Below are 260,959 nucleotides of genomic sequence, written 5' to 3' on the forward strand. Positions count from 1 at the left end.
CTATCCGCGCCGTGTCCAAGATCACCACCTTCTGCATCTGACCCTTGATCCAACCACCAATTATTATTATTATTATTTATTTGATACACTAGCAGCTCTTGGAGCTGATGCGTGTATATCGAGCACTTGTATTTTATCCATATCGGAGCGCCATTTATAATGGCGTAAGCGCCATCGACAATTAGGTCCCTTTTTATAGAAAATACCACAAATATGTCCCATAGTTCTTAAATTCGCTGACATAAGAGCTATGCGACATATTTTTGAGTATGATGTGTGTACCCATATTTTTACACTTGACTGTACCATTTACACTCTTATAGTATTTTTCAACCACGATAGGTATAGTGACAAATGTCATCACAATACAATTTTGCAAAATTTTGCGTTTTAAATTGTATTGAGATGACATGTGTCGCCGTACCCGTCGTGTTTGAAAAATATTATAACTGATAATTCGTAAACGTTCTTATTACAAAGATATAAGGTTCAAAGATGGTGAGTTAAATAGACATGCTCCCCAGAAATGTTAAAGTTGTCCTTGTAATAATCTCATGATCAATAAATTAAGGTAGAGAATGAAAAGGAATTGTCATCTGCCATTTTATGTCGTTGCATAGAGTGACTCCCACCATACAAGGAAATTTGTCAATCAAAATTGAATCATTAGTATTAGAAAATAAAGTTGAATTTGTTTTGTTTTATAATCGAACGAAACAAAACAAAAGCATCCATGTTCCATTGAACTAAAATTCAAATTTCATTGGATGTAATTATTGTTAGGACATTGAACCCTAAGAGGGTTAAGCAAAGAATATTGATATTATTTGATTTCTGACCATGATCACGAAATAATTATTAGGTGAATTTGTTTTAGTCCAGATCACTCATAAAGCAATTTGGGGTATGTAAAAAAAATTTATGATGAAAAATGTCTGGGTACCATTATTTTTACAAGGATAAAAACAATAGATAAAAATATACTATATAATTGTTTCCAATGAACAGTTTGATATTAATTAAGGTTTAACATAACTAAAATTAAAGCGATTTACATACCGATAGAGCAATCTGTCCCGGGGAGCGAAGTAAAGTCACTTAAAAGTAAATACTTTATTAAATCTATCGCTCCGCTACACCGCGGTAGATTTCGATATCAGGTCGCGTTTCGCCCAAAAACAACATAGCCAAGATTAATATCCTCCTACGAGGCTTTTTTTCTAAACGTCCCATCTGACAACAGACCATTTCCGACATCGTTCAGTCGGTGTTATCGCGTGGGGACAGCGGGGGGCGCGGGGCCGGGGGGCGCGGAGGCGGAGGCGGAGGACGAGGGGTAGGGGGAGGAGAGCGCGGCGGGCACTAGATGGTAGGTGAGCCACCAGCACAGCAGCGGCTGCGTGACGGCCACGAACAGCAGGAAGTAGACGCGGCGCTTGGTGCCGCCGGAGGGCTTGTAGGCGTCGGCGTAGGGGTTGCCGGGGGCGGGGTAGGGGGCGCCGGGGGCGGGGTAGCCGTAGGGCGCCGCCGCCGGCTCCGGCGCCGCCGCGCCCGCCAGCACCTGCACGCGGAGCGTCTTCACCTGGAACAAATTTAGAAAAAATATAATATCTTCCTACATTTTTTTGGTGGACTCGGTAATTTTTTTTCTTTAGTGTATGTTATCTATATCAGTTTATAATTTAAGTTTTTTAGGGTTAACTAATAATTCTGCTACTTGACGCTCTAGCGTCTATGCTAGACTACGAAAATAACAGTCGTTTTGGTAACAAAACTGATGTATGAAGTGAGCACTCTAACTCTGTCTTCTTAATTTTCTTTGCCATATTTAACCCTTAAATGCATGATTTTTTTGATTTTTGGTTGGAAAAAATGTTTTAAAAGAAAAACTTAAGCTTTTTTCTCTTGAATCTGTGAGCTGTTCAATGCTTTGTATACATTTGGCAACAATATGCATTTAAGGGTTAAAATTTCTTTGCAAGTGTAACGAAAAACATCGTGTGTAACTCCGGGGGTAAAAATAATGCAAACTCGAATTTTTAATTCACTCCAGCCTGCGGCTGTCATTCTCGTGAATCTAAAGAACTTTTGCAATCTTTTACTTACCCCCCTCGTTGCACAATGTACTAACTTACCAAGAAGTATGAGAGCGCAACACTACAGTACCCCAGCATACTGTAGTACCCCGTCCGGCCAGCGAGCAGCGCAGCCAGCAGACTGGCTATCATGGCCGTATATTTATATCCGGAGTATGCCAGCAGGTCTAACGTCCGCAAGTTCGTGTGTGTTTGCGTTATATACAGGGTGACTGTGTAGAGGAGCATCTCGAACACGATGTAGGCGAGCGCGCTGGACGCTTGCATGCTGATTTGTTCGGGGGAGAAGAGGTGCTGGAGGCCTGCGAAAAGAAAATACCATTATACCCTGAAACGTAAATTTCGCGTACTTTATGGTTTTAGAGGCTTCGTTTACAGGGACTAAACTTTAGCCCATCAAACACACACACAGCAGTATTAGAATAAAAATAGAGAGAGGCATCTGCTTCGATAGCAGAGGACGCTGGTTCGATTCCATACTGGGGCACTAGGGTCTCCCTAACCGCATTTATACGTCATTATAACGTCAGCGAAACGTGTAAAAAAACGTCAAAAAATCACGTTTTTGTTTTAAGCGTATATGGGATGTCATTCTGAAAAAAAAAAAAACTATATATATGTGTGTGTAATATTTATTTAGTAATATATATTTATGTATGCTAGTATTTATTTTATTGTATAAATGCTGTATTTTAGTTATTCATAGACGTTAATATTGTAGTTTTCCTATCTACGTTCTAAGTTTGTCTATCTATCTAACTCGAATTTTCCACTCATTAACACTAAGGTTAGCTGGAAGAGATCCCTTATAGAGATAAGTTCGCCTTTGTACCTAAATTTATATGAATTTCATGTTAACCATTTTTTTTGTACAATAAAGTGATTTACTACTACTAAATATTTATTTTATTCTGTTTTTAGTATTTGTTGTTATAGCGGCAACAGAAATACATCAGCTGTGAAAATTACAACTGTCTAGCTATCACGGTTCATGAGATACAGCCTGGTGACAAACAGACGGACAGTGGAGTCATAGTAATGGGGTTCCGTTTTTACCCTTTGGGTACGGAACCCTAAAAATGAATCTACACTATAAATCATCCATCCAGACTATGTACTGATTTGTATACAAACAGCAACATTGTGAACTGCCTACAAAGAGGATAATAGAACGGAGTTATATCTATCTTTGCTGCCCATCGATGGGCCTTATGCCTTTTGTAATAAGGTTTAGGAACTGTCAGTTAACAGTGTGGGCGATGGTACGGGTACTCACCCAGCATGAACCCGGCCAGCAGTACGTAGGTGACGTAGCCCATGGTCGGCAGATACAGGTCTGGCGCGTTCAGGTCGTAGCGTGGTTGGACGGGGCTCTCTTGGTCGTATTTTACCATCCACTCCTGTAAATAATATAATAAATACGTTTTATAACCTCGATATAAACTCGTTCGTTTCGTTTTTGTTCGACTAACCTGGTATGGATTTCTGTGGTCCAAAATAAATGATTTTTTTATTTTTATTTTTTATAATACCACCATTGAAGCAAACAGTAAGGGACCATTTAAGCTTTAAATGTGGGACAATTGTAACTAGTCAATGCGATTATACATGGAATGGAAAGCATTTACTCGTTTTTAGAAAAGTGAGGACGAGTGGACATCATCAGCAGTCAGCACTGAGGTTAGGTACAGACCAAAGATAGATATAACTCCGTAATAGATGGATACAGTCTAAGGAAAAAACGTGCCTCGAAAATCAAGAAAATTTGATTCTCGTTCAGAGGGCGCTACTAGTTTTGGCCTACAGTCGTATAGATGGCGTTGACGATTTCGTTTGTTATTTAACAATTTTAACGCATATCAGTGAAAGAACATGGGTCAAAAACATAAAAATAATCAATGCAAATAAAAAGAATCATTTATCGATATTTAAATACATTCTATCGTATTTTTATAAATCTTCATTTTTAGTTTCAAAGTGTGTCGACAGATGGCAGTGAATTTACTGGGGTTACAAAATTTACTATGACAGTACCGCTCTAGTATAAGTTACTCTATGGTACAGACGCTAGTCATATAAATCTCTTAGGCCCACTTGCACCATTCCACTATCTCGGGGTTAACCGGTTAAACCTGGAGTTACCATGGTCACCAACAATTTGACACTGGGTGACCGGTTTAACCGCTTAACCCCGGGTTAGTGGGATGGTGCAAGTGGGCCTAAGTCTTACTCTTAGCATTTGCCTTTTTTCGTTCTCTTCTGCATTCTGGCTCCTAAAAACTATGCTACTCTTTTGATATTACTGAGAAATCCTAGCTTCTCACCTGAGGTTTAATTTGGAAATAATTTTGAGGGTTTCATACCCAAAGGGTAAAAACGAGACCCTATTACTAAGGTAAGTAGGGTAGGCCGGCGTAGCGTAAACAATGAGCGCCGGGTTACGCCTTCTAATAATTCTGTTTAAAATATCTAAGTGGATTTTTTTGCCGTTTTTTGTTTTATGGTACGGAACCCTTCGTGCGCGAGTACGACTCGCACTTTGTCGGTTTTTAACTTTATCTACTGGTTTCAGAGTTGAAAAGTAAACATTTATAAGTGACACTGGTAGTTTAATAGGCGTAGTACCTTTTTGTTTTTTGACGGAGTGGTAAAATAGGCGTAGCACCTACCGCAGCTGCGCTACGGGTAGCGGCAGCGGCCCAGTTCACGTACACTATGTACTCTGTTACAGCTACAAGTGCTACGAACCTTGTGCGTGTAGGGGAACAGTATGAGCATGAGCTTCCGCAGCACGTAGCGCGTGTCCACCGCGAAGTAGTACCGCAGCCGCGCGACGGGCACGTAGCGGCCTATCTCGCGCTGCACGGCCTCGCGACCCGCCGCCGCTAGCTGGTTGCCGTACTGCAGCGCCATGTCCTGTGATACATTTCAATTTTTTTTGTATGCAATAATTTGTGTGTTAATCTCAAATATTTGTTCCTGAGTTATGGATGTTTTCTATGTATCTGATGTATCTGTTTTATACATCATGGTCTAATAGTACCCACAACACAACCATTATTGAGATTACATAATTATACGGTTTAGACTCAATTGTGTAGTGCGAGCAGCGTTCACGACGGCCGTGTATGACGTCGCCGTCGTGAACGCTGCTCGTACTGTTAGTCCTTGAGAAAGGAGACCTAGACTCTCCGGAACATGTCGCGCGAGTGACTAAAACAAGTGAGTCTAAACCATATAATTATTTAATGCTAGTATGTCTCACAACAGTTTAAATTCAACCATTATTGAGCTTACTGTGAGACTAGGTTTGTATGTGTAAGATTGTCCTATAGACTCATGCTCAGGCAAAACTGGAGCTGGTTTGTATGAAGTAAATGAATAATGTCATTATCCAGAGCGGATGGGGCCAATGTTTATATGGAGAAATGGTTGTCCACTATCCTCCTAATTAGCCTCATGCATGAAGTTTATATTTGAACGAAACATGTTTTATTCGGATGTTTGTTACCGTTATATCATGTTACAAATGCATTTCCGTTTTTAAATTACCATTTAATTACTTAAAATTATAAATAAAAAGTACAAAAATTTGCCCACGAAAAGCTACTGAGCGAAACGCTCGAAACGCCACGTGACGTCACGCGTTCGACAGATTAGTGTCATTAGTAGCAAACGTCAGTTGGACCGCCCAACGTGTGACGTCATCACGCTCTGTCGAATTCGCGCCAAAAATTATGAGCGTTTCAACCGCTCAAAAATTTTCAACATTTTAAATATTTTTTAATAAAATAATGTTAAGGTTTACAAAAGTATTATTATGAATCCAAAAATAAAAATAAATTCATGCATGGAGCTAATTGACAATATGTTACCATTCAAACAACTAAATAGTTGCGCAAACCTATTAGCCACCACCATACAATAAATAGAAGTTTCACTCTCAATTTTAAATGACATTATAGCATATTCATATCTATGTCTGGTATTAGTTTTCGTTGCTAGAAATTGTAATACATAGAACAATGATTTTGGCGCAGGTCAGGGCTAATGTACTGTGGCTAAATGTACTACCTAACAGATTTTACCTTCTTTTCTACTTATTTTTTGTAATAATCGATCCTCTGTTCTTGTGCTGTATGAACTTGTACACGTGTAATTAAGTTGGGCAATAAGCTTGTTATATTTTATTCCGTTTCTATAAGTGAAAACCTATAATTGGCTTTCTAATTCTATTATAGTTTTTTGATATGTATAGCGCTGTTGGTTTTCCATGTACCAAAAAAAAAAAATAGAATGAGTAAGCATTTTACAAAAAAAAAAACAAATATCAAATGCATGGAAAATTGTCCATAATTAAAGCCAGATCAAAGTGTGGGAGAGTGGTCAAAAAGGTCAAGCAACAGAAGTGGCGGTGGACCACATCATCAGAGAAGGGCTAGAAAAGTGGACAAAAGACCTTATAGAGTGGTGCCCAAGGGGCACAAAAGGAACAGAAGAAAGCCTACTCATAGACGGTCAGATGACTTTAAAAGGATAGGCGGAGTGGACTGGCCCAGGAAAGCAAGAGACCGCAGTACTTGGAAGGACTTGGAAGATGCCTATGTCAGAGGACAAGCTGAAGTATATATATATAATTGTAAGTTTGCCACCTAATAGTGATAATACATACGTGGAGCAAACGACTACTCGAGTGGCGACCATGGGGGGAAGAGCGTCCTCAAAGTAGACCCCAGATGCGTTGGGACGACAACATTAAGAAGACTGCAGGGAAACAGTGGCTCCAAGTCACACAGAACTGCGACGAATGGCGCAAAATGAAGGAGGCCTACACCCAAAGGGTAGGAAAAGGCTAAAGAGAGAGAGAGAGAGAGTGATAATACATACCTGTACAACAGGTTGCTGCAACATAGAGCCGATCTGACCTGGTGAGGCCATGGCAGCCATCGGAGACTGAGGGTATCCTCCCATGTAACCATAATCTGAAAAGTTTTATAGCTTGATTACATTTACAAAATCATAAGCGAACTTTAATTTAGCTAACAAGAACTTGCATGCAATTTTCATTATATGATCAAACCTTTGAATGCAGATGTAGTTTACCAGAATGTAATGCAAATTGCATGCGTTCATCCTAGTCTGAGCCTCGCTTTACCCTGGCTACATTGACATTTGGGCAATGATGGCTATGTCACTTTCTTTTACAATATTATAGGAAGAGATGCAGCCAAATATATGGACAAAAGGTGAATTTCCTCCATCAATTTACACTCTGACTCATAGGCCTCATTTAGAAGGTGCGCGAAATCACGTAATTTTAGTAACATTGCATTCCGCCAAATAATTAAATACTGCAATGTTAAGATAATGATACTTACATGGGAGTTATCGCATCATCATAAATGAATCCTTAAGGGGCTTCTAAACGGGCCATATTTTCACTGCAATATGTGGCTGGCAACTATTGGTGTCCCTAGTGGCGTAACTAGGGGGGGGGGGGGCAGAGGGGGCAAGTGCCCCAGGCGCCATCCTCCAAGGGGAACGCCAAAATGGGCAAAAGGCAGCAGCAGGGAAACTTTTGTCAGGGCGCAAATTTGGTGACTGCCCCGGGCGCCATTACCTCTAGCTACGCCCCTGGGTGTCCCTCTCTTACTCACATGTTAGAGAAATACACCAATAGTTGCCGGCCACATATGGCAGTGCAAATATGGCCCGTCTACAGGCTTCTTTAGTCATACAACTTTAAAAGTCTCAATCAGAGTACTTTCGTACAATTAAGAAAAACAATAGCTAGTTCAGACTTGTAGCCTGTTTATAATTAATGCCATATATTGTCAGGGCTAGCTTTTGCTTCACAAATTCTCACTAGGGGGCTGCTGTGGTACGCCAAAGTCCTGTCCGGCGTCGAGCTGAATGCCCTCCTGATGCGGCGGCGCGCCAAACGTCGGGCTGTAGGACGGCGCAGGACTGAAGCCGGGCGCAGGGCTGTACGCCGGCGGCTGCGGGGCCGGAGCGCCCATCGCCGCCACGTCGCTCACTCGCTTCGCCTTCCGCAGACCCCCGGCCTGACCCACTGAGGAAATACACCCACGGAAAGGTCATCAACTTTACTGATAGATGAATAACCATATGAATTAGAACAAGACATGAGCACCACTCACCATTTCTAGAAGCATTGAAATTCATTTCTATATTAATTTGCACACTAGCAGTAAAGTAGAAACATAGTAAGAATCTAATTAGCAGGCTTTTTCAGTTATTTCGCTAAATTAAACACATCATCAGCGACTTGTCTCAATCTTAGTTTGACGTCTCAGTGACAGTCATTTTCTGCTTCGTTCTACGGTAGATGCTCAGAAAATTTATTTAAAATTAAAATGGTGTTGTATAACAAATAGAGTGCTAGTATTTTTGAAAAGATTAATATTCAAACTTTGATTTTTATTTTGAATCTATAACTTCCTAGGGCCCATTTATCAAAAGTTTGTAATACAAGTGGAAATCCCTTTCTAACAAAAGCTGTCAAAAAGGAACTTCCACTTGTATTACAAGTTACAAGCTTTTGATAAACGAGCCCCTACTCTACAATCTCTACATTATTTCTACATATCAGTCAACAAAAATGTTCATATCAGTAAGATGTAATTGCGTAAGCTGGAACGTAACTTTTAATAAAAAACCGCTTTGTTTGTATGAAATGCCAGCCTAGCGTTTAAAACATTGTGCCGAACTGATTGTTTTTGTCATTGAGACAGATGTCAACGAGCTGTCAATGTAGGGAGTGTTGTATATGTATCGTATTACTTGTATTTATTTTTCATACAGCGTAGATTGGTTGCCTGCTTATCTAAATCCGTCAACAGATTTTGAACAACAAAAGTATTGCGTCCTACCGTTTCTTTATGTGAAAGCGTAATTCTTGGTTATCATTCGCTAGTGTACTAAACCCACCATGGCTCTAACAAACGTGGTGCTGGTGAGTCAGATCGCAGGATATTTCGTCGGATTGATCCTGTCCCTGTGCATCATGGTGCCGATGAGCATGCACGTTCACGAGTTCAGGTATGTATCGTATCTACGAAATTGAATCTCGTATATTTAGATGTGAAGATGTACAAACGTTTAAAACAGTATTGAAGTCAGTATTTGTTTACTTATTCTTGACGCCCATCTATTTATCATATCTTTCAACTATTGTAAAAGTGTTTTTTTAATATTCATTACATTTCACAGCATAACAGTAGTCAAAAGCAAAAGCACTGTGAAACCAATAGACATTTCAATCATTTCATACACAGTTACAGGTCATTCATACACAGTACAGGTCATTCATACACAGTACAGGTCATTCATACACAGTACAGGTCATTCATACACAGTACAGTCCTCGAGGAGCTGGGCTGGCAGGACTAGCCCACCCCCATGTCACGCAAAATAGGCGCCAGTCGTCAAGTTGCGGAAAATCGCCTGAACTACAATACAATACAATACAGGTCATTCATTCATTGTCGCAGAAACTTAAGCATTAATAACACACATCCAACCAAAGCACTACTACACAAAGTAGATAACAATACTACAATTAGTTTTATTGAATCCAGCAACATAAAAACTAGTTTGATGTATTCTAAAGGTACCCGAGAAAGAAATCGAAATATTTTATAATGACATAAGAAAAGCACTGAAAAATACTCTATCGCATGTAATACTAATTGGCGATTTCAACGCAAAAATAGGTCAACAAAAACCAAACGAAAAATTAGTAATGGGGCAATTTGGCTACGGAACTAGGAATGAAAGAGGGAGTTTATTAATTGATTTCTGTTTGGAAAACGAGCTCTACATATTAAACTCACACTTTAAGAAAAACCTGAAAACAAGGTGGACCTGGAAATCCCCCAATGGAAACACGAAGAACGAAATTGATTTTTTCATAACACGAAGACGCGATATTTGCTGTTTAAAAAATATAGAAGTGATAAACACAACTCACCCGACTGATCACAGATTAGTACGAGCGACATGGACTTTGAATAGTATACAAAACAAATCCAGAGCCCACTTTAGACGAAAACAATCCGAATTTCAACCAATCGAAAAGGAAAGCCTCAAAAACATGTTTATAGAAATATCGGAAACAATACCTGAGCTAAATAATATTCAAGAGGCCTATACAACAATCGTAGACACCATTAAAGAATGCGTCAATAAATTACCCCCCTTACAAAATGAAAACAAACTGAATCTTATCGTTACTGACCACGTTAAAAGCTTAATTAAGAGAAGGACAGAACTAAAACAAAAAACCAATCTATCTACGTTAGAAAAGAAAGAAATCAGACGACTCTACGAAAAAATCCGAAAAAACCTAAAAAGAAACAAATGCCAGTATAACTACAATGTACTTAAAGAAGAGCTAAGCAAACGAAGATCAGTAAAAAGAGGATACAAAAGAATAAATAATAATAAGCAATGGATCCCGGCACTGAAACAAGTAACAGGACAATCTACAACAAACCGACATACTATTATACAGGCAGCTACAACATTCTACCAAGATTTATATAGTGAAAAACAACAGTCGTCAATTTATACTCTAGAATCAAATCAAGACCTGAATAACAGTGAAGAAGACATTCCGATTATACTGAAAAGCGAAGTATGCCATGCAATAAAATCTTTAAAAACAATGAAAAGCCCCGGGGAAGACAACATAACCAACGACGTTATCAAAGCGCTAAACGAACCTTTAACTCCTTTTCTTACTAATTTATTCAATGAGATCCTAACACAAGAAAGAATACCTAAACAATGGGAATCGTCTGTAATAACCCTGCTCTACAAAAAAGGCGACCCTCACAATATAAGTAATTACCGTCCAATAAGTCTCCTTCAAAGCACATATAAGCTCTTCACAAATATCATGCTTTCGAGAATGAGGAATGACCTAGAGTTTCAACAACCAAAAGAGCAGGCCGGTTTCAGACGCGGTTACTCTACCCTGGATCACATATTTACAGTGAGGCAAATCATTGAAAATTATACAGAGTATCGTAAACCGCTCTATCTATGTTTTATAGACTACTCAAAGGCATTCGACTCTATATCTCATCAAGCGCTCTGGGTCGCCTTAAAGGAACAGGGAATAAATAAAAAGTATATAAACATCCTGAAAGTTATATATCAAAGCAGCAGGGCGCTGGTGAAACTTGACAAAACAGGGGATACCTTTGAAATACAGCGAGGAGTAAGGCAGGGCGACCCCATTTCACCAAACCTTTTTAATTCACTCCTAGAGCACATTTTCAGGAAAGTAGAGTGGTCAAAAATAGGAATTTATATTTACGGCGAGTACCTAAATCACTTACGCTTTGCCGACGATATTGTTTTGCTATCTGAAAGCCACAAAGATCTCCAGTACATGATCGAAACGTTGAATTTTTACAGTAAGGAATGTGGTCTGGAGATGAACTTGGAAAAAACATGCGTCATGACAAATAATAAGAAGGAGAGTATACATGTAGAAAATACCATTATCGAATACGTGACTGAATATAAATACTTGGGACAAGTTATCTCTTTTAGTGATATTATATTATATTTAGTTATCTCTATGTAAACGAAGTGGAACGTAGAATTCAGAAAGCTTGGAACTCATATTGGTCACACAAACATATTTTTAAATCCAAATTAGATATTACACTGAAAAAAACAGCTATCGACACTGTAGTGACACCGACCCTACTTTACGGATGCCAAACATGGGCAATAAACAAAGAAATTATTGACAAAATACAGAAGTTTCAAAGAGCCATAGAACGAAGCCTACTCGGTATAAAAATAAAAGACAGGGTAAGAAACACTGATATTCGTAGAGGACAAATATAATGGACGCAGCAGAAATGGCATGTCGCCTCAAATGGCGATGGGCCGGACACACAGCGAGAGCGAAAGACGACCGTTGGAGCAAAAGAGTTCTACAGTGGTACCCACCAGATGGCGGGCGAGGGCAAGGTCATCCGCTCCGCCGCTGGCGAGATGACATAACCGAGCAGGCAGGCATAGCCTGGGCCAGTCTGGCCGCCGACAGAAAACTATGGTGTAACATGGAGGAGGCCTACGTCCAAAAATGGACAAACCCACATAAAATACTAGTTAGTAAAACTTAGTTTTAATTTCTTTTCTCTGTAACTTTTTAAAAATAATATGTATGTAAACTAAATTTTTTGTAACACTTATACTTGGGAAATAAAGGCTTTTATTATTATTATTATTATTTATTAAAGGTACTTAAATACAAAATACAGTATGTAGCGTAAAATATCTATCGTTAAATTTAAATAATCACAATTATTAAGCAGTGGCGCTAGTGAGCATGTTGATGGACTCTAAAACAACAAACTGATAATGATATTTTCTCGTGTGCACAGAGGTCATTGCCTGCTCTTCTCTGGAGGTGAATGGCAAGAGACGGACGGGCAGTTCAATGTCCAGTGGGCCTCCATGGCATACTGTAACTATGTCATCGCCATTGGAGTGCTTTTGTTTGCTGTGTGTCTGGTGCAGATATACAGGTTAGTACACTTAGAAAATATAGAGGATCATGGCAGCTTTCTTATATAGTATAAAGGAGTAACACCGGACCAATATGGCACAGGATTTTTAGTAAAACCAGAACTGAAACCCTACATAGAGGAATTTATTAAAGCGCAGCAGGAGGTTGCTGGACTACAATAACAAAAGAAAGGGATAAATGGAAAGAGTTAGGGGAGGCCTTTGCCTACAAAAGGCATACAGATGGAAATTAGATATATATACATATATGTTAACAAATTGTACTTACAAAACACTTGTCTGAAATAAAGGCTAATATAATATAATAACTCTTAGTAGAAGTAGTAATACGGAAAAATGTGGAGTAGGAGATGTGCTGGCCTCCATGGTGAGCCAACTATGCCTACGTCAGCAGCTGACTTCACTCCAGACCATGTACAAGCTCTTGCAGGCTTGAAAAAATCATCCGAGTTTGGCTCTTATTTCTGACCTTCATATGCTTTTATAGCTGGGTCCACACATAGCGAGCATGCGCCCGAGGCAATTTTCTCGTGCACAAAACGGCCAGTGTAAACGTGCCTCACGCGCGTTTCCTCGCGCACAAAACGGCCAGTGCAAGAAAAGGCGTACTAGCGGCGCATTCGTCACATCTAGATTCGGCTATAACTATATTTTACTTTACAGATTATCCATGCTGCTGTACCGTGATAAGGACAGCTCGTTCTTCTCGGCCTTCCTGGAGGCTACCGGCTGTGCGCTACTCTGTGCGTTGGTCGTGTGTGCCGCCATCATCGTCACGCTGGGATTCATGACCTGGTGCAGCAACATCACTGACCGTTTCCCTAGGTACTGTATAAGTTTGGATAAATCGTATAAGTATATAACATGAACATTGGGTGACATCTGCGTAAAAACACATCAGTCACCTTGTACTGGTATACTCAAGTCAATATCATTATCTAGACACTTGATTACGAGTATTAAATTGTTTTAACCACTTATTTTCAAATTTCATTAACAGTTGTGACGTCGCGGCGGGGCAGGACATTGACAAAAAGGACAACATTTCCACAAACAATTTTTACATGGAGATTGGAACTGCACAGGTAACTCAACTCCTTATAAAAAGCAGAAATTTTGAGTGTGTGGAATTTGAAACCTTTCTTACTTGCTATGCGGGAAAGCTAAATACGTTAGAAAGTAGCACTAGTGGCTCTGGAAACTGTAGACCTCGCGATAAGCTTCATAAACCTAAAAAAACCGGCCAAGTGCGAGTCGGACTCGCGCACGAAGGTTTCCGTACCTTTACGCAAAAAAACGGCAAAATAATCACGTTTGTTGTACGGGAGTCCCACTTAAATATTTTATTTTATTCTGTTTTTAGTATTTGGTATTATAGCGGCAACAGAAATACATCATCTGTAAAAATTTCAAATATCTAGCTGTCACGGTACATGAGATACAGCATGGTGACAGACAGACGGACAGCGGAGTTTTAGTAATAGGGTCCCGTTTTGAGTACGGAACGCTAAAAATGTAAAAATAAAAAAATACTTCGTTGAGTCATTATCACAGCGGTCATCATCAGATCATCACAATGGTCTTCTTAAGTGCCATAGACCTTACTGGCAGTTTCCAAAAAAACTAAACGACAGAAAAAAGTATCTAACTACCGAACCTGCTCTCACAATTTCACGAGAATCGGTTGAGAAATATGACCTGCAGAGGAGAACATCCGGACATACGAAACGTTTTACCCAAGCTAAAATGGAGACCTTTGCTAACGCTCGGTCAATTAGAATCTTAATATGTGGTATTTTCTATAAAAAGGGACCTTATAGTCGATGGCGCTTACGCCATTATTAACGATGCTCCGATATAAATACAATGCAGCGCGACGCTGAGCGGCGTAAGCGCCATCGACAATAAGGTCCCTTTTCATAGAAAATGCCCCATATAGGTATTCTGAGTCGCTCAAACATTAGTAGGAACATGGCTCCGTTTTCAGTTCGGCGCGTGGGGCGCGTTCGCCACGTGCGTGGGCCTGGCCGTGTTCTCCACGCTGAAGCTGTGCCGCTACCACCAGCTCGAGAACATCCGCGTGTCCATGTACCGCGAGCGACAACGCCTCGTCAACGAGTCCCCGCCCCACCCCACCAGCACGCCGCCGCTGCAGGCGAGGAGGGCGCATGCGCATGCGCATCACACCACTCCGCAAGATATTGAGGAGGAGCGCTAGGGTCTAATTAGGAATCTAAGGAATCTTAAAAACATCATTTTACGAAAATTTATGACAGCATGATGTGTTTCTTGTGTGTCCTGATACTCCTGATGATTCGTTGTATGGATTACAAAAATTTGAACATATTGGGGCGTTCTTTAGGCCAAATGGAAGTATCTACAATTCATAATGCCCTATAGTGTTATTGCTCCCTCTAGCTACAACATCCATACATCTGTTGAGGTCCATTAGCCCTTTCACAGCCGATCACGTACCTAATTCGTTATTATGGCAGTTAAGATTTTCAACTCTATTGATAACGTGTCACGGTTCAAATTTAAACGGATATTTCTTTTTGTCGGCTGTGAAAGGGCTAGGGTATATCCCCGTTAATGAACATTAACCCTTCGTATGTCTAAGCACTGATCAATGCGGATGAATTTACATCCATTGTTTTCCATCCAATAGGTTTAAATTCGTTTATACTGATCAGTGCTTATACATACGAAGGTTTAATGAAACTAGATTCAAACTTTCTAAGCTATAATTTTATATGTTGGGCGGAACTATAGTAGTTTAGTATGGAGCATATAAAACCACCCGCGGTCGCAGCTTGATGCATTTATAGATAGAAAAAGTCTATCTCTTTGTGCCACAGATCCTGCAAGATGGGTGTAATTTCGTCAATATGCACCTATAAGGTGCATTGGGGTAAGTTCGAAAGCGGCATATTTTTAAAAACCTTACTAAACCAGAACCACTTGATACTTTGGCAACACACACTACGGCACAATCATGCTTACTTTTGCTACATGAGATGGTGCCGCTGGTGTAAATAGTAGATAATTATTATTTGCAATTTTCAAAATGACCCCTTTCGAAGTTAACCTAATATGCACCATAATATGTGACGTTTTCACCCAAAAGGTACCACATTGTCGCTTGTCAATAAGGTTGATTTCTAATTGAAGCTATATGGAAATAGCGCCTTACTGACAAGCGACAATAAGTACCCTTTTGGTTGAAAATAGCACATATAGTTACTTTATTTATATTTGGTAAGTTCTCTGCAATTAATCTATATGTATTGGCAATCTATTGGCAATTTTTAAGTAGCTATTATTAATTAAAGCAATAATGTTTTAACTTTGTGTAAATTGTAAATTTTGTGAGGTCGGTTTGTTTATACTAATCCATTTGGATCTCATATCTATCTAGGCATATAAAATATCGAAGGGGCATTCCATCAGTGTTCTTGACGTAACGTAAATTGGGGTAACTTCTAAATAAATAAATAAATATTATAGGACATTTTTACACAGATTGACTAAGTCCCACGGTAAGCCCAAGGAGGCCTGTGTTGTGGGTACTCCGGCAATGATATATATAATATATAAATACTTAAATACATAGAAAACACCCATGACTCAGGAACTCATATCTGTGCTCATCACACAAATAAATGCCTTTACCGGGATTCGAACCCAGGACCATCGGCTTCACAGGCAGGGTCACTACCCACTAGGCCAGACCGGTCGTCAAAAGAGGGGTCATTTTGAAAATCGCTTATATCTATTTAACCAAATGCATTTCATACTTTGGCAAGACTTACGCTATTGCAACAGTTAATCTTAATTCCTTTTGCTACAGTGAAAATTGCTATTAGTTTAGTAGATATTTGCATTTTTCAAAATTATCACGCATTCCAAGTAGTTGGGGAACCTTACTCTATAAATTCTTATGCAAATTCTAGAATACTGATTATGGCACTGTTAAGCCAAGCCTTAAAACTAGCAAAGCAGGCAAAGAATCGCGTTAGAAGCATATTTGAGGTATTTTCTATAAAAAGGGACCTTATTGTCGATGGCGCTTACGCCATTATTAACGATGCTCCGATATAAATACAATGCCGCGCGACGCTGTGCGGCGTAAGCGCCATCGACAATAAGGTCCCTTTTCATAGAAAATGCCCCATTTGTAGTAATATTTCTACCTCGGGTGACAATCCAATCCCTCGTTACGCTCAAGATCTTTAAAAAAAATATTCCGTTTGGATGACACTGGAATGTTCCCAATAATATGGTTCATGAAAACATGTCATCAAAAAAAGTATTATACGCGAACAACCTGAATTGGCGTAATAAGAAGCTCATTTATTTAAACGCTGAGCAATTAAGAATGTATTTCGTTAGACAATAAATTAAATAAGCAGGTTATTCGAGATTATTATGTGATCTTCCATGATTTTATAATAAATTATCTATGAAATATATTAGTTAGCTCCGATGATGAAATATATTAGAAGTCCGCGTTAAAATGTTTCTTAGGTTTTGTAAATAATGTGGCGATTTCTTGCATTTGTCATGGTAAACATAAAACGAGCCCAAAACCTAAAGCCATTTAATAAGAAAAGTTTACTCTGTTATGAGTTTATACGTTAATTAAAACTTTATTGATTTAAAAGTCATAAATATATTTTATTTATACTAGTTATCGTAAGCTAATGTGATAAATATAAATGTTAGTTATAAGTTTATGTACAAAACATGCATTGATTCATTATATTTTGTATCAGACTACTATCAGTCACATTTATTTATTTATTTATTTACTTGGTTTTGTTTATATTATTCCAGTAGATCTATAGTTTGTAAAAGGGCTGCCTCATTCCGAACATAGACAGAGAGAATCATACTATCTTTGTCTTACACTAGTACTAGAACCCAAAAGAAAAGGATGAGTATAGTTTTTTTGTTCTTATTTACTGACAATTTTGTTTGACCAACTATAGCTACTGAACATAAGTTTAGAATTCTAATTAATATCTGTTACTGACAGTACAGTCTGTATTTTATTTCCACGATAGAGTGTGAAACTGTAATCGTACAACAAATAATGAAATTTAATAGTTCTCATTCACATACAGTTGTTAACTTGTTATTATTAAACACTAGCTTTTGCCCGCGACTTCGTCTGCGTGGACTTAGTAACCCCAGCTAGAGTATTTAAGAATAGCGCCTGGAGAAAGTCTTATAGCAATAATTCAATTTGAGCATGATATGCACACAAATATTAGGCAACTCATTAATTATCTCAATTCCACCATGATTCTACCCCGCTTTTCACCCTCTTAAGGGATGATTTTCGGGATAAAAACTATCCTATGTCCTTCCCCAGGAAATAAACTATCTCTATGCTAAATTTTAACTAAATCGGTTCAGACAAGACTTGCATTTATAATATTAGTATGGATTGTCATTATTTATACAAAGTGGCCCACAAATACCACACCCGCCCACACTGTTAACTGGCAGTTCGTAAATCTTATTACAAAAGGCATAAATTCAAACGATGGAAATTTAGAATTTTTTCTGTTTGTACATTATCAATATCTTTTCATGCGCATATTGTTGCTTAGTAAAACAAAGCTCTTTGCGTATCAAAGCCAAAGGATTTTTTTTAAATTACGTTTTTTTATAGTTACATTTTTAATGTTATTTTGTAAATTATTCCTAGATATTTTTGGGCCAACCTGTGTTGTAGAATATTTGTGTGAGCATTAAGCAACATTGTTTTGTGTGCATATCAACGTAACTTTGTTTCTACTTTTGATTGAATCATCTTGGGGCAACTATTCGACTTCGTTTTTTGTTATACCTACGACCAGTTTTCTGCTATCTGCAAATTTCATTGGTCAGTGGTCACTCGTGATTGCCATAGGTCGGACAAATCATCGCAAAATCACCAAAAATCATTTACCTATATCTCAAAATAGGACAAGATTTATTAAACTCGTATTATGTGCAGTATTTTTGTATAAAATTTCCAGATTATACTCAAAACTTCAGTTCAAAATTGTTCAATTTTTTTTATCCTGTTCCATACCATATTTATTTTTGTGATCATTTGTCCGAACTGGTGATTGCTATGCTATCCGCAAACCAAAATGAAGGCCGAGATCATACCATCTCACTCATTCTTACTACGACTATGCAGTCTATGCAAGTTTGAGTGAGAAGTTTTACGACCCCGGTCGTCAGTTTGGTTTGCGGATAATATAGTGCAATGTCGAATAAATAACTTAGTTATTTTTAAAATCTAATCAAACAGGCAAAGGCATCAAAAACTGCCAGACGCCAGACGAAAACGTTTTGTAAGTTAGTTTTGTAATGTTACCATGTGTATCCAAGACTATCACTACTGATAAGTGTTATTAATAAAACAACATTATGCCGAAAAGGAGTATTTTATTCTTTTCAAGTTCTTATGTTTAGACACTTATTACACATTCAGTCTTACATCTATGTTGATAGAATCAGATTCTAAATCATATCACATTCTTATAAATATAATAATCAACTTAATAATAATAAAGATATAATTTTGCGAAACGATTGCAATATAACTTTTATCTTCAACTTTTATAATCAGCAATTTTTCAGTAACCCACAGGATTTCCAAAAAGGAAACAAAACAACGAAAATATTATTTCTAATACCTAAAGAGAATGATTTAAATAATAATAAAGTGGGGTCTGCCGTCTCGCTATTGAGACTTTAAACCTCTAGTTTATACCTTAAGTTAATAACGCCCACTTGCACCATTCCATGGTTACCAATACCAGTACAATTTGACACTGGGTTAACGGTTTAACCGATTAACCCCCGGGTTAGTGGGATGGTGCAAGTGGGCCTAAGGAAATACGAGTAATACTTGTACAGCAAAATGTTAGTTGGTACCGCCCTTGCCTTTGCATTTATATTATAGCCCCAAAGTTGGAGGCGTCCTGTATACTTATTCTAAACACGAATCATACGCCATGCGATACAACAATTAATATTAAATTTCTCCCGTTCCTTCCTAATATTTCTGCCAAAGCGGAAATTATTCCTATATATCTTTGGCTACTAACATACATTAAACATTAAGTCACAATTAGAAGAGTAAGACTTAAACACGCTATCGTACAGGTCGATTCACAAGAGCTGGCACCAAAAAGATATAATAAGATAGAGCGGTACTGTCATAGTAAATTTTGTAACCACAGTAAATTCACTGCCATCTATCGACATACTTTTAAACTAAAAATGAAGATTTATAAAAATACGTTAAAATGTATTTAAATATAGATAAATGATTTTTTTATTTGCATTAATTATTTTTATATGATTTTGACTCGTGTTCTTTCACTGATATGCGATAAAATTATAAATAACAAACGAAACCGTCAACGCCCTCTATACGAGAGTAGGCCAAAACTAGTGGCGCCATCTGATCGAGAATCAAATTTTCGTGATTTTCGAGGCACGTTTTTTCCATAGACTGTATCCATCTATTACGGAGTTATATCTATCTTTGCTGACACGAACGAAATGAATGAGTAAATGAAAATAGCTGTGTGTATCACATTAACCAATAAAATGGTGGCTCTGACTGTATACAGATACAGGTGTCACTCATACAATGAAAGTTTTGTTCTTTCCATTCGTGCCAGCTTTCTTTGAATCAACCTGTACATCGTCCACACTGTTAACTTATAATTCGTGAATCGTCAAATGAGTATTGCTGTTAGTACAGTCGCCATCAGATACATCGGAGCGGCAGAGGTGCTCAAAAACATCTGAACATGCATTATAACGTCTTGTTAATAGAGGCTTTGGTTCAGATATTTGTGATCACCTTGACCGCTCCGATATATCTGATGGCGACTGTACCAGAATTAGCATGAAAAAGAATAAAGTTTGTAGACATGTTAAAAAACTTTAGAACTGGAGTCTCGGACACTTGTGTGAACACTATTTGTGCTATTTTCAACCAAAAGGGTACTTATATTTCCATATAGCTTTAATTACAAATCAACCTTATCGACAACCGACAATGTGGTACCTTTTGGTTGAAAACGTCACATTTGTATGTTAAATATATGGGTTATATCTGTATTTTAAAGTATAAATAGGTATATTGATTACATTCTCAGCCGGCGGTACAGTCACAATTTGATAATAGAAATGATGCATCGACGTGCATACGTCCACTAGAAGAGATTTTGTTGACCGAAGACAAAGGGTCGAACCCGCAACAATATTGTCACTCATTCATTCGAAATTCTAGATCGGCATGTGGAATTTTAATCGAAATGATATCCATACCTATTTTAGGTAGAAAACCGACCTAAATAATGAATTTAATCTAGTTATAGTAGACGTATGCTAAAAAGTTCTGTCCCAACTGTCAACCTTACAGCTTTGTAATAGAGGCGTGCCGTGAGTCGTGACCCTTACGTGAGGGCACGGGACAGTAAACACGTGAACAGTCAGTTTAGGCAGACTTGCGCTGCGCCTGCGCCACGTCGGGCGCGGAGGCGTGCTTGCGCGCCACGTGCGCGCGCATGTACCGCGGCTGCGCGAACGTGGCGCAGCATCCCGCGTGCGGGCACACATGCGCAGCACGTCTGTGCGTGCGAGCGTGTCTTAACAAGTCAGCACGCACGGAAAAGGCGCGTCCACACTCGCATGCGTGCGCACGGTTTGCAGCATGTCTAGCCACGTGGCGTTTGAGCTCCGTGCGCCAGCGGAACGCACGTCCACATTCCGCGCACTCAAACTTCTTCTCCTTCTCATCTTTATGCGTCTGCGCGTGTATATACTGACCCGCTTTGGTCCGGAACCGTTTCCCGCACTGCTCGCACTGTAAGCCTCGAGTGGGTTCGTGCAGAGCGGCATGTTCTCGCAGCGCGCCTCGTGTACCGAAGCGGCGGCCGCAGGTGACACACTCGTGCTCGCGGCTTTTACCGTGCGTGTACTTTAGATGGTAGAAGTAGCTCGAGGGGACCGTGTAGGTCTTAGGGCAGTGCGGACATTGGCGGACGACCGGCGTCTTCTTGGGCTTGGACTCATTTGTTTCTTCAACTTGCGCGTTTGACTCTGGCTGATTTATTTGAGCCGGCACAGGATTTTCAACAGGATCATCAATCGACTCAGATCTTGATTGAACGGGTTCAGGAATCGGCTCAGCTATCGGAATGGGCCCGGCCGCTGCATTAGGCCTAGTCGCCGCATTCGACCCGGTCGCCGCATTGGGCCTAGTCGCCGCATTCGACTCGGTCGCCGCATTGGGCCTAGTCTCCGCATTCGACCCGGTCGCCGCATTGGGCCTAGTCGCCGCATTCGACCCGGTCGCCCCATTGGGCCTAGTCGCTGCATTCGACCCGGTCGCCGCATTGGGCCTAGTCGCCGCATTCGACTCGGTCGCCGCATTCGATCCGGTCGCCGCATTGGGCCTAGTCGCCGCATTCGACCCGGTCGCCGCATTGGGCCTAGTCGCCGCATTCGACCCGGTCGCCACATTGGGCCTAGTCGCCGCATTCGACCCGGTCGCCACATTGGGCCTAGTCGCCGCATTCGACCCGGTCGCCACATTGGGCCTAGTCGCCGCATTCGACCCGGTCGCCACATTGGGCCTAGTCACCGCATTCGACCCGGTCGCCGCATTGGGCCTAGTCGCCGCATTCGACCCGGTTGCCACATTGGGCCTAGTCGCCGCATGCGACCCGGTCGCCACATTGGGCCTAGTCGCCGCATTCGATCCGGTCGCCACATTTTGCCGAGCGGGGCCGGGATTTAGTCCAGGATTCTCACCTCTGCGCTCAGTCGGCTCGACTGGTGGTATCTCTTCTCGCTCCTCCTCGTCGTCGTCGTCGTCGCAGGGCGAGGCGAAGTGGGTGGTGGAGTCGGCGGCCGCGGTGGTGGTGTAGGGGGCGGGGGCGGGGGGAGGGTAGTACGGCGGGGCGGTGAGGGGGTTGGGGACCGCGCGGCGCCCTTCCGCGTCGTACTGGGAATTAATTAACAGTTAATTAACACTTACGTTTATACAAGACATAAAATCATCGCCAAAAGAAAAAAAAAAACATTTCACTAAATCCTGATGTTGGAGCATTTAAATAAACCGATCAGGCATTTTTGTGGTAGCTATAAGTTGGTCTTTTCTACCAAGCATTTTAGTAGAACGTGTTAAGATTAAAAACGGCCAAGTGCGAGTCGGACTCGCGCACGAAGGGTTCCTTACCATTACGCAAAAAACGGCAAAAAATCACGTTTGTTGTATGGGAGCCCCACTTAAATACTTATTTCATTCTGTTTTCAGTATTTGTTGTTATAGCGCCAACAGAAATACATCATCTGTGAAAATTTCAACTGTCTAGCTATCACGGTTCATGAGATACAGCCGGGTGACAGACAGACAGACGGACAGCGGAGCGGAGTAATAGGTTCCCGTTTTTACCCTTTGGGTACGGAACCCTCAAAAACAGTTATTTTAAAATGTTATCTGCTCTTCTTTACTATTCCGATAATGTAACCCCACACCTGAATATCTTGATCTGGATGAGATTAGTTCAGAAGGGGCAAGCGGCCTACTCAAAGGGAGTCCTATTGCCAGCAGTGGGCGATAAAAAGCTAAAATTCCTGATGATCATACCTGATGCGCGTGGCGGGTCATGTGCGCGAGGAACTGTCTCCGGGCGACAAAGGAGTTGCACTCGTCGCAGTGGAACACCAGGTCGGCGTGGCGGCCCAGCAGGTGGGTGTTGTAGAGGGCGCCGAGGACCACGAGGGGGCAGTACTCGCAGCGCCGGTAGCTGGAAGAGAGAGGTGTGGGGTGTGGTTGCTGGTTGGAGCCGAATCGAGGCTCATTTATATGGTAGGTAAGAGTTTCTTGTACAATTTAGAGCAACTTATTTAATTGTCAGGCGTTTGTCTATTTTATTCACTGTTTACATAAATGGGTGAGATAAAAAAGATTTCAAGAAGAAGAGTAATTATAATTACTATTACGACTCTAATATTTTATTTTATATATATACACGATAGGTAACATTAAATTGTCAAAAGAAAAGAGAAACTCCTCGAAGAGTGATATCGTACACGTATAATGTATTAAAATATCGATTAATGATTTTTTTATTTGCATTAATTATTTTTATGATTTTGACCCATGTTCTTTTACTGATATGCGTTAAAATTGTTAAATAACAAACGAAACCGTCAGCGCCCTCTATACGAGAGTAGGCCAAAGGTAGTGGCGTCATCTGATCGAGAATCAAAATTTCGTGATTTTCGAGGCACGTTTTTTCCTTAGACTGTATCCATCTATTACGGAGTTATATCTATATTCAGTGGGAGAACTTGAACACCAGTTTCGATTTCGATCGATGCCTCAGTGGTATCTTTATTTTAATTTTATTATTTTTTATACCACGTCGGTGACAATCAAGCATACCCGTCTGATGGTAAGCAGTTACCGTAGCCTATGGACGCCTGCAACACCAGAGATATTACATGCGCGTTGCCGACCCTTTAAAAACCTGTACACTCCTTTTTTGAAGAACCCCATACTGTAGCCCCTCGGGAAAACCTCGGCAGGGAGCTCATTCCAAAATTTCCTTTAATTTTATGCACTCAGTAAGCGAAACACGCATGCCAATTGCCAGTGTTTTTTAAAACTTACTTATTTAAAACGCCGCTTTTTCTTACTACAATCTCATTTGTTAGGCGAGGTTTAGACTAGCAAGAACTTGCATGCAATTTAGAAGAAAGAAAGAAGAAAGAAAATACATTTATTTGACGCCACAACATAGTACATAAAAAAGAAAAGCATGCAGACAAAAAAAAAACATTTGGACGCCAAAAAGGATCCCCACTCAGCATAGTGCCGCGGCAAACCGTGGCGCTGGTTTTCTGTGGGGACCTGGCTTAATCTAAAAATAATGGCGACACGTACGCCAACGACACACAAATAAAAAAAAATTACATTGACATAAAAATACAAACATTATTAAACAGAAAATTAAGACAAACAAAATATTAATAACCGCCTCTTTTAAATATATTTATAACGAAAGTTACAGAAAAAACCAACACCAGAACGAACTAAACTTAAGACTAAAACTAAAACAAATCATCAAATTGCCGCGGAAATGTAAAAGTGTGTGTGATAAGTGTGCGAGTGAGTGACTGATATGTTACTGTGATGTCTGTAATTGAATTTGTAACAAGTGTGCACGACATTTCGATTTGAAGCCACTTAACGACTTCAGCGAACGGATTTTTTTACGTTACATTGCCGACTACTAAGGTAAACTACATTCAAAAGTTTGATCAGATACCGCAATGTAACGTAAATTGCATGCAAGTTCTTGCTAGTCTAAACCTCGCTTTATCAGCATAAATAGAATGAATATAGAAAGTATGAAGGTCAGTTTTAGTTTACTTTCAAGTAATTTATTGATGAAAAGTAAGTTGTAATTAGTTTACTTTTGTTCGTAGGTGAGTACTACAGTTGTATCCAGAAATTCCAGAATTAGAGGAAAATGACGGCAGTATTTAAGTAAAAATATAAATAAGAAGCCTTGACTTGAATTTAAATAGAAAATTTGAGGTTTTGGTGGGGGAAATTCAAGTGAAAACATGAACTTTTGTGGGATGACATCTTATACTATTTGGAAGCTGTCAACTGTCAAATAAGCACTACGTCCCACACCCACTAGGGTGGCGCCAGTCACGCAGCGAATACAATAACTCATAAAAGTGAGAACTGGACCATAACGCGGTAATTTCATAAAATTTACGTCCGCAAACGTCAGTTTATCTTACTCTGGATATCGTTTTGTACCTACATGTGATATGGCATATGTAGCGGAGTTTTACTCCAAGGGGGATGTAATGATAACCTCGCTACATGGATCTCTACGAATACAAAGCACAGTATAAAATAGCTATTGCACTGACCAGGAATCAACACTCGATGGGCGCACAATTCCATCTACTCTCAATCTCATATCTCTTATTCTCTTGTTATGAATGTAACCTCAACACTCTCAGGGAGATTAGAAGGGCCCCAAGTCCCGTGGCTTGTATCAGTGGATGCACGGCACAACTGAATCTCGACAAGAGAACTCATCGTGCATCCCGCATCTCATAGGTATTACTCTTCTCAACCTCATGCGATGAGTACTGAGGTGGGAACCATGTGGTCCCCGACGAGCCTCCACAACCCCTACAGCTCATCCATCAGCCTCCATAAGAAACCTCCAGTAACTCAAACCGATAACCTCCAGCCACCTCACTTGTTACATTCAAACTCGAGCTACACACAAAGAATAACAATTCTTTAACTCAGCTCTATCTCAAGCATATCTCAAGTCTCTCTCGTTAATTCAAGGTCACTGCAATATCTATATATCACAAAATATAGATATGTTTCTCTTACCAAGAGCCTCCTGTACCTGAATGCACTCGCGACACCACGTGTTACGTACCAGCATTCAGACGACCTTTCTCAACTTGTCTCCACTCGCTCCCGCCATCTTGCTCTGCTCGTCACCTATAACACTGGCCGACCTCGATCGCCAGTGTTACCAGTGAAAAGTACGCTAAGAGTGACAGATAGGATACATACCACAATAACAGACTTCGCGATCTCCGCGACACTCCCGAGAACGAAAAAATTACATAAGTAGCGTCATTAGCTGACGCGTCCATTCGGCTATTCGTTCTCTAGCCCAAATGGCAGCGTTCCGCCTTACTCTTGTCGCGTCCTCTGGCCGTTCTTCCATAACTCTTGGCTCTCTCACTTCTGCCTCGTATGTATCAGCAGCGGGAGCTTGCTCAGTTTGCGTAGGACTACTTTCAGAATCTAACACAGAAACTTCTTTCTCGGTTACCGATTCAGTAGGGATTGTTAGCTCATCAATTTCCATCTCGGGCTCGGGTGACACTATCGTTTCTGATACTCTTATGGGTTCCATAGTTTCAACCATCTCCATGTGCTCATTTGGTGTCTCTGCCATCTCGTTTTCTTGTAATGGTAGTTGTGCATAATCTATTGGGCCGTATGTCTCAGACTCTAACGGATACAGATGGGCTATGGATCTCGTAAACTCTGTATTCCCAACTACCACTTTGGCTGCTCGGCATTCACCATCACGGCTTCGGATTAAATTTGAGATTTTACCAACCTTCCAATTGATTCTATTTTTGGAATCGTTCTTAATTTGTACAATGTCACCGACTTCAGGCGACTTCTTTGAAATCACTCGCTGTTGTTTATGAGAATGGCTGAATCTTTCCCGCAGACTCGGTAGGTACTGATTGGTGAACATCTCTTTATACTCGTTAAGAATCCTCTGACCTCTCTTCCAGCCTTCAACCAAGTCGACTTTGGTATTGGTGCCTTGTGAGGTTCCCTCACCAAGTTCTGGGTTTATTTCTAGACACTGACCTAGAGACAGAAAATCAGCTGGTCGTAGCACTCCCTCTGGGTCAGAACCCACTACAGTCAAAGGTCTTGTGTTCAATACAGCCTCAATCTCCTTTACTACTGTATGCATTTGACCGTCTGTTAATAAATGCTTATCAAGTGTGCGCTTTAAACAATGCTTTACCAGTGCAACTAATCTTTCGTAAAAGCCGCCTTGCCAGGGTGCAAGCTGCGTGATGAATTTCCACTTGATATGTTTCTCCTGGCAGTATGAATGGATTAGTACTTCACTTGTTAGCTTGAACTGTAGTGCATTGTCAGATATCAATACTTTAGGTGATCCTCTAGCCGCTACGAACCGGCGTATCGCTAGCAAGCACTCCTCAGCCGTCAAAGCCTTGACCAACTCCAAATGTACAGCACGAACTGCTAGACATGTCATAAGACAAATCCATCGTTTTTCTCTGCCAGTATTTGTTTCCACTAATACTGGACCCAGGTAGTCTAATCCAGTAAAGGTAAATGGAGAGCTATAATTAACCCTTTCACTGGGTAGTGCAGGTGGTGGTGGCAGTTTGTAAAAACCTCCAGAATACTTCTCACACTGCGAACATCTCTTCAGAGCTTTCTGTACTTGGGCTCGCCCATGAGGGATCCAATACTTTTCGCGTAATATACTTAGCGTGTGTGGGACCCCAACATGGTAGTTGTCTCTATGCGTCTTAAGTATTATCTGGGTTGTGAAGGGTGATTTCTTCGGAATCAGAATGGGATATCTCTTATCATAGGATAAATTAGCATTTGCGAATCTTCCTTTACATCTTAAGATCCCATCTTCGTCTACAAAGATACCTAAGTTCCGTGACAAACTAGTCACCTTTCCTGAAACTTCTTCTGCAAAGAATTTTTCTTGCAACTTCTTTATCTCAGTCACTGTCTCTTCACACTTTTCTTCATCTGAGGGGTTTTGCATAGAATCCAAACTTTCATGAAGTGTAGTGGCAGCAGGAATAGCCTCCATTTCAGAAAGGTTAAGATCATTATCTTGGTCTTCATAGCCTTTAATTGTCATCTCTGGACCATCCACCGTGTCCAGAGCCCTCCCGGCCAAGCACATTTCTTCCTTCCTCTGCTCCTTAGGCCAATCACTTTGCTCTTTTTGAAGAAAATCTGGACCATGGAGCCATAGATCCTGTTTATGATGCCACAATTCTGGTCTGGTAGCTATGTCTGCAGGGTTTTCTTTTGAGTTGACATAGCGCAGCTCTGCACCCAAGATGTCCTTAATTTGCTTGATCTCATTGACTCGTCTCGATACAAATGGTGGAAGTAGTCTACTCGATTTGATCCAAGCTATGACAACTTGACTGTCCGTCCACAAATATATCTTGCATATATTTAGATCTATGTGGCTTTTAACATACCTCAGAAGTCTACTTCCTATCAGATACCCTAGCAATTCAAGTCTAGGAATTTTGAGATCACTTTTGTCTTCTGCTGGGGTTACTCTACATTTTGACATGAGAAAAGAAGTTGATACTTGCTTTTCAGTTATGACTCGCAGATAAACGACTGCTGCATATGCATTCATAGATGCGTCAGTGAAGCAATGTAGTTCATACTTCGTGCATTCTGACTTTGATCCACTTGCGACATGTCTTGGCAGTTCTACGTTCTTAACAGCTTTTAAATTCTCAATTATGCTCCTCCATGATGTCGACAAGTCTTCAGGCAGAATCTCATCCCATTTAAACTTTCTAGTGCAAATCTCCTGGAACAAGAGTTTTCCTGGTAGCATGAGCGGTGATACAAAGCCGCATGGATCATACAGACTTGCCAGCACTCTCAAGACTCCTTTCTTTGTAATGCCTCTGTCTGTGATCTCGCTCTCAAAGGTTTCGTTATTCATTTTGAGCCGTAGAGTATCATTTTCCAAATTCCATACCAAACCGAGGATCTTCATTTCACTTTCCTGTTTAGCTCTCTTTTGTTTGGGAATCTTGTCTACAAAATCTTTGTCATTAGACATCCAGTCTCGTATGTTCATTCCTAATTCTTTAAATGAGTTTGTTGTTTGAGCATACAAATTGAGAGCCTCTTCTCTTGATTGAACTGACGTCACTAAATTGTCTACATAACATTTATCTGCTATCACTGGAAGAAGACTTTTGTTAGTCCTTGAAATGTGATATCGAATTGTTGCCGCTAAGAGAAAAGGGCTTGATATTACTCCAAAAGGCACTCTGCAGAACCTATATTGCATGATATTGTCTTCAGTCAGTTCCTTATTCAAATCTTTGACCCAGAGAAACCTGGTTACATCCTTGTCCTCTTCTTGTAGACCAACTTGAAGAAAAGCCTTTTCAACATCGGCGGTGATAGCAATTTTCCCAATTCTAAATTTCAGTATCAATCCTGTAAGGTCTTCCAGCATGTTCGGACCTCTGTATAAGCACTCATTCAAGCTTTTCTCGTTTTTTAGCTTAGCTGAAGCATCGTAGACCAGCCGACCCCTTTTACCCTTCTGTTGAACCATATGAAAGGGCAGATAGTGAACTGGATGGTCACCAGGAATGGTAGGATCCACGACTTCTATTATGTTAGCTTCAAGCTGTTCCTTTAAAATTTTCTCATACTCCGTCATGACTTCTTTATTTGATCTTCGTAATACACCCTTTAATCTTCCAAAGGCAAGTCCAAAATTAGTAGGCAATTTTGGAGGATACTCTATCCACGGCCACTTGACCTGGTACCTTCCTTCACTGTATTTGACAGTCTCGTTAAAATGCTGAACGGCTTCTTCCTCACATGTAGTTTTTGGAGAATCACATATCCCGATGCTCTCAAGTGACCATAAAAATTTGACATCTATGGTACGCAGAGGAAGATCTGGTTCTGTAAAATAGTCTTGATTAATTTCATGGCACTGGCAATATGTGGCCACTGATAGAGTGTCCCCTTCCTTGTTGTCAGTAGCACTTCCTGCGAGGAACCAACCAAAATCAGAATCAACTAGGAAAGTATCATTTCCCAAATCAACACTCTTCCTGATAAATGAGAAGTATAAATCATTTCCAATCAACAAATCGATGCCTGCGCCAGTAGAAGCATCGTCCGCCAAGATGTCTATCATTGGTGACTCTACCTTAGCCATGGGTACCTCTGCGGTGATGTATGGAACTATATTCACTCTAATCAGTCTTTCAACATTACGTTTACTCACTACAGTTATTGTTGCATATGGGCAAAACATTTCTCTAGGCTTTTCTGATCCAAATGTATAAATCATCAAACAATCTTCTCCATCAGGTTTAATTCGTAATAATTTTGCTATTCTGTTTGTAATATAAGTTCGTTGACTTCCAGAATCAAGTAAAAGTCTAACGCTCAGACTTCTCCCCTCCGCTGTCCTTACTTGGGTTACTGCCGTCTGTAAGAAATTAGATGGCTTATTTAACTGTACATTGACTGAAGTCATGTTTGAAAGAACCATATCACTATCCTTACCCTTCTGCACCTTCTGTCGGCAAAGTGCTCTATTATGCATTCTAGAGCAATGTACACATTTCCTCCTTCTTGTGCACTTAGAGGCACGGTGTCCTATTTGGAAGCACACATAACACCTATCTTTCAGCTTGCCAATCCTCTCCTCATATGTGTTAAATTTGGTACAATCCTCGCTGTAATGTTCTTCATTGCAAAATATGCACATTCTCTTAGGGCGTTTCCTATTAGGTTGAGCTGAAATTGCCTCTCTCTTTTGTTGCCATTTCCTTTTCCTTACAGCTCCAATTTGCAGTGTTGCTGTTGAAGCAGGTGTACTCATCTCCGTTGTGTCACTGGATTTTACCGGAATCACAGAACTCTCCATGTTTGTAACAACTGAACTCTCCATGGCTGTTATTACGGCATCCAAAGCCTTTCGGACTGCATCAAAGGAATCATCGGTTGACATAAGCCACACTTGGTATACCACTCTTGATGGAAATTTATTAAGTACAATAACTCTAAGGTAACTAGCATCAACTTTCTCCCCTAGAGCTTCTAATACCCTCAGGTGCTTCTCTATAATGTTCAGAGTGCGCCTACAATCTTCAGGTGAATCCTTCGCTACAGGCAGATTTTGCAAAGCATCATTGTGAGCATCGATGACCTTCGTAGGTTTACCAAAGCGGCTATTGAGAATGTCTACCGCAATCGGATAGTTGAAGTTAGTAGTTTCCAGACCCTCAACTGCTTGAAGGGCTGGTCCCTCCAATGACGCTAGCAAGTATGAAAGCTTCTCAACGTTGGCAATGTCCTTACTATCAACATTAGCCGCGAATTTATCCCAAAAACTGTTCCATTTTAGGATGTCACCATTATATTTCCCTAACTCTAATTTAGGTAGACGCGTTCTATGATTGTTTTCTCCCTCATGGCAGTATAGTTTTATCGCAATTTCTAATTCGGTAAGCGTGTCCTCCGCTTTTACTTGCATATCTCGACATTCATTGCAGAAATCTTCTTTGATGTCCGTCGCGCCAGACAAATATCTATTTAAATCTGTTGTGAGCGATAACAATCTACTATTAACATTAATTTTCACAGCAATTATCCTGTCCCTTGCTACGCCAGTCTCAATACTGTTAAGGGCCTCTGTGGCTCCCTTTAATGCTTCTGTTAGCCTTTCTAGGCGCAATTGTAACGTGGAAAGCAGAAAGTCCATTTTGTACGCAATGCAAGTGTTAGATATTTCCTGAGACTGTTCCTATTAGTGATATAAACTGGTTTAGTTGTAGGCTTGACAGCCTACACCGAGCCTAAAGTAGTAAAGTGAGATAGACATATATAGCTCTCTGACGTTGAGAGTACCTAAAGAGTTTATTTGAGTTTATGGTATTATTGTCATTTAATGTTTTATAAAACATTATCAACATTGTTATAAATATTGTTAATATTTAATAGTAGATTAATACCAGTAAATGTCTAGTATTATATTTTAGCATACCTAAAACTGTTGATTAAAACAAAACGCCATTGATATGAGGAATAACAAAACGCAAGTGTCAAGATTGACTGATTGCTAATATAATATAAATAAAAACATTTAGAACGCTTTGTAAAAATAACATTAAACTACATATTATTCAGCAGATAAATATAGTTTTAATTGATGAAACCACCTGCTGTTATTATCAGAAGTGGCATAAATCATTTACGTCCACAAGATATTCCGATTTGCGAAAATGCTGTAGTTTACCCGTTCATCCAAATGGACGCCAGCAGTAAGGAATCTATTCTTGGCACTTAACGTTTCGTCAAGAGAGAGAACCTAAGAACTGTTCTGCAGCGGGACAGTGGCAGACGAGCCGATATTCCTTCCTAGCAGCAGCCGGAGAACGGCATATGTCCAGATATGTGCAAAATGGAGTTTGGCACACGAAGGGTTATGAAGGTGTACATAACCTTGGTTAATGGCGTCACGCCACTCTTGCTAAATACGAAACGTTAATTGGAATACGACTTATGGTAAGCTAGGTATATGTTGGAATGATGTCCAAGCCATGTAAGTTACAATTTGATGTTTTCTGTAAGTAGTTCAAGAACCAAGTGCCATAGTGTCAAATCTTGAATATTATTGCACAATCAAGGAAAACCTGTGAAAGGTTGTGTTGTAGGTTAATATTTCACACATGCAAACACTTTACACCCTAAAATCTTAGTTTTAATGGCATATACGAGAATATTCATGTTGATAACAATGGACATATATTCATCTTACAACATGCAAAGAAAGGCAATTGCAATTAACTAATCAAAAAAAAAAAAACCATAATGATTATGACTGCCAGCTAAACTAGAAATAATATTTATCCTGGAATCTAATTTTATAAAAATCACACATCGGTGACAAGTATATAGATATACTGTGTCGAGATGTTATATGGTACATCTATATATTAGATGTTATATGTTTATTATATGGTAGTTTGTCTTCTGATTTATTGTTGAGTTTATGTTAAACACTAAAGGCTATGGTTGTTATTGGTAAGTTCTAGTATGAACAATAAAAAGAATTATTATTATTATTATTTCATTTTAGACAGGCAGCTGATGCTGGTACGTCTAAATCATAGTTCACTTAGCACAGTTAGCATAGTTTGTCTAGTTTTTTTTTAAAATTGATTAACACTTGCAGAGTTCACAACTTCTGAGGGTAATTTGTTCCAAGCCTTTACTACTCGGTTTGCAATAAAGTGTTTGCCGATATTTGTTTTGTGCTTTGTTGTTATTAGTTTAAGGTTGTGTCCTCTTGTGCGCGTGTTCGAGTTCCTAGCGAACAGATCGCTTAGTTCTGGATTTGATTAAGTATTTTACATGTTATCAATATAAAAGTTTGATTATTAAAAGTGAGAGATTTTTTCTTGTTAATAATATTTTAAGCATTCTAAGATGAAAAGTAATATACTTTGAGAGTATGTGGTGTGTGATTATGATTACACTTTGAATATTATTGTCGTGAATGAAATCACCTGTGCTAATTATGTATGTTTATGCAATTGATGTCATGGTATTTTTATAAGGCTATGTTAAAAATATCCCTTTGAGAATATTGTGTGAAGTGTACCATGACCACATTATGGGGAAAGATGGTAATAATTGTCATTTCAGATAAAGTTGTTGATTCATTTATATTTTCACAGAATAAATGTGTTTTCTGCTGGAGGTACCATATTGTTTAACAGATCATGCTTTATGTCTGCATACCCACACAGGCCATGCATAATGATTACACACGAATGAGTAAGTAATACTGCCCTGTGTGAAAGGTTTTGATTGACAAATACAATATTGAACAAGGTAAGACCAAATTATACAAGTTTTTACTGTTATGTGAGCGACGTTCACATAATTTGTAAGTAATAGCATGGTAAAAACAATAAATAAAATATTGACAAGTGAGTATTAGGTACTGATCAGATAAAATTGAATTACACAAATGTTTAGCCATTTGTGACGTATGTTCCCGAGGGATTGAAATTGTACACATGATATGATTAATATTTGTTATATTTGTTAACATGTTGCAAATAAACCATGGTTGCAATAAAGAATTATGAATTATGAATAAAATAGCCAGCATAGACACTAAAGGCATTTGATGTCCAAATGGAAAGGTTGAAGTGACATGTGTCATGAACAAGGACAATAGATATGGTTTTGAATTATGATACTTGTATATGTGCTAATTTTAATTATTTACTATTCATGATCATATTTTGTTGCCGAATGAAAATTGTGTCCATCTAAATAGGACTATCAATGAAGTCTTGGTTAGTCATGGAAAACTTAGTCAATACTACTTTTATAATACAAGAATGATTAGAATAATAACTGAATGCCTTGTTAAAGGATAATAATATTTCTGAATGAGTTTGTTCCTAAGTTAAGCTTCATATTACAAAGTTAATTCTTACAGTGCAATAATCTTATGAGGCATATTGAAAAAAAAAAGAGAGAAGTAGGTCACATGTTGCTGTTTGTTAAATGTTGCATGTTGTGTGTTGTTAGAAATGCTCAAATGTCTTCACAAATGGCTACTGCAGCTGGGATGGGAGTCCTCACCGAGCTGGATGGTGCAGGGAGTTCTTTGCTGTGAAGCAAATCTGCAGTGAGAGATGACTGCAGGTAGTATGTCAAGAGTTACTGAGTTGAATGCTGTATGTACCACTAGGAGAGAAGTTAAGTATTCTCAACACAAGATCTTTGTTTCAACAAATTGAAGTATTTGATTTTTTTTATAGAAGCAAATCTTATACTATTACATTCCATTTTTGGCATATCATAGAATGATGGCGGTAATTTATAATGGCACTACATATGTGTTATGAAAGATAAAATATAATAAATTATTGATGTATTGACATAAAGGTAATAAACTTGTGGTTATGGGAAGAATTAACATAGAAAGATGGCTTACCATAAATGGAATAGAATAGAATAAAAACACTGACAAACTGTGTACAGAAGATGACACAGGACAGCCGTAGAATTTCCCCAGTAGATAATTCCATAGGTAAGCAACCAATAGATGTTCCCATGCATTTCTAGTGATTTCTTCTGAGCATGATTCAGATAGTATAGATAAAAGTGTAGCATTGACTAGATATGCTTTTATTAATTTTATCTGTATGGGATTTCCAGTTAGATGTGGGATAAATTTTACTCCCAAAAATTTAATGCTGTCCAGTTTCAATGGCAACCCTTGCTTCACTAATATTTAAAGTCATCGGGATTGAATTGAAACTTCTGAAATATATAACATATGTTTTGGTTAAATTTAGGTTTAGTTTTCCTAGCCATTCGATTTATTTATTTTTATTAATGTACAATTTATGTTGTTCTCCAAATTTGAGACATTTGACTTTGCATTGAAGAGAAAAATCGTTACGTTATCGGCAAATAGTACACAGAATTTGTAGACAACCTTCGGGCTTCGGAAGTTCATTCACGTAAACCAAGAACAAAAGAAGTCTTTGAACGCTACCCTGGGGCACGCCTGTAGTTGCTGTCTCATGTTCCGATTGATATTTTTCATTTGTTTTGGAATTATTACAATATTTTTAAATAACTGTACATTGTTATTTATTAGAAAGATAGTTTTCAATCAGATTTAAAGCATGACCTTTTACGCCTGTGTTTTGTAATGGCCGTAGTAAAACCTTGTGAATGAGACAGTTGAAAGCCTTGGACATATCGATAATTAAGGCTACACACAATAATTATTTGTCATTTATTCTATCCCATATGTCTTTGAAAATAATAGCTCATACAGCAGTATTGACATTATTTAATTCTCATAAAACCAATTTTGAATATGAGAATCTCGATAGATATATACATATGTGACTTGTTATATAAGTGTGTATTTTAATATATGTTGATGTTGTTGGTATATTTGATCATCATCATCAGTTTTACCAGATGACGTCCCACTGCTCGGCACAAGCCTCCCCCGCTAGATCATATTCAATTCATTGTGATCAAACTTTTTGATAAATTATTAGAAAATATTTAGTAAGCAAAGATAGTTCCACCGTAATTTTAAATGTCGAATCGAAAAATGCTATGTTATGACGAACACAATTATTGCCCTGACTTATGTTTACAGAATGTACTGGCAAAGATCTGCGCGAGTCTGCACATCTGAGCAGCGCGCGCAGCGGTGCGAGTCACTGCCCCTGCGTGGTGGTGCAGTCCTGCACACCTAAGCGTTGGTGTGAGTTTGGCAGGACTAAGCGGCGCACAGTCATCGGGGACATTGTACTTGCTGAGCACCAATCAGCTACGTCACAACACAAGTCCCCTGATGTGACTTGGGAAGACGTACGAGGCGCAGAAGTTATGTGTTATGCAAGCAAGAAAACATGCCAACTTTCAGGGCTAACCTAACTGATAACCGATTATGAATGAAGGGCTTGCTCGAATGAAGCCCGATGTTCGATGTCACCTATTTGGTGATAAAACAAGGGAAATGCAAAAGTGTCTAGGTTATTGATTGTATACAGTCATGCATACCTAAAGTACAAGATTATGATGAATGATATATGAATGATTCAGGTTCAACAGATTAATTTAAATATTTTTGACTTCTAGATGGTATATTATTATAATATGTTGAATTATCTCAAACAAAGTAACAGATAGCGAGAACAGTGGTTGCCTGTTGTTATCTAGTCTTCGGCTTATATTTCACTTCTTTTCAACTTTATGGTGCACAATAAATAATATTTACTTACTTACTTACAGTTAGTAAAATATAACTATTCTTTTGAACAAGATGTTGTTCCACCGATTAACTTATGTAATTAGTAAAAAAAAAAAAAAAAAATTGAGGTCAATGAAAATGATTGTTGTGTGTCATGTTTATTTTTGTTAAAAGAAAGTATTGCCAATTTTGCTGTTATTTGTTGATAAATATGTTTGACTGAGTTTTGAGTGATGAGGTTCGCATGGCTGCACTGGTGACTGGTGTGGTACGGAGTGAAATGTCACATTAGGTGAATATTTGCAACAGTAGAGGTTGAAATGTCACATAATTTGTACATCACATCTTTGTCTTCTTTGTCACATCTTTTGTAATGCACATGACATGTAATGTTGAATAAATATAAATATAAAATATAATGTAACTGAGGTTGATGAAACAAAATTCTTGATGACACATTAGAGACTAATGTGTGTTAAGTAAAATGTTACAAAATGCTAGTTCGGAAACAGATAGTGAGAATAAGAAGTAATTATTGTGACTAAATTAATTTACATATTGTCTGAGATCAGCCTTAGTTGCTAGAGTTAATTCAATTGAAACATGGCAAATTATTGGTATATATTATCAAATTTTATACTTAGATATACTATATCTTTTAATTGTAAAAGGTAATATTATTAGTATAAAAAAAAGTGTGATGACTGTGACAATTGTGTGTTACTTATAACATTCTGGTGAAGTCCACGGTGCAGTTAAGGCTGTAAGCGTTGGGTGGCCAGATCAATTGTGAACTGGTGAAGTCCACGGTGCAGCTGGAGCTGGAAGTCGTTGGGTGATCAGATGTTATTGCAAAGTTTTGTTAATGCTGAAAGTTAATAAGTGGCTAACGGTTTCCGGTGAAGTCCACGGTGCAGTTAAGGCTGTAAGCGTTGGGTGGCCAGATCAATTGTGAACTGGTGAAGTCCACGGTGCAGCTGGAGCTGGAAGTCGTGGGTGACTGGAACCCATTAGTCCGTTCTGGTGAAGTCCTCGGTGCAGTTCCTGCTGTAAGCGTTGGGTGACCAGATCAATTGTGAACTGGTGAAGTCCACGGTGCAGCTGGAGCTGGAAGTCGTTGGGTGATCAGATGTAATTGCAAAAGTTTTGTTAATGCTGAAAGTTAATAAGTGGCTAATGGTTTCCGGTGAAGTCCACGGTGCAGTTAAGGCTGTAAGCGTTGGGTGGCCAGATCAATTGTGAACTGGTGAAGTCCACGGTGCAGCTGGAGCTGGAAGTCGTGGGTGGCTAGAACCCATTAGTCTGTTCTGGTGAAGTCCTCGGTGCAGTTCCTGCTGTAAGCGATGGGTGACCAGATCAATTGTGAACTGGTGAAGTCCGCGGTGCAGCTGGGGCTGGAAGTCGTGGGTGGCTAGAACCATTCGAGAAGCCCATAGTGCGATATTAGTATTATTAACTTTACGCATAGTATGGGAAATATGACTGACTATATTGGGTTGGCATATTTCACATCTTAATGAATGTGAAAATTGTTTCACATTTGTGTAACTAAAATGATTAAGTTTTTTTTTAGTTCATTGTTAGTATTTGTTTAGGGACAAACAAATTTTTATCAGGAAGGCCGACTGTTAGATATTTCCTGAGACTGTTCCTATTAGTGATATAAACTGGTTTAGTTGTAGGCTTGACAGCCTACACCGAGCCTAAAGTAGTAAAGTGAGATAGACATATATAGCTCTCTGACGTTGAGAGTACCTAAAGAGTTTATTTGAGTTTATGGTATTATTGTCATTTAATGTTTTATAAAACATTATCAACATTGTTATAAATATTGTTAATATTTAATAGTAGATTAATACCAGTAAATGTCTAGTATTATATTTTAGCATACCTAAAACTGTTGATTAAAACAAAACGCCATTGATATGAGGAATAACAAAACGCAAGTGTCAAGATTGACTGATTGCTAATATAATATAAATAAAAACATTTAGAACGCTTTGTAAAAATAACATTAAACTACATATTATTCAGCAGATAAATATAGTTTTAATTGATGAAACCACCTGCTGTTATTACAAGCTACCGATATACTTCATATGCTTCTAAATCTTATGTGAATCTTGCATTTTGCTTGATGCTAATGACGACTTATTTAGCAGTCCACTTCAACACTTTTGCACTCTTTAATTAAGTAATTGCACTTCTATTCGATTGTATATTTCTAACACAAAAGTTTTTTCACAACCGGCGAAAGAAAAACGGGTAAGTTTGCAAAAGTAAAACCATAGACTAACTTGAAACTTCTAGAGTTTCTAGACTTCACTTAAATCTCCTCTACACGACGCGACCGATCGATCTGTCATACCAAACACAATAAATATTCCGTAACGTAAATAATGACCGTAGGGAAAATAATACAACAAGTAAATGTTTCAATACTTCTTTTTGTCTTTTACACAATAAAAATAAAGTTGGTGTAATAAAGCTAACGAGGAAACGTGCGCAAGTACATATTTAATAAATAAATTTGCAAATAATTTTGATCGAACGTAAACAGTGGCGTGTTTCTGAACGTGATCAGAGACTAAGTTCAGTGTTGCCAGAGTAAAAAGCGTAATTATAGTTTGTCAAAGGGACTGTCTCACCTCAATCATAGACAGAGAGAACCATACCATCCCCGTCCCACACCAGTACTAGCATCCAAAAGAAAAGGATGAGTACAGCGTCCTGCTCTTATTTACTGCCAATTTGGTTTGACCAACTATAATTAAACACGGTATTACAACAAATAACAAAATCAACGCAAAAAATGCTGATCTATCGAGATGAGAAAAAAACAAGGAATCGTCTGTCGGCCGGTCCACCGTGTAATAAAATTCTACAATCAGTCCGCACTGAGCTCGAGACATACATATTCTCTTCGCGGCTGGGAAATATTACTGTCCATGTGTACGCACCACAATGGGTCAAAACTATCCCATGTGTACGCACCAACATGGGCATACCCAAACCGAAAAAAAAGTCGAGTTGAATAAATAAATAATTCAACATTAAGTACGACAACTCTTATTCTCATTCTAAAGTCCAAACACGTGAACCGTAGCCGATAGATTCTTTTAAGCATCTCCACCAAAACATGTAGCGGAGTTTTACTCCAAGGGGGATGTAATGATAACCTCGCTACATGGATCTCTACGAATACAAAGCACAGTATAAAATAGCTATTGCACTGACCAGGAATCAACACTCGATGGGCGCACAATTCCATCTACTCTCAATCTCATATCTCTTATTCTCTTGTTATGAATGTAACCTCAACACTCTCAGGGAGATTAGAAGGGCCCCAAGTCCCGTGGCTTGTATCAGTGGATGCACGGCACAACTGAATCTCGACAAGAGAACTCATCGTGCATCCCGCATCTCATAGGTATTACTCTTCTCAACCTCATGCGATGAGTACTGAGGTGGGAACCATGTGGTCCCCGACGAGCCTCCACAACCCCTACAGCTCATCCATCAGCCTCCATAAGAAACCTCCAGTAACTCAAACCGATAACCTCCAGCCACCTCACTTGTTACATTCAAACTCGAGCTACACACAAAGAATAACAATTCTTTAACTCAGCTCTATCTCAAGCATATCTCAAGTCTCTCTCGTTAATTCAAGGTCACTGCAATATCTATATATCACAAAATATAGATATGTTTCTCTTACCAAGAGCCTCCTGTACCTGAATGCACTCGCGACACCACGTGTTACGTACCAGCATTCAGACGACCTTTCTCAACTTGTCTCCACTCGCTCCCGCCATCTTGCTCTGCTCGTCACCTATAACACTGGCCGACCTCGATCGCCAGTGTTACCAGTGAAAAGTACGCTAAGAGTGACAGATAGGATACATACCACAATAACAGACTTCGCGATCTCCGCGACAGCATATGATGTGGCAATCATTTCATGAAATGATCCGTTGGTCACATCATGAAAATGTCGAACCTAACCATATCATGAAGTGATCTATTTCTAAGATGGCATTTTACGAAATTTCCAAATTCTATGATCCGGCCACTACATAGTATAGATATCCTTAATATCTAAAGGACAGGGACAGACAAAAGAAAAGTGAGTAGGCAAGAGCAATGATGTGTAATCACTAATCAGTCTTATGATACATATATTAACAGAGCAAGCTAAAGCGAGAACACAATGAACACATAGACCGGACCTGTTCGCGTCAGCTCCTGGGATTCCTCGCATTATCATCAGGGCGTGCGTCACCGCGGCGGGTCCCGGTGCGTGCGCTCGTGGCGCGTCAGCTGCGCGCGCAGTCGGAAGGTCTTGCCGCACCGACACACATGCGCTCGCTCTCCAGTATGCACCGACACATGCGCGGTAAGTTCCGCTTTGCGACGGAATCGCGCGTCGCAATGCAAACAGGCGTGTAGGCGACGTCTGTGGCTCTGTTTGTGCATGCGCAGGGCCGCCGCCGAGCGCGAGGCGGCCCCGCAAGTGTCGCAGACATATTCGCGGGTACTCCCATGCGTGCGCTCGTGGTCTTTGAGATGGTCTCTTCTGGAGAAGGTGGCCGGGCACCGTCGACATGTGTGAGGGCGTGTCCGTGCGTGCGCGGTGCGGACGTGCCTGGCGAGGTTGCCGACGGCGACGCCGAGCCCGCAGACGGCGCAGTGCTGCCGCCGCCGCGCAGTGACCGCCGAGTTTTCTGTTTGATCGTTTTCGACTTTTTGCGGCGCGTCTCTGGAATCGGGAGGTCGGACTTGAGTCTCGTAAACCAATATTTTTTCTTACAATACATTATTATATCAGAAGTTCTAAAACAAATGTATGGTAAGCTGTAGTTCGCATTGGCAAATGGAGTATTGAATTTTTGTTCATGGAAGATTAAATCATTACTGAAAATCAGTGTTATAGCTTTCCCGTACATCAAATATCAGATGTTTTGCTGATTTTAGTTTTCATTTTCTCTCTCCTTCGAAGCAATCTGTACAGTTTCCACTTTTAATTAAGTTGTTAACAGGCTACAATGGCGCCAGGACGAAGTAAGATCGATTCGCCATATCGTCCTGTATCTGCGGCGGCGGTGGTGGTGGTGGTGGTGGTGGTGGCGGTGGTGGCGGTGGTGGCGGGTGCAGGCGCCTCGTGTGGTGGCGCAGCGCGCGACGCGAGCGGAAGGCGGCGTGACACACACCGCACGCGTGTGCGCGCGCCGGCGAGTGCGCCGTGCGATGCGCCGATAAATCCGCTCGCGTTCTAAAAGACCGACCGCAGATTTCACAATTATGTGGGCGCTCCCCGGAGTGCCGCAGCCTGTGTCGAACCAGCCCCGCGCGCAGTCGAAACGCGGCCGGACAGTGCGCGCAGCGGAACGGCAACAGCGCAATGTGAGTTTTCTTGTGCGCGTGCAGGGATCCCGATTGACGAAAACGCTTCCCGCAAAGCGAGCACGAGTACGGCCTTTCCCCCGTGTGCGTCCTCATATGCTGCTTTAGGTTCTGCGAGTTGGCAAACGTCCGATCGCAGTGTCGACACGCGTGCCGGCGACGCCGCTCGTGGGTTTCCGCGAGATGTCTCTGCAAGCCGTTCGGCGCTCGGAACTGCTTCCCGCATATATGGCACACGCACGGGCGCTCGCCTGTGTGTATGCGCGTATGAAACACATAAGTGTGTGGGGAGCTGAGATGTTTCCCGCATATGCGACACGCGTAGTAAGTCTTGCCGTCTATGCGGGTCTGCGCGCTCGCTAATTCGAGTCTCGTAGCTTCATCCATGCGATCCCGTCGCATATTGTTCTTGGACAAGTCGTCGTAATCGTCTGATCCGTTTGCCTCCGCTTCGCTTTCGCTCGACTCTGTAAATTCTGGGTAGCGGGCGTCGTGTTCGTTTAGAAAATGGTTTCTAAAGTTTAGCAGGGCGTTGTAGAAGTGTGTATAGGCGTCAGCTTTCTCGGAAGTTAGGGTGGCGAGCGGGCGATCGTCTTCGTCACTCGAGGTTCGGTCATCACCATCAGCCTCGCCATTGACCCCTGGATCGTGACCGTCTTCAGTAATTCCCGCCCAAGATCTGCAACAAACGCTCTTGTTATTGGAGTGAGGTACTTCTCACCTCAACCGTGCATGCCAGAACACATGCATTGGTGTCTGAATGGTGCCCATTGGCTGTTAATCTACTTTGAAGGTCCTTTCTGTTTATATTCTGCAACAAATCGTCCGAGTTACAAGGATCTTCTCGTATATCCAATACTTTCATTAGTGGGGCTTCTAGGCTGAGACTGTCATCACAGCCTTCATATTTTTCGTCCCATCTTCTTCTTACCTCGAGTTCTAAGCTGGTTCTGTTCTTCTCTCACATCAAGTCACGTTGCGTCAGTAATTGGATCCGGCTCTTCCCTCTTCTTTAATGGACCGCTCTCTTGATGTGTTTTCAGATGTCTTTTTAAATGCCACCTCCTCTTGAAATCCTTCCCACAATGACACGCATATGTCCGCACATTTCTGTGCGCATCCAAATGTTTTAACAACGAGTCGCGACTCCTAAATGCACTTGAGCAGCCCTCGAGTGTACAGACGTGCGGTCTTTCCCCTGTATGTAAGGCGAGGTGGACGGCACGGACGGTGCGATTAGGGAACCGTTCACCACAAATGTCACAAGCGAAGCGGAGTAACCCACTATGAGCTAGCTTCACATGACTGACCAAGGCGCTCTGACTACCATACCGTTTACTGCACAACTCGCATTGGATTTTTTCCGATTTTTCTTTATGCGCTCGCAAATGTACAGCCATGTTGTATTTATTAGAGAACGTCTTGCCACAATCGGGGCATGGAGTTGGGATGTATTTCTGGTCTTTGCTTTTAGGATTGCGGTCTGTTCTTTTTCGAGTGATAGCATCATCGGCGTGGGTGTTTTTGATATGTTCTGTTAGAGTAACGAGAGAGTCGGCTTTTTGGCCACAAGCGCAGCATATTATGCCAGGAGGCGGAGCACGTTCATGCTTGTCAAGGGCATGTTGGATGAATATAGAACGTTCGCTGTAAAGCGCTCCGCAGCACTCCACAGCGCTATCTTCGCTGATTTCTACATGCTCGGCGATATGAAGACCTAAACGCGCTGTTGATGAGAATATACTGTCGCAGAACGGACAGCAGTGAGCAGCTACGGGCTTTGGAGGCTTAAATTTGATTATTGGCGCTTCTGTTGTATCATCATCTGACTCTAGCGGTTCCTCAAAAGTTATATATTGTCGTATGAAGCTGTCAACAGTATCGGGCTTAACTTGGTGCGCGTGTAAATGGTTTATAAGTAGTTCTGTGGAATTTCCTCTCCATGAGCATTTCTGGCAGGCGAACTGGCATTCATCACCTTCGTTCATGTTGAGGGTGTGGAAATAGTTGACGAGCACGTTCTTAACTACCGCGTTAAATGTTACGTCCCTGGAACCAGAGAGACGTAAATGAATATAGTTTCAACCGCCATACAACGACGCGGGCCTCATTGTTGTTGGCACTGATTTACATGTTTGCATTTTAACTTAGTGCGTATGAAAACTGACATCTTACTTGAACTTAACTTTAAAAGTGATATTACTAGACTAGCCTGACCACTGTCACTGGCACAAAACTACAATAAAGGTATTTGAGATAAAATGTAATCTACTTTCAACCTTTTCAGAAACATTCCATCCCAAGTCCCAATAATTTAACTTCTTGAAGTTATAAAATAGAAAGATGACAGTTTTACTCACAAAGTAAACTAAAGCAAAATTTAAATATAGTCAATACATATTACCAAATGATGAGGCACTGGCGTTGTATGGAGGTTAAAATTCTGTATTATTTTACTTCTCTCAGCAAGAACTATAAGGCCGGGTGACTAAAAGTTCTAAATGAGCTATATTTGAGGGAAGGCATTCCCAGACTTTAGTTTGCGCCGTCCGCGGCGCACTTGCCAGTTTAAAATTTAATCTCGGCGCCCTAACCTAGCCAGGCTATTCGAAATAGATAGGTAACATGGTGAGGAAGATTGCCTCAAGGCGCCCCTCTTTACTTTTCTTTTTTACAGTTTGGGAACCCCTTGGTTGGTTGGCAACTAAGAATTTCTAGGCGTAGAAGTCATTACATAGGTCGGGTTGCACCAACCCGTCTGTCACCGTTTTAGCGTTCGCTAAATTTTATTGTATGGGAAGTTTCATAGTTCTCTGCTGCTTGACGTTGATCAGTCTGTTAAGTGCGCAAAGACATGGGTCACGATTCATCTATTTCCCCAAATACTCTAAAGCGAGGTTTAGACTAGCAAGAACTTGCAGGTAATGTACGTTACATTGCCGACTACTGAGGTAAACTGCATTCAAAAGTTTGATCAGATACCGCAATGTAATGAAAATTGCATGCAAGTTCTTGCTAGTCTAAACCCCGCTTTAAAGCGTCTAGACGCCCTTTAAGTTGCTAGTTAAGAAGGGTTACAATTACAAATGGTATTAATAGTGTAATGTAGACAATATACTCACTTGTCTGGCCGGTCTTCGACGATGCCCTCTGTGTCCAGCGCCTGCTCCGGACGCCGCTCGCGCTACACATATTAAACATAATAATATTATTTTAACCCTTTACCGCATAGCATATCCAGCCATATATGGCAATTATAAAAAAAAAAACATTTATTTCGGACAATACTGTCAGACGAAAAGTAGTAAAAGTGTGTTTTATCCTATAAAAACTGTTTTAATGTGCTTGTGCATAGTTGTGGAAACTGTGATAGTTTTTTCTACGTGTTTCGAATAAGGAGGCGCGCTTTTATATGTAGGGCGCCCGCGGCGGCGGCGCCCACCACATTTAAAGGTCTGGCGACGCCCGACATTCAGTGCACCCTCCACACTTAAAGGTCGGACGAAATCCGCGCGCTTCGCGCGCTCTTACATTGGGATAGGCAGACACTCATATTGGCACGTCTGTGATAATGGGTCCCAGTCCCAACTCCAAAAAAAAAAATTTAAATGAGACTTTTCTTTTTCACTCGATCACTTTAGTGACGTAGGACTGATGTAACCCGGAGGCCTGATTTAGGCTTTTATTTTAAGTGTTTTGTTTTTAGTTAAGTATTCCTTTTGGCATTGTAACTTTTAAATTGTATGTTGATATGGGTGTACAACTGTACGTGTTGCCTGAAATAAAACTTTATTTATTTTTATTATTTTATTTTATTTTAGGCTAACATGCATGGAGGACCAGAGCTTCAGAAGGCCACTGTCCCACCCTGTTAGCCACGATGCGATGTATTGGGTGAAGCTTTTTGCAGGTAAAGCAAAATTTCTCTATGACCTTCCACCTTCCTGTTGTTTGTAGTTGGTCTCAACTCTCAAGGTGCCTATAATAACACAACACAACACAATAATTGTGCCTTACCAATCGCCCACTGGAACCTACCGTTTTGAAAACTGTTCCCGGCTAAGTAACTAACCTTTCGTAAACCTTATTGGTTCAAGCTAAGGTCAACCATGTTGCTAAATAGTACAAGTGGGAAACCATCGTCCACACGCCAATAAGGTACACAGATGGTGCCCCTGGCCTTCCACAGTCGGTGTATAATACTATGTTATGTGATGTGTTATTTCTGTTCCTTCCTGTTGTATTCTGTATCTTGTACCTACTTTTGTATTATATTTTCCTTGAAATGAAATATTCTGTTAGCTTAAATTTCTCGGCGCATTGGTTTTTGCTGTAATGCCGTTTAAACATAATTGTATTTAATAAATAAAATAAATAAATGGTCAGTTGAGAGTAGAGTTGTGCCGTTCTTGAGAATGTTTTCCTTTGCTAAGGGAAATATTCTTGAGTAAAGATGATTCCCATACAAAACTGAGAATGTTCCAGAGAAGTTATATACAAGAAATTCTAACAGCTATAATCGATAGATTGAGCTGGCAATACAGTGCCAATTACAGGAACTCACAGAAAAACACAGGATTTATACACTACACAGTTACACACTATACTAAAGCGCATGTGACAGATGAGAGTGTTGTTAGTACCCGAGAGCGTGCAGTGCGCAGCGCCGCGTCGGCCTGCAGGCTGCACGCCACCAGCTCGTGCGTCGCCAGGAGGGTGCTGGTGCATTGAAAGCATACCACCAGGGGCAGCATATCATTCTCCGTTACCTACAGAACACCAGTCACTGTCAATACACTTCTTTCCGATGTGTTTCTTTGAACAGAAACCAAGTTTGAAATTTACATTTAATTATTTTCTTGAAATTAATGTAAATTTTTATTTAAAATCCTATATTGTACTAATTGTACACCCTAGCAGGGTATCATGTACCTACTTTATCAAATGTAAGACCAAAATGTACAAATGAAAATGATTACAATGAAATAGGTATGTCATGAAATTGTGAAAAATGTTTTTTGTAGCAAGGATCAACTCCAGTCTCTGACAAGTTAACATGAAAACTGAAATAGATGTCATATAAATGAAAAGTGACCAAGCCCTCCAGTAGCCGTGCTTGGAATCAGAATAATAGTGTGACTATAAACTAATGTCAAAATATTTAATTTAATTATTTATTTCCTACATAGGTATACAAGATACACTAAATATACACTTGTGTAATTTGATTTATTTCATGGTTGTAAGTATAATAAATAAATATTATAGGACATTCTTACACAGATTGACTAAGTCCCATGGTAAGCCCAAGGAGGCTTGTGTTATGGGTACTCAGACAATGATATATATAATATATAAAAACTAAAATACATAGAAAACGCCCATGACCCAGAAACAAATACCTGTGCTCATCACACAAATAAATGCCCTTACCAGGATTCGAACCCGGGACCATCGGCTCACAGGCAGGGTCACTACCTACTAGACCAGACCGGTCGTCAAAGTATAAATGAAGTCAAATTCTTTAAGATATGGACTTCAATGTGTCTAGTCTTTACCAATACTTTAAATAATATGGGAGCTCTAAAAATTTAATCTGTATAGGGTTAGCAAAACTAAAAGTACAATTTTAAATACTGTATTGTGATGTTAAGAGACAGGATTTATTAATTAAATTGTATGGTAAAGGTACTAGAAAATAGCAAGTAAGGTGCACATACCTTGATAGGCAGATGTCTCTTTATTTTATCAGCAAGGTTCATGCGCTGGCCCTCTTCACCATAGATGGGAACCACAAGCTCTGTGACAGTTGCACACACACGACACACCTTTGTGAAGTCTGACACATCTGTACAAAATGTTACAATATAATGTTAAGCATAAGAAATCCAAAACTAAATTTAAACTCATTTTAAAAGTAGCTTCGCAATGCCTTGAAAGTGAAGTGCAGTTAAAAACAAATTACCTACTTTCGGCTTTGGGCTACCCATCTGTCTAACAGCTTCCACAATTTTTTTTTTTTTTTTTTTTATTAATTAATAAATTAATCCATACTATCCATACTAATATTATAAATGCGAAAGTCTGTCTGTGTGTTCCCTCTTCACGCTTAAACCGCTGAATCGATTTAGATGAAATTTGGCATAGAGATAGGTTGTGTCCCTGAGAAGGACATAGGATAGTTTTTATCCCGAAAATCATCCCTTAAGAAAGTAAAAAGCGGGGTGGAATTGAGATAATTAATGAAGTGTCTGCTAATTTGTGTGCATATGCTCAAATCGAATAATTGCTATGAGTCTTATAGGCGCTATTCTTACTCTAGCTGGGGTTACTAAGTCCACGCAGACGAAGTCGCGGGCAAAAGCTAGTGATATTTTAAATGCGGAAGTTTGTCTGTCTCTGTGTCTGTGTGTTACCTCTTCACGCTTAAACCGCTGAACTGATTTAGTCGAAATTTGGCGTAGAGATAGTTTTTTCCTGAAAATCATCCCTTAAGAGGGTGAAAAGCGGGGTGGAATCATGGTGGAATTGAGATAATTAATGAGTTGCCTAATAATTTGTGTGCATATTATGCTCAAATTGAATGATTGCTATAAGACTTTCTCCAGGCGCTATTCTTACTCTAGCTGGGGTTACTAAGCAGACGAAGTCGCGGGCAAAAGCTAGTACTAAATATACTTAATTACCTACCTACTTAAACGAAAAAAGTAAGGGATTGGTCTTGTAAAGGTTTCATTATTCCACTCTTTGAAATGCATCAATAAAATATGGATATAGGAACATATCGATTCTATAGTTAGTTCTGGCACAAAATAATAAATGATTACTTACTCTCAAGATTGATAGTCGGCGCTCCATTACCGGGTCTCATCGACCTCATCATTTCGACTCTGTGAGGCAGGTTGTTCGCGGAATCAGGTAGAAATATCTGTTCAGCCCCGTTACTCATTTCTATTTACATAATTTTAGACACGGAGGCAAAGCACAGTACCGTTTAATTTTATTATTTTACTTTAGACCCGTAGCCCAACGAAACGGGCATAATCGGATGATAATCGGTCGGCGTCACAGATTACTATATATTGATCGGCGTTCGGCGTTTGACAATTTTGACAACAAACTGTGCGTTTTGATACGCCTCTGTTATATTTTGTTTATCATTTTAAAAACTTATCTAATATAATTTTTTTCATTATAAGTTTAATGTTAATCATTTATAATTAATTATATATAATATTACTGTGAATGGTGTTATTGTTGCTGTTATAAAAATATGATATGAAAAATGAGCAATAAAGATGATTTGAGTTACTTGAGTTTGAAATCAATATATGCAATAACGATACGCTTTTAATGGCGGCTTCATTGAAAAATACTATAATTTTTAATTATTAAAATAAATAAGAAGTAAGGTACGTATAAACCGTAATAGATGTCATATATTAAAGAAAAAGTGACGAAGCCCTCCAGTGGTGAAGGCCGGAAGAAGTAAGGTATTTATTGGTTCCTATTTATTAGAATTTTTCTGTTTGTTCGTTGCAGATCGTCCAACGGCCGCAAATACAGCCGGTGTCACCATCATCGTTTTGTTTTTATACGTTTGGATAACTTGCTGTGAAAAAATATAGTGTTTTTAAATTTTGTTTATACCTCGTTTTTTTAGCTATTTTTTAGCATTAGAAAAAAAGTAAACAATCTTGACGATTTTTATTGAAAAACTCTTTTTAAAAATCAGTAACTATCCCTCCATACTTAATACCTATAATCTTATAATATATTACTTCTTTGATTTTATCCAGGCGCGAGGCGCTATACTTACTCCTAACCGCTGGTACTGATTCCACGCAGACGAAGCCGCGGGCTAAAACTAGTTACTTATAAAAGCAAAAGAATGTACATTTTCATCACACTTGCTAGAAAAAATTGTTTGTAACTCCGGGGGTAAGAATATTGCAAATTCGAGTCTTTAATCTAAAGACCACAGTTGCTGAATTACACTTACCCCCCACGTTGCGCAATGTACTATAGGTATCGTATAACACATACATATTTCTTGCATAGGTATTTGTCGTGACTTATTTTACAAGTGTTTTTCAATAAAAAGACAGGTCAAGATTGTTTACCTTTTTCAAGTAAGAATTATAGATTGTATAGATATCCAAGTAGGTAATAGTTTCATTGTATGCTTACTAGTACGAGTTTGATGAGATAGACAGCGAAGGTGAGGAAGGATATGGTCATGAGAGCGCTCTCGGAAGAGGGGAACTCGACGTGGTGACCGCGAGCCTCTGCGGAACGCGACCAGCGGCGCCGGCGCGCTGCACTGCCGCCCGTGTCGTCCGGCCACAGATATTCGATGCGATCCTCTGTCAATTTATTACTTTTAGAACCTATATAGTTATAGTTCTATTTATACCAGCAGGTTAGCATGATAAGTCATAGTTATACCTACTGGAAGTACTGGATTTACGCGGCGGAATAACATCAATGCACCCATCTGCGGCGGATGATCGGCCTATACCTAAGCCTAAATAAGACTTACTACCACGATTGCCGACAATAAGTTTCCTAATTGGTATCTGAACTAACCTAGTGTCCATCAACATTTCAGTTTCACAATAAGTAGAAAATTTTAATCCTCTACGACTCTTTACCGTTTGTTCAAAACATTTGTAACAGGTACCTATAATGTTTCATTTAACAATTCAACTTTTTATTTCATTTTTTCTTACCTATGTTCGCCATGATGGTGTCCTTCAAGTCCTCCAAATACCGCAGCTTGCTGCTGACACTCTTTCGCGTGTTCCTCGTAATGGTGTCTGCCACAACTCTCGCGAATTTCAGCACATTCTCCATCGTGTTTGGCTTAGTGTCGCTTGTGCCGGGTTGCACATTCTGATCCTCTTCGGAAATATTGGAAGGTGTTTTGTTCGCAGGGCTGTTTTCTTCTGCGTCTACTCTTCTTACAGGACCGTTATTAGGATTTTTCGATTGGATTTCATTTCCTTTTGCCCAAATATCTTTAGGTGGTTTCCTAACGAAGTGAACCTCGTCGTCGCCGTCATCTTTAAACGTCTCTTCTTTTGTCACGAACTCAAAAGCTTTCAACGGGTTTCTTATTGTGTATCCTTTCAGTTCATGTGTAAGATCTGTTTCCTCGTATTTTACTTTAGCTGGTTCTTCGGTTGATAAATATACTCTCTTAACGGTACCGACGGTTGGGTTGGGGACTCTGTGGACTACGCCTTTAGTCCAATGCTTTTCTGATGACTGGTCTACACTAAAGTGCGATGCCTGGTCTATAGAGTGATTGATATAAATCCTGTTGCGTTTGTAATCTGCCAAAAAGCCAGGTTCCGTTGAGAACTGTGGCAACTTTCTATCGTCATTAAAATCGGTAGGCTCTGTTGGGAAATGTGGCCTCCTCTTTTCTTTATACAGCTCAGGTCCTGTCGAAAATTGTAGCTTCTTCTCGTCGTATAAGCTGTGTTCTGTTGATGATATATGTTTCCTCTTTCCATCACCAACGCTTGGTTCCGTTGAAAAAGATGGTCTGCGCCGCTCCTCGTGGAAGTCGAGGATATCTTGCACCTCACGATGGTGTGTTGGTTTGTGTAGTCGTGTGATCTCAACCCACTCGGCGCGTGTGTGCGCGAGCAACAGGAGGACGAGCAGCATTTCGACTGACTATGTCGGGTGCATTTAGCCTCAGTAATTTGGTCGAGTGCTGAGGAATTTGAGCTATATCGCGTACGCAATAAGGATCTCGGCCTGTGACTGAACTAGCACTAGAGACGCGTGACAACTGTGCTGTGACACGTCACGCCTCGATTGCCGGGCCGTTACGTTGATGTAGGGGATCTTAATAAGCATCTTTGAAGTTGGCTTTGATGAGTTATAATGTACCAAGCAAACGAAATCGAGCGTGCGAGAATCTTGTAAGCTTTTGTTACGTAGGTTATGTTAATCAAAACGTCTGTCTTTTTCTCCTCTCCTCAAACCTTAATAACCGATAACCTTAGCGTTCAGGGACAAAGGCGACTCTACATTCATCTTGCACAGTTGTGGTGCCATATAGATATTAGGTGAAAAAAATGTATAAAAATCTATGAACACTCCTGACTGTACATCGGTGAACCTTATTACAAAAGGCATAAAGTCCACCGATGTACATACAGTTAACAGTGTGAGCGATGGAACGTATTTCCGATGGCCGGGCCGAGCTTGCCGTTTCGCGAAATATCAAACATCGTGCATCGTTAAATCAAATAAATTAAAAAACCGTTTAAAATTGCCAAAAATTTTCAATGGGTTATTACTTATGTTGATTGTGATGTTATTGTGATAGATTTTTTTATAAGTAGGTATATTGGTAACGGCGGTAACGGTAAAGGATGACTCACGTTAGACCGGGCCGTGATCGGGCCGGAGCTTCCGGCGCTTACTTTTCTATGACATGACAGGTGATCACGTGATGCTTTCCATAGAAAACGAAGCGCCGGAAGCTCCGGCCCGGTCACGGCCCGGTCTAACGTGAGTCATCCTTAACTGGAACTATTTGGAACGAAAATTTTCAGATAATAAAAACAAAAAAAAAATACTAGCCGACTTAATCATAAGATGTATGGCTTATTAAATATTTAAGATTGAAAAAAAAAACAAAAAAATACGTTCGTCTACATAATAAACTTTTTCGAAATTATGTTTCTTCAAAATAGTTAATAATTCTTTTTTAGTGGCTTTAGCAGGGTAACTAGCATCAAATTCAAACCACAAAAATAATAATTGGGATCTTGAAATGATAGTAGACGAAATGGCGAAAGAAAATAATTGTAAAGTGCTAAGATTACCCCCATATTACTGCACACTTAACCCCATAGAATTAATGTGGGGTAATCTGAAAACAAGTGTCAGGAAAAGAAACACTGATCCCAAATTTAGCGAGGCGGTGCTAAAACACATCAGAGACATCGTCAACAGCACTAGTGGCCAATGGAAAAATTGCTGCAGGCATGTTGTAGAGATTGAAAAGAAAATGAAACGAGATTATGGGCACCCCTCTGTCATAATGAATGTGACAGAAGATTCCGAAGATGAAGAAACTAGTTAAAAAAAGTAGTCGTGATTTTTGTTATTTATTAATTGAATATATCTACATCTTTATTTATATTGTACCAATGCATGTTTATTTATATTTTTAGTTAGTAATTTATATTGTATGTATGTATAACTCATTACTGTTTGGCTGGTTGTTTATTATTTACATTGTATAAAAAAACGTTATTTTAGTTTATTAAAAATTTGTCTGTAATACCTATATATTGTAAAAAAGCCGATATTGTTTAAAAAGGGCATATATGTATTCATTTTGTTAAATATAGTTTTAGTTTTTAGTCTGTAACATTAGAGAGGAATATTTTAATAGTTGATTATTTGTAAAACGGATTATTATCTAATGTTATTATTTAACTGATTAGTAAAAAAATGTTATTATTGTTTGTTTTAAATATGTAAATACATACTTGTCATGAATCCATCAAAATGTTTTAATCGCAATCCGACCCTGTCTCTTACCTGGTTCGTGCATCGTGGCGAGCGCGGGCTAGTCCAACGCTAAAAAAAACCAGTGTAAGTGCGCTCTCCGATAACGCGCCTTTGTTACGCATATCGATGACACATTTTGGACTGGTTCTGTAGCGTTCGACTTGCCGGCACTCAGTAACCGCAAAGACCACACAGCTAAGGAATATGTTTTCCCATTAGTTCATTTTAAACCTTATTGCAATCTCCATAGAGTGGTAATTGAATAACCGATTAAAACGGCCATACCATTTTTTTATGCTAGTAAGTAGCACGTGCGGTTTCATTTAACAATAGACAAAGGATAAGCCGAAAGGGGACTGTTTGAAAACTACGAACCATAACAGTCGAGTCCCTATAATATCCATACCACACCATCGCACCGCAACAAGGTAATTGTGCGATGCATCCATAAGTAAGAGCGAGAAACGTGTGTTACGGCCTTAAATAATCTTTGGAGGGCCTAAAATAAACTACAAGATTTTATGCACTGGCAACAATTTGAATTTACACATTAAAAATTCCCGGCTTAACCGCAAACTTCACAAAATCAAAGTATATCTGTCCCTCTCTGTTGATCTATGCTTTAGTTTAATTTTGTAGCAGCTCACTTCACTCTGAAGAACTGGCTGGTAATAGTATTTGGAATTGGAACCGACAAGAAAGAAATTAATTTCGAAGAGTTGACTGCCATGACAAATACATGCGCGTTTTTTCACTGAGCAAGAAAAACAAGAAATAGATATGGAACAAAGTGATAACACAGGTCGAAAACGTTTTTAATCTTTTGAGACACTAATTTCAGTTTTAGGTTTTTTTGAAAACAAATATTTATTTTTATTTGACTATTCCAGGCGAAATATTGTCACCCAAGTCCAACTTCCTAACATTTATTTTAAATTTCTGATAGTGTCAATTTGTACGTACCTATTATAGCTTAAGCTAGTTTTAAGAAATGTACTACAGATAATGCTCACCTATACTCTTAGTTTTATCTCACGTTAGTCGGCTATTAGCCGCTCTACACACTCGAAAGTCATTTCTCTGGTCACCGGAGCGTGTAATTCATGTTATTATAACTGTTTGAGAACTCTTTAAAGAACCATATACAGTCTGGTCAGGGGTTCCCAATCTTTTTTGGTCCGCGGCGCACTTGAAAATTTTAAATTTTATCTCGGCGCCCTAACCTAGCTAGGTTATTTGAAATAGATAAGTACAGTCGAAAAAAATATTTCCTCATAGCGCCCCGCTTTCCTGTCTAAGGCGTACCAGGGCGCCGCCGCGGCGCACATTTTGGGAACCCCCTGGTCTAACCATTAAATGTCAACATGGGCAAAGTGCCAAAAAAATGTACACACAACACCGCAACACTAATAAACATTTAACTTTTTTAATCGTTGAGGCTCATCTAACCACCCCTGTACTAATTTGGTAGGTATACTCTACCGCTCAAAAGTATTTAGGCACCCGCAATTTTCACCATACAATTGTATACAAAATATATTTTCAAAATCATACTTTTCGATCGCAGGCAAATGACTCTCTTACATGTTGGATTGAATTTTTATTTAGGTAAATATATTGAGGCTCAAATTGTTGCCAGACATCCTTTAAAATTTCGAGTTTACTTTATGCAACGACTTAAAAAACCCTTATGGACCTTATGTACAAGTTCATACAAAATAAAACGATTTTGTACTGGAAAACGATTTATGGATTTTTTTACCCCTTGCCATTTGGTAAATAGGCAATGTACACGAATATTCTGCACATCATTCTGAAATTCGATGTCTGTTAAATTAAAAAAGTAAACTGCACAAAAAACTGTTACCCAACTGCGACTTATAGCGTTAATTAATTCTGAAAGTCGATTTTGTATACAACTAGCCTCATGCATGAAGTTTATATTTGAACGAAATATGTTTTATTCGGATGTTTGTTACCGTTATATCATGTTACAAATGCATTTCCGTTTTTAAATTACCATTTAATTACTTAAAATTATAAATAAAAAGTACAAAAATTTGCCCGCGAAAAGCTAGTGAGCGAAACGCTCGAAACGCCACGTGACGTCACGCGTTCGACAGATTAGTGTCATTAGTAGCAAACGTCAGTTGGACCGCCCAACGTGTGACGTCATCACGCTCTGTCGAATTCGCGCCAAAAATTATGAGCGTTTCAACCGCTCAAAAATTTTCAACATTTTAAATATTTTTTTATAAAATAATGTTAAGGTTTACAAAAGTATATTTATCATTTCCGGTGTTCCAACGATATAAATTATGAATCCAAAAATAAAAATAAATTCATGCATGGAGCTAATTGTATGGAAAAAAATTACGAGTGCCTAAATAGTTATGAGCGGTAGTGTAGGTATAAGATATGATATGAATGAAACACAACACGTATCCAAAACGGCATTTATTATTTCATATGTAATGTAACACATTTGTAAATCGCTCTCACAAATAACCGCTTAGCTAGAACTAGAACATCGAGGGGCGCTCTGTGCGTGTGCGCCGCGCGACACTAGGTACGACCGCTACAATTGTCAATGCTCAGTCGCCATCAGATATATTGAAGCGGCCAAAGCGCTCACAAATATCTGAACACGCCTCTATGGTCAAGGCGTTAGAGCCTCGGCCGTTCTGATATATCTTATAGTAACTGTACAGTCGCCATCAGATATATCGGAGCGGCCGAGGCTTTCACAAATATCTGAACACGCCTCTATTGTCAAGGCGTTAGAGTGCGTGTTCAGATATTTTTAAGCACCTTCGCCGCTCCGATATATCTGATGGCGACTGTACCTAAGCAGTGATGCCCAATATCTTCGGAAACAAGGAGGTAAATTTATAAAAATTAAGACGAATCAGTCGCTCACATCATTTTTATTGTACAGACGCTCAGATATATCGAAACGGCCAATATGTTTAAATATCTGAACATGGACTTTAAGGCCATGATAATGAAGGTTTTGTGTAGATATTTTTGAACATATTAGCCGCTCCGATATATCTGATGGCGAGTGTAGATGGCAACACTGAGGTCATAGAAATAAAAGCGCAACGCCGTCTAGTGAGCTTTTTGAGTGAACAATTAAATGCGGTTGCATTTTCGTTACTATAATTCCTGGCCTTCCTGGGATATCTTTAAGATTTAATAGCCATTATTTTGTCTCTGATATCTTGTAGCATTTTTACCAGACTCCACGTTTGGTCTTGCCTTATAAGTAAGGCATGAATGCAACTTTTCCAGCTTAATGAAATTGAACAATTTACTGAGAATGTTGCTGGACAATGTAATAAAATAATGTCTGTGTTAAGTGTTAATCTTAACCGCAACACTAGGTTTCTTTACGAAGAGAATTGGAGCATCATTGTGACCTGGCTTTAGTAAGTTTTTATCGCAATTTGTAGCCATTCTAATTTACTTATTAATATTTTTCCTCATGGCAACGCACAAAGCACTTTTTTTTAACAATCACCGATTTGCAATAATTTATACGTAAGTACCATTAAAATATAAAATATTATGCGTGTTATTATGTTAGTCTAGTCACTATGTTTTCGCGAAGATCTCTTCAGAATTACGAATGATTTATTCTAGTTTAAAAATGATTATATTGAAAAATCTATAGCTATTCGAATGATAATCTTAAATTGACACGTTATTTTGGCTAGTTTTCGGCGCTGCGGTATAAGGTAATGAGCGCCTAAAGAAAGGACGCTTCCATCAAGGAATTTAGTACATTGACCCGCCTGTTTCTATCTCTATCGCACGCGCATAGTTATATTGCCGTCCCACTCGCACAGTGTCACTGACCGCCGGCATCATGGGCGGGGCAGCAAAATAATTACGCGCGTGCGAGAGAGATAAGAACAGGCATATAAATGTCCGAAATTTGTCATGCTAAGCGTCCTTTCTGTACCGCCAATATCGTGAAATCGTTACCTGCCTCTCTATCGCTCTTGCTTATTTGAGCGATAGAGAGGCCGATACCATTGTCGATGTTGGCGGTAGGCCCTCTGTAGTAGCGATAGCGGCGATCCGACCGCCGTAGCTAGGTCAGTTTTGATAGTTTGTACATTAGTCGTATCACAACTGATCGCCGTCAATGAGGGCTAACGCGTATGAATTCGCCGCTAGGGGCGCTAGTGTAGATGGTGGTCTTTTCCATAGTTCGAAATGTCACTTGTCACTTCAATGACTGACAGCTGTTCTTTAGTCTTTTGGACCACCATCAACAGAGGCGCCAACTGGTGAGCAAAAAAACGATAGCCCTCATTGGATCCTTTCGCAATGAGGTTGCCATTTCCACACGCAATTGCAATAGAAATATACCTGTTTTCATTGATTATATATGTATTATGCAACCATATTAGAAACGCGTACGAAACCTGACGGTAATCGCGCGAATTCCGCGCGAAAGCATAGCGTTCTCACCTCCGCATTTCATTATTACAAATATTATAATTTATAACCTGGGGGCCGATTTTTATATTTCGACAGTTCGATTTCGTGTATTTCGTTCAATAATATCTCCACTACTAGGCATTTAAATTCTACTAATAGAATTGAAAACGAGAAGTCAATACCACCAGATTCCCAATTTCTATCGCTCGTATTTCGAAAATTAGCATTTCGACGTTTTCCACCGACTCGAGTTTCGAGTGACGAAGACGAGCGATCGAAATTCAAAAATCGCCCCCCTGGTACCATTACATACAATTCGACACAACTTATTACTAAATAATTTCGCCAATTAATTACACAACATTAAACATCGCACTATAACTAACTTACGATCCAGGGTTGGTCCAATTGTATTTGCACTAAAATGTATCAACTGGAAGGTGGACCGGTCACGTACGATATGAGTACAATTGTGTCGTTTCTAAATCTGCTAAAACAATAATACAATAGTAGGTAATCTAATGCTGGCACCACACTTCGCTTTATTTAGCAAATATTCGTGTTGCATCTCTTTCCTTTGACATACAAAACAAAATTATTTATTTATTTATTTAATCTTTATTGCACAAAAGAAAATACAATCGTACAAAAGGCGGACTTAATGCTATGAGGCATTCTCTACCAGTCAACCTTCGGGCAAAGCAGATAATTTGTAGGCGGTGCAACATAGTGATTACATATATACAAGTATAGTTAAATAATGGATAGGCATAGACATACATACATATATCTGTATATATAATATTCATATAAATACATACAATATACATACATACAAATACATAAGATATCAGATGAAACTTTCAAAACAGAAACACTAAGAATTCATCGTTCTGCCAGCAAAGTACTCACGTAAGGATTTTTTAAATGCAAATCTATTCGGACACTGTCTAATTTTAACATTTTAAATTAAGGGATGCAACACGAATATTTGCCAAATACAGCGAAGTTTGGTGCTGGCATGAAGCTCATAGTGAAATAACTCGGAAGAATTAAAATATTTATAACGTAGTTTACTACGGCAATGTCAACACTTAAATGTATCATGTATACCTATTATAAGAATAACAAAAAGAGAGTTGTAAAGTTAAGTTTAAAATACTCTTACGCATCATGCTAAAATATATAAATTAATTATCAAAACATTTACTTACAAAAGATCACAGAAAATGGAAGCTTGCATTGCAATGTTTGTATAAAAAATAATAAAAAGTTAAATATATTAAAAAAATCACAGTATAAAAATGTTGTTGGAATGACTACGCAAGTACTCGCAATAGAATAGATAGCACAAGTTAGATTTGTGATAGAGTAAAGCGACAGCGGGCAGAAGTGTAGTAAAAAGTATTAAAATACCCTCATTTGGCCTAAAACTTCTATCATGTACCTACAGTACACTTACTTGTTTGTACTTAGAAAGATTAAAAAGTTTTTAGATTTTGAGGGTAAAACGAAAAAAATATGTCCAATAAAATAACAATATTAGAATAACAATCCAGACCGGACGCGTATACTTACATTTAGGTCCCTTCGTACCCCGCTAACCGTAACTTACTACGCGGGAAATACTCCCAAAATATACTTTAATAAGTTTAATATATAAATATATATCACGTGTTCGAGACCAATCAAAATTCAAAAACCGTTGGCACAGTTTGAGACTGATTTGCGTTCGAAAGGACATGATAATGTTTCCCATTTCTTATATTTGGCCCAAAGACATGATTAAGCTGTGTAAAATCTAAGATAAATCGTGCCAGAAGATTGTGCTATAGCTTTACGTCTGAATGAGGTAGGTTGGTCGAAGTATTTTACAGATGGCGCCAGCATGGGTTTTACTGTCAATCCTATAAGTAGTGTCAAATCGATCGAGTAGAATATAGAATAAAACTAGACAGGTATAACCTATGCTGGGGCCATCTATAAAAACCTTTGAAAGTTGCCAACCCCATTGTCAAACGTCAACTTTAGATAAATAATTAAATATTATAGCACATTCTTACACAGATTGACTAAGTCCCACGGTAAGCCCAAGGAGGCTTGTGTTATGGGTACTCAAACAACGATATATATAATATATAAATACTTAAATACATAGAAAACACCCAAGACTCAGGAACAAATATCTGTGCTCATCACACAAATAAATGCCCTTACCGGGATTCGAACCCAGGACCATCGGCTTCACAGGCAGGGTCACTACCCACTAGCCGGACCTGTCGTCAACCACCAACCGGTTAATAACCAGAGGTACCGCCGAAATGTACGGAGCCGTACAGTAGTACATGGTCAAATTCAAAAATAGAAATTGTCTTAGATTTTACGCATCTTACCCTCAATGTATCTTTGGTGCGACTCTATATGCGAGCTGAATCATATCATTTAGATATACATACATAATATTTTTCTTATGTCCCTTTCGTGACTGGTTTGAAATGTTCTCAATAAAATCAAAACATTGAGTAGGTAGTTTAAGTTCTAGGCAACGGCACTCTGGATTTCATCAGGCAAGTATAAAACCAACTGATGAGCTACCTAAGACCTAAGTTCCTCCAGGTGAAAAATATAGTTATATCTTTCAAGAATCATAAATTGAGTCGAGTCATACACGTACAGTTAGGTGATAAGTCCGCTCGAGCCCTATTGACTAAACCTTACCTAAGTTAAGTCGATTTAGGCCGTTACGTTACGAGGCCGCGCCTCTTATACTTACTTATAGTTCTCTCCTACCAGAGACAAACTATAATAAACTCTAACTATCTCTATGGCTGTGCACACAACTTATGTTGAAGGCATCAGACGTAAGGACGCTAAATATGAGCAATTTCGTAAATTGACCCGCAATTTCCTATCTCTATCGCACGAGAACAAGGGAAACCTAGAATTACTTATCTCAGCCAAATAATAAATAAATATGAGGAAATTAAAAGACTGACCTATATAGTTTTATGCACGAGCGATAGAGATAGGAACAAGCGGGCCCAATGTATGTACGAAATTAATGTTTAGCGCCCTTACTTTAGAAGTAATAGCGAAATGCGTGTAGCGTTACTACAACAGTGATGATGCGACTGTATAGAGATTGTTAGTTTTTATTATTGACTTGTCTTTGCTTCCAACGTAGAAAACTACAATAGTGTAGAACTGATCTCTGGCATAGTAGTGTCTTAGAAATAGTTATATCTTACAAATAGGACTTAGTTTAAAAGAGTGAGTAGAAACATTATAGAATAGACCATAGACCATAAGAGCACATATACACCGAGAGATTTAATGAAGTCGGTTAGAGTCACTTGGAGCCTTTATAGAGCAGCTGCCATCGATTTAAAGACCACAGACAACTTTCTGTCCTGATAAGCGGTATCTCGAAAAAAAAAAGGTTCCATTTTCAAGATCATTTGTTTTTGAGATACCGCCATTTAGCTTAGCAGGGCAGCATTTATTCTGAACGACGGACTAACAGTGTCAAATGTATTATAAATAAACTATCTTTTTGTGCGATTGCTGAACTAGATGGCGCTGCGAGGCGCAACGGGTACACAGTAAGAGATTTTAATTTCCGAATCATTTCGTACCTTGTCACAGTGACAACTAATATGAAACTCGCATACTATTGTCACTGTGACAAGGTACGAAATGTCCGTACATCGATTGTTAATCTAGTAAACCAGAAAATAGTTTAACGCCGGGCGTAATTGTTTATTGTAATTTAGTTGTCTGTGGTAAGGCGCTGGTCATCCGCTGATCCGCACGCAATAAATAAATATCTTTCTAAAGTATTTTTGTATACAGCGTCAATGGGAAACCCACGCCTAAAGCCCCATTTAGAGTTCAGACGGTTCAAAAACTTGCACGCAGTTTTCTTTTTTGCGATATTTGATCAATCTCAAACAAGAGATGATCTCAAATATCTGAACACGCCTCTACATATTGTTAAGGCGGTAGAGTGCGTGTTCAGATATTTTCGAGCACTTCGGCCGCTCCGATATATCTGATGGCGCCTGTACCCTGTAGTTAGCAAAGTATCGAATATTACATGCAAGTTCCTGAACCGTCTCAATGGGGCTTAACGTCTATTTAGGTCCAAGTGACGAAACGAGCAACAGCGAAATACGACACGCATACACTTCACTCAACAAATTGACTACGATAAGAGCGATTGGCGACAACATGCCATTGTAAAATGATCTCTGTTACACATTAAATAGAATCCACTTTCACCTGACTCCTGACCCTTTATAGAAACTAAATTGTAAATTGTAACAGTGTATAAATATTCATAAACTATTTGTTCACAACAAAACATTTTGTTCTTACGTCAAAATTGATACTTAACATCTAAAAGTTATTATTAAAATCCTCATATAAATAAAATACACGGTAAAACGAAACGGTTAATCATATTGTTTAAATAAAAACATCTACTTAATTAGGAATGCAGTTAAGACAACCGACATTAAATTTTAAAACAATTTTTTATAGCTGAGATATAAAACGTATACTCTTTTGTACGCTTGCATTGCCCTCAAAATGTCCAGAAAATATGTTATTAGATTAGACATTATAGTGAAGTAAGTAATCTAGTCGATACGAGTACATATACGTATACGTTAATATTTATTTCGTACACTTGTCTATGCAAGCGTACTAATTTCATATAAATAATTAGCTACTCATTTGCTTAAATAAATCTTGTTTCAAAATTAATTTAGTTAAAATACATATTATACATCGGTATATATCTCTATATAGCCTGTTTTGACATTCGTATTTTTGACATACAGTCAAAATAAATACACTGCATGGGGCACGTTTGTTTAAAAGGTACGAATGTCAAAATGCTGTCATTGGTTTTAACTTTAAACACGTGTCTACAGCGTATAAAATCTAACTGATATGGTCGCGTGACAGCAGCTCAGGTTTGATGTCATACTTAAGTGTTAATTATGTATGTCTAAGTGTTAAGCGAGGTTTCAATAAAGGGATCTGTTTGTTTGCTTGCCACCGTAGTATACAGGTGTTTTAAACCCTTAATCATACTCCCAGACGTTAATATTTAGGTCATACTGAATTAATTTTGCTATTTTGGGACCAACTCGAAAACCGTAAAAACAATGGCTAAAACGTTTTTTTTTAGATTTATACGTTAGTTCCATTGCAAAAATTCCGTTATGGTTATAATCAGCTCGCGGAGTAACGCTATTAAGGGTTTAAACAGCATATGTGCCATTTTCAACCAAAAAGGTACTTATTGTCGCTTGTCAGTAAGGCGCTGTTTCCATATAGCTTCAATTAGAAATCAACCTTATCGACAAGCGACAATGTGGTACCGGTTTAAAACGTCACATATTAGCTTTCGATCCTTCGTATGTTCGCTTCAAGTAGTATAAACGGGGTGTGTGGAGTGTGGAGGTGCGCCCGTGTGACTGTGTGTGTGTGTGTGTGTGTGTGTGTTTACCGCACTCGCACACGTACGAGCAGCTTCCTCCAGCGCAGGCGCACGAAGCAGCCGCGCGACCGCGGCCGCTCTGCGGGCTTCGCTTTGTCTCTGTGGACATTCGACAATCGTTAGTCTAGCCAGAAAAATAATTGCAGATGGTTATGACACGTACGGTACCGGCCAATAATATATCACCTTTGAGTGTTTTTGTATGAGCTTGTATAGAGTAAACAATATAGGTTTTTTGTAGATTGCATAATTTACTAGTAATTTTATACAAATATATGATGAATATTGCAATGAAATACTGTGAATTACAATAGGATACTCATCATATTACTAAAAAACCACTAGTAAAAAAATTAAGTTAACAATTTAATACATTAAAAAAAAACCTCTATATAAAAAACCATTACACGAGACCAATTTTTCTCATCGCCCGTAAAAAAGAATACTACTAGATTACCTAAAGCAGGGAAGTGGAAGTCACTCACAAAAAAAAAGTTATACCGTAACTGTATGACGTCTGCCACGAATGCAGACGACGCCGGTTCGATTCGTGGGAGTTTAGAACTATAATTTTTTACGCATATGAATGAATTTAAATGAAATGAAATGAAGGCAGCATTTTCAATTTTGTTTTAGGTGTTAAAATGTTCGTGAGACTAGTAACATTTACTTTGTCTGAAAATTGCTACAACTAAGCCGGTCTACTAATTTTGTCCGGTTGACACAAAAACAAGAGAATTTCAGTATTCACGGTGGTCGATGGCGCCCGAAAATCAAATAGCGGAGGAGAGTTTAGTTGCAATAAAGTACCACTCGTTAGGAATTTCTCGAGGTTAAAAAAACGGCTGTTAGATTAGAAACGGGTATCCGGTTCGAAGGATCATTTGTTGGGTGAATCAACTTTTTCTTGTCACTCGTTGCCATGGTTACGTTCTCCTGGGTCACTCTCAAAAACCTGATTTTATGGTAATTAAAATAATCAAACATGCATTTTTGTGGTAGATATAAGGCCTTTCCACTGAGGTACCACTATTAAGCACGTTTCAATTCAATATCTTTATTGTTTGTGGATCGTTATACAACATTCCGTCTAACAAACTATGCTAATATTGTCTTCTGGCTGACGGGACACAATAACAACAAGAAATAGTTGATTCACCCTGTTGAACTTTTTTAATGGCTAATAATAATAAATAAATAAACTGACTGGAGTCACGGATCCAACTGTAACTGCTCGCCGTCGCCGTCGGTGTCGGCGTCGGTCTCCCCCCAGCGCGCGTCGTCGCTGGGGTGCGTGAGGTAGCGGCGCCCCACCTTCCTCTCCAGCGCGCGCAGGTCCTCCCACGCCTGCTGCGTCTGGAGCCACGCGTGCGCGAGCGACTTGTCCACGCTGAGGCGCTTGCGTTGCTTCACTTGCAGCAGGTTGTTGATCAGGTCGATCGCTGCGGACATAGAGTAACTTATACTAGAGCGGTACTGTCATAGTAAATTTTGTAACCCCAGTAAATTCACTGCCATCTGTCGACACACTTTAAAACTAAAAATAAATATTTATAAAAATACGATAAAATGTATTTAAATATGGATAAATGATTTTTTTATTTGCATTAATTATTTTTATATGATTTTGACCCATGTTCTTTCACTGGTATGCGTTAAAATTATAAATAACAAACGAAACAGTCAACGCCCTCTATACGAGTGTAGGCCAAAACTAGTGGCGCCATCTGATCGAGAATCAAATTTTCGTGATTTTCGAGGCACGTTTTTTCCTTAGACTGTATCCATCTATTACGGAGTTATATCTATCTTTGATTAGGACGAACTACAATCATCTATTTGAACAAAAATCATATATTGATGTAAAATATGTTAGAGCCAGTTACAATTTTTGCTTACGAGATCTTACATTTTATGTTTACTTTTCTAAACCATGATTGTACATTTATAGTATTTAAGTAACTATTTAAGCGTATAGGGAGAGGACCCCCGCTCCGAATCGTTCCTGGTGCAGAGGCTGTCCATAGCCATCCAGCGGGGCAATGCCGTGAGCATTATGGGCACTTTTTCACCGGGAGCGATAACGAACGGGGTTGACTAATAGTTACTTTATGTAATTATTTGTATTCATAGGTTTATTTGACATTTGCATATATTATATTATGTAAGTTTTATTAATTGCAAATTATAGAGAAAATTAGTATTTAAGCGTATTGTTTTATTTTTATTTTTGGATATTTTTCAATGAAATAAATTTTATCTTAACTTATTTCGGAAACAGGTAAAAAACACTGCGTCATATATCGGAATTATTTGGTGCGTATGTGTGGAACGTAAAGCACTCGCTAAATCGGTATATGTCGACTTCGCCACAGAATATATAATAGAACAGAAGATTCACTTCCTAACAAAACGCGACTACTACGCGCAAGGCGGCGCGAGCGCGTGCAGGCGTTCGTTCCATAGCGGTGTGCGGCAATTACTAATTACTACGGCAAAAACTCAACATTGAGGCGGCCGCAGGTACTTGTAGCGACACGACGAAATCACGGAGTGAGACACGCCTGACTTTGCTTAGTACGTTCTACCGTGCATGTAGAAACAGCAACACTCTTAACTGTCCATCGGTGGACCTTACGCCTATTGTAATAAGGTTTACGAACTGTCAGTTAACAATGTGGGCGATGGTAAGTAATGAAATGTCCATTCTACTCTTACAATCCAACTTAGACGTCAGCTGCAAACCTTTTTGCATAGGTACGAGTATGTGAATGATTTGGAACCGTTTTTAGGGTTCCGTACCCAAAACGGTAAAAACGAGACGCTATTACTAAGACTCCGCTGTCCGTCTGTCTGTCACCACACTGTATCTCATGAACCATGATAGCTATTAGCTAGACAGTTGAAATTTTCACAGATGATGTATTTCTGTTGCTGCTATAACAACAAATACTAAAAAGTACGGAACTGTGGGCGAGTCCGACTCGCACTTGGGCGGTTTTTTTAAATTGACCTTCGGCGGAGATCTCCCGCCACGGCTGAGGCGGGTACATGAAGGCGGCGTTCTGTATCTGCTCGCCGATGTTGTAGCCTTGTTACTAGGTCAGACACAGTATACTACTGACCTTCGGCGGAGATCTCCCGCCACGGCTGAGGCGGGTACATGAAGGCGGCGTTCTGTATCTGCTCGCCGATGTTGTAGCCTTGTTACTAGGTCAGACACAGTATACTACTGACCTTCGGCGGAGATCTCCCGCCACGGCTGAGGCGGGTACATGAAGGCGGCGTTCTGTATCTGCTCGCCGATGTTGTAGCCTTGTTACTAGGTCAGACACAGTATACTACTGACCTTCGGCGGAGATCTCCCGCCACGGCTGAGGCGGGTACATGAAGGCGGCGTTCTGTATCTGCTCGCCGATGTTGTAGCCTTGTTACTAGGTCAGACACAGTATACTACTGACCTTCGGCGGAGATCTCCCGCCACGGCTGAGGCGGGTACATGAAGGCGGCGTTCTGTATCTGCTCGCCGATGTTGTAGCCTTGTTACTAGGTCAGACACAGTATACTACTGACCTTCGGCGGAGATCTCCCGCCACGGCTGAGGCGGGTACATGAAGGCGGCGTTCTGTATCTGCTCGCCGATGTTGTAGCCTTGTTACTAGGTCAGACACAGTATACTACTGACCTTCGGCGGAGATCTCCCGCCACGGCTGAGGCGGGTACATGAAGGCGGCGTTCTGTATCTGCTCGCCGATGTTGTAGCCTTGTTACTAGGTCAGACACAGTATACTACTGACCTTCGGCGGAGATCTCCCGCCACGGCTGAGGCGGGTACATGAAGGCGGCGTTCTGTATCTGCTCGCCGATGTTGTAGCCTTGTTACTAGGTCAGACACAGTATACTACTGACCTTCGGCGGAGATCTCCCGCCACGGCTGAGGCGGGTACATGAAGGCGGCGTTCTGTATCTGCTCGCCGATGTTGTAGCCTTGTTACTAGGTCAGACACAGTATACTACTGACCTTCGGCGGAGATCTCCCGCCACGGCTGAGGCGGGTACATGAAGGCGGCGTTCTGTATCTGCTCGCCGATGTTGTAGCCTTGTTACTAGGTCAGACACAGTATACTACTGACCTTCGGCGGAGATCTCCCGCCACGGCTGAGGCGGGTACATGAAGGCGGCGTTCTGTATCTGCTCGCCGATGTTGTAGCCTTGTTACTAGGTCAGACACAGTATACTACTGACCTTCGGCGGAGATCTCCCGCCACGGCTGAGGCGGGTACATGAAGGCGGCGTTCTGTATCTGCTCGCCGATGTTGTAGCCTTGTTACTAGGTCAGACACAGTATACTACTGACCTTCGGCGGAGATCTCCCGCCACGGCTGAGGCGGGTACATGAAGGCGGCGTTCTGTATCTGCTCGCCGATGTTGTAGCCTTGTTACTAGGTCAGACACAGTATACTACTGACCTTCGGCGGAGATCTCCCGCCACGGCTGAGGCGGGTACATGAAGGCGGCGTTCTGTATCTGCTCGCCGATGTTGTAGCCTTGTTACTAGGTCAGACACAGTATACTACTGACCTTCGGCGGAGATCTCCCGCCACGGCTGAGGCGGGTACATGAAGGCGGCGTTCTGTATCTGCTCGCCGATGTTGTAGCCTTGTTACTAGGTCAGACACAGTATACTACTGACCTTCGGCGGAGATCTCCCGCCACGGCTGAGGCGGGTACATGAAGGCGGCGTTCTGTATCTGCTCGCCGATGTTGTAGCCTTGTTACTAGGTCAGACACAGTATACTACTGACCTTCGGCGGAGATCTCCCGCCACGGCCGAGGCGGGTACATGAAGGCGGCGTTCTGTATCTGCTCGCCGATGTTGTAGCCTTGTTACTAGGTCAGACACAGTATACTACTGACCTTCGGCGGAGATCTCCCGCCACGGCCGAGGCGGGTACATGAAGGCGGCGTTCTGTATCTGCTCGCCGATGTTGTAGCCTTGTTACTAGGTCAGACACAGTATACTACTGACCTTCGGCGGAGATCTCCCGCCACGGCCGAGGCGGGTACATGAAGGCGGCGTTCTGTATCTGCTCGCCGATGTTGTAGCCTTGTTACTAGGTCAGACACAGTATACTACTGACCTTCGGCGGAGATCTCCCGCCACGGCTGAGGCGGGTACATGAAGGCGGCGTTCTGTATCTGCTCGCCGATGTTGTAGCCTTGTTACTAGGTCAGACACAGTATACTACTGACCTTCGGCGGAGATCTCCCGCCACGGCTGAGGCGGGTACATGAAGGCGGCGTTCTGTATCTGCTCGCCGATGTTGTAGCCTTGTTACTAGGTCAGACACAGTATACTACTGACCTTCGGCGGAGATCTCCCGCCACGGCTGAGGCGGGTACATGAAGGCGGCGTTCTGTATCTGCTCGCTGATGTTGTAGCCTTGTTACTAGGTCAGACACAGTATACTACTGACCTTCGGCGGAGATCTCCCGCCACGGCTGAGGCGGGTACATGAAGGCGGCGTTCTGTATCTGCTCGCCGATGTTGTAGCCTTGTTACTAGGTCAGACACAGTATACTACTGACCTTCGGCGGAGATCTCCCGCCACGGCTGAGGCGGGTACATGAAGGCGGCGTTCTGTATCTGCTCGCCGATGTTGTAGCCTTGTTACTAGGTCAGACACAGTATACTACTGACCTTCGGCGGAGATCTCCCGCCACGGCTGAGGCGGGTACATGAAGGCGGCGTTCTGTATCTGCTCGCCGATGTTGTAGCCTTGTTACTAGGTCAGACACAGTATACTACTGACCTTCGGCGGAGATCTCCCGCCACGGCTGAGGCGGGTACATGAAGGCGGCGTTCTGTATCTGCTCGCCGATGTTGTAGCCTTGTTACTAGGTCAGACACAGTATACTACTGACCTTCGGCGGAGATCTCCCGCCACGGCTGAGGCGGGTACATGAAGGCGGCGTTCTGTATCTGCTCGCCGATGTTGTAGCCTTGTTACTAGGTCAGACACAGTATACTACTGACCTTCGGCGGAGATCTCCCGCCACGGCTGAGGCGGGTACATGAAGGCGGCGTTCTGTATCTGCTCGCCGATGTTGTAGCCTTGTTACTAGGTCAGACACAGTATACTACTGACCTTCGGCGGAGATCTCCCGCCACGGCTGAGGCGGGTACATGAAGGCGGCGTTCTGTATCTGCTCGCCGATGTTGTAGCCTTGTTACTAGGTCAGACACAGTATACTACTGACCTTCGGCGGAGATCTCCCGCCACGGCTGAGGCGGGTACATGAAGGCGGCGTTCTGTATCTGCTCGCCGATGTTGTAGCCTTGTTACTAGGTCAGACACAGTATACTACTGACCTTCGGCGGAGATCTCCCGCCACGGCTGAGGCGGGTACATGAAGGCGGCGTTCTGTATCTGCTCGCCGATGTTGTAGCCTTGTTACTAGGTCAGACACAGTATACTACTGACCTTCGGCGGAGATCTCCCGCCACGGCTGAGGCGGGTACATGAAGGCGGCGTTCTGTATCTGCTCGCCGATGTTGTAGCCTTGTTACTAGGTCAGACACAGTATACTACTGACCTTCGGCGGAGATCTCCCGCCACGGCTGAGGCGGGTACATGAAGGCGGCGTTCTGTATCTGCTCGCCGATGTTGTAGCCTTGTTACTAGGTCAGACACAGTATACTACTGACCTTCGGCGGAGATCTCCCGCCACGGCTGAGGCGGGTACATGAAGGCGGCGTTCTGTATCTGCTCGCCGATGTTGTAGCCTTGTTACTAGGTCAGACACAGTATACTACTGACCTTCGGCGGAGATCTCCCGCCACGGCTGAGGCGGGTACATGAAGGCGGCGTTCTGTATCTGCTCGCCGATGTTGTAGCCTTGTTACTAGGTCAGACACAGTATACTACTGACCTTCGGCGGAGATCTCCCGCCACGGCTGAGGCGGGTACATGAAGGCGGCGTTCTGTATCTGCTCGCCGATGTTGTAGCCTTGTTACTAGGTCAGACACAGTATACTACTGACCTTCGGCGGAGATCTCCCGCCACGGCTGAGGCGGGTACATGAAGGCGGCGTTCTGTATCTGCTCGCCGATGTTGTAGCCTTGTTACTAGGTCAGACACAGTATACTACTGACCTTCGGCGGAGATCTCCCGCCACGGCTGAGGCGGGTACATGAAGGCGGCGTTCTGTATCTGCTCGCCGATGTTGTAGCCTTGTTACTAGGTCAGACACAGTATACTACTGACCTTCGGCGGAGATCTCCCGCCACGGCTGAGGCGGGTACATGAAGGCGGCGTTCTGTATCTGCTCGCCGATGTTGTAGCCTTGTTACTAGGTCAGACACAGTATACTACTGACCTTCGGCGGAGATCTCCCGCCACGGCTGAGGCGGGTACATGAAGGCGGCGTTCTGTATCTGCTCGCCGATGTTGTAGCCTTGTTACTAGGTCAGACACAGTATACTACTGACCTTCGGCGGAGATCTCCCGCCACGGCTGAGGCGGGTACATGAAGGCGGCGTTCTGTATCTGCTCGCCGATGTTGTAGCCTTGTTACTAGGTCAGACACAGTATACTACTGACCTTCGGCGGAGATCTCCCGCCACGGCTGAGGCGGGTACATGAAGGCGGCGTTCTGTATCTGCTCGCCGATGTTGTAGCCTTGTTACTAGGTCAGACACAGTATACTACTGACCTTCGGCGGAGATCTCCCGCCACGGCTGAGGCGGGTACATGAAGGCGGCGTTCTGTATCTGCTCGCCGATGTTGTAGCCTTGTTACTAGGTCAGACACAGTATACTACTGACCTTCGGCGGAGATCTCCCGCCACGGCTGAGGCGGGTACATGAAGGCGGCGTTCTGTATCTGCTCGCCGATGTTGTAGCCTTGTTACTAGGTCAGACACAGTATACTACTGACCTTCGGCGGAGATCTCCCGCCACGGCTGAGGCGGGTACATGAAGGCGGCGTTCTGTATCTGCTCGCCGATGTTGTAGCCTTGTTACTAGGTCAGACACAGTATACTACTGACCTTCGGCGGAGATCTCCCGCCACGGCTGAGGCGGGTACATGAAGGCGGCGTTCTGTATCTGCTCGCCGATGTTGTAGCCTTGTTACTAGGTCAGACACAGTATACTACTGACCTTCGGCGGAGATCTCCCGCCACGGCTGAGGCGGGTACATGAAGGCGGCGTTCTGTATCTGCTCGCCGATGTTGTAGCCTTGTTACTAGGTCAGACACAGTATACTACTGACCTTCGGCGGAGATCTCCCGCCACGGCTGAGGCGGGTACATGAAGGCGGCGTTCTGTATCTGCTCGCCGATGTTGTAGCCTTGTTACTAGGTCAGACACAGTATACTACTGACCTTCGGCGGAGATCTCCCGCCACGGCTGAGGCGGGTACATGAAGGCGGCGTTCTGTATCTGCTCGCCGATGTTGTAGCCTTGTTACTAGGTCAGACACAGTATACTACTGACCTTCGGCGGAGATCTCCCGCCACGGCTGAGGCGGGTACATGAAGGCGGCGTTCTGTATCTGCTCGCCGATGTTGTAGCCTTGTTACTAGGTCAGACACAGTATACTACTGACCTTCGGCGGAGATCTCCCGCCACGGCTGAGGCGGGTACATGAAGGCGGCGTTCTGTATCTGCTCGCCGATGTTGTAGCCTTGTTACTAGGTCAGACACAGTATACTACTGACCTTCGGCGGAGATCTCCCGCCACGGCTGAGGCGGGTACATGAAGGCGGCGTTCTGTATCTGCTCGCCGATGTTGTAGCCTTGTTACTAGGTCAGACACAGTATACTACTGACCTTCGGCGGAGATCTCCCGCCACGGCTGAGGCGGGTACATGAAGGCGGCGTTCTGTATCTGCTCGCCGATGTTGTAGCCTTGTTACTAGGTCAGACACAGTATACTACTGACCTTCGGCGGAGATCTCCCGCCACGGCTGAGGCGGGTACATGAAGGCGGCGTTCTGTATCTGCTCGCCGATGTTGTAGCCTTGTTACTAGGTCAGACACAGTATACTACTGACCTTCGGCGGAGATCTCCCGCCACGGCTGAGGCGGGTACATGAAGGCGGCGTTCTGTATCTGCTCGCCGATGTTGTAGCCTTGTTACTAGGTCAGACACAGTATACTACTGACCTTCGGCGGAGATCTCCCGCCACGGCTGAGGCGGGTACATGAAGGCGGCGTTCTGTATCTGCTCGCCGATGTTGTAGCCTTGTTACTAGGTCAGACACAGTATACTACTGACCTTCGGCGGAGATCTCCCGCCACGGCTGAGGCGGGTACATGAAGGCGGCGTTCTGTATCTGCTCGCCGATGTTGTAGCCTTGTTACTAGGTCAGACACAGTATACTACTGACCTTCGGCGGAGATCTCCCGCCACGGCTGAGGCGGGTACATGAAGGCGGCGTTCTGTATCTGCTCGCCGATGTTGTAGCCTTGTTACTAGGTCAGACACAGTATACTACTGACCTTCGGCGGAGATCTCCCGCCACGGCTGAGGCGGTCGGGTACATGAAGGCGGCGTTCTGTATCTGCTCGCCGATGTTGTAGCCTTGTTACTAGGTCAGACACAGTATACTACTGACCTTCGGCGGAGATCTCCCGCCACGGCTGAGGCGGGTACATGAAGGCGGCGTTCTGTATCTGCTCGCCGATGTTGTAGCCTTGTTACTAGGTCAGACACAGTATACTACTGACCTTCGGCGGAGATCTCCCGCCACGGCTGAGGCGGGTACATGAAGGCGGCGTTCTGTATCTGCTCGCCGATGTTGTAGCCTTGTTACTAGGTCAGACACAGTATACTACTGACCTTCGGCGGAGATCTCCCGCCACGGCTGAGGCGGGTACATGAAGGCGGCGTTCTGTATCTGCTCGCCGATGTTGTAGCCTTGTTACTAGGTCAGACACAGTATACTACTGACCTTCGGCGGAGATCTCCCGCCACGGCTGAGGCGGGTACATGAAGGCGGCGTTCTGTATCTGCTCGCCGATGTTGTAGCCTTGTTACTAGGTCAGACACAGTATACTACTGACCTTCGGCGGAGATCTCCCGCCACGGCTGAGGCGGGTACATGAAGGCGGCGTTCTGTATCTGCTCGCCGATGTTGTAGCCTTGTTACTAGGTCAGACACAGTATACTACTGACCTTCGGCGGAGATCTCCCGCCACGGCTGAGGCGGGTACATGAAGGCGGCGTTCTGTATCTGCTCGCCGATGTTGTAGCCTTGTTACTAGGTCAGACACAGTATACTACTGACCTTCGGCGGAGATCTCCCGCCACGGCTGAGGCGGGTACATGAAGGCGGCGTTCTGTATCTGCTCGCCGATGTTGTAGCCTTGTTACTAGGTCAGACACAGTATACTACTGACCTTCGGCGGAGATCTCCCGCCACGGCTGAGGCGGGTACATGAAGGCGGCGTTCTGTATCTGCTCGCCGATGTTGTAGCCTTGTTACTAGGTCAGACACAGTATACTACTGACCTTCGGCGGAGATCTCCCGCCACGGCTGAGGCGGGTACATGAAGGCGGCGTTCTGTATCTGCTCGCCGATGTTGTAGCCTTGTTACTAGGTCAGACACAGTATACTACTGACCTTCGGCGGAGATCTCCCGCCACGGCTGAGGCGGGTACATGAAGGCGGCGTTCTGTATCTGCTCGCCGATGTTGTAGCCTTGTTACTAGGTCAGACACAGTATACTACTGACCTTCGGCGGAGATCTCCCGCCACGGCTGAGGCGGGTACATGAAGGCGGCGTTCTGTATCTGCTCGCCGATGTTGTAGCCTTGTTACTAGGTCAGACACAGTATACTACTGACCTTCGGCGGAGATCTCCCGCCACGGCTGAGGCGGGTACATGAAGGCGGCGTTCTGTATCTGCTCGCCGATGTTGTAGCCTTGTTACTAGGTCAGACACAGTATACTACTGACCTTCGGCGGAGATCTCCCGCCACGGCTGAGGCGGGTACATGAAGGCGGCGTTCTGTATCTGCTCGCCGATGTTGTAGCCTTGTTACTAGGTCAGACACAGTATACTACTGACCTTCGGCGGAGATCTCCCGCCACGGCTGAGGCGGGTACATGAAGGCGGCGTTCTGTATCTGCTCGCCGATGTTGTAGCCTTGTTACTAGGTCAGACACAGTATACTACTGACCTTCGGCGGAGATCTCCCGCCACGGCTGAGGCGGGTACATGAAGGCGGCGTTCTGTATCTGCTCGCCGATGTTGTAGCCTTGTTACTAGGTCAGACACAGTATACTACTGACCTTCGGCGGAGATCTCCCGCCACGGCTGAGGCGGGTACATGAAGGCGGCGTTCTGTATCTGCTCGCCGATGTTGTAGCCTTGTTACTAGGTCAGACACAGTATACTACTGACCTTCGGCGGAGATCTCCCGCCACGGCTGAGGCGGGTACATGAAGGCGGCGTTCTGTATCTGCTCGCCGATGTTGTAGCCTTGTTACTAGGTCAGACACAGTATACTACTGACCTTCGGCGGAGATCTCCCGCCACGGCTGAGGCGGGTACATGAAGGCGGCGTTCTGTATCTGCTCGCCGATGTTGTAGCCTTGTTACTAGGTCAGACACAGTATACTACTGACCTTCGGCGGAGATCTCCCGCCACGGCTGAGGCGGGTACATGAAGGCGGCGTTCTGTATCTGCTCGCCGATGTTGTAGCCTTGTTACTAGGTCAGACACAGTATACTACTGACCTTCGGCGGAGATCTCCCGCCACGGCTGAGGCGGGTACATGAAGGCGGCGTTCTGTATCTGCTCGCCGATGTTGTAGCCTTGTTACTAGGTCAGACACAGTATACTACTGACCTTCGGCGGAGATCTCCCGCCACGGCTGAGGCGGGTACATGAAGGCGGCGTTCTGTATCTGCTCGCCGATGTTGTAGCCTTGTTACTAGGTCAGACACAGTATACTACTGACCTTCGGCGGAGATCTCCCGCCACGGCTGAGGCGGGTACATGAAGGCGGCGTTCTGTATCTGCTCGCCGATGTTGTAGCCTTGTTACTAGGTCAGACACAGTATACTACTGACCTTCGGCGGAGATCTCCCGCCACGGCTGAGGCGGGTACATGAAGGCGGCGTTCTGTATCTGCTCGCCGATGTTGTAGCCTTGTTACTAGGTCAGACACAGTATACTACTGACCTTCGGCGGAGATCTCCCGCCACGGCTGAGGCGGGTACATGAAGGCGGCGTTCTGTATCTGCTCGCCGATGTTGTAGCCTTGTTACTAGGTCAGACACAGTATACTACTGACCTTCGGCGGAGATCTCCCGCCACGGCTGAGGCGGGTACATGAAGGCGGCGTTCTGTATCTGCTCGCCGATGTTGTAGCCTTGTTACTAGGTCAGACACAGTATACTACTGACCTTCGGCGGAGATCTCCCGCCACGGCTGAGGCGGGTACATGAAGGCGGCGTTCTGTATCTGCTCGCCGATGTCCTCGTCCTCGTTGAAGGGGAAGGTGCCGGAGAGGGACACGTACACGATGACGCCCACCGACCACATGTCGAGGGAGCGATTGTAGCCCTTGTTCCGTAGGACTTCGGGGGCTGTAAGGAAACGCAATTTACAATATTTTAAAACTAGTGGCTCGGTGAGCTGTAGACCTTGCGTTAAGCTTAGAAAATGTAAAAGTGAAAAATACTTGGTTGAGTCGTTATCGTAGTGAACTCACAATAGTCTTAAGCGCCATAGACGCTATTGGGGCTTTAAGTCTTTTATGCCAAATTCTGCATTTTGAAAAAATCCTAAAACTGGATCGTCAAAAAAAACTATTAAATCATAGAATCTGGTCATAAAATTTCACGAGAATCTGTTAAGAATTACGAAGTGTAGAGGAACAAAATGACCGCGTTAAAACGTGGACCTTCGCTGGCGCTACTGTCAATAAATTTGTTTGAATAGCTTACACAGATTTTGCTATTATTAATTATTATATCGCGATATATTGAAAAAGCAAAAAAAAATCCAAATAAATTGTTGTGTGGAATGCTGTACTAAATAGAGCATCAAGATAAAGTTTCAGAATTAATTTCCCTATGAAAGGACAGAGAGGTCCAAGGAGGAGGAGGAGGAGGAGGAGGAGGAGGAGGAGGGAGGAAGGAGGAGCTATGAGAGGAGAGAGGAGGAGTGGGAAGGAGGGAGAGGAGAAGGGAGAGGAGGAAGGAGAGAGGAGGAGGAGGTTTTAGAGGTTTTACCGAGGTAAGCCGGAGTGCCGACGACGGAGCGCCGGAAGGACTTCTCGCCGATGATCCTCGCGAACCCGAAGTCACACAGCTTCACTTGTGGTAGGTCGCCGTCCGACGACAGTAGAACGTTCTCTGGCTTCAAGTCGCAGTGAACGATGTTTTTCGCGTGGAGATGCTTTAGGGCTACCAGGATCTGTATAAAAGAAATAAAAGATAATAACAGAATATAAATAACAGAAAAAGTAAGGGCAAATCGCCTAGCATGGTACGGGCATGTGATGCGGAGGGATGAAAGTCATGTGACGAGAAAGGTATTAAGAATGAATGTGGAGGGAAGTACGAGGAGAGGAAAACCGAGGAAAAGGTGGATGGACTGTGTGAAAGATGATATGAAACTAACGCAAGTGAATGATGAGATGACGGGTGACAGAGATGTATGGAAGAAAAAGACATGCTGCGCCGACCCCAAGTGAATGGGACAAGGGCAAGCGAATGATGATGATATAAGAAATGCTGGAGGGATGATATGGGCCAATAGTCTCACAACAGAGGATGCCTAAGATCGTGCGAACTGGAGGAGAAAAAGTCGGAAGCAATAGCTGAGAACGCAACCGGTGTAAACCCAGAAGAGGAGGGGGGGGGGGGCAGGGGGGGCATCGTTCGTTCACACAAAGGCCTTAATCTAACATCAGCTAATGGCGATTGTGTCACCAATAAAAACACTTAGGAGGAAGACAATTGGCATGATGACAAATTTTAAAATCCCTTTTAATATTGTCGGTACACTTGTATTGTTTCCGAAAGACACAATATTACAACTATACTCATAAATTTTAGAGATGCAATTTTTTGTAGCTAAATACTTTAAAGATTGCGCGAAAACGCCGTGCGTTTGTTTGTGACGTCACGGTTTAGTTGGTGGTAGGGTGGTCGTAAATACATACTTTACATACTTACAGTTACGAATTTTCCCTTGATGACGTCACGGTTTGACCCGATTTTAATTGGCGTTTCAGTCAAAATGGCCAATTGGAGAATTTTGCACTTTTATTTTATTATATCCATGATTCTTTTTTGCTGTCATCATGCCTATTGACATACAGAACGGAATTGTTTTCAAGTACTGTACGTTTTATTCAGTTTAATGGCTTTAATTTTAATTTCCGTTACTTTATTCCACAAGTCCTTATTATTCTAACGTTATTTTATAACACTTTTAAGCAATTACTGCATACATTCGCGAAGATATTCAAAGTTGTATGTGAAGTCCCCAACCCGCATTGGGGTAGCGTGGGGAATAGAGCTCAAGCCCTCTCGTGCATCAGAGGAGTTGTGTCCAGCAGTGGGAAGTACATAGGCTGATTTATAATAATAATAATTATTATTATTTAAGCAATTCTCACCTGTGCCACCAAGTACTTGGTGGTTCTCTCCGTAAGTCGTCCTTTTTCATGACTGAGGATCATCTCGAGCATGTCTCCCCTGAGCTTCTCCATGACGACGAATATTCGCTCCGGCGTCTCGAACATTCGCTCGAGGTTGACGACGCCGGGGTGGGACAGGTTCTGAAGGATAGCGACCTCGTTCTTGAGCTGGGCTTCTTGCTTGGTCGGGAAACGAAGCTTGTCTATCACCTGTTGCAGTAAAGGTGGATTTGGAAAATTTTCTAGAGGTACGCATGGCTGTTCTATAGAAAACTTCGAGAAAGTAATTGGTGAACTAAATTTTTTTGTTGCACTTTCAGGGGTTGATCTCATACAAAAAGTCGTTCAGTATCGAGACGAGAGGATACTTTGTAAATGAGTTAGATATTATTGTTGTAATTACTTAAATAAAAAAATAAAATAAAAACCTAATATTCATGTCGCTGCGTGTGTAACTCTAATAATTAATAAAATAAAGCAAAAGGTGGATTAGGAAATTTATAATGTGTTAAGCTTTTATTTTTATTTAAAACGGCAACACGATAATTATTGAGCCTTTATTACTTGGCGCCCAACGTGGGTTTGAAGTGCAGAGTATATCGCATCCGGTGCTACTCTTCACGCGTGCTCAGAGGCATCAGTCACGAGGATTTGGTACATGGCGTGGCGCACATCTTCCAGCTTCCTCAGCTTAAAAACGCATAGAGGTCGTGCTCAGCCTTTCGTGTAGATACTCGTACCTTAATGGCGACGGGTAGCTGCGTGCGGCGGTGCAGGCCGCCGTACACGATGCCGAACTGCCCCGAGCCCAGCACCTCGTCCGGGTGGATCTGGTACACCTGCGCCATCTCCGCGCCGCGCGAGGCCGGCTCCGACGACGACGATGCTTCCGCTGTCAATTATATTTCATTTCATTTAGATATATAAATAAATGTGACATCTTACACAAATAATTCATTCGTTAAGCTTCCCATATAGTAAGTACGCACTGAATGGGAGCACAAGAGCGCACTGTCCAGTGGCATGTCAAATTACTAGTACCAATTTTGGCCATAAGAACTACCTTGTCCCACCAGCCTGTAAAAATGGCGCCCAACGTAGGGCATGGCAGATATTAAAGTTAAAAATAATTTGTTCTCTTTATAGTCCCAGAGACTAGTGAAGACGCCGGGTTGTCTCGTTGGTCACTCACGGTCGTGCTGGCGGACGGCGGTGACGGGCAGCAGCGCGTGGCGCACGGCGGTCTCCCAGGAGCGCGCGAGGTAGGCGCCCACGCCGGGGGTGGGGGGAGGGGTGTAGCCGCGTGTCACTCACGGTCGTGCTGGCGGACGGCGGTGACGGGCAGCAGCGCGTGGCGCACGGCGGTCTCCCAGGAGCGCGCGAGGTAGGCGCCCACGCCGGGGGTGGGGGGAGGGGTGTAGCCGCGTGTCACTCACGGTCGTGCTGGCGGACGGCGGTGACGGGCAGCAGCGCGTGGCGCACGGCGGTCTCCCAGGAGCGCGCGAGGTAGGCGCCCACGCCGGGGGTGGGGGGAGGGGTGTAGCCGCGTGTCACTCACGGTCGTGCTGGCGGACGGCGGTGACGGGCAGCAGCGCGTGGCGCACGGCGGTCTCCCAGGAGCGCGCGAGGTAGGCGCCCACGCCGGGGGTGGGGGGAGGGGTGTAGCCGCGTGTCACTCACGGTCGTGCTGGCGGACGGCGGTGACGGGCAGCAGCGCGTGGCGCACGGCGGTCTCCCAGGAGCGCGCGAGGTAGGCGCCCACGCCGGGGGTGGGGGGAGGGGTGTAGCCGCGTGTCACTCACGGTCGTGCTGGCGGACGGCGGTGACGGGCAGCAGCGCGTGGCGCACGGCGGTCTCCCAGGAGCGCGCGAGGTAGGCGCCCACGCCGGGGGTGGGGGGAGGGGTGTAGCCGCGTGTCACTCACGGTCGTGCTGGCGGACGGCGGTGACGGGCAGCAGCGCGTGGCGCACGGCGGTCTCCCAGGAGCGCGCGAGGTAGGCGCCCACGCCGGGGGTGGGGGGAGGGGTGTAGCCGCGTGTCACTCACGGTCGTGCTGGCGGACGGCGGTGACGGGCAGCAGCGCGTGGCGCACGGCGGTCTCCCAGGAGCGCGCGAGGTAGGCGCCCACGCCGGGGGTGGGGGGAGGGGTGTAGCCGCGTGTCACTCACGGTCGTGCTGGCGGACGGCGGTGACGGGCAGCAGCGCGTGGCGCACGGCGGTCTCCCAGGAGCGCGCGAGGTAGGCGCCCACGCCGGGGGTGGGGGGAGGGGTGTAGCCGCGTGTCACTCACGGTCGTGCTGGCGGACGGCGGTGACGGGCAGCAGCGCGTGGCGCACGGCGGTCTCCCAGGAGCGCGCGAGGTAGGCGCCCACGCCGGGGGTGGGGGGAGGGGTGTAGCCGCGTGTCACTCACGGTCGTGCTGGCGGACGGCGGTGACGGGCAGCAGCGCGTGGCGCACGGCGGTCTCCCAGGAGCGCGCGAGGTAGGCGCCCACGCCGGGGGTGGGGGGAGGGGTGTAGCCGCGTGTCACTCACGGTCGTGCTGGCGGACGGCGGTGACGGGCAGCAGCGCGTGGCGCACGGCGGTCTCCCAGGAGCGCGCGAGGTAGGCGCTCACGCCGGGGGTGGGGGGAGGGGTGTAGCCGCGTGTCACTCACGGTCGTGCTGGCGGACGGCGGTGACGGGCAGCAGCGCGTGGCGCACGGCGGTCTCCCAGGAGCGCGCGAGGTAGGCGCCCACGCCGGGGGTGGGGGGAGGGGTGTAGCCGCGTGTCACTCACGGTCGTGCTGGCGGACGGCGGTGACGGGCAGCAGCGCGTGGCGCACGGCGGTCTCCCAGGAGCGCGCGAGGTAGGCGCCCACGCCGGGGGTGGGGGGAGGGGTGTAGCCGCGTGTCACTCACGGTCGTGCTGGCGGACGGCGGTGACGGGCAGCAGCGCGTGGCGCACGGCGGTCTCCCAGGAGCGCGCGAGGTAGGCGCCCACGCCGGGGGTGGGGGGAGGGGTGTAGCCGCGTGTCACTCACGGTCGTGCTGGCGGACGGCGGTGACGGGCAGCAGCGCGTGGCGCACGGCGGTCTCCCAGGAGCGCGCGAGGTAGGCGCCCACGCCGGGGGTGGGGGGAGGGGTGTAGCCGCGTGTCACTCACGGTCGTGCTGGCGGACGGCGGTGACGGGCAGCAGCGCGTGGCGCACGGCGGTCTCCCAGGAGCGCGCGAGGTAGGCGCCCACGCCGGGGGTGGGGGGAGGGGTGTAGCCGCGTGTCACTCACGGTCGTGCTGGCGGACGGCGGTGACGGGCAGCAGCGCGTGGCGCACGGCGGTCTCCCAGGAGCGCGCGAGGTAGGCGCCCACGCCGGGGGTGGGGGGAGGGGTGTAGCCGCGTGTCACTCACGGTCGTGCTGGCGGACGGCGGTGACGGGCAGCAGCGCGTGGCGCACGGCGGTCTCCCAGGAGCGCGCGAGGTAGGCGCCCACGCCGGGGGTGGGGGGAGGGGTGTAGCCGCGTGTCACTCACGGTCGTGCTGGCGGACGGCGGTGACGGGCAGCAGCGCGTGGCGCACGGCGGTCTCCCAGGAGCGCGCGAGGTAGGCGCCCACGCCGGGGGTGGGGGGAGGGGTGTAGCCGCGTGTCACTCACGGTCGTGCTGGCGGACGGCGGTGACGGGCAGCAGCGCGTGGCGCACGGCGGTCTCCCAGGAGCGCGCGAGGTAGGCGCCCACGCCGGGGGTGGGGGGAGGGGTGTAGCCGCGTGTCACTCACGGTCGTGCTGGCGGACGGCGGTGACGGGCAGCAGGGCGTGGCGCACGGCGGTCTCCCAGGAGCGCGCGAGGTAGGCGCCCACGCCGGGGGTGGGGGGAGGGGTGTAGCCGCGTGTCACTCACGGTCGTGCTGGCGGACGGCGGTGACGGGCAGCAGCGCGTGGCGCACGGCGGTCTCCCAGGAGCGCGCGAGGTAGGCGCCCACGCCGGGGGTGGGGGGAGGGGTGTAGCCGCGTGTCACTCACGGTCGTGCTGGCGGACGGCGGTGACGGGCAGCAGCGCGTGGCGCACGGCGGTCTCCCAGGAGCGCGCGAGGTAGGCGCCCACGCCGGGGGTGGGGGGAGGGGTGTAGCCGCGTGTCACTCACGGTCGTGCTGGCGGACGGCGGTGACGGGCAGCAGGGCGTGGCGCACGGCGGTCTCCCAGGAGCGCGCGAGGTAGGCGCCCACGCCGGGGGTGGGGGGAGGGGTGTAGCCGCGTGTCACTCACGGTCGTGCTGGCGGACGGCGGTGACGGGCAGCAGCGCGTGGCGCACGGCGGTCTCCCAGGAGCGCGCGAGGTAGGCGCCCACGCCGGGGGTGGGGGGAGGGGTGTAGCCGCGTGTCACTCACGGTCGTGCTGGCGGACGGCGGTGACGGGCAGCAGCGCGTGGCGCACGGCGGTCTCCCAGGAGCGCGCGAGGTAGGCGCCCACGCCGGGGGTGGGGGGAGGGGTGTAGCCGCGTGTCACTCACGGTCGTGCTGGCGGACGGCGGTGACGGGCAGCAGCGCGTGGCGCACGGCGGTCTCCCAGGAGCGCGCGAGGTAGGCGCCCACGCCGGGGGTGGGGGGAGGGGTGTAGCCGCGTGTCACTCACGGTCGTGCTGGCGGACGGCGGTGACGGGCAGCAGCGCGTGGCGCACGGCGGTCTCCCAGGAGCGCGCGAGGTAGGCGCCCACGCCGGGGGTGGGGGGAGGGGTGTAGCCGCGTGTCACTCACGGTCGTGCTGGCGGACGGCGGTGACGGGCAGCAGCGCGTGGCGCACGGCGGTCTCCCAGGAGCGCGCGAGGTAGGCGCCCACGCCGGGGGTGGGGGGAGGGGTGTAGCCGCGTGTCACTCACGGTCGTGCTGGCGGACGGCGGTGACGGGCAGCAGCGCGTGGCGCACGGCGGTCTCCCAGGAGCGCGCGAGGTAGGCGCCCACGCCGGGGGTGGGGGGAGGGGTGTAGCCGCGTGTCACTCACGGTCGTGCTGGCGGACGGCGGTGACGGGCAGCAGCGCGTGGCGCACGGCGGTCTCCCAGGAGCGCGCGAGGTAGGCGCCCACGCCGGGGGTGGGGGGAGGGGTGTAGCCGCGTGTCACTCACGGTCGTGCTGGCGGACGGCGGTGACGGGCAGCAGCGCGTGGCGCACGGCGGTCTCCCAGGAGCGCGCGAGGTAGGCGCCCACGCCGGGGGTGGGGGGAGGGGTGTAGCCGCGTGTCACTCACGGTCGTGCTGGCGGACGGCGGTGACGGGCAGCAGCGCGTGGCGCACGGCGGTCTCCCAGGAGCGCGCGAGGTAGGCGCCCACGCCGGGGGTGGGGGGAGGGGTGTAGCCGCGTGTCACTCACGGTCGTGCTGGCGGACGGCGGTGACGGGCAGCAGCGCGTGGCGCACGGCGGTCTCCCAGGAGCGCGCGAGGTAGGCGCCCACGCCGGGGGTGGGGGGAGGGGTGTAGCCGCGTGTCACTCACGGTCGTGCTGGCGGACGGCGGTGACGGGCAGCAGCGCGTGGCGCACGGCGGTCTCCCAGGAGCGCGCGAGGTAGGCGCCCACGCCGGGGGTGGGGGGAGGGGTGTAGCCGCGTGTCACTCACGGTCGTGCTGGCGGACGGCGGTGACGGGCAGCAGCGCGTGGCGCACGGCGGTCTCCCAGGAGCGCGCGAGGTAGGCGCCCACGCCGGGGGTGGGGGGAGGGGTGTAGCCGCGTGTCACTCACGGTCGTGCTGGCGGACGGCGGTGACGGGCAGCAGCGCGTGGCGCACGGCGGTCTCCCAGGAGCGCGCGAGGTAGGCGCCCACGCCGGGGGTGGGGGGAGGGGTGTAGCCGCGTGTCACTCACGGTCGTGCTGGCGGACGGCGGTGACGGGCAGCAGCGCGTGGCGCACGGCGGTCTCCCAGGAGCGCGCGAGGTAGGCGCCCACGCCGGGGGTGGGGGGAGGGGTGTAGCCGCGTGTCACTCACGGTCGTGCTGGCGGACGGCGGTGACGGGCAGCAGCGCGTGGCGCACGGCGGTCTCCCAGGAGCGCGCGAGGTAGGCGCCCACGCCGGGGGTGGGGGGAGGGGTGTAGCCGCGTGTCACTCACGGTCGTGCTGGCGGACGGCGGTGACGGGCAGCAGCGCGTGGCGCACGGCGGTCTCCCAGGAGCGCGCGAGGTAGGCGCCCACGCCGGACTCGGGGGGAGGGAGGGTGTGGCCGGCGCCGGCGCCCACGGGGTCCACGCCCACCATGTAGTCCACGTTGGCTGTGCGTATCTCGAAGCAGTGCATCACGTCTGTGAAACGATCGGATTTTATTACTAACTTCTGTTTATTTAACAGCCCTCTCCAATGTTTGCGGCCCCGTGCAACCTTTTTAACGCTTTGGTAAGAACATACATCTCCTTATCCACATGAGTGAATCTAAAATATATCTTGGTCAATTGAATGCATCACATGTCACAGTCTTTTCGCTTTAATCGTTTATTTTTCCCGGAAAGACGCGTTCCATCAGCATAGCATTTTCTTTCAGAAACAAAAGGTAAAAGGGTTACGTAAAGAAGGTAAAAAGGTTTCTGAAACCTGATAATACTGTCAACACAAGAGTATTGTTAATCAAAGGTACGTCTATAGCAATAGCGACCTAAAATGCTGACCTGAGTGCAGTGTCCGCGCGGTGTCGACAGCTAAGATCTCATTGAGCGGTATCTCCTTGTAGTATTTGGAGCCCTGATCCGATTGGAACAGTGTTATTGACTTGCTGTCCAGTCGCCAATAATGCCGTTTGATCTGTCAACACACAAAAAATTACATAAATTGATCGAGCTGACGTGGAGAGTAGAAGAATTGGCATCGGCAGCAATTATCGTCCTGCGACCGATTTCTCTGTGTGTGGACGGGGTGTCTATCTATGGTTGTGGACTAAGTTGGTCCGCCATATATTGATATAATTTATGGGCCTGATCTGATTAAATCAGCCGTATATATAGTCGCCTCACCTGCTTGTCCTTGTTGGTGAAGTACAAGAGCCAGCCCTCCTTGATGCTCTGACCGGTCCTCTTCTTGGCGTGCTTGACGCTCTGCACGATAATCATCAGAGCGATGTTGGCGCTGGGCGGACGACGACGAGCTGTAAGATCAAAGCTCTCACCTGTTTGTCCTTGTTAGTGAAGTGAACCAGCTAGCCCTCCTTAATGCTCTGTCCCGTCCTCTTCTTGGCGTGCTTGACGCTCTGCACGATAATCATAAGAGGGATGCTGGCGCTGAGCGACGACGACGAGCTGTAAGATCAAAGCTCTCACCTGTTTGTCCTTATTAGTGAAGTGAACCTGCCAGCCCTCCTTGATGCTCTGTCCGGTCCTCTTCTTGGCGTGCTTGACGCTCTGCACGATCCTCATCAGAGGGATGTTGGCGCTGGGCGACGACGACGAGCTGTAAGATCAAAGCTCTCACCTGTTTGTCCTTATTAGTGAAGTGAACCAGCCAGCCCTCCTTGATGCTCTGTCCGGTCCTCTTCTTGGCGTGCTTGACACTCTGCACGATCCTCATCAGAGGGATGTTGGCGCTGGGCGACGACGACGAGCTGTAAGATCAAAGCTCTCACCTGTTTGTCCTTATTTGAAGTGAACCAGCCAGCCCTCCTTGATGCTCTGTCCCGTCCTCTTCTTGGCGTGCTTGACGCTCTGCACGATCCTCATCAAATAGATGTTGGCGCTGAGTGACGACGACGAGATGTAAGATCAAAGCTCTCACCTGTTTGTCCTTGTTAGTGAAGTGAACCAGCCAGCCCTCCTTGATGCTCTGTCCCGTCCTCTTCTTGGCGTGATTGACGCTCTGCACGATAATCATAAGAGGGATGCTGGCGCTGAGCGACGACGACGAGCTGTAAGATCAAAGCTCTCACCTGTTTGTCCTTATTAGTGAAGTGAACCAGCCAGCCCTCCTTGATGCTCTGTCCGGTCCTCTTCTTGGCGTGCTTGACGCTCTGCACGATCCTCATCAGAGGGATGTTGGCGCTGGGCGACGACGACGAGCTATAAGATCAAAGCTCTCACCTGTTTGTCCTTATTTGAAGTGAACCAGCCAGCCCTCCTTGATGCTCTGTCCCGTCCTCTTCTTGGCGTGCTTGACGCTCTGCACGATCCTCATCAAATAGATGTTGGCGCTGAGTGACGACGACGAGATGTAAGATCAAAGCTCTCACCTGTTTGTCCTTGTTAGTGAAGTGAACCAGCCAGCCCTCCCTGATGCTCTGTACCATCCTCTTCTTGGCGTGATTGACGCTCTGCACGATAATCATAAGAGGGATGCTGGCGCTGAGCGACGATGACGAGCTGTAAGATCAAAGCTCTCACCTGTTTGTCCTTATTAGTGAAGTGAACCAGCCAGCCCTCCTTGATGCTCTGTCCGGTCCTCTTCTTGGCGTGCTTGACGCTCTGCACGATCCTCATCAGAGGGATGTTGGCGCTGGGCGACGACGACGAGCTGTAAGATCAAAGCTCAGCGCTCACAGGTATAGGGCATGAGGGTACATCATGGGCGGTGGTGGCGTTATGTCCGTGTGAAATTGGGAAAGATGTATGTGTTTGTGTGTGGCATAGCTGTTGTTTGGAGCCATAGATGGTTTTTTTGATGTTTTTATATATAAGACGATCATGATAAGAAGATAAGCATAATTTTATAGTGTAATTTTTATCCTGAAATAAATAAATCTAAGTTTATAGTTTAAAATATTTTTATTATTTAGGTACCTACTTATGTTTTACTTGTGTTGCGTTGTATTAAAAACGTGGCATTGATGCTGCTAGCTACATCTAGTAAATCAGCACAATCTATTAAGTGAAGCCGAGTTTTGCTAATGCGTAAAACTGCTCTATAGGAAATAATTAGCAATAACTAGAACGGTTTGAAACCTTAATCCTTATCACCACTGGTGACGCTGATCAGGGTTCAAGCAAAGCAGAGAAAGATCTAAAGAAACATAAACAGACGTAGTGCATACCTATCTAAGAAACAAACATTAAAAGCTACAAACACGAGCTAATCCCACACATAACTTATACATTACATGGACAGGAAAACATCTATACAGATACCACTCCAATACAACTTTACAGGCACTTAAATGACAACTTCAAACCTCTCATTGGTTGGAGAATCAACTGTTTTAGATTTACTGACAATTTATCTTAATTTGTTACTTGTTTATGAAATGAAATTGAAAATCTTAATTTTCAGGCAACTACATATGTTTGACCATTTGGCCGCAAAAGACGTCAAATGACGCGCGCGGGTACAGCCCAATATCAACCTTCGTGCACTCCGACAAGGTTCACGACGGGCGTGGCGTTCAAACGGTTAGGACACTTCGTGATGGACATTGTACATCATTATAGAAGGTAGGATCCTATAGAAGTGGCCTACCGCGTGCACCCGAGACCCGTGAGGGATAGAACGTACGTAATGCGACAATATGATTGGTCGAGTAGATTTGTAGCTCACCATAAACCATACAAATTTGGGGAATATAAAAAATGTGACTGTAACAAGGACAAACAATAATAACGCTTTCTCTGCTACTCCTACTGAACGATACATAAGACTATCCCGTTCTGACAGTTCCCCTACTACTCACGCCTAATCATTCATATACGATTTACAGCGTCTCAATGTCTCAATAGTTAGCGGGTTTTGGGCCTCATACAGTAGTTACATTTCATACTTAAGTGGATCACCAATGGAAGGCGCCGTGCTTTGCGGCCTTTCTCATGTATCACGCACACGATAGATGTGAATCGTAATTAACTAATCATAAAACGGTAGTTGTATTGGAGCGGTAGCAGTACAGACGGACAGACGCCACCACGTACTCAGCCTCACAAAGCCAGCGCACACGCCTACCTGCTGGGGCGAGACGCGGAGCGCTCGGGCAGCGAGTCGCGCTGCGGCCCCGAGCCCGAGCCCGAGCCCGAGCCGGCCGAGCCGCGCCGCCGGCGGACCTGCACCTGGGTACAACGTTCACGAGTTACAGAAGAGGAGATACAGTACAGCCGTAGGGATCGGATTTCGGATACCGGTATTTTTTTGTATGGGTAACGAAACCGGTATTTTTTCGTTCTTTGTTAATTATTTCATTTCTAATTGGGTAATCTAATAATACGAAGTCGTTACCACAGCCGAGTAGGAGTAGGAGATGGAGTATAAAATAATTCGAAATAACCCTTACCCTTACCCTAACCCTTATACTATAACTAAGAAAAGCTGTAAAAAGTAATGAAATAAACTCATTTGTATTTGAAATATACGGTTATTTCTAAGTTTTTGCAAAAAACCGGTTCCGATCCCTACAGGTGATACTTTAGTTACCGCTCAGTATAGGCTGCCGAAGAAAATGGCGGCAAATTCGAAAAATGCGCTAGGTTGTTAGAGTTTTAATTTCGACTGCGTATTACGGTACGTGTTGCTGTGATTTGCGATTGAAGATACATTTTGCACGAAGTTTGGCTGATAATGATAGGTAACTATCCCTACGCTTCTTGCTTCTACAATAGATGAAGTATGGGCACTTGGGGTCTCCGTTTTGGCAGTGCAGCGCGGTAATTGCGGCCAGCATATTTGGAACTTTTGCACCGGGTACGTGTCGTTTCGGGGATTCACGTGAAGGCGTAGGTACAGGTACTGTTAGGTTTTCGGACAAATCTTGTTGCGGATTTTATCTTAGAATAAAATAATACTTATTCAGGCAACACATCATTACATCACAAAATGCATAACAAAAATGTGAAAGAAGAAGTATTCAAAAAACAGATAATCTTGTACACTTTTGACTAAGTCTGTGGCGGATTATCACTGATGTAGATTGACGAAGTTTGATTCAAAAGGTGGGTACCTCGTCGTCGATATCGTTGGACGCTCCATCGTTGGAACCGCCCTCGTCTGATTCCTCGTCTGGAAGTCGTGCGCTTTCTGACAGTTCGCTTCCGCCGCTGCTGTCCTGGTATTCGCCTGCAATGAATAACCTTCAAATATTCGTACAATGCAATATGAAACCATACATACTCGTATGTGTTGGGGTCGAAGTATTTTACGGATGGCGCCAGCATAGGTTTACGTGTAAAATTCTTGTTTTTTTTTTTCTGGCCTGGATGCTAGATTTAAGCCAAATCTCATAGAACAAAACTAGAGACTGGGGAAACCTATGCTGGCGCTATCTGTGCAAACCTTTGACTGTTGCCAACCGGCCCAACCGCATTGCCGACATAAAAACTCTTCTGCAAGAAAAGGCACGCTCGCTCATTTCATTTAATAGGCGGCAGTTGGACAGTTGCCAAAGGCAGTTAGAAATCGCGCCAGGTGTTCTCATGTGCTATGTAAAAAAAATTGGGATGCTATAGAGGTACGTAAATAAAAACAACTTTAAGTTATAAACCGTATAAGATTTTACTTGATTTAACGCGGTAATCTCATGAACACATCAGCAGCTTTCAGTTTGCTTTTTAGGGTTCCGTACCCAAAGGGTAAAAACGGGACCCTATTACTAAGACTCCAATGTCCGTCTGTCCGTCCGTCTGTCTGTCTGTCACCAGGCTGTATCTCATGAACCGTGATAGCTAGACAGTTGAAATTTTCACAGATGATGTATTTCTGTTGCCGCTATAACAAATACTAAAAAGTACGGAACCCTCGGTGCGCGAGTCCGACTCGCTCTTGGCCGGTTTTTTCTAATTTTGGATACGAGTGTAGTTGTAAGTATGTATCAATTGTTTATAGTACAAAAATAGTAAGTACAAAGGCGTACTTACACTTACCATGTGAATCGCGTATCTCGCCACCGCAGTCTTTTGGCACGTGGGGCAAACACTTGCGGTGCGCGTTGTAGTGGCAGTCACGGCACTGGAGGCCCTGTAATAAATCATGTAGCTAAGAAATGCCTGCAAAAAAGACGGGAAGCGGATCTAGATCCTCAGTGATACAGCTGGTATAAACCCTAACCCGGGTTGTGCGAGCGAAAGGAGCTCCGTTCGGCGTTCGCCCCGGCGTTTCCGTCGGACTCTGCTCTACGGACACTAATTTTCATACGAGCACTTCTATCGCCAGCGAGTAATCGGAGCGGATTGAGTGAGTTAAAATGGCTCCGCTGTGCCATGGCGTCGTACGCTAGTTTTGAACGGAGTCCGCTCTTATTTCCCCCTCGCTCGCTCCGTAAACTCCGCCGGCAGTGGAAAGCAAAAGCTGAAAGTCTCTTGGTGGAAGTGCACCACCATTTTACTTCGGTCCGCTTATTACCTGCTTGAAGAGGCCGCGCAGTAGTGCCGGCACACAGTGGGCCGCGTGTACGAGTGCACGGCGAACGTGTGTGTGTGTGGTATGCCTAGTGACAGCCCCCACGCAGACGAGCGGGACAAATAGAGAGAGACATTAGGCACCTGCTTGAAGAGGCCGCGCAGCAGGCGCTTGCAGTGCCCAGTGCCGGCACACAGTGGGCCGCGTGTACGAGTGCACCGCGAACGTGTGTGGTACGCCCAGAGCCAGCCCCTACGTGGATGAGTGGGACGGGGAGAGAGAGACAGTAGGCACCTGCTTGAAGAGGCCGCGCAGCAGCCGCTTGCAGTGCCGGCACACAGTGGGCCGCGTGTACGAGTGCACGGCGAACGTGTGTGGTACGCCCAGAGCCAGCCCCTACGTGGATGAGTGGGACGGGGAGAGAGAGACAGTAGGCACCTGCTTGAAGAGGCCGCGCAGCAGGCGCTTGCAGTGCCGGCACACAGTGGGCCGCGTGTACGAGTGAACGGCGAACGTGTGTGGTACGCCCAGAGCCAGCCCCTACGTGGATGAGTGGGACGGGGAGAGAGAGACAGTAGGCACCTGCTTGAAGAGGCCGCGCAGCAGGCGCTTGCAGTGCCGGCACACAGTGGGCCGCGTGTACGAGTGCACGGCGAACGTGTGTGGTACGCCCAGAGCCAGCCCCTACGTGGATGAGTGGGACGGGGAGAGAGAGACAGTAGGCACCTGCTTGAAGAGGCCGCGCAGCAGGCGCTTGCAGTGCCGGCACACAGTGGGCCGCGTGTACGAGTGCACCGCGAACGTGTGTGGTACGCCCAGAGCCAGCCCCTACGTGGATGAGTGGGACGGGGAGAGAGAGACAGTAGGCACCTGCTTGAAGAGGCCGCGCAGCAGCCGCTTGCAGTGCCGGCACACAGTGGGCCGCGTGTACGAGTGCACGGCGAACGTGTGTGGTACGCCCAGAGCCAGCCCCTACGTGGATGAGTGGGACGGGGAGAGAGAGACAGTAGGCACCTGCTTGAAGAGGCCGCGCAGCAGGCGCTTGCAGTGCCGGCACACAGTGGGCCGCGTGTACGAGTGCACGGCGAACGTGTGTGGTACGCCCAGAGCCAGCCCCTACGTGGATGAGTGGGACGGGGAGAGAGAGACAGTAGGCACCTGCTTGAAGAGGCCGCGCAGCAGGCGCTTGCAGTGCCGGCACACAGTGGGCCGCGTGTACGAGTGCACGGCGAACGTGTGTGGTACGCCCAGCGCCAGCCCCTACGTGGATGAGTGGGACGGGGAGAGAGAGACAGTAGGCACCTGCTTGAAGAGGCCGCGCAGCAGGCGCTTGCAGTGCCGGCACACAGTGGGCCGCGTGTACGAGTGCACGGCGAACGTGTGTGGTACGCCCAGAGCCAGCCCCTACGTGGATGAGTGGGACGGGGAGAGAGAGACAGTAGGCACCTGCTTGAAGAGGCCGCGCAGCAGGCGCTTGCAGTGCCGGCACACAGTGGGCCGCGTGTACGAGTGCACCGCGAACGTGTGTGGTACGCCCAGAGCCAGCCCCTACGTGGATGAGTGGGACGGGGAGAGAGAGACAGTAGGCACCTGCTTGAAGAGGCCGCGCAGCAGGCGCTTGCAGTGCCGGCACACAGTGGGCCGCGTGTACGAGTGCACCGCGAACGTGTGTGGTATGCCTAGTGACAGCCCCCACGTGGCGGAGCTGCGGGACGGGGAGCGACTGCGCTTGCCGCTTGCGCTGCCCAGCTAGATGCAATACAAGGTCAATTATATACACGGTGCTTTTTTTAACTCCTTTAATTTCGGGGTCTGGCTAAGTACATTTAAGGAAACTGAATGGCATAGTTTTTATTTTTGTCTTAAAAACTAATTAATAGCGTTGTTGTAACACGGACATTAGGTGTTTTTATCCGCCAAACAATTGAAAACTATGACATTTCGAATACCGATCGCCCGAGATAGTATGTATAACTGGTACTAAACACTAATCAACATGTAAAGAGGCCCTAAGGCAAGTGTACACACTCGTAGGGGCCTTCTTCTTCAACCTAGCGTTTTCCCGGCCTAGGGCCAGGGTCCGCTTTCCTACTCAATCTTCTCGACTTTGCCCGGTCTTCGGCATCCTCAGGGGTGAGATTGTTCTCTTCCATTTTCGCTATCACGACGTCCAGCCAGCGCTTCTTAGGCCTACCGCGGCCTTATTAGAAAAAAATTAATCATTGGAGATAATCTCCAAATTGGAGTTAATTAGAATACCGGTTTCTTTGAGAAAGTTACTTAATTTAAGCTCAGGAATGCACCCTTGAAATTTGAAGGACTTTAAAAAAAAACACCAATTATGACCAAAGAAAGAAAACTAAGAAAAAAACCCGGCCAAGTGCGAGTAGGACTCGCGCACGAAGGGTTCCGTACCATTACACAAAAAACGGCAAAAAATCATGTTTGTTATATGGGAGCCCCACTTAAATATTAATGTTTTTAGTATTTGTTGTTATAACGGCAACAGAAATACATCATCTGTGAAAATTTTAACTCTCTAGCTATCACGGTTCATGAGATACAGCCTGGTGACAGACAGACGGACAGAGGAGTTTTAGTAATAGGGTCCCGTTTTTACCCTTTGGGTACGGAACCCTAAAAAACAACATAGCCAATTTTTCAGTAGGTAACGGCGCGAAATTAAAAATTGAACAGTTTCAAATTCCACCTTTTTCTACTAACAAAATGGCGTGCCATACTTTAAATATGTAGGTACTATATTGTCAATTGGCTTTATTAATATCAATAAAAAATTGCATTGTCAAGCTATAATTTTCAATATCAACTGAGGTGAGGTACTTACTTCCTATTTGTAATGTCAATCTGTATTTGTAATTTGTTAATTAATTATTATTATTATTAATTATTTGGGTAGATTTGACACTATAAAACATGTCATGTCAAACAATCATACTTTGTCGGCCTTTGCAATCTGCGTATACCCATTTTTTACGTCATCTACGATTTCTTTAGTGTTATATAATGTTAGGTATCTTCAAAAATTCAATTTTAAATATAACTGTAGAAAATTGACGGTATCTGTAAATTTCAAACTAGGTGCCTACCTGTATTAATCCGCTAAACTACCTAAGTAATAAGTACTTTCTATAACCAATGAATAACATTACCTATCTTTCATCGTGCCACATAATTAGCCTCATGCATGAAGTTTATATTTGAACGAAAGATGTTTTATTCGGATGTTTGTTACCGTTATATCATGTTACAAATGCATTTCCATTCATTAAAATTATAAATAAAAAGTACAAAAATTTGCCCGCGAAAAGCTAGTGAGCGAAACGCTCGAAACGCCACGTGACGTCACGCGTTCGACAGATTAGTGTCATTAGTAGCAAACGTCAGTTGGACCGCCCAACGTGTGACGTCATCACGCTCTGTCGAATTCGCGCCAAAAATTATGAGCGTTTCAACCGCTCAAAAATTTTCAACATTTTAAATATTTTTTAATAAAATAATGTTAAGGTTTACAAAAGTATTTTTATCATTTCCGGTGTTCCAACGATATAAATTATGAATCCAAAAATAAAAATAAATTCATGCATGGAGCTAATTGAGCATAAAGACAAAATAACGATACTTCAAGCTAAAACAAGCAATCAAAGTAGCCATAGCAGTGGAAAATTGACGTCTAAACATATATGAAGCATTTTCTATGAAAAGGGCCCTTATTGTCGATGGCGCTTACGCCGCACAGCGTCGCGCGGCATTGTATTTATATCGGAGCATCGTTTATAATGGCGTAAGCGCCATCGACAATAAGGTCCCTTTTTATAGAAAATACCATATATAATGCCCATGTCTTCTGAACTGTAGGGTTGTGGAATGTGAAAACAATAATTTGTTTTAGTTTTGAGCTTGGTCTTATGTCTTGGAGAAGTGAATGAAAAGTATGACGAATGAATAGAATCACACACAGGAAAAATAGTAGATAAGAATTCTTAATTTAAAATATAATATCGATGTGTCCAGTGTCTTGCTATCAGCGATGTAAAAGGTATTGAACCGTGGGGAGGCGACATACACGACAAGGTGGTGTATTGTATACACGGTGGCTAAAAAATAAGTGCATTCCCGTTGTCTGGGAGGTTATGGAATTATACTGAGCAACTTCACTTTTATTTATACTTATGTTTAATATTTGTATCTGTTATGTTTATAAACTGAAATAGCTATAATTTACTAAAGAGAAAGTGACCAAGCAGCTCTCCTTCAGAGGCCTAGGACGGATTTCCTAAGTTGTATCTAATATGTTTACTATTGGATGATGGGTAGCGTGGGTGGTCGAAATAAAACTCAAAAGGAAAATAAAATAAAATGTTATTTATTAAAATAAAATTAGTTACAAGCATATTTGTGTCCCAAGTTACCCACCACCCAATGTGATGTTAGTGTCAAACCTAAAGAAAATTACGAAATTAAACTACGTTTAACTTAACATTAAGCAAAAATACAAAATAATAAACTTAATGTTAATATATCAATACATTTTTAACAAACATATTGAATTTTTCCTTTTTTATTGTGGAACGTACCACAGTACAATTTATAAATTGTATATGCAGATGTCAATCATAATGCGAAAATCAAGACCTGGTTACCTACGTAGTGACGAAATGTCACAGTTGCAATGGATAAATTCGCGGTGAACGACGAATGGTTAAATTGGCAAAATTGGTAATGCGTTGGACCGGCAATCCAAGGATGTGGGTTCGAGTCCCAGGTTAGCCAGAGTTGATCATCGTTGATTTTTTCATTGTGATTGACATTTGCATATACGATTTATACAAAATAATACTTTAATATTAAATATGGACGGAATTAAGTACATAAAACAGATCTAAAATATAAATTAGTATTTTCTTTCAATAAAATATACCTAGCTAATCATTTCATAGAATGTGTGATGAAGAACATTATTTTTTAATTTTATTATAAAATGCAGTCATTATTGGTACATTTATGTACATGAAACTGTGTATGTAAAAATTCAAAAAATCAAACCTAACTGAAAAATATTAAATATAGGTTCTTATTTATTATTTTATGAAAACATTCGACGTAGACATAACAAAAATAAAACAAATTGAAATAAAATTATAGAAAAAAAAAACTGAAAGTGTAACAATCAAAGGCACAATTTTAATACTACACATAAAACACATTTTATTGTCTTGATCCTATTAACGAGATTCTACGTGTACCTAAATACTGTAAATTCATCCAAAGATAAATACTATTATAAAAATACATTTCATTAGTTGATATTTCGTTTATATCCCTCCTAACTTAACATAAATCGGCGTATTGACAATATTTCACCAGAATTTCGCTTACGAATGTTTTATATTTCCAAAAGGGAAGTAATTAAATGATCAGCCGTTTTTAAAACTAATCTGCAAAAAAAAGCCATTAAATCATTTGGACAGCATACAAAGATTTTGCTGGCAATAAATAAAAATCGAGCTACAACTCTTGCTCAGCAAATAATTCACAAACGGTCAACATAACGTAACCCATATCGATCTGCTGTTATAATTTATCTGCTTAATAAATAGTTGAGCTGCAAAATTATTATTAGGTCAGCAAGATTTAAAAATTGGTTGTTACAAAAAACATAAGCAGTTTAATTGAGACACCATATGCATATCAAAGGAATGGTAATCTGATATAATACGGTAGCTAACGTTTAATTTGAAAAATCGGCAGTTGCAGACGGAGCGAAATCAGCCCACGTGACACGAAACCACACCACCACCCTCAAGGTCACCAAAATATCAAGGTTACCAAAATGACAAAGTTATCTATAAAACCGAATCAGAGCACCCCACTATCCACGTGGTCTTGTCTGTCCTACCCCTAGAGAGCAATTGCGAAAAAACGGAGGCGCGGAGGAAGGGCAGCCTTCGCCCGCATTTTGTGAATGGGCAGTAAGTTTTTTGAAGGACAAAATTAAAGGAAAGTAATCAAATGATGGCCAATATTTTTTTTGATTATATAATCAGCTGATCAGCAAGTAGGTTAGGTTGGTTAGACATTTGCCGATCAACAGATTTTTCAGCTAACCAATTTTTGCGGATCAGGTGAATTGTAATCCAAAATGAAATAATCCGCTTGACCACTGATTGTTTATCATAATTTGATTAATGGTGGATCGTTTACTGTCGATCAAATAATTAATTTGCCAACCAAATCAATTTACAGCAGCTAAGTATGACATTAATTGCGAACTGGTTTAGAAATACTTGCTAACATTAAGTTGCTGACCAAATATATATCGATTAAATGACACCTTTTCTTAAAATGCTACGATATTTATTTCGTGGTTTATTTGTAAAATCCGCAGTGTACAATACAAAATTCAGCTCCTTAGCATTCGTAGAAAAGTCAAAGAGTTTGTAAGCAACATGATAGCGGAGTGCTCTACTTATTTTTTCTTTGAAGTCATGGGATGGCACCTTATGCCATACGCTCAGCTGTCATCCGACTTGATAGTGAGCAGGTCGGCGATGCGCCTTACCAGCGAGTCGTCGTGCGAGGCGTGCGTGGCGTTCGAGGCGTGCGAGGCGGTGGAGGCGCGGGAGGGCGAGCGCGGCGCCGCCGAGCCGCGCCGCGCCGCGGGGCAGTTGGACGGGACCTTCACGGCGCAGCGCTTGTGGTAGTTTAGACCGCAACCTAAAATGGAAATGTGTGAATTACGATGAAATCGTACTATGAAAGTTTCACAGGGTCTTAAACGAATCATTTGTCGTAGACGTGAGACCTATATATACTGATGAACATGACAACAATGGAATAAATGAATATAAAGTCCCATTTAGAGGGATCAAGAACTTGCATGCGATTTTCGTTGGCAGAGCTACAAACGTCTTGTTATTGCTAAACCAGTTTCAGCAAATTTATAGTAAATATACCAATATGTAGGTATACGGTTTTAATACTTCTAATACAGCTGCCAGTCATTTAATTGACAGGTTGCAGTGCTGGAAAAGTAAGGCTGGTTTTAGTGTCATGCGCACCGTCCGCGCGGATCGCTCCGCGCCGGACCAATATGTAGTAAGTGTAGGGAGCGTTTTAGAGTGGTCCGCGCGACAACTTTCTCATACAATTTGGCTGCGCGGAGCGATCCGCGCGGACGGTCCGCGTGACACTAAAACCAGCCTTACTTTGCCATTGACAGCCATTGTTTTCTCGTAAATGTCACCGCACACAGGCGTTGTCGGAATGTAAAATCGATCATTTATAGAAACAAGACACAGTTAACTGCCCATAGGTAAGTCTTATTACACTGCTAATAAAGTGAATTGCTATTTACCTTCACACTTCAGCCCCTGGCGCACCAATCCAAAGAGCATCTCCCCGCAGAAGTCGCAGAAGGTGGGCGACTTGTACGAGTGGACAGACAGCATGTGCGGCAGCGGCGCGGGCGCGGCGTCGGACTCACTGCCGCATAGGAGAGCTGCACATACAAACATAAGGACAAATTCATTCTTATATTGAAAATCTATACAAGTACGAGACGTAAAGGATTACTTTTTTTTACGGCTAATTATAACACAATTATACCATAATTATAACACTGCGTGGCGAGTTTGTCAGATTACGCTAGATGTCATCTAAGAAGACGCCCTCATCCTAAGAGCGTTTTCACATTGCCTGATCCGATATCGAATGTCGGATGAAAGTAAAATGTGAGATGTGTTTTTCTGTATTTATTTATTTAATACGTGATGACGTGATGCCATATGACACTCTTCTGCCGCTGTTTTTCTTATAGGCGCCTTCCAATATCCGATATCGGAAAGGCGCTTCCGATAAATTCAGCCATGTCGGAGCACGTTGGGCGAGCAGTAGTCGTGCGGCGTCCGTCTGTCGTCGTGTATACTCACGGTTGGCGGTGAGCACGATCTCGACGAGCGTCTCGTCCGACACGTCGGAGGCCGAGTTGATGAGCTGCAATACGTTGGGCGAGCAGTAGTCGTGTCGGAACAGCAGGATGCGCTCGCTCAGCCGGTTTAGCCCGTTGTCGGGTATCTGACGAAAATAAACAAAATATTATAGTGCGTTTTGCTATTATCGCAGCAGTCGCAAATGAGAGTGCACAGAGTTAGCTACTTAGCTAATAATTTGAGACTGCTTGTCCATGAGAATATAGAGCAGTTTGGTAGAATAGCATCCTAACAGAACGAATTAATGCACAATGTCAATATTATTTACAACGAAAAATAAACAATAATGAGATAATTTAAATAATAATGAGTAAAAATCGTGAAAGCACAATGTCAATGTTGCAAAGGTTAATATCAAAGGCAAAGGTCAATGTAGTAAAGGTATAATAATAGTATATATAACCAGGGTAGAAAAGTGCTTTAGCCTAGCCAGCTTTCACATCACAATATGTAATGAAATACGTAATTATTTAGAAGTGACATAGATTACTGGAAAAGTATCTGTCATGGAATCGCTACTCTGGCTAACCTTCTCGTGCACGCTTGACGGCCAGCTCCTTGAGGTGCGAGAGCGTGAGCGTATGTGCGGGCGCGACCACGGCGTCGCGCAGCACACCCAGCGGAGACAGCTACGTACCTTCTCGTGCACGAACTTGACGGCCAGCTCCTTGAGGTGCGCGAGCGTGAGCGTGTGTGCGGGCGCGGTCACGGCGTCGCGCAGCACACCCAGCGGAGACAGCTAAGTACGTACCTTCTCGTGCACGAACTTAACGGCCAGCTCCTTGAGGTGCGCGAGCGTGAGCGTGTGTGCGGGCGCGGCCACGGCGTCGCGCAGCACACCCGGCGGAGACAGCTACGTACCTTCTCGTGCACGAACTTGACGGCCAGCTCCTTGAGGTGCGCGAGCGTGAGCGTGTGTGCAGGCGCGGCCACGGCGTCGCGCAGCACACCCAGCTGGAACAGGAACGTCACCTCGTCCTCCATCCCGACCGCAAGCGTCCCGAGCTACTCTGTCGACAAACAAAATACTACATAGTTAGATACATGTACGAAAACAGTTTGAAAAATAACTTTTCGAGCGATTTCACTACTTTTTGTCATGGCCTTCGGGTAAATATAGTATCGGTTACTTTTTACTTTACTAATTACTTAGTTACTTCTATTTTTGATGTAAGTTACACCGAAAATAGAAGTGAAGTAACGATATTATGAGACATTGATGCACATTAAAAAACAAACAAGAAGACTATATAATCAAATAAGTTTTTGGCAAAAATTTCATTTTTGGTACAAGCTTTTGTCGCTGACTATGACTGTACTTTTTTTTCACAGGCAACTAATACTCATCGAGACAATTCTAAAAACCCCAAACACAATTAGGTTTCGTTATTTTATAACAGTTCCTATGGCCCCCTCCTGTCTCCATCATCAGATCAGCTCGATGATACCATAATATTGCATTGTCACACGACTTACATATGTATGCAAATTTTCAGCTTTATCGGAAACCCGGAAGTGGGTTAAATTTAACTTGCAAGATTTGACCCGTACAAACATAGTTACACATTACACATACATACATACATAGGCACATTGCAAGTTAAATAAAACTCTACCTCTGACGAAATTTGCTTATTGATTGACAATGTTTTCTTCGTAAAAAATCTGACAACAATAGGGCAAAAGGAAAAATCCAAATCGTTTGACAACAGCGAGCTTATTGTTAAGTATTTTTTTAGCGATTAACGAAGACATAGCGGCCATGCCATGTATCGCGTGTAGAATTTGTATAAAACAAGCCAGCACTTACACTTAAATACTACACATAGGTAAACACAATAATGGCGCCATAAGTCCATTTGCGCGTAGAATAGTCGAAATTGTCACAACAAATGATTTACGTGATCTTCGCACTCCTTTATTGTCTAGTGTATTGGTCACATATGCATGTATCATGTATTCCGTTACGATAACTCGAAAATAATGATATATTTTGCGCTTCACCTGTTTTGAATGTGCGACCTGCGCTGGATAGTGGATAACCTGCGATATCGTCCACGTTGTTAATTGAACAATCGTAAACTTTATTGCGTGGACATAAGGTTCTGAGATGGTTAGGGTGTTGCTGTTAGTACGATGAGCTCTCGGGTCACGGTTTAGCCGTGCCGAGGTCACTTATCGATGTAGAGTGCATGTTGTATTTATTTTAAATCTCCACGTGTTGTTGCACAACGATTAAATGCAGAGATTCTGTCGCGTTTTATGATTAAACATATCCACCTACCTATAGTCGAAATCATTAGCGTGTTTAAAAAGTGTAATGCTTGATATAGACTAGGACAATAGTCCCCTGTGACCAAATAATTAAGCAAACGTCGTCGGCATAAAGAATCTCGAGCACGGAGAGCTTTGTGGTTTTCGATTGGGCCTTGAATCGAGAAAGGTATTCCACACTTCTGTCAGAACGAACGCTGAGTTGTATTTGTCCAGAGTACCCAAGAAGCGAGTCCTCAAGCCATCATATTTTCATGAAACTGTCTGACTAAGTTAACGAACTTTTCGGGACACCCAGTTTTTTGTAAAACAAGCCAGAAAACTTCGCGCGGCACACGGTCGAAAGCCCAAATATACTTGACATAGTATTGTCACAATCTGTATTGAGATAAATATGGTCGCAAATTACCGGCAGTCTCAACGGCAGATATTTCAACGTTGAACCAGTTGAAACCTTCAAGTAGTCTGTCGCAGTTCGAGCAAGTAATCATAATCATAATCTATATATATAAACGTAAAAGTCCTGACTGACTGACTGACTCACTTAAATCAACGCCCAGCCCAAACCGTTGGACCTAGAGAGCTGAATTTTTCACAATAGATAGCTTTTATGACGTTAATATCCACTAAGAAGGGGTTTTTCAAAACTCATCCCCTAAGGTGGTGAAAAAGGGGTTGAAAGTTTGTATGGAGATCATAAATTTTTTTGAGTGCGGGACTTGAAACTTCGTAAAAAGGCAGAAAGAAAATACATACGCTTATTTTTAAAAACATATACTCGAAAAGCACTGCCCAAATCAGACTAGAAGCAACGGGAAAAGAGTTCCCTATAGGAAGAGGAGTCCGACAAGGGGATCCAATATCTCCTAAGTTGTTCTCGGCGGCCTTAGAGATGATATTCAGGAATCTGGAATGGAATAAAAATGGACTCAACATAAACGGTGAAAACCTGAGTCATTTGCGTTTTGCAGACGATTTGATTTTATTCTCAGAGTGTCCAAAAAATTTAGAAAAAATGCTACAACAACTATCAGACCAAAGCATAACAGCGGGGCTTTCAATGAATACAAGCAAAACCAAAATCATGACTAACGGTTCACAAAGTCACAGCATCATGGTAAATAAGGAAAAAATAGATTATGTGGATGAATATGTATACTTGGGTCAGTTAACAGCTACAAGTGACACTATGGCTAAAGAAATTGATAGAAAAATTGCCAACACTTGGAAAAGGTTTTGGTCACATAACGAAGTAATGAAAAACCAAGACATGCCTATAAAGGAAAAGAGGAAAGTCTTTAACACATGCATCCTGCCGTGTTTAACATATTACGGATGCCAAACATGGGCACTAACTGAAAAACTAACTTACAAAATTAAAGTATGCCAAAATGGAATAGAGAGAAGTGTAATTGGAGTAAAAAGAAAAGATAAAATAAAACTAAACATAATTAAAGGTATAACCAAATTCAGAGATGCGAATAAAGTATGTAAAACACTAAAATGGAAGTGGGCAGGACACATGATAAGAGAAAAAACTGATAAATGGACCAGGAAGATAACAGAATGGTACCCAATAGGCTGTGCAAGGAAACAGGGTGGCCAATGGAAACGCTGGGAAGATGACCTCAAAAAAGTGGCCGGCCCAGGATGGATTAGACTTGCAAGAGATAGGGAGAAATGGCAATCTTTAGAGGAGGCCTTTGTCGAAAGACAAGCTGTTGTTACAAAACCCAATCGTCGGAAAAGTAATATTTAATAATATATTGTTATCAATGTAGAGCAGCAATAAAGGCTTATTTTATTTTATTTATTTATATTATTAAAATACAAGAAAAGTTATTTTAGCGTTTTTGAAAATTCATCCCCTAAAGGAGTTAAAAAGGGGATGTAAGTTTATATGTGGTACATTACAATTATTTTCTTTTAAGCTAGGAACTTGAAACTTGGTAAAAAGGGCATTATATTAAAATAGACAAAAACTGATTACTTACACCGTTTTTGAAAAGTTTGTATTAATAGTTTCGGGAGCAAATTTTTTTTTAAATAGTGGACTTGTAAATCTTCTAAGAGGGTCGAGGGATTATATCGGAAAAAAAAATCAGTTAGGGTCTTGAAACTTCGTAGTTGGTGAAAGACAAATTTCATGCGTTGTATAATTATTAACAAATGATTAACCGTCCCTACTGATATCTTTTGCTGCATAATGTTCTATATCTATTATGCTCATGTAGAATATATAACCACCAACATACAAATCCACGCGTACGAAGTCGCGGGCAACAGCTACTAGCTAGTATATTATAATTATTATCGTATTAGAGGAATTTGCTAAATTTATAATTGTAAATGGTAAAATATTCATATTATAAGTAAATATATACGTCAAACGATGCACATAAATAGGAAACTAGTTTGTTTGACATATCCTTGTCTCATTTGCATGGCAAATTATGTCATTGAGCTATCACTGATACCGGAAGACGTTACAAGTTACAAGTCGATTTGCTTATGAAAGAAAATCTCGTTCGCTTGTTATTTAACATGTGATCTAACATAGTAAATACAGTGTACGCTAAGTAAATAAATGCGATAAGTATGAAAAAAAAAATAAGGTACGCTTATTATATGCCCGCGACTTCCGTCTGCGTAGAATTTTTATTTTGGGTATTAGCTTCTTTTTTTATCCAATCTGCTTTTTATTGATTCCCTATCTATACCAGACAAACTAACTTCTAACGCCTTGATAAAATGTAAAGGCAATGATTCAATTTGAGCATAATAGTTACATCAGGGGACATCTTACACAAATCAACCTAGCCCCAAACTAAGCAAAGCTTGTACTATGGGTGCTAGGCGACGATATACATAAGGCATAGTCATAAGTAATATATTTGCGAAAGATACATAGGATGTTACAGTTCACAGTAGTAAGTGAGCCAAGCTACCTTGTCACACAGTGACATGCAAATTTCAAGTTTTATGCCTAATACTAAACATGCACTAATTTAGATAATGTCTAAAGTTAATTTATATTTACACAACAATATTAACATACAAAATAACAAATATTAAAAACGAATTATATGGTATAATACAAAATAAATTAAGATGTCACAGATTTATAAATATGATGTAAGACAGTTTAGTTGTCTAGATATTCTTTTATTGAGTAGAATGTCTGCTCATTAAGCCATTTAAATAAACGTCTCTTAAATAATTGAAATGTTAGGAATTTAATAGTATCTGGCAGTTTGTTAAATAAACATATGCTCATGGGATAACAACTTTTTCTGTTGAGACTCGTGTGTGCTCTCGGACATACTAGTTTGTTAGGGTATCGCGTATTAAAGTTACATATTTCGTCATTTTTTGTATATAGATTTTGGTTGCATTTTACAAATACACACATTTCAAATATATATAAACAAGGTACAGTGAGCAGATTTAGTTTTTTAAGTAATGGTCTGCATGAAGTTAATACCGAAACACCACAAATTGCACGTATACACTGTTTTTGAGCTATAAACAATCAATTTATATTTGATCCGTTACCCCATACAGTTATACCATATCGTAGACTAAATGCAACGTAACCATGATACGCTTGGATGGCTGTTTTTGGGCTTGTAATTGTGATTTGCTGGTTATTATATGAAATAGTCATTTTTTGATACATACTTATATAGATAAATACATACTTATATGTTTACATAGAAAACACCCATGACTCAGGAACAAATATTTGTGTTCATCACACAAATAAATACCCTTACCGGGATTTGAACCCAGGACCATCGGCTTCACAGGCAGGGTCACTACCCACTAGGCCAGACCGATCGTCAAATGCCATGCATCAATTATCTCACTTTCGGGGTTGAAGTGAGATAATTTTAACACTCTTAAGGGATGATTTCCGGGGAAAAAACTATCCTATGCCTTTCCCGGGGACTCAAACTATCTCTATGTCAAATTTCAACTGAATCGGTTCAGCGGTTTAAGCGTAAAGAGGTAACACACAGACAGACTCGCATTTATAATATTAGTATGGATGGTTTTCGGAGTTTACATTGAGAGATTGTGTATTTTTTTATAATAACAGCAATAAGTAGGTATATACTATTAACTGACCATCGGTGAACCTCATATTCTTGCAAAAAGGTTTACGAATAAATCATAGAGCATGGCCCTAGTACCTCTACGCCAGTATGGTATGGCGTCTAGGACCTGGTATGGGATCTGAGCGTTGCTCTATTTACTTAGTCAAAAGCATATGCCTCTACTGTAAAAAAATAAACATAATTAACCACGCATAAAAAATATTGTGCTGAAATAAACAGCATTATCTGCGTCGCTCTTAATTTGGCTCTAGATTATAAATGTAAAACACCTATTTACGTCTCAAATCCTTGACATTGTCGGCTTAAGGAAAATCATTCCGACTGACCCAAAACTATCTGTCGACTATCTTCAATGAATGAAGTAATTGTTATGCATGGTAATGACGTGACAAGTGACAACAAGCTAATCTTTAAATAGGTACTTTGACGAAATAACAAGGTTTTGTTAAGGTGAATATAACAAACAAAAATATTTATTAGTGGATTAACGACTTACGCAGTTACAAACACGTGTAAGATTATAGATATGTCGAAATTCGTCAACAGCTGAAGACGCTTATTAGTTGTTGTTAGTTGTAAGCGCCGCTGCTGACGACGGTGATGATTACGAACACATGGATAGTTCCATTTAGTTCCATTATAGCTCGTGTTAATAGCTTTTTTTCTTTCAGAATCCTTAACTCCCGCGGGAACAAAATAGGCCTTTGTCCTTCAGTACACCTGCATGAAATAAGATCTTTTTCGAGCAAGTGTGATGAAAAATACATTACTTACTTTCCTGACTATTATGGATACTATCGGTGATATAAATGAACGCTCAGTCATGCAGCTTTATTTTCTTTTTATAGGTATTTGAAGAAGGATCAACTGATCATTAATGGATAAAGGTTTCTTCCATTTATTGATAAACTTATGAGAAGAGCCAACAGTTGGTGACTGGAAGCCGTAGTTAATCGTACCTGAAAAGTCCTGTCCCGTACATTTTTATTAGAATATCGTGAGCCATCATTGATAAGTTGTGCTGCTGTCCTTTCTGGGAATTTATTGAAAATAGTACTGTTAAAAGAGTGTTCGGTCTTTGTTTTCAGGTCAATGAGTTTGAAATGTTTCCTATAGTCTATAATGTCTGTATTTATTTAATCTTTATTGCACAAAAGAAAATACAACTGTACAAGTACAAAAGGCGGACTTATGTATTGTAGTTTGTAGCCAGTTAGTGTTTTGTAGTTCCCGAGACTTGTGCCGGGTCCCAGAATTGTAGAGATCCCAAGATTTACGCTCTACCGTTCTAATATTACCGTTTTTGGTTGTGTAACTAATTTTGTACATAAAAAAACCGGCTGTAAACAAATTCTTCGCATACTTAGCTTGTATATTGAAGTTTTCTAAGTCAACTAATCGTGTCGTGTATGAACTAGGTCGCGTGGAATGAGTTTCCTCGGCGCCGACGGGATGCAGAGCCGGACGTGTGCCTATAAATGTGCCATTTTCAACCAAAAGGGTACTTATTGTCGCTTGTCAGTAAGGCGCTATTTCCATATAGCTTCAATTAGAAATCAACCTTATCGACAAGCGACAATGTGGTACCTTTTGGTTGAAAACGTCACAAATATGGGCCGATTTTCGCACTGTGAAGTAGCGATTATCAAACTCCATTAGCACTCTCATCATCATCTTCATCTTTCACTTTGACAGACTTTGTTCTTGTTGGTTCATACAAACAGAAAAACATAATTCGTCTGTTTAGTGGGCGTGTAATGGTCGCGGTTATCTATCGATGCGATAACGACATGATAGAGCAACGGTGACTTTTTCGAATCGGACGCTTTATCCTGACATGTCAGGCTGCGTAGCCAACATGCCAATCGTTAATGCTCCGTAAAGAACGAAACGTTTTCGAATGAAAGAAGCCCCTGGCGTCCGTTGGCTCGTTGGGTGGACGATATCCGGAAAATTGCGGGTCACTTCTGGATGGTATTAGCTCAGGACCGGGACAAGTGGCGTACTGGAAGAGAGGCCTATGCTCAGCAGTGGGCGATAAAGGGCTGTAATGATGATGATGATGATGAACGAACGAAACGCAATTCTCACTGTCGCTTTAATACGGAAGAGTAAGTGATAGAGAGAGATGACTATAGATACGCTGGCTTAACGATTTGCATTGGCTAAGCGTAAGCACCCTGGTCGAAAAAGGTTGCCACACGCCCACTATTTCCAACTGCTCCTGAGTAGGACTCAATGCATGTCTAATTAGCTCCATGCATGAATTTATTTTTATTTTTGGATTCATAATTTATATCGTTGGAACACCGGAAATGATAAAAATACTTTTGTAAACCTTAACATTATTTTATTAGAAAATATTTAAAATGTTGAAAATTTTTGAGCGGTTGAAACGCTCATAATTTTTGGCGCGAATTCGACAGAGCGTGATGACGTCACACGTTGGGCGGCCCAACTGACGTTTGCTACTAATGACACTAATCTGTCGAACGCGTGACGTCACGTGGCGTTTCGGGCGTTTCGCTCACTAGCTTTTCGCGGGCAAATGATTGTACTTTTTATTTATAATTTAAAGTAATTAAATGGTAATTTAAAAACGGAAATGCATTTGTAACATGATATAACGGTAACAAACATCCGAATAAAACATATTTCGTTCAAATATAAACTTCATGCATGAGGCTAATTGTTTAATTAAACAGTTCGCAATCTAACAGAAACTGCTATACGAGGTCAAAACCAATCATTTCGAATAGTCGGTTCCCGAGAGTAAAGCTATAACTATACTATACAGTACAGGTGCCTAACTTTGGGTGGCTAACAGTCGCGGCCTTTAATTTTGCGGGGTTTAAGTTTATTTGCTTGTTTATATGGTTCCGGCGTCAGTGTGAACACCACCTTAGCATGCAAAGTGACGGGTTTGAAAGTAAATTATGTTTAAACTTTGTTCGCGGGCAGCGTGCCTATGGCTAGGCCTGCCCTCGCACTTGAAAGCTTTCGTCTCGATTCCAGCTATTCAAGGTAAAATTATATTGCCAAATTGGTTTTTACTGAACAAAGGCTTCTTTTCAATTTGTCGGTAGTTCTTACTGGTTAATAAATTGTGGAAAAAGAGACTATATATCGAGGTTCCATTCCACAACTATTAACAATGCCACATTACAAATGTAATACCTCGCGTTATAAGGGCCTACCACAAGGAGAATCCTTTCCCTGATAATGATACGAAAAATATCTACAGCAAAACAATCTGTCCATCGGTTTGGGTGTGAAACAGTGGCTTTATCGTAGAGGCCTGCGTATGCGTAGCGCCAGGTGGGGTAGAAAATATAAATGTAATTAAAACAATCAGGAGAGCCTTTACCAGCTGGTGTGGTGAAATAGTTATTTACGATACAAGTGCGGAAAAGAGGAAATTCGAAACGAGTAGCGATAAATTAAAACACGACCGCAGGGAGTGTTTTAAATCGACACGAGTTGCGAATTACCTATTAATTACCTATTACATATGGCCCTTTAAACTTTCGACATATGCACGAAAAGTGCTATTTGACGCACTAGTGCGAGAAAGTAGCACCATATGTACTGTAAAGTAAATTAACTATTCCATTAGAACAAACATTTGTCACAGTAAATCATACTGAATTATGTGCAGATTTTATTACGTGTGAAATGTGCCGTCTATCTATTTAATAACCGCCGTGACGTAAGAGAATCAACATAAACAAATACTTGCACTTACAATAACAGAGATATATTAAAATCGCTTTGCACTAAGCGACAAACAGATGTTGCGCAAGACAATTACGAATTCATTGAGCTCTACTTTCAGGATCGCGTTCGTATAACCATTACAAAATGATCCTACTGTACACATACTTGTTATACTTATACCTCGAGGTCTCACTTATGTTAGTTAGTCAAGAACTCAAGATTCAAGAAGTGCTCGCGATTAGAATACAGGATGTGCATGATGTGCATATTAAATAAGAGGGGTTACCGCAAAATTGCAGATGCCAGAAACTAGACTATATTTGCGAGGGCAGACTCTAAGCAAAACCTTAAAAGGTTTTACATGTGTTATTTTCGCCGATGGATTTGACTAGCAAAATTTTAAACAGAAGTGTACTTTCAGAGATATTGATGAAAAACGTCAAAACCCGCGCGTTCGCGATATCTTCCGTCGCATGTTTTGCGCGGCGCGCCCAATCTTTTGTTCCTTTCTAATTTCTTGACTTTACGCCCCCTCTAAGCTCGCCTAAGCTAGTGTCCCTCTTGTAAGGTGACCAGTAGCTCTGTAATAAATACAGTAAGTATTCGTTCTCAGAAAGGGATACACTGGCCTGTCGAGAGCGCAGTGAATGTGACTATTAAAAACAAAACACTTAATTGACTGCTGATAGACTTTATTGCGTTGCAATAAGATTCACAGATAGTGAATATCATGTGAATATCGTAGCACGTGGGCTTGCCGTCCTTGCCGGGCACGTGCCGCCCGCACGGGCTGTAGTGCCCTTCCTCGATGTCTGTTGCTAGGAATGCTACGTTGTTTTTGGTATCCCTCTTTGGATTGGATTTCAAGGCATGGGCGGGGGATATCATTAGCGTGCGACCATAGCCTTTGTCATTGAAAAGGACATCTTCTAATCTGATCTAACTACACGAGCATGCAAGTTAGTATAAAAGACTAGTGAAAAATTGATAGAAGTATGTTGGAAGGCATACATTATTTTTTAAAGGCGTTATTGGGTCAAAAACGTTCGGGAAAACCGGCTCCGTTTTTGTGGACATTACGAAAGTTAATGATTTGAATACATTTTTCTAACATTTTCATGATTTAACTTACAAGATGAAGAAGGTTTTCACATAAGGATAAAGTAAGACAATTATAACCTAACCTTAATTCATACTAAAAAAGTTTAGTAATCTAATTACTTAGGGTTTCGGAATATCAAGTCAATTCAAGTCCGATATACATATTGGTAAAAAATTTACTATGCATAACAAGTTATAATGACAGTTGAAGGATTATATTATACCAAAAAATCCTATTTTTAGAGGGTTTTATGAGCTTTTGAGGTAGCTTTTGCTTTTGCGGCGTGCTTACTAATTTTAAAACAAATCCGTATTTGAAGAGCAAGAGGATGTCATAATTTTGTCACGATAGCATAATCAAATTATCATACTGACGTGAATGCGTATATTTCCTGATATAAGCGGCGCCGGCGCATCGGGTGACACCATTACATATTAACATACGCGTGGAGCAGTAAACTTGACCTAGACTTTTAGAACCTAGTGAAGACACGGTCAAGGTTAGTTCTGTGAGAACGAAAGGCCCCCATATCTCGATAAGGTAGGACAAGGATTTGAGATCGCAGAGAACCGCTGGATAAGGGTGTTTGTGAAAATTGGAGGTAGCCTTTGTTCAGCGCGAGTTTTAAAAATGGAACGCCCCAATATCTCAACAACTGTTCGAGATCGCAAAGAACGTTGGATACTCGACAGTAAGAGGACGCTTTAGAGCTCTTTCCCACTGACTTCCAGTTTTTGCGGGTACGGTTTTGCGCAGATCCCGTTTTCTGTAGCATGCGTGCAGCATCCCGCAAACAGAATGCTCGTGTGTGTAAATATTAGCACTTATACTACTAAAACGGGATCCTGCAGAAAACCGTACCCGCAAAAAACTGGACGTCAGTGGAAAAGAGCTCTTATTTTATAACCAGTTCATCATACGCCTGCAGCACGTGTATTTGTGGACATTGGTGGCCTTTCAGTAATGACGTTCGGTTGATATGATACGTCAGTGACACAATTACCTACATACTTATGAACGTAGCGCGTGGAGCGAACTTGACCTAGAGCCTGGTTTCGAAGACACGGTCAAGGCGAGAGTTAGTGGACTTGCGTATGTCATCATAGGCTCACGCAATGTAGATAATGTTGCGTAGCCTGTTTAAACTGACATACAGAAGATAAAGGAGAATACGTTTCTGGTAACCTAGTTTACTATAGAATATTAAATTGTTTTACAGTACACATATGCTATAAGTGTTATGGGTTTAAGATGGCTGATGATTCAGTACATTCTGTAGCTTAGGATACTGGACGGATATTTTAAAATGACGTATCGGTAGATTCATCTTGTCCTTCGCAACTTGTGACCTGTGATAGCAGTAGTCAAGTGGTTGTGGTATAAAAATGGGAGTTGCCGCTACATGCGCCCACGCCTGCGCGTGCCGTTTATCGCTTCACGCGCAGCCTTTGTTTACCATCATAACAACTCGCGCCGTCCTTGATCTGACACAGTTTGTGTTCAACCCTAATCAGTTGAGTCAATTTATGTTCCAACTATTTCGACATCATTCCCTTGTACTTACGATAGCTATCGAATGACGTACAAATTTTCTGAAGCATCTTGGCATATACTAGAACGAGATCTTTGGAGTAAGAAGTAGCCGAATACTCAAAACTGATCATGGGTAAACCATATGAGTTATGTGTTAAGGCACGGGATAAACTAGAGATCAAGGGTACGAAAACTTACAATGAGTTTCTTGGAACTTGTTCTTATCATAGCGCTTTCCCGGTTGCATCGTAAAAAAGCCACTTTAGCGACTGCCACCTGACCTTCCAATTTAGAGGGGAAGGGCTAAACCTAATTAGGTTTAGCCGTAGTTTTCCCTATTTTTTTTAAATTTAAATGCATAAGATGTAATGGGCAGGTCACGTCTGCCGCATGCATGCATCCGGATAGGTGGGCTAGTATAGCCACCAAGTGGATGCCGCAAAAGAAGCGCGGACGTGCCAGGCCCAGGCGGAGATGGCGGGACGACTTAGACACCTTCACTAATAACTGGCCGGAAACAGCTCAACAACGGGAGTAATGGAAATCAAAGGGAGAGGCCTTTGCCCAGCAGTGGGACACTACAGGTTATAAAAAATAAAAAAAGATGTGTAGGGTTAGGTTAGGTTCATAAGCGCATTGTAATATGCGGTAAGTATGGCTACTCGAAAAAAATCTTTATCTTAGTCCAGTTGACAATGGCGCTAATCCATGAAACGTACCGGTTCAAAGGTTAACTGGAAGAGATCCCATACAGGGATAAGTTCGCCTTGTTGTGTTAAATTTTTTCTGTGACTATGTTTTTCGTGTTGTTATTTTTTATGTACAATAAAGTATATACATACATACATACTCGTACGTACCTATTCTATAATACCTCAAAACGTATGGCTAAATATGTACGAAGCAGGGACCGGCCCGCTATCCCTTATCGGGGTTTTATAAGGGTATTGCATAAGGCTTAACTCACCATACCCTTTGCCAGACGAAACCCTTTGTTTTGGTTTTAAAAACCCTTATATAAAGCTACCACATTTGAGTAATCGGTAGCCCAAATACCCTTACAAAACCCTTATCATCCGCTCACCAACACCTTGCATATTGCTTATAAGGGTTAGCCTTATAAAGGGCTTCCCTTTTAGCATATAAGCGTGCTAATTTAAGTCGTCTACCTTGTTCATAAAGCACACATTACTTCGAATCCGAGCGATGGTCGGCGGCGACGGCGGCGTTCTTTGACTAGGCAAGTATTTTGTTTCCTTTTCATACACTACCGTAGATATATACTAATCCTGTCTCTTTCACGCAAAGGGAAACCTTTATAAAAAGCGCTTAAAGATAAGGGTAACCCTTATTAAGAGCTAGCCTTATTTTTGGTTAGCTTTTCGGTAAGGGTTAGTCAAAGGTAAGGGTATGAATGGGCTTGCAGCTCAAAAGGGAAAGTCTTTCAATGTGTTAGCCGTGTTTAAGTGTCGCCCATTGAAAGGGTTTTATCGCGGAAAGGGTTGTCCGATCCCTGGTACGAAGTACATGATGTGGAAATGAAATGCGATGATCGCGATCGACATGGTATAAAAATAGTAATTGTCGTACGTGGGTTCCAATTTTTATATTTTTCGACATCAACATCTGTCAACTTCCAACTAACTATGTCAAATGACTCATACAATCAAAATTCAAGCAAAGTGCATACTCCCATCCACAACGCATTTATTTGCAACCCCTCTGGTGCTGAGCACAGATGAATCGCCTCATGCGTTTGCCTCTTATATCATAAAACACCAGTCGCAACCTTTGCTCTTATAATAATTAGTGTAATATTATGCACTTCGCTCGTAGCTACTGTTGCCGAGCACCTTTAATTGTTACAAACACAACCTACGGACAGATGTACTAGCAGTGCTCGTAACTCTGAACCTTATTTCATTGCGATAAAGTTTACGAATTGCCAGTAATGTGTGAACTATGGTAGTATGATCATGTCATTACGGTTTTACGACTACTTTAATTGCCACACGTGCCACTATTAATGTTATCTTAATTTGTGTTTTTAGAAGGGTTTATGTTTATTTTATGAGATACGGAAACCGGTTTAATAGACGGAAGTACATTATCTATTTAGTTACCTCTATATCTTAGTCGTACATCCCACTGCTGAGAACAGGCCTTCCCTCGAAGGTTTTGATATGGGCTATAGTTCCCAGTTTCCACGCTACCCAATGCGGTTTAGTATAAGTATTTCAAACACAAAACATCTTTAAATTTATTCGCGGCTGTAAAAAATAATAATTTTCACCTCAGCAGCTCGAAGAAGCCTACTTTCGTCACTCCAGGGAGTGAAACAAAGTAGCTTTTTAATTTAGTGAAGGCCATGAACTGCCACTTCATACTTTTATTCCATTTTTTTATGGTATGGTATGGTATGGTATTATATTACATATTATATTACATTTTTTTTTGTTTATTCTGTGTAATTCGAAATACATTTTAACCTTTAATATGTTCTCACTACTGAGGTGAAAAATTATGTGTGCAACACAAGAGCAAAGTTATTTTACATCTCGTGTATTTGAGTCCCTCGCTACGCTCAAGATTCTACCTTAGAATCACTCGCTTCGCTCGTGATTCAATTATAGAATTTTTCGCTTTCTCGGGACTCAAAATAAACACTCGCAAGAAAAACCAACTTTCCTCTCTTGTTGCACAAATAACTATTGTTGACCCGTGCAAACTCGGGGCGGGTCGCTAATGTTAATTAAAACAATAATATTGCTTAAAATTAGCGCTTTTCTTCTTCAATTCTAGTTAGATAGTTCTATAGTTTTGAGTCGCGGTCCAAATAATCTAGAAAATCGGCTCAAAACAAAAAAAAAACTCGTTATTCGTAAAACCATAGAGTAACTTATACTAGAGCGGTACTGTCATATTAAATTTTGTAACCCCAGTAAATTCACTGCCATCTATCGACACACTTTAAAACTAAAAATAAATATTTATAAAAATACGATAAAATGTATTTAAATATGGATAATTGATTTTTTTATTTGCATTAATTATTTTTATATGATTTTGACCCATGTTCTTTCACTGGTATGCGTTAAAATTATAAATAACAAACGAAACAGTCAACGCCCTCTATACGAGTGTAGGCCAAAACTAGTGGCGCCATCTGATCGAGAATCAAATTTTCGTGATTTTCGAGGCACGTTTTTTCCTTAGACTGTATCCATCTATTACGGAGTTATATCTATCTTTGGTAAAACTGACCTGAGTTGTCAAGTTGTCATCAAGACAAGACTACTTTGTTGCATGGATTGAAACGTTTTATGTTTACAATACAACTATCTGGAAATTACATACTTTGTGACGCTTATGCATAATTATGCCACAATTAAACACGCTCCTGCATGTAACGGCTTCTCAGTAAGTTGTTTCCGATGAAGATAAGGCTTCCGGCAACATTAGTGTGACCGAAATAGAGAGGGCCTACCGCGAACACCGAAGTTGCGGGCATCTTTCCCTTTTACTTCAGTTAAGTCGTGATTAGAGTGACAGAGAAAGATGCCCGCAATTTTCGAACTTCAGTGTTCGCGGTAGCCCCCCAGATCGCCTTACACGTGTGCCCTCTAAGTCCTCTAATATGACTCGATGACGGCAGACGGTCCATTTTTTACCGACGCACTCCCGAATTGCCTGCAATTTGTGGGATTGGTGCAAAAAATGACCTCGCCGGGGCATTTGTATGCAAGAGTATAATATATGTGTCTGGGTCGAGACTAGACCTCTGGTTTGGTGCAGTCTATAACCATAGAGTAACTGATACTAGAGCGGTACTGTCATAGTAAATTTTGTAACCCCAGTAAATTCACTGCCATCTGTCGACACACTTTAAAACTAAAAATGAAGATTTATAAAAATACGATAGAATGTATTTAAATATAGATAAATGATTTTTTTTATTTGCAGTAATTATTTTTATGATTTTGACCCATGTTCTTACACTGATATGCGTTAATATTGTTAAATAACAAACGAAACCGTCAACGCCATCTATACGACTGTAGGCCAAAACTAGTAGCGCCCTCTGAACGAGAATCAAATTTTCTTGATTTTCGAAGCACGTTTTTTCCTTAGACTGTATAAATCTATTACGGAGTTATATCTATCTTTGCTATAACGTTGTTGGGCTAAGGCGATCAAAGGGATAGTACATGCTATGGATACTGGGTAAAATCATAACCCTACTGTTGTAAGAACAAGTTTGGGAACAAATCAAATTATTTTATTAAATATTTTGATTTGTGTTTTTTAAGTAGTCACACTACTATATATAAATTAAAAACTGTAATAGATGTCATATATTAAAGTAAAAGTGACGAAGCCCTCTAGTGGTGAAGGCCGGAAGGCCACTGGAGGGCTTCGTCACTTTTTCTTTAATATATGACATCTATTACAGTTTTTAACCTACTGTTGTAAATTTGTGTAAATGAAAATTCGTTTACAATGAGGGTTTACAATACATTGGGGGCTATATATAATTAATGACCCGACCGACGAGGTACAATATTTTAGCTTGGTTATATAGAATCTTCACATTACTATGAATATGATAGAATTTGTTCACTGAATGATTGTATCATCACGTGCACGTGGCCAAGTGGGCAACCACGTTAGCGCTAAGCGGATTGGGGACTTCACACACATCAATTAATGTATGTTATGAAACTTATAAATACTGTAATTCTTATTTAAAAAACACTCAAAATCGAATCTTACCAACACCTAGATGGATCAATTTTTATTGCCTCGTTAGCCTCCGGTTTAAAAATTAAATCGCATCATTAAGTACTTTAAAATTTTGTACCCACCGGACTACCGTGAAAACTCAGCCAAACTAATTATTTTCAAAATGAAACCTAGCTTAATCGAGTTGTCGTTTTCATACGCCCCTATATTATAAATTTCATCGAAATCGCTGGAGCCGTTTTTGAGAAATTATTAAAAAATATATGCAAATGTATCTGAAAAACTATGATAGATTATTTGTCTATCTTGAGCATGATCGATCGGACATACCTGGTGGTGATTATATATTTATAATCACCGATAGATATAAACTATTTCTATCTATGCCTATGTTAATTTTTGCATGTTGGTGTGTGTTGCGTCTATTACTATTATCACATTGTGGTCGTAGGTACTCATGGAGTGTAGTGCTCTTTTTAAAACTAGTGGAGTACAATATGCAAAATAATACGTATACAGGATGATTCATGAGACGTGAACAGGACTAATCCTGCACACTCAGAAACTGTTGATTGATCGATCACCGTCGTATTTAGTTGAAACATAGCACACTTTTTCTGATTTTTAGGGTTCCGTACCCAAAGCGTAAAAACGGGACCTATTACTAAGACTCCGCTGTCCGTCTGTCTGTCACCAGGCTGTATCTCATGATCCGTGATAGCTAGACAGTTGAAATTTTCACAGATGATGTATTTCTGTTGTCGCTATAAGAACAAATACCAAAAAGTACGGAACTCTCGGTGCGCGAGTCCGACTCGCACTTGGCCGGTTTTTTTTACTATTTGGTGAGGACAAATTTAATTCTCTACAATCGCGGTTACCCTACAACACCTAATTAATAAACATAAAACCTCTTTAACCTTAATGACAGCATTTTGATTATGAAGAAAATAAACTGACACTCTTGAGTAAGATACGAGATTTCAAAAGTAACCAGACTGATGACAGACTGACTCAATTTGACACAAAATATCGGTAGTTTAGTACATATTCTAATTTTAGGGCGACCACATGCATGTCGTAAATAAATTAATAACTTTTTTTTTAACACGACTAAAAAATTAACGTTAATCTCACTAATACTGATACGAAACATTTGCTCGTAATTTCCGAAATGCGCAGTGTTGATCGTACTCACGGCTTCTGAATCAACCTGTGACTCTGTTTAGGTCATAGAGTAACTCATACTAGAGCGGTACTGTCATAGTAAATTTTGTAACCCCAGTAAATTCACTGCCATCTGTCGACACACTTTAAAACTAAAAATGAAGATTTATAAAAATACGATAAAATGTATTTAAATATAGATAAATGATTTTTTTTATTTGCATTAATTATTTTTATGATTTTGACCCATGTTCTTTCACTGATATGCGTTAAAATTGTTAAATAACAAACGAAACCGTCAACGCCATCTATACGACTGTAGGCCAAAACTAGTAGCGCCCTCTGAACGAGAATCAAATTTTCTTGATTTTCGAGGCACGTTTTTTCCTTAGACTGTATCCATCTATTACGGAGTTATATCTATCTTTGGTTTAGGTAGACCCCTATCTATATTCCTAAGTACCTATACTAAGGCAAGTGTAAAATCCCAGAGAGTCGTCCAAACAACAGGAAGTACATTTCTTATTTGTTTACATCAATAAGGGGTTTCTTTCTCTGATCAGATCGGGGAAATCCTGAAGAAAGGCCAGGTCAAGAGCACCCTAAACCGGCGAGCGTGTATGAAGGAATGTTATGAAAGTGAAGGAAGCGAAAGAGGTATGCGAGGATCGTAGCAAGTGGAAATACCCATATGGAGTACTGCTGTCACCTTTGGGCAGGAGCACCTGGATGCCAGCTTGGACCCTTCGACTCAGTCCAAAGGCGCGCTGTACGAATCGTCGACGATCCCAAACTCACAAGCGGTATTGAACCTTTAAGTCTAAGGAGAGACTTCGCCTCCTTATGCGTGTTCTACCGCTTGTACAATGGGCTGTGCTCAGAACTGTTTGACATGATGCCAACGGCCGTTTTCTATCACCGCACCGCTCGCCATCGGCAGGGTGTTCATCCTCACACCCAAGCACCTAAATGGTCGCGTACTGTGCGGTTTAAGAGGAATTTCCTCCCGCGTACTCTTCGGCTGTGGAATGAGCTCCCTGCCGAGGTTTTCCCGAGGGGCTACAGTATGGGGTTCTTCAAAAAAGGAGTGTACAGGTTTTTAAAGGGTCGGCAACACGCGTGTAATATCTCCGGTGTTGCAGGCGTCCATAGGCTACGGTAACTGCTTACCATCAGGCGGGCCGTATGCTTGATTGCCACCGACGTGGTATAAAAAAAACCGTGATCTCTGCCTACCCCTCCGGGAAATAGGCGTGATTACATGTATGTACCTATATGTATGTAATAAGGGAAAAAACACAACAACTAAAAGCATTAAAATTAGTAACCTATTCGATCATCAGAACTGGGTTCTGACCAAACATTGTGATTTCATACAAAAAATAATAATAATTCTCTAAATAGTGCCATAACAATGTTGATACTGAAATAGTAATTGACCAAGAGCCGTATTTGGATTGTAATAGGTACAGGGTACAGGTTATTAATTTGATCTGGATTACTATGACGTGTAAAATTTTAATTTTATTAATAAATGATTGTATTGTATTGTATTGTATTTTATATCGATACGTTTGTCATTTCCATCGCACAATTGTCCTTGTTAGGCGACGATGCCTTGTTTTCATTAATTCATTCATTTATTCCTTTATAAAACATAGTTTTACATGTCAAATACAGTATTTCATATTTACAACTATTTATATCTAAGTTACATAGCAAAACACATCAGTATGTATATAATATTAGGTATAGGATAATTATGTCGGGTAGGTACAATTATTATTTAGAATTTTTATAGGTTTAAATGATTACAGTAAGTTCATGTAAGTAGTATATCATATCACATAATTATGGTTAGTTAAATTCTTATTTTATATTACTATAGCTTGGGATTGTGAACCAGTTCAACAGTGCACGCCGTCAAAAAATTCGTCAACAGAGTTTTCTTGGATGTAGCTGTCGGTAGCCACAATGAAAACGGTGAAAAAAAATCAGGTCAAAACATCGGACGTTTACAAGCGGCCTCAGAAGTTACGTTTCTGGTTGAAGAAATGTCACTTTTGAAACTGACAGATCATTATTCATAACAAATCCAGATCACATTCATAACCTGTTATTACAATCAGATCACTCCTCCTTTAGAATCGGATCACTGATAGAACTAGCGGTGCAATCCAATCCCTTGTCTTATGACAGTAACCCTCTAAACTGATCATCGCTGGATTATGTGATTTCGTAAATAAGCTTTACGTAGCCGAGTGACCGACTCGTGCGCACACGAGCAAAAGGAACACCAGCAAGGGCTCAGACGTCAATAAAACGAGTCGCGACCCGCCGACCTTCGGGTCCAACTCCGAGTTTGCAAAAACAACGCTTTTACTACAAGGTTAATGTGTTGCACGTGTTATCATCCGGACTAGTCGGTATGTGGCCGTACATGATAAGGGTTATAAGAAATTTGAGACGGACACTTTTGTGAGTCAGAATGAGTGATGGTTCAGTTTGGGGGACACGTGTAAGCCGTGAAATGTTGCACCTTCCGGTTAGGTCGCTGGCATGAGATAATTGCTGTAAATCGGTAACGAAGAAATATGTTTTAAATATCTTGCCATCTATCTACTCGTATAGGCCAGGAAATGAATGCTCAAAAAAAGAGAGAGAAATGCTTGGAACACAATTTTTGACTTTTGTTTGGACTAATAGGAAGTGAACATCAAAAGTCCTCGGCCGTAACGCTGTTGCCGGGGAGGAGAGGGGGTTTTGAAGATTTCATTTTTCGGTTTTTCGAATATATCTCGGAAACTATGCGTCTGAGCGGCCACTTATACAAAATGAAAAGTGATTTAATTTGACAGATTGGCCCTACATAGGTATAAGAAAAATCTAAATATACTGTAATGTAGGTATACCTATATAAAATCGTTATGGTGCTCCCACATTGGCTTTTTATACTACGTCGGTGGCAAACAAGCATACGGCCCGCCTGATGGTAATCAATCACCGTAGTTTATGGACGCCTGCCACTTCAGAGTAGCGTTGGCTGTTATAAAATGTTATATAACATTGCGTGACAGGGACAACATAGTAAAACGCTATCAATACTATATCATGTTGTCCCTGTCACACGATGTTATATAACATTTTATATCGACTAATACGGGAGCACTATTACACGTAATGTCTAAGGGGCTACGTAACACATTTTGTAGGATGATGCGATGAGCAACACTGCATGTCTAGACAGTGTCTGGACACTCTGGACTCGGTTATTATTACGATCTACGACTTCTCAGAAAGGCATAATTAAAGAAAATATAGAACATCCTTACACAATTTGACTAAGCCCCACTGTAAGCTCAAGAAGGCTTGTGTTGTGGGTACTCACACAACGTTATAAATATACAAATACATAAAAATAAAATAAAATAAAATAAATAAAGTTTTATTTCAGGCAAAAAGTACATTCGTACACCCATATCAAGTTACAATTTAAAAGTTAAAGTGCCAAAAGAAGTAGTACTTAATAATAAAATAAAATAAGTTGAATAATTTAAATAGCATTAAGTACACCATTAAGTACATAATAGAAGACATCCATGACTCTGGAACAAATATCTGTGTACATCACATATAATAAATACCATTACTGGGATTCGAACCCAGGACCACCGGCTTCTTAGGCAGAGTCACTACCGAGTAAGCCAGGCAAGGGTCGGCAATGCTTAAGTGGCTCCTCTGATGTTGCTTATGTCCATTGGCGACGATGACTGCTTCCCATCAGGCGGCTCGTCTGTTCGATTGCTGACTATCACATAAAATAAAATAAAGACTGGTCGTCAAACTAATTTACAGTTAATACAAATACGTACAATTATAATTTAATTACAATTAGGACTTAAAATATTCAAGATTTTCGGGTATTTGAAATCTATAAACATTCCACCAGTATCTGAACTAGACTGGTTGTTCAATTGTTCATATTATTTCACGCATCTCAGTTACTATTGGTGCTGACTATACATAATAATATTATGCATTTCCTTGACAATATACTATTGATAGATAATTTTGCTCAGATAGTAAGATAATGGCTATTACTCATAACTATTAAATTATAGTATTTTGTGCAACAGGTACATAATTATAAACATAAAATTATTAAAATTCAGGGCCGAAGTTACAAAACGAAACGAAGTAGAGTTTAGTAAAGACAGGCCCGAGAACTTTAAGACCTAATTATGTACCGTTGCACACAATATTTTGTCTAAGTTAAATAAAATAAAAGTAAATAATTGTTTGTAGATCTTTGCCTAGAAGTCAGAATTTAAAAAAACAACAGTTGCATAATATTAATATTGTATGAATATTCCTAAGAACACTGCTGTTATAGGATCTTTATGAACACTGCGCCGGGGCCCCGCGCGCCGCACTTGTTATGAAGTTGATTTCGATTTCACTGGCAGTCAATTAATCTACAAATAAGAGTGCCGCGGGCCTACCGCGAAAACCGAAATACGCAAATTGCGGGGATCTTTCTCTTTTACTCCAATGAAGGCGTAATTAGAGTAACAGGGAAAGATGCCCGCAATTTGCGAACTTCGATTTTCGCGGTTATAGCCCCGGAGTATTTTTTTTAAACCCTATATCTAAAAAATATCTATTATATGCGAAAAATGTCTTACATCAATTTAGAAAAGAGCTGATACTCCTCAAACTGCTAGATCGATTTCTATCAAACATAGCTAAGAAACACAACAAGGAAACTCGCTTTCACGTAAAAACAGCATCAAAATCGGTCCATCCGTTGGAGAGCTACGATGCCACAGACAGACACACATACATTGGCGTCAAACATATAACACCCCTCTTTTTGCGTGGGGGGTTAACAATTAATCAAGAAGCATTAAGTGCATAAACCACGGAATAAACCATTCGGTAGCTATCTTCAACAGATAAAACTACTTACTTATCATTCTGCACTAATTATATAAACAACTAATTAATAAAATATAAAACTGCACTTAATTTAATGCAGTTACCTAAGCAACCAGATAAATTGCAGATTTTATTGATAGTTAGTCATTTATTCAATATTGCATTGTCATGAACATAATAAGGTGTTTCATAGTTATTTGAATAGAGTTACTCTTTTTTTCTACATGAATATAATACACTAGCTTCAACTGTGACTTCGTCCGAGTGGAGTGATGATTAAAAAAAACTATTATATTATATATATCCTGTGACTTCGGGAATTCATACCATATTTTATCTTAATCGATTCAGTGATTGAAGCGTGAACTGAAGAGGTAACAGACAGACAGACCGAACGAGTTACTTTCGCATGTATAATATTTAATTCAATTTTTAACAAGCAGAAACGTCTGCGATCGATGCTATTAAGCTTAGAATAAATTTTAAAGTGGAAAAATTACTGCCGTGGGTGAGACTTGAACTCACGGCGTTGAGTTCAAGTCTCACCCAAAGCAGTAATTTTTCCACTTTTAAATTTATAATATTTAATTGTTAGTCAATTCATAGTTAAGGTTCGGCCAAACCGCTGCCCAAAAACGGTGACGGTACGGATTCGCAGTGTCTTCAGCGTTGTCTTCTGACACACCCCTAAAGGGGGTGTGAGGAGGCCATATGAGGGCGGGGCCCTTTGGCTGCATCAGTCGCGGGCTGTAACGACAGCCCGGTCTGTTGTTGCCAACTTACTGTTGGCCATCATGGCTTGATGGTCATGTTGGCCAATTTGTGGCTTACAAGAGTGCCGTGCCGTAAGCGTCACGATTTTATCGCATCCCCTTCACACCGGTGCTTAAAATACCCTGACGGTGCGGAATCGCAGGGACGTGCCTCACGTACCGTAAACATCAACACTTCACTGTGAGGGCACGCGCAAAAACGTGATTTTGCGGCACGTCACTGCGATTCCGTGCCGTCACCGTATATTCACAAGTCGGCAACAAACAATTCGGCTTTCGTTACATTTATTGCGGCATCTCTTCTTAGCCTCTTATACATTTTTATTATAGCTTTCACAGTTTTCATGACACTTTATAAGAACTAAAAATGGAGATATAAAAGTGGGGGGAGGGAGGGAAACAATATCTACTCGGCGTGTTTCTACTTTTATTTATTCTTATACTCGTAAACCTAAAAGCTATATGCATGCCAAGTTTCGTGCTTTCTGCCGTATGGGACCATTACATCCATACTGAATCGTGCTAAGGAACCGCACTAATTGCGGTATTTGATAGCTGGATTAGTCGTACCTCAGCAGTCAACAATGTATAGAGCCGAGCATGTGAGTTATACAGTACACTGTACAGTGCCATCACCTGACATGAAATTGCATAGCAACATTATAAATACTACAGCCAAGGACCTGTGTAAACACAGCTATGTCCTCGTAGTCTTTATGGTTAATACAATAACACCTATAGTCCTATATTAAAATTGGAGATGAGATAACCAGTGGGTATAACGTGACCACAACTTCCCCAAGCATTTTCGAGCTGAGGGTGTTCGTTATGCGCGGGGGTGCAGAGGCTAATACAATTCCTCGAACCTCATATACAATCTGTTTGCGTTATAAATAGCACTTAGATTGGCCGCACTTTGTACCTAGTTTCAATATTTCAATCAGTGTATAAAAGAGTACCAAATAGTACAAGTACCTATAGATAATTATGACTTACTCTTTAACTAATAGTTATGAGTACTATAGTCGTACAATACATCTCATTGTCTTAACAAGCGTAAGATCTAATTAATGTTGTCCGTCTCTTTCAATCGCGCGGCGTTAAACAGTGACGCGTATAATATCATCAGTTGCATAAGGCTATCCATCAAACGGCCGCAGGTGAATGGTCACATCCATGCGGTTGCGGTAGTAACGAGATACACGTGTAAGGTGCTAAGGTGTAAGACGCGATTGTCACTAGCGGTGTTTGAACTTTATATTTGATCTCATTATGATATCACCGCGCATCTCGACACCAGTAAGTTAACGAGACGCACTGTCGATGACAAAATTAGATCATTAAGTTTTTGACAAAAAAAAATTGCTATAAGGTTTTATTTTAGCGCAGGTAGATGGTTTCTTTGCTACAGTAAGAAAGCGCGCCGCCGCGACGCGTCGCAGAGTGCTTGACAGTAGCAACAGTATCCTGAGTGTGATAGCGGGTAGGCTCGATAGTCGCTACATGCAGCACTGACTGGTCGAACCTTATCGTTCATTAGCTTCTTATGAAATTTAGTAGATATCTAGTAGTAATTGTATTTAAAATAGTTATCATTTTAAGTTCCTGCATGTTGTTCGACTAACCTGTTATGAATTTCTGTGGTCCGAAATAAATTATTTTTATTTATTTATTTTATCGCTGACTGTACATTTTTTTCGACTGGCAATTAATACTCATCGAGACAATTCTAACAACCCCAAACACAATTAGTTTGCGTTGTTTTATCACAGTGTTCCCATGGCCTTCTGTCTCCATCTATTATTGATTGATTGATCTTATTCTATTCTATTATATGTGGTATTTTCTATAAAAAGGGACCTTATTGCCGATGGCGCTTACGCCATTATAAACGAAGCTCCGATATAAACACAATGCCGCGCGACGCTGTGCGGCGTAAGCGCCATCGGCAATAAGGTCCCTTTTCATAGAAAATCCCCATATATTACTCCATATGTATTATTACATGATTTATTATCACTACATAGTATAAAACAAAGTCGCTTTCCGCTGTCCGTCCGTCTGTCCCTATGTATGCTTAGATCTTTAAAACTACGCAACGGATTTAGATGCGGTTTTTTAATAGATAGTGATTCAAGAGGAAGGTTTATATGTATCATTTGTAAAGGTTTTGTGTAAATTAGTTCTAAGCCGGGGCGAATCGCTAGTAATTGATAAATTCGGCAACATTTCGTTCAATTATATTTCTTACGCATGCCTGCTTGCTTGTACGACACCCACCTGCAAGGTGCTTTTTAGACATGTAAGAACCGATCCAAGGGTGACCCGGCACGAGGCTACTATTTCTGTACAAGTTTCTTACAAGTTGTGCAACTTGCAGATATTACGAGAATGAGCCGGTATAATGGAGTTACTGTTAACTTGATAAAGTGCAGTAAACGAAAAGGTTCTGTGGTTAGCATTTTCGCGTAGGCGTTCTTCCTCCTTCCTCGCGTTGTCCCGGCATTTTGACACGACTTATGGGAGCCTGGGGTCCGCTTGATAACTAATCCCAAGAATTGACGTAGGCACTAGTTTTTACGAAAGCGACTGCCATCTGACCTTCCAACCCAGAGGGGAAACTAGGTCTTATTGGGATTAGTCCGGTTTCCTCACGATGTTTTCCTTCACCGAAAAGCAACTGGTAAATATCAAATAATATTTCGTACATAACTTAGGTACATAATTTCTGAAAAACTCAATAGTACGGGCTGGAGTTTGAACCCGCGACCATCGGATCGCTCTTATAAATCATAAATGTTTTTTGCAAACCATGGTATACATGTGTTGTTACAGATGAAACCGAAATTCGCAAATTGCGGGGATCTTTCTCCTTTACTCTCCTCCTCTCCTCTCCCTCCTAACAACGGTGGATTCATGCAAACAGATCACACAAACATACACACACACACACACACACACACACACACACACACACACACACACACACACACACACACACACACACACACACACACACACACACACACACACACACACACACACACACACACACACACACACACACACACACAGGCACTCACATAACCGAGAGCATTCCTAATGTCTAGTTATTATTTTTATTAAAATGTCATGTTGTTTCCTTATGTTATAAGTTTCCATTTTGTAATTTAACTTGTTATTATTATCTTCAATTGTTCCTATTTTAATGACCATAGCGTCAATTGTACTTAATTACGAGCACAGATGTATCATTGTAATTGATATAGTTAATAATTATGCTACCCTCCGGCCGTCGTAGTCTGGGACCGGTCTGAAAACCAGCGCCGGGCATCTCGGCCCGGCACACGCTGAGACTGGAAACCCTTTGCCCAATTGATTGTACTTACTTATAAATTAATAATTGTTTTTTCTTATTCTTGTTTTATGTATTTTTATTTTCTTTTGTACTTTTATTTCATTTTCTTTTGTACTTGATAATGTGGCAATAAACAATTATTATTCTTATTCTTACTCCAATGAAGGCGTAATTAGAGTGACAGAAAAATGCCCGCAATTTGCGAACTTCTATCTTCGCGGTTATAGCCGAGGTATCTGTTAGTGTTAGGATAGCGGAAATACATACGTCCATACCTACGTACAAATTCATCATAAAATACGCCAATCTTTTTTTAACTAATTCTAAGAAGCGATGAGCAGAAGATTTGGAGTTATAAATATAACAAATATTTGATAGCGTTAATGATTTATCAAAGGTCATAGCTACATAACATATTGGTTATTATTATTAATTATTATTCATGCAAATCCAATCGCCAGGTTACCTACGTACCGTTATCAGTGAATAGATACAAGCATTATCATAATGAGTCTAGTTCCACCAGATCCGCTAATCTAATTAGATTTGCAATAGAGTAACTTACGGAGTTATATCTATCTTTGGTTTTGCGAATAGTTTTCCGACACCGCAAATAGAAAATATTAACTCAGATATAACACGTTACGTGTTGGTGAGATAAAAAGCGTGTTTCATGTGTTTATTGTCTTATTATTCGCAGTGAAGGTCATAATCAGAGTCTAGTTATACTTAACAGAAGAGTGACAGTCTTCAAACAGTGACGTGCCTGATCATTGTTCTCTTAGATACTTACCGTTATTTTTTATGCATGCTTCGAGAGTATTTATTTAATTACTCTGTAGTCATAATTGAGAAAACTGGCTTAGGACTTAGGAGCTATTTTGTGCCTTACCTGTAAAGCGAGGTTTAGGCTAGCAAGAATTTTCATTACATTGCGGTATCTGATAAACATTTTGAATGCAATTAGAGTTTTGAATGATTCACAATTAGTTTCAATAGACTTATATTGACCGGGATATAGACCGTGATTACCTTTTGTATTATTTATGAGCTCCCGATATTTCGACGCAGTTACATGCATCATGTTCACGGGTGACGGGATTTTGAATGCAGTTTACCTTAGTAGTCGGCAATGTAACGTAAATTGCATGGAATTTCTTGCTAGTCTAAACCCTCGCTTAACAAATGAGATAGTAGTAAGAAAAAGCGGCGTTTTAAAGTTAACTGTAGCTGTAAGTAGAGTTAGTATAAAACAAACAACTTTGTCTATTCGTAGACTCATTTTGTAGTCAAACTCAGTGTAGTTTTCGCGGTGTAAACCGTGATTTCTTTTAAAAACCGAAGACCATTAATTATCTTAGGCCAGCGTGTTGTAAGTTTACTTAGATTTTTTTTTCTTAGTTAATCTCAACCAACTTTAAACGGTGCGTAAGTTATGAGACGTGTTTTGTAACATTTTATGTTTAATACGTTTCCAACACAACGGTAGAGTACTCTCCTATTGAATATGTTAATGCCTGGGGTATTTACAGAGCAAAAAGCCTTCAGAGGGGTAAGTTTGCAAGTCGTCAAGTACGAGTAGCATACTTGTGTTGATGCTACTCGCGCGTGTAGGCTGCTGCAGGTTCGCGGCTTGAGTATAGATAATTTCCAGATTTTACAATGACAAAGTGTGGAGATGTCATGTCAAATTTATATAAAAAATTAAATTAGGTTTGTTATGACACTTGGTCATGTGTTCGTGAATGCAGAGTGAGCTTGGTCCGAGCCGAGTATATATTGGGGCGGCGGTGGGCGCTCGCCTCAGTGCCCGCTGGCTAGCGACATGGATTCACACGTGCGGTGCGTGCTCGCGGTGCTGGCGGCGTGTTGCGGTGAGTTACTGCTGCGCCTTGCGGGGATTATTGACGGTTTAGAGCGTGACGCCGCTGTGACAAATATCGTGACGCGAGAAAGTGAGAAATTTTGACTATATGACAAATGCGATTTTGAAAGATGAAACTTTATATGGCAATTTCCTACTTGTATAGTCAAATAAACAATGTTTTGATATATAAGCTGACAATACATAAAAAAACAATTACGACATGTTATGATATATGTATAATACTAGGTATTAAAATACGTAAAATACTAGGTATAAAAATGTGAAAGTTATTTTACTAGGTAATAGTCTTCTGTTATGAGAAACACGTCATCTGCCTACCTGGATATTACTTCGTTTACCTATATGAAAATATGCTAAAAGCATCAAAATAGTTTCTTATTAGTTGGCTTAATGATAGCGAAATGTTCATTAATTTACTACAAAGTATGTGTAAATTTCGTAAAATCCTGATGATTGGAAGGCCGAAATATCAACCGGTTGAATAAAAAAAGTAAAGTTGAAAAGTCATTAATATCAATAAAGTGCAACGATAAGTGATATCAGTTAAATATAAGTTGAGTGCAAGTCGTCGGGCAGATAGATGTAAACAAAGATAATCACCGGGTGCAAGCATGCGTATGCGTCTGTAGCGCCGTAGCCGCGTAGCGAGTGCTACGAACCGTGCGCAAACGCAATGAAAGCAGACAGACAATGCTACGCGTGTTGATGTCATTCGAATTTCTATTTTGTAACTGTGATGTCCTAAAACTTAAGTAGGTTAAATTTAGATTACTCCATAGTTACTTTATTTGCATATTATTGGTTTGGTTATATTATTTCCGCTAAGTGTTAAGGACATTTTTGTTTAGAAGTTTGTTAGTTGTGCGGCCAAACAAGTTGTTTTGATTTGGCGATCTATAAATACCAGCAAGGACAATAAATAAAGGCCGGTATCGGCTACTCACGGCTTCTACATTGTAGGATGCGCGAGCGTTTATCGGAGAAAGTTCATTTCCAATGGTCGGAAAATTTACTAGTGCGAGAGGTAAAAATATTGACGACATAGAGATGGTGGTGAAATAGTTTATATACCTATATGTGCGTCAAATGTATCATAAGGTACACTTTCCTTTAAGGTTCCGTAAAATTTTCACAGATGATGTATTTCTGTTGCCGCTATAACAACAAATACTAAAAACAGAATAAAATAAATATTTAAGTGGGGCTCCCATACAACAAACGTGATTTTTTTGTCGTTTTTTTGCGTAATGGTACGGAACAATTCGTGCGCGAGTCTGACTCGCACTTGGCCGGTTTTTGTAGATACTGTTATTGATACGTTAGATCTGAACTTGTTATTTTTGGGTTTTGGGTTACGGGTTTTGATTTTGACATGATTATAGATTTTTTAGTACATACCTATGGCGGCAATTATTCCAATAACGTACGGTCTAATAGTAAAAAGTCTCAACTGACATGTTGTGAGTCTCGCTATATGATTGGATCAAGTGTTAAACGCAGAAGGCGTAAGCCTTTCTCCCGCCGGTATCAGCGGGCTTAGCACGGTAGCATTTTTTTCGCCTGTCAACCATGTCTGTCACGTTCTAACAAGTAAGTGCGACTGTGACAGGTATAGTGACAGGTGATAAAAATGCTACCATGCTGACACCACAGAAATGAAACCTCTGACGACATGTTTGATCGCCTATTCGACTTGAGCTAAGCCTTTGTGGCAGAGGGAATATATTTCCCGCCTGATTTGGAACTTTATTTTAAATCAAAGATAGATATAACTCCGTAATAGATGGATACAGTCTAAAGGGGCCCACTGACTATCAGTCCGCCGGACGATATCGGCCTGTCAGTTAGATAGAACAAAAATTTGACAGTTCCGAACAACTGACAGGCCGATATCGTCCGGCGGACTGATAGTCAGTGGGACCCTTAAGGAAAAAACGTGCCTCGAAAATCAAGAAAATTTGATTTTCGATCAGATGGCGCCACTACCTTAGGCCTACTCTCGTATAGAGGGCGATGACGGTTTCGTTTGTTATTTAACAATTTTAACGCATATCAGTAAAATAACATGGGTCAATATCATATGAAAATAATTAACGCAAATCAAAAAAAAACATATATCCATATTTAAATACATTTTACCGTATTTTATAAATCTTCATTTTTAGTTTTAAAGTGTGTCGATAGATGGCAGTGAATTTACTGTGGTTACAAAATTTACTATGACAGTACCGCTATATCCTATTATATCCTCTTTGTTTTAAATTAATAGGGTTCAATTTTGCATGATTTCTATCACCGTTATGCTTTATAAAGGGTTAAAGAACTATTATTAACGACATCGCTGTACTCTGTTAAAGAGTACAGTGAACAATACAAATATTAATTATTCTACTTGACATTGAATTGAAGAAATTATTGTTTTTATTTTATTTGACGACCGGTCTGGCCTAGTGGGTAGTGACCCTGCCTGTGAAGCCGATGGTCCTGGGTTCGAATCCCGGTAAGGGCATTTATTTGTGTGGTGAACACAAATATTTGTTTCTGAGTCATGGGTGTTTTCTATGTGTATAAGTATGTATTTATCTATATAAGTATGTATATCGTCGCCTAGCAGTACCCTAGTACAAGCTTTGCTTAGTTTAGGGTTAGGTTGATCTGTGTAAGATGTCCCCTAATATTTATAATTTCTGTTATTTTGTATTGATTTTTGTCATTTTTTTATGGAACGACATTGTATTACCTAGGAAAGCCAAATATTTTAGAGTTTAGTTAAGTTTTACGACTTTTTAATTTGATTTCTATATTTTTATATTTTCGTTCATGACATTATCGATTAAAAATTTCAAACAAACAAAAGTTCTTAACAAACACCACATTACGCATCCTCGCACGTCTCTGTTGGAAACGCAGCCTTATATGTGAAATACTCACAATATTGCGGCGTCAAATGGAACAACAGTGTGAATTAAAGATGACCGGTTTAGATTACATTAACCTGTTTTATGAGTTCATTGCCTGTGTTCGTGCTATCGAATACACATACCCATTGTAGACTTTATTACAATGGAATAGCGTTTACATGTAGTCACCCAAGTGACTTTGACCCTCTTTGTGACAGATACTGTATCGGCCAATAATTATTTTAAAAGATCACTAAATATCTTATTTTTGGGATAGGTAACTAGAATTGAAGATATTGAATAATAAATACATGCCACACCAATTATGAAATAGCTCTTTTATTTTAATAATTTGTACATAACTATTAACAGTATCGGTTCTTAGATAAGTATAGTAAGACAGCCAAGGCGCGCCCTAAAGCGTTGACGTAGGAATTTGAAACATGTTCTTTATCTAAGGGGTATACCTATATTTCGCCATACAATACTTTTATTAACGTTTCTGACAATCTTTATATTTAATGCAGCCTAATCTCATCGTTGTAAATAAGGCCTTCTGTCTGTAATAACATATCTTATACAAAACTCAGCCTGTAAAACTCCCGTGAGACTAAAAACATATTAAATTATTTAAAATAATTTAAAACTTAGCCTCAAGTCAGTTACCACATTACGGTTAAAACATCGGATAGCAGCGAGGCAAACAACCACACGATCCGAGGTTCAGTGACACTGACACGCCCTACAAATAATAAATAACATTTTTATTTTTATTTTTTATTTTTATAACAGCGGCTAGTAATTGCGACATCTGAAAACAATCCGCGCGTCACAGATAGCGGCGCGGCGGCGTCTCGTAAGAATAACATTGGCCGACGCCGACCCGCCCTTATCCAGCCACGTGTATGACGGCTTATATTATGCTAACATGATATCAGTCTCAAGGCTTCGATCTGATATGACTCGTCATAATGAAATAGTGCCATCGAGACTCGATGTGTCCGGGGTAGCGTTGGCAAGCCATTATGTAAACGTATGAACGCATGAGCCTATAAATGTATAAACAAATTTTCCATAAATCGGCTTGTGCTCTTGAAAACGAAACTGCTGAAGTTATAATTGCTTTAAGATGCAGCCCAGCAGTGGGACACAGTGGGATCTGAATAATAAATAAATAAAAGATGCAGATTTCCAAGGTTTTGTTTTCTAACTTTATCTGCATGTGTGCTCTTGTTCGTCGCATCCTTTTCGAAATATCCTGACGCATTACGAATGCAATAAATAACCGTACTCGATTTGATTTCCTGTTGCAATGATCATATGAGCGCAAAATCAGTCGATTGAGGGCATGCGTCAGCTGCAGGGCCGTAATGTGCGACCTAAATAAATCTGCGCGGCCAGACCATGCGAGCGCATTCATTTATTTCATCTTGACCTAAATTGCAGGCCAATTTCATACTTATTGCTGTGTAAGGAGATGTTAACATCAATGAAACTCGTGAAAATATTGACTACAAAGAGTGTTCAAACTATGACACTAACACATTTTTGCAAGTGACAGTGTATCTTAAAATTAGTCTTGATAACGATATTGATTGAACAAAAGTAGTATTGTAATAATGAGAAAAAACCGGCCAAGTGCGAGTCGTACTCGTGCACGAAGGGTTCCGTATCATTACGCAAAAAACGGCAATAAAAATCACGTTTGTTGTATGGGAGACCCCCCACTTAAATATTAATTTTATTCTGTTTTTATTATTTGTTGTTATAGTGGTAACAGAAATACATCATCTGTGAAAATTTCAACTGTCTAGCTATCACGGTTCATGAGATACAACCTGGTGACAGACGGATAGACGGAAGGACGGACAGATGGTCTTAGTAATAGGGTCCCGTTTTTACCATTTGGGTACGGAACCCTAAATAAAGAGAATAGGCTTCCCTGTATCCAACAGTGTTCGAGTTCTTGTGAAGATATTATACTCGTATTAAATTTCATCATGATTTCCATTCCAGCATGGAGCGCTTCCGCGCAGGAGGCCGTGTGGGCCGACACCGAGGCGGGGAGGGTGTGCGGCGGCTACGACCCCCATGGCGACTACGCCTACTTCCATGCCGTACCTTACGCCAAGCAGCCTCTCGGTCCACTCCGGTTTCAGGTAAGTTTTATCCTTGGAAATAAGCGCTCTTTAAAGATACATTTTTTTAATATGTACGACCATCATTTACAAAGACAATTGAACTGTTTTTCACGATTCATTCATAAAATTTAAGGAACTGCAGCGTCCGGATCCATGGACAGAATGCCGGCCCGCGACCGAAGTGGGACCTATTTGTCCCCAGCGGGACCTTTTCTACGGGCCGATCATGAATCCCCACGGTCAGAGTGAGGAGTGCATCCACGCCAACATCTACGTCCCTCTGAAGTCCCTGCCGTCCAGAGTGCGCGGCGAGAGTCGTCCGCTGCTGTCGGTGCTGGTGTATGTGCACGGTGGAGGCTTCGGCTTCGGTTCGGGAGATCCGGACGCACACGGCCCGCAGTACCTCGTCAAAGAGAATGTTGTCGTCATTACCTTCAATTACAGGTGAGCTTTCCAAAGATTGACCTTAGGAACGACGTATAGATAACTGATAAAGTAATTAAACACTGAAACGTGTGAAAGGTTTCTTCTATACGTGCTTTGGATCGGAAGCGTGTTACGAGCAGAGACTTAGCACGAGATCGCTGCCGCTGAATACCGCTGGAGATAGTATATAGGTATACGTGGCGGGCTTATGAGGGCCGTTTGCACCTCTGGGGTTCTTTAGGGCTAGCAACATGCTCTGGGTATCAGAAAGTCTTATTTAGATAACAATCATCCTTTTTGAAACGGAGCACGGTGTACAGCAGTTTTAAACAACTAACGAGCTAGACTTCGACCGGGAATCGGGATATAAAAAGAAGAAAAAAAATTGATAAAAGACCGTGGACCGTGATTACCTTTTGTAATCACGGTCGATATCCCGGTCAATATAAGTCTAGTGAAAGTAACCGTGAATTATTCAAAACGAACGAGCTATCTAGAGACCTAATGAAATTATTTAATTTGCAGGATTGGAGCTTTCGGTTTCCTGTCCCTTAACTCGTCAAGTGTCCCCGGCAACGCTGGTCTCCGTGACATGGTGACGCTGCTGCGCTGGGTGCAGCGCAACGCCGAAGCCTTCGGTGGTAATCCCCACGACGTCACGCTGGCCGGACAGAGCAGCGGCGCTGCCGCCGTCCATCTGCTCTCACTTTCTCAAGCAGCAAAGGGACTTTTCAAAAGGTAAAGCTCAAATATTTATAGATAATTAAGGATCGACAGAGAATCGACAAGAATGCACCAGATGATACTAAATGACACCCCTTTATTGCAGAGCCATTTCGATGAGTGGTGCAGGATCAAGAAATTTTTACACAACATCGCCAGCTTACGCGCAAACGGCATCGGAATTATTCCTCGGTTTTCTAGGCATCAACAGTACTGATCCTGAAGAGGTGCATCAAAAGCTTATTGTTCTTCCGCTGGAGCAGATCATAGAAGCTGAAAAACAGATTCAGGACTACACGGGTATCCTCACATTCTCTCCCGTGGTCGAATCCGAACACCCGGGGGTCAATATAATTTTGGACAACGACCCGGAGTGGTTACAAGCGCAAGGTCGAGGCAAAGATATCCCCTTCATAATTGGATTCACAAACGCAGAATGCGAAACATTTCGACCACGATTCGAACAAATCGACATTATCGAGAGGATTAAAAACATGCCTGCGGTGGTGGTGCCCCTAGGGGTAACTTACACGACACCGCCAGCGGAGCTTCCTAGTAAACTTGCGAGCATTCAAGAGGAATACTTTAGTGAATCGTTAGATATGGATACGTTTTTGAGCTACTGTTCAGAAGCTCACTTCATATATCCCGCGTTAAAACTGGCAAAAACGAGAGCCGCCAACAAGGGAGCCCCTGTATTCTTGTACCGGTTCGCGTATAGCGCGGACATTAGCGTATACAAAAAAGCGCTTAATCTGACGTACGTTGGTGCTGGCCACTCGGAGGACCTCACCTTCGTGTTCCGAGCTAACTACGCGCTGGGAGACACGATCGAGTCGGCCGCAGACAGTGACATGACTACGAAAATGACGGCGTTCTTCACTAACTTCATGCGACAAGGGTAAGTAATTTCGACCTTATACTAAGGGCTCAGAGGAGCAAGAGAATACTTTAAAAAATACATTAAAATATAATATAATATAAAGTTAACGTATTGATTTTTGTACATGATGATGAGAACTTAGTTTATTGATTGAAACGTTTATTTAACTGTGCCTAATCTAACGTATTTAATTCTAGTAAACCAACGAAGAACGTCGAGTTCAAAGCAGACAGTATGTTTACGAAAATGTCGAAGTTGTTCTACGCTAGCTTCATACCATATAGGTGAGTTACTCGCTAAAGCGTTCAGAAAAAGCATTGAAAACACAAATCGTACTTAGAAAATAAATGAATTTGCTTTTTAACACGCTTTTATTAGGTCGATCTGTATGTAACTAACTATGTAATGGAATCTAAGGTAACTAATTTAACCATCTTCCCGGTTTCCGATGAAGCTGAAAATTTGCATACGCATGTAAGTTTTATTATTATTATTATTATAAGTCGGGTGACAATGTAATATTATGGTACCATCGAGCTGATCTGATGATGACAGGAGGCGGTCATAGGAACTCTGTGATAAAACAACGCAACCTAATTGTGTTTGGGATTTTTAGAATTGTCTCGATGAGTATTAGTTGCCTGTGGAAAAAAAATACAGTCAGCTATAAAAGCTTGTACCAAAAATGAATTTTTTGCCAAAAACTTATTAATACCAGATCTTGAACGATTTAGCAAATGTAACTCGTTTATTTCCAGTAAACCAATGACGAACGTCGACGACTGGCGGCCGGTGTCGGCGGCGGAAGGAACGGACAAGTACGCTCCGTACAACAACATAGTCAATTACGAGGAGGCGGACCAGTGGCCGAGATACCAGAGGATAACCAAGTTCTTCGACAGCATTTACGAGACCAGCTGAACCAGACCAAAGCCCGCGTCGGTCCTATGAACTTTAATTCTTAAACAATTTGTGATTCTTTTAACAGTTATGTAGAATAAATGAGAAGTACTCAGTATAAGTATTGTGTTATGTGGTGAGCTGTCTGTGAATGTCTGAAATGGATATAATTGTTAAGCTATTACTAAGTTACGAGGTGCGGTCCAAAAGTTTCCGGCCTGACATAGAAAATAAGAGCATTCATTTACAAAACGATTTTTATTTTTCGATATATTCCTTCTATATTTCAACACACTTTTTAAATCTGTAAATTAGCATTTCTATCCCCTTGTAAAAGTACTCTGAAATTTTGCTCTCAAAATGGGCGTAAACCGCATGGGTCACTTCACCGCATAAAGAAAATCGCCAGAGGAGTCGTCGTACACAGCATCTAACCTTTTTTTAATGTCGACGGGTTCACTCCTTCTTTTGTAAGGACCATGATCACGAAACGTTGTTCTAACTTAAACATTAAGATTTTTTTTAGATTTCCTGTTGTACTGACCGCCGTGAAATAAAAACCACAAACTAAAGAAACTATATCGAAAAGAACAGAATAAAAGACAATCAAAATGGCATATTTTTTCTTTTTTTAAAACGGCCAAATCATTCCAGCCAGAAATATTTGGACCGCACCTCATAACTTACAAACACGCTGGATAGGTTTTATAGTGTTTTTATTTAAGTAAGGACAAGGGACTGTCGCCATCAGATATATCGGAGCGACCACAAATATCTGAACACGCCTCTATTGTCAACGCGTTAGAGTGCGTTTTCAGATATTGTGAACACCTCGGCCGCTCCGATATATCTGATGGCGACTGTACATGAGAAGACTGAGAAGCTCTTACAAACATCGGAAATAGATGTTTCGTCTATTTGACTATCATTGGCTCATATATGTTAGCCCGTTAGAGGGAGAGAGGCAAGCTATGATTTTCGATGTTCGTGGTTATGTTTAAGGATGCTAAAATTATGACATTATGGATAGATGGAAAATTAAGTTCTGTTTTGTTGATTAATTAAGTAATTATTCTAAAGTAATTTAATAAGAGCGATCGGAAACTATCACAAATATACCTGCCTAATGAATTGTGTAGAACGTATATTTTAATATTTATTTGGCTTTCCTTACAAATGCAATCATTAAAAGGTAATTGTAACCCCTAATTAAAAGACCGCCTACACCGCCTACACCGAAACTTGATCCATGACGTGTGAAACGTTGCATTTTTGCCATACATTTTGCTGTGTATATGGTGCGTCAGAGCAGCGGTGTGGCAGATCTTTAAATCATATTTTTATGGATCAGTTAATGTAACTAGGGCATGTTTTTTAATAGCAAGTTATTTGAATCGAGGTAAAAGGTTGGGAAAAGCTTTAATGTAGTCTGGTTAGGTGTCTTTCAGTAGAATGAGGAGGAATATTAAAAACAAGTGCGAGTCGGACTCGCCCACCGAGGGTTCCGTACAAATTTAATTTAAGTATATATATATATATATATATATATATTTTTTCACAAATTCATAGTTTTAAGATTTTTACCTGTACTTGTAGTGTAAGAAGATATTACTTGACGAAATGACATTGTGAGGAGGGCACTTTCCTCTGTAAATGTGCCGTGCATGTTAGAACCTACAGACCTAAGCCGGTCTAATAGCAAAAGACCTGACGGGCTGACACTTATTTAAAAGGGTAAGTGTCTGCTTTGGGATGCCACGTGTGTCAGCACTTTTGTCGCCTCGCACATTGGCAGAACTGTCCGGACGGCAGGAAAAGCGGCTGAATTAGCGGCACTTCGGAAGCGCGATAAGTAAAAGGCATAAATATATATACATTCCCAAAGTTTAATAAATATGTGTACGCTCTTACAATAAAGTCGTGTTCACATATTTTTGAGCCATTTGTCTGTATCGATATTTTTGCCTTCGACTGTACTCGGTGCTGCTGACCAAGTATATTTTTGTTTTGTTAGCAGTGCATGGAGACGTCCGGGTGTTGGTGTGCCGAGGCCAAAATATTCTTGAGCGAATTAGGGCGGCGTTTGAGGGAGGAGGGTCATGACCCTCGTTCCGGGTCATTCCTGATGCAGAGGCTGTCTATCGCGATCCAGCGCGGCAACGCGGCGAGCGTGATGGGCACGTTTTCGCCTGGAAGGGCTCTGGACGAGTTGTTTGACTTAAGTTGTGGTTTTGTTTAGTTTTAATTTAGTTTATAGTACATTTTAATGGACCTATTGTTTGTAACTTGTACTATGTAATCTATACTGTAATGTAATCTAATCTTGAGAAATTTCATAGTACTAGGTCAACGACCCTACGAATTTTGATTCCCTTGAAAGTGTCAAAATATACGTTTTTTGCGGTATAAACGGCCGTATTTTTTTTACGATAACTTGGAAGGGTGATCTTTTTACAGCTTCAAGTGACTAGGTATATACCTGCATGAGTATAATTATGGTTTTAATTTTAACTTGATACCTCCACGCGTTCCCGAGATAAAGGGACGAGAGACAGACGGACGGACATCAAAGTGATCCTATATAAAGGTTAATATCTGTATTTTCCTTTTGAGGTACGGAATCCTAAAATGTACAAGATTTGGCATCAATGGTTGGTTCGGCTAGAACAGTTGGTTGTTTCATTTGTGGTAACTCGAAGGAAAGGCAAAAGGAGGATTGCATCGACTGAAAACTATTTTTAATTATAAGGTGAGCGGGTAGAGAAATAATAAATGTTTTCTTTTGAAATTGAAGTTTTACTAATGAACTGGATAGACTGATAGAGTAACAATACTATATTAAAGTTGCGTGGGTGGACTTGACTGTACCCCCTAAAGAAGGAAGACTGGTGTTTGCGAAACATGAGACACTAATTGAGACTAATTATAACTAATATCTAATATATCTATATAGCGGTCAATTGAAACCTACATTGATCCAGACTTTAGCGAAAGTACAAGTCTAGTACACTAACATGTAATATTTGACAGTCAAAATACGATTTTAAAACGAAAATTGCTATAATAAAGACGCATAGATTGATTTATTACTATGGTAGTGTTGTTGTTGCAAAAATACTTTTAATAAATATATTTTCATTTAGCACCCGAAAACACAATTTTAACAGAGTTTGCTTTCGTTAGCCAACTGTACACACCTATTGCAAACTATGCAGACGGAATAGAATTAAATCATTTGCAGGACACGCACCGGTGACTCACTGTGAACGCACGATGCGTTGCAGCGATAATCGCCCATCGCTTATTGAATACTGACAGTTCCACAATAAAAGCTAATTGCTCAACCAGTAATAGTGAAAATTTGCAACAAATTATTCGCAACGAGCCCAGTAACATTCTAGTGTTCGGTAAGGTGTGGAATATGTTCATTTTATTGGTTTTGACGTGTTTGGTGGTGAGGAGCGCGCAGAATGTGGTGCAGACGGCGCAGGGGATGCTGCGGGGTGAGGCTGGCGACGGGGTCGTGTCCTACCGCGGTATCCCGTATGGCACGCTCCGGGAAGATGCCAGGTTTAAGGTTCGGAAAAAAGGGTTTTAATAAATCGATTTATGCCCAATTTCAGATGAGGAGTACTAATTAAAAATGGCTCACAGAAATGGCTGCCAAAATCCATAGTATAAATAAGTATTATTAGATGTTGAGGATATCTCAAACGGTCTTTTAGTTTTATTTTTAAAATATCTGAGAAGTGACAGATGGTTTGCCGCGGTTTTGGACAATAATGACATTGACAGGAGATTAAGTTAAGACAGAGAGAAAAACGCAAGTTGTTGGATAAGAGATTTGTATTGTTTTAATTATAGAAAACTCAAAATAAATAATCTATTGTAAACTAATTTGGAGTTTTTGTGAGTGTCTTTTTTCTAGGCTTGTTTTGTTCACAAGAACGGCAGAGTCGGCAGATGAACATGAAGGCAGAAGAACATCATTAGCAGCAGAAAAGAACACAATTTTCAAAAATAAATTAGGCTTTACTTATTCAATTTGCTTGTTACGATATAAATATATTCGATATAAGTACCTAAATGATAATTTGTAGTATCATCCTGTGATGAGCACAGATATTTGCTCCTGAGTCATGGGTGTTTTCTATGTATTTAAGTATTTATATATTATATATATCGTTGTCCGAGTGCCCATAACACAAGCCTCCTTGGGCTTACCGTGGGACTTAGTCAATCTGTGTAAGAATGTCCTATAATATGTATTTATGTATTTATTTATATCCTTTGTTTAATTGAATCGACGATATCATGACATTTATGACATTTTGTAATTATTTCTTAATCAATTTATAATATAATTCTTTGATTTTTTACTTGACATGTACAGCTGCATAGAAAAGGTACCCCACGTCCATACTAATTTACAGAACTTTGTATGCAGGGGGGGTGCCTTTTCTACCACAGTACCACAGATTAATTGACATTTTGAAATCGTATTATATAATAAAGGAAAATTTAAATTAAATCTTAAATTATGCTGTAATATGACGTGTAAAATCTGTATTTTTTTTACCAATAAAAATCCGAAATCTGAATGGGGGAAACCTACCTACTAATGGGATGAGGGAAGCCGTGGAATAGGTTGCTTTCAATTCTTTCACACAAGGCGGACTGAGGGCTCGAGACTGATAACAGGCGGACATAATGCTTCTAGGCATTTTCTACCAATCAACCATAGATAATTGAGATAAATCGATTTCCAACTTGCGATATATTAATGTTTTCCAGGTAGCCGGTCTGGCACCGTCATGGGCCGGGCTCCGCGAGTCGGAGAAGCCGACGTGTTCGCCGGCGGAGCAGTGCCTGCAGCTGGACGTGCACGTGCCCACGGCGGGCGCGCCCTGGCCCGTGCTGGCGTGGGTGGCCGGCGGCGGCGGGCCCTACGACCCCGGCCTGCTGGTGCGGCAGGGGCTCGCGGTGGTCGTCATACACCACAGGTGAGTGAGCTGGACGTTTCTACGACGGCCGTCCATTTCTACAGTTGACTTTAACCAACTTTAATACTATTTCAGATTAGGTCCAGTGGGATTTCTCTGCACGAAGGAGGAACAGATACCAGGCAACGCCGGTGCAAAGGATGTGGTATCAGCGCTGAGATGGGTGCGGGACAACATCGTGGCGTTCAGAGGAAACCCTGCGAATGTAGTAGTGGGCGGGCAGGGCTTCGGGGCTGCGATCGTCGAGGGGCTGACTCTCAGTCCTATGGCTGAGGGCCTGTTTCATGGGGCTATCATGCAAAGCGGGACGATATTAAGCCCTTGGGCTTTTAATTACGATTCGACTGAACGGGCCCTCATGCTTGGAAAATTATATACCGACAGTGATGCGATCGCATCATCTTTAATCAAAGCAGATGACGTCGATTTAGCAGACGAGTCTGACAAGCTTAACTTGCCTTATTACCCCTTCGGAATGTGTGCAGAAAAAGCTTTTAAGAGGGAAGAGAGATTCCTTTCTGAGCCGCCGTTCGATTCCATGTCGAATCACAAAGCACGAAGCGTTCCGATGATTATAGGGTTCAATAGTGAGGAAGGATACATCTTTGCGGCAATGTTGAAAGCATTGCGAATATTAAAGAGGATGGTCAAAGATTTTAATATTTTGCTTCCGGAGGAATTAAAGATTTTGAACGACAGAGAATTGAAGCGAATTAAAGAGATCTACTTTGATGGCAAAGTTAATATGTCTGACGTACTCGCATATCATAGGTAAGCAAAAACAAAGCTTGTAATAGCAAAAAAAAACTTAAAATAGCTATAATACATACTCGTACATCCCACAAACATTAAATTTTCTTCCAGTCTGTATAGAAAAATTACTATCTCATATATCATTCATTAATGTTATATGCGGATGTGCGTTTTTGTCAGATAATTAGCAGGTACAGTCAAGGGCATAAATTTATATACAACATTCCCAAAGTTTCAAAAATATGTGTACGCTCTTACACCTTAGACAATAAAGTCGTGTTCACATATTTTTACCAATTTGTCTGGAACGATATTAATGCTTTCGACTGTACAATTATTTCCAGAGACGCGTACTTCGTATGCCACGTGCACCGCAGCGCGCGGTTACACGCCGCGTCCGCGCCGGTGTACTACTACCAGTTCTCACACTCCGGCGCATGGGGAGTGGAACCCGAGCGAGGGATCCCCAAGACCGGGGCTGCACATGGAGACGAATTGGCTTTACTGTTCCCTATTAGAGGACAGGAGCTAGAAGGGGATGATGGAGAGGTGCAACGTGCGATGGTCCGACTTTGGACTAACTTTGTCAAGTATTTGTGAGTATTGTACTAAGTACCAGTTTTTAAACTCCAGTGCATGGGGCTTGGAACCTGAGGGTGGGTAACCAAGGCCGGCGCTGCCCATGGCGATGATTGCGATGAATTAGCTTTACTGTTCCCGGATAAAGGACAGGAGCTGAAAGGAGAGGATGGAGAGGTGCAACGATCTATAGTGCGGCTTTGGACTAACTTTGTCAAGTATTTGTGAGTATCTGAATAGTACTAGCGGGGGGTTGTAAAGTGGGGTGCGGAGCCTGAGCGATGGATCTCCAAGACTTTGAACTTAATTAACAAGGAGCATTGCACATGCATTGCTTGATAATAAAAGGTTTTCTGTTTAAATCATAATACGAGTAGTTTCTCCATAAGCAGATTTTTCTAAATTATGTGATGTTTCATAAGTAAATAACAGATATTTGTGTGGTTTTGACTCAGGCAACCGACGCGCGACGATTCCCTTCGTTGGGAGGCCAGCACCGACAGCCTGCTAGATATTACCGCCGGCGGCACAACCATGCGGCCCTTCCCGCACTCTCGCGCCTGTCGCCTCTGGGACGACCTCTATGAGCGGCATTACTACAGCAGGTTACGGCACAATGGCTAGGATTCTAACCCGAGGGCACCGAGGCTTGCCGCGCTGGGAGGCCAGCACCGACAGCCTGCTAACGGGGCGGAACAAACTAGAAAACTAAACTAAAAACCAGAAGGCAACTACGGTATTGCTGTTACTATTTTTGTAGAATTATCTAGTACTATACTTACCTGTTTCGCATGTTTTCATTACAGTAAGTGATGATGCTACACTTCTTACCTGTAACAATAATAAATAAATAAATATTTCAACTGTTGTTTATTGTTTTATTACTGAAGTACAATCATATTCTGCGTAATATTGTACAGTCGTGACTATCGTGGCCAATTATTTAAGGATAAACACTATAACTAGGTACAGAACTTACATACAACTATAATTTGCATAATTCAGCCCAATGCAAGTAATGATTGTAAATTAAAGCTTTAACCTTAATCTAAGTTCTAGAGAAATAATTTTGTTCACACACATTGTTAACTGAGACTGAGGCATAAACAACGATATATATGAACTTGTTAGTTTAACTACCTTCCTTTTGAAAACAATTTTTTTTGTTAGCTTTCGATAAAATTTGGTGAATAAATGGAGCTCCCTATTCTGTACATAATAAGTTAAAACAAAAACCACTGAATTACGAATACGCATGGTATTTTAGTAACTCAACGAAATACATTTATTGTCCGAAATTGGGATTTCGTTTTTATTCTACGCAGAATGCTCATCAAACCGGCCAAGTTTAAAAATGATTACCTAAATATTATAGCCAGTTATTAACGCCGCGCGTGTTCACCGACGCGCATGTGGACGGTTTCCATGCGACGCTGCGCAAGCGCTGCACCGCGACGCTCCGCAGGGTGCGCGACAGCCGCCACAGTCTCCTGGCTGTAGTGGCAGGAAGATGGGATAGTGCATTAGTTAGGCACTGGACCTCCCAACATCTTAGTTTAGTTTAGGTACTAAGTGTACTAACATAGTAATTTAAGTCTATTTATGAGTTTGTAACTAACAAACTATGGATTCAATCGTCCGAAATAAATGATTTTTATTAGAGATGGGCCGAATGTTCGGTAATTATTCGGTATTCGGCATATTTTACAATGTTCGTATTCGGCGGAATAGTTCGGTTCGAACTGCCGAATAAGTATTTACCGAATAAACAAATTCTTTTTTAAGGGCGTCCGCTAGCTAGCGCGGGTGCACTTCGCGGTCAGGCATGAGACGGTTCCGTTTCTTTTCATAAACATTCCCGGCCAGTCCAAAGGGGAAGGGTCAAAAACACGCGCGGAGTGCAGATCGCATACCTGTATAAACTAGTTTTCAGCGTTTTTGGCAGTTTTAGTCCAACCGAATGTTCGGCCGAAAATTCGGTTCGGTATAATCGGAACCGAAAATTCGGCCGAACATTCGTATTCGGCATAGTCCATATTCGGCCCATCTAACTTTTTTTTAATTAAAAAATCGACAACATAATAAAAATCAGCCCGCAAATCTGTTAATCGAAAGAGGTTGCTAGAATAAACGACAAGGCGCTCTAGTTAAGACTGGCAGTCTACATATTATAAACGGGCTTGGCTTCGGTCACTGTCAGTGACGATACACGGTCGTAGAATGGGATGTCTGGACATAGTAACCTTGTGCCTATTAGGCCTGGGCCTGTGCGAAATTGGCGCCATTGCTGATGGGAGAGCACACGTCGGTAAGTTTTATTGAGTCTATTGGAAAATGTACGTCCTCAATAGTTCACTTTTGTTCTAGAATGTTATAGAATGCCCTTTCACCAAATTCAACGGACGGATCGGAGACCTCGCGAACCTCAGTGAAAGGGCCATCGAGTATCTGAAGAGTGCAAACATCAATCTCTAGAATAATATTTGATTATAATCCAGTAACAGTAATGCCATACGACAAATAAATAAAAAATCACTTCACATTATTTAGGTATGCCTAAAAAACATCTCCTAAATTAAACTGCATGACAGGAGATTTACTCTAACGGCGGCCAAGAAAAAGCTAAACAAACACGTAGGTATTGTTTCAGAGTATAATGTGAATAGGGCAGGTGAATTTCCTTGTACCTACCTACCTGTAACAGCATGACTCGATATGCCGGTTGAAGATCTTTGGATAATTCTGCCTGGCCGGTTCAAAATATTTGTGTAGGTAGATACCTAACTGAATTGGTTTAATGTTGTATTGCGCGTATTATGCGGTAGAAATAAAGAACTTAGCTGAAGCCCCTGTTGTATGTAGCAGTGAAGGATAGGCTTTTGTATATTTAAAATTGAGTATGTCAATTGTCATTCATAACAATCATAACTTAGGGCCGGTACAGACGGACTGCAACCAGACTGCAAGTTGTATGGGAACTGCACGGCGACCGTCGGCGTCGTCTGTATCGGCCCTTAAGTTTGCCCTTCGTACGAGTATGCCCTTGTCAAAAATTTGCTACTGAATTAATAAATTGAAACCTTGAAATTATAAATTTATTAGTCCCAATTGTATGGAAAGTAGCCGCCGTAGGTATACCGCATATACGGGACAAGGCATTCGTTTTTGTAATTTGTAGATATACGCCTCAACATGCAAGAAGGGTTTTAGTTAACTTAACTAACAGCAGTTTCACTCACGTATTTTTAGTCACTCGCGCGACTTCGGAGAGCCTAGGTCTCCATTTTCAAGCACTAACAGTGCCTGAGTGAGTAGTGGTCACGACGGGTGGGCGTTAAGTTAATATGCCTCATGATAGTTTAAATCCGATGGTTTTAGCTAAGTTTTATTATTAAGTTTTATATGGGAACTTTTCTCTCTGCGCCAATTGTATGTATCTCTGTTTGGCTCTATGGTTGTCTGGTACAGAATGCCGTTTGGTATGAAGACTGCCAATTATACATTGTATATTGTGCAATAAAGTTTAAATAAATACTATAAATAAATAAATAAATAAATACGATAAAAGTGCTATACTGTCAGCGCTATCCAATAATAAATCAATTGTTAAAACTTAAAAGGTAACAATTTGCTAATTTCCACACAACTTAAAATCTTTTAAAATTGGAGGTTGGCGGCCTTAAAACTAAAGTATTAAAGACAAGAACGCCAGCGTAAAATGACTCAAAGCATTTCGGCGATTGTGTAATAACCCCACTGCGTAATAATATTTTGGGTTATTATAATATAGACAATGCGGTAAACTATTTTCCTAAAAGCGTGCGTTCTATGAGAATGTTTACGCTTTACGCGAATGTTTAGATTAGCCTAGTGTTATGATAATGGCGGGGCCAGCCGCCGTAATCATTTCAGTACGATCGTTACTATAATCAGGACGGCTGGCACACGTACACTTAAGATCAATGGAAGCGGGTCACGCGTTTTCATTCTTCTAGTGTTTCCCGCTTGGCTGTGTAAAAAAATAGTAACAAGTATAGAGGCGGCAGTAGTTACGGCAATTTAAAAGTCATTGGGGTCTTCTAAATTTTGTCTGTGAGTTGTTGAGGATAACGCTGCTGGTTATAACAGTCGAATATTAATTTAAAAGACAATTCCTGTCCGAGAATAAGCAAGTTACAACATTGTAAAGGTTTCTAATACGAATGATTTCGCTGGCATTGTGTTGAAGTTTCACAATGACTATAAATGAGCTACAGTATAACCGACATCTGACGCCCTGATGCGCTTGTTGGTGCTCTGTAGCGTGCTGTGCCATGCGCTGGCCTTGCGAGCCCCGCATCTGCGGCCGCCGCACCGCGACGTGGCGACCAGTTCGGGCGTGGCGCGCGGGTACCTGGCACATCGCCCGCCGCACTACGCCTTCCTCGGCCTGCCGTACGCGCGCCCGCCTCCTGCCCACGCCAGGTTCAAGGTTAGAGCCCCCTGTGTGTTCTACAAGACGTCTCCACAGCTCGGGTGTGGCGCGCGGGTACCTGACGCGTCGCTCGCCGCACTACGCCTTCCTCGGCCTGCTCTACGCGCGCCCGCCTCCTGCCCACGCCACGTTCAAGGTCAGAGCCCCCTGTGTGTTCTACACGATGTCGCAACAGCTCGGGCGTGGCGTGCGGGTACATGACGCGTCGCTCGCCGCACTACGCCTTCCTCGGCCTGCCCTACGCGCGCCCGCGACAGTCAAGGTAAGAACAACACTGTGTGTTCTACATACTGTCCGACGGGTTACAATGCTACCGCTGCCATACCACGAAGTAGCCACAAGCATGCCCTACGCACTGCTGATCCCCGTTTAAGGTGCAGATATTGACTGAACATTCAGTTTTAACGTGACACGGTCTTTTACAGGATTTGACTTTGCGGGATAACGATTTCGTTGTCCAGTAAAAGTCGAAACGGATCAACTTTGCTGTTCTGCATGTTTTGTCACGGTATTGTCAAAAACATAACGATACTGTAGAATAAAAAGGCTTGGCGACAGTTTTTTAATGTTTAATAGAAAATATTAATTCACGACTTGCGGATTTTTACTAAAGGCACAAACAATAAACAGTGAAATTTCTAGATTCCAGGGTTTTAACTTTACTAACTAACAAGTAAATAACAAAGGCCCGTCCTCGTCCCCGCAGAGCTGGAGAATGGCCGTCAGCCACCCGTCAGCTCAGCCGATTAATTCGCTGATAAACGTGAATCCCATTATCGGCGTAAACACGCCGATCGCTATCGCCTCGATTATCGCGGCGCCACGCCCATGCTTTAAAATAACTAATTTAAATGATGTACTATCGTCGAACATACGGTTGTTTGACCGAAGTGTAAACATAGGAACAGAATTTTTTTGTGATTGCGAATGATTGCCAACACAAATGTTTAGGCGTTAACACTTGTAAATAGCCGTTTGTGGTGTGACTGGTGTGTCGCTGATACAACAGACAACACACGCTCTAATATGATAAGCTGATAAAGGCGGTGTGGAAACTGAATAATTGAATGTAAATTATTCTGTTATTTTCGTTGAAATCAGTTAACATTAATGTAGGATAGGTACTTGCACTAAATGCTAACATGTATGTTGTTAGTCAGCTTATTTACCTATATACTGATATTTGTACCTACTCAACAGTTATATCATACGACCATTTTCACTAAGAACTTTTCCTATCTCTTCCTGTCCTAACCACATTTGTAAAGCAATTACCGGTGACCGGTGAACGACTTGACTAGTCTGAATATGTTGCCTAAAATAGCCTTTAGCGGGGGTGGGTGATGACCTTTTAGTTCATTTAATTTCAGATTTTCATTGTAGTGCTACAAAGGAACGGATTTGGGTATACTTTGACATACAAGTAATATTGTTGTTCCTAGGCTGCAGAAGACCCCGTGCGATGGGACGGCGTGTTCGAAGCGACGTACCGCGTGCGCTGCGCTCAGCCCGGCCAGCGCGGCGACGCGGCGTGCCTGGTGCTCAACGTGTTCGCGCCCAAGCACGCCACGTCGAGCCCCGTCTTGGTGCACCTGCACGCTGGACACTTCGCCACCGGGTACAGTACTGTAGCCTCGCGCCTGTAGCCGGCCGGCGCGGCGACGCGGCGTGCCTGGTGCACAACGTGATAGCGCCCGAGCGGGCAACGTCGCGCCCCGTGCTGGTGCACCTGCACGCAGGACACTTCACCACCGGGTACCGTACTGTAGCCTCGCGCCTATCGCTACACCAGCCTATATTGTATGTGCCCATATCAAAATCAACTCCGCGCCCATACGTGATTTGAACAACCAGGGGAGGTTTATACTCTCTAGTGAGATAATATAGAGTTCAAGATAATTTTTGTTTGTTGAATTCCAGATGGGGATCTCACAGTGGACCTCCGCGTCTCCTGAATCTGGGCTTTGTAGTGGTGACGCTGAACTACCGGCTCGGTGCCGAGGGGTTCCTCTGCCTGGGCACGAGCGCGGCGCCCGGCAACGCGGGGCTGAAGGACCAGGTGGCTGCCTTGTCCTGGGTCCATGAGAATATTGACAAGTTCGGCGGCGACTCTTCGCAGGTTAGGTGATGGGATACGTAAGATACGTTGGCATGACGTGGTTATTTTTTTTAATAGCCCGTTTAAGTGTCCCACTGCTGGGCAAAGGCCGCTCCCCTTGATCTCCACAACTCCCGCTGTTGTGCTTTTTCCGGCCAGTTACCGATGAAGGTGTCTAAGTCGTCCCGCTATCTCCGTCTGGGCCTGCCACGTCCGCGCTTCTTTTGCGGCATCCACTTGGTGGTTATACTAGCCCACCTATCCGGATGCATGCGGCAGACGTGACCCGCCCAGTTCCACTTCAGCCTAGCGGTCTTCTCTCCCACGTCAGCTATGCCGGTTTTGGAGCGCAATGTAGTGTTTCGGATGCGATCCGTCCTTGTGACACCTAGAATACTGCGCTTCATTGCTCGCTGGCAAATCTTCAATTTGGAATTCTGACTCTCGGTGAGTGACCATGTTTGGGCACCGTAGGTTAGGACAGGTAGAATACACATGTCAACGAGTTTACGCTTAAGTGACATTGGAAGGTCGCCCTTCATTAGCTCCTTCATGGACCAGTAGCTCTTCCAGGCGTTTTCAACACGGCGCTCAACTCCCTTGTCTTGCCTGTCGCTGAAAGAGGTAACGTGGTTATACATCAGTTTATTTGCAGTTCCGAGAATGTTGATATTCAAGATCCTTTGGCATAATGCAAAATTACTATGCTCTCATTTCAAGAACCTTTCCCGCAGGTGACCTTGTACGGGACGGGCATGGGCGCCGCCTCCGCCGAGCTGCTCCTCCTGTCGGGCGCCATCGACGGCTACATACAGCGAGTGATCCTGGAGTCGGGCTCGGCCCTCGCGCCGACCTCGCTCGCCGCCGACCCCGTCGCCGCGGCGCTGGATGTAGCTACAGCACTAGGTTATGAGGACGATGCCAATAACACAATAGACGACCTCGCTGTGTTCTACCAAAACATCACGATTGCGAAAACACTGAATCATTCTAACAGATTTGCACCGTGTGTTGAAAGCCTTGCAGAGTACTATTCAGCTTTATTGATTAAAGACCCTAAAGAAATTCTGCAAAGAGGCATGTTTAAGCCTGTCCCTCTTTTAATAGCGTATTCAAAAGAGAGGTTTTTAGACGATGACAGCATTTTCCATAATGTACCGAATAGTTTCAAAGATCTTCTGCCAAATAATTTAGAGTTCGAAAGTGACGATATGAAATTCAAAATTGGTGAGACAGTTAAAGAGACTTACTTTCATGAACTGGAGACGGGTGTGGGAATAGTTCAAAATTTTGAAAATTATATAAATGATGTGTTCACTGTGTACCCGATCGTGAAGTCTGCCACCCTGCACGTGGCCGCAAGCGGCTCCACAGTGTACCTGATGGAGTTTGTACCCCGTGGTGGAAGCAATACCATATTTGAATATGTTTTTAGTAAAGAGGTCTTTAATGAAGAAGAGGAATTAATTGCCGAGAAATTGGTGGCCATGTGGAGTAATTTTTTGATGTATAGGTGAGACTCAAGTCAATATGTCTTTATAATGTCATATTATTTATTTGTTTGTGAGTTCCACTTTAATATTGTTAGAGTTTAAAAAACACTTAAAATGTATTTTTTTATTCACCATTGTAATTTAGCAAAGCTACAAAGCTTACTTAAAGCTATATTATGCCTTATACTAACCTTTTTTTTTTTTTTATCTAGTTTTTATAGAGGCTTTGGACACTAGGTGAACATGTCAGCCTCATGGGTGCTTTCATAGTTCCCTACTCAAGTGAGAGGTCAATAAAGTGGTAAACACTGATTGCTTGGTCCGATATAGGCTCTGCCAACCAACAATTGATCTGTCCATTGTGCATGGAGCCCAGACTACCAAAAAATCTTTTTCTCAAGTCCGAATTCCGGACGCATTCCAACAACACGTGAGACAAGTCATCAGTCTTCGGACAGTTTACACACAGTGGTGACGATTTAACACCCATCATGCACAGTATACTAACCTTATAAATAAAATTAATGCATACAAATCATTCAATGATAACAATGTATGGAACTATTTAGCTTTACCCTTGAATATATAGTTTCTTTCACTTCTTGATAATTTTACAATGCAATGACTATTACAACTCACATGCTGTTTTAAAATCAGACATGATATTTTTCCAGTGACCCTACACCCTTGCAAACCACGCTATTGCCTGTGGTATGGCTGCCAGTCACCTTTCGGATGAGTAACGAAAAGCCAGACATAAGCTCCGCCTCGTGCCTCGTGTTTCATCTCGGCCAGATCTCTATGTCAATGGCCATGCCCTCCTCCGTACACACATTGCCCATTTGGGATCATATCTACGATAACTTCTATAAGTCGCACACACCAAAGCTTGAGCTGTCAGAGAATGATGTCATGTTGTATAATGAAGAGATTGCTTTCATTTCCAAAATGATTAAACAAGCACAGGCAGGCAGCAGTGAAGAAATCGATGACAATAATGTTGAAATTGGTAGTGGTGTAAATGATGATAGTGACAGTATGGAACAAGTAGCTGAGAGTGCTGGAGATGAAGACACTGACAATAGTGCTGGTGACAGTAGTGGTTTAAATGAAGATGATGAGACATGATGGTGGTGGAGCTGGTAATGAATGGATGGATATAGGGGAATAATTAAAAATAAAGGAGAAAGCAAGAAGTTTAAACTCCTTTTTGCATTCCCCTAGGGCTATACGAACCTTTAGTGCACATTTGGTAGATATTTAAGTACATGACAAGTTACTGATTTTATTCTAACCAGTTTATTTTTTTGAAAATATGCATTCCTATTTTTGTGATATAATAAATACTTCTTGCCATAAAGTATGCAGTTTTGGTGTAGTGTATGGAAATATGAGGGTACTTCAACAAAACCAGTCTGGATTTTTCAGGTACGCATTCACATGTGTTCTCCCGAATTTCGGCAATATTATCGCGATATAATACATTAAAAACAAGGCTATTATGGAAATTTGGTGTTAAGACAAAGGATTTTCATTTCCTACAAAGAATCATTGTGAATGGAAAGCAAGGTGAAAGGACTTCAAAATAAAAATACAAACTTTCGTGAACGTACTGAGCAGTCAAAGGGTTGGAGCTGTTGTTTACGCTAAGCCGCACAATGCCCCAGATACGACAAGGAGGCCCGACACAACGTGCAGCGGCCTACGCAGCTTAGCCGAGCCCCGCCACCAAAAAAACCCTTATCACCACCCCTACGGACGGTGCCGTGTTGCAAACAACTAGTAAATATTGTTAATTAAATCGATACATTGACGTAAAGAGATCAAGAAAAAATATCGACGTCGTCAGAAACTACCGTTACCTGAACTTTCGGCGCTCTGGACACGGCAGCCGCGACTCGTCCACCTGCTGCCACTTGCCACACTATAACATAGCTCTCCTGGAACCTGTCGCGCACCAGTCCGCGTTATACTTAACAAATATAATTAGAAAAATCAACAAGTAAAAATATACAAGACAAACACGGCCCGACCACCCGTCACACACTTGACATGACACGAGTTGCGTTTAGAAACCAACCATGACATCATGACGTCCGTTAAGATCCGGTTTAGTTAAATGTATTTAATTGACTTTCAAAATTTTGAATTACTTCAATAAATGTTTGAATATTTTTATTGCATTGCTGTATCACCAATATTTAATTTGTTGTAGAAGTTTATTTCGATGTACATTCTAGATTGCAAGCATATCTTCAGTATTTCTGAACGCATGAGGCGTTTTTCTGAGTGCCTACCGCGAACAAAGGCGAATAGATGATAAGGTATAGTTGGTCAAACGAAATTGTCAGTAAATAAGAACAAAATAAACTATACTCCTCCTTTTCTTTTGGGTGCTAGTACTTGTGTAAGACAAAGATAGTATGATTCTTTTTGTCTATGTTTGAAATGAGACAGTCCAAAACAAACAAAAATGCTATAATGTTTGGTAGAGAAAACTGGGAAAATTTAGGAAGTATAGTTGGTCAAACCAAATTGTCAGTAAATAAGAACTAAGTAAAACTATACTCCTGCTTTCCTTTTGGCTGCTAGTACTAGTGTAAGACAAAGTTAGTATGATTCTCTCTGTCTATGTTTTAAATGAGACAGTCCTTTACGCATGTAATGTGAAATTGTCATTGTCAATATATAAGGCATTTGCAAATATGTGGTTTATTTCGGAAAGGAAACAGCTATTGTAAAGCGAGGTTTAGACTAGCAAGAACTTGCATGCAATTTTCATTACATTGCGGTGTTTGATAAACATTTTGAATGCAGTTTACCTTAGTAGTCAGCAATGTAACGTAAATTGCATCATTGCATGCAAGTTCTTGCTAGTCTAAACCTCGCTTAAACCTCAAACGGAAGAGCGGAGTTTCCTGACACAGATGTATACATTCATCAACTAGTAAATTCTAGCCATTATATTGTAATTGTAATTTACTTGTTACCCAAATAAACATTTTCATTTTCATTTGACAAACTACAACTTCTTGCGGCAAGTTCGCTAAGTCCTTTGCAATACCTGTCTCGATTCTCTTATATAGAAATTCAAAGATAACTAATTGTATAATATTTAGTAATAGCGAAGTGCGTGACAAGCCCGCTCCAGACAACGCGACGCGAAGCCGCGAACGCGAGTGTGGCTGTGGATTCGATTTCGCTAATTAGCGAACTAGACTCCATACTCGCGTTCGCGGCTTCGCGCCGTGATTCGCGCATGAGTGTGGAGGGCCCTATACTATATTTTTTGGGTGGCGTGGCCTGAACTGATACCACAGTGCGGTCAATTGCTGATATAAAATATTCAGGCGTTACTAAACCGTGTCCCATCAATCCCATCATAGCTATCCTATTGCATTCTAATGGAACCTTGGGTTTGATTAGGCGAACTAATCCCAAGAAAAGAGACTGGTATATTTTGTATACCTACATAGGAACGATACGAGAAGGCCGCGGTCACAGATTATTAGGTAATAAGATAGTTCTTACGCCGCGGTTCGAATCTGCGACTTTAGGTGGTTTGTTTTGCTTATTGAGTAGGTAACAAACTAAATTGTTTAGCTAGTAGGTAAATAAATAAAATACGGAACCAGTTTTTGACCAAACACTGTATTAAAATTGTAGGAATGTATTAGATACCGTTTAAAAGTATTTACAAAATATGTGTCCGATTTTTTTCCCTTAAATCTAACGCAACAATATGATGATAATTAATTACTTATGTTACTTATAATATCACAAATTTACAAACATATATTAAGTGGATTACTGTACTGGACAATTAATTATTTGAGCGGCATACGTCGTCCTGATTTTTCTTCTCTAAATAAGCATACCTAATATTTGCTATGTACCTGATATGTACGTTACTCTGAAGCTCATATCTATCCTGAATTTCATATTTTGTCTGAAGACAATAAACATTGTCTTAAAATAATACATATATATAAGTGTTTATTACGCTTACCCACCTATGGCTCTACACATGCTACAAAATTACAAAGGCGCTATTCGGGTTTAAGTTCAGGGAGCGTTTTAGAGTGGTTCGGTTCGGAGCAGGTGCGGAGCGATCCGCACGGACGTTCCGCGTGACACTAAAACCCGCCTTAGTGAAAGACAGAACAAATCCTTATTAAAAAGGTTATATTTTATTACTTATAAAAATGTATCTTAGTAGTAGTAGGTAGGTATACGTAGAGGTCCTTTTGTATTTGGATGTTACAAACACTAGTAAAATGTTCTTAGAAAGCTTCTAAATTGAGATTTAATGAACTGCATTGGTCATCAATGAATGGATAGCCATTGACAGAGGGTCAAAAATTAACTTTGATGCCTTAAATAGTGGGTACGACGCGACGAGTTTAACATAGAAAAAGGCAAGATAACAATTCGTATAAAACAGTACTATACTTGAGCCAACTTGAGCTGTGACCTGTGAGCCTGTGACTCTCTACGTAAATAATATCTAGTGACAGAGATATAATTCAAATTATTGCTAAGTAACACTTAAGATGCACATTTACTTTGTCTTAAAATATTGACACCCTTAGTACGAGTATAACCAAAGATATTATATTTGAGTAAGACACAATACACAATTGAGCATCTCAGATTTTGAATTAAATGAGAATTGGCAAATTTTTGTCTTAACATTTTAATTTTGACCAAACTTGACTATCACAGCAGTCTACCAACAATTGTCAATATTGCATCAGTTGTTCGTAATATTATCACAGGCAGGCGCTATCTATTCCTATCTTCAATGCTTAATAATTTTAACAGTGTCCAGTTATCCAGCACAGCTGCTCTCCTCATAAGGCTTTTCTTTTTTTACAATATAAATATGCCATTCATTGCCGCACTAACTTAGATTATGATGAATTTTCTCACTTATCTGCTTCATGATGATGATGCTATAAATGAGAAACACAACTTTTTCTAGCCGCGAGTGCTGAACCAAGCTAACTCTTTGCAATGACAAAGTGTGGAATGTTAATCATAAACGTCTTCGTTCACCGTAATCGTTTCACACTTTATCGATGCAGAGTCGCTTAGATGGAGTCTATTGACAGTGTTCCGTGACGTCGACCACTGTGTTCTTCCGCCAGCCGAAGCAGAAATAGCCGACGGCCAGCCCGGCGACCAGCGCGACGCACAGCCACACGTTGTACGTCATGAACACCAGCATCAGCACGTACGAGGCGGTCGACTGCACGATGTGGAGGAGTGTTTGGATGAAGTGGCCCATTGATAGCATTGAGTATCTGGGAAATTAAATAGGGGAGAAAGTTAAAAAATGCTAAATCTGAAGTATTTTATGTCGTGCTCCTTGCTAACGCGAAGACAGATATCGTCTCAGACGTGTATTACTTGTCGTTCGGCAGCATGTCAGATGATATGCTGCCGAACGACTAGTAATACACGACTGAGGACACAGGACCGAGGGGAGAGGCGTAATAAAAAAGAGACCTATACATAGCAGTATGGGTAGATGGGCATTTTCACTTATACGTAATACATTTATTTTTTTCGAAAATCCATCAACTTTTGGGTTATTTCTACTCAGAATCACGAGGACTATCGATTTAAAGAAAAAAATATACATGTCCTCAAAAAAATTAAAATTTTGTAACGCATTTTCACATCTAACATCTGAAATTTGGATGAAATCTCATTCAATAGGACTCGTGATTCGTGATGCTGAGTCTAAATCTTTAGTCTAAAACTCTAACCCAAAAGTTGACGGTTTTTCCCAAAAAAAAGTAAATGGTACCATTTTTTCTGAAAACCCCCAGATACAGGCTGAATAGATAGATAGAAGTTGCAATAACTCACTTGACGACAGCAGTGCCCCCGCAGTTCCCATTGGCACCGCACTCGTTCTTGGTGATGTTGACCTGCGAGTCGCCGCGCACGGAGGTGGCGCGCGCGTGCAGCGCTTCCCGGTAGTACTTGAGCCCCTCGTACAGCACGCCCGCCAGGAAGATGGCCACCGCTGAGCCGAACAGCTCCAGCGCTGTGGTGGTCATCCAGCCGCTGAACAGGATCTCTTGGCAGACGCCCGTGTGGAACTGGAAAATAATAATCAAAAATTAAATAATTGAAATAGAAAGAGAACGTACTGTCCATAATGTTTGTTTTATTATTATTTTACTAACGGAAGTAGGTACAGAATAAGTCTTATGTTAATAAAATCTTTGATAAAATTGATGTAAACGAGGCTCTAAGTTTTTTTGTCGCCGTCTAGTCGAAAGCTCGTGTGTATTTGCTCAAACAAGCTCAAATAACATATCAACTTGTGAAAGTAGTCTACGTGATTTGTCTACTCTATTGGTTAAGAGATGGCATTAAAATTAATAGTCGAACTTGGTCGAACTGACATCTAGCGGTGAGTAGTTGAATTATATTTATATTAGCGCCATCTAACAGTACAATGCAGAACTGATAGCGAAGTGGAAACCTAAATAGTTTGAGTAAAATCTAGTAGATGGCGCTTAAATAAATATAGTTTTGCCATCTATTGGTGAATAGAAAAATTTGTTTAGTTAGTTTATTGACTAGAAGATGGCGCTGTTATTAAAAAAATTGTGTCGAAATCTGGCGTAGTTTAATCAGGTTATTAGCGCCATTTGGGAATTTAAATGAATGGTATGTCTATCGGCCGATAGATGGCAAATTATATCATGTCAGCAAGTTTTTTTTTGTATAACGTTGTAGGTAAAATACAGAAATGCAAAATAATGCGGGAAAAAGTTAATAATTAGTATTCTGAGCACGTCTTCCCTAAATTCTTCGCGTTCTTACGCTCTCACTGTATTATTTATACGAGGTATGTGTACCACTAACACACTCGCAATTAGATGTGCATATTGGGCACGTTTCTTTCTTTAGTTTCTTTGCCAAAGCCTTGCACAATGTAGTTGTCATAACAAACTAAAACAGTCTTCTGTTTATTTTGTTTTCATTTCCATGTCTGCAGTAGACAATAGGAATATAAGAAATGCTGCAAAAGTAGCTAAAGAACTAAATTCTAAGATTCTAATTAAATGAGGACCCAATGACTTAGATCTGTCATCCAGGGGTCGGCGAACCGCGGCTTGCGAGCCGTAACAGATTCAGATTCAGATTCAGATTCAGATTCAGATATTTATTAATAAAATTTAGTATTTTACATGTCATTTTCAGTATAATAAACATGCGGCTCTTAGGAGGTACAACTGCGGCTCTTTAATTTACCCATAAAATTAACCCTGGAGTTCTTACATCACTGAAAACAACAGTTGCGGCTTTTTGAGTTTCCTAAAACTGGTGATTTCTACTGCGATTGGGTCTTCTCCTCAAAAGTTTGCCGAACCCCCAGGGAACAAGGCTATGCTTTTACTAGTGTCATTCTGTTTAATGTAGGTGTTGCCATAACTCTATGCTAATAAGCTGAACTGTTACCGGCATAATATTATGTTGTACCTAACAAACTGAAACTTGTATGAATGTTCATTGTAACTATCAACGTGAACCACAGGGATAGGAAGTGGTCAGATCGATGCGTTCGTTGCTATCTCCACTCGACCGCAGGCGCTGACATTGTCATGACTTTCCGAAAGGAGTAGGAGTAGCATGACCTAAAATAATTACTACTGTACCTTGCATTTTACTTAATTACCAACCGGAATAATATTTATCTCATCTCATATCATCAGTTTACTTTCGCTTCACCATAATTACGTATCAATAATTTTATTAATTATATAACAATTCAAGTCTTGGAGACCCTTTACATCTCTGGATAATTTGATGATCTTTTTTATTATTATATACATTTTATCTCTGACACCTAGAGACTTACATCTCTCAATGTTAGTACTTCTGTTGTTTGTATATTTTTTTATTAGCTTTTTTGGTGTAATTTGACATTTATATTTATGTAATTGTTTTTTTTTGTAATTTTGGGTTAATTTTATTGTTTGTAAAAATTGACATGTAAAAGTGCCCCTGTGGCCTATTTGCTGAATAAATGTTTGATGTTTGAATAACTACTAGGTACACGCAACCTTGACCAGATTTTCAGTCTACGTTTATGTAGGTAGGTTTCTAACCGTTGCTTTTGTTTTTTTGTTATAAATTAATAAACAAACGATATCAGATCGGTGATCCCGGGCACGCACGGCTGTCCGCTCAATGCAGCGAACTGCAACCTGAACTCACGGCGCCTTAATCACGTACGTCTCCTTCGTCTTTACAGTTATGTAGGTACATGTGCTTACTTGCTTCTACGCAACACTTTAGCATAGCTCGCTCCGTTGTTGTTCCAACTTACTTATCACTTGAACGTTAAAAGTAACTATAGGAGTGCTTAGTTTGCTTACCACCATGGCGTGCATGTGCCCGGAGCAGCCGTCGTCCATGTCGTGGTGGTCGTGTGTGGGTGTAGCCATGCTGCCCATGTTGGCCATGTCCATGCCGGTCATGTGTGCGTGCGCGCTGTGATCGTGCTCCATTTTACTCTGCTATAGCTGGAATCAAAGATAAACGTTGGTTAGTTCAAAACTGCTGGGTTTTGAAGATGAGTGGGAGTTTCAAGCAGCTTCACTAGCATCGCTTGTTGCCGTTTTATTTTTTTTATTACCGGCCCATTGCTAATAACAATGATGAAGGTATGGAAAGATGAAGAATATAGACAGAAATTACTAGAAAATAGGGAAATTCCTAAAAATTAAACCTAACTTTAGACTTCGGTTTTCTTTTGTTCTTGCCATCACGATATGTGATATATCAATGGTAATAAATAACTTAGGTATACATTATATTTCCATAGGTACCTACTTCTCAGAAAAGTGAGCAAGTGCGGCGCCGTCATTTATTTATTTCACGACCATTCGACAGCTGTTCACGCAACAGGTGGCAGGGATTAAACGGAATTTACGCCAAGTTCAAGAGTAAACAACAAACATTAGTCTGCATGTCCGTGTCTATAAAATAATAAGACTTGTTTCAGTATTAAATTGAGGGTAATCGAGTACCTATATATTGTAAAGGAGCACCACATCGAAGTCCACTAACGCGCGCGCGCAGCGTGCGTGTGAATTACGCGGCCATTAGCGAAGTGGGTCAGGTTCATCACACCGCACCGCCGCCGCGTGCGCATTTCGGTATTACCTACCAATTACTTAACACCTGCGTAAGGGCACGGCGCCAGTGGTGCGTTGCGTTGCGTTAGGTTGCGTTGTTTCGTCGCATCGTCGATGCTGCGACATTTTACATATATTTTTATGCTATGCTGCCCAATAGGGAATATTACGCGAAACTCTGCGCAGGTGGCGCCACTACCACAATCTGAGGGTCTATCGCGAAACAAGAGAATCGAAATTTCGTTATCTAACATCTCTGTCACTCTTGCTTATTCGAGCGATAAAGAGGCAGATAGCGAAATTTCGGATTCGCGTTTCCCGGTAGGTCCTCTGTAAACAAACTGCCTTGATGCATCAAATGTCATATTTTATTATCTCTGAAAACTTGTCAAAAACCTGTTAAAGGTACAGTATGTATAAGTTACCCTATGGTTTACTAAAAAGGCTAGTGCTGCACTCTGGTGGCAGAACATTGCAGTAATATCCCCTATTAAATGCTCTGCGACGACGCGACGCAACACAACGTAGGTTAAGAGTCAGGCCAACAGATTTTTTTAAATATTTTTATAACACGAATAAGAGTAAGTCGTAACTTTTCTTTATCTGTAAGATTAGCATATATCGGTCAACACTTCAACAGCATCGAAACTGTTATAGCCATAAATTGCCTCGGGCACACACTACTGCCTCTCGCAGCTGCGCAGTGAAAGCCATCATTGCACAAGTCACGCCGGCGCAGTGATAACAAGCGATAACAAGTACCTATATAGGTAACAGCACTTGTCGAGTTCAGCTAACTAGCACCTTGTTGAAGTAGGTTAGTTTGTGGCTGCTAAAGTTTGAAAACCTTAGGTCTGTGGCGGACCCTAAAGACTTGGGACCTTTTGAACGACTTTATAAACTAACGCCAATAATGCTCTTTTTATATCACGTCGATGGCAAACAAGCATATGGTAAGGGTCACCACAGCCCATGGACGCCTGCAGTTCCAGGATGTATTGCCGACTCTTATAAGTATAACTTTTTCAAAAACTTTATTGCAAAACGGACGATAGAAACTCCTGTTGGATTAGATTTTGAATTAGACCGATGCGATGGCCAGTTAGGTAAGTGTTGCTTTTATTGCGCTATTAATCTGCAATCTGATGCAAATATTAATTATTAATATTGATATGCTGGTACTCGTATTACCGTACCATCAATTTCGTAACCTTGCCCACAGTTCCGTACAGCTCTTTGTTTGACATGTTATTAGTTCTTAATCTCCGAGCCCACGGCGGCGCGAGCGCCGGTGAGCGGCCGCTGTGCGCCGAATCGCGACCTCGCGCTTGCGCAATACTCGCGAGAGCACTCCACAGATCGAATAAAAACGATAACCACCCGACCGATGGAAATGCGCGCCTTGAACGCAGAGACACCTGTTTAATTCTGATCTCTGTGTTGTTTTAGTTATCACGGGAACCTATTGCAATCTCTCAAATTTGATTTGATTGGACTTTTTTTATAAACACAAGACCATACCTATATTTGTCTAAACTCTCGCAATAGGCATCCTGTAAATTGTTGTTAGGATAAAATTTATGACATTCTGAAAGTTCGACGGTTTTTTTAAAGAAACTTCCATGACCCGAATTCAAAGGAAACGCCTGACTAAAAGGAAAAACCATTTTCCGAGATTGTGATTGGTAGGTAAAGCACAAATCTAGTCATATTAAACTGGTTTGTCTGTATCGTGTTGCATTTTATTTTGAATTACCCGCAATCTCCCGGTTTTCCTCATTGCGAATCCGAGGCTGCAATATAATTCAGCACAATTTATGGAGCTAGCCTCAATTAGGAAGTGAGAGTAGGAAGCTCGGATTTATATGAAACTATCTTGACGTAACTTAGCGACAACATTAATGTTTTCTTACGAAATGATTGCTTTGTATCGGTTCAGCTATTGAATAGGTACCTACTAATGATTTCCTTACAGTGTAGTGTAGTGTTGTTATTATATTAGATACATTTATAATTTCAGTACTCGGGTTCAATGAATATGTATTTAAAAGTAACATACCTGTATGTAATGTCGATTGAGATCACATTTGATTGCTTTTAAATTGATTGGGTATTTCCCATATTTCTCCGCTATTTCATACTTTTCCTATTGCTTATTGATCGCCTTTGGCCCTGACATCATGTGTCTGTTTTTCCCTAATAAAGAAATTAAATAAATAAAACCTAAAATCTGAAAGGTTCGACGTGGTGATAGACTGCGCAGGGCAGGGCGGTGCGGGCGCCGCGCAGCTTCCTTGCACATTCGGCGCGTACGTCACACTGACGTCGCCTCTATATCTATCGCCTCGCCCTACATCAGGCGGTCTAGCATAAGTTGCGTTCTCGCGCGCGACTCCATACATCTAGCGCGACTTCAAGTATGAACTCGCGCGCGAGAACGCAACTTATGCTAGACCGCCTGCTAAGCGTATGTTTGCCGTGTATCTTAGCTTAGGGCAACATCGTGTAGCCCCGCCCCGAGATAGCGGTGCAATCATCGTGTCCATCATTATAGATGCGGTTTTCCGCATCATTACCAAGGGGTTTTTACATAGTAATAACTGCAGAGTAAACACGATTTGCTTTATGAACGTATTTATAGTTCGGAGAAATAGCAAATAGAAGATCGTTGAGATTAATAATCAATTCATGGTGCACACACCTGCAGCCTCGCACTTTTCCTATGTTCTATCTATATTGGATCTCTACTTCCTATTTAAGTAGTATGTATTGGAACCGTACGTTATTTCGGAAAAAATAATTATTCGCTTAATATAAAAACCTTGGCACAGTTGGCACCATGGAACTACAACTACTAAGGAAATACTCCTAATCTTTCTTTACGTTGCTACAGTCGGGCGCTACGTTCATCTGTGAGCCAAAAAATCATAAGAATGTTTGGAGCGCGATTTAAGATGAATATTTATGGGTACAGTAGTTACAGCCGCGATGCCGTTCACCTTGAGCCGCGAGATGCGCACGCGTCTACCTGCTCGCTGTACTCCAAGTAACACACATAATTTACCATTTATACACTTTATCCCACTGTAAGAAGGATTACAAACGGGCAGTTACCTGTAACGAAGGCTCTTCGATACTGGTTCTTGGATGCAAAAGGAAATCCCCAAATAAGGATACGAGTACATGATGTATGTGAGAAAGGGCTATCAGAGGGCTATTTTAAGACAATTTTTAACCGGTGAGAAGCGGAGTCAGTGATGAAATCGACGACAAAACATTCCAAAAAACCATTCCATAAAAATAGCTAATACAAGTAAAAAACCGGCCAAGGGCGAGTCGGACTCGCGCACCAAGGGTTCCGTACCTCACAAGGAAAAATAGGAACCCTTATAGGATCACTCGTGCGTCTGTCTGTCTGTCTGTCTTGTCTGTCCATCTGTCTGTCTGTCTGTCCGTCTGTCACAGCCTATTTTCTCCGAAACTACTGGACCAATTAAGTTGAAATTTGGTAAACAGTATATGTAAGTTTGTGACCCAAAGACGAACATGTAACGCAAACAAATGAATTTTAAACATGGGGGCCACTTTTGGGGGTAAATGAGAAAATTAAAAATAAAGTTTTTCAAACTATATCTTGTTATATATCAAATGATATATAACAAGATATAGAACATCATTCATTGTGAGAATCTCAAACATATTTTTTTTACAATTTTAGGATAAACAATTTAGAAATTATTCAAGAAAATAGGCAAAAAATGACCATTCCCCCCCCCTTTATCTCCGAATCTACTGGGTATAAAATTTTGAAAAAATAAACAAAATAGATCTTTACCTATAGATTACAGGAAAACCTATTAGAAATTGCAGTCAAGCGTGAGTCGGACTTAATTACTTAGTTTTTGATCCGACCCTACGGGTTTTTTAAAGACAATTCACACTCACGTTTCACATAAAAAATACATTGTTTACATTGTGTAATATACGGAACCCTTGGAACGCGAGTCCGACTCGCACTTGGCCGGTTTTTTAGTATTTGTTGTTATAGCGGCAACAGAAATACATCATCTGTGAAAGTTTCAACTGTCTAGCTATCACGGTTCATGAGATAGCCTGGTGATAGACAGACAGACGGACAGCAGATGGACAGCGGAGTCTTAGTAATAGGGTCCCGTTTTTACCCTTTGGGTACGGAGCCCTAAAAACCGATTCGATAATTCCCAGCTGCATTTCCTCACAGGTGGAAAACCACTATCTGCCCTTTGTATCTGCCGTCTATATCAATTTAAGAGAAAAATGTCCATTTTACTTAAAACAGCTGACATATAAGGAAATACGACCACAAAGATTCTGGCGGGAAAAAGAATGACAAATGGCTTACCGAGAGTTTTGCAACGTAATTATTTAGTTAGGCACTACTTAAAAATATAGATTAGTTTCTAAAGTCCAACATAAGTGAACCGGCTCGGTACAGGTGGACAACAAAACAATAGTATGACAATGTGTGGTTGTGTAACGAGTAAATCGTAGCATATTGTTCATGCGCGCGCGCAATTGCCCGCGTCCGGAGCAGTACGGAGTGCTGGTGCCAGCGGGTAACTTATTTATTTGTATATACTTTACAAACAAAAAAACTTTACAAAATGGAAAACATTATTGCACGAAACGTCTGCCAGTCATCAACACAGATAAGTAAGTTGGTACAAGAGACAGATTAAAAAAGAAATATTGGTCATCATTTCCTTAACATAAATTTTACTGCCCACAGTGGTTAACGGCGCGATTCGGGAAATGAATTAGAGATTCACTAGATATGAAATAGTAAAGATATGTGACGTCCCACGGGTAAAGGTACCTTATGGCGGTTGGAGCTTACGCTATTATTAACGCCGCTCCAATTAATATTGGATGTTCCGTATCCAAAGGGTAAAAACGGGACCCTATTACTAAGACTCCGCTGTCCGTCTGTCCGTCTGTCACCAGGCTGTATCTCATTAACCGTGATAGCTAGACAGTTGAAATTTTCACAGATGATGTATATCTGTTGCCGCTATATCAAACTATACTAAAAACAGAATAATATAAATATTTAAATGGGGCTCCCATACAACAAACGTGATTTTCTTGCTGTTTTTTTTGTAATAGTATACGGAACCCTTCGTGCGCGAGTCCGACTCGCACTTGGCCGGTTTTTTCTGTTTACTGAGGCGTATTCAACAGAAATGCAACTAATCCAAATGATAATGAAGTTTCTTATTGATATCTGATTTCTTATTGATATTATAGTCCCAGGGTGCGTAGCCAAAAGGTAAGCGTTAACGCTCCGTCGTAGCGAACGGAACGCCACTGTGGCACTGTTGCACTAGTGTGGGAGAGTGATAGAAAGAGATGATACGCTACGGAGCGTTAACGATTGGCACGTAGGCTACGCGCTCTGTACTAGCGGTGCCTTTTGCTTTAGTTAGGATTTTAGGCGTGTTAGGAGTCGACGCGTCCGCTAGCATTAGAGCCCCACCTTGAGGACGATTTCGACAGTTCTCGAGCGCTAATTTAGCGTCTCAGACGTCTTAATGCCTTTTGTTGGATTGGACCCTAGCCTCTATGCTTTAGAGTTGAGATTGAAGACTCTTGGCATTGGAGCCCCACCGGCCACCGGGTCGATAGTGATTGTTCTAGAGAATCTAGAACAATAATTTAATGTCTCCACCGTTTCGATCGAATCATAGTTCCTTATGTCGGGACGCGCGACATTATAGTTTATTTGTAAATAAATATAAATATTATATTGACATTCTTACACAAATTGACTAAGTCCCACGAGCTCAAGAAGGCTTGTGTTGTGGATACTCAGACAACGATATATATAATATATAAATACTTAAATACATAGAAAATATCCATGACTCAGGGATCATGAATCATGATCATTTATGTCCTTTAGGACCATTAACTATCACTGATTTCATGCTGTGTTTATCATAGTATGAATTATCAAGAATTATTAAAGGAAATATATTTATTTTAAGATAAATGTAAATAAATGTCTTACGGCAAGGTGAAATAATTCATTTACTTTGGAACTCTATGGATCATAGATACCTATTAAGTACGTATGTTGTTCATTTGAATAAATACACACAAGTGTCCAATTCACACAGTCGATCCAACATAATATGTGACTTTGAGGTAACTTTGAGGTAAGTAAAGGTATAACTCTTATTCACGAATTAATAAACTAGTGGATGTGAAATGACTCCTATTTAGTATGAAAACCAGTGTCGCTAAACTCACACATTCATAGCCACGTTAAAATACGTCACACAAAATTGCTCGATTCGTAGCAACTTTCCATACCAAAAAGTTATTACCGGTGGACATTTCTCGAACGAATTTCAACTGTAGGCTACATGAGTGACGGTTTAAATTATAATGTCAAAGCTATATGACATACGACTCTTTCATTATCTCATTCATCTCACAAAAGCTCGCTCAACGTTCACCTAATACAACTACTCAACACCAGATGGCGTTAATTTATATAATTTTAAAATCACTTACTTATTACAGGCGAAAAGGGCTAAAAAACCAGTATAAGTAAGGTCTAATTACGCATGGTTTGTTACGGATCTCACGGTCACGTTACACTGGTGTTTTCGAGACCTCTACACGCCTGCGAGTAGCTAACCGTTGGAACTTCTTTCCATTCGACGATATAGGGAGGGGACAGTGTAATCGGAGTGTTTTATCGATATTTGTGTGTTCAGTTAGGTATTGATATTTCATTACCGTATGTTTTAACACATTTAGATGATACTTTATTTATGATTATAATATAGGTAGTGATAATCGTGATTGTATGAAAAATAATATGTAGTACAGTACAACAAATATCTAACTAGAAATTTGTTTCTTATTAATTGACCAACTAGGTTGTTAATGTGAACATTAAATATATCTTAAAGTCAAACAGATAAAATCATCGTTCTTTAAAGGTCTATTAACTCGGTATTGCTGTTATTTTGTGATCACAAATCTGCAATTACTTACATAGGTAAGTATTCGTCTTTAACAATATATTTACTTGTAGCAGCATTTAAGGCCAATCTCGACGGGACAACCTGATTAAATTGTCAAATTAATTGTATGGTGTGAAAGCATACATGAAACTGGCTCATCGATCCCACTTGATTTGATTGTAAGATGTGACCTATCAAATCAGGAAGGGGGGCGGCAAAATTCCAATATTTCACGCTAGTTTGCGTGGTACGGAACACTTTTTATTAATTAAGTGAGCCCGAATGTCACTAATAATTACTAAATTAGTAACTAAGTTTTAGGCGTGTGGACGCTAGATGAGATGTATGGCAATTTTATCCCCAGAAATCTTTCTCTAAGAAATGCTCCTAGCAAATGGTGCTATATTTTTGCGGAAACTAATTTTCTTGCCCAGTAGCATTGACCCATTTATTTTTAATATCGGCATCTTGTGGTAACCTACAATAATTAATAATAAAGAAATAGAAAATATAAAACGTTTATTCATGGCACATTGCATGCATTGTACGCATAAGTGCATTAAGTACCTAGTCTAATTATATTAACGATGAAAATATGATGGGTGTAAAAAACAAAAACGCATGTAAAGGAATACGAAGGTTTGAAAGGTTGCCATGAAATGACCCCGACTTAACTTAGTGCTTGATGACCAGAGCTGCCATATTTACTAAGACATTGATTATCCCAAATAATAATTAGAAACGTGTCTAAAATAATAATTTATTACCGAACTACCAAACATCAAACTTGAAATATCGTAACTTTAACTTTATCGATATAAATATCGACATTGCGCAGCATCTGAGTAGCGAAGTTATTTGACATTTAGGATAGCGAATATTCCAGATAAACGTAAAGAATAGTGACAAAGGATTGTGAACTCTAAGTTCTAACTGATAAAATATAGATTTACTTAACGAACATTCGTAAATAATGCAATAGAAACAGATTTTTCGTATTTATCGGATTATATTTAAATAAATAACCACCGGTGATAGGAAATACCTCCACGTGAAAGATTTTTTAAACCGCTGTGATTTCTGCAGCTTAATACTGCACAATACGGCATTTTAAATTTAATTATCAATTTTTGTTAGACGAGCGTACGTACGACGTGAATGTCATTCGAGCATGAAGTTTACACAACAACTGAGCATAGTCTGTGCATAAAGTGAGTCGGTCGCTACTAACTGTCGGATAGACGGGAACGCCCACTTGCCATCTCCATCCTACTCCGTGCTCTTATTATATCCTCTTTGTTGTGAGCAATGAGGCAATGTCATTGCTCACAATTTACCTACACCTATCAGTAATATCGATTGTATAGATGTAGATAGTTGTTATCTGTTAGATAATGTAGCTAATAGTTAAATCAAGAAAGTAACTGTATCAGCGCTTTAAAAAACGAGGGACTGCAAAAATCATACGACTATAAACTAGGATATTAGCATTTTGTAAAATTTCAAATATACACAGTTGTAATAAGTAATTTGTATGTATTATTACTTACTTGAAAATAATAATACCTAATAGGTAGGTACAGAATGTTTTAAGACTTTTAAGTAATCGTTATCCACTGTAGTGGTAATGTTCGACTAGTAATACAATTACTAAACTTGTTTATAAACGCAGGAAGTCTTAAAGATCCACAAAGATTGGATTTGTAAAACATGCAACATAGATAGCAAACAGTCGACTGATGTCCTAAACGCACTTACATGCCGCTGTTTTGTAAACTAGGACCCACTAGAGCCGCCTACCATCGTGCTAAAACTGCACTAAATTGTAAATAAAGTTTACTAAATTGTAAACAAAGTTCACTAAATTGTAAACAAAGTTCACTAAATTGTAAACAAAGTTACTGGGTACCATCCGGCTGAGGTGGACAACAATTTTGTCTCCTAGAATAAATTCACTGCTTTCTCAAAACAAGGATATCCTCATGTGTTTGAATGTAGTTTCGCCAAACAGGGCTTCCTAAAATATGCTCATTCAATTGAAGGTATATATTTCAATTGTTTCCCATATAGTTTTAAGTAATAATGTATTGTTTGTACACATTTTCGTTAGTCATAATTTAGTTTTTCTCAGAAACGCGTAATTTTTCAGGATTGCCATGAAACAAACCTAACCTAACCTATCTATGGGATAACCTGAGGAAAATTCTGAAAAGTTAACCGTTTCAGAATGATACTAATTATGACTTTCAATTACATGCAGATTTGTAGTTAGTCCTATCCCATGGGGAAATTTGTTTATTATTTATGACCACCTTAACACATTTTTGACATTCAGGATGAAATGAACATGGTTAAGTAACCTGACATTAAAATTTCATTAAAATAATCTTTATGAAAAATGTGTAATATAAAACCGCATATAAAATATATAAATTAACAGCACATCACCGTGATTTGAGTTGTTGGTGACATGACAATGTGTCATTATCATTAAGAGGAGTAAGCACCGTGAAACGACGCCTGATGCACATTTAGATTTACATTAGAGCCACGCTGCGCACGAGTTGCCATAGCTACAGTTTTCACAAGTAAATTAATCTTATTATAACGAAATAAGGTCAAAAACAGTTTTTTTTATTTACAAATAAATAGACCGACGTAACTCTGCAGTCTGCACCGAGTGTGGGCGAGCCATCTTAGACGTATGAAAATATGACGTTTTTAACAGCACTTCCACACTTTGTCGCTGCGAACTCCGTGCAGAGTAAGCTTTGAAGGACATTTCAACATTAGGCAAGAAAACTAAATTAGAGATTATTTCTTAAGTATTATACAAAATGTGATATACATATGTATACTCACATATTATGAGTTCTCTCGTAATAAACGATACAAATGATACAAGATTACTGAAGCTGTGACATTGTACGAGTAGTGCTGTAACGGTGACTAATTGCACAATATTCGCCTGAATCGGTTCAGTGTTGAACTCTACTGGTAAAATAGAAAAGACGTTGACTTTGAACTACTGGCGGCAACTTTCATGGAAACCAGAGGCGTGATGCAAGACACTTTTTGTCTTTAATTAACTACAATTATATTCGGCTGACATTGAGCAAGGTTCAGAAATTTTACATACCTCTTTTTAACTAAATTATTATTATTATACCTATTTATTGACTCTCGCTAACCTATCGTTTAATTTTAATTTTTTTAGGATGATTCATCATCATCTCACTTCAACGTTTTCCCATAGTATGGATGGTATAGAAAGGATCGCAATCTCTTATGGCAGAATTGTTGTAAAAGTGACCGCGTTAAGCTTTAAATAATAGTTCCTAATCTCTCCGGTGGCGCTAGTTAGGCTCTGGGACATGAGTATAACATGAACCATATAAGGCAACAAATAACCCGACCAAATTACGTAGGTTGTTTTTGGTAGTATTTCGGTGCATGGTGCGCCGCCTAATTACTGTTTTTTGATGGACACTTTTCATACATAGAGATTTGGCTCCTTTATACAGTCTCCATGTCCCATAGGTTGGTCTTTCTGACACGTTTTCTTCAGATGACACACAAGTAACATAAACCACTATAAAACTCTTATATGGCTAAAACTTGTTTGCTAGTTGGGATACATTGTCATTGTCAAGGTAAAACAGCCTGATCGGAGTCTAGTCTGAATAGATGAAGATACTGTTGCTGTCATTGCATAATTACATTGCTGTTAGGGTATAATTCGTGGCTAACTATTATAGGTACGTGGCCGGTACATAAAACCATTGCCCTGCAACAGCTGCTGCTCGAATGTCCCGTTGCCCGCGAGTTGTTCACGCATGCGCACTGCGTCGTGCTAATTGACGCGCGGCCTACTGACTCCGTAACGAGAGATCCTTGCGGGAAAAACATACTTCATTGTGTTACCAAATATGAAACGCATACGTTTTACAACTCGTCTTGTGCTCTTTGTTTTTTAATCATTTTAAGAGTTAAGCAAAAACAAGACTGTACTTATTTGTACAGGTTTTAGTTAACAGTAGGTATGTGAGTCAACACTCAGCAGCCATATGCATATATTGGAACAATATTGTATACTTACTGACAAAAAAATATGAAAGGAATTTCATATACATAATATGGATACTTGGAAACGACAGATGCGCCTATTTAAGTTGTTTTTAGGGTTCCGTACCTCAAAAGAAAAAAAACGGAACCCTTATAGGATCACTCGTGCGTCTGTCTGTCCGTCTGTCATTTTCTCCGAAACTTCTGAACCAATTAAGTTGAAATTTGGTATACATATGTAAGTTTGTGACCCAAAGACGGACATGTAACGTAAACAAATGAATTTTAATCACGGGGGCCACTTTTGGGGGGGTTAATGAGAAAAAAAAAAGTTTTTCAAACTATATCGTGTTACATATCAAATGATAATCATCATTGTGATAATCTCAAATATATATTTTTTAATAATTTATGATAAACAGTTTAGAAGTTATTCAAGAAAATAGGCAAAAAATGACCATTCCCCCCCTTATCTCTGAAAATACTGTGTCAAAAATAATAAAAAAATACACAAAATAGATCTTTACCTATAGATTACAGGAAAACCTATTAGAAATCTGCAGTCAAGCGTGAGTCGGACTTAATTACTTAGTTTTTGATCCGACCCCTACGGGTTTTTTAAAGACATTTCACATAAAAAATACATTGTTCAAATTGTGTAATGTACGGAACCCTTGGAACGCGAGTCCGACTCGCACTTGGCCGGTTTTTTGTACATAGCATAATGCCGCTATATTATGAACATTTGCTAAGTACTGAATAATAATTATAAAAGTAACGTGTAATGTCTCGATGTGATGTGAGATGAGATATGATACCTGAAGTCCGATGCTCCGATGTCGCAAGGCGGTCGACAGGTAGGCAGAGTTACGAGATCGGTGGGCCGGTTGCGAAACTTCATTTCGATCAACTCTTAATTGTTTTTATCTTTGAGTGATGGTCGATCATCGACTGGTACAATTCGCTTGGACGAGTTGTTACAGGTGGCGATGATGACATCTGTTAGAGTCAGGCTAAGCTAACCCTGCACCGTATTTGATCTAGGAGGATATATATTTGATAGCACAGCGTGTGCAAGTGTTCTTTTAAACGTCAGAATTTCATGATAGTTTGAAGTTTATGATAATACTTCCACTATGCTATCAAATACGACGGAGAGTTAGCTTAGCCTGACTCTAGATCAGGCGTTACTAAAATCGTTGAATCTAATATTATCCTAGTTTTACCCTTTTTTCAATCGAGAATTCTATTAAACGATCTGAAAATTTAGATCACATATCTTTTGTGTTTAGAGACTGCTAGTACCTACCTAATATGTATACACGCGTCTAATCCTTGAGATATTAGCGTTTTGTAGGCACAACTTTCCGCAAAAGTAGTCGAATGCCACAATTATGGGTAATTAAAAATGATAAATGTTCCTATAAAATACTAATAATAAGTAATTTGACGGGGACATAGGACATAGGTAAACAGTCATTCAAACAGTGGTCACTATCACTGTTGACCGCGATATGACGCGATAGCGGGACCGCTACAACCAGCTACTGTCCCACAGACAAACATACATACTACATTATCACTGCACCTCCTAGTTGATGTTAAGGTACGATACGGTGTAATCGATTACTGATAACGTGAGTAGTTTAATGTTTTGAACCAGATTTTATCGATTAGTTACAACATTGAATTTATTTACCCTTGTTTTCTGTAGGATTTTTTATAAAAGCATTGAATTATCAAGTCGTAAATTATGGTCGTATAGAGCTGGAGAATACCTTGGGAAATGTCTTTAAATCAAGAAGTTTCACAAACAATTCGGTATAAACACAATGGGGTTGGCCCGCGGTTGGCCGGTCGAAGACTCGAAGTATTTAGCAGATGGCGCCAGCATATCCCCTAGCCTCAATCCCTAAAATTGTGTCAATTTTTTTAAATGGAATTTTGTGCCCTGGATGTCAGCCCTTTAAACCAAATCTCAAAGAAAAAAGGGAAAGCTATGATGGCGCCATCTATGCAAACCTTTGACAATTATACAAGGGTGCAAAGTTGTATTTTACCTGCGAGTGTGGAATTGAAACACGAGCAAGCGAAAGGATTCTATAGTTCTTAAATATAATCCTGAGCATAACGAGTGTTTCAACACACGAGAAGTAAAATACATTTGCATCCGTGTGTAATACAAAACTTTTCACCTCACTATAGCGAGGAAATTGCATCCACAGGCGATAGATCATCTTCATCACTGGAATCACTCATTTTTTTACGATATTATAACAAAAAACTCTGGAAATTCTGTATTTTTACGTGAGAAGTTTTTAAGTAAAAATTTTGTTGACAATGTTGATATTTCTGAAGTATGAAATGTCAATGATGCGTTTTGAAATTGCATCGACTCAACTTGTGCGTTCAGAATTATATTTAACATCATTATTAAAAAACAAACGTTTCTTATGGAATTTTAAGGTTTATGACATAAAATCATTAAATAAAGCTAAATTTGGTATTTTTTTATTAGATTCCCAAACCATTTATTTAAATGATAATTAATATCGTACGAACTATTATTATGAGCGTTTTGCGTTTTGTTATCTGTCAAGTTACTTAAACACGCTCCATCCAAGGTCAAATTACTTTCCCCACTAGTGGATAAAATGCGTTTTTACCCGCTTGTTTTAAAGGCTAAAAGACAACTTTCCGAGAGGGGAAAAACTATATAGACCCTTGCGGTGCTTGGGTAAATGGGTATATGGGTGGAGGCAATTTACTCTATTCTATACCTATTACCTGTTAGCAGAAGCCAGGTTTATTGAAGACAAATAAGTAATAAATACCTAGTTGAAAATATATGAAGTGGATTTTCTAGTTGCGTAGTTTTTTTTATAGTGCAAAACACTGTCTGTCTTGAAAGTTTAAGTTGGTTTAAGTAACAGCGAACAGCGAAGATGCTTTTCTTGGTAGGTACTATTTTTAATAAGAACTTGATAAGAACCGCTTAAGAACCGTAATGCGAACCTTTTTAAATTTACCTTTTTACACAAAAATTGTTTTCTGTCAAAATAAATGTCAATGTTATGGCTTTGCTCTACAAAAATCTGTGTTAAATTAGTGGTTCAGTGTGAAAATAACAATTATATAGTTATGGTTAATATAAACGAACGCAACTAAGTCCACTAACTCGGTTGAGTAGTAACGGGGACGAAGGAACGAACTTCACAATCATTATGATGATAAAAAGAGGTCAGTCAGAGGTTCATGCATAAAAATTACAGCTCTGTGTTTTGGACTCTCCAAAAAACCCATCAGCGATTTCTCGGTTTTTTGTTTAGTGCATCACCTCTCATTCACTAAAAGCAGTCTACAGCGGTATCCAGAATTTAAGACTAAAGTTAAATATTAGTTGGTTTTCTGAGTTGCTATTTACATAATTTATGCCCCGCTATATACCTATAATTGTAGGGTTCCGTACCTCAAAAGGAAAAAACGGAACCCTTATAGGATCACTCGTGCGTCTGTCTGTCTGTCCGTCTGTCTGTCTGTCCGTCTGTCACAGCCTATTTTCTCCGAAACTACTGGACCAATTAAGTTGAAATTTGGTATACATATGTAAGTTTGTGACCCAAAGACGGACATGTAACGCAAACAAATTAATTTTAAACATGGGGCCCACTTTTGGGGGGTAAATGAGAAAATTAAAAAATAAAGTTTTTTAAGCTATATCGTGTTATATATCAAATGAAAGAGCTCATTGTGAGAATCTCAAATATACTTTTTTTACAATTTTAGGATTAACAATTTAGAAGTTATTCAAGAAAATAGGCAAAAAATGACCATTCCCCGCCCTTTATCTCCGAAACTACGAGGTATAAAATTTTGAAAAAAATAAACAAAATAGATCTTTACCTATAGATTACAGGAAAACCTATTAGAAATTGCAGTCAAGCGTGAGTCGGACTTAATTACTTAGTTTTTGATCCGACCCCTACGGGTTTTTTAAAGACATTTCACACTCACGTCACGGTTCACATAAAAAATACATTGTTTATATTGTGTAATATACGGAATCCTTGGAACGCGAGTCCGACTCGCACTTGGCCGGTTTTTTGTTAAAATCTTATATCTAATACTAATAAGCTGATTCACCCAAGCCGGCCCCAAACTGAACACTCTCACACTGTTTATTTCCGCCGGTTCTTTGCGTGTTGGATGCATTGTCGCTTATACAACAGAGTTCGTTTTGTTGTCTTGAGGCAGATTAGTTTCGCCGTGGCCATGTGAAACTAAACAAACGAGTGTGACTGTGATTACTATGCGACAAAGTTTCTTTAGGGAATACATTATGCTCTATTATTTACTACTTCTAGTTACGTGTTTAACGAGAGCTAATGTGTTTTTTTTTATACTACGTCGGTGGCAAACAAGCATACGGCCCGCCTGATGTTAAGCAGTCTCCGTAGCCTATCCTCCAGAGGAGTTACATGCGCGTTGCCGACCCTAACACTCCTCTCCCTCGAGCTCTGGCAACCTTACTCACCGGCAGGAACACAACACTATGAGTAGGGTCTAGTGTTATTTGGCTGCGGTTTTCTGTAAGGTGGAGGTACCTCCCCAGTTGGGCTCTGCTCTAGATCTGGTGTGCCCTACCACACAAAGCGAGATGTCATTCACAGTGCCCATACCTCTCTTTTGGACGTAGTTTACGGACATACCCGGGTCCGTGTATTATATTACCTATAAATAGTTTTTATTATGGTAACACGTAACACGAGATACAATTATAGTACCTACCTGTACTAATAAACTACAAGAAACAGTCATATCTGACGGTGCATCCCTTTTAAGTATGTATTATTATTTTAAACAATACTGAAAAAATATATTGGCCAAGACTTACTCTTCATTTCATCGTTTGTTAAATTTTAATTGCTCTACAGTGTAAGTGTGTTTGTATTGTTTGTAAATGTAGATTTGTGTACAATGTGTACATATTTTCAGGCCCGAGGAGTACTGCGCCTGCATACAATCAAAACACCGAAAGGTCAAGGCGGCCGAACGCACGCAATTGTTTTCCCGCTGTCGATAAAACGGGAAAACTATGAATGTAAGTATATTACCGCTCATTTATTACGATACACTTACTTATTGTTTTCCAATGTACCGGTTTTCAATGAAACGACGTAGTAATAAACCATGTAAGCATACAAAGTAGAAGACTACAATAGTGTAATACTAATACCTATGGTAATCAAATCAATTATTATCTGAGTCACTGAAAACACAACCATAACAAATACTTTCTTGCAAATAAATCGATACGATACATTGTGCAACATGGGGTGTAAGTTAAATATTGCAAACGAGAGTATAGTTAAATCGCGACGGCTTGCCGGACCGATTTATAGACTCGAGTTTGCAATATTATTACGCTCCGAGTTACACACAATGTTTTTCATCACACTTGCGATATAAAAATGAAGTATAATGACAAAAAACTGTTAATTATAATACTAGAAACTTCATAACTCCCTAGGGAAAATGCTTTTTCTATAGTTCCCGCTAAGCCTGCTTGCAATTCCACATTTAATTTACTGAGCGACAGCGAGTGTGATGGAAATAGATTTTTCGCGCCCGAACCACCTGCGAATGCCTACACACACCAACATAAATAAGAAATATCTACTTATTTAAGAAATATCATTGGTAATATCATCTACTTAGCCGTTAAGCTTGCTCGTATTATAAAAAAACGGCCAAGTGCGAGTCGGAGTCGCGCACTAAGTGTTCCGTACCATTACGCAAAAAACGGCAAAAAAATCACGTTTGTTTAAATATTTATTTTATTCTGTTTTTAGTATTTGTTGTTAAAGCTTCAACAGAAATACATCATCTGTGAAAATTTCAACTGTCTAGCTATCACGGTTCATGAGATACAGCGTGGTGACAGACGGACAGACAGACAGACAGCGAAGTCTTAGTAATAGGGCCCTTTGGGTACGGAACCCTTAAAATTATAATATATATGGTTGTCAATCAATTATGCCAGGGCTTTACTTTGTAATTTCCTGAACGGAGCGTGTCGTGAGTATAGTACCCGTAGATGGTTTGATGTGATCCCGGCGAGGTCCGCGGCGGGGCGGGTCAGGGATTGTTTCCGGGGTCGCGGACCGCGCGCGCGCCCGCGCCCGCCTGCCGCCTGCCCGCCTGTCGGCTGGCAAGTCGAGCCCACACTCGCAGCCAGGTTTGCTTTGATATGTACAAAGATAGATATAACTCCGTAATAGATGGATACAGTCTAAGGAAAAAACGTGCCTCGAAAATCACGAAAATTTGATTCTCGATCAGATGGCGCCACTAGTTTTGGCCTACACTCGTATAGAGGGCGTTGACTGTTTCGTTTGTTATTTATAATTTTAACGCATACCAGTGAAAGAACATGGGTCAAAATCATATAAAAATAATTAATGCAAATAAAAAAATCATTTATCCATATTTAAATACATTTTATCGTATTTTTATAAATATTTGTTTTTAGTTTTAAAGTGTGTCGACAGATGGCAGTGAATTTACTGGGGTTACAAAATTTACTATGACGGTACCGCTCTAGTATAAGTTACTCTATGATATGTATAAATACTAAGTAAAGACCTGGTTAGCTTATTTTTAAAATTTTACTTGAATTGTTGTGTATAAGGGAGAGGTAGAAACGGGAGTTGGAAGTGGCAGACCTCGGCGGACTTTCTCTGATCAGATCGGGGAAATAGAAATAGAAATAGAAATAGAAATAATTTATTCGTTAGCACACACAAATAGAAAATTATACAAAACAGAGAAACATAAATAAAAAGAAAAAGTGCCACGAAATGGTCTCACCTCAGCATGTTGCTGGCGACTTCCAGCGCTGATCTTCCGGTGAGACCATCCGGTGAAACAATCACGACAGGTAACAAGAAAAACAACAAAATTAATATATAATATAACATACAAAAGACAGAGACAGAGATAAGTTAAAAATACATATTACAATAAACGCTATCACCACGTACAGCTGTTATATCCGGCCGAACTCAGCTTGGCCGTACATTACAGCTAGCGCCATGCGGCAGATACGTAAACTAAACTAAAATTACAGCTAAGACAGGTCGATTTTATCAGAACTTCTCTTTGATTAAAAAAAAAACAATACTGTATCAATCTAAATTTGACTGCTTTAGTGCTTCAAGACAGTCGCAAGAGGGCGAGAACAGTTTTTTGAAGTAATGTGCCATGGCAATGCAACAAATCCTGAAGAAAGGCCAGGTCAAGAGCACCCTAAACCGGCGAGCGTGTATGAGGAATGTTATGAAAGTGAAGGAAGCGAAAGAGGTTTGCCAGGATCGTAGCAAGTGGAAATCCGTGATCTCTGCCTACTCCTCCGGGAAATAGGCGTGATTTCATGTATGCATATATGTATGTATTGTAAACTTTGGGAAGGAAAATTTGTTCCCTAACTAGCGGCCCGCCCCGGCTTCGCACTAGTAAACTTTAACAAATTAGGTATACACCTAAACCTTCTTCAAAAATTCCTCTATTGATACATGAAAACGGTATGAAATTCCGTTCAGTAGTTTTAGAGTTAATCGCTAACATACAAACGTACAGACAGATACGGCGGGAGACCTTGTATTATAACTTTTATAAGGTGTAGTGACTGCTGTAGGAACATCAACTAACTTAGACTGGATGCAACATTTCGATGGATACGGTCAAATGATACCTAGTTGGTAAATCATACTACAACGAAATCTCATTCAATATGGGTGTTTTTGTTGTTAGGAAGCTGATGTAAAATCCAGTTTCATCAAGCGTAGCCTCTCTGTAAATTACGCAAGGCTTGCCAATGTCTGAGCCCGCCACAACATCCGACATAGTTGGACATAGTGATCCAAACATGCAACCGATATTGAAGCGCTCTCCACTCCTGCGCAACCCATTCGCTACCTTACTCCACTTGTCATAAAGCCTTTCAGATACACCTACGCCCTAGCCTAGCCATTTACACGAATTCCAGTCTTCTTTTTACGAGCACTTTAGTAATGATAATGAATCTCGGGGCTCGGTTGCGCTCTCAGTACTATGTGAGCTTGCATCACTATTCCATATAAGTAGCTACTTGGATAAAGCCCGTCTAGTTTTGGTAGAATTCTATTATTGTTACTGTGACTTTCGTACTGTTAGACCGAGGTAAGTCTGCAACGAATTAGATAGCACACGCAGTGCAAGTGTTATATATACATAATTTTTTCATTGAAGTCTGACGTTTCAAATAACACTTGCACTGCTATCAAAATCGTTGTAGACTTATCTTGGTCTAATTCTATTTCCGCGGTTTCCCTATGAATGGTTGGTTTTCATTCGTACTTCGTTGGTGATTCAGTAGGTACGAGTATTTTCCAGTCTCATTTCCATGGAATTACGAGTAGGCAAATTCCCGATTGTAATCAAAATCAAAAAGTGGATTTAAATGTTAATATATTTTTCCTTTTTTATTGTGGGACGTACCACATTATTACAATCTATAAATTGTATATACGGATGTAAATCACAATGAAAAAACCACCGTACCTTACCTTAATATGCAGATGTCGCTAGTGACGTCGTCACAGTTGCAATGATTAAATTCGCGTTGATTGACGGATGGTCAGCTGGCGCAATTGGTAACGCATTGGACCGGCAATCCAAGGATGTGGGTTCGAGTCCCACGTTGACCAGAGTTTGATCATCGTTGATTTTTTCATTGTGATTTACATCTGTATATACAATTTATAAAAAGTGGATTGATGTAAATGGCGTACATTTACAGCTACAGCATTACTAAATAAATTTCTTATTGTCTATGTAGTTTATTACGAAATAAATGATCTACATATAAAGCCGTTTCTAGTCCTGACCATGTATAATTTGTAAAGCTACTAGGCGTTTATTCATTAATAATACTGATCTAAATATGCTGCACTTCTTATTGTCGTAAACACATTAAGCATTCATGTTTTGAACATTTTACTACCAAAGACGAGTTTCAGGATACGACACCGTTTAATCCATTATCGTCGATATAAAACGTTTATGTCGACGATGAACGGTATCGATCTGGAGATATTTGACCTAGAAGCGTATTCAGATTTCTTAAATATGATACTAATATCATAGTGATGCACTGGAGGGAGGGAGGGATGAGGGAGTGGATCGCGCCATTGTTATGTAGAACCTGAATATTCCTCACACGACATAGTACAGTAGTATACAGAAATGTCAGATTGTAAATGTTTTCGCAAGTGGAGAATCCCGCGTTTTAGTGCGTCGCGCGACTCGCGCGTCGCCCAGTCGTAAGCCAGTAACGGAATAATAAAACCTTTACGACCAACACGAACCAGATATGCCACTTTCCAGGGATGGATGCAATTAAATCACTTCCAAGTTCCAATTTCCAATGGATACGATTTCTGAGAATTGTCAATTGAGAATTAAAGTATCGCCATTTGTTGGTATGACCATTGCAAAGACTTAGGTATCTTTTTCAGCTTCAATGAGAAAATAACTCAAAACGCAGAAGCTTTGAACATCAAACATCAAACCTTTTTTCAGCAAATAGGCCACAGGGGCACTTTTACATGTAAATTTTTACAAGTAATACAAAACCAAAATAACCAAAATTTACAAGAAACAATTACAAATATGGAATCAATAAAATATTAGATACTTTTTCAGAGTGGATACATCTGATCTCTGTATGTCGTCTAAATGTCGAATTACACAAAAAAAAAAACTAATAAAAAAATATACATACAACAGACAATTAATACTAAAATTGTTTAGAGATGTAAAAGTCTCTAGGTGTCAGAGATAAAATATGTATAATAAATTAAAAAAAGAAACGATCCTTCTTCCGACGAAACGATCCGAATTATCCTTAGAACAGCGGCAGCTATAACGATGCACCTGCATGGCAAGATTTTTACGCATCTATTTACAACCTCGAGGTGTATTCCAAACCTTACAGGTTTGCATAGTATTATGTATTATCTAACGTAACATCGGAAACCGGACGGCACGACCCGGCGCGGGCGACATTTGCATACAAGACTAGCACACGCACCTCGGAAACCGAAGTTTCTTCAATTTTGCCTCTCTATCACTATGAGAGCGATAAAGACGCAAATAGACGAACTAACGTGGTGGTTCGCGGCCAAGATCGGCGCACGGGCATGCAACAACAGGTCACGTCTGTTGACTACGATTTTGGCGCGATTAGAACAATAGGTACTATAACAACTACTTTAAACGTAATTGCAAGTAATTGTCACTACAGACGACAAGGGCCAATGGCTAAAATGGCTCATACAGTTTAAATAAAAAGTCGCTCCTCTGAAGAAATCCGCACTTAGAGCTATGTGGTAGAGTCACGATAATCGCAATCACTTTGGCCATTTATGAAATTGCAGCAATCACTAATCGCATTAAAGTGTTGGACACTTATTTAAATATTCCTAAGACTCCATTGAAACCATAATAAAAATCTTTCACAGAAGTAAGCAGTATAGAGATAATAGAGACTAAGTAGAGTCTTATATTTCCTAAATTAGTTTATGTAGCCCGCGTGCGTGTCCCTTGGTCGCTCAATGAGCGATTTGTTCAATTGAAACAATAACTGGCTGCTTGGGGAGCTCGATCTGCGGTCATGCGCAGATTTTGCGGATATCTCACATTTACTACTTAGTGACGCTGGCGGGTTATAAGACGCAGTACCTTTTCGGCTCTTAGGAAAAGGCTTACAATAACAAATAACTCCATAAATACATAATTAGCATTTGTTGTTTTTTGGTCCATAAACGAGCTTAGTTACTTACAGGTTACGGGTAAATCAAAATATAAAAATCGTATGTAATACTTATTAGTTTATATAGCTGAATATTTTACCTAGTTATAGCTAGGAAAATAGCCCGCTAGTATGTATGTGTGGCCGTACGCTGAACAATTCATTGCATATTAAAGTTTTTCTCGGGTTTACATGTGTATAGTAGATCTACTCGTAAATTACACACACACACACACACACACACACAGCACATTAGCTGAGACTGTCCTATTGTCACGTAGATAATCTGAACTTATTTATACATAAATTGTCTAGATTAAGTATAGCATAAGTGTGTAAAAATAATTTGAAAAAAAAAACCCCTTGTTGTGGCAATAAATAATTTATCTATCTATCTAAATTTCGTAATTTGGCCTATACGTGCATTAAAGTTTTTCTCGGGTTTACATGTGTATTTCACGTATAGGCCAAATTACGAAATTTACGAGTAAAACTTTAATATGCAATTGAATTGTTCAGCGTACGGCCACACATACATACTAGCGGGCTAGTTTCCTAGCTATTACTAGGTAAAATATTCAGCTATATAAAGTAATAAGTATTACATACGATTTTTATATCTTATCTCTATATAATTCATTGTCGGGGAACCTCTTTCAACTATGTATTGTTTTATCAGTCGATTTATAGTGAGTTGTACTGCAATCCAATCCAAGGTCGTCGTGAATCAGTGAAATAACTTGGTCTTCAAGGTGCTTCAAGGGTACATCACGCATCGCTCTTCTTCTATGTCCAATCCTCATATCAGAGGGTCGTGATCTGATCACCGTAAGTCGTAGTGGTACTATATGTGGTAGTGCTTTTAATCTTGGCTGATTTAGTGCCCTCCTAATGGAGCCTTGGAGTCCGAAGCGTGTAACCTCAGTTGCATTTATAACCAGCGGGTGGGTATCGCTAATTTCTTTCGATGGCCCTGCACTGCCAATGGACCGAGGAGCAATGACCTAGCTATACTCGTATCGTGTCATTTGATAAACGTTCGCAAATTCCATGTTATCAGGATCAGCTAATTATTCTGTAGACTGCTATTCAATTTGATTGATTAATTAGTAGATATTATTGATGATTGATTATTTTAAATACGTATTCGATAACTTAATTTGCAGATTTTTTTTTTGTGGTTGCGTTTGAATCCTTCCATAGTAGGTAAATATGCCGTATACATTATGGTATTGCACCTGCTCCTGAATCACTATGAGTTTAGAGTGGATTATAGTAATATTCTATCAGCGACTTTAACGACTGAGTATAGTTTTCACTATGCTTATTTAATCTGTTAGGTCCGCCAAATATCACAACACAATGGATCTAATTACACATTACTTAATGGGTAACAATGCACGGTAGAACAATCGTTTGGCCTTACTATTACCAAAGATAGATATAACTCCGTAATAGATGGATACAGTCCAAGGAAAAAACGTGCCTCGAAAAATCACGAAAATTTGATTCTCGATCAGAGGGCGCCACTAGTTTTAGCCTACTCTCGTATAGAGGGCGCTGACGGTTTCGTTTGTTATTTATAATTTTAACGCACATCAGTGAAAGAACATGGGTCAAAATCATATAAAAATAATTAATACAAATAAAAAAATCATTTATCCATATTTAAATACATTTTAACGTATTTTTATTAATCTTCATTTTTAGTTTTAACGTATGTCGATAGATGGCAGTGAATTTACAGCGGTTACAAAATTTACTATGACAGTACCGCTCTATCTTATTATATCCTCATTGCTATTACAGACACATGCCTGAAGTGGCTACACCTCTTGTAGTGCGTTTACCTTAGGCTGCGTAAGCGCCGGTGAGTCGAGTTCTTTCTTGAGAACCAGCAGTGTAACGATTAATTGAAAATATATTAAACTAATACCGGCTGGCTGGATGTGAGGATATGCTCATCCTATCGAAATACATATTTAGATATGATATGTCTAAAACACAGCTAAGCGTAACATTTGCTTCTCAATGTGTATGAGACAGCATGACATTGAGAAGACACAATTGTGCATTGTGTATTTAATCAATGATTGCATTTATGATGGTTTGACCGCAACTTAGGCTCTGTAGGCGATAGCAATGCTGCCTGTTATCGCTAAAACACTTGTTGGCTACGCTACGCTACACGCTACGTTGGATTGGATCGAGATAATGCGTGTTTGACATAAATTTAGCAACGCTTCACGAGTTTTCATTACATTAGACACGCCACGGATAAATTATCAGTTAAGGCGGTTCCCTGAGCCAGAAGGCGAAAAATCTCCTTATATGATCCTGTTTTCCTAAGAGGCGTTGATATTCGTAGACGTGGAAAAAATATATGTAGTTCTTGACTATATTATCTTTAATATCATAGCTTCCGATACACGAATTATGACACTTCGCTCGATACAATTAATTCCCAAAGTAACCTCTAACTCAGACATTTAATCCAACTTTACTCGGTTATTTATTATATGATACTATAAATAAAAAAAGAAGAAAAAACAATCTTAACTTAAATAATAATTTCATAGCTTTCGAATTTCGATATTGTCGGGTAACGTTTTTAAAAAAAAAAAAAATCGACAAAATTCGATCAAAATTGACACTTGGCGCGCATGACCTTTCCCGTTCTTTCTTGCGAAATGTGACAGAGACAGCGGCAAACCGACGGAACGGCCTTAACCCTTATGATACACATGTCTTTGTAGTCAGTTAAGTGATACATATACATATTATATGTAATACCTATGTAATTAAAAATCGGTTACACAAAAATAATAATTAAATTTTGAAAACTCGATTTAAAACGTACTATTACATAAATAGTGCACCCCTGCCTGTTTATATATGGGGCATTTTCTATGAAAAGGGACCTTTTCGTCGATGGCGCTTACGCCGCACAGCGTCGCGCGGCATTGTATTTATGTCGGAGCATCGTTTATAATGGCGTAAGCGCCATCGACAATAAGGTCCCTTTTTATAGATACCACATATAGCGAGTTACGGATACTATACCTATATGAGTCATTTAAATATTATAGGATTTTAATGTTAGCTTATGTTAGGAACCGGTAGATAAATTTAATAATGTGTGTTTGAATGATATGTTCACTTCAGGTAGTTGGTAATATCGTCACCTTATGCAGTTTAATGCCTACGACTATGTTATCATAGGATGTGGTAAATATACATAAACTTACTTTTTTATTACCTTATCATTCTTTAATTTGCGACAAAATGCTAACATTGCTAACTATAAAGATACAATACAATCAAAGATAGATATAACTCCGTAATAGATGGATACAGTCTAAGGAAAAAACGTGCCTCGAAAATCACGAAAATTTGATTCTCGCGCCACTAGTTTTGCCCTACTCTCGTAAAGAGGGCGTTGACTGTTTCGTTTGTTATTTATAATTTTAATGCATACCAGTGAAAGAACGTGGGTCAAAATCATATAAAAATAATTAATGCAAATAAAACAATCATTTATCCATATATGTCCATATTTAAATACATTTTATCGTATTTTTATAAATCTTCATTTTTAGTTTTAAAGTGTGTCGACAGATGGCAGTGAATTTACTGGGGTTACAAAATTTACTATGACAGTACCGCTCTATTATAAGTTACTCTATGATACAATACAAATACTAGAATTATATTGAACGGGATATAGACCGTGATTACCTTTTGTATTGTTTTTGAGCTCCCGATATTTCGACGCAGTTACATGCATCTTGTATCGGGAGCTGAAAAACAATACAAAAGGTAATCATGGTCTATACTATATCCCTTTCAATATATGTATAAAGTCTGGTGAAACTAACCGTGAATCATTCAAAACTCTTAATACAAATACTCTTTTCCCCTCACTAGCTCGGAAAGCCGTCTTTTATCCTTTAAAACAAGCGGGGAAAAACGCATTTTATTCACTAGTGGGGAAAGTAATTTGACCTTGGATGGAGCGTGTTTAAGTAGCTTGACAGATAACAAAACGTAAAACGCTCATAATAATGGTTCGTTTGATATTAATTATCATTAAATAAATGGTTTGAGAATCTAATAAAAAATACCAGATTTAGCTTTATTTAATGATTTTAAGTCATAAACCTTAAAATTCCATAATAAACGTTTGTTTTTTAATAATTATGTTCAATATAATTCTGAACGCACAAGTTAAGTCGATGCAATTTCAAAACGCATCATTGACATTTCATACGTCAGAAATGTCAACATTGTCGTACAGAATAGTGTAGTGTAGTACAGAATTTCCAGAGTTTTTTGTTATAATATCGTAAAAGAATGAGTGATTCCAGTTGATGAAGATGATCTAACGCCTGTGGATGTTGCACTTTCCTCGCTATAGTGAGGGGAAAAGTTTTGTGTTACACACGGGTGCAAATGTATTTTACTTCTCGTGTGTTAAAACACTCGCTACGCTCAGGATTCTATTTTAGAACCACTCGCTTCGCTCGTGGTTCAACTATAGGATCCTTTCCCTTGCTCGTATTTCAATTCCACACTCGCGGGTAAAATACAACTTTGCACCCTTGTATAACAAATAACTATTATTGCACACCTCATTAGAGAAAACAATGAAAATAATACAGAAAAGAAGACGTTAAACAACAGGCGGTCTTACCGCTAAAAAGCGATCTCTTCCAGACAACCTTTAGGCAGCGTAAATTAATAAATAAAGATAACAATGTACTTGTTCGCAATATTTTATGCCGGCATTTCATAAGCAAACTAACCTATTTAAAACCAAAAAAAACATGTTCTCCTAGGTACCTTACGAACCTGATGCATGATGACGGTGAAGTCCTAGCCGGATTCGGCTACAGAGACGGCCGGCGCGATTCGGGAAATGAATAAGAGATTCATTAGATATGAAATATTTAAGCATGGGCAATTACGCCACTGTCTTCCAAGCCGAGACATACGCTATAATTGCCTGTGCACATGAGAATATAGTTAGGCAAACCCAAGGGAAGAATATCTATATTCTCAGCGACAGTCAAGCTGCACTCAAAGCGCTTAAGGCGCCTAGAGTGGACTCTAGACTAGTATACAATGGCATCCGAGCTCTGAACAAGCTTGGAAGGCAAAACAAAGTGCAACTGGTGTGGATCCCAGGGCACGAGGGATTCATGGTCAATGAAAATGCAGATGAACTTGCCAGAGCCGGATCTGCAAACAACCTTATAGGTCCGGAACCATTCGTGGGGCTCTCACAGGGAACCATCACAACGGCTATCAAAGACCTTACTAAGACCAAACACCAGGAAGAATGGGACAGTCTGACGGGTCTAAAGCACTCAAAGCTCTTTATACAAGGGGTAGACTCTGGTTGGAGCAAAAAGCTTTGGAAACTTAGCAAACGGCAACTCCAAATAATAACGGGGGTGTTTACTGGCCATTACGGGGTCAAGGGAATCCTGACCGAGATGGGGCACGCTGACAACACCGATTGTCGTATGTGTGGCGAAGAGGAAGAGACAATAGAACACCTTATGTGTGAATGTCACGCCCTCGCCAGACAAAGAATGAAGGACTTTGGAACAGGCTACCTGTACCAGGTAGCCTGTTTCAAAGGAATTCAAAAAGCTACCCATAAGGTCCATCATCCGGCATATGGAGATGGTGGGGAAAGCTCTTGAGTAGCGGACGGATCTTTCCTAGGGGGTAACTGCACAAAAGATCCCTATGGGTCGAAGTGTATCCGTAAGAGCCCCCGAAACTATAAGATATGATAAGATATGAAATATTAAAGATACGTGACGTCCCACGGGTAAAGGTACCTTATGGTGGTTGGCGCTTACGCTATTATTAACGCTGCTCCAATTAATATTGGATGACGCTATGCGACGTAAGCGCCAGCCGCCATAAGGTACCTTTTGCCGCGGAACGTCACATATCTTTACTATTTCATATCTAGTGAATCTCTAATTCATTTCCCGAATCGCGCCGTGCGTGTACTGGTCTTGGCTATGTAACGTACCTACTACCATAGAGTAACTTATACTAGAGCGGTACTGTCATAGTAAATTTTGTAACCCCAGTCAATTCACTGCCATCTGTCGACACACTTTAAAACTAAAAATAAATATTTATAAAAATACGATAAAATGTATTTAAATATGGATAAATGATTTTTTTATTTGCATTAATTATTTTTATATGATTTTGACCCATGTTCTTTCACTGGTATGCGTTAAAATTATAAATAACAAACAAAACAGTCAACGCCCTCTATACGAGTGTAGGCCAAAACTAGTGGCGCCATCTGATCGAGAATCAAATTTTCGTGATTTTCGAGGCACGTTTTTTCCTTAGACTGTATCCATCTATTACGGAGTTATATCTATCTTTGCTACTACTTACATGAACCCGGAAGATTGCAGTGGTACCTACGTACTCGTTGGGCAGTAGTTTGTAACCAAACTAGGCCCATTAGTGCGGTTATTTCATAGTTACAGTTACGATGCCGGCTGCCGTGCCGGAGGACCGGTCCGCGCATGCAAATGCAGCTAGTTCACAATACATTGTCTCAACTGAGAGCTCGTTTATGGTTAAACTTGCTGCAGAGATATGCATCGCGGACAATCTGTGCAGTGGTGCACCCAACAGTAAATGGCCTAGTTAAATTAAGGGTTTAACCTCGGAATGAGAGATAATAATCTGGAAACTCGTATACACCTTCGTTATAACGTATTAAATGCTCTCTTAAAAATCTACGCATAGATCGTGTGCGCGTCAGAAGTTATTCAAGGTCAAATGTCATACAAAACGGTTTTTCGCGGATATCAAAATTTCTATAGCTCCGATGTTATTTACATGTAGGAGTTGTAGAGCATAAAACCAAAAATGTTTCCATTCGATTAGTCGTTTTCAAAATATACGGCATAGAAGGCGCAGCGGCCAGCCAAACGCACTATGACGCAAGGTTAGCTGGTAATCTCTGTGAATACTACATTCTATAAAGTTTTTAAATCGTTAAAACCACTAAATTGAAATAGGTACCTAATATTTATTTGTAATATCTGTTCTGATCTCAATTTAGTTTAACCAATGTTAGTTAAGTTTACGTGCTGACGCGATCGCTTGGACAGGTCTCCACGGAAGACCAGCGTCAAGATACCTGAAAGGTAACTTGACATCAAGCTGAGGGGAGACCGTTTCAGTGACGTTTATGTTTTATATTAATAAAAGTGTATTACATTTAAGCAATACTGTAAGCGTCCTGAATAAATTTATTTTCTTTCTTCTTCTTTCTTTCTAATAGAGTGGCGAGTCCAGCGAGCGGACGAGTCAAGTTACAAAGTTGTACTTGAACAGTGGCTCTTGACCGCTTGTCTGTCTGTGTTCTATCCGCATACATTTTGGAGAGTGCAAACACTTGTTAAGGCTTGCACGTGAAACTCCCGTCTATTTTGTTGGCTTTGCTCTCGGTGTCTGAAGGTTCTTATATTCAAGGCAAGACGGAATAGGCTCCCAAACCACAAATTTTGGCCCTGTTATCATATCTTTCAAGTGAGATGTTAATAACGTCGGGCTAGATTGAGGCAATCGATTCTCGATAGTAGTTGCTTGTTGCGCATAACACTCGCGCAGTGGTGACAGGCCTAACCCGCGCAACGTCGGCGCAAGAGGCTTTGCTGCGTCGATTGCGCTTGGGCACCCGCACGCGCACACGCGGAGGCCGTTTTGTTGTGGTACCGCGGTCATCCACTTACGTTACGAGTACGAAAATATTTGTTGTATTTATTACATAGTACACAATTATAATACCTAATGCAATGAACCGTTCTCTTTGCACGAATTACCTGTCTCAGTTTGGCCCTTTGGTTGACTGGTAGAAATGCCATTTGGCATGCCGTTGTAGTAGGGACCTATGTGATTATGAACGACGTGGGAACTGTAGTGGGTATTGTTAAATTTGTAAATATTGTTTTTATTTACTCAGAAAAAAACTTTGAAAATACCTTCTTATCTGAGACATAATTTAGGTAACCACACCAGCTGGTAGGCTCTCTGGATTGTCCAAAAACGAATGAGAAAGTTTATCCACATGTGGGGCAAAGTACCTAATCAAATGCAAATTTTGAGCTGTTTCCATATGTTGGCTGGTAGAATTTACTTATAAATGATGATTTTGAACGATAAATATTTAATACCTAACATTCATTTTGAATTGATTTACTTTGATTATGTTTGATATTTTACCGTTAGTATTTTTCTTGTGTTGGTGTGGTGAAAAATTTTGTGTTTCACTCGGTGGAAAAATTTGTTTAATAGCTCCTCTACCCGATGGACCGTCATAGTGGCCCACTAAGATGAGCCAGCGTGTGGAGAGGGTAATGGTTTCGGATAGCTTATGGCGCGGCGGGATGGGCCATAAGCCATCCAACACCACTACCCTCTCTACACGCTGGCCCATCTTAGTGGGCCACTATGATGGTCCATCGGGTAGAGGAGCCATAATTAGGCCGCAATCAAAATAGTTTAATAGAAAAGTCGCACCATTAAATTGCTACAAATATGGTCAGCGTAGGTATTCTTGGTGCGTTACAAGTAGTTTTCTACGAAAAGTAACAGCGATAAATTCTTGGGATTATTCCAGTTACCTGTTTACCAACAAGATTCTCGGACTGTCTCAGAAAGCTGCCACACTAATTGACATCTTTAATCTAGTTTCATTAATGACTTTACTAGTTTCAATATCAAACATCCGTATGTAAAGTATAAAGCAATTAGAAACTAATCAGTCGAACAAAGGTAATCACTTTACGCATAAAATCCGGTAAATTAAGTTATGAACGAGTCGTAAACACACGCATTACTTAATTAAACAACAAGGTTAATACGCGCACGACTTACTAAACGAAGTTTTTTTTTTTAATTTTATTGACCTCACTTTTAATACAAAATTTTAATTTTGTGGATAAGTTTCTTTATGTATGTAAACAAAAGGACTAGGTACATAATACGAAAATATTATAAGGATTTATTTTTTTATTTCCTAAAACACCTTAAAAAGAATAACTAGTTAAAAAAACTCACCAAAAATTCAGTATGAAATCGTTGTTCCAAGTTCGTTGCTTCGAATTTTGATTGGTAAATAAAACACACGCGATATTTATATCGATAATGTCGATAGGTATGCAGAGAGTAGCGTCAGCAGACGTGCTGTAGCTTCGGAGCGCGGTCGCGGTCTGACGATGACGGAGGCGGCAAGCAGCGCTTGCGCCACAGTCAGTCACCTATTTCGTATCTTGTTTCGTACGCAGTGCAAAATGTGCTGATCACTAACTTTAGCCAAGTCTGTTATAGCTAGATAATTGTCTAAGCTAGTAAATCTAGGCTCTATGATGTAACATGTCTAATGGGCCATTGACCCCACGAGCTGTCACCTTCGACCTCTCTTTGGGACAGTGTCGAAAGTTGTGTGTCCCGGTACCCTTCTTTATTTGTATGGGAAACATTTTAGGGAACAGATGGATAATCTTGTCATCTAAAAATTATCTAAGTTATTCGCCAATAGGTTTTACATATGTAAGAAAATTAGACGAGGAAAACCGTTAAGCTCATTGACAACCGTCAACAAGGATATGAAGTCTTAAAAGAAGAATTAAGTGAAATAATAATAAAGTTAAAAGAAAAGAAGAGGCTCAAAATAGAATGTTCTGACTCTGACACTCTTATATGAAACAAATTATAGAGTGAGTCACCCAAGATATATTTAATTCTATATGTGTTTGCAGTTAGCAAGTTTAGCAACGTAGTGATAAGATCGCCAAAAGATGAAAGCCTATGTTTTTATCATTTAAGTTACGTTCATGTTAATGTAGGTAGTCCTTTACTTTATTTGTCTATTTAGTTTATGATAATTAGAATGATAATTTAAGCTGAAAGATTTATTATAATGTTTACTTAATTTAACTAGAAATATCGAAATATCGGGAGCTCACAAATAATACAAAAGGTAATCACGGTCTATATCCCGGTCAATATAAGTCTAGTGAAACTAACCGTGAATCATTCAAAACTCTACTTAATTTAAGTCTAGTAGATTCGTTTTTCTTTACTAATTTATATGATGATTCGTTTCTATATTCTATTGTATGAAGTTAAGTAACAATTAATAAATAATCGTGCATACCTAAGATGACCGATACTACGGATAGTATTTATTGTTTGGTAAATTAACTAAAAACTCTATTCCGATTATATTTTATAACTCTACGTCGCTAGTTTCTTTTTGTGTAAACTTTCTACAAGGTAACACCATGCTCGTCTGTTGGAATATAAAGTACTGTCGATATACAAAAGTATACTTTCATATTGCACAGACAAGTGTAAAATGAATTAATTGCTCGTAAAACAATACGTATCTAATCTAATTTTAAATAACTTACTGTGTCACAAAATAGAAAGTTGTTACTAACACGTAACAAGACCTTTACAGGGCTAAGCTTTAAAACGTTTCATACTTAGGTATGTAAAAGATAACGTTCAAAATCAATAAGGAAATTCTTTATTCGCGTATGATTTCCATAGCCAGTTGTTTTCTCAATTTTCTTAATGACGTTATTTCATATTTATTTACTTATTGGGTTGCAAGAGGTGCGCCGGTGCAATAATTTGGACCTTGGACCTAAATTCTTCTTCCTGACTGGTCCTGACCTAAATTTTGTACATACAAAGCGTTTAATACGCTGATTGATAACTCCGCGTGTCGTCGCACGAAAAACCCACTACGAATCTATTGTAAATAAAATAGTAGGTGACATCACATTCATCGATAAAAAACATAACATAGAGCGCGACGGTGAATACAAATTATAGTCACTTCACATATGCGTTGCGGCGCCACTGTCAAATCACAGCTAATACGTATTTCATATTTAAGTTGCATGTTCAGTACAAAGCGCTGGTGGCCTAGCGGTAAGAGCGTGCGACTTCCAATCCGGAGGTCGCGGGTTCAAACCCCGGCTCGTACCAATGAGTTTTTCGGAACTTATGTACGAAATATCATTTGATATTTACCAGTCGCTTTTCGGTGAAGGAAAACATCGTGAGGAAACCGGACTGATCCTAACAAGGCCTAGTTCCCCCTCTGGGTTGAAAGGTCAGATGGCAGTCGCTTTCGTAAAAACTAGTGCCTACGTCGATTCTTAGGATTAGTTGTCAAGCGGACCCCAGGCTCCCAGGAGCCGTGGTAAAATGCCGGGATAATGCGAGGAAGAAGGAAGGTTCAGTACAAAAATAATAAAACTGGCATGTTTAACCAAGTTTCACCAAGCATATTATTGGTTTTCACGTCATATTAGGTACCAAGTTTTAAAAGTGTAGTAAATGCAAATACCTAAGGTTTTTTAAATCTATACCAATTTCTTCAAAACATAAAATTTAGGTAAGTACCCACGTACCACAATTTCATGTTTGATGAAATTGGTATAGATTTAAAAACCTTATTTTGTTTCACAATATTCTTATTATTACCGGAGTAGGTTGCCACGTTTTATCTTAAAGCTCTATTTTGCAAGTGATCACTGGTAAAGAAAACAAGTTTCGGTACGGAGTGAAACATGAACATGTCGAGCGTTTTTCAACTTAAAATACGTGAGTGACCCGTTATTAATTAATATATTTATTATGTCTGTGTCTCACGGAAGTTAAAATTAAAATAAAAAAGTATTAAAATTGTTATTAAAACAAGTTTGATCCACGAAAAATTCAAAAATAATCAATGACCAATTCTAAAAAGTTCCAAGATTAGCCACCGGCACTGCTAAGTTTGCTCAGTTGCAAATCGGTCAGTAGAGAAGGAAGCGAGTGTAGTGATATGACCCACAGCTACTGGTTCGACACAATGCGCGGGCGATGGCTCTCTGTGCCATTTGGTTAGAGTATCATCGTCCACGTAAATACCTGGCTGACTGAAACCTTATTGCGACCACATAAGGTCTAAAACTTGTCAGTTTCGTGTGATGGTGATAGTATATGTACATATTGTACATGCAGCTGGTAGCGACTGTTATCTAATCTATCAATGACCATTAAATATACTTACACTAAGCGCTTCTTGAGTGCTGCGATTGCTTATTAGAAAACATAGGTCTAGGTAGGTAGGTTGGTTGGGTTGGTAGGTTGTACGAGGGTAAAATAAAAATAAAATAATGTTGGCGTATTTATTTAATTTAACTTATATACGTTACTTAGGTACGCAAAATCATTCGTTAAGTTCATATGCGCTCTTACCTAATCACAATGCGAAATATCTATGTAGTTGGAGGTAATCCCATTTTATTTTTATTCGAGGCACGTCATCTTTTAAAATGTACATAACAATTAGCAGCTAAAATTATCTAACACATTCATTGTTTAGACTGGATCTGGTTTTTAAATTAAATCAATTTTTAATTATGTTTGAAGCAACGGCGTAATACTGCCCGGTAGGCATTCATAAGGCTAAGATGCTGCTGATCGTACCGTATCCATATAAAGCATATATAAAGTGCCCACCTATGTGACTACTATATGACTATATGTTATTGCTTCTTACTAGTTCACATAAACATACACTAATCTTTGTATGCATAAAGCAATAAATCAAGAAATAAATAATCAAATGACTATTGATCATTGATTTAATGAACAGGCATCGTTTTGAGTTAATGAGGGCGATTAGTCAGTTTACGTATGCGATGCATTTATGTACCTAAAGTAATTATGAAATCAAAGTTATTTCGGTCATGTAAAATAATAAGTTATAGAGATAGACGCCTTCGCTGTTATAGTGTGAATTTATACAAATGATTTTTAAGCCTCAGACCCGCCGTTAAACAATAGCCTTTTCCCCTCACTAGCTCGGAAAGCCGTCTTTTATCCTTTAAAACGAGCGAGGAAAAACGCATTTTATCCACTAGTGGGGAAACTAGTGGGGAACTCGCTTCGCTCGTGGTTCAACTATAGAATCCATTCGCTTGCTCGTGTTTCATTTTCACACTCGCGGGTAAAATACAACTTTGCACCCTTGTATAACAAATAACTATTTCGTCCGTCTACCGTCTTAACGATAATCTGTTAAACAAAAGCCATCCTTTTGTGTAAGCGGTCGCCCATTGTGTACCATTGAGTCTGAGCGCGTGCTACGGCGCGTGCCATTGTCTGAGACAATGAGCCTTTATCTCCGAAAGTACTGGGTCAAAGATTTTGAAAAAAAATACACAATATAGTTCTTTACCTATAGATCACAGGAAAACCTATTAGAAATGTGCAGTCGAGTGTGAGTCGGACTTAATTATTGAGTTTTTGATCCAAGCCCTACGGATTTTTTAAAAACATTTCACTCACGTTTCACTTAAAAAATACATTGTTAAAAATTGTGTTATGTACGGAACCCTTGAAGCACGAATCCGACTCGCACTTGGCCGGTTTTTTTTTCAATAGACCATCGCCACCGCATCTTTTTGTTTATTGCATAGCTCACGGCACTAAATAGAGAAGCCAAAAATAGTATTTTGGCCGAATACCGAATAATCGGCACGCTCTCGGCCGAAGCGCCAATTTTATTTAGGAGAACTGGGAGAAATTCGGATGAATGGCATTTTGAGATTACTTTGATTGAATAACATACTAGGTACTCATTGATTAAATAAATGTCTAGAACACACATTTTTGACATAAGTATATGATAGTGAGAACTGGACTACCATGGAACTGTCATACTTCCATGGTACAGTCTAGTTCTGCCGTTGGGTGCTCTTACCTGCATTTTGTCTGGTGTTATGTCTCGAGGCTAGAGAGGATGGCGCGCAGGGCAGGCGCCCAGAGGCCTCGCTCTCCGCGCGCAACAATTTGAGCAGTTCGTTACGTAGAACAAAAGTCAGGGGCCTCGCAATATTCCGCCCGGAATCTCGCTGTTCGAGGCCCTCAAAGTGCTGCCGATAGCGGTCTGCGCGCTGTGTATGCGCGCGCGCAAACTGTAGCGATCGATTGTGATGCATCATAATATCAAAGTCGGGCAAAGCGTGTGCAAAATTTATGGCTTCATTTGCAGTTTCGATGATAGTGTTGGTTTTGTATTCTTACACACGTTGCTGTGTTATGGTACAGGATTTGGTAAATTAAGCGTCCCACCCCATGTTTGATTCTTTCTTTTCGGCTTTCAAATTTTTTTTGTGCTTTGATGTTTGTAGTCTTTTTTTATTCGACCAATAAAAAGAATAGGTTTTATTCCAAGACCAAGAGTGTCAATTGGACTTTTAACCTCACGGTATTGTTTGGAATGTTTGCAGGACAATATGTTTCTGCCTGCCTAGTTTTTCTGTTGTGACAGTGTACAAAGTGCACTGATTGTTGTATATTTAATTAATATGCAAGTGTGTAGTAAACATATTTTAAATAAACAAGTGCCTGGTCTACCTATTAGTACCTTAACATTATATTTCGTTAAAAAAATGTTAATTAATTACCTACCGGTATCATGAAGGTATAAGTTGCTTAAAACGCTGCTGCTGTGGCATGAGCCTGCCGAGATGCTCTCGAAGTAAGTGGGTAGGTACTACAGTTTGAACTTTTGAGTAGGTATATAAGAACCTACAGATTATCAGGGATAATTTTAAAACGCAAGTAACACCTATGATTGCAAGTATAAGCAATTTTTATACTACACGGTATATATGGATATAGACTCCGAATAACCGCTTTCAAGAAAGGCTATATGCTTATTTGCCACCAGTGTAGCATAAAAAACCTTTGCAACCGGCACGCTATCTTTGATTCCGGTGTTCATACAAGTTAGGTATGGAGACATTGATGACGTGCACTCGCCTGACTACTGAACTTGCGCCTATCAGTGGTATTAATTGATATTAAAGCTTACGATAGGGAGATTGGAGCCGTGTGCAAACATCACATTAAGTGGAAGACGGTGTTGGTTACAACATACTTTTCCCTTTGGCAGTGTCATAAACGGTAAGCCCTTCTACAGCCGCAAACTTACGTCAAGAGATCTCACCGTTTAGGGGTATTCCCAAAACACAATGAAACCAGGTGGGTACCTATATAGGTGCCTATCTTATAGACGAACGATGATGATGCACGTTTTTGAGCAATGTTGGGTATTACACGTTAAGGAAATGTTTGTAGGTAAAGTACTTAATCCTAAGCCCTAAATGTTATTCAAAGCTGTTTTTATGGCCCAAAATTGACAAAAAAAAAATGTTACAATAAGTACCTATAGGTACCTACAATAAAAATGTTGATGCCATTTTGGCTTTCATTTTATCTTTATAATCTAATAATGATTCGATTGATTCGATAAATTCCTACTGGGTAAACAGTTTTCACAAATTCTGCTGAAAATTTCATGAAACAAATTACAGTAAGGACTTCTCCTTAAATATCAATCACACGGCACTAGTGCCGTGTGCAAGAAGGCTTTCTATCAATTTATCAGTCACATAATTGAGATACCAGACCTACAGTATCACATGGTATCACTCAATCAGCCGGTGTCGCCAGGCCCGGTCACTACACCTTGTCCATATCTTCGTGTTTAGGTATATTTCATTCATCAAAATTTCAGTGGATTATAACTAAGGATAAAAGGTTATTTACGAACAATGACTTGTCTAAAACGAAGGAAATTATTTATTAATAATTTATTTTATTTCTTTTTACCTTTTTGAAGGGTATGCAACGCGTAGCGACATCTAGCGGCCAATAGATGAAACGCTCAAACAACGTGCAAACTTAGGTTCATGACCTTCCTCTCGCTTTCGTAGTGTATCTACTCGCCGCTAGATGGCTTTGTCGGTTCGAGATATTATGTTAGAATAATTATGAAAATTAAACGGACAATGTACTGGTAATAGCTAAATAATACAATAAAATAATGAGAAAAATTCTTGGTTTAAAACACACTTATAAAATTAAAAAAGCTGTAGTCGCGAATTAACTAGTCATGTTTCTTTTAACCCACCTACCTACACACAGTTATATACTTTTAAAGGTCTGGTCTAGCTTTTTTAATTTTATAAGTGTGTTCTAAACCAAGAATTTTTCTCATTATTTTATAGTATTATTTAGCTATTACCAGTACATTTTCCATTTAATTTTCTTGATTATTCCAAAGATATATGTAACTCCGTACACCAGATAAGCTCACAGTTTTACGGCAAACGCTTACACTTAAAACAAACTATTTATTGGATAATAGGTACAGATATAAAATAGAAGATAATAATGAAAAAAAAAAAAACCGGCCAAGTGAAAGTCGGACTCTCGCGCGGACCATTACGCAAAAAACGGCAAAAAAATCACGTTTGTTGTATGTTATAACTATCTTTGGTAATAGGGTCCCGTTTTTACCCTTTAGGAACGGAACCCTAAAAAAATGTCAACATAATTATTAATTAAATCACAGATCAATTATTCTTCTTCTTCTCCTTCTTTTGGCCTTATCCCATTTTTATTTGGGGTCGGCTCTCCTAACAAATTTTCTCCAGTTATATCTATTCCGGGTCGTCGTTGAGTCTATATTTTATTGGCCAGATCAATTATTATACAGATTACAATAAATTTATCATAGTTATCATTGAATTTAAAATAAATTAATATTGTATAATAACCATCGATATATATAGCTAATGCCTTTGATTAATTTAGAAAATCGTCTTGTATCAGTACCGGTAACAGTTTTTAAAACTAATTACAATGCAATACAATGATAATTTGATAAACCATTTAAAAACGAAACTGTGTTTATCGGACTATGTAATCCGTAATAGAGAACTTCCCGGAATTAATTATTATTCGGTCCTATGCCCTACCAGGCTACCAAACGTGTTGTTTATCATTATCATAAATTAGCTTGGGATTTTTTCAATGGGTACGTCATATATAGTTCTATTACATTTTATAAATATTGTGCATTAACAGGTGTGTGTTAAAATTTTGTGGCCATCAGGGCTGAAGGCTGTAAATTGTTTGGTATCTTATTGAGGCATTATTTCATAAAATATAATATACCTACCTACCTAAAATTACTGGTAGGCTGGTAGGCAACTAGGCACCTACTTACAACCTTGAAAACATATAGTTATGTAAGAACACTAAGAACAAATTTACGTTCAATTCCTCTTGAAGTCTTTTATAACCGACTGGAAATTTCGAAGGTTTTCAATTTGGATTTTTATGTATAAAAGTATATTCCCGATTACTCGCTGAGCCGCAGTTGATCAGGATCTGATCGTGGGATCTTGGAAAAATATAGTAGGTAGCTCATTCATTTTTTCCCGTAGTGATATTTGAAGTGGGAATTCTTATACTACGTCGATGGCAAACAAGCATACGGCTCGCCTGATAGTAAGCAGTCTCCATAGGTTATGTACGCCTGCAACTCCAGAGCAATTACATGCACGTTGCCGACCTTAACACTCCGCACCCTCATTGAGCTCTGGCAACCTTACTCACCTCACCGGCAGGAACACAACACTATGAGTAGGGTCTAGTGTTATTACAAAACAAACATCGCAACAATTGTTCTTAGAATATATCTCATTCTGTAATTAATGTGTATTTCACGTAAGCTATTTTTTTAGCTTTTTAATGTTTAATTGTATCTTTTTTCTCGACAGATGCCAGTTACATGTATGAAACAAAGACACCTGATGGTAAGTGGACATCGTACTAATCAATCAGTCGATCACTTATATGTTACCGATGTTTAATATTTGGAGGTTAGCATATAGACCTCAATTAAGAATATACAAATAAAAATACGTGTTTTACGATTTTACGGTTTTTTCAAAGTTCTCGAAAGTGATTCCATTTTTTTTACTTTGAATTCTATTAAAATGCATTTAAGTAATAATAATGTGATCCTGTAATTGGTTTTCCATGTATTGATAGCTGCTGGATCTCCAAAATATACATATATAAATAAATATTTATTTTCTTTCATAGAATAACACTAAAATATGTATCTATATATAGCAATGCAGCTGCAAAATAAATCTAGGTTTAGGTTTAAGATCATTCATTCTCATAAGAATTGTACAATTTACTTGACGAGATAAATACTTCTAGAACAGTATATTAGATTTTGTTTAGATTCTAATCAAGTTTTCTTTAATTGAAGAGTTTTTTTAACCTTACATGAAAATATCTCTAAACTTTTAGAACTGTACAAGAATTTCATTTTGTTAATATCTCGAAGCTCAATTCTATATGACCGCTACTTCCCAGTGTCGTGCGATTTTTTGTCGCTGCGTCTGCGCGTATGTCGTATACGCAGGCGTGACGAATGCGCCGGCGCGCTTTGAAACGCGACGCGCCCCGCCCCGGGTCACTCGACCGCGTCACATGGCGCCCCGTCACAGGTCAACACTAGGCAAATTGTCTAAGTGGGCACTGTCAGCAGTTCGCTCACGATCAATTTGATAATTATAAATATAGTCCAAAGATTTTAAAAGTTATCGTAGACCTGCTGTTCAGGAAATTTCAGGCAACTTTTTACCTCAAGAGCAATTAATCTATTTAATGCTATGTAATACATTTTTTTCGAAATACAGATGTAATTAAGTCAATTTAGGACTCGTCAATAGCACACAAGTTCATGTATTTGTATTTGAGAGGTTTTACCGAGTTCAATTGCCTGCCTTGAATAAGTCCTTTAAAAAAACCGGCCAAGTGTGAGTCGGGCTCGCGCACGAAGGGTTCCGTACCATTACGCAAAAAACGGCAAAAAATCACGTTTGTTGTGTATGGGAGCATTGGGAGCCCCACTTAAATATTTATTTTATTTGTTTTTAGTATTTGTTGGTTTAGCGGCAACAGAAATACATCATCTGGTAAAATTTCAACTGTCTAGTTCGGTTCGTGAGATACAGCCTAGTGACAGACGGACAGACAGACAGACAGACAGCGGATTCTTAGTAATCGGGTTCCGTTCCCTTTGGGTACGGAACCCTAAAAACAGATTTTTTTTCTGGAACCGGTTTCGTCTATCCTAAGTACAATTTTCTCTAAATAAAAGCTAGGTATTTAAATGCAGCTGTGGAACAGATATACTTTTTATACATCTTTAAAAGCATATTTTCGTAGCCACACCAGTATCATCAGAGATTGTGAAGGCTGAGCGGGCGCTTTGTAACCCGAGCCGCCCCGCCCAGACGCAATGGACCGCGGGTGGCGCCTTTGGACCTCAGCTGTCGGTCGTCAGGGGTCGTCTGGCCACTGGTTGGACTTGTTAGTGCCATATTATCAGCCACAACACTTGAGATGTTGCTGAGATGTGGTTTAACTACTAGAATTACGAATATACTTGTTATACTACAGTTGAAGTAACACATGACGAAGTGGGGTCCGCGGCCATGGAATCATACTTAACGGAACTCCTTGAGGCTCCACTTGTATTGCGTGTGACAACAATAAGAAAATATCAGACAAGAAGGGTTTCGTTCAAATGAAATTAAGAGGTCCCTTTGTTTGACATAATTATTGAGTCATAATGTAATGATTGTCTGATTATCATTAGTCATAATTTTTCGTAAGGCTATCCTATAGGTAGGTTAGGTTAGGGTTGGTTTGTTTTATGGCAATCCTGAAAGGTTACGTTTCTGAGAAAAAACAAATTATGACTAACGAAAATTCGGATATGCAATACATTATGACTTAAAACTTTATGGGAAACAATAGAGACCCAATTAAACCACGTCTAAATAGATAAGGCTAACAGGTAGTGGACAACTGAAGTGACATAAAAAGTCTTCTCTGATATCGGCAATGTATGCATTTTGCTGTGTTATTTTAGCTATTAGTGAAAATCGATATTATCGCCATTGTGCTGGAGAAAAACATGATTTTATTTTCTCATTGCGAATTAGTTACAATCAATAGTCAGGTGTGCGTGTCCGCATGAATTCTGTAATTACAAGTAATTAATCACTCTCGGATCGGATCGGACAAGCACTCAACAGCAATAATCGCGTAATCCAGTGTAAGACAGTAAATTACACGGTGGAGATTGGAGATAAGATATATAGGTAGGTAATCAATAATCATGATTCTCAGTAAACTCATGTAAGTAGCAATTGATAGGGTGGTGTGATTATATCATATCTATATGCTTACTTATAAGCCTAGCAATTGATAAATTGCTTACTGGTATTTTAGAAGAATTTATTTATAAAAAAAAACAATTCATTTCAATCTTAATTGATATTCTACAAATCATTTACTAATTACTTAGTATTTCTTTACTGATTTTTTGTCTGTGAGTCTGTGACCTACCTAACGTATTTGTTTATCGTATGTATTACTTTTTTTATTTCTATTGTATAATGTGAATTAATCTATCTAATATTGTCTTCGGTTACCGCGATAGTTACTCATGAAATAAAACTATGAAAACGGATTATATCGCGTATATTAAATTTATAATACATCTCAACGTTTCGAACCCTTTACAGCGTTCGTGGTCAACGGGTGACACGGGTTGATCTATCTACATAAATGTCGTACTAGGGCATCAACCAATACGGGTACTTTGACAAACATTACTTTGCTCCCGTTCCTTCAGTGGGTGCAAAGAAGGCTGCTCGTTGAAAGGTGGGAGTTATATTACATCAGACATGCCCTTGCCAGCCTTACTTTTCACTCCAGACCAGGAGACCTAGTCAAGATGACAATCGTTAATAGAAAACGCCAATTGAACCCACACCAGCGCGCGGCGCATCCGCCAGGGGATCAACGAGATCCCGTCGGGGCGCCTGCCGTCATCCCTTGGGATCTGGGGCTCCAGAGCCGCAGGACGTTGGCGCTGACGAGCGCTCTCCTCGGGATGTCGTTGAGGGCGGCTTGACGGGATAGGCGGCCGGCGCCCGAGGAACAGGCGAGTCCATGGTGACCGAGGCGATCAACGGAGGCTCCACAAGAGGCGCAGCTGTGGTCCACACATACATCTGCTCCGACCCCGAGACCGATAGCAATTCTAACAATTTACTTGTAACGGTAACTGATAATTGTGATAATGAAAAGCGTAGGTAGCGTGTACTCGACACCCGGGGCCCGATTCATATTTAACAACTTGTTAAATATGGTTTTGAACTGGTTTTGATACGACCTTAACGATCGTCTCGTTGATTGGCGGGCATCTCACACACGAATTTCACTTCATTTCGTATGCATCGATCTTCAAGGTCATATCAAAATAAGATCAAAACCTTAACAAGTCCTTATAAGACACTAGGCGCGTTATAACTAACAAACGGCACACCCTTATACGAGTACGTTTGTCTTAAATAAACACAAATAGATAATTAAATTCTTAATCGTTTGATAGTAGTAAATATGGGAAAAATCATTTCTTTTGAAAATCAATATTCCTTATTCCATTTGATCGATTCGAGGTTTTTATTTTACCTCCATGTGGAATAAATACAGGTCGAATGCTTACAAATTCTTATTTGATTTTATTCGCCGAAGGTTTTACGGCGGAGCCGCGCCTGAGCAAAGCCGCCGGCGGTTTAATTACGTCAGAGCGTCGGATGTCACTTTACAGTCGCCATGTTTTTTGCTCCCGCGCTTTCTGCCGTCGTAAAATTTGTTATTAATTCAGTAAAATTTCGGATTAGGTGCTTTAAATTCGAAACAAAGCAAGGATTTAATTGGTAATTCGTGTGGGTTATTGTTTTCGCCTGTAAAGCCGATTCAGCGGGTCGAGTGTCGTGTGCGCTGCGCCCGCGCCGCGCCGCTGCTCGACGCGAATCAATTAAAAACGCTCGAGATTATTTTCATTCGTTGGAATTAGAGTTTCATCGATAAAACCTTTGTATATGCATTTTGTGGAGTATGCGTATTTTATACTAGATGGCAAGTTTTTAAATGTAATTTAACTAAGCAAAAATTTTTGCTAACCAATCATAATAGTGTCCCGAGTGAAACATGCACTTCTATTATGCCAATTTGTTTATAAAAAATTGAAAGCGCGTTTCATGTATGTGCCAAATTCGCATTTGACTAGCGTGAAGATTGTAGGTGAAATTATCCCCTACATTCTTATAAGAGGAGGCTTGTGGCTAGCAATAGGTCGTACTTACATAATAATTAAACAGTTGATGATGATGACATGGCCGGTCAAAAAAGTACTTACCCAGGTCTGTATCTATACGGTGTTACTTGAGCCACTGAAAACCTCAGACACCCCAACAGTTTTTATTTATTTTGAACTCATCTTGAGTATTTATTTTTTAATCCGATAAATATTTAACAAAATATTAGTTGTTTAGTTTTGTCAACAATTCTATTCGACTGGTAATTCTAGACAAGATGCTTCGTCGTTTTAGTGACATCAAACAATTGCTAGTTACCATCGAAAACACTGTTGACAGACCATTTGCATACCTTACTACAACGAGATTAGGTTTACCAATGGCCAGTTAAGGGTGGTGCTCATTGACAAATAACGTGTCAAATGCTAGTTATTGATATTGTTGCATTACAATATGGGCATGTAAAAATAATAAAAGATAGTAAAAAAATTACCCCCATTAAAACATAGCGCTATCGATTCTCCTATCGATTCTGAACAAACTATTTTTAGGTTTTCAGTGGGTCATGAAACACAGTGTAGATGAAATTTATAAAATCTATAAAAGGAGAAAAGAAAAGAAACAAATTAGTCACGTGCAAACCGATTTAATTTGTAAATGGTCGTATCCATAAATGGATCTAAATTATCATAAATACCTATATGTATATATTTACACCGCTAGCTCTAATAAAGGCACTTATTTACTTACATTAATGGTGCTATCAAGTAAAATATTCGTTATAATAATCTTTAACCTGGAAATGACCCTTTAAGCTGACTCCTGACTGCCTCGGGTCGGGTCAGGTGGCTGTGGCCCGCAAATAATTAACTACTTTAGTCATACTATGAGAGAATAGGTTTTAAGTAACGTATTAGTAGTAGTACAGTGTAATCTCGATAATGTGGCACTTCGATGGTCCGGTATACCCTACTGGGTATACGGTATACCGGACCATATAACCTACTGGGTATCCGGCACTAAAATTGGAATACTAATGATCATTCTATATCCTAATTTACTATGTGCGCTTACATTTTCACCCTTCAATCTCTTTATAAATGGCTAAGTTCCAGCAAAGATAGATATAACTCCGTAATAGATGGATACAGTCTATAGAAAAAACGTGCCTCGAAAATCAAGAAAATTTGATTCTCGTTCAGAGGGCGCTACTATCTTTGGCCTACTGTCGTATAGATGGCGTTGACGGTTTCCTTTGTTATTTAACAATTTTAACGCATATCAGTAAAAGAACATGGGTCAAAATCATAAAAATAATTAATGCAAATAAAAAAATCATTTATCCATATTTAAATACATTTTATCGTATTTTTATAAATATTTATTTTTAGTTTTAAAGTGTGGACAGATGGCAGTGAATTTACTGCGGTTACAAAATTTACTATGACAGTACCGCTCTAGATAAGAGTAGAATTTTCTTTGAATTTAGTATTTTAGTAAAATGTATTTCTACGACATACTGAAAACATCAATAATATGCGGATTTTCTTAACTTCCAGTAAACCTAATATTCCAGTAATTCGTCTCTCTTGTGTCAACATTAGTGCCGGATCAGTGAGATTGTACGTAGTAAATCACTTCATTGTACAAAAATAGGTTCACATGAAATTCACATAAATTTAGGTACAAAGGCGAACTTATCCCCATAAGGGATCTCTTCTTAGCAACATATTGAAACTTTTAACCAACAAAAGTGTCGTAAAATCTCTAAACTATGCCTATACCCAGTCGATTTCACTTAAGACATACATAACTGGTCTAAATCAACTACTACTACTTAGTTTGTTACACTGTTAAGATTAAGCAGTTGCAATTAATATTTACTCAGACAGAAAAATTTATCAATTAAGCATTTTATAGTGGAACCACTAGTTTGGAGGTTTTACGATAAATAAATAAAATATTTAGCCTTTCGTATGCCTTCTCCTATACAATTTCAAGGTTATTAATTGAATGGCAAATTTTTGACAAAGGCATACATTTGGAACCGTAGAAAATATTCAGAAATTAAAAAATATATTGAAATCATATATCAAAATTATAATTTAAATTTGAAAAATGACTCGTAGGTACTAGGTACTAAGCTTATATGTATTTACACGGCGGGCAAATATTAAAAATAAAATAATTTTTTTAAGTGTTTGTACAGATCGCAGCAGAAACGGGCTTGGTGATCAAAATTAACTAAACATAACTCTATCTTTAAGTGAATAAGAGCGTGTGTAGGTCATTTTGAACACCTAACCCGCTAACTACATCTGCTGTTGACTTTACATTGAGTCACAAAATTCTTTCTCAGCAGTAAATCTAATTTAAGTACCCATCTTTGACTTACAAACGAAGAGATATTCTGAGCTTAATTATTACTAACATATATATAATATTTACAACAATACACTGCCGTTTTGGCGTAATGGTACGGAACCCTTCGTGCGCGAGTCCGACTCGCACTTGGCCGGTTTTTTAGTAAATGGTGTTAAATGTATTTAGTGTAGGTACTGTCTGTACTTACTTCGTGTAAGAGGATGAATATTCTGGACTATGACACAACTATCATCTCAGTACTACTCCACCGGTAATACTTATCGTAAAGATATACATACAAATAAATATCATGAAGTTAACATGTACTTATTAGGTATGTACAGTCAGCTGCAGAGAGAGGTGACCCCCCTGCAAACAAATTTCTATACAGGGGGGGGGGGGGGACGCTAGATAATACTTTAGATCCGCTCTTGTACAGTCAAGGGCATAAATATATATACATTCCCAAAGTTTCAAAAATATGTGTACGTTCTTACACCTTAGATAATAAAGTCGTGTTCATTTTTGAGCCATTTGTTTGGAATGTCTGGATCGATATTTTTGCCTTCGCCTGTACACTCAAAGAATTTAATTTCCGATCTATTTCGTACCTTGTCACAGTGACACTCTAAATAAATTCTTGACTGTATTTATTAAATGAAGGAAACAACTGAAATAACATTTAGATAAAATAAATTGAATAAAATACGGTCGAATTGGTAACCTCCTCCTTTTTTTAAGTCGGTTTAAAAGCACCTTGTTTATTTGTAATTAGGTGAAATGGATTTTTATATTGATTTTCACTGCTAAAAAGTACGAACTGGCTCAAATAGTATTTTACAAAAACGAAGCGCGCAAAAATATATCAATAAGTATTGCGTGCTTCGTTATGTTAGATACAGTATACAGTACTGCCACGTTAGGGACAGTTTTATGTGTATTAACTAAGTTATAAACTCAACTAAACCTTCTGTGACTAAAACGGGAAAAATGAAATAATGTGAAACGAATTTCACTGGCGTATCGTACATACAAATTCTTCGAATATGTACTCGTATTATTCGGTGTAGTACTAGTAAGGCACTTTGGGCACTTTAATCTTAACAAAACACGTATTCCCCTTCTTAAAATAACTATTATAGCACAATAGATAATATGATCACATATTTAAATTCACCTAAAGTATTAATCCGAACACCGAGTATATTATCAGTACCACAAAACACTTCACTTTTGCGTCACTCTGCCAGAAACTTGGCTAGAATTGTTTTTCCACACCCAAACGTAATAAGACATTGGATTGAAGTACTGAACTCAAAAGTTATACAGTAGACTGATGCACTGTAAACGCCGTCTGTTCCAGCTCGCACCAAAATCACAGCAGCCACTATGAACCGAACTGTCTACAGCAGCGCTGTGCAAAGATTACAATGTAATGTAATTCTGTGGGCGTTTCCGATCCGTTTTGTTGTTGCCTGCAGCCAACATGTCACAAACTTGCATCGGTCTTAGTGTCCTCACCCACGCAAGGGCTATCATTGTCGGTCTCTTTCTCCTCACTTAACCTGCCAATGCAATTTGCCTATGGTCGGGTCGGTCACTAGAGCGGTAAGGGTGCTGGTTATCCATCGGTGACCGATTCGGTCGGTGGCGCGGTTAGGGTTCTGAACTTCTGAACAAGTCACCCTCTGGTTGCCAGTCGGTCGTCGGTCACTGGTCGTGATCGGTGGAGCAAGAAGGGTGGTCAACCAGTCACCCTCTGGTTCTCAATTGGTCACCGGTCGTGGTCGGTGGCGCGGTGAGGGTGCGCGGGCGCGGCGGGTCAGAGCGCGTGCGCGTGGTGCGGCGGCGCGGGCTGTTGGTGTGGATGCAGCCCGTGCGGCGCGCCGGCGTGCTGCCGGCCCTGAGGACAAGATAGAAGTTAATCAACTGTTACACTTACTGCACAGAGTTTGCATTCACCTGTCTATTATAAGCGACTTGCCTGCACTTTTTATGAACATAACATAACATACATAAGATAAATTATATTCTTATAAAACTCATAGAACTTACGTTACGTACCTACTTGAAAAGCAAGTATAATATAATTTGCAGTTGTTGTCTGATGCAAGCAGTCCGGAACAATCGTAGATACTCGTATGTTTGAACTTTGAAGTAGAACTTGAACTAGGGCAAGACGCCCCGTGATTAGATGAATACAGTTGGGTACAGCGACGGCACCGGGTACAGCGCGCCGCCCAGCTTGTGGCAGGGTCCTGATGACACGGGGGTGAAGCAGACCAACCTGGAGGTAGACGTAATAGTCGTAGGGCTGGTGCAGCGGCCAGCAGCGCTGCGGCGGCACGGGGTACAGCGGCGGCACCGGGTACAGCGCGCCGCCCAGCTTGTTGCGCAGGATCCTGCTGATGGACGACACCGAGGGCACGTTGTACTTGTCGCACACGCCGTCCGCGAGCAGCCGGTCGCGGATCTCCCACGCGAATATGCCGGGATCTTTTGCTTTTAGTTGCTTTATGTAGGACACCACCTGCGGCGGGAAATCTGGGTTTGTGAAACGCTCATCTCAATGTCAAAGTCCCTCTTGGACAAAAAGTACGTTTGGTACGTTGAAGCTTAATTGTGTTTTGTCAATTACCCTTTCGAAGGGAGCATAATCCTCGTGAATTTTTTTGAGTGTGTGATCAAAATAAATCACTATAAGTAGTATCAAAATAAGTAGTATTATTTTTCACACGGCTCTTTCAACTGTTAGGTAAGACTCAAACTAAAAATCAAGTTTCCGTGCCTTTATTTTTATGTGTCTATAGTGGCAACAATTTAAATGTTAGGTATTACTAGTTTGGTCTACCTTGGGCGTCGTAACGCGGGGCTTAGAGCCTCCAATAGCACCAGGAAGAATTGACCCCGTTTCGTGGTACCGCGCCAGGATCTTTGATACACAGCCATGTGACACTCGAAGTTGCCGGCTGATGTCGCAGGGCCTGGTGAGAAAAAGATATTAGAGCTGAAGTAAGTGGAATGTAGACTCTAAACACCCTAGCTAGAGTAGCTAGACTAAGAAACAGGATTACCGACGACTTCGTTAAATGAAATACTCCAGCTTTAAAAATGTAGTTATACAATCTACCCATAAGATAATGCGAAGAGTGATTACAGCGGCAGTTAAGCCCTAGGGGCTTTGTTCGCTGTCATATTTTGGTTAATAAAAAAAATCTAACGCACTACTAATATTACAAACGAGACGCGCACGCACGATAATGTTACAAACGAGATGTCTTCATGTCAAAAGCTTCGAGAATTATAATATGAAATTTAGTAATGTCGTATTGATAGCAACAATAATTTTATATTCTGATTCAGCCCAATCTCATCACACTCATGCCAGTGACCAAAATTTAAAAATTGATTAATTCTTGAGTGGGCCTCGTGAATATTTAGCCGCGGCACGATGAAGACGTCCAACAGGTCAAGCTCACCGTACTGCTACTATTGTTGTCTAGTAACTGGTTGATGTGCTCACCTGATGCCCAACTGTGCCAGTTCCACTATCCGCAGCCGTACTGCGTTGGGTAGCGGTCGACCGTTGACGAATACTCCACCCAGCTGATTCACTTCGCCATATTGCTGCGAGCCACCGACGCCGCCGCCTAGTGACCCGCCACTCGGATCTGTGTACAAACGAGAATATGTTGAATAATGATGAATAATGATACATAGTGGATAGGTGTAACTCTTTTTAAAAATGTCTGGGAATGACTGCAAGTATAGAGAGAGGACAAAATATTAATATAATTTTTCGCGATAGTAAAAAAATCTGTTTGACATATAGGTCTAATATATATTCACCTCGCTAAATATGGCCAAGGGTTGAGAACACACCCTACCAACTTAGAGCCTACCAAGCATGCGAATGTAGCGCTCGTTAAAAAAGCGTCAGCAGCTTATTCAAAAATTTCAATTCACATGATTTATTACGTTAGGATAAATTGATATCGTATTTTGAATTTTTGAATAGGCCTCAAAAGTATACCCGCTCATCAAGCAGTACGCGTTCGTCTCGTTGAAATAAGACACACCTATTTGAAAAAATACACTGCTTCATTGCAATTTTTAAGTTTTTGATATCACAAGTATCACAACCCTCAAACAAAACAAAAACTACGTTTCCCCGAATGTCTCCTACTGAACTGAAAGACACGTGTGTTGACGTCAACCGGTGTCGGGTGTCGCCCCGCGCCCGCGACCTTTGATGTGGCGGCCATGCTGCGAATACGACTCCGGCTGTTAAATGTAAGCTCGTTAGAATTCCCAGCCTTTATTCCAAAGGAACTGTAATTGGAACGCAGCCAGCTCCCATGAGCAAAGAGTTGACCCTTACAAAAATGTCATATTAATGCATCGGAATACGAACGGAAGACTTCAAAGCGTCTGCAGCGTTTTTAAAGCGGCCCTACCGTATCGCGTTGCATCCTCCTAATAAATGTCACATCAGTGTCACGCCACCCGAGCCGCCGCGACACCGCCACGACACCGCCGAACAACAAACGAGTGAATGAACGAAACGGGAGCCACCTGTCAATCTTCGTGAACGGTTGAATGATTGACTTTAAAATGTTAGATGACAGTAAAAGTGCACGGGTGCTGTCAAATTAGAGGAAAACACATGTAAAGTGTTCCGTTTTGATATTTTTAGTGCAATCGGAATCATTTTGTTTCTTGTCTTGTATCCTCTATTTAACTGTCAGCGTTTCTCTTACTTGAAAAGCAGTTTTGTGTGATTATTTGCAGTGTGGATTATTTATTACTCTTAGAAATGTTGTCAGCTTGTAGATACCTACTTACTTAGGACTTCGTTATTTTGTAATGAAAAATTATTAGACAATAATAAAATAATGCACGATGATTATAATTTAAGACGAATACCTACTATAGGACCGCTGAAAATCACCGCTCTCCGGATCCGGACGGACCATCGGCGGCCATCGGATTTTCATGTCGTCCGGATAAGCGAGGTTCTATGGGTTCTTGGGTTCTACTTTATGTAACTAGATACTTACTATGTGAATAGGAATAATGACTGTGATGATATGCAATTATGCACACATGATAGGTAGGTGTAGGTAAATATGTCGATTGTAAATTAAAAACTAATTGCATTTTTAAATTGTAATTTTGAATTTATTTGATAATGTAATGTATATTATGTAGTTCAATTGTATTTTTGAATTTATCAAATAATGTAAATTTTATGTACTGACGATCATAATATAAATTCGTGTAGATTAGTCTAAGATAATTTATATTGTAATTTTATATTATGAGAATAAATATCTAAATCTAAATCTATTATTGTATTGTTACGTGAACAAAATGTTGTATGCTTTATGGCAGTTTTTTATAAAAGTCTAACACAGAACAAGGACGAAAGTAAAGTGAAGAAACCTACCTAATCAATAATCATTATTTACGGGCATATAGGTTGAAAATCGGAAATCCTATCACAAAATTTTAATGAATAGTCATCGCCTCATAAATTTCTCATCCACAAATCAACCCTTCGCGGCTGACAGCCCAAAACGACGCGTGCGCAGCCCCACTAGTCGGCCCCGACAAATCGGCTGACAGCCGAGTCGTCTTGTTGCAACTTTACGGATTTAGATCGAGGTGTCGGCAAATTTAAAGCGTTTTAAGGATTAATGAGTACTGCCCGGGGAGCTCATTACATCCTGTAGTTTTATTTCGGTTGCAGCTTTGCAAAAAAGGTAACTTGTCTTTAGTATCTTGTTTAGTTAATAGTCTCAAATAAATTTGTTTAACACATTAATTGTAACGAACAGTGGCGTAACTAGGGGGGGGGGGGGGGGCAGAGGGGGCAAGTGCCCCCGGCGCCATACAAGGGGGGGCGCCAAAGTGGGCAAAAGGCAGCAGCAGGGAAACTTATGTCAGTCGTCAGGGGGTGCAAATTTGGTGACTGCCCCGGGCGCCATATCCTCTAGCTACGCCCCTGGTAACGAACGAATCGTATACAGCGTTGCACAAACTTTTATGTAAGGTCCTGGGCCCTGGCAGAATATCATTGATGCGGCTTGCCGCGTCATTATGCCAGCGGCCAATTCTCTGCCACGAAACAATATGGTTATGTCCTTTTATGTTTTTTTTGTTCATATCGTGTAATTTTAAATAGTTCTTTATTTAAGCTGCATGCCTGCTTAATAAACTTTTCTTTGTAATTGACTACCATGTAGGTATGTCGTGGAAACAAGGGGCCCACTGACTATCAGTCCGCCGGACGATATCGGCCTGTCAGTTAGAACAAAAATTTGACAGTTCCAAACAACTGACAGGCCGGTATCGTCCGGCGGATTGATAGTCAGTGGGCCCCTTAAAGTGTTTATCTATCTCCCTATCATTTTCTAATGTCACGCAGTCACCAAACTGTTACATTTACGGATTGGAAATGTTTAACAAATCATGTTGCCACTGTTTCTCGTAAAATATTATACCTACTCTAAATATCAGTGTAGTAAACTCAGTACCCGTGGAAAAATCTATGGTCGAATTTTTAAGCACCAATTTCGCGGCTTTTTAATTTATAATAAAAACCGTCGGTTTTCCAGAAGGGTCATACATCAGACCTAATCGCTATGGATTTGTAAAAACTAAAAATAAAAAATATAAAAATTGGGCTAGTCCGGAGCCCTCGGTGGGCGAGTCCGACTCGCACTTGGCCGGTTTTTTTAAAACCGGTACGCGATATCTTCGTCCATCCTTTCGTCATTTTCGTTTCAATCGAAATATTCTTAAATATGATACTGAGACCCTGATCATTTACTGACATTTAAACTTTTTAATTTTGGACGGTTTTTGTATTGATCTTACAACCTATTCCTGTATAAGTTTAGCTCTTATGATGTTATGATATAGAAGTGCCCGCCCCGCGCGCGCACGGTGGCGTGCACTGCACGTGGCGCAAATTCAAGGAACGCTGTCACACGAATGTTGTTTCAAAGGATTGCCGCTGCGCTGTTTCACTTTTTGGAAACATCTTTCTGATTTATGTGCGAAGCAAGAGATTTGTTTCTTTGACCACAAACAGTCCTTTTTATTATTACCTAAGTACATGATACGAACTTGGGCTGATCATTCCTTTACTAGTGTGTATGTAGTTACCTTTTTTAGCACTGTCTACTGTCTAGCCTAGCCTAAATAAACTTGATAATAATAAATTATCAGGATTAGGAAATGACATCCGTTTCGCATTTAGGTAGTAAAAAAACTTATTTATTTACTACCTAAACCTTACCTTACCTTTATTTAATATTGTCTTCGGTTACCGCGATAGTTACTCATGAAATAAAACTAGGAAAACGGATTATATCGCGTATATTGAATAAAGAGTAAAGAGTTCGAAGTTTTATTACCTTTATTAATTACTTGTATTTTTTTACCAGTTTTTTACGACAGTGGCGTTTTTTTTTGGTTTTCCTGCAGATTTTTTTTTCACTGTAAATAAATAAAAAATAAAATTGTGCAACTGAAGCTTTTTAGGGTGCCGTACCCAAAGGGTAAAAACGGAACCATATTACTAAGACTCCGCTGTCCGTCTGTCTGTCACCAGGCTGTATCTCATGAACCGTGATAGCTAGGCAGTTGAAATTTTCACACATGATGTATTTCTGTTGCCGCTATAACAACAAATACTAAAAAGTACGGAACCCTCGGTGCGCGAGTCCGACTTGCACTTGGCCGGTTTTTATATGATACCCCACGTGATCTAGTAATCTATCCTGAAATTTTGTCCCATCATGGGCATTTTGCATAATTAATATATGTATAAAAAAACCCGAACAAGTGCGAGTCGGACTCGCCCACCGAGGGTTTGTACTTATTAGTATTGAAAATATTTTAGTGAAAATTTCAACTGTCTAGCTATCACGGTTCATGTGTTACAGACAGACAGACGGACAGACGAACACACGGACAGACGGACAGTAATAGGGCCCCGTTTTTACCCTTTGGGTACGGAACCCTAATAAACACTTTTAATGTGTCTCAGTTAGCCTTGTTTAAACTATTATATTCCAAATTTCAAATCAATAGCGTAAGTACCTGCTTTTCATCTTTTTGATACTAAACCTAAATACTTACTACATTTTCATTACTAAGAGCTCGTAATAAACAAATTCATTAAACCGCGTCAAATGAATACATATTCCGTACGTCGGAAGGTGACAGTATTGTAGATCGCCTCCACAATAAAGCCAACAAAGTGTGAAGTGCGATATTTACGAGGTGATAGTGTCGCGCCGATCAACACATTAGCGACGGGCTAGAGGCTAGGGGCGAGCGGGCAACATAACTCTGGCTGTATCGATAATAATATCTTGGTCTGGCACACCCATTGTCAGTAGGAAAAGATTAAAAAAATTACTAGGGGAGATCGAACGGATCAGGACTCTCGAGTGTTCTAACCGATAAATTTGGTTTGCCTACTAGACTACCCATAACATACAACTATAGTATGAATTATCTCAGATGATTTTTCGGGCTCGGGGCCCTAATCTGTTAAACAAGATGATGCCACACGTCCGTTGGGTTAAGGTATCCGATATTAAACTAATATGAGTAAATAGAGCACCTATGGGAGGATTTAGGTGATAGATGAACAAACTACGTAACTTTTTTTGCTTACATTAGTAAATATTGATACGTATTTTCACATTAGAAAATGTTTATACGTATTTTAAATTTGGAAAATGGCATCTATTTGTTACACAGACATTTATCAAAAATGTTACCTGGGTTATCAAAAATAATAATGCAAAGAATAAAGACGTTGTCGTTCGTCGTCGCAAGCCGAAATAACTTTCCAATATTAATCATAATCATACCTATATCAATAATAATCCAATATAAGGTGTCAAAAGGTGTCAAATTAGGCCCTCATTGAGTCATATTGTCCAATAAAATTTCGTCGATATTTATATTTAACGATAAACGGTCCCTCCCTCGCGATAAGTACTACCAAATCGACTTCTCAATTTAAACTTTCTTTGAGCATCATCTAATTGGTTCCCAAGCGGGACAGCCATATACGACTCGCAGCGAGCGCGAAGAGCACCAAGCAATAAAGCGGGGAACATCTTTTTCAGAAATAATTTACTGTTTTCTTTGACGTTTGTTCGCTGACAGTTACTAGTGTTTTCGGCGAATGCATTCATTAATTCAAGCGGCGCTTCAGAAAGCGAGATATATTGCTTTTCCCGTATACTTGGTCGATGTTTTAGGAAGAACAAAGGATGCAATGGATCGTTACGGCTAGTGGTCGGGTTTGTAGCCCGTAAATATGATAATTATTAGTTTCTTTGATTCTAATGATAATGTCGGAGAGTCGGACAATAGTTGAGCGAGTATTTCGTTCGCTGTGGGGCTTAAAGAACAAAAGCGGTGTATTTCAGGCGTCCTGTGAAGTGTGTCGATGAGAATTATTTATAAGTATTTGGACTATAAATAGGTGAAAAAGATGCCGCAACGGAGAGCTGTGGAAACGACGCGTATTCCCAATAAAATATCATTCAGGATATAGCTAAAGTGCAATAAACTGAGGATGAACGAAATCTTTCATTCATTCAATGAAAAGCAAATGAAAAGTAAGTCGACTGCATCAAATTATTTCAATTATGTAGTTGGTCAATCATATTAGTAATGTACCTAAACAAATTGTTTGGAACAACATAAAAAAACGATACACAGTAAAAATTAAATAAACGAACTACTTAATAAGTAGGTACATTAATCATTAAAACTATTATGAAATTAAAATTATTGTGCGATTTGTAACTAGGGATATATAAGTTAAAACTAAAACCAGTGTTAACATGAAAGACCTATAGCTACTTTAATATTATCAAAGATATAAAAATACGATAATAGTCATTTGTTATACAAGGGTGCAAAGTTGTATTTTACCCGCGAGTGTGGAATTGAAACACGAGCAAGCGAAAGGATTCTATAGTTGAACCACGAGCGAAGCGAGTGGTTCTAAAATAGAATCCTGAGTGTAGCGAGTGTTTTAACACACGAGAAGTAAAATACATTTGCACCCGTGTGTAACACAAAACTTTTCCCCTTACTATAGCGAGGAAAGTGCAACATCCACAGGCGTTAGATCATCTTCATCAACTGGATTCACTCATTTTTTTACGATATTATAACAAAAAACTCTGGAAATTCTGTACTTTTACGTGAGAAGTATTTAAGTAAAATTGTTGTTGACAATGTTGACATTTCTGACGTATGAAATGTCAATGATGCGTTTTGAAATTGCATCGACTTAACTTGTGCGTTCAGAATTATATTTAACATAATTATTAAAAAACAAACGTTTATTACGTAATTTTAAGGTTTATGACTTAAAATCATTAAATAAAGTTAAATCTGGTATTTTTTATTAGATTCTCAAACCATTTATTTAATGATAATTAATATCGAACGAACCATTATTATGAGCGTTTTACGTTTTGTTATCTGTCAAGCTACTTAAACACGCTCCATCCAAGGTCAAATTACTTTCCCCACTAGTGGATAAAATGCGTTTTCCCCCACTTGTTTTAAAGGATAAAAGACGGCTTTCCGAGCTAGTGAGGGGAAAAATGTATTTAAATATGGATAAATGATTTTTTTTATTTGCATTAATTATTTTTATTATTTTGACCCATGTTCTTTCACTGATATGCGTTAAAATTGTTAAATAACAAGCGAAACCGTCAACGCCATCTATACGATAGTAGGCCAAAGCTAGTAGCGCCCTCTGATCGAAAATCAAATTTTCTTGATTTTCGAGGCACGTTTTTTCCTTAGACTGTATCCATCTATTACGGAGTTTCATCTTCTCCTTCTTCTTCATCTTCGGATCTTTGGTTCAAATACCTAGTTAAAAAAACACACACCCAATTGAAGTCATCTAAATACTAATGGTGTTATGCGCGTTAAGGGGCCCACTGACTATCAGTCCGCCGGTCGATATCGGCCTGTCAGTTAGAACAAAAATTTGACAGTTCCGAACAACTTACAGGCCTATATCGTCCGGCGGACTGATAGTCAGTGGGCCTCTTAATAAACCTGAATTAGCCATAAATCGTTTGACTTTATCTGTCATGTTGACTGATGTATTTGTAAGAAAGGAATAAAACATAATTTAACTAAATCAGGCCCGTAAAGTTTTATAATTAAGGTGGATATTTTGCAATAATCGACCGAGCGAAATTTTTCTTTTGCTGACTGAACAAATTCGTGATGTCTCAGACCGAAGCAAACTACACTATTAATCTAGTTTAGCCATTCTCAATGTGTGCTCCGCGGAGCCGCAATCTCCACATAGCCTCGGTAGGGGCTTCGCGAAAATACTTGTAAAACTTGTAATAAAAGGAAAACACTCCAGCTCTTCTATAGTAAAATTAGAATACTAACCTTAGTTGTAAGACTTCATACTGCTACTAACAAATGTAATTTATTGTAATTTATTATATAATTTAATATTAATTTTACATGTTATTAAATTGTATATGGACATGGTCCGAAATAAAGAATATTCATTCATTCATTCATAGGTATATCTGGTCCACAGTGACGAACGATTTTTTTTGGGGCTCCGTTAAATATTTCGCTTTCCAAAAGGGTTCCGTCACCAAAAAAGTTTGAGAACCTCTACTCTAGTTCATTAAACTTTTAAAGCTATACAATTTTTGCCTCAAACTGAGCGTTCGGCTTTGTCACCGACTTGCTCACGTTCTGAAAGCCTCCACCGCCCCCGCATCAATGCCAACCAACACATTCACAGGTCCGCTCTTGATTAAACCAGTATTATGTTTGACCTTTGCAAATAGTTAATACCAATCTTGATTAAAAAAATAAAAGCGCGCATATTAAAAATAACTAAAAAATCGCGCGTTTGGAATAAAAATCTACCTATCGATTCCCTTTTTATGTCTTGTTAAACCCTTATAATTATTTGACACATATCGACTAAATATAATAGAATTTCTTAATAAGTTTAGCTCTTTAATTTATTACTTTGTCTATTTTCGATGATAAGTTACTGCTCTCGTACTTAAATAAATATTTGTGACGTTTTCAATCAAAAGGTACCACATTGTCGCTTGTTGATAAGGTTGATTTCTAATGGAAGTTATATGGAAATAGCGCCTTACTGACAAGCGACAATAAATACCCTTTTGGTTGAAAATAGCATATTTATTAAGTAAACAAACGTTGCTGCCGAGTGCATCACAACATTCACAACATTTTTCACCCTGAGAGGGATATACTAACTTAAAAACATTACAAATCGCATCAAAATGATTGCTACGAAATATTTATTAATAAAAAGTGACGATATTATGGTGTAATTTATTTTTCGCCATATTTTATGTCTCTTTCCTTTATGTTGCTTTCTTTTTGTCTGTTACCTTCCGTGATTCTCACCTGATGGTCTCATCGGAAGATCAGCGCTGGAAGTCGCCAGCAGCATGCTGAGATGGGGCCATTTCGTGACACTTTATTTTCACTATGTTCTTTTAATGTATGTCTATTGTCTGTGTGTTTACGAATAAAAACTATTCTATTCTATTCTATTTTATATTATCATCTGGACAACGCCATCCATAGTTGCTAGACAGACAAACCAGACCAATACAAATGTTTTTCGAACAGCTCTCTTGCAAGTGCGCGCGCAGTGCTCCCGTATGTTTGCCGTCCGGTGGCTCTGTTTGTCGGTCTGTCGGCGCCCTGTCGCCGCGGGCGGGCCCGCAAACAAGTATTAGATATGAGTGGGCTCAAGTGCCAGCACTACTGGTTGTGTTTTGATGACCGCGTTTCTGATACGATATACCTTAAAGCATCGAAATAACAGTCCATAAAAACGTAGTAAAAGAAACTTTTTTTTTTTTTTATATACCACGTCGGTGGCAATCAAGCATACGGCCCGCCTGATGGTAAGCAGTTACCGTAGCCTATGAACGCCTGCAACACCGGAGATATTACACGCGCGTTGCCGACCCTTTAAAAACCTTACTGTGTAGTACTAGTACGCCTCAATGGGCGCGAACAAAGAAAAATTCATTTTAAAAAGTCTACAAAAGAACACGACATTGGCCAAAATTTAGCCCGCATTCAGCATACAGTTTGTCAAAGGACTGTCTCATTTCAAACATAGACAGAGAGAATCATGCAATCTTTCTTTTACTTTATTTCTTTTAAATTACAAAGACCTAACCTAAAAGAGGTACTAGGTGTCATTTAGCACCAAAATGGTTTCAAATAATGTAAATGAGCTCAGCGGAAAGTTATCGAGCATACCAATTGGGCGACCCAGACAGAGCTAATCGGCCGCCCTTAGTTTTAAAAACCTGTGCAATTAAAGGCGTAGGTAAATGTATCCAAATGGGCAAGCCTAGGAACCTAGGAATAGAGTAAATAGTAAGTTGCTTCTCAACAGAGGAACTCTACCACACCTACAACTACATAACTATGTTAATCAGACTGTCATAATTTATTAAACATGGAAACCGAAGCTTGTTGACCCCTGGGCGTGAGAGCCTTACGCCGGGCCTTGATTGGCGGAGCACCTAAAGGTGCGCTTGTGAGCGTGGAAGCCAGGTTTGTTCAACATAATGGTAACGTCAAATTTCTGCAAATATTATTATATTCACGCATAACTATAAGTAGAAGTAAGCGAATTCTGTTTATGAAAGATTGCCTTTTATACATAAAGGTTTCCTACACTAAAGATTACCTAAATAAAAAGGTACAATTTTGTGGCTTGGACACCTTGAATGAAGACTTGACAAAAATACTGGCATGTTTATTTACTTAAAAGCTTTCCAAAGGATCCCAGAATCCGTTTCTAGTATTTTTATATATTTTTTATACTTATAAATACAGTTGTACGTAAACAATAACACAAAATATTATTAAAATAGCAGTAAATCAAATGTTACACGCATTATCGTTATCAGCACGTTTGATAGCCACCTAAACATTGGAGCGTTTTAATCACGGAGTTTAATAGTAAATGTAATTATTCCGTATCGTGCACGTTACATCTGTAATGGCGCTGGGCTGTGATTGGTCCGTGTTGCGCTCGTAAACTCGGGCGAAATTCTGTGCATTCAGTTATAAATATCACAGAATATTTCGTAAACTGAAACTGTCAGTTTAGCAAAACCTTGCGCATTCGTACAGTTTTTTTTCTATGTAAGAAAATGTTTATCCTGCTTCCACTAAAGAATCAGTTGCCTGGGGATGTAGGTATGGGGAAATCGCTTACTTGCTACAGTTGCTACCGCATTACACTTTAAGGTTGTTACCTCACGTGCATGTCGGTGCACGTCACAGGACTGACAGGACTACAGTGAAATCTGGTTATTTGGGACCTGGATAAATGGAAAACCTCAATAATTGCAATCAAATGTTTGGTCCCGTCCCGGTCCCTTTGTATCAAAAGGCCTTTATACTTAGTTGAAATTTGTGGAACCTCCTGGATATTCAGATTTCGATGATCTGCTTAAGGCGGTTCCCTGAGCCAGAAGGCGAAAAATCTCCTTATATGATCATGTTTTTCTAAGAGGCGTTGATATTTGTAGACGTGGAAAAAATATATGTAGTTCTTGACTATATTATCTTTAACAACATAGCTTCCGATACACGAATTATGACACTTCGCTCGATACAATTAATCCTACTTTACTCGGTTGTTTATTATTTGATACTATAAACAAAAAAAAAAACAAAAAACAATCTTAACATAAATAGTAATTTTATAGCTTTAGAATTTCGATATTGTAAGGCAACGTTTTTAAAATAAATAAAAACCGACAAAATTCGATCAAAATTGACACTTGGCGCGTGTTCTTTCCCGTTCTTTCTTGCGAAATGTAACAAAGACAGCGGCAAACCGATGGAACGGCCTTAATTTTGCCTCTGTAATTGTTAGAATGTAGTAATTGTAGTATGATCTATTGGGTCTACTGTCGCTCAAAGTAGGTCGAATACCGGCGGGCACTGGCGCGACAATTCGTGTCACCTTAAATCACCTTTAATGAGTGCCGGAGGTGGCCCAGCTCACCCAGCTGCCATTCCGACACGTGCCCCCGCTAATTGTCCGCAGGCACGTGCCCGAGGATCGACATCATTTATTAGCAGGGCAAGAAGCAAAAAATGAAAGACCTACGGATCGTAAGATCAAGGCGATAATAAAGAATATAGGACCTTAAGATATGTTTTCTTACAAATACTTGTCTACTTCGGAAGAAATCGTAAATTTATATTTTTTTTTGTTGTAACTGTCTTATTGTCACCAATACAAAGATCTAAGTATAAGATTGATCTCAAGAAGTGGGAATATAGAATATAGGAAAAATAACAGCACCTTAAAAAAAATCTTGTGCAGGGATTGCATTGCATAGGATAGAGACAACCGGCGTGTAGGTACTCATACTACTAAATATGTCGAAGGCCAACACTCATTTTGTTGGGTATTTAAAAAATCTTGATAGGCAAGTAAACTCCATAGTGCAGTAAGCTACACATAAAAAAACACAAATACGGCTTGTATGGCTTCCACTAATAACAGATTTATATATATACTCAATTCGGACTTATCAGACAGCGGAGAACTGGAGCCAAAAGTATTAGTTGAAATTTTTAATGTGTATTTTCACAAATCTTTAGAAAATACGCTATAAACAATACAGCTTTATAGAACTTTTAATATTATAGCCATTTAATATGTAGGTATATCTACAGCCACAGAAATAAATCGATCTGGCAAGTTCTTTGAAGCAGGCCACAGACAATCGATGGCCAACGATCCATCACGCGGCTCGAAACCGTCGCTCGAGCACAATTTGTTAGGCTGTGGCACTTTTACGACCAAACTAAGGGGATTCAATTTGTTCGACGTATTTTTAGATTCAGATTTCCGCACAACGGGGATGTCATTCAGAATGCTTACAGTGTTGTAGGCTCAGTAAGACCAGTATAAATCAGCTCTAAGATTACGTATAGTTGTTATACTTAGGTCGTGGTCGTGTTACATTGGTCCTGACTAGCCTGCCTTTACGTAAAACCAAAACGATCGTAATGGGTAGCGCTTTGTTGGGTAAAGACCTTTTAGAATGGTTTTAAAGTCAAGCGCCCAATTAAAGGTTACAGCTGGACTTTGGAAAAACTTTGAGTAATGGTTTGACACAAACTTCTTGTACACCCCTTAAGATGCCTTAGCGTAAATATTTCAACATGTTTTGAGGGAGTCGGACGCTTAGTTATGATATTTTTGAGTTTGGAGGGTGAGTTGTGCTTTGTTTAGATATGTATTTTTTCTAGCCCCCAGAATTCTACGATTACTGTACGCGTGCTGGATACAAGAATTTTAATTTATAAACTAAAATAAATCCTAGATCATAAATATACTAAAGAACAAGTGAATAAACCTTCCATTTCCATGAGACTGTATAATTTCTTATGTTGTTTTAAAAAACTGGTATAGGTACTCCATATGTAAGTGTTTTAAGCCTTTTTTATCTATTGTCAGTCTTTATACTGTTTGTCATTATTCTCTTTGGGCTTTCAGCCCATTTACCTACTTTGAAACAACATATAGCGCCGAACCATTACAAAGGTTTTACACCTTCCTTAATTATTTTACTTACGTAAGTTACGTACAATTATATAGGATCTTTAAAAAAGACAAGAATATCTTTCGAGAGGCAGGGAAAGAGAATGCTTTTGTTTGCGAAGCTCAAAGATCAACAATCGGTATTTTTGAGAGCCCAACAAGCGGAAGAGGTAGGTATGACGACGTATGAAAGGCCTGGCATATTGGAAAATCTTCAATACGACAGCAGAAATTAAAGAAAAGGAATAACACCCGAAAACATTTCAAAAATCATCATTAACTTCAGAACATTTTTCATTCAACATTCTTCTCAAAGGCGTAGTGGTAGACCTAGTATAACCGGTGGCCTACTATAACGGTGGCGGTAGTTTTCCTTTTCGACATTCATAAAGCACATTGTACCTATAGATAATATACCTAAATTGAAGAATAAACTATCTTTAGCTTCAGATGCCGTAAGGCTTCTGAAGATCTTGCATAACAATCCATTTAAATAGAAGAGCGCGCACTCGATGCGCGGGAGTTGATTCAGTAGTCGCAGGGAAGGGAGGGGGTCGTGTTTGCCGCCATTACGCTGTTTACTCGGTTAATGCGTGCGTAAACAATTCGAGGACAGCAGTAGTAGGGCTATAGGGACACTTTTTACTTAGGTCTGTTTTTCATTTATTTTATTCCACATCAGTGCCTATGGCTAGAGTCTAGCACGCACATGCAAGTGCGAGTGGTATATTACGCTTGATATCAATAAAACCGGATAAGTGCGATTCGGGCTCGCCCACCGAGGGTTCCGTACAAATTTAACTTATTTTCTATATTTTTTTACTATAGTTGCCAAATTTTATACTTGTAGGTCAACGGGTAGTACCCTATAAATTTTGATTCCGTTGAGTGTCGAAATATACGTTTTTTGCGGCATCAACGGCCTTATATTTATTTTACGTTAATTTAGATTACAAGTTTGAATTTTTTCACAGCTTCAAGGGACTGTAGACATGAGTATATGGTTTTAATTTGAACTCGGTACAGACGCATTTCCGTGATAAAGGGTCTTGACAGACAGACACACGGACGGGCGGACAACAAAGTTATCCTATAAGGGTTCCGTTTTTTCCTTTTGAGGTACGGAACCCTAAAAATGTAATATTATTGAAACTACAACTTTATTAATAAAAAAATCCAAGAATTTTGCCAAAATACATACCTACATACCTGATAGCCATTACCCGTTGTCTGATACCCGTTCAGGCAATCCGTCTCTGGAATGCACTCCCTCTCCCCCTATAAGACAAGCCCCAAGCAAATTAGGTTTCAAGCGGAAACGGAGCTTCCGCTTGAAACTACAACTTTATTAATAAAAAAATTCAAGAATTTTGCAAAAAAACATACCTACATAATACATGATAGCCATTACCCGTTGTCTGATACCCGTTCAGGCAATCCGTCTCTGGAATGCACTCCCTCTCACCCTATAAGACAAGCCCCAAGCAAATTAGGTTTCAAGCGGAAGCTCCGTAGTCATCTGCTAAATGAAGAACTCGTCTAGTGTTCATCATCCCATATATGTATTAGTATATTTATGTTTAGCAAATAAATAATTATCTTATCTTATCTTATCTTATCTTATCTTATCTTATCTTATCTTATCTTATGTAAGTATATGTTATACAATGTTTGCCTTTGTAATGTATTTGTCAATTGCCTTGACTGGATTGTTCGTTTCTCCTTGCACCATCTTTTAGTGTTTCTGTTTGGTCCTATGGTCGACTGGTAGAGAATGCCTTTTGGCATTAAGTCCGCCAGTTTTACATAATTGTATATCTTTTTGCAATAAAGTTTAAATAAAAACATAAAAAAATCCAACGAATTTAAACAACTGTTTTGTTTTTATAACATTTTTGGGATTTTGGGTATTGTTTAATGCGATGTACTAAAGGGGCCCACTGACTATCAGTCCGCCGGACGATATCGGCCTGTCAGTTAGAACAAAAATTTGAGTTCCGAACAACAGACAGGCCGATATCGTCCGGCGGACTGATAGTCAGTGGGCCCCTTTAGTTAGCTTGATAAAGCTGTAAAACTGTTTTATTTTTCGATGTGCATTATCATTATCAATAAGATCAAGTGAAACTAAAACAAATCAGGAACTTTCAATTTCGACCTTCTAGAAAGTTAGATCCTGATAATACTTATTCATACCAAAACATAGCTGTATCCATAACTTAGTCACAAATGTCACAATGTCATTACACGAAGTGATAGTATCAATCGATCGCTGTGATTTTTTAATTAGGTACAAACATGCCAAATTAATTGCCTACAGCCCGTGTTACACATGCCCAAAGTTATTAAAGTGTTAATCTTAATTACAAACTGTTTGCATTCAGTAATTAGTACCTATCCTGAAATTCAATACGAGTACAATAGCGTCACTTAGCGGTACGATAATCACACACAAACCGAGCAAAGAGAGAGGTAGCGAAGCATCTGACACAACCTCGGCTCATACAAAAAAGACAGACAGACAGACAAACGTCATGGACACTTAAGACCTTCCTTGTGCTATGACTGCGCCCAAACAGCCGCGTTCCGCGTCGGTACTGCAAATAAGCTACCGAAGAGAAACTGGCCACAGTGCACAGTTTACAACAATACGCTGTAGGCAGAGTCACGCAGGTGCCTAGGAGCTTTACGGGTAAGAGTTTTTTTTCTTTTAACTCATATTTAATTGTATATAACTGTCGTATTTCAAATGTACCTGTGTGACCCGTAAAATATTTTTTATCAATAAAAACTGAAATGAACTGAACTGAACTGAACTCGGTGGCAGTGAGCAAAATCCGTTCAAATAAGATTATCGAGTAAAAAAATATTCGATCGTTAATAGTCGCTTTCTGCCACCGGTTAATGTTCATCATTCAATTTCAATTAAATCCGTTAGGTACCTAGCTGCTCAAATTTCGTAGCACAGAGACATCTTACATAAAAGCCACTTCCACTTTCAGACTATTATACTACTACTGCTCATAAACCTTATTCGAAAGCCTACTGATGATCAATGTTATTTTTGCTAGTCCATTCAGTTTTTACGATACAAGTTTTCAATTTAAATTTAAATTTCAATAGTTTATTTTCAAGAATATATTGTAAATGTTGGTTAGTAGAAAGTGTTCCGCGTTTTTAAAGTATCTTAGCCTACTGATGTGATGCGAGAACTACGGCAGCCGTGAAGGCGCCGCCGTTTATTGAATTATTGAATTGTTTGTCCACTCGTGAGTAAAAGCATTGTATAATTCAAACCAGGGCTTGAGTGGCTCATGCCTAATGTGAGGTGACCGGCCATATTCAACTTAATAATGTGCTTTTAACGTTTTTCTCGGTTTTCCAATTGCAGAAGCTTTCCGATCCTCTTAAATGTATGTAAATACTTTGTGATAGCGACTGCCATTATTCGGCACTATGTACTATTTATTAATCTGTGACTATGTCGCATCTCAATTCGTGGTTTGTTATTGTGTTGCGATGTTGCGTTAGTTTTAAGTTAAGTATGTATTTAGTAGATATATGTATATGTTATGTACGAATTGTACGATATCCAGGAAAGTGAACTCTACATATACAAGGTGCGGTCCTAATATTTCTGCCTGGAATGATTTGGCCGTTTTAAAAAAAGAAAGAAAAAAGTCATTTTGGTTGTCTTCTATTCTGTTCTTTTGGATATAGTTTTTAGGTTTCTATTGTTTGTGGTTTTTATTTCACGGCGGTTAAAACAACAGGAGGTCTGAAGTTTTTGAGCGTCGAAATGTCGGGAGCTCAAAAACAATACAAAAAGTAATCACGGTCCATATCCCGGTCAATATAAGTCTAATATTAACTAGAAAATTATCCAATTCTGAGGCCTCAATAAATTCAGGCTATCATCATCTTCCTCGCGTTGTCCCGGCATTTTTGCCACGGCTCCATGGGAGCCTGGGGTCCGCTTGGCAACTAATCCCAAGAATTGGCGTAGGCACTAGTTTTTACGAAAGCGACTGCCATCTGACCGTCCAACCCAGGGGGAAACTAGGCCTTGTCGGGATTAGTCCGGTTTCCTCACGATGTTTTCCTTCACAGAAAAGCGAATGGTAAATATCAAATGATATTTCGTACATAAGTTCCGAAAAACTCATTGGTACGAGCCGGGGTTTGAACCCGCGACCTCCGGATTGCAAGTCGCACGCTCTTACCGCTAGGCCACCAGCGCTCAATAAATTCAGGCTATAATATATAATAATAAATCTTCATGAAGAAAAAGTTAGGTAAGTACTTAAACGTATTTGTCATTAAACATTACCTTTGTTTCTTTGAAGGGGTTGGCTCCGTAGAAACAAAGGTAAATTCTATGAACAAACAAAGACAGCTACTTTGTCCCGCCGAGCCAACACAAATGTGAATAAAAAGCGCAGCAACCAAACAACCACAATACGATTAGTACAAATGGGTACAGCAATGTTTGCCCTCTACTTAGCGCATTCGTTAGACCTTACGGCGTTTGTAGTAAGGGCGATGGAGCAGGGTACGGTGTAAATAGTGCTAATTGACAGGAAATTGTAACATTATGCGTTGTTTGAGCAGAGCTTTAGCGGTGGCGCCGGCGCCGAGTGAGTGGGGTACTTATGGTAGGTTGTTTAATTTTTATGATTTTTGTGACGTTTTCAACCAAAAGGTACCACATTGTCGCTTGTCGATAAGGTTGATTTCGAATTGAAGATATATGGAAATAGCGCCTTATTGACAACCGGCAATAAGTACCCTTTTTGTTGAAAATGGCACATTTAGTCATCATCACAATTAGATGATTGGCTCTAACGAAATTTTGAGAAATTTTGCTTGGGAAGTGGTAATTTGTTATAACATTTTCAGCGCACATACGTTATTATTTAAACCACATTATGTAGCTACGTATCTATACTGTTTAATTGTTATTGGTGAGCACTGAATAATATTTGTAATAGTATTTTGCGATAGGCATGTGACATGCGTGTTAAATATTGTTAGATGAAAGGAAACATTCACTCATGATTCACTAGGTTAAATATACAAAAATAATTTTTTTTATTGCCTAATACGTATATGTGACCGCTGAATTCATTTATATAATTTCCTTGAAAATATCTTTTCCTGTTGACTACACAGAACATTGAGACTGTTTATCAGTACGGTTTTTACTCACTATTATTTTTAGTCGCTTTTGGCGACATGTTTCGGATTCTTTGGGAATCCATCCTCAGGCACGAGTGTCCGCAGCGGTTGTACGTCGTGCACTGCCCGCGCCGCCCGCCTCGTCGCTCGACGCGAAAGAATCCGAAACATGTCGGCAAAAGCGACTAAAAATATATAATAGTGAGTAAAAACCGTACTGATAAATATTTTGAAATATGTCTCACGATAGTTTAAGTGCAACATTGAGACTGTTTTTTACTTATTCATGTTCAATGTTACCTATAAGTAAGTGTTTATTTATTTACTAGGTACTCTTCACTACATGGTATAATAATATACTCCGCCTGGTACTCTCTTACAAGACTCGCGAACCACGTGACTGACACAAGCCTACGTACGTCATCGTGAACCTTTTAACAGCACGATGACGTAGGCTTGTGTGAGTCACGTGACTCACGTGGTTCGCAAGTCTCGGAAGACTCGGAAGAGAGTACCAGGCGAACTAGGTATATTATTATACCATGCGTCGTCACTACCAACATGTAGATAGTACATATTCATTTATTTGTTGACACTATTACTGTTGACATTATTTAGGTAATTAATAATTTCATGAAATACCATGCAGTTAATGGTTTGCTATGTTAACACTTTTGATGCGGCAAATAATCACATTCACATACCTACTTGTATTAAATCTGTCTGAAACTCTGAATCTAGGTACCCGCTGACGCAGCGAAAATGTTACAAAAATTGACAGTTTCATAATGTTACAAAAAATTTAATTTAAAATTTGATCGCTACATAATTTTAAACGCAAATTAAAAAATATATGTTTAGGTATACAAGATATATAGTTATTAATATTAATAATTTAGTTATATACAGTGGTACTACGTAAACGAAATTAATAACTAGCTTAGGTATTAAATCTTAACACACCTACTTATATAAATCTAGCAGGCGGGTTTGTCGTGTCTAAGAAATAATTAATTGCTCACGGATTTTAAAATTGCTAGATTTAAGTATTTAGGGTTTTCTTTACATTTAATATTTCCCATTATGGGACATGCGTTCGCATCGACGGCCGGGCGCAACTGAGGCGCGCGCACGCGCAGGCGGCGCGCTTGTATTTATTCAACGGTTGGAGCGAGATAGAAGACAGGGCGTGCTACTCTCAACAGCAACATAGTGAGATGCTCCGCGGAAGGGTAATCCTGAATTGCTGTATTTTCCACTACCCACTTCATGTATCCGGCGATCGAGAGCGGGATAGAAGACATGCCATCGCTATCGTTAGATGCGCGATTTACGTAAAAGGGTAGATTAAATTCTACAGTTCTAGGATACCTACCTTTCTGATTTTAATAAAGTATGGAAATACTATATAAGGCGACAATTTATTATAATAAATATTCATTATAAGACTGACCGCTGTTTGCCTCACTCCTCCTGCCTGGACCCCTATACCATAAAGGGCTCAATAATTAAAGACTTACTGCTACCATACTACTGAGCAATACTAGTAGGTAACAGAAACGATATCAAACGGGTTGAATGCGATAAAAATGACGAAAAAAGTTGTGAATCGACCGTCGCTCGCGCACACTCATTCAGTAACGTCACAGAATAACTAATAGGTAACTTTCTGGATATTGCTCCTAACTTATTATTACCCGTCTACGTCTTATCGCGGCCACAACTACTATAGGTATGTTTATGTTTTTCTTAATTATTGTTATCGTAAACATTTGTGCCAAAAACTGCAAATTGTCACAAGAATCTTGAGTATTAATGGAAATAAAATAAGCATGCTATTTAATGTAGACGAATACTCGTATGAAAAGATCAAGTCTAGATCTAGAAATCTAGAAATTGTATTACCTACTTAAAGTACTTACTATGTAAATGGTCCGGGGCTAATCGGGGAAAATCGGTTCTCGTTGCTTTATATCAGAAATTAGGCTCTACATAACGACTTCCATTGCATCATTGTAAACATTGTAATTTTCTTCCAAAAACTTTAAATAAAGCTAATTTTTAGGAGACATTACCTACTCGTATTTAACATTTTAAATATAGAATAAAGATGTTGTTCTATGCAAGTTGTAATTTTTCCCACGCCGCGCGTTGTCCTAAGCTGTTCGCATATACAGCTTGAGAATTAAGACTCAGCTATAGAATTCCGTGTAAATAAAGTAAATAACAATTGGAACATTAGTTTATATTGGCTCGTGCTGACGCGACCCGCGATAACCGCGATTATCGCCGACCCGCGATACTCGTATCGGCGCGGGCGCCGCGCCGGTGCCGATGCCGGCCGACTTAATTGTAAACTAAGGTACGAACTATGAATGAACGTTACATTTATATATGTTTAGGCTACATATTTAGTACGTTAGAGGGTCAGATTTCCTTTTCAAAAACTTACACAAGGATTGTATTAGATTTGAATTAAGCCAAAGATAGATATAACTCCGTAATAGATGGATACAGTCTAAGGAAAAAACGTGCCTCGAAAATCACGAAAATTTGATTCTCGATCAGAGGGCGCCACTAGTTTTGGCCTAGTCTCGTATAGAGGGCGTTGACGGTTTCGTTTGTTATTTATAATTTTAACGCATATCAATGAAAGAACATGGGTCAAAATCATATAAAAATAATTAATGCAAATAAAAAAATCATTTATCCATATTTAAATACATTTTAACGTATTTTTACAAATCTTCATTTTTAGTTTTAAAGTATGTCGATAGATGGCAGTGAATTTACAGCGGTTACAAAATTTACTATGACAGTACCGCTCTATCTAATTATATGCTCATTGATTAAGCTAATCTTTATGGTCTAATGTAACATTAATTGGGATATGTAGGTACATATTTGAAAATGAAAACTGAAAATAATTTATGTAAAACAATACACAAACTTAAAATTAACGGATGGTTAACATTTGACACACTTTTGTAATTTGTTGTCCCCAAAGAGGATACCACTTAGTATTTATTGATTAGTATCTAATATCGTACCTGTAGAAGTATTAAGAAAATCTGAAAGATAGATAGATTCCTGATCTGTATCCTGATCTGTATCTATTGGTACAAGTTGTTAATTTGAATAAAAATCTAATTTCAACATCTACAATAAAATACTATCGTATAAACAAATTTTGAACGCGCCCGTTTTATAGGTTTTTAGTACCGTTAAGTAAAACCGTTATTGTTTCATTTTCAGGAACTGCGCGCACGCAGTGAGGCAATGTGGCTACCTCTCACGTTGCGTTATTATTTTATTTGTTGAAGTTATAATAAAGTTTCGACCGAGTGACATCCCTAGTATCCACTTGAACGGATAAACAAGAAAACCGGACAAGTGCGAGTCGGACTCGCCCACCGAGGGTTCTGTGAAAATTTCAACTGTCTATCTATACAGACAGACGGACAGCGGAATCTTAGTAATAGGGTTGTTAGGGTTCCGTACCCAAAGGATTAAAACGTGACCTTTTGGGTACGGAACCCTAACAACTGGTAGTTTGAAAAACTCGCGCTGCTAGAAGATGTTGGTGTCAATTCTAGCCAGTCTGTTTTTCGAGATCACGAAGATATGTCGTCTTCGATATGTCGGAGGTACGAGGAGGGGGGAGGACCTCTTAAAGCTAACTTATACTTTAGTGATTAATGGGCCAATTCGAATTTTAGTTATTCGATCTGTTCTCGATATGATACCTACTGATCTGTCAGTGTTAATAGTGACGTATTTGGTTGAAGAAATGACTACATACCTAAAATTCGAATTGGCCCGTAACGTCCTGGCCACAACGTTGCGCGACTGGCTGAGGCGCTGAGGCTGAGGCGAAAACCATAGGTGGAAACGAGAGGTCCGATCGCTGGGTCTCGCTCTAACCTATGGTTGTCGCCTTAGCCGAAAAATGGGGGTAAGTGAAATTTTACAAACGAGGTCTTTAGAAAGAACATCGGGAGGCTTATTAAAGTTATTAAATTGTTTAATGGAGATAACGGGGTTATCTGTCTTTGTTATTGCTTACATGTGATACTAATCCTTACGTAATACTTGGTAATACGCACGCATCAACACTTGTATATACATAGCAGCAAAGAGGATATATCTATCTTTGATAGCAGATAGTGCAATATTCTTCCGAAAGTTCGGGAACCAGGCCCATTGCACTAATTTCTTACTTAATTAAGGAGAGTATTATTCTACCTCGATTAGATTAATAAGATTGACCTTAGCTTAACCAATCTAAACATATGGCCCGCAAGTGAACGTCAATCGTTAGTGGATATGAGATATGATTAAGGGTCTACATATGTCGTCATTCGGATCGGCTCGCATCGGCCGACGCCTGCCGACGCGCCGACGCCTTTTTCGCTCTTATTGCGTAGACACAATGAGTATATAATCAGATAGAGCGGTACTGTCATAGTAAATTTTGTAACCACTGTAAATTCACTGCCATCTATCGACATACTTTAAAACTAAAATTGAAGATTTAAAAAAATACGTTAAAATGTATTTAAATATGGATAAATTATTTTTTTATTTGCATTAATTATTTTTATATGATTTTGACCCATGTTCTTTCACTGGTATGCGTTAAAATTATAAATAACAAACGAAACTGTCAACGCCCTCTATACGAGTGTAGGCCAAAACTAGTGGCGCCATCTGATCGAGAGTCAAATTTTCGTAATTTTCGAGGCACGTTTTTTTCCTTAGACTGTATCCATCTATTACGGAGTTATATCTATCTTTGGTAGACATAAAGGTTCTTTCTATCGGCCTTTGCCGATTCCGCGCCGACATATGTATGATAAAATCGCCAGTAGCCTATTCTCATTGTACGAGTGGATTGGCTACTAAAGTAAGGACGCTAAGCACAAAGAATTTCATGACATTGACTCGACATTTTCTATCTCTGTCGCACGAGCATAATAATATTTCTGTCCCGTTCGCATAGTTGCATTGGCCGCCTGCATTATGGGTGACAGCAATATAATTATAGTATGAAATCTTTTCAAATGATTTTTACGATTAAGACCCTATAAATCTGTTAAACAAAATCCATTGTTTCTTTTGTGAGAGCGGTCGGCCATTGTGTGCCATTGTATCTGAGCGCGTGCTACGGCGCGTGCCATTGTCAGACACAATGGCACATAAAGGCCGACCGCTCACATAAAAGAAACAATGGCTTTTGTTTAACAGATTATGGTCTTAGACGTAAAAATCATTTGAGAAGATTCATACTATACGCGCGTGCGCTGCCATGGAGATAGGAAATGGCGGGTCAATGTACGAAATGGTAACTGCACCAAAATCATCTCTCCTTGTCAGGTATAATTTGAAGTCAGGTCATAATGGCGCGTGCGCTGCGGCGGTATCGCGGGGTATCGCGGGGGTATCGCGGGTTATCGCGCGTGCGTCACTGTTACGCTTGTTTGCGTACAGCTGAGCCAGCACTACTTGCCAAGATATTCCTTGTGGTGCCAGAAATACTGCCTCCTTTCTCATTTCGTCGGGTTGACAAGCAAAAATCACTAAGTACCACCACAAGTTAGAATAGAATAGAATAGAATTCATTTACTCATGGTAAACTACATTTCATACAAACGTATTACAAAGAAAAAGTATATTTAAAACAAAAAGTATATACCTAGTTTACCACGAAGTAAAGTTTAGTTTAGTTTAAGTAGAGTTTAGTTTAGTTTAAGTAGAGTTTAGTTTAGTTTAAGTAGAGTTTAGTTTAGTTCATAGCCGAACCGTATTATTATCCGAATACCTAAGGTTGATGTTTGTTTAATTATTTTTCAGTAATTATATTGAGTTTTGCTTGTCACCTGACGATCTGTATCATGGAGACTGTATAGAGGAGCCAAATCTCTATGTATGAAAAGTGTCCATCAAAAACAGTAATTAGGCGGCGCCACCATACACCGAAATACTACCAAAAACAACCTACGTAATTTGGTCGGGTTATTTGTTGCCTTATATGCATGGAGACTATATAAAGGAGCCAAATCTCTATGTATGAAAAGTGTCCATCAAAAAACAGTAATTAGGCGGCGCCACCATACACCGAAATACTACCAAAAACAACCTACGTAATTTGGTCGGGTTATTTGTTGCCTTATATGGTTCATGTTATACTCATGTCCCAGAGCCTAACTAGCGCCACCGGAGAGATTAGGAACTATTATTTAAAGCTTAACGCGGTCACTTTTACAACAATTCTGCCATAAGAGATTGCGATCCTTTCTATACCATCCATAATCTGTATTGTGCGTGAAACAGCTGAAGACAGTACAGTCAGCATTCACAGCAGAGGATGAAACAACGCTCCAAAACTATCTGTCATCCGGGAATTATTTTCCAAATGAAGATATTTATTTATTTATTTTTATTTTATTATTCAAATTAGTTACACAGCATTACAGTATTACTAATTTACTACTAAAGCACTGCGAACTACAAAGCAAATAAAAATACAAAGATACGAGAAAACACAAATAATAACAAAATACAGTTTTCGTACATTATAGTACGATATAGAATCTACAGTTCGCGTCCTAAATTATCTGACGCAGACGTAGACTAATTTATTCTACATACCAAGACTTGTAAAGCCAAGAAATTAGAAAGGAAAAGGAACATATTCGATCTGGGGGCAAGCAGTGCCTCCGCCAGCAAGACGAGCAATGCGAAGCGCAAGGGCACTACACCTTTTCTCGAAGCGCTTCGTCGTTATTTTGAACCCTCATAACTTGTTTTCGGATTATACCAGATAAGATTATTTTGACTAAGGTGAAGAGTTTGTGAAGTTAGGGCTTGTACAGTTAAAAGAGATCTGATAATTTTTTGACAGTGCGAGCCTTATGGTTTCGCCTTGGCATCATTTTACATAAAAATGTTATTGGTGGGATACTTTTGACGCGTAGTGTAATTACTTTTGACGCTGACTGTACCACAGTAGGTAATTGAATACACCAAAAGGAAGATATGCGATGAGAGTCGGAATAAGTAATATATAGATATAGAGAGAAACCATATAGGTACCTACAACCCGACATATTATTTATTTATTCCACAAGAAACAACAAAAAACAAAAACTCTCAGAACAATTCGAGTTTTAGTTAGGTAGGTATTCGATCTGTTTTCAATTTTTTACTGATCTGTTAGTGTCAAAAGTGACAAGCCTTCGACCAAAAACGTCATTTTGATACTGACAGATTAGTTTCGTATTGGAAACATATCGAATAACTAAAACACGAATTGACCTGTCCGTGCGGGAATCGCAGTAACCACCCAAAAAGCCTATTGTAGGTAGCTAGGTAGGTAGTAGGTACTGATGAAAACGCTTGATTCAAAATTTGCAATAATCGGAATTCGGAATTCGGCCGTTCTGCGATTTCAAAGGTTTTTGTAACGTTTCGATACCTACGCCATGATTTTCATTTCTAAACTGAATTGGAATTCCTTTAGAAATCTAATTGTGATGACGGGATCCATGAAAACTCGAGGAAACTCCTCAAATCTTATAGGCATACAAATAACTTAGTATTTTTATTAACAAGTCAAGCTTTTCCTTTAAAAAATATTACTTTATATTAGTAGAATCAAATGATGACAATAAAATATATCCAAGCGTTTGAAATCCTAAGCTAATCCGATGTATCTGAATCCCTTTTTTATTAACCTTCCTGTTCTTCCTCCTAGGTAGAAAGGTAGGTATTTATTGTTTAAAATTTTACTGTGTCATTTAAGAGAAACACCTTCTAATTACTTTAAACGTTTTAAACTCTATTGAATTTACACAGCTATAAATATTATATATGATCCCGAACATGTTACCTAACCTATTAAATAGGTTATTCTACGTGTACATACTTAACTTTACACTTATTAATTTTTAAGCCTTTAAATTTACATATTATTTATTTGATATTTTAAAAAACGTAAATAAAAACCTTCTTCTCCTTGTCCTTTTCCCATTATTTGGGGTCGGCTCTCCTAATAGTTATATTTCGCCAGGCTTCTCGGTCCTGGGTCATCTCAGGTGGGATTTGGGCTTCTTCCATATCCCTCTTCACCTTTGCCAGCCTTGTCAGTCGGGGTCTTCCTCGTCGCGATTGTGTGGGGAACATATCCAGCACCTTGCGTGTCATGTGTTCGGGTTCTCGGCGCATGACGTGCCCAAACCATCGAAGTAAATAAAAACCTACATATTAAATAAACCTACCTCTTCTACTCTACTTAGTAATCGTAGTTTTCCCAAGTATCATACAATTTGACATGCATAATTTGTGGTCAGGACCAGAGACGCTGTTCTATGACCTGATTCAAGTACCACCCGCAACCGCAACCGGCAATCACGTGAAAAATGTTGAATATGTATTCTAAATCGTATTTGGAATTGAAATTTTAATAATTTCGTGGGTAACTCTGTTTTCGTATACAGCTCAACCTATTTGATTTCAATTAACAATATAGTATATAGGTACATTTATGGGTTTATGAAAATGAAAAAAATCTTAAAATGTCTTCTAGTGTTGAATTCACTTGGTTCGATACTTAATTTACTTAGGGCCACTTGCACCAATCACTACAGTACAATTTGAGACTGGGTTAAGGGTTTAGTCGGTTAACTCCGGGTTAGTGGGATGGTGCAATTGGCGCTTATTGTTATTAATACAATGACTTTAATTTTATCGTAGTACATACCCATGTGATGTTTGCCTTAAGGCCCGTAAGCCAATTTTGGCCCTATCAGTTTTTTGACAGGATTCGGTAACCGCGTCGCGTCGCGTCTCTTATGAGATAAATGAATTAATAGAAGGAAAGATAAATGTCGCTTAGCATATAGGAAGGTTTAGGTCAAATATTAATTGGGTTACATTCCGCTATATTTTCCGCCATCCGGCATATGTTGAACTCGTTGGAACTATTTACAATAATAGCACAGCTAGCATTAAATTGCACGCACCCGGTCCCGTATTCAGCATAGCGAAAGGCGTCAAACAGGGCGACCCGCTATCTCCAAAATTGTTCACCAGTTGTCTCCAAGAGATATTTCAAAAGCTGGCGGTCTCATGGGAGACGATGGGCATTGAAGTTGGCGGCAAGAGGTTAACAAACCTGCGCTTTGCTGACGACATAGTCCTCTTCTCCCACACGTCATCACATCTGCAACAAATGCTGCAAGACCTGAGCACGGCGAGCCTTGAGGTTGGACTTACAATGAATGACGAAAACTCAGTTGATGACCAATCAAGCTAAACATAGCATAGTAGTAGATGGCTAGATGGGCAGGATATACAATATGTCGACGAGTACGTTTACTTGGGCCAGATAGCATCCTTCGAGAACAGGCGGTCTATCGAAATCGACAGACGTATCGAGAACGCCTGGAAGAGCTTCTGGTCCATGAAAGCGCTAATGAAGGGTGACCGTTCCCTTGTGTCTTAAGCGCAAACTCCTTGACATGTGCATCCTGCCCATCCTAACTTACGGTGCACAAACTTGGTCATTAACTGAGGCCCTAAAATCGAAACTCAAGGTTTGCCAGCGAGCTATGGAGCGTAGTATATTAGGTGTTCGTAGAACTGATCGAAACAGAAACACGGAACTACGCTCCAGAACTAGAGTTGCAGATGTAGGCGTCAAGACCGCTAAGCTTAAGTGGGACTGGGCGGGACATGTCAGTCGCATGCACCCGGAAATGTGGGCCAAAATGGTTACTGAGTGGGACCCACGGAGCACCATAGACGGTGCAGGCCGGGGTTCAGGCAGACCAAAAAGGAGATGGCGGGACGACTTGGACGCATTCTACCCCAAATGGTGGGAAAATGCCGATGACAGGGTCGAGTGGAGAAAACGAGGGGAGGCTTTTGCCCAGCAGTGGGATACCAAAGTAGGCTAATAAAATAAAATAAAATAAATTGGGTTACGAAAGTCTTATGTAAACAGTTTAAGAGGTAGGCTTTTACAGTGGGAGAGTATATAGGTAGACGAGTCGAACATATAATTGACAATAATTACTAGGTATACAAAGTTTGATGTACATTTTACGTTATTTTTCTCTACAAGTGTAGAGCAGACGCTAAGTGATAATTTTGCCATATGTGTTTTTGTATGAGGCAATAAGGTTTTGGCGGCAATTACCTAGTGCGTGGTCCAGGCTTTCTCGGGCGAAAGACGTACCCGTGTCCATGGCGTAGGAGGCGGCGGCGGCTGCCGCGTGCAGCGCGCCGTACTCCTTGCCGTCCATGCCGCCAAGCATGATCACTTCACTGCACACACCACCGAGCTACGCATGCGTCCGCCGAGCGGCGCGCGAGCGGGACATGTGCGCGCGCGCCGCGCGCCGCCGCGCATGCGCGCCGGCCCCGCCCGTCGCCGCCATTGGCGCGCATCGCCCAATCGCCGCGCTTCATTTCGAACGCTTTCCTTTTTCCGTGTTGCGTTCTATTTGAAGCGTGTTGATGCATCTCCGTCTCGAGCCACGGAAAATTGAACTTTATGTGAAGGCTTTAGAGGCGTCGGTGAAGTGTGTTGGCGTTGTAAAATGTCTGTTTTCCCGTTCGGTCGGTTGCGCTCGGGCGGTGAGCGAGACGACTGCAGGAACGTGTGTCGGCGGGGTATGTAGGAGCATGTTATGTGCCGGATCCGTGTACTCGGTTTGTAATTGATAATGTATATTCGTTAACCGTTTACTGACTCGCAACAGAGGTTAGTTAGTTAAAGTTCTGTGGGTATGCGCATGAGATTTGTTGCTGAATATTTGTTTCAGTAGGTACCTGGCCTGGATACAGTCAAATGAAAAACTATACAATATTCATAAACTCGATCTATAACCGAACTTAAAATATTAAATTTATGTAGACCATGTCAATTAAATAAAGCACTGTAGGTATGTATAACGCTAAAAATGATATATTTCATATCGTAGCTAATTAGTAGGTACTTAACTTACACTGAATAGTTACTATCTACACCAACCTAACATCCTAAATTTTTTAAATTCTTCATTTATAGGTATTTAATACTTAATAGGTAAAATATTAGAACGACATAGTGATAGAGCCAATAACATTTTAAATAGGTCCGTAATAAATAATTGATAGGTAGAGGTACCCCACTAGGTACCAGGGATAGCTCTAATAACAATTTAGCAGGGCAGAAAAAGCTCTTTTCCGAATAGGTGATGTGAAAAGTTTATTTTCCCCTCACTAGCTCGGAAAGCCGTCTTTTATCCTTTAAAACAAGCGGGGAAAAACGCATTTTATCCACTAGTGGGGAAAGTAATTTGACCTTGGATGGAGCGTGTTTAAGTAGCTTTTGACAGATAACAAAACGTAAAACGCTCATAATAATGGTTCGTTCGATATTAATTATCATTGAATAATTGGCTTTATTCAATGATTTTAAGTCTTAAACCTTAAATTCCATAAGAAACATTTATTTTTTAAATGATGTTGAATGTAATTCTGAACGCACAAGTTGAGTCGATGCAATTTCAAAACTCACCGTCATAAATGTCAACATTGTCAACAAAAATTTTCTCACCGACTCCGATACGTAAAAATACACAACTTCCAGAGTTTTCTGTTATAATATCGTATTATCGTAAAAAAATGAGTGATTCCAGTGATGAAGATGATCTAACGCCTGTGGATGTTGCACTTTCCTCGCTATAGTGAGGGGAAAAGTTTTGTGTTACACACGGGTGCAAATGTATTTTAGTTCTCGTGTGTTGAAACACTCGCTACGCTCAGGATTCTATTTTAGAACAACTATAGAATCCTTTCGCTTACTCGTGTATCAATTCCACACTCGCGGGTAAAATACAACTTTGCACCCTTGTATAACAATAGTTATTTGTTATACAAGGGTGCAAAGTTGTATTTTACCCGCGAGTGTTTTAACACACGAGAAGTAAAATACATTTGCACCCGTGTGTAACACAAAACTTTTCCCCTCACTATAGCGAGGAAAGTACAACATCCTCAGGCGTTAGATCATCTTCATCAACTGGAATCACTCATTTTTTTACGATATTATAACAAAAAACTCTGGAAATTCTGTACTTTTACGTGAGAAGTTTTTAAGTAAAAAATTTGTTGACAATGTTGACATTTCTGACGTATGAAATGTCAATGATGCGTTTTGAAATTGCATCGACTTAACTTGTGCGTTCAGAATTATATTTAACATAATTATTAAAAAACAAACGTTTATTATGGAATTTTAAGGTTTATGACTTAAAATCATTAAATAAGGCTAAATCTGGTAGTTTTTATTAGATTCTCAAACCATTTATTTAATGATAATTAATATCGAACGAACCATTATTATGAGAGTTTTACGTTTTGTTATCTGTCAAGCTACTTAAACACGCTCCATCCAAGGTCAAATTACTTTCCCCACTAGTGGATAAAATGCGTTTTTCCCCGCTTGTTTTAAAGGATAAAAGACGGATTCCGAGCTAGTGAGGGGAAAATAACTATTCCTATAGTTACCATAGTGTACTACCTACAAGTCCTACTAGGACAAATCATTCTAATTTTAAAGCAGGCTAAAGCACTCCAAATACGCCAATCTGGAACCGGCGTACGACTTTGTCCCGGTCGCGGTGGAGACGGCTGGGCCGTGGTGCTTGGAAGCGAAGAAGTTGGTAAGGGACTTGGGGCGGCGTTTGCGTGATAGAGGTTGCGATCCCCGTTCAGGCTCCTACTTGGTCCAACAAATATCGCTTGCTATCCAGCGCGGCAATGCCGCAAGTATATTTGGCACGTTTGGACAGGGTGGGGGTCGGAATGGGGTTTATGTTTAGTATAGATAATGTGTATTTTCTAGTTAGTTTTAGTGTTTTTCTTTAGTTTGATTATGTAGTGTTAAGTTACTTTGTTCATAAGTTTTTTGTTTTTGTAATTTTGGAGTCTCATTTGCTGAATAAATGTTTAGAGATTGCAATTCTAATTTTAAACCTATGATTTTATTTTCATATTCTTGACTTAGTGTAGCACACACACCGTAGTACTTGAATCGGCGCGTTTGTCTGCGCGCATCATTTGCGCGCAGCAATTTGTTGCTCCTGCGCCGACAGAGCCGACCGTCTTTACGCACATAGATGACATATTTGGGGTAATTAACAGGATCTCGGTAGCTCCCGTTTGAGGCGTTTTTGTGGCGTAATTATTACGGTATACCTATTTTATGCGACTCATGTGTGCCGGTAGAGGAAAAAATATGTTATTGAGGTTAACGGCACATTAACCTTTCTAACAGAGTTACCTATAGATACGAGTATGGACCATTTTTGGTTTCAAACACAAACATTAGAACGGAATATAGTTTCGATAGTCTAGAGTCATTACTTATTAGTTTGGAAGGGAAATCTGAAAATATATTTATATGTGGAGACTTCAATATCGATTTTTTAAAAGCGAGCACACGGAATACTCAGCTATGTAATATAATGTCTAGTTATGGATTTAGGTGTCATATCACAGAACCAACACGGCAAAACTCTTGCATAGACAATATTTTTAGCAATGTTAAAAATAAAAAAGTTATGGCCAGAATACACCAGCTACACCTTTCTGATCACAACACCGCGCAATCTTTGAATGTAGAATATAATAAACATAAATTTAATTTGAGTACTCATACCAATCATGTCGTCATGCATAAATTTGCCTTTTGGCCAGAAAACAAAAAGAAGTTCGTTGAATGTCTTAATAGTCTGACCTTTTCGGAAGTGTACGAGAGTAGTGACGTTCAAATTGCATTTAATAAGTTTCATGACCTTATGACGTTGTTTTTTGGTCTTTGCTTTCCTTTAGTACAAATAAAAGTTCCTTATCGAACAATAAAGAATCCCAAATGGATTACTAGAGGAATAAAAAAAAGCTGTAAAAGAAAGAGGTATTTACGACAGCAATATTACCTAAATAAAACGGTTGAAAACAAGAACAGTGTCAGCTTATACTCCAAGATCTTGCGACGATGCATATGCAGCCTGCAGAGACATTGTAACCAAAAATACATTACAAATTCAGAAAATAAGGCAAAAGCTCTATGGAACGTTATTAATCAGAAAATTGGTTCTATCACAAACAGACATAATATAAACGGAATTCTAGATACAAACGGTGATTATGTGCACGATGGCGAAAGCATAGCAAATATTTTTAATGATTTTTTCATCGGTGAACCTATTATTCGTAGCAAAGCTCAGAGACCTCAGAGTGACTCTGACTGTACTTCACAAAGCTTAAAAAACATATCGGGAGTTACTAAAACTATTTTTCTTAAACCTACCTGTGAAAATGAAGTACATAGAGTAATAATGAACCTTAAAAATAAAAAATCTACTGGGTTTGATAACATCACAGTAGACTGCCTGAAATCTGTCGCATCAATCATTGCAAAGCCACTGTCGCACATTATAAACATTTCATTCGAAAAGGGAGACTTTCCCGAGATACTTAAATTATCAGTAATAAAACCCCTGTACAAAAAAGGGCAAAAATCTGATAAAAATAATTACAGACCAGTTGCATTAATACCAGTTTTGTCTAAAATTTTTGAAAGATTAATGTACAATAGGATATCAGAATTTTTTGACATGCATAAAGTTTTAACACCTGAACAGTTTGGTTTCAGACGAAATAAATCCACGAGTCTTGCCAGTTTTGTACTATTCAAATCTATACTGAATAACCTAAACGAAAAGAAGCCAACAGCATGCTTGTTCCTTGATCTCAGCAAGGCATTTGATTTTGTGGATCACAATATTTTGTTAAACAAATTATACATATATGGCATTAGAGGCCCGGCATACAACTGGCTACACGCATATTTACATAGTAGAGAGCAGACTACTAGAATTACCAAATTGGACAAATCAAACAATACGTTAAGTAATTATGATTCAAACAAAAAACGCATACATCGAGGGGTACCGCAGGGAAGTATCCTGGGTCCCTTACTATTTCTAGTGTATGTAAACGATTTGCCACGTGTAACACAACATAAAAGCATATTATTTGCAGATGATACCACGGTTATACTCAAATGTGATAATGCAACAAATTACGAAGCTGAAATAAATATTACGCTTAAACACATTATAGAATGGCTAGTTAGAAATAAGTTAAAAATAAATATAGAGAAAACCAAATTTTTACAATTCTCAACAAAACAGGCCAAAGAAATAACGTTAAAGATAGCGCATGCTAATGAGCAAATTGAGGAGGTAGACAGTATGAAATTCCTAGGAATATTTTTAGATAAATATATAACTTGGAATGCACATGTAGATATGCTTTGCAAAAAAATGTATACATTTATATATGCTTTAAGAACAATCAGGAGAACCACGACAGTGGAAACTGCAATTACTGTGTATCATGCATACGTGTGTTCTCAGATTCGGTATGGAATTGTATTATGGGGCAATTCGTCTAATGTAAATAGAGTCTTCATAGCACAAAAAAAATGTTTGAGAGCTATTTGGGGCATGAACAATACAGAATCGTGTAAAGAGCTATTTACTAAAAATAAGCTTCTAACGTTGCCTGCTATGTATATTTTTGAAATTGCCAAACTAGTTAAAGGAAATTTATCACTATTTAATTTAAATGACAACACCAATAAACGATCAGAAACACATGTAGCACTGACAATGCCTGCTCCTAAACTACAACTATATCGTAAAAACTGTGACTACATGGCGACCTTGATTTATAATAGCATTCCGAGAGAAATTACCGACCTATGTTATAATAGGTTTTGTAAAACTCTGCAGCTCTGGTTAACGGAACACTGTTTCTACTCCGTTACAGACTTCCTCGAAAGTAGTAACTGCAGATATAACAAATATTAGATAAAAATGATGTGTTGTATATAAATAATGTAAATAGCTTATCTAAATGCATGTTGAATAATTTTTTCTTTATTTTGTTTTGTGCATGCTGACAATTGAATGAATGTATTTTATTAATTTTATCTTTTCTCCATTTAGTGTTATTTACAATTGATATTATTTTATTTGAACATTCCAAATGCTATTTTTTAATGTATGAAATTCTTGATCGATAGTTGAATGGTTTGATTTATAAGCTTGATAATTAGTGTTTAACTCTTTTCGTTCTGGTGGTTATCTGCAATAACCACCTTTTATCGACCGATTATTTAGTAACAGAGCCATCTATGGTCAAAGTATCGTATTACGTGGTCAACAAGAAGACCTAAGTTAGATAACAATGTCATTCGCAGTTCGCTCGACGGCTGTTTGTGGAACTAAATTTTTATTCGAAAACCGCCGTTTACGAAAATGTGAAAGTGTGATTTTGGTGGTAAGTAAAAAATAATAAATAATCGTTTTTTTGCTGTGTTTTGTGATACGTATTATGAAATATACTTATTCATTTATTTTAAGTGAAAAATATTTACATTTAGATTTATAACTTTTGGTAGAAGTGGACTTAGTCAAAGTGGTTAACAGCGATAACCACCGTGGCACAATTGCTTTTTGTTACTCGTTTTTTTTTTTGTAAAAAATCGTTTCTCATATAATAAAAAGTGTTAAATATTCAGGTTTTAAAAGGTACCTTTAGGTAAAAGCTGACTTATTCAAGGTGGTTAACAGCGATGACCACCGTGACACAAATATTTAGGTAATAAAAAAGGTTTAGGTAATAATATACTTCAAAACGATCATAAATATAATAATTATTTCTGTTTTAGATAATGTATAGAAAAAGATTGATCGATCGAGATATCGAAAACGCTTTAATATATGAAGATATACCTTCAGACAATGATAATTTTGCCGGTGGAGATTAGTTAATGCCAGCAGCGGGAGAGCAAACAGCAGTCTAGGAAAAGTAACACTAACTCGCCGACTTATGCATCTATAATAAAACACAAACCCTTTGTACCAACTTCTATAAGGCATGCAGTAGCCAATCATCTACCAATAAGAGGTACATCGCGACGATGCAGCGTATGCAGCACAAAAGCCAAACCTGTCCACACTGTGTGGAGCGGCAAAATATGCAAACTACCACTTTGCTACTGTAAAGAAGGAAAAGCGTGCTTTAATTCACATCGTGATGTGAATTAAAGCACGCATAAGACCGTGGTCTTATATATTAATTGATTTTGTTTTGTATATAATACAATATTTTTGCAAATAGGACTGTATACTTGTTACACGGTGGTTACACCTACTAACCACCCTATAAAACACCCCCTTCAAACAAAAAATGAAAAAAAGTCATGGATTTTCATATTATTAGCCCAAATCAATAAATAAATGCAAAAAATAAGTTTTTATTATAATAAACAAAAATCTGTGACACAAAGAGTTAAGGCTGTAATATTTGCATGCCGCTATTCGGCTGAATTATGTTGTGACCTATAAGAAACTATGTAACATCTGCTAACTACCATAATTCACGCAAATAAACGATATTCTATTCTATTCTATTCTATAACCGTAAATTAATTAATTTACTCTTAGACCCTAAGATTTAGAGAATTGCATCTTGGGAGATAGGTAGGTACCTGCTGTCCTACTATGTAGTATACCTACTAAGAACTATTGTCGGCGTGAGTCTTTTAGCGCTAAAAAGTGAGTGCCTATATTGAATAATGCTTGGGTGCGGTAATACGGAGCAACGCCGTTCTGACGCCAAAATAGTGTTTAGATTTAGATTTAGATTCATTTATTTCATAATACAGATTACATTATAAATTGCAGGCAGTTTTTAAATTTATGAAATGTATATATAGTTAGTCTATGTAGTTTTTAAGTTTAGTTTATAATTTTTACTTTAAGGATTTATTTATTTTTGTTTTTTTCTGATTAATTGTTATGTGTTAATAAAACTTTTACTACTTTGTCTATAAGGTACCTATATATAATATGGGCCTGTTTGCCTAAATTAAATTGCAGTGGATTTTGTCTAGTTATAAACAAATATTTTGGTATTTTTTTAATCTAATAATTTTAACCTATGTAGATCAAACGAGTCAGTAAAGTCATAATGTTTAATTTAGTTTATTTTGATCATGTAATAAAATAGCATAGGACTTTTAATTGAAAAAAATAACTTTAAAAAAAGCTGTCCAAATCATGTTGTCCTCTCTTACAGCATTTCTGCACTCATTATGGGCTCGAAGAAAAATTGTGAGTAATATGTACTTACCTAATTAAAAGAGCCGTGTTGCTTTCCTTGACTAGCCCTTTCTACATCTGTTCTATTCCTACCCGAAAAAAATAATATAAAATCGGTTTTTTTTTCTTTCAGAACAAATTGTAATTCTTGTATTTATTTATTTAAGCTTTATTGCACAATACATGAAGGTATAAAAGGCGGACTTAATGCCTTAAGGCATTTAGCATGGCATTTGGCAGGTATTTAGTTTTAGTTATACAAAATATTTCCTTATAAAATTAAACTACATAAACTACATTAGTATTAAACGTATTTTTGTACAAAAGGGAGAATCTCAAATAGGTATGATCTGACTATAGAGGAAAAAAATATTTTTTTCTATTACGAAGATTTGAAGAAGTTTTCGAAATTATTACTAAAACAACATTAGAAAGTATAACAAAACAAAAATCGATAAGGAATAAAAGTTCAATTATTAAAAACGACCTGTCCGTACTTACGTAGTACACAAAGTACCTACATAGGTAGTTATATATCTGTATAAAAGATAAACAAATTCAAAACAATTTTCCTTTACATATAAATGAGATAAAGTAAGTTAAACCTTCCCCCTCCGCTTGTCATAACTTCAATTCCCTCCCATCCTTAAACGTACGTGTGACGTACCTAATTAAATTAATGGATGACCTCTAGTACCTATCTACAAATAAAATCATTAACAATATAACATAATCTAGAAGACCACTGGGCCCTGCCATAACTCTAGAGCATATTGACGGCCTTTCATTTCGTAGGCCACAAGCCAGTTACCTGTTACCTTGAATTACATGAACGACATACCAAGTTTATGAGGCAACAAGACCTGGAACAAAACCGGCAAATAATGAGCCTGAAACGTTCTCAGAACCGGGCGGCCTCCCGAAATCCCACCGGAACGCAAATAAAATATCAATAACAGGCTCGTTTCTTCAATATCGCACGCGGGAAACGCCGCGGGCGCAAACTAACGCATTGTTCGCGCGCAAGCCGTGGATTATGCGCGATTGTCCCCCCTTCCACCCCCATTGTTCCATAACTTTATCTTTTCTATACGCATTTATAGCTTTAATGTGATATTTTTCGAAAATGCACGTTTTATTGCCAATGTATTGTTTTAGCTGGATTATCGGCCCGTATCTCGGAAATCGATCATTAAGTTTCTGTTGTGCGTTTATTGTTTTTAAATCAGATTCTGTTTGTTCTTGTGTTTAAGTAAATCGAAGTAACTGCACTTTAACAAAACATTATAACATACTGTAGGTGCTTCTTTGTTCAAGATTGTCCAATATTTACCAAAATGAACAAAACTTACAAGGGTTTTTAAATAAGTATTTAACCAGTGATACATTGTATCTAATACTTAATCAATAGTATTGAAAACAATTGAGACATTCTAAGAACAAATTAAATTATTTTCTATGAAAATATTTTAATTTGTGGTTTTTCAAGTAGACACACTACTATTTAAACTATAAACTGAAATAAATGTCATATACGAAGGAAAAAACTCGTATATGACTTCGTATATGACATTTATTTCAGTTTATAATTGAGACATTACCTCAGGTAACGCATAGTTTTGAGTGTTTTGACTGGTAGAGAATGCCCTTTGGCATTAATCCGCCATTTCTATTTTTTTCTTCGTGTGTGCAATAAAGTTTAAGTAGGTAAATAATGATAATCGACGAACTGTGATATTGTGTCTACATTTGTTTATTTTTAGCTATCGACTTTTTCCGCATATAGAAACTGTCTGACTTTTACCGAAGACTAAAATCCATAACAGGGGGCGTAGCCAACATGGCAATCATTTGCATAAAATTAACGAAATGCTATTGTCTCTATATCACTCTTTCATATTAGTTGCGATTGAGACAAGTTTGTCATCTTGGCAAGGCCCCATGAAATGAATACATAAGCATAAGAATAATTCATTTATTCATGGCAAACTACATTTTGTACTTAAACGTATTACAAAGAAAAAGTATATTTAAAAACAAAAAGTATAAAGTTTACCACGAAATGGTCCCGCCTCAGCATAATGCTAACCCTAAAGTCAGCGCTGGGGCCCGTTTATCATAAGCTTATAGCTTGTAATACAAGTGGAAGTCCCTTTTTGACAAAAGCTGTCAAAAAGGGACTTCCACTTGTATTACAAGTTACAAGCTTATGATAAACGGGCCACTGGTCTTCCGGCCCGTTCCTTCCGAGACCATTTGTGGGCTATAACGCAACCGTACAACACGGCCTTATCTATCACCGAACGCATCCACTTTGCGCTTTGCGATGACGTCAGCGTCATCTAACCTGCGCTGCGCCTGCGCTTAAATGTCATGATGACTTATAAGGCCATGCCATGCCGCACAAGTGTTGTTAGATAAATTTCCTATTTAATTCATATAATATGTAATAGTTTTCGTGAAAATTACATGAAATAAACTCGATAACATTACAAAGATGACACAACAGTAGTAGGTACGTAAAACATTGTATGTATTAGTCGCATACGGACTTCCGTGTAAGACACATGTACCAATACGGGGTGACAGAGTGAAAGAACACATGTGCGGCGTCTTTGACACGGACACCCCGTCCCTTATAGCGGCTAATGACCCCGAAAATCTATGATTCCATAATCAACTCTATTCCAATGGATTAAGGTGGGAAATTTAATGACTGGCCTGCCTAGAGTCCATGTACTGTTATCTGATCAAAAGTGAATACATATGTTTGTTATTACAATAGTCAGCTGGAGATGATTATTCTTTGTCAACTGTCGCCTTTTTGGCTAGTATCGGCTTACTTGTAGGGGTGATTGACATCGATTCGTCCTACATGTAATAGGTATATTATAGAATAGAATAGAATGGAATAGAATAGTTTTTATTCATGAACACACAGACAATAGACATACATTAAAAGAACATAGTAAAAATAAAGTGTCACGAATATTATATAGTCTCAAATTTTTTTGAAGCAAATAAACTAAACTAATGTATATAATGTAACTGTTACGGCATGAGCATCACGGTTTATAATAAGATACCAGAAGAACTGCGGAAATTGAAAGACCCATTATTTATGACAAAATTGAAGAAATGGCTAGTAAATAAATGTTTTTACACAATCAAAGAATTTCTGGACGAATAATGTTAATAAATAAATAAATGACCATAAATATTACATTTGAAAATTATATGAAATATGTGTAGTTTTGTAAGACAATTATAATATCTAAAAATAATGAATGTATATTCAATTTAAATAATAGTTACAATGGAAAATCAATGTCATGTAACTAGTTTATTGTTAATGTAAATAATGTATATAGCTTATCTTATCTTATCTTATAGTTTCGGGGGGCCCTTACGGATACACTTCGACCCATAGGGATCTTTTGTGCAGTTACCCCCTAGGAAACATCCGTCCGCAACTCAAGAGCTTTCCCCACCATCTCCATATGCCGGATGATGGACCTTATGGGTAGCTTTTTGAATTCCTTTGGTACCAGGTAGCCTGTTCCAAAGTCCTTCATTCTTTGTTTGGCGAGGGCGTGACATTCACACATAAGGTGTTCTATTGTCTCTTCCTCTTCGCCAAACATACGACAATCGGTGTTGTCAGCGTGCCCCATCTTGGCCAGGATTCCCTTGACCCCGTAATGGCCAGTAAACACCCCCGTTATTATTTGGAGTTGCCGTTTGCTAAGTTTCCAAAGCTTTTTGCTCCAACCAGAGTCTACCCCTTGTATAAAGAGCTTTGAGTGCTTTAGACCCGTCAGACTGTCCCATTCTTCCTAGTATTTGGTCTTAGTAAGGTCTTTGATAGCCGTTGTGATGGTTCCCTGTGAGAGCCCCACGAATGGTTCCGGACCTATAAGGTTGTTTGCAGATCCGGCTCTGGCAAGTTCATCTGCATTTTCATTGCCCATGAATCCCTCGTGCCCTGGGATCCACACCAGTTGCACTTTGTTTTGCCTTCCAAGCTTGTTCAGAGCTTGGATGCCATTGTATACCAGTCTAGAGTCCACTCTAGGCGCCTTAAGCGCTTTGAGTATAGCTTTGTATATAGCTTAATTTTAAGATCAATATTTGCATCTGCCAATTGGCTAAACATGTGATACTGCTTATAATGATTATGTTGAACTTAAAATTACCCTGTTTAAGCAAATAAATAATTATCTTATCTTATCTTATCTTAATCTAATGTAATCCATTGTTAATTATACCTCTACTGTTTTGAAAAAATAAGTTCCGCCAACTTTTTTGCGCATGTATTTTCCCGCAAGATACCTACAGTGGCTACAGTACATACCTAGAACCGGAGGAATTTTCTTACGATGCGAAGCAAACATAAAAAGACATGAATACATTACAATACAAATTCTCTTTATTGCACGCTTCAATACACAAACCAATACAATGAATACACCAAGCAAGTAGAGGCAAACAACAGGCGGTCTTATCGATAAAAACAATCTTACAAAAACAAAAAACCAGCCAAGTACGAGTCGGACTCGCCCACCGAGGGTTCCGTACTCTTTAGTATTTGTTGTTATAGCGGCAACAGAAATACATCATCTGTGAAAATTTCAACTGTCTAGCTATCACGGTTCATGAGATACAGCCTGGTGACAGTGGTGACAGACAGACGGACAGCGGAGTCTTAGTAATAGGGTCCCGTTTTTACCCTTTGGGTACGGAACCCTAAAACAAAACTGAAAAATTATGACCCCCTCACAATCACACATCACAATTAACAATTAGTGAACGCACAAGCCAAAAAACTATGGCTGCTGCTCAATGCAACATTGGCGCAACTGCGCATCGACGCATTTTTCTATAGACACTAAGTGTGGAATGGCTCTAAGTGCTGTTCCAAAAAATTAAAATTTTAGCCATATCAAAATAACAAAACTTTCCACGCCACGTTTTCCTCATACAACTTTTCCTCAAAACTGAAATATTCTCCTCACATTTCATATTCGTTTACCGATGTCACGAGTGTCGCAAGCGTGTGTCAAGTGTCAAGACCGTCGGGAAGGAAAGGGACAGCTGAAATGGATATGTCGCATGCGACAGGATTGTTTGCCGCGTCACGCGCCGCGGAGCGCGACTATTAATTAATGTCCTAGCTTCAATAACGAAGGACTACGGTGCTTACTTCGTTTTAGACAGTCATCTGTTTTATTATTAGAGGCATATTTCATTTCATTTCTATGAAGTTGGTTGGTCGAGTTCATAAACATCTTTAGGTACAAGACATCATTCCAAAATAGTACATTTTACAACTAGTGTGAAAAGACATTTCACACGTGTTGTAAACGACGTTTTTTAATACAATTGCGAAAAAATAATAAATTAATATATCATTAGTAGAATCATACCACCAAACCAAACCAAAACCAAAAGTACCTATACAGCCCGCGATACTTGAGCTGCCGCAGCCCGCGATACCTTCATACTCGTGCGCGCCCCGGCCGCGGCCGCCGCGGGCCCGGCGCGGGTTGGTCAACGACACCTCCGAGTAACGAGTGAGGCCCTGGTACCTGCTCAAGCTAAATTACATTTTAACTGCGTTTCGAAACTATAGTTTGGAACTAAAAAGTAAAAAGCACTAGTTCGAGAAATTGAGCTTCTCGCACGCTACGCAGCCACAAAAAGTACCACTTTTTGAGCAACTGTATTAAAAAATATATTTTCACGATCTTATTGTCAGAGTCTTAGAGGCGTGTATATATATTTTTAGAACGTTGGCTTGTAAAGGTGTTTGTGAACTCGGCTTTACTAGATTTAAGGAGTGTTAATAGTGTTCCCTTCAAATGATTTTTTTGCTAATACCTATACCTGTTTTCATTTTTATAATGCGTGATTTCCCACTTCAGTAGTTATCAACACTCGCTAAATTTGCTATGGATTTCTTTTACTATCTCTGGACTTAAAATCAGCGTCGCCAACTAAAATCAACCGTTTCTGTTGCGAAAAAAATTATACTCGAAGCTTTTGTTTCTCATGGTTTCCAATAGCCATGTTTCAAATAGTCCCGAGAGACGTCGTACACACAGACACAGAATGAGTAATTAGTATTATCATAGGTACGTATAGATTTTTATGTCTGATATTGTAAAACTTTCTAAGTACCAATCTTTCCGAAAATTTCGGAGCCCAAACGTAACGCTTAGGCCACCATCGAAGCCATTTCGTGGTGCCCTAGCTTTGAAGATAATCGAATGTCAACAGCGACTGAACATCGTAAACTATCATGCTCACCATCAATATTTATCGGTGCCGTAAACTCATGGTGCAACCCACCGCGCCGCTACCAAGCAACCTCTACGAGAATCTGACGATCATTCTATGCATTATACATTACGGCTTCTAAAGGGAGTCGTACGTTATAATTGCGTGTGGAACCAGCGATGTATAAACTGTATAAGTTGATTGACGAATGCAGGGGTAGTGTAGCGTTGGTTTACTATAAATACAGTCGGTGCTTCCCCGGCGAATATGCGCCTTAGATCTCAGCGGCGGCCGTCGCGCGCCACCGCGCCCGGTAATCGTACCGCCTACCCTACTCCTGTACACATCATGCCCAAACTAAAACAAACCGTAAAACAATCATGCTAAAGTCGAAATCTGTGTGAAGCTGAGTAAGTGTCTTCTGAAAAAGTGCTTCTGTTCATGCATCATTGGATTTTGAAGCCTAATTCAATAGAATTGGGTATAATTTTGATTGTAACATGAACAAAGGGCGTAGAGACAACGGAAGCAGCATCGCAGAGATCTTATCGGAATCTTTAATTAGCCGGCATAATGAAGAACCGCGAGTTATCCGAGCGATAATTGGATCATTAGTTTGTTTGTTGGGCCGTCTGTCTGTCTGTTGAGCGTTTAAACCGTTCAGTTTAAACATGTCAGTCATTACCGAACGCAGTTCCTTATTGTCTATACAATGTCTTGTGGCTCCCGAAATTGGCATTCATTCATTCATTCATTTATTCCTTTATAAAACATAGTTTTACATGTCAAACTGTCAAACACAGTAATTTCGTTATATACCAATGCTCGATGCTAATGTCCAATAGTAGATATCATAGAGTAACTTATACTAGAGCGGTACTGTCATAGTAAATTTTGTAACCCCAGTAAATTCACTGCCATCTGTCGACACATTTTAAAACTAAAAATAAATATTTATAAAAATACGATAAAATGTATTTAAATATGGATAAATGATTTTTTTTATTTGCATTAATTATTTTTATGATTTAGACCCATGTTCTTTCACTGATATGCGTTAAAATTATAAATAACAAACGAAACCGTCAACGCCCTCTATACGAGTGTAGGCCAAAACTATTGGCGCTACATGATATTTGCAATGACAAAGTGTGCCAATTTCTTCATAAATGTCAAATTTCTATGAAAATATGACGTTAAATAATGACAATCCCTTACTTCGCGCTATTCAAATCGGTGCAAAGTTAGTTTAGACGGACTCTATTGCTAATGACGTAAGTTTAAAGATGACATGTACATAGGTACTAACATAGTATAGGTACTGAAACAGAGACGAGCACTGGGGCGTTTACCTTACCTACATGTAATGTAGTGTTATATTTATATAAAAAACCGGCCAAGTGCGAGTCGGACTCTCGCACCGAGGGTTCCGTACTTTTTAGTATTTGTTGTTATAGCGGCAACAGAAATACATCATCTGTGAAAATTTCAACTGTCTAGCTATCACGGTTCATGAGATACAGCCTGGTGACTGGTGACAGACAGGCAGACGGACAGTGGAGTCTTAGTAATAGGGTCCCGTTTTTACCCTTTGGGTACGGAACCCTAAATAGAGCCATGAAGATGCCAATGAAGAAAACCTAGTTTCAGGCGCTACAGTATTATATGGACTAATACAGTATTAATACCTAATCAGATGTGTTAGTGTTAGTGCAAGTTAAAAAAACCAAACTTCTAACACTGATTTGGTAATAATTTTTTACCCTTTTTCACATAATCAGCAAACATTTCGGGCAAAAAGAAAAAAACATGCATTTAAGGGTTAACATTAATTCGTGACTAGCTTGTGCTCGGAATGATGATTCTCGAGATCAACGTATCCTATGTCCCGGGACTGGGGAAACTATCTCCAACACACATCATATCGGTTTAGCGGTTAAAGCGTGAAAAGGTAAAAGAGTGACTCGCATTGATAATATTAGTATGAATTAGTAGAAACAAAGATTCAAACATCAAATATTTATTCAGCAAATAGGCCACAGATCATACACATAAGTCTATAATTAGCATGACTTCAGTATTAATATCCGATAGCCGTTATACACGTACCGAGAAGGGGTGCGCGCGCGCTTCGTGTAACCGCTTTCATCTTCGCCGGCCGGCTGCGTTGCTATTATAAGTATCAACTATAACCAAGGGCTTGTCACTCTTTGATAGAGAAAGATAGTCTTATTGCGATTCCTATAAGAGGAAAGAGAAAATAGTGCCATGCTTTGTCCTTATCACCGACCGGGTTTTTTTTTCATGGTCGGGTTATGGCAGCATAGGTAGGAGGCGATGGCGAAATACCAAAATTTATAAGTGAAAGAGAAAAAGGATTATGCTGCCATACAGTAACCTGTCAATATATGAATATGTCTTTCTCTTACCCCTGGTCGCTCGGTTTCATGTCTATAACTACTATACTATGTCTATGACTACAACATTAAGCACAGGTACAATTGTATTGAAGTATCAGCCTTTGCCTTTTGTATCATTTGTAAATATTTTACAGCAAAAAAGAAAATATCGTTTTCTTGAATATACAATTGCAACATTCGGCGCATTTGAATATACGTGGGTCTGTCAAAGCGCCACTTGCACCATCCCATCACTAACCCGGGGTTAACCGGTTAAACCGTTAACCCAGTGTCAAATTGTACTGGTAGGTAACCATGGTAACTCCAGGTTTAACCGACTATTAAGCCCGGGTTAGTGAAAAGTGCAAGTGGCCCTAAAAAGCACAGGGATTTGAAGTTTTGCGAAGAATGTGGGATCAATCCAGAAATTATGAAAAAAAAAATTGTCGCATAGATATCATTGACATTTCCTTAACCTAGTGCATGATATTTATTAAAGGAATAACAATACATTTGTGGTTTTAAAAACGAACTTATCTATAAAATAATGCTAAAATAAAACTAAAAAAATAACCTAGTTATTTTCCTATATCCACCTAACTACAGTACTTATTACGTATAACTATTGTACACCTCACGGAGTATGTTAGAAATACTCTATATGTATTGAACTAAAGAAATGAATAATAATAATAGTTGTGAAATAATGATAGTTTTCCAAAATGCAGTGAAGCGGTGCGGTATGCTGCTACGAATCTACGAGCTACGGCGCTGCGGCGCTACGACGCTACGCGCCACTGCACTATCACTCATGCGTAGCAAGCTGGCAAAAAGCTGGGAAAATACCATTTTCACATGCGTTGACATATTTGGCCCTTCACACACTGCAAGTTTTTCCCGTGATTTACTGAGTGACACTTATTTAGGTGATACAAGATTATGTACTCGATCTTTCTCATTTATATGATTATGATCAACTTTTACCATAGGTAGCAGCAACTCTGAAATCGAATTGTACTTACTTTGCTATCCATACCAAACACCGAATTTTTTATTGCGAGTTCTGAGTTGCTCTCATAACAATAGTTGCTCCTAGGAATAGGTACAGTCGCGTATATATATTTCGTATCACGTAAATACTTACACCCGGTAGTTTTAAATAATGCCAGTGTCAAACGCACATTTGTATCATTGTAAAAAGGTAATTATTAGAATCGGATCTATATTTGCTCGCAAATACTAAGCGCTTGACAAATCTTAGCACCTCACATCGGTTTAATTTAAATCATATTAAATTTAAAAGCCTATTTTATCGTTCATAACTGAAACCCAGCGCCGCTGGCTTGTTGATAAGTGTGTCATAAATGTGTAAATTATGAACCGGCGCACGCGCAGAGCAGGCTGCCAGCGCGGAAATGGTGCGGTGTAGCGTTCTTGCATTCAAGTGTGCTACATGTAGCAGTAACAAGCCACGATGAACCTATTCTGTCTGTGACGTCATGATACAAACAAAAGCTAGCGCCAGCTTGTTGATGAGTGTGTCATAAATGTGTAAATTATGAACCGGCGCACGCGCAGAGCAGGCTGCCAGCGCGGAAATGGTGCGGTGTAGCGTTCTTGCATTCAAGTGTGCTACATGTAGCAGTAACAAGCCACGATGGACCTATTCTGTCTGTCATATCATTGTAAAAAAAACACTGAACAACAGTAAATATTGTAATAAACATGTCACAAAGCAATATGAACAAATTGGAGAACAGTCCGTTGGGTAAATTATTCCCAGTTAAATAAAAAATAATAATAAAGTCGAAAGGTCTCTATATTGCCGCTGCGTTTCCACGCTGAGCTGAAATGGAGACCTACTGGACCAGATACGACCCACAACGAGGATCGCTGCCCTCTCGTGGCTGACATTTATTAGCTTCGTGACATTTATTTTGAAATAATATTACTAGCGCATAGACCGTCGCCAAGCAAAACAAAGCGATCGAATGTCGACCAAGATGCCAAGACGCCCAATGTCAGTTGGTTGCCGTCGCATAGCGGCGCGGCAGCTGCCAACGCGCGGCAACATCAAAGTCGATAAAGCATAATGTAACTATGTAGGTAGTGACTGGTGACTGGTTATAAAAGTATTTTTTTATAAAAAGACACGTCAAGATCGCTTACCTTCTTTCTAATGCTAAAAAAACGAACTATAGCCATAGTCATACAGCAACGAAAGCATCTGAATAGGTCCCTGGCACCAGCAGCGCCGTGCTTCACTGGTACGTAGCGAACCGCGCGCGCGCCGCCCGCCTCGATGCAGCCGCTTGCGCACCTAATCGTACATTGTACCTACGACGCCAGCAAGCGTTCCCGTTTCTTCGCCATTCCCTTCGGGCCATCCACTGTATCTGTATTCTTAAGACACGTAACAACTATGCGTGATTACCAGCTCACTTTATACTGGTGAGAGGTGAAAGCGATTGCAGTAGCAATATAGTGAACTGTTGTGGAGTCACGAGTTTAGGCTAACGAGACAGCCAGACAGGTCAACTAGTTCATGATACACAAAAATAAAATAGCCACAACCGAATACAGAACCTCCTCCTTCTATGAAATTGAAGTCGGTTAAAAAATCTTAATTTTGCGCTGTCCTCAAAGAAATAATGTGGTCGGTCGGTGTGGTGGTGTGGCTAACTACCCTAAATAAAACAATATATATATATTTATAAGGCTACATTTAGTTAAGATAATCTCCAAATAAAGAGATTGTAACTGAGTTTAATGTCTCTAACATTAATTTTAGAAATGAACAGATTAAATTTAAGTTTTTTTTACTCGCATATTATTATTCTAAGAGCAGGTCCAACGTTATTCATAAGTTTTATAAGTGACTATAGTGTGTGAGTGCACCTCAAATTAAAGCGAGAAGGCCAAGTACCATACCATACGTATACCGTATACCAACGTATACGTTACCATAAGTATACCTTTTCGAAAGTCAAGGTCAGTATACTAGGTGTTCGCAGAACTGATAGACTCAGAAACTCGGATCTGCGCTCCAGAACTCGTGTTGTAGATGTAGGTGTCCAGACCGCTAAGCTTAAGTGGGACTGGGCTAGGCGTGTCTGCCGGATGCACCCTGAAAAATGGGCCAAAATGGTTACCGAGTGGGACCCATGGAATACCTAATACATGGTGCTGGCCGGGGTGCAGGCAGACCGAAAAGGAGATGGCGGGACGACTTGGACGCATTTTATCCGGATTGGCGGGAAACTACAAACGACAGGGTCGAGTGGAGGAAACGAGGGGAGAAAAAAATACACCTTTTGATATAAATAAGTACCTACTTACAGCCAAATAAAAAAATTGTTTATTTAATGCTTAAATGAATTCGTAGAAACGTGCCCACTAAAACATTTTACGCAAGCTTAAGAAGTTACCAAAATAAGTAACAGAGTCGATGCCGCCTACATTTCCAAGACAAATCGCTTTACTCAAGCAAAATTGAAATTCAGAAAATAAAACAATCAACAAAACTCAATTATGTGTGGTCAGAAAAATGAGGTGGTAGCCGGTTCGTTCCGCACTCGGTGACAAACGGCTCGAGTTATTCGTAATGGCCTGCGCGATTAATCAGGATAAGCGTTTTATTAGCGGGTTCCGCCAGATCACTCAGTCTGATGAAAACAAAAACATTCAGACAGAACCAGTTTTGGACGCAAATGGTCGCGGCGGGACTGACACCTGATTTATCCCCGGGTGTAACCCCGCCGCGATTTATGTGGTCGCTGAAGATAGTCGCGTTTAACCATGCTAAACTGAGATAGGATAACTGACTGCGCTTGTGATGTAATGAGGGCTAACGCGTATGAATTCGCCGCTAGGGGCGCTAGTGTAGATGGTGGTCTTTTTCATAGTTCGAAATGTCAAATGTCACTTGTCACTTCAATGACTGACAGCTGTTCTTTAGTCTTTTGGACCACCATCAACAGAGGCGCCAACTGGTGAGCAAAAAAACGATAGCCCTCATTGGTTTTAATAAGACCGTATATTACTAAGAGTTAGTATAGACCCAAATGAATTAACTTTCATAAGTTTTATTAAACATTTACTTTTATTTTTCCTTATAAAATAATTAAGTAAGCAATGGATCGTTACCGTTAGTTTATTTTTATTGAAAACCCCATCACTGTCACAAGTAGTGACTGTGTACGCAATACATTGTAGCACCAAATAAAAAACAAATTTATTTCACGCTGTAAGTTTAGACTAAATTTAAAATTTCTCTTAAAATCGCTTCATGATACTGAATGAAACCCACGCCTCGATTGAATCAGCTGTGGTTGTATCAAAAAATACACGCTCGGAGGCATATTTTAGCTGTATTAAACATATTAATAACGGGTCACGCACGTATTTTAAGTCACGTATGTTTAATATGTCTGTGTCTCACGGAAGTATTGTTATTAAAATATTTTAGCTGTGTTTATTTAGCATAGGTGAGAATCCTTTCAAAAGAAATTCCGAATCACCGTGAAACATACTCGAGAAGACTAATAATATGTAGTAGCTTACGAGTAGTTAGTTCATTATGCGTGATTTTATTTCCATTCGCTTTTTAGTTCTGGTTACCTTTCTATTATTTAGGGTTTAAGTTAAAAACAACAGTGTAGACAAACTAAAATTAAATCATTTTATTTACCGCCCGGAAGTAATTACCAAGTATATTTTGGAGTATTTAGATCAGAAGCCCCCGTCTGTACAATCACATCGGTCGCCATCTGTCACCGCGCAGCGTGGCAAACAAACATGCGCCGTACACTCGCGCACACAGTTACTTCTACACATTACAGCATATATGTATGTACAGTTGTACACTTTACATTTATGAAACATTTAATTTCAGCAAAGTTATCACCTTACTCATTAGTTATATATGGTGGTTGGTGGATCCTCTTTTGCCAGTGAGCCACTTAAGGTCTAGGACCAGAAACAAAATGCGGTAACTCCGATAGTTTAGGTTAAGCCTTAGTAAGAGTTTTGAATGATTCACGGTTAGTTTCACTAGACTTATATTCGGGATTCGGGAGCTCACAAATAATACAAAAGGTAATCACGGTCTATATCCCGGTCAATATAAGTCTAGTGAAGCCTTAGTAAATTAATTTTTAATTACTGGTAGCCGACAAGAACACACTTATTTAACCAGTTATTGAAAGATTATTTATAAGCAAAACGAACAGTGCATTTCATAGGCACTGATCGCCATTTGCGTCATTATTAAGGATTAAAAATTTCACCCGACCGTTGCATACCTCTCTGGATTATAAACTTACCTTTGTTCACACTGTTAACTGTCAATAGTGCCAATTCTTAAACTTTATCACAATGTCACAAGGTCCACAAATGTTCAGCTCAGGGTGTTGATGTTAGAACACAGGCTAAGCACGTCGACCATAGCTGACGCAACAATCCTTGTTTCCTAAACATTATTTCGCTACACCAAAATCCATTTGAGTGGAAATGTACAATCCTTTCTAGCATTCAAGACGTTGCGCGCGCACGGGCTATAGTCACAGTATTACATTATTATAGTCGAGTTTTCAAACCCCGAACCTCGAGATCCTTTTTTAACACATAGCAGTACAGCTACCACCAGTTTGGCACTGACATAAACGCTAGCGTGGACGTAACTTACTTTCTATTAGTGCGAGCGAGATGTATAGAAAGTGAATTACGTAGATCAGTGGTTCCCAAAGTTGAGTGGGCTCCGACCCACGTGGTACGTGGCCTAGATAAGTGAAACTCATTCATAGAAATCTCCAATCGAAATTCATACCGATACGTTTACTTTTCGATTGGCGCTTGCGGATAAAATATAAATAATTACCATTTTGGCTACTGTCCTGTATTTTGACATATCTCTACTTAA

At 40.4% G+C, this 260,959-nt stretch overlaps 10 protein-coding genes and 1 non-coding gene across 12 annotated transcripts; 5 read left to right on the forward strand and 6 right to left on the reverse strand.

Annotated features, from left to right (window-relative positions):
- Nucleotides 1–1,159: 1,159 nt before the first annotated feature.
- LOC134748222 (protein YIF1B) lies at nt 1,160–8,409 on the reverse strand. The gene is made up of 7 exons (XM_063682942.1): nt 8,258–8,409; nt 7,963–8,169; nt 6,984–7,078; nt 4,845–5,012; nt 3,373–3,496; nt 2,136–2,398; nt 1,160–1,582 (listed from the first exon to the last, which is right to left on the reverse strand). The coding sequence occupies exons 1-7, from the start codon at nt 8,280–8,282 to the stop codon at nt 1,271–1,273; spliced, it is 1,194 nt and encodes a 397-aa protein (XP_063539012.1). The 5' UTR covers nt 8,283–8,409; the 3' UTR covers nt 1,160–1,270.
- Nucleotides 8,410–8,880: 471 nt separating this feature from the next.
- LOC134748389 (transmembrane protein 179) lies at nt 8,881–17,666 on the forward strand. Its single transcript, XM_063683170.1, has 5 exons — nt 8,881–9,158; nt 12,527–12,670; nt 13,335–13,496; nt 13,672–13,756; nt 14,659–17,666. Exons 1-5 carry the CDS (start codon nt 9,049–9,051, stop codon nt 14,887–14,889), a joined length of 732 nt encoding a protein of 243 aa, XP_063539240.1. The 5' UTR covers nt 8,881–9,048; the 3' UTR covers nt 14,890–17,666.
- Nucleotides 17,667–19,079: 1,413 nt separating this feature from the next.
- On the reverse strand, nt 19,080–49,366 carry LOC134748218 (myoneurin-like). Its single transcript, XM_063682931.1, has 6 exons — nt 49,112–49,366; nt 48,001–48,128; nt 46,924–47,049; nt 45,403–45,464; nt 23,347–23,506; nt 19,080–22,701 (listed from the first exon to the last, which is right to left on the reverse strand). Exons 1-6 carry the CDS (start codon nt 49,227–49,229, stop codon nt 21,190–21,192), a joined length of 2,106 nt encoding a protein of 701 aa, XP_063539001.1. The 5' UTR covers nt 49,230–49,366; the 3' UTR covers nt 19,080–21,189.
- A 421-nt stretch (nt 49,367–49,787) lies between these two features.
- On the reverse strand, nt 49,788–51,977 carry LOC134748558 (uncharacterized). The gene is made up of 3 exons (XM_063683345.1): nt 51,013–51,977; nt 50,471–50,646; nt 49,788–49,892 (listed from the first exon to the last, which is right to left on the reverse strand). The coding sequence occupies exons 1-3, from the start codon at nt 51,956–51,958 to the stop codon at nt 49,788–49,790; spliced, it is 1,227 nt and encodes a 408-aa protein (XP_063539415.1). The 5' UTR covers nt 51,959–51,977.
- Nucleotides 51,978–56,266: 4,289 nt separating this feature from the next.
- LOC134748228 (serine/threonine-protein kinase D1) lies at nt 56,267–152,791 on the reverse strand. The gene is made up of 18 exons (XM_063682949.1): nt 152,562–152,791; nt 99,574–99,722; nt 98,653–98,797; nt 98,079–98,222; nt 97,284–97,438; nt 92,294–92,452; nt 90,229–90,322; nt 89,310–89,425; nt 88,322–88,425; nt 86,776–86,905; nt 85,078–85,210; nt 84,529–84,717; nt 79,197–79,348; nt 78,436–78,666; nt 77,042–77,225; nt 76,211–76,393; nt 64,993–65,227; nt 56,267–63,884 (listed from the first exon to the last, which is right to left on the reverse strand). The coding sequence occupies exons 2-17, from the start codon at nt 99,694–99,696 to the stop codon at nt 64,998–65,000; spliced, it is 2,472 nt and encodes an 823-aa protein (XP_063539019.1). The 5' UTR covers nt 99,697–99,722; nt 152,562–152,791; the 3' UTR covers nt 56,267–63,884; nt 64,993–64,997.
- Nucleotides 128,228–136,427, forward strand: LOC134748186 (juvenile hormone esterase-like). The gene is made up of 7 exons (XM_063682898.1): nt 128,228–128,312; nt 133,243–133,385; nt 133,501–133,811; nt 134,319–134,531; nt 134,623–135,417; nt 135,597–135,683; nt 136,158–136,427. The coding sequence occupies exons 1-7, from the start codon at nt 128,264–128,266 to the stop codon at nt 136,318–136,320; spliced, it is 1,761 nt and encodes a 586-aa protein (XP_063538968.1). The 5' UTR covers nt 128,228–128,263; the 3' UTR covers nt 136,321–136,427.
- LOC134748187 (carboxylesterase 5A-like) lies at nt 139,428–143,269 on the forward strand. The gene is made up of 5 exons (XM_063682899.1): nt 139,428–139,876; nt 141,094–141,302; nt 141,378–142,073; nt 142,400–142,651; nt 143,090–143,269. Exons 1-5 carry the CDS (start codon nt 139,721–139,723, stop codon nt 143,256–143,258), a joined length of 1,482 nt encoding a protein of 493 aa, XP_063538969.1. The 5' UTR covers nt 139,428–139,720; the 3' UTR covers nt 143,259–143,269.
- Nucleotides 146,786–151,945, forward strand: LOC134748559 (cholinesterase 1-like). The gene is made up of 5 exons (XM_063683346.1): nt 146,786–147,105; nt 148,551–148,726; nt 149,029–149,227; nt 149,941–150,719; nt 151,374–151,945. Exons 1-5 carry the CDS (start codon nt 146,914–146,916, stop codon nt 151,825–151,827), a joined length of 1,800 nt encoding a protein of 599 aa, XP_063539416.1. The 5' UTR covers nt 146,786–146,913; the 3' UTR covers nt 151,828–151,945.
- A 1,543-nt stretch (nt 152,792–154,334) lies between the features above and the next one.
- LOC134748226 (high affinity copper uptake protein 1-like) lies at nt 154,335–191,051 on the reverse strand. Its single transcript, XM_063682946.1, has 4 exons — nt 190,914–191,051; nt 159,105–159,251; nt 156,577–156,812; nt 154,335–156,005 (listed from the first exon to the last, which is right to left on the reverse strand). The coding sequence occupies exons 2-4, from the start codon at nt 159,234–159,236 to the stop codon at nt 155,804–155,806; spliced, it is 570 nt and encodes a 189-aa protein (XP_063539016.1). The 5' UTR covers nt 159,237–159,251; nt 190,914–191,051; the 3' UTR covers nt 154,335–155,803.
- On the forward strand, nt 179,623–179,694 carry Trnaa-ggc (transfer RNA alanine (anticodon GGC)). Its single transcript has one exon. It is a non-coding gene; the product is annotated as a tRNA-Ala (tRNA).
- Nucleotides 191,052–207,665: 16,614 nt separating the features above from the next.
- On the reverse strand, nt 207,666–238,932 carry LOC134748223 (paired box protein Pax-1-like). 2 transcript variants are annotated; one of them, XM_063682944.1, is made up of 5 exons: nt 238,375–238,932; nt 209,802–209,949; nt 209,130–209,262; nt 208,566–208,808; nt 207,666–208,181 (listed from the first exon to the last, which is right to left on the reverse strand). In XM_063682944.1, exons 1-5 carry the CDS (start codon nt 238,451–238,453, stop codon nt 208,101–208,103), a joined length of 684 nt encoding a protein of 227 aa, XP_063539014.1. In that variant the 5' UTR covers nt 238,454–238,932; the 3' UTR covers nt 207,666–208,100. The 2 variants fall into 2 exon arrangements, with proteins under 2 accessions (XP_063539014.1, XP_063539013.1); XM_063682943.1 differs by having other exon boundaries at nt 207,667–208,181; nt 238,336–238,932.
- Nucleotides 238,933–260,959: the final 22,027 nt, after the last annotated feature.

This window comes from Cydia strobilella, chromosome 16 (assembly GCF_947568885.1).
Source record: "Cydia strobilella chromosome 16, ilCydStro3.1, whole genome shotgun sequence".
Classification (NCBI taxonomy): domain Eukaryota; kingdom Metazoa; phylum Arthropoda; class Insecta; order Lepidoptera; family Tortricidae; genus Cydia; species Cydia strobilella.

Coding starts and splice junctions, on each gene's coding strand:
- LOC134748223 (XM_063682943.1), bottom strand. CDS start 238,453: ATGCTTGGCGGCATGGACGGCAAGGAGTACGGCGCGCTGCACGCGGCA. Junction 208,809..209,129: donor CCCGCGTTACGACGCCCAAG/GTAGACCAAACT, acceptor TTCCCGCCGCAG/GTGGTGTCCTACATAAAGCA. Junction 208,182..208,565: donor ACTATTACGTCTACCTCCAG/GTTGGTCTGCTT, acceptor TCTTGTCCTCAG/GGCCGGCAGCACGCCGGCGC.
- LOC134748558 (XM_063683345.1), bottom strand. CDS start 51,958: ATGCTGCTCGTCCTCCTGTTGCTCGCGCACACACGCGCCGAGTGGGTT. Junction 50,647..51,012: donor CACCATCATGGCGAACATAG/GTAAGAAAAAAT, acceptor ATAAATTGACAG/AGGATCGCATCGAATATCTG. Junction 49,893..50,470: donor ATCTCATCAAACTCGTACTA/GTAAGCATACAA, acceptor ATTTTTTCACAG/CAAGTTATCCAAACGTATAA.
- LOC134748228 (XM_063682949.1), bottom strand. CDS start 99,696: ATGGAGGACGAGGTGACGTTCCTGTTCCAGCTGGGTGTGCTGCGCGAC. Junction 88,426..89,309: donor CCAACGATATCGACGACGAG/GTACCCACCTTT, acceptor CGTTGTACCCAG/GTGCAGGTCCGCCGGCGGCG. Junction 65,228..76,210: donor GCGGGAGATCTCCGCCGAAG/GTCAGTAGTATA, acceptor CTATGTCCGCAG/CGATCGACCTGATCAACAAC.
- LOC134748186 (XM_063682898.1), top strand. CDS start 128,264: ATGGATTCACACGTGCGGTGCGTGCTCGCGGTGCTGGCGGCGTGTTGC. Junction 128,313..133,242: donor GGTGCTGGCGGCGTGTTGCG/GTGAGTTACTGC, acceptor TTTCCATTCCAG/CATGGAGCGCTTCCGCGCAG. Junction 133,812..134,318: donor GTCATTACCTTCAATTACAG/GTGAGCTTTCCA, acceptor TTTAATTTGCAG/GATTGGAGCTTTCGGTTTCC.
- LOC134748559 (XM_063683346.1), top strand. CDS start 146,914: ATGCGCTTGTTGGTGCTCTGTAGCGTGCTGTGCCATGCGCTGGCCTTG. Junction 147,106..148,550: donor CTGCCCACGCCAGGTTCAAG/GTTAGAGCCCCC, acceptor TGTTGTTCCTAG/GCTGCAGAAGACCCCGTGCG. Junction 149,228..149,940: donor TCGGCGGCGACTCTTCGCAG/GTTAGGTGATGG, acceptor CCTTTCCCGCAG/GTGACCTTGTACGGGACGGG.
- LOC134748222 (XM_063682942.1), bottom strand. CDS start 8,282: ATGAATTTCAATGCTTCTAGAAATG. Junction 8,170..8,257: donor TTTCAATGCTTCTAGAAATG/GTGAGTGGTGCT, acceptor GTATTTCCTCAG/TGGGTCAGGCCGGGGGTCTG. Junction 3,497..4,844: donor TGTTCCCCTACACGCACAAG/GTTCGTAGCACT, acceptor TATTATTTACAG/GAGTGGATGGTAAAATACGA.
- LOC134748187 (XM_063682899.1), top strand. CDS start 139,721: ATGTTCATTTTATTGGTTTTGACGTGTTTGGTGGTGAGGAGCGCGCAG. Junction 139,877..141,093: donor GGGAAGATGCCAGGTTTAAG/GTTCGGAAAAAA, acceptor AATGTTTTCCAG/GTAGCCGGTCTGGCACCGTC. Junction 141,303..141,377: donor GTGGTCGTCATACACCACAG/GTGAGTGAGCTG, acceptor ATACTATTTCAG/ATTAGGTCCAGTGGGATTTC.
- LOC134748389 (XM_063683170.1), top strand. CDS start 9,049: ATGGCTCTAACAAACGTGGTGCTGGTGAGTCAGATCGCAGGATATTTC. Junction 12,671..13,334: donor TGTCTGGTGCAGATATACAG/GTTAGTACACTT, acceptor TTTACTTTACAG/ATTATCCATGCTGCTGTACC. Junction 13,757..14,658: donor TGGAGATTGGAACTGCACAG/GTAACTCAACTC, acceptor CTCCGTTTTCAG/TTCGGCGCGTGGGGCGCGTT.
- LOC134748226 (XM_063682946.1), bottom strand. CDS start 159,236: ATGGAGCACGATCACAGCGCGCACGCACACATGACCGGCATGGACATG. Junction 156,813..159,104: donor GGCACATGCACGCCATGGTG/GTAAGCAAACTA, acceptor ATTATTTTCCAG/TTCCACACGGGCGTCTGCCA. Junction 156,006..156,576: donor GGGGGCACTGCTGTCGTCAA/GTGAGTTATTGC, acceptor TTAATTTCCCAG/ATACTCAATGCTATCAATGG.
- LOC134748218 (XM_063682931.1), bottom strand. CDS start 49,229: ATGAGTAACGGGGCTGAACAGATATTTCTACCTGATTCCGCGAACAAC. Junction 45,465..46,923: donor TGCGCACTGCACGCTCTCGG/GTACTAACAACA, acceptor TAATATGTGTAG/CGCGAGCGGCGTCCGGAGCA. Junction 23,507..45,402: donor GTCGAAGACCGGCCAGACAA/GTGAGTATATTG, acceptor TCTCTCTTCCAG/CTACCGGCGCTGCGAGTACT.